Raw genomic sequence first — 288,358 nt, forward strand, 5'->3', positions numbered from 1 at the left:
AATAATATACTTAATAGAGTGAAATAAAGCTTTTATACTATCCTTCATTCTCTTTCTACTGCCGAATCCTGCACAGGATTCATTTTTAACCATATGATCAAAGCTAATGTCACCAATAATGAAACAAAATAACAACACAAAATTCCAGATTTGATGTGCTGAGATGGACACTACATTACTTATGTAGAATTTCTGCAAAAAAAAAAAAAATTTTTGCCTGTATTTAATCATAAGGAAACCATCCTACAAACACAAACTGAGGGACTTTCTATAAAACAACTGACCTGTACTCTTCAAAAATGTTCAATTCAAAGAAAGCCTGAAAACTGATCTAGATATAAGGAGACTGAAAAGAATTATTACTATGCTGAGTCTTGAATCAAAAAATATAACTTGTTATAAAGGCCATTACTGGGACAAGTGATGAAACTTGAACATGGACTATATATTGAAGAATAGTATCATATTTGTGTTGAACTTCTTGATTTGATCATTGCTTTGTAACTCTGTAAGGGAATGTCCTTATTCCTAGGGATGAAGGATTGTGACACTACAACATTCTCTCAAATGATTCAGCACAAATTATACATATAAACTTTTCTGTGGGTTTGAAGGTTTTTTTTAAAAAAAAAATAGCTTTGTAATAAAAACCTAGTTAGGTCTGAGCAATTTTAGATTAAAGATAGGTATTTTCTTCTTCATTTCTTAGACTCTATTTACTTGTACTGTCAAACCTGCCACTTCTTCCATCTTCAAGCACTGACCCTGAATGTGTATGATTGAGATAAACTGGCTTTCACCTGATTTTCATATAATAAGTCAAGGAAGGTGGCAAGATGTTTCAGCTCCAGCAAAGCAAGAACTACCAAGCTCGGAAGTAGAGAGTCATACAGTGGTCTGGACACTAAGTTATACAAGATAGGCAGAACCAAGCAGATGCTCTGAGTCTAAGCCTGAGACCAGATGCCTCCCTGATATGGAGGGGACACTGGTCTCCGCTGATAAACCAGCTCTGTGTTTGCAGCCTGGGCTAAGTGCAGCCCCAGACATTCACAGGTCTGCAGAGAAATTCTCCTTCAACCTAAGGCAAGGGCAAAGAAGTATGAACAAACTTTCACTGGGCAAATGCCTCTTCCTTGATGTTCTCTCTACTCCCCTTTCTTGGACATTTTACTTCTATAGCAGTAAATCCCTTCAAGATGGCTATGAAGTTTTGGAGCTCTTGTGTTTAGAGAAAGAAACATGTTTGGGTACCCTGCCAAGGCCTTCCCTGGCCAGGCTCATGGCCATCTGTGGGGACACAGCATCAATTGATGACAACTTCCAGAGAAGGAAACAGATGAACAGTGTTTCAGTACCAGGCTGAGTTGAATAGGCATATTCAACACACTCTATTGTGAGCCTGCCTTTTTGCTCAGTCTACAACTGCAAACTCTACTTGGGAATCACTGAGCCAGCCTCCATCACTAATCCAACAGCTTACAGTTGAGCTTTTCTGCTCTGTTCCCTAATCATAGGCTGCATCTTATTCATGGTTCACAGGCTTGCCCAGGATCTGCCCTGGTAGCTTACAGGAAAGCACTATAACATTTAATAAAAAATTTTAAAAATCAACTGATGTTTTTAGTTAATTATAGGGATTGGGTGTGTGAAAGAATAGTGGATAGCTCTGTAAGGTGCCCCTGAACAAGCACACAAAAATGATATATAGTCTAGAAAGACAGATGTAAAAACTTTTTACTGACAAAGTATTTTGAAATTATTTTCTCTTGAAAGAAATGAAAGTGACAGCATGCCAAAATAAATATATCTGCTGTATAAATTGCAAGCATTCTGTGAAATTTCTTCAGGAAGAAAGCAAAACAAATAATGATGTGTGTAAGAAATATTAAGTCAAGAAACAAATAAAGGGTAAGAGGAAAGTTTCAGGAAAAGAAATGTCTCTCTCCTCTCCCTTTCCCCCATAAGCATATTTGTGTAGTGCACACCTATAAAGGTGTGTGTGTGTGTAGCACAAAACTGGGTCTTTGTTCCCAATATCACAGTGCTTTCAGCCCTGCCCCATCCCTAACCATATCCCAACTATTGCTGGTATTCTGCAAAAGTATTCCACAAGTGGTACTAAATGATTCTGCTCCTACTGGCATCATTGCCCTTCCTCCAGAATCATTTTAGCTCTAAAAAGGAAAAGAAGTCCCTTATTGAGTATTGTTAAAGGATAGCCTTCCAACAAATATAAAATTCTGACTCTCATATAGGTATAAAACGAACATGTGTCAAAAATATTTTTGACACATTAAGAAGGGAACAGGTTAAGGTGTTAGAACTGGTCCAAATGTGAGGATTTGATTTACAGAGATTATATTCTCTACTGAACAAAATTCATTTACATTGCCATGAACAGGAACCATTTGCAGAGCTTTGCATTACCATCCATTTTCTACTAGTTAAATAACAGCCTAGTGAAAGACAACGGTTCATATCCCTGTAAGAGCAGACTATCCAGGGACTCTGGCATTCTGCTGATAGATATCTAGTAATCCTTTTTCCCTTTCTAAAGTCTTACATTTTTCCTTACAGAGTAATGAACAAAAATAGGTAGATGATAGATAGATAGATAGACAGGGTTGTTTATTTTTTTAAACTCAGGGATTGCTGATAGAATTTTACCTTCAACTGTTGATGAGAATGAACTCACTTCAATCTTAAAGTCAGGTCTCAAACATCTGTGCAAGCAATAAGAACTCTACATAAGTCCTGCCCCTGACCAAGGCTCAGTGCTCTCTCATCTTGAGTATGATTTTTTATTTTTATTTTTCCAAGGAGAATCAAAGACATTGATTTCCATATCCTTTAGGAACCTCACCATATTCTCATTCCTTTCACCATCTCTTAGATGCTTGAGATTTGTGTCCTTGGTAAGCTAAGACAGTGAGCATTTTTGTTTCATTTGGTTTTATCTGACATTATAAAATCTGAAACTGGTCATATGTTTCAGGAATTATAATTAGGAAAAAGAGAGTGAAGCTCAGAAACCTTAGTTAGTCCTGAAAAATAAAAAGATAGTAATAACCAGAGATTCATCTAAAGGCTGAGCAATGGGGAGAAGCACAGAAATTATGAACCAGTCACAGAAAGATCTGGCTTTGCCTGGCACCAGTTCACATCTGACCATGTCTACAGTCAAAATGGATGACAGTGACCAATAGACTTCTCTACCCATTTTTTTTAACATCTTTATTGGAGTATAATTGCTTTACAATGGTGTGTTAGTTTCTGCTTTACAACAAAGTGAAGCAGTTATACATATACATATGTTCCCATATCTCTTCCCTCTTGCGTCTCCCTCTCTCCAGCATCTACACTATATTATTTTCAGGGGAAAAAAAAAAAGTTTTAGTCTGTCTTTTGCATGGGTTCCTTCCAAAATCCAAGTTAAATCATTTTAGATGCTACATTAAAAACAACACAGTGGTAATGATATTTTACTATCATGATTCCTTTTTATGAAATTACCTCTGAATTACAAACTATCTCTATGCTAAGGAACTCTACCTTTGTAGTTTTTTAAATGCATCATACCAGAATCTTCTTTGAAAGCCTGTGGTGGATTTTAGTCCACAGCAATAAAAAACATGAGGATATGATTACAGAATTGGCCCACATTTTGAGCAATGAGAAGTGATTTATAGGAGAGTGACAGAGTTTTTAATATGAGAATAAGAGTTCAGTTCTTCATCCATGTGAAAGTAGAAAGAGGTTTGCAATATTTTAGCATCTTTTTAAAAATGCTTATGAAATATTTCTCCCCTTTATCAGAATCTGGCTTCTTCTATAATGGAAGCAATCAGTATTATTTGATAGTAAATTGCATGTGTGATAATAAGTGTCTTTTCAGATACCTAACATTTCTCAGCTTCTCTCCAGTTACTAATCCATCTCAATTTATTGCTTCATATTTTTTAAAAATTATAGTTAAATGTGATGTTAACGTATCCTAGTTTGACTATTTTGTATTTGATTTATGGAATGTCACTTACTTTTCTGGAACTGATTATAAATTAGGCATAAGTGCCTTTTCTGAAGTCACAGAAACTTTGAAACTCTCATGTTTGATTAGTGGTAAGTGACAGGTTATATTTCACTAGTTGTCCTGATTATTCAAAGAAATCAGTCAATCTCCCTATTTCTCTTCTTTATGGGGGAGAGATTTTGAGAACTGGCCCAAGATGTGATTACAATCCCCAGTCTACATTTCCACGTGGAGCAATAACTTAGGTAGCTATGCATGAGCACACGCCGAGCCTCGGGCCCTGCCCACATACAGAGCACCTCTGTGAAGCCCACATGTGGGGGGGACATAAGAGCACAGAGTGCTTCCTGATGCATGTACACAACTGTGACAGAGAGTAAGTGTGCACACTCACACACAGATAACATCACTCAGCAGGCCTAAGTCAGAGGATGGACAGTGCAGGAGAAGGAAGCTATTTCTGGTGTAACTGGTGGTTATAGTTGGCTGGTTATAGAGTGTGTGTTGCCAGAGGACCAACCTTCCTCTTGTTCTTTCACCAAGGAATGGCATAAGTTGAATTTGGGAGAGCCAGATTCAGCCCTCTGTGGAAAGCATGCACTTTGAGCAACTCCGGAAGGACAGAATTCTCTGGAGAACAAAGACTAATCAAAATGAAGTACCCATTTTGATAAAGACAAGCATGGGAAATGGAATGAGCCGGGACGAGGATCAATGAAGGATGGAGAACGTGGATGACATGGAAAGATGAGGACACAAGTGAGGCAGGGTCCGAGGCATTTCTTCCAATCCTTGAGAAGAGGGATGGAAAGTTAGCACTAAAACCATGTTATGCGTTCCATGTAATTTGCAAGGTTAGTTAAATGGAACGCAGCATGTAACTCATACCATACGGAGGATTTAGTCCCTCTTAGCAAATACTTTTATTGTTCTCAGTGGAAGATTCACAACTGACTGTGGTTCTGGTTCCCGATGAAGGTCAATCACAGTGTTAAAAACAGACTCCTGCCTGGGGGTGGCACACAAGTTCATAGCCCATAATGGCACCTGGAACAGGAGAAAAGAGGTAGAGATGATGAGACCCCCTGGTTACAAGAGAGTCCTGGAGCAGGTATGCTCCCAGGAGCGATTGGTAAAGTGATGGTCAGCACTGAAGAAATGTTAACACAGCTCATTCAAATAAATGTAATTGTTTCCACTATTAATCAGAACAATTATATACCCAGTAGAAATAAAGATGTGAAGAGAAGCTGCAGAAGGAAAAAAAAAGGGGGGGGAGCCTTTTAAAACATGTAGCAAGATGTGAGTACTAACAACTCATTTTTTATTAGGGAACAGTCATAGAATGACTGTTTGACTTATACCAACAAACTGCTGATTCATCCAAATATAGGCTTTCAAAAATGTGAAATTAAGGGAGGGAGGAAACAAAACAATAACAAAAATGGTCTCCTTTTCCCTTCAGTTCCAGGAAAGCTCAAGGGAAAATATTGCATGTCACACAAACTCTGTGAAGCCATAGGTCTTATACAGATGATTTTTTTTTTTTTCCTGTTGGAACTAAAAAAATTGCCCAACTGTGTAACTGTGCAATCTTTGAAGATGCCCTTTGGAATATCTGTCTCTTCCTTATGTTTGTCTTGCTTTGGGTGCTTTTATTCTGTTACACTTTTGGTTCCATAATTTTGGGGAAAAAAAATGTATTCCAAAGTTACACACACACGCAGAACCCAGCAAGAAGCGCAAGTCTTGGAGACTAGAGGAAGCTCCTATGACATTCTTTCACCTTCTCTTTGCATCCAACTTCTGCTTGCCTCTGATTGCTTTGCTGATAAATGCTCCTAACTAAAAGGTTGCTCTGCAGGAAGGGAAGTGGCCCGGCCAGCCACAGATGAACTGATGAGGGAGCACAAAGTCTTAGTTCACTTGCCTCAAAGCAAAATCTCAATCTGAGGCTTCATCTAAAATTGCACCCTTGTCTGTTTCCTTGCCCATCCCTATCCTGCTTCCCTGCTCCTGGGAACACTTTCTTCTTAATCTCTTGTCCTCAAACTTGGCTCAGAGTCTGCTTCTGGGAGGAACTACTTCAAGTAGAGTCAGGAAACCCTGACGTACCAGTTGCAAGGCCTTGATACCTGTCATTTAACCTGGAGGTATGTCAGTTTCCACCTCTAAAAATAATTCCATGAGTCTTATTTTGCTGGGCTCTTGTGAAGATGAAAGGAGGTGATATATGGGAAGGGCTTAGCAGGGGCCTGAATGTACAGCTGGCACTCAATAAATGTTAGTTGAATGTGACTATTTACTGGCAAGTCTTGGCTTCCACTATTTTAAAATCAACAGTATCATTTTTAGTTTCTCACTGCTCCTCACCAGCTGGTGTGCTAGATTCATATTGATTGCACAGAATTTGTATATCTTTTTCCTGATAAGAGTTACTCAGCTCTTGTTCCCTTGTTTATTCATGGTGTTTAGCCGACTTGAGTAGAAGACAGGATTCTATAGTCACAGGCTGGTGGCTTTGACCCCCAACATGCGGCTGGATTATATGAATGGCCTCATCACTCAGCTCATGCTGAACCATAAAGTAAGTTAATAAATGAACTAAAGAAATCCAAAAGGTGCTTCTGTCTTAACAAAATGATGGCTGTATTTCCTCACACAAAATGCAACAAATATTTGGATAATTATCTGGGAAATTCAAGACCAAGAAAAGCGGACATGCTGAATTTCTCTTTAGTTTTCTCTAGCTCCTTACTTGCATGGACTGTGCCTTTTGAAAAAATATTTGTATAATACGGTCTTTGATACCCAGAGACCCTTTGTTTTAGGGAATAGCAAAAAACCCTCCTATATTTTTATACTTGGCTTATGTTTTGAGCTTAAAACCCTGGGAGCTGAAATACACTCTGAACTGAGAACTTTCTTGGGGGGAAAATTAGAGATCCGTTTTCCACTCTTTGAGGAGATGCATCTAACATAAAATATGGGCATCTGAACAACACTTGTGGTTCGTGATCCTTTTAGCAAGTTGCCCAGGCTAGTTTGCACAATTGTCTTTCCCTTTATTCCTGGAATAGGTATGGACAAAAATCAAAAGAAATAATTATTTAATATTCTCAGGTCATATAATTTGGAAGGGCTTAAGACATCCTAACAGCTTTGAAATGTCACTGTCCTTAAAATAATAATGTGTTTTGAATATGGGTTTTTAGACTGTGTAGGGGTTTGACAGCATTGATTTTTCAATTCTATTATAAACATTCTTCCCTTTATGAATTTTATCAGCATACATTATTCAAATGTTATTTTTATTTACCTTCAGCTGTTGACAAAGAACATTAGAAAAGAAAGGTTTATGAACGTAAAATTGTATTTAAATTGTTATACAAGTAGTAAGGAATAACATTCCCTTTTGAAAAGATAAAAACTTTATATTTCAAAAAAATTATCCCAAGACCAAATTACAATGGTTAAGTGGCCTTTCCTTCTGTGATGGGATTCAAAACAAATGATAGAAAACAAGCATTTGAGAATTGGTCATTATTTTTCTGGCTTACCTCAATCTTTCACATCACACATGATTGATGAGGCATGTGATTTGACAATTCTTCTTTACTGTGCAGGCAAATTTCCAGATTTTCTCCTGGGGCTGGAAATAGCTGGGTATGACCTGAGGTCTGCCCATCCAGACATCACCACCTTGGCTTGACCATCTTAGTCTTACTCTCTTCTTATAAAGATACAGTTGAGCTGAGTGATGACACAAGGGGCTAGTGACATCATCCAAAGTCAGGATGGACAGTATGAACAAGGGATGGGGGACTGGTTTGGAGGAAACCAAGGTCTTGAATCCTCAGGGAGCACTCTAGGAGTCTATGTCTACTTAGGAGAGCCATTGCCCTTGCCATTTTGATTGTAGTTGAGGAGAAATGGCTGTGATGTCAGTGGTGAGTGAAATCTAGTGGTTATCTCTCTTTCTGTGCAGGGTGGTGCAGGGTGGATGACATTGCTTTATAGAAAGGGCATGGTCTTCAGAATTCAAACAGGTCAGAGTTCAAATTGCACCTCTGTCCATTCCCAGTTGTATGATGGTGAGCAAATTACTTAAGTTCTCTGAGAGTTTCTATAAAGATTAAATGAGAAAAACATAAAGCTCTTAGCAGAATAATAAGTGTTTTGAACTCAATAAATATATATGTTGATGTAGTTGATTTTCTCTGCTCAACCAACCCAATAAAGATGGACTTTTCAATATTACTGTGGCAAATGAAGAGGATATTCAGAGTGTCTTGAATAGACCTCATTTTAATTTTTTCGGATAGAAAGTAAGCAGACCTTAGCTGGACTAGGTGTGTTCACATAGATAACCTTCTTTTAAACTTGGGAAGAGAATAGGAGGAGGACATGATAATGGCAGTGTTTAATACAGTAATTAATAACTTAAAATTTACTGAGCACTAACTACCACATGCTAGTCACACATCCCATGGTATTTTTTCTTTATTCCCAAGACCACACACACACACACACACATACACACACACACCTTAAGTAGATACTATTATAATATTCAATTTAAGGACAAGAAATTTGAGGATCAGAGAGGTCAAACAACTTTCCCAAAATAACACAGCTAGAGAATGTCAGAGCAGGGATTCAGATAGAACTCAATGAACACGGAGACAAATTTTTGTGCCAGGAGGCTATTCTGCCTGCCTCCTTAAGTGCAGGATCGCCACCAGCCTCATCTGGACGTGCTGATGATGATTTGGAGCTAGCCAGAGTATCAATAGCAAGTTGCCTGCAGTATTAGGATTTCCTATGAGTAGAGTATGCACTGAGCAAAAATGGGTTCATGCTGTATGGATGAGTGGAGTATAAATGTCAACTGGATCACATTTCGCAGAACAGTGTTCATAAATCAAGATGCTGGCAACTCAGATCAACAACTTGGATTGATTTCTAAAAATGTGATGTAAAATTGCCTGGTATCATAATGACTGGAAACTATAGCTGTGGAGAGGGGATGGTAGCAAACCTGTGAAGAGGTGATCAACTGCCCTAAGAATGTCAAGCATGGACCAAGAATAATCTAATTAGTGAAGTACAGTGACTCTCAAAAATCTCTTGTCCACCCATTACCAAAGAGCTTAGTTTCCTCTTGAAAGAAACATGAACATTTTCTTCTGAAGAGAATATATAAATGTGTATAGTATCCTCTCTCATATTCCACTTTCACGGTAGATTTTTAATTGCAGAGGCCTTGCTGTAATTTCCGTTATGAAAGCCTCAAGTTCCACCTAAAATATTTCCACACTTCTTGGTGGTATGGGGTCAAATGAGAATCACTGGGTAATGGAAAGAGCACTTGGGGTAGGGAGATCTGGGTTCTCGTCCTAGTTCTGACCCCAGCTGGCTTTGTGGGGAAAACCACTTTCCCTCTCTTGGTATCAATTTTGTCATTTGTCAAGGGAAGAGACAGGTGAATTATATGACCTCCAATGTCCTTTCAATGTTTAATACTCTGTGGTTCTTGGGTATCTTTTCCAGAATAATACTCATCAAAGTAAAAGCTCCTTGAAAGGCTCAAGTGGGTATTTTGTATGTGTTATTACTTACAACTAGGACCAGTGGAGACAGAACTGACCCTTTCTTCTAGGAACCTGCAGCAGAATTTATTAAGATTGAGGCTTTGATGTAGAACTAGAAGCTTCCAGCATCTGAAACACCATCCAGAGCTGGGAAGGCAGAAATCAAGGTGAGGTTGAAAAAGAACAGGAAAGGAAAGAAGAGGAACCAAAAGGAACAAAGTAGGAAGGGGTAAAAGGAGGAAAAAGGAGGGAGAAGGAGAGAAGGAAGAGGAAGGGGAGGAGAAGGGGAAGATGGAGAGAGAGAAAACAAGAAGAGGAGAAAAGATGGGAAAGGAAATTGAGAGATAAAACAGGTGAGGAGGGAGAAGAAATTGATTTGGGAGGAATCTATGGCCCTACAATCAAGGCCCTAGATGCTTGGGCTCTGAAGTGGATTTGCAAGAGGCCATGGGAACCTGGCAGCTCTTGGCTAGACCTCCAATAGTTAGCCCTGCCTCAAAGGTGAGCCCCTGCTTCTTAGCCAAGTCCTAATAGGCAAAGCATTTGACATACAATAGGCATTAAATGAATGCTTGTTGAATGCTACAAAATATTTGCATAAGAGGAATAAATAGTATCATGCCCACAAATTCACTGTAGGCTAACATTCAACAAATATTCCTGATAATATCCTGTGTGTCAGGTATTGAGCTAGGGGTTGTCATGCATGCCTCATTGAAGCAGAGGTTTCCACTCTCTTCACTCCATGCACTGTGGGAGAAATGGTCAGAAGGTACAACTGCCCACTGTACACCCCCTACCTTCCTACTGGTGGCTGTCTCCCAAGTTGATTTGCCCAGTGACCTATGTTAATCTAGACAGATTTATGATGCTTGGATTCTGAATTCTGTACATACCTCGTATTATTTAAGGCAACTCTAGCCGCTGTAAAAAAATAAATACCAAAACCACAGTGGATGAACACAATATAAGAGGTACTTCTCTCTCATGCAGCAGTCCAGTGTGGATATTGGGTGGATGTGGATACCTTCCAACAGGTGACTGATGAATATTTGCTCATTCCCTTCTATGGCTCTATCATCTTCAGCACAATGTTTCCAAGAACATTGCAGAAGGGGAAAGCGGAGAAGGCAAATGGGCTTCTTCTTTTTTTATTTAGTTTTTATTTTATATTGGACTATAGCTGACTTGCAACATCATGTTAGTTTCAGGTGTACAGCAAAGTGATTCAGTTATACATATAAATATAACCACTCTTTTTCAGATTCTTTTCCCATATAGGTTATTACAGAATATTGAGTAGAGTTCCCTGTGCTAGCCAGTAGGTCCTTGTTGATTATGTACTTTATATATAGTAGTGTATTTACATTAATCCCAAACTCCTAATTTACCCTTCTCCCCACCACCTTTCCCTTTTGTTAACCATAAATTTGTTTTGGAAGTCTGTGAGTCTGTTTCTGTTTTGTAAATAAGTTCATTTGTATCAACTTTTAGATTCCACATATAAGTGATATTATATAATATTTGTCTTTCTCTGATTTACTTCATTATTGTGATAATTTCTAGTTGCATCCGTGTTGCTGCAAATGGCATTATTTCATTTTTTATGGCTGAGTAATACTCCATTGTATATATGTACCACATCTTCTTTATCCATTCCTCTGTCGATGGGCATTTAGGTTGCTTCCATGTCCTGGCTATTGTAAATAGTGCTGCAGTGAAGACTGGGGTGCATGTATCTTTCCGAATTATGGTTTTCTTGGGATATACGGCCAGGAGTGGGATTGCTGGATCATATGATAGTTCTATTTTTTGTTTTTTAAGGAACCTCCATACTGTTCTCCACAGTGGTTGTACCAATGTACATTCCCACCAACAGTGTAGGAGGGTTTCCTTTTCTCCACACCCTCGCCAGCATTTATTGTTTGTAGACTTTTTAATGATGGTCATTCTGACTAGGGTGAGGTGCAAACTGGCTTCTTAATCCCAGTGTTCTGGAACGTGGGGAACAAACATTTCTTCTGCTCACAGTTCATTGGCAAGAACAAGTCACACAAGTTCATACTGAGATGCTGGTGGAGAAGGTGGAGTCAGAGGTGATTGGTGAGAAATGTAGTCCCTGGCTTCAGCTCCTTCCCCAAAATGACTCTACACTGTAAGGGGAGCATGAATCTTGGTGGACAGCTAGCCATTTCTTCCACACACCCTCGTCAGTAAAGAGAATAAGGCTGTGATTTTCAACCAGGGGTTGGAGTTCTACCAAAAGATAAACATGGAAAATTTACTTTATGAGGTCATTTTTTTCTATTAAAACAAAGATATATTCTAGATTAGAATAAAATTTTCTCTTACACTTTTAAACTAAAACATGAGTTTTCAAGCAAATTACGTTTCCATCATCACTTACACACACACAGAGACGAGCATCCATCATCCTTGCTGTAAGCGGAAAGGTTTGAGGGAAATAATTTTTGAAAAACATAGATCATAAATTTTAGCAGTCTCCTTTTCTCCTTTTAAGTATTTCTTCTCTTCCTTTGAAAATGTAGTCTTACAACAGATTTCAGAAATGAGAGATTGTCTCCTCTTTCCCTCTTCTCTCAAAGAGGAAGCTCTGCCCAGAAATTCCTATTGTAGGGAGAGTGGTTCTTCCTTCCTTTTGTCTAAAAGTGGACAGCTGTCTTAAAGAAAGGAATAAGATGACAATCCAAAATCTCAGGGCATTGCATGTAAGTAACTTACAGTCCTAGACTGACTTACAGTCTAGAGGTAGAAGAGGAAATGGGAGGCAATGGGGGAAGATGTGATAAGACAAAAGGATAGACTTGACTTGGAGATGTGAGCAGGCTGAAGCCTGGGAGTGCACCCCATTGGGGAGGGGACGGCAAGCTGCCCTGGGGGAGGTCACACAGAGGCAGATGGGGGACTGAGGACCCCAATGAGCCTCTTTTTCTTTCTCATCAGCTGCAGACAACTGTGGTATCTTGGTATCTCCCACCTCAAGAGAGTACGTTAAATTCCCGCCTCACCAGTGAGGTGTACTCACCTGTAAAACCTGGGGTAGCCAACATTCGTCTGGAAAAGAAAATTTTCTCAAGAGAGAAAAGGGATTTTCAAAGTTCACCTAATTCATCTCTACATATCACAAGAGCAAAGCTTGGCTAGGAGTTGTAGTGCAAACAAGCTGTGATGTGGTGTGAGGGAACCACCACCTCACAGAAAACAGATGAAAAGCTTTCTGGTTCTAGAGCCTGGGGAACCTTATGCAAGTCCTCCTCCTTTCTATATACACTTTTGAGAGAGAGGAAATGATATATAGCAGGCCCAGATATGTTGCAGGAGAGGGAGAAGCTGAGCCAAAAAGAATCCGTGTTCCTCTTCCTGAGAGAAGCCAGTCTCAGAGGATGCAGCCACACAGAGTTAAATGGTGGTGGTGGAGGCGCAGGGGTATTGGGTAGAGAAAGGATTGCAGATAGGGCACCAGAAGCTCCCGTGGCCTCACAGGAGACAGTCAGGTAGCTGATGATTCTGGTCCAATAAGTGCACTGAATGAGGGCTTCGAGGCAGATGGGCCAGGCCTCGGCTGGTCAGCACAGAGATGGCGGAGCTCCCAGGGAATGTTGCCTGGATTGAGAGAATAGGACATGAGTTTCACCAGCCACATACCTCAGATAAGAGCTGGTCACTCAGTGGACAAGGACAAGGACATCTCAACCAGAGGTCAGTAATTCAGCCATTAAAAGGAATGAAATAATGCCATTTGCAGCAATGTGGATGGACCTAGAGATCATCATACTAAGCAAAATAAGTCAGAGAGAGAATGATAAATGCCATATGATATCACTTATATACAGAATCTAAAATACTACACAAATGAACTTATCTATGAAACAGAAACAGACTCACAGATATACAGAACAGACTTAGGGTTGCCAAGGGGAAAAGGGGGTAGGGCAGGGAAGGACTGGGAGTTTGGGATTAACAGATGCAAACAAACTATTATATATAGAATGGATAAATAACAAGGTCCTACTGTATAGCACAGGGAACTATATTCAGTATCCTGTGATAAACCATAATGTAAAAGAATATGAAAAAGAATGTATATATGTATAACTGAGTCACCTTGCTATACAGCAGAAATTAAGCACAACATTGTAAATCAACTATACTTCAATAAAATTTTTTTAAAAAAAAGAACTACAGGATGATACAAGGACCCATACCCCCAACAGCTGCCTCTGTCCTCCAAAGGACGTGAGTGATTTGCCATCCTTACAGATTCCATCTTGGGGAGGCAGGGAGGGAGACAATATGAGATGAACACTTGAAAGGGAAACACAGCCTGGTAGGGAGATGAACCTTGAACCCAAAAGAGACTGAACTAAACAAGAGGAAACTATTTAATCCTAGCAGAGACTGAGATACATTGAGTTGTCAAGATAGTTCTTCCAACAACTCCCAGACCCTTTGGAAGGAAATCTTTCTGATTAATATATATATCAACTCTTTTTTAGACATCTGAGTACATTGTATAAAAAAATGTTTACCCCATGATATCTGCATAACTTACACCTAGCAGAAGACTTATCACATAGCATATGCTCAGAATATATTTGCTGTATAAAGATTTCAGACATAATGCAGACTCCTCTATTTACTTAATCCAAAAAACAAGTTAACATCATGTTCCATCTCTGTATATAGAGGTAACTTTCATAGTCATATGTATATGCATAATATATTTTTTAACTCAAGTTGAAAGCCAAAAATATTTTACCACAACTGATTAAAAGTACTTACAACGACAAAGTCAAAACATTCAGTGTGAAATAGAGAATTAAAGTGCTATCTGAAAAATAAAGACCCACACCTCATACTCACCTCAATTCTACAACTATTTTGAGGAGACTGTAATATTTTGTCCTATATTTTCTGCTCCTTTTTTCATTTCTCTGATTTATTTTGTTACTCAGGCTTGATGAGCCCCAAGGCAGTTTTGAGTCTGCACTGATTCTAAATAATGGGAGAAAAAGATTTTTTTAGGTAAAAGCAAAGGGCAAAAGTGGGTTAAGTATATGGAGGCAGTAATAATTTTTATATTTAATACGTTAACTGCAATCAGCTGGCTTCTCCAATTTCTTTGCAAAAGAAGAATGAATTTCATGCAGGAATGGCTTTAGGATTTTAATATTTACACAAGAAGCATACAGCAATATTTTTACAAAGATAAAACAGAAGTTGATAAAGGTTATCTACACCATAAAATATCCAGTAGAAAATTTAATTTTATAAACAAAAGATTTTGCACACACAGAAAATAAGAGGCTGAAGTTCTCCTGAAACATAAAGCAATTTAAATAAACTATAGAAAATAACAGCTCTAGCAATGGACTTCTGTCTTGACCCATTAACATACAATGACAAGGTTAAATAAAATTAAGCTCACAAATAGCACAATCATCTTGAACTGGTTGTTGGTTTTTGGTTGGTGCATTTGTTTTTGCAAAATGTGATTTTCCCCTGGTAGCACCAGGTAGGAGGTCAGTCCCGTTCTATGCCCATACTGACAGAGCAAAGTGGGAGACTTTCGGGTTATCACATCCATAAAATTGCCCCAATTCTTAATTTTACTCTAGTAGATTATCATTAATCTTCCTGTTGTAAGGCTCTACTACATTATGATTCAAGTGTTATAGTGGACTTTTTCTAAGGAGAAAACTGCTTCTCTTTACATATTTCAACCTTATCAATCCATTGGAAGGGTAATTTAGTTTCTCCCCTGTCTAAAGTGATCCATCAGAACCTGAACTGTTGACACTCTGTGCTGTCAAGTTATTTAAACCAGCTTAGTAATGGGGCCAGCTTGCCAATGTGGATGCGTCCATTGACTGCTTGACAATTTTCCTCAGTAAGCCCCCAAATGATCAATGTGCTATCCTGCTGAGAAAATCTATAAAAATCTCTCATCAGTTGTATAACTCTGATGTGGCCATACGGGCAAGTGGGAAGGATGGAGAGCATAATTTGGCACTTGAAGTTCCTCACATCCTACTGCACAGATTTTCAGCAGCCATCCAGGATCTTCAAAGCAACTGTGAACTAAATTCCTATAAGATCTATAAGCCTACAGAAGATTTGTTTTTCCAAAGCGGCCTCTCGTGATTCTTTTCTGTTGCCACTCTGTCCTCATGTTCTCCCACATTCTTGACTATGAAAATAAGAACTTCTGACTAAAGTGATAAAGACATGCAGGCTCATGACAACACAGAAGAGTCCAAGGGACAGATAAGAGAATTTTTCGGGGCTGCTCAATAAGAATGTTATACAGAAATTCTCTCACCTTTGACTACGAGGACTAGAAGGGACTTCAAGAGTCATATGATCACCTGGAAAAGGAATCCCAAATCCCCTCAATAATCCCTGCTTACTAGAAGTGTCCAGGCTTGAGTCACTCAAGAACTCACTTTCACTAGAGACAATGCAATCTTGAGACTTTTCTCACTATTAGGAAACTATTCATGAAACCCGGATGTTCTGGGCATCGCCAGCCAACTGAGAGTACAAATGAAATGCATTTACATTAATTCCATAAAACTCCTGCTCTGAACACTCCCCATTTGCTCTTTAGTTAGAAATACTCTTAGCCAGAGAGGAGGGTTGACCTTCCCCAAATAGTTCTGAGATTCCTCCAAAACACATAATTCAGACGTTTCCTAGGTCTCAGAAATTGTGGGTTGTAGGTACGATCACTTTCCCTTTTGAAGTCTCCACATCATCAGGTTGAAGAAGGCAGTGATGTCTCAGCATATAAACCAAACTACTGCAACTGCTTCTGTCATGTTCCAGGTCACCTGGAGTCATTGATGACCTCTTCCAGATCATTAAGCTATTTTCTCTGGGTCTGGGAAGGAGAAACATGACTTTGCTTCTTAAAGAGTACCTTTTTCAGAGGGATTTCCTTCAGTAGAGCCATTGAAATCTTACTGATTTTGCTCCTTTATGCCATTACCCCAAGGGTTGGAGGGCTAGATCCTGGTATTGAAGGACATTTGGCAGTGGAAGAAGCCAGCAAGGACTTCTTTCTGGCGTAACTGATTTTGCTCCTTTATGCCATTACCCCAAGGGTTGGAGGGCTAGATCCTGGTATTGAAGGACATTTGGCAGTGGAAGAAGCCAGCAAGGACTTCTTTCTGGCGTAACTACAAGGGACATCCCTGTGGGTTGAGGAAGAGCTGTTTGTTAGTAGATGTTATGGAATGAAAATGCCTGGGTTGCACGTTACATCACCCTGTTATTTATCCAAGATGTGTCAGGTTTATGTTTGCACAAAATTACAAATTGTGAAAGCTGAAGCTGCTGATTCGTGGAGAAGCTCCATCACCAAAGGAGGATATCCCAGGCCAGCCAGGGTGAGCTCAGCTGAGGCTGTTCAATCAGCTGTGAATGACAAAGAAGTTTTGGATCACCTCTGGCTCTGAGGCAGTCTGTCCCTAGTGCCTGGCTGGACAAACTCCAAACTCTTTTCCTTCAAACAACTCACATCACAGATGGACAGTAAGGGCCTGGGGAAGCTGACCGGGAGGCAGTCCTCCTTCCGACAAACAAACTTGGTAGTGAGTCCATCTGGGGGGAACAGGAGGCTTCTCTGCTAACTGTCCCTCTAAGTACACTTGAAAATATTTAGATTTGTAAGACCAGCTACTGCACATTTTTGTTGTTCTAACTGCCTGTGATAAGCACATTTCACCCTGTATCTGTAACCAGAGCACAGAGTACCCGCGGATTCCAGGCCTTGCTCTTTTCTCTGCCCACCTGACGGTAGCCTTTGGCTGCGTGTGTGTGTGTGTGTGTGTGTGTGTGTGTGTGTGTGTGTGTGTGTGTGTGTGTGTCCCATTCAGCTTTCCATCTAGGAAAGGATATCAAGTCCCTTCCTCACTTTGATCTCTATTTCTCTCAGATCTGCTCCTTGCCTTTTCTCTGCTCTGCTGTGTCTCACTTTGTTTTGCAGGCTCTTGTGTCAGCTGGCTTCTGGCTAAGTTTGGCCTGTGGAAGGACAGGCAGGTGATTGTGGAAAGGAAGGAAGGGAGGAAGGAAGGAACAGATTTTCCCTTCTCCTTCCCTGTGTTGGGCATTGTCTCAGCAATAGCAGTGTCTCTTCCATGGCTCCAGCTCCTGCCATAAAGCAGGAATTCTACTTTCTGCCTGGTGACTGTAGTCCCTGGGCTACGGTAACCATAGCTCCTTTCTCTGCCCCCCCCCCCCTAGGGTTGTTAGTGCTAATCTCTGAGTTATCTTAATGCTCTCTATATACCTCTTTAGATTCACCACTGATGACACCTCGTCACTCTGTTAAATCTTAAATACTTAGAGTATTTTGTTTTCTGGTTGGATCATGACTTATGTCAACGGTAATAGCTGGATGGAAAACTTTAGGAGGAAGAGTCCATAGAACTTTCTATTTTATTGCATATAGGAGCTGAAGACAGTGACTAATAAAAATATGACTCCAATATCTTTGTAATCAATCCATTTCAGTGCCAGAAAATGAACTTGAGAGATAGAGCAGTGATTAAGAAATGAAGACTGCTGTAGGTTTTCCACTAAGAAGTTGGTGTGAGAGGTGCATGGACCTAGATTCTGTCATACAGAGTGAAGTAAGTCAGAAAGAGAAAAACAAATATTGTATGCTAACACATATATATGGAATCTAAAAAAAAATTGTTCTGACGAACCTAGGGGCAGGACAGGAATAAAGACGCAGACGTAGTGAATTGACTTGAGGACATGGGGAGGGGGAAGGGTAAACTGGAATGAAGTGAGAGAGTGGCATGGACATATATACACTACCAAATGTAAAATAGATAGCTAGTGGGAAGCAGCTGCATAGCACAGGGAGATCAGTTCAGTGCTTTTTGACCACCTAGAGGGGTGGGATAGGGAGGGTGGGTGGGAGGGAGACTCAAGAGAGGAGGGATATGGGATTATAAGTGTACATATAGCTGATTCACTTTGTTATACATCAGAAACTAACACAACATTGTAAAGCAATTATACTCCAATAAAGATGTTAAAAAAAGAAGAATGAATATATGTATATGTATAACTTTGCTGTACACCTGAAACTAAAACAACATTGTAAATCAACTATACTCTAATAAAAATTATTTTTAAAAAGATATATTAAAAAAAGAAGTTGATGTGAGTCTAGAGCAGGTTTCAGGCCTATCACAGGCCATCAGACCAATCCTTTAAGCAAAATTTTGATGGATGAGGGCCATCATGGTTGACGATGCTGTAAATTAGTTCAATGAATGTAAAAATAACTGGGTTCTCAAAGTTAATATAAATGAAATCAGAAGAGTGAGGGTGAAGAGAAATGGCATAAGACATAAGGGAGGAAAAGAAGAAACTCAGCAGTGCTGGAAACAATAAGCTTTAGACCAGAGGTGGCCAAACCACAGCCCACAGGCCAAATCCACTGGCTGCCTGTTTTTGTCAATAAAGTTTTATGGGGACACAGCCATACCCATTTATTTACACATTATCTATCGCTGCTTTTGAGATTTAACAACAAAATTGAATAGTTGCAACAGGTAACTATATATCTCTCAGAGCTTAAAATGTTTCCCTTTGATCCTCCACAGAAATTTGCCAATCTCTGCTTTAGTCTCACATGTAGCAGTCCACAAGCCCTTCCCGATGAAGTTCCAACCTTCCAAAACAGAATTAAACCCACTTGCATCTGTGCTTTCATGGCTCTTTTATATACAGTGTCATAACACCAATCACACTGTAACTCGAGTCACTGCTGAGATTGTGTTTGCCATCACCCATCTCCCCATGGGTTAGAGCAAAAGCCAACTTCCTGACCCAATTCTCTCTAGCCCCTGCACAAACTGCCAGAACAATCGTTTAAAAACATGAGTCAGGCTATTTCAATTTTCAACAACTCCCCACCACAGCAGCTCCTATGACACTTAGGATAAAATTTCAATGCTTTACCATGGTCTCGAGGTCCCTGCCTACATCTATGACCCCATGTCCTGCTCTAGCCACGCTGGCTTGCTTATGGTGTCTCCAACAAGCCAAACTTGTTCTTCTCTCATGCCAAACTTGTTTCTTTTGAAATTGTTGTCCCCCTGCATGGAAAACTCCTCTTTCAGATGCTCACAGCTGGCCACTTCCTCATATTCAGATCTCAGCATAGATGTCACCTACTCAGAGAAGCTGTTCCTAATGATCCCAGAAAAGTACTGTGCTCCCTAGTGCATCATCTGTATCAATTCACCCACTTTACTTTATTCATAGCGCTCATGGCCATCTGAAATTATCTTGTTTGTTTACTTATTCATTGACTGTTTCCTACAATGCAAGCTTACCAAAGCAGGAACCTTGTACCTTGGGTTCATTGTTGCATTTCCAATGTTTAGAATAATTCCTGACATTTACGTGCTCAATAAACATGTGTTGAATACATGAATGAATGATTTGCAGAAGCATTCATTTATTTGTATTTTGCATCAAGCCAACATCAAGCTCTTAGAGGCCAGGGATCATACAATTGTTATACCTTCAGCACATAATATGCTGCCAGGAATTGAATTAATGCATTTAATAAATGTTTGTTGAACAAATCATTAACTTATTGAGTGAATACTTAAAGACAATGAATGCACGCAGCCATAGAAAATTGGTGTTTCATCCTTGAAATATACAATCTACAATTGAGTTAAATATTAAGGTATTCTTATAAAATGACAGGTATTGATATATTGAACTTTACAAGTTTTGAAAAATTTCAGAGAATGGTAATGGTTCCAATTTACCTAATTGGCCAATTATTTTTGCCTTTAAACTACAACAAATATCTGCAAACAATTTTTTGAAGATTTTTGGTTTGTTTGCGCTATTGTGTGCTCATCAATAGGTAAAGCCGACAAATTCTCTCAATTGGTAATAGAAAAGATTGCAAACCTGGCATCTTCAAAAGTGGTGCATTTCAGACCCAATCAGGGAGTTAGATGTCTGACAGTATTGCAATGAAAAAAAATAAGAAAAGAGTCTATTTCTCTCCAAGTTCTGTCTTTGATGACACTAATCATGCATGCTTTTTGTTAGTTCGGGTTTGGTTCAAAATGAATAGGGAATAGACAGCTGAATGTCATACTCTTTTTCTTTCTAAGGTAATTTACCCCCTGAAGAAAAAGAAAAATCAGTTTTTGCAGGTGCAAATTCATTCAGTCATCTATCCAAACTCCAACTGTTATAACTAAAGATGCTCTGACTGAGGTTCAGATTCCAGCTATTGAAATGAATTGCTAATGAAAAAAGAAACTGGTCCGAATCCCACAAGAAATGGAACCTTAGATGCATCCTACCTTCTATCTGCTCACATGCACATGTGTCCAGATCTGCTGCAGTTACATGCCAGTACACTTGCGGTTGGAGAAGGGGTAAATGTGTCATCTGGAGAGGCAGCTGTTGGGCCTGGCAGGGCGCAGTCACATCTCAGGGTCACAGCATTCCAGCATCTGTTCCTCAGCTTTGCAGATCCAGAAAGTGGAATGTGTCAGTGTGCTTGTAGTTGATTAATCCCTGGGAATTTACAAGAGACTGATGTACAAAGCAGAGCGCCAATTTAGCAATTTATACTAAGAAATGTAATTGCCAAGTGGTTCCAAATGTTTATGTCAGCAGGAGAATGCAGCCTGCTAAAGACATGAGGAGGTAAATCATCATCTGAAGTTTGCTGGGTGAGCATGGACTTGGAGCGGAGGAGGAAGTTGGATGGCCTTAAGAACTGGTGTTATTAAGCCTGACACATCCAATTCCAAATTGAGATTGACCTGCCAGGAAGGCAGGACACTTGGATTCTCTGGCCAGTGCTGGAAACAGATTAACAATTACTTGCTCACTGGCCTTCCTTTTTCTAGATTCCTTGCTGGACACCCACATATTCTGTCTTCACATGCATTAATGCCATTGAATAGCATCTGTCTTTTTTCTACATTCAATGAGTCCTCGTTATTAATAGTCATGAGCTAATATTTATTGAGTGGTAATAAATGGTGGATGTATGTTCACTCCGCAGTCAGTTCTGCTTAAATGCTTGTTTTGAAAACACAAACTTGTTCCAAAACAATTGATAGATTAGGGAACGATTGGAACATAATGAGAATTCGTTTGCTTATACACTATTTTGTCTGCAGGAACCTCTAGGCCAAAACAAAAACTTTACTCTGCTGAATCCAACTGTTATGAACACACAAAGCACATACATATACATACATATAACACCTACCAGCTGCCTCAGTTCCCCACGTTATGAGTCAACTTAGCCATATCCAGTGTCACAATTTTCCTTCCAATTTCAGATAACCCTCCATCCACCGCTCCACGATAACCCACAAGCTGCAACGCTTTGGACACTCAGTTACACAGAAAACTCCAGGTCTTCTTCCCCATAAAGGGACATATTTATTGTAGTAGCTATATATTTCTTAACCACTTATCATGTAAAATTGCACTACCATTTTCATTAAAGTGTCCTCTTCTCTTTTTTTGTTGTGTTTCACCGATGTTTTAGTGAACCTCATCTTTCCTGTAAGCTTGTGGTTTTTATTTTGTAATTTTGCATAGTACAGTGATTTTAGGGAATGCATATGTCGTGTTACAGTAGAACTGACTGTACATTATCTTGTTTAATTCTTACAAAAATTATCATTTTTCATAGGAGGACATTGAAATTTGAGGAGTTTGAGTAAACTACCCAAGAACAAAGAGCTGGCAATAGTTAAGCAAAGATTTCAAACTATCTACTCTAACATATTCTGAAAGCCTTGGGATCCTGATTTGATATAAGAGCCAGCCTGTCTTTTAAGGTGGTTTTCACCAAGAATAATAGCTATAATATACTCAGAGGCAGTGCGGTAAAATATGTTTTTTGGAGCCCTGCTGCCTGGGTTCAGATCCTGGCTCTGTCACTTATATCCTGTATAGGAATGGGAGAGTTACATAATATGGCCAATTGTTGCAAAATGGCCCTAAGAATCTCCTTCTTGTATCCTCATCCTTTGTAACATGATTTTCCTTCAAGAGGCAGATTCTATTTTCCTCACCCCATGGCTCTGGGCTGGCCTTGTTACTGGCTCTAATGAACAAAATATGGCAGAAATGACATGGTACTAGTCCCAAGGTTAGACCTCAGGAGCCCTTCAATGCTCCACTCGTTCTCCTGGAATGCTGCCACCACCATGTGAACAAGCCCAGATGGGCCTGCTAGGTGATGAAAGATGACATGGCCCAGTCACCCCAGTATTCCCAGATAACAACTCATCAATGGCCAGAAGTGTGAGTGAGTGAGGCCACTGCAGACTCCCCACCCCTCAGTGAGCCAACAGCTACTTACAGATGCATGAACGAGGCCAGCTAAGATCATTTCAGCCACATGCAGATCAGCAGAATTATTAGTTTATGCTACTAGATAGGGGGTTATTTGTTACACAGAAAAAAACCCACCTGATGCATTTAACTTCTCTGTACATCAACTATCCAATATGTAAAATAGGAAGAATAATAGAGCTATAGAAGGATTAAATGAGTTAAGCATACAGAGAGATACTTAGAACAATACCTTGGGTGTTAAGCTCTGTTCTGGTGTAACAAAAATAATGCCTTAAACACCAATAATTTATTTATTATTATTACTATTTCTCAAGGTTCTGAGGGTTGACTGGGCTCAGTTAGGTGGTTCATGCTGGGGGCCTCAGACAGATGCAGGTAGACAAGGGTTAGGGCTGGGATCGTCTTGAAAGCTTCTTCACTCACATGGCACCTGGGCTAGAAGACTCGGAAATTGGGCACTGGACCAACTGGAGCTCAGACACCTCTTTCTCTCTCTCTGTCTTTCTGTCTTTTTCTTCCTCCCTCTCTCTTTGGGATCTCTCCAAATAGTGAACTTGCATTAGTTAGACTTCTTACTTGGCAGGTGAAGATTGCCAGAATCCCAGGGGAAGACAGGCAGAAGCTGCATGGTCTTTGCCAACTTAAACTCAGAAGCCATGCTGTGTCCTTTTACTGCATTCTCTTCATCCAGGTCATCACAAAGTTTTGTCCAAGTTTGAGGAGAAAGGACATACACTCCAAGTCTGGATGGGAACTGTGAATTTGCAATTATGTTTTAAAAACACCATGATTTTTTAAAAATCTTTATTGGAGTAGAGTTGCTTTACTATGTTGTGTTAGTTTGTACTGTACAGCAAAGTGAATCAACTACATGTATACATATATCCTCTCTTTTTTGGATTACCTTCCCATTTAGGTCACAGCAGAGCATTGAGTAGAGTCTCCTGTGCTATACAGTAGGTTCTCATTAGTTATGTTTTGGTGTTTTTTTGGGTTGTTGTTGTTGTTGTTTTGCAGTACGTGGGCCTCTCACTGTTGTGGCCTCTCCCATTGTGGAGCACAGGCTCCAGATGTGCAGGCTCAGAGGCCATGGCTCACGGGCCCAGCCACTCCATGGCATGTGGGATCTTCCTGGACCGGGGCATGAACCCGTGTCCCCTGCATCAGCAGGTGGACTCGCAACCACTGCGCCACCAGGGAAGCCCTAGTTATCTATTTTATACACAGTATCAATAGTGTATATATGTCAATCCCAATTTCCCAATTCATCCCTCCCCATCTCCCTTCCCCCTTGGGATCCATACATTTGTTCTTTATGTCTGTGCCTCTATTTCTGCTTTGTAAATAAGGTCGTCTATATCAATTTTTTTTTTCAGATTCCACATATATGCATTAATATACAATATGTTTTTGTCTTTCTGACTTACTTCACTATGTATGATAGTCTCTAGCTCCATCTATGTCTCTACAAATAACCTGATTTCATTCCTTTTTATGGCTGAGTAATATACCATTGTATATTTGTACCACATCTTCTTTATCCATTCCTCTGTTGAAGGACATTTAGGTTGTTTCCATGTCCTGGCTATTGTAAACAGTGCTGCAATGAACATTGGGGTGCATGTGTCTTTTTGAATTATGGTTTTCTCTGGGTATATGCCCAGGAGTGGGATTGCTGGGTCATATGGTAGTTCTATTTTTAGTTTTTTAAGGAACCTCCATACTGTTCTCCATAGTGGCTGTATCAATTTACATTCCCACCAATAGTGCAAGAGGGTTCCCTTTTCTCCACACCCTCTCCAGCATTTAATGTTTGTAGATTTTGTGATGATGGCCATTCTGACCAGTGTGAGGTGATATCTAATGGTAGTTTTTTGTTTTTGTTGTTTTGTTTTGTTTTGTTTTGTTTTGCGGTACGCAGGCCTCTCACTGTTGTGGCCTCTCCCATTGCGGAGCACAGGCTCCAGACACGCAGGCTCAGCGGCCATGGCTCACGGGCCCAGCTGCTCCATGGCACGTGGGATCTTCCCAGACCGGGGCATGAACCCATGTCTCCTGCATCAGCAGGCGGATTCTCAACCACTGTGCCACCAGGGAAGCCCCTAATGGTAGTTTTGATTTGCATTTCTCTAATAATTTTTTTTTTTCATGTGTTTGTTGGTCATCTGTATGTCTTCTTTGGAGAAATGTCTATTTAGGTCTTCCACCCATTTTTTGATTGGGTTGTTTGTGTTTTTGATATTGAGCTGCATGCACTATTTGTATATTTTGGAGATTAATCCTTTGTCAGTTGCTTCATTTACAAATATTTTCTCCCATTCTGAGGGCTGCCTTTTTAACTTTTTTATGGTTTCCTCCGCTGTGCAAAAGCTTTTAATTTAATTAGGTCCCATTTGTTTATTCTCATTACCCTAGGAGGTGGGTCAAAAAAGATCTTGCTGTGATTTATATCAAAGAGTGTCCTGGGCTTCCCTGGTGGAGCAGTGGTTGAGAGTCCACCTGCCGATGCAGGGGACATGGATTAATGCCCTGGTCCAGGAAGATCCCACATGCTGCAGAGTGGCTGGGCCCGTGAGCCATGGCCACTGAGCCTGTGCCTCCGGAGCCTGTGCTCTGCAACGGGAGAGGCCACAACAGTGAGAGGCCAGCATACCGCAAAAAACAAAAACAAAAACAAAACAAAACAAAAAAAGAGTGTCCTGCCTGTTTTCCTCTAAGAGTTTTACAGTATCTGGCCTTACATTAGGTCTTTAATCCATTTGGAGTTTATTTTTGTGTATGGTGTTAAGGAGGGTTCTAATTTCATTCTTTTACATGTATCTGTCCATTTTTCCCAGCACAACTTACTGAAGAGGCTGTCTTTGCTCCATTGTATATTCTTGCCTCCTTTGTCATAGATTAGGTGACCATAGGTGCATGGGTTTATCTCTGGGCTTTCTGTCCTGTTCCATTGATCTATATTTCTGTTTTTGTGCCAGTACCATACTTGATTACTGTAGCCCTTTAGTATAGTCTGAAGTCAAGGAGCCTGATTCCTCCAGCTCCGTTTTTTTTCTCCCCCCTCAAGATTGCTTTTGCTATTTGAGGTCTTTTGTGTTTCCATACAATTTGTGAAATTTTTTGTTCTAGTTCTGTGAAAAATGCCATTGGTAGTTTGACAGGGATTGCATTAAATCTGTAGATTGCTTTCTGTAGTATAGTCATTTTCACAATTGATTCTTCCAATCTGAGAACATGTTATATCTCTCCACTTGTTTGTGTCATCTTTGACTTCTTTCATCAGTATCATAATTTTCTGCATATAGGTCTGTTGCCTCCTTAGGTAGGTTTATTCCTAGGTATTTTATTATTTTTGTTGCAATGATAAATGGGATTGTTTCCTTAATTTCTCTTTCTGATCTTTCATTGTTAGTGTATAGGAATGCAAGAGATTTCTGTGTATTACTTTTGTATACTGTGACTTTACTAATTCATTGATTAGCTCTATTAGTTTTCTGGTGGCATCTTTAGGATTTTCTATGTATAGTATCATACATCCATAATTAGATCCTTCTCACAGCAACACTAATAAGGTTAGTAAAAACAGTATATCTATATCTTTTACTATTTGAAGACTTATTTTTACACAGCTTTAGATTCACAGCAAAACTGAGAGAAAGGTAGAGACTTCCCATAAATCCCCTACCCCCACACATGCACAGATGCCCCCATTATCAACATCTCCTACCACAGTGGTACCTTTGTTACAACTGATGAATGGAGATCAACACATCCGTGTATCCATTTTTAACATGAGGAAATCCTGACTCAGAAAGATTAAATAATTTGCTTAAAGTCACAAAACTGGACATTCTCAGAGCTTTCACTCCACCCAGGATGTCTTTACCCAAAGATACTTTTAACCCACATGTGATAATACTAATCTCACTCATCACATCTAGGTTTCATGACCATCACACTGAATGAGCACAGAAACCTCTGAGTTGAGAAAAAAGCAACTGTCACTCCCACATGGAACACGGTATATACTAGTGGACACATAAATAGCTAATCAAGCCCTTTTTCTGGACCTTCTTCACAAGCCTGTTTATACTCTGCTGTCATAAAAATTGTTAGTTTCCTGGAAAGATGAAGAAGAAATCTGTGAGGCATCAAACTTGAGAATTCTTTCTTTCTTCCTTCTAACAGAGAGGCTCACATATCTCCTACCCACACAGTCTGATTCTTTTTGGACTCTTAACCCAAGCTTATGCCCTATAAGCATGTGGGAAACATCTGCACGGGGGTCAAAATTACAAACCTACTGGTTTACTACAGATAGAGAAGCATCAAACAATAGACAGTTATGAATTTAGAGACAGAGGAAGCAGAAGAGACAGGGCAAAGAGGCAGCCTAGTATAGATAAAATTATAACAATGTAATTCCTTATATTTATACTAATATTTTAGAAGTCAGGTTTACATGGATTATTTCACTTACCAGCAACGAAAAGAAAAAAGGAGATATTATTTTATTCAACATCTGTGAATGGACAATAATAAATCTCATAGGCACACAGATGGTAACGACAGAGCTGGGTCTGTAACTCAGGCATTGAATCCTAGTCCTGACCACTGCCTACTACCCACAGGGTGGGGTTGGGGTAACTCATTCTAGTCTTGTTAGATGTGCCATTTAACTTATTCTGCCTGAGTTTCCTTGTCTTTATACTTTAAGGGGGTTGTTCCAAATGGCTTTTAAGGTCCCTTCTCTGATATTGCATATGTCATGATGAAAGTGTCATGGTGTGCTCTGATTCCAGCAGAAGGTAAGAATGAGCCTGATCAAAATTATCCTTAAAAATCCCTAAGTAGGGTGCCATATTGGAAGCTGATACACATCACTCTTTAAGAGCAGTTTTCTTCCCTGTGTTTTTTCCTGTTGGGGTTTCCTTTGATGAGCCCTAGATGAAGTCAGTGGCTTCAGCTAAGGGTTAAGGGTCTGTCTGAACTATATTCAACATAGAGACGTGCTCAGCCTGGAAACTGAGACTAGCAAAAGGGGCAATTGATTCATTTCTCTATATAACAGTCACAACTTCAATGGAGTGGCTGGCAGATAAAACTATAGTATGAAATTGCTATTTAACATTGGGTTATTGGATTTTCATTTGTTTGTTGTTTTTTCCTTTTGTTTGTTGTTTTTTTTATTTTTTTCTCTTAAAGGGGGGCTGATCACATAGAGATCACTTACGTATCATTCAATACTATTATTATGTAAGTAAATATAAAGAATTATGAGCCACAGTTAGAAGAAGGATAATCTATCTATATACATGGAGCATATGAACTGAGTGATAAACACCTAGATTCAAAATCAGACTTCTTCTAATTCCTTGGTAATCTTGGAATTGGAATCTGTAAAACTGAAAAAACAACACCTACACGTGGGCCTGTAAAGAGAAGTTAATGAAATAATATGCATAAAGTGCTTAACACAGAATCTGGCATACCATAAATGCTCAGAAATGCCACTTAAAATAATTATTTTTATATTATCACCAAAGGGAGAGAATTTGGGCAGGAAGTAGCCCAAGGAAAGAATATTGTAGAAGCCATAAATAAGCCTAGGAATATACAAAAATGTATCCTCCCATCAAGAATTATCGTTTCAGATGGGGTAAGCAAATGTTTCTGTGAGTAGATATTTTGGGAAGATGGTACTTGAGTGTGTGTTGCTGATGTCTTATTCTTTCCAAGTCCCATTCTGCATTATCTCCAAAGCAAAACAACAACTAAAATGGGCACCCTGGAATAGCCTTTATGACACACCTGCTATAAAGTTAAAGGCAAGAACAGAACTTAGTTTACCTCTGCATTAGGAAGGAGCTACAGTCCCAGGAGTGGAGAGGCCTAGGGCAAGCATTTGAAGGTTGAAGTTCTTTGAGAGGGTTGGCCATCAAAGAAATATCCCTGGGAATTTGTGTAGCTGTGTGTGTGTGTGTGTGTGTGTGTGTGTGTGTGTGTGTGTGTGTGTGTGTGTGTGTGAGTGAGAGAGAGAGAGAGAGAGAGAGAGAGAGAGAGAGAGCGCAGATTTTTTGACCACTTGGGAACTCCAAGGGATCAGGGAAGTTATGCATTTGAGCCAAAAACTATACCCCAAACCTGAGGCTAAGGAAAAGCAAATCCTATAGCATTGCAATTGGAGAAACAAGGAAGCAGAGAAACTTTTCTCCAGTGTTTCAAGAAGGGACAAATTCATGCAAATTAATATGACTACCTCAGGGGCAAAGAATAATGTGCCTTATACCACTCCAGGGTTTGCTGTAGCTAGGAGACCCAATAATTCGATTTGACCACTTCTCATAACAGAACTTCCAGTATTATGCCAACAGATCGTCAACCATTTTTCATTTTTACCCAAGACCTCAATCAAGGAAGGAGTGAGATGTGGTAGAAGAAAAAAGATAGTGAGAGGGGAAGAAAGCTCCCACATTTAGATTGAACAGCCCACTAGGAACTAGTCTGTTGAATAATGTATTTACCTGGGTCATGAAGACCATGTCACATCTGGTGCAGTGGTGGAAGAAGATTTATCTTAAGAGAAATGGGTAATGCCAGTGTCAGTAAGTCTGAGGTGAAAATGGGTTGACTTTATCCTGGGAAAAAGGAAAAGAATCATTAAACTCTGGAAGCCAAAGGATGGTACCCTCTGACTGCAAGACAAAAAGGTGTGGAAGTATGTCATCAGAAGGAGAAACTACACTCTAATACAGGGGTCCCCAACCCCCGGTACTGTTCTGTGGTCTGTTAGGAACCAGGCCACACAGCAGGAGGTGAGCGGCAGGTGAGTGAGAGAAGCTTCATCTGTGTTTACAACCGCTCCCTATCACTTGCACTACCTCCTGAGCTCCACCTCCTGCCAGATCAGCAGCGGCATTAGATTCCCATCAGAGTGCAAACCCTAATGTGAACTGTGCATGCAAGGGGTCTAGGTTGCACACTCCTTATGAGAATCTAACGCCTGAAGGTCTGAAGTGGGGCTGAGGTGGTGATGCTAGTGCTGGGGAACAGGTGCAAATACAGATTATCATTAGCAGAGAGTTTTGACTGCACAGAGACCATAATAAATCAATTGCTTGCAGACTCATATGAAAATCCTATCTGTGAGTGGAAAGTGACAAGCTGCATTTTATGGACTAGACTGGACATAAGCAACAGACTTCAGGTGTCCTGTCTCCCATCACTCCCAGTTAGAACCATCTAGTTGCAGGAAAACAAGCTCAGGGCTCCCATTGATTCTGCATTATGGTGAATTGTATAATTATTTCATTATATATTACAATGTAATAATAATAGAAATAAAGTGCACAATAAATGTAATGCGCTTGAATCATCCCAAAATCATCCCCCCCACCCCGCCAGTGCATGGAAAAATTGTCTTCCATGAAACCAGTCCCTGGTGCCAAAAAGGTTGGGAACCGCTGCTCTAATACATGGGATCCTGTCAAGAGCTAAGGCTCTAGAGTTTAGGGTCAGTGACTACTTAAAGTAACCATTTACTATGACAGGATAAGTTATTCTCAGCCCTATACTTGTGCTCTTCACATGCATTCATTTAGGTTGTATTAAATGGCCTTTGCTATGTGTGGTCAGCAATGGAATTGTTTGCATATATTCTATGACCGGGTGTGAGGATTGCCCTTCTCTTCCCGCTTTGAGGTTAGATGTGGTCCCATGACTTGCTTTTCAATTCTGAGCAGAACTAACATGTGTCACTTTCTGGCAGAAACTTTAAGAAAGATGATTTACTGCATCATCTTTCCTTGCTTTGGTGATTATAAAAACATGTATCAAGATAGAGCCTCCATCACCCTGTGTCCCTAAGTGGCTACAATGAGCAGGACATGCCTGCTGACTTGAGATGGATATGTACTGTGAATGACAAGTAGGCGTTTACTATGTTGGGTCATTAAAATGACTGCTCATTATTTCCTCTCCATTTCACAGTTGTGAGATGGCTTTAGAAACCACCACTTGTGCAAGTCGCTAAGACTAGTGTGTATTGCATCTGAAGTTAAAACTTAAATTTTATTTCCTCTGGCTCACTAAATCTCCCTTCCTCCCACAAAGGCCTTCAGATGGGTCAGAGTTGCCAAAATCCTGTGAATTTATGATGTCCATGCCTCAAATCCATTAGCAAGTCTAAATTTTGATGGTAACTTACACTTGCTTCCATTATTAAAAATAAAAGTGAACCTCAAAAAATTATGGAATGAACTCCATATACAGCTGCCTAAACCTTTACCCTTTCACCAAAGAGTCTTCAAAACCATGACCTCCGTACATTATGCCTTTAGTGAAAATTTCATCCACATAGAACCACAGGTGACATCTAAGCAATTATATATTTTTCAGTGCTTGTCTTTTCCATTTTCCCATTTTCAAGTTCTTTTCTTGTGTCAAAGTTGACTTTCTGTTTCCCTGTTCCTCCCACATCCCACTTTAGGAAGCTTTGTATTAAAGGCTGCTTTCCAAGCCATGGAAGAGGAAGCAGGACAGTTTCCATCCCTTTAGACACCTGGAAGAATCCTCTTGCACTTCACGCATCTTCAGAAAGAAGTCTTAAAAGTTCAAAAGAATAGTTTAAAAGCTTTGCCAATTGCTAGTGACCACGACTCTTTCCATCTAATTTATCTCAATCTGCAAGGCCTGCATTAGTCTCTATTCCTATAGCAAAGTAACAGACTGTCTTTAAGGCTTTCATTTCTTATTTTTATTTTATTTTCTCTCTCACAACACTTTTTTCATTTTCCCTAAACCTTTTTTCTGTACACTTCTCCAACTTTACATTCATCTTGACAAGAAACAGGGAAGTAACTTGGAGGAAAGAGGGACAAGGAGAAAAAGGAAAAAGAGAAGAAGTGGTTACCTGCTTTCACCAAGAGAAGTAACAGCACATTCCCACCTGCGTTTGCCTGGGGGTGAAGACACTTATGAATCAATGATCAAAAGTGACAGAAGTATTGCTAATAGCAATGAGAAGAACACAAAGAACAGATAAACTCTAGATTCCTCTCAGTTATATTGAACTATATATAGTGTATATATTGTGTATCTATTGCTATACTGGACCCACAGAATGGTTTGAGGTCGAATATGGTTTTTAAAACAATCACACAATTCAAAAAAACACTTGGGCATTCTATTCCAACAAATTCTTTATATATACACTTCAATCTTGAATAGGTGGGGTTTTTTTCTTGAAATATAGTTGATTTATAGGATTGTTAGTTTCAGGTATAGAGCATAGTGATTCAGTATTTTCACAGATTATATTCCATTATAGGTTACTGAAAGATAATGGGTATAATTCTCTGTACTATAAGTAAATCCTTGTTGCTTATCTATTTTAGATATAGTAGTTTATATACTTTAATCCCATATTCCTAATTTATCCCTCCCCCCACCTCCCATTTGGTAACCACTAATTTATTTTCTATGTCTGTGAGTCTGTTTCTGTTTGACATATATATTCATTTGTATTGTGTTTTTAGATTCAGGTGGATTATTTTTACATCATTTAGTTATTCGCTGAGAAAATTGCCTAACAGTCTTATGACTGTACATATCACAAAAGGTCATCAGACCCTGGAATTTACAAACCTGACTGTGCACAAGAGCCACCCGTGGAATTTTTTTTAAATTTTGACTTCCAGATCCTTCCTCCTTTATTTTTAGCGAGTTCCATGTGTGATTCTGATGTACATCCAGCTTGAGAATCACTAGTTTGGTCTATCTCTCTCCAAATTGTTCATCTTCAGTCTTGAAAAATTAAAATTCCCAAAGTGTGAATGCTTATAGTATGAATCATCTTCTTACTCATCATATTAGTATTTCAGTTTAAGAACCAAAGGCTCTCCTTGATGACTGTAAGCTGTCTAGATCATTTTATGGGTGTAAAGTACGTTACTAGAGCAGTTGTTTATTTTATCATTTTTTTAACATCTTCATTGGAGTATAATTGCTTTACATTGTTGTGTTAGTTTCTGATGTATAACAAAGTGAATCAGCTATATGTACACTTATAATCCTATATCTCCCCTCTCTTGAGTCTCCCTCCCACCCTCTCAGACCCAGCCCTCTAGGTGGTCACAAAGCACAGAGCTGATCTCCCTGTGCTATGCAGCTGCTTCCCACTAGCTATCTATTTTATTTATTTTTTAAACATCTTTATTTGAGTATAACTGTTTTACAATAGTGTGTTAGTTTCTCCTTTACAACAAAGTGAATCAGTTATACATATACATATGTTCCCATAACTCTTCTCTCTTGTGTCACCCTCCCTCCCACCCTCCCTATCCCACCCCTCTAGGTGGTCACACAGCACAGAGGTGAACTCCCTGTGCTATGCTGCAGCTTCCCACTAGCTATCTAATTTACATTTGGTAGTGTGTATATGTCCCTGCCACTCTCTCACATCGTCACAGCTTACCCTTCCCCCTCCCCATATCCTCAAGTCCATGCTCTAGTAGGTCTGTGTTTTATTCCCATCCTACCACTAATCTCTTCATGACATTTTTTTTTTTTTAGATTCCATATATATGTGTTAGCATACGGTATTTGTTTTTCTCCTTCTGACTTACTTCACTCTGTATGACAGATTCCAGGTCTATCCACCTCATTACAAATAACTCAGTTTCATTTCTTTTTATGGCTGAGTAATATTCCATTGTATATATGTGCCACATCTTCTTTATCCATTCATCTGTCGATGGACACTTAGGTTGCTTCCATGTCCTGGCTATCATAAATAGAGCTGCAATAAACATTTTGGTACATGACTCTTTTTGAATTATGGTTTTCTCAGGGTATATGCACAGTAGTGGGATTGCTGGGTCATATGGTAGTTCTATTTTTAGTTTTTTAAGGAACCTCCATACTGTTCTCCATAGTGGCTGTATCATTTTACATTCCCACCAACAGTGCAAGAGTGTTCCCTTTTCTCCACACCCTCTCCAGCATTTATTGTTTCTAGAGTTTTTGATGATGGCCAATCTGACTGGTGTGAGATGATATCTCATTGTAGTTTTGATTTGCATTTCTCTAATGATTAATGATGTTGAGCATTCTTTCATGTGTTTGTTGGCTATCTGTATATCTTCTTTGGAGAAATGTCTATTTAGTTCTTCTGCCCATTTTTGGATTGGGTTGTTTGTTTTTTTGTTATTGAGCTGCATTTAAATTTTGGATATTAATCCTTTGTCAGTTGCTTCATTTGCAATAGCTATCTATTTTACATTTGGTAGTGTATATATGTCCATGCCACCCTCTCACTTCATCCCAGCTTACCCTTCCCCCTCCCTGTGTCCTTAAGTCCATTCTCTACATCTGAGTCTTTATTCCTGTCCTAGGTTCTTCATAAGCTTTTTTTTTTTAGATTCCATATACATATGGTAGCATACTGTGTTTGTTTTTCTCTCTCTGACTTACTTCACTCTGTATGAAAGACTCTAGGTCCATCCACTTCACTACAAATAACACAATTTTGTTTCTTTTTATGGTTGAGTAATATTCCATTGTATATATGTGCCACATCTTCTTTATCCATTCATCTGTTGATGGACACTTAGGTTGCTTCCATGTTCTGGCTATTGTAAATAGTGCTGCAATGAACATTGTGGTACATGACTGTTTGAAATTAGAACGTTCTCTAACACCATATACAAAAATAAACTCAAAATGGGTTAAAGACCTAAATGTAAGGCCATACACTATAAAACTCTTAGAGGAAAACATAGGCAGAACACTCTATGATTTAAATCTCAGCAAGATCCTTTTTGACCCACTTCCTAGAGAAATGGAAATAAAAACAAAAATAAACAAATGGGACCTAATGAAACTGAAAAGCTTTTGCACAGCAAAGGGAACCATAAACAAGATGAAAAGACAACCCTCAGAATGGGAGAAAATATTTGCAAATGAAGCAACTGACAAAGGATTAATCTCCAAAATATACAAGCAGCTCATGCAGCTCAATATAAAAAAAAAAAAAAACCAAACAACCCAATCCAAAAATGGGCAGGAGACCTAAATAGACATTTCTCCAAAGAAGATATACAAATGGCCAACAAACACATGAAAGGATGCTCAACATCACTAATCATTAGAGAAATGCAAATCAAAACTACAATGAGGTATCACCTCACACAGGTCAGAATGGCCATCATCAAAAAATCTAGAAACAATAAATGCTGGAGAGGGTGTGGAGAAAAGGGAACCTTCTTGCACTGTTGGTGAGAATGTAAATTGATACAGCCACTATGGAAAACAGTATGGAGGTTCCTTAAAAAACTAAAAATAGAACTACCATATGACCCAGCAATCCCACTACTGGGCATATACCCTGAGAGCAGTTGTTTATAAGCTGCAGGGCCCCATTTTGTATGATGGTAAAACTTTGAATCAGATACAGCAAGTGTTTTAACTGCTTGTTAAAGGTAAATTGCTGGGTAAATTTCACTTTTAAAGAATTGTATTCATTCTTTCAGATCAGCTGGATACTACCTAATAAAGTTTAGCATCCCTAGTCACGGTCAAAATGTAACATTTTCCCCAAAAACATGTTGAAATCAATATTTTGAGAATAGTGAGTTATTAAATATCTTGGAAGAGAGGAAATGGAGATTCTCCTCCACATAAGGAGAGGAAAAACACAACGGTAAATGCACAGGCAGGAGAACAATCCACTTAGATCTCAGGCAGAACTTGTCAATCCCTTGAATCCTCTTTCTTCTTCCCACAGCTGTATTAAAATCGTTCCCCAATCACACTGCATTCTCTCCCACTCCGATGCCTTGGAACAGCCTGTTCTGTACTCCTTGATGAAGTCCTGGTCTCTTAAGACCAGCTGAAATGTTACCGTTTCTGTGGAGGGTTCTTTAGTTCTCCAGCTCTGTCCTCTGCCCCCTCAAAGTCTCCATTTAGCTTCCATGACAGTGTAACTATCTGGTTTGATGTCAGTGTCCCCTGTTTGGCTATCAATTACATGAGAGCATTTCTGAATTTCCACTTCCTAGCACAGTGCCAGCCACCCAAAATGTGCTCAGTAAATGCTCACTGAATAAATATGAAATAATTTGCTTAATTAAATTTCCATTCTACTGGACTTAATCTGACCTAATTGTCTCTTCAAGTGGCAACTAGAAAGGGCTAGGTGTCCCCTAGGGTTCCATGACACAACAGTAAATCCGCTGGCCTTTTGAAACAATAGAAGTCACTGTCTGGCAGCTGCATTCAGAAACGTGCCAATAGAATTCTGTGACTGGGTTGCTGTGGTCTGGACACAGGAAGAGATAGATAGAGGAAAAACCTGGAGTGAAAAAGCCAGGAGTGTGTAACCAGGTGAGACAAAGGAGCAGTTTGAAAACCCAGGAATATCAGCTGTATTCTGGCAGTAGGTATTGAGAACTGTCTCAAACCAAGAGGAGGACAGAGATCAAAGATCAGGGACATAGCCATGGATCCCAAGAGAGACTGTTACAGGGACTAGGGAATGATGATCCCGGTTTACTAGAACTAAAAGACTATCAATAGCCAGCACCCTAGAGTTACAAGTGATACAAATCAGAAAATGAATGTAACTGCAAAAGAAGATATGTCCCTACACTAGGACCTCAAAGCCCTCTCTGGTTGTCCTTACAATGTATCATATTGTCTTATTGCCCTATCAGACTGTGAGGCCCTCAAGAAAAGCCATTTCAACCTATTCCTCTTTCTGTTCCCAACACCCACTAGGAACCCAGCATATTGTCTGACACTTAATTTACACCTAACATGTTTTGCTGTTGAACTGACCTCTAAGAATGGAGAAGTGTCTAACTTACACCCTCCAAGTCCTACAGCTAAAGACAAGATTTTAACCCAATGTGTTTTACTATATGAATTCCAGGCTACTTCAGGAGTTCCTTGATTCTGTCATTATGAGACATTCTTCCCCTAAATTACATGTGATGACTAGAACTTCATACGTTATAGAAATAAACAGATATGAGCAGAAGAGGAAAAATACACAGAAATAATGTACTTTTTCTTAGTAATGATACACTCAAACATTTCTAGTGCCTGAGAAAATAAAAGCTTCTTTAATTCCACTGCAGTTTTGAAATGAAACCTGCCACTGTACTGACTATTCATTGCTCCAAACAAGCTTGGGTGTGCTGGCTGTTATTTGGTGCAGCAACTCTGATACAGTGTAAGATTTCTGAGTGACACAATGATATCAGCTTTTTGCAGAAGTTAGCTGCAATTTTATTGGAAAAAAGTTATCTGAGGAGATTGAGCAGTAACTGAATATGCATATATATGCCCCAGCAGTCAAAGAGCTATAAACCACTTTTTCAAATTGACTTATGCAATAGAGAGAAAAACTCCTACATTTCCTCAGGCCTTATACGTCATCAAATGGGCTCTATAAAACATTGCTTTCTTCTTGCTTTTTATCACTACGAGTCCAGACATAAGGTTAGTTTAACAGTAAATGGACATTCTATGCTATGCTTTCTTCACAAGGAAAATGTCAAATTTTTACAGTTATTGAAATACAGCACATCCTGACCTCTCCACAGACTGGCCTGTAACTTGCAACACTGTGCCTTCTAGAATTGCAGTTTCCCTGCTATTCCCAAGTAAACTCAAGTTCGGACACCTCATTAAAGGCTCTGGCCTAGAGTTTTCTCTTGTCCTGTCTTTGCCACCTGACCAAAAACTGGAGCTTCCTCTGTGGCCCTGCATGGCATACAGTGACTCCCCTCTGGGATCTCCACGTGGTTGACAGGGTCTTGGTGCTCCAGCTGGGTGTCAGGCCTAAGATTATGAGATGGGAGAGCTAAGGTGAGGACACTGGATGACCAGAGACGTCCCAGCCCCATGTAATACAATCGATGAAAGCTCTCTCACAGAGCTACATCTCAATGATAAGACCCAGCTCCACTCAATGACCAGCAAGCTCCAGTGCTTGACACCACATGCCAAACAACTAGCAATACAGGAACACAACTACACCCATTAGCAGAGAGGATGCCTAAAATATTAATACGGTCACAGACGCACCAAAACACATCACCGGATACAGTCCTGCCCACCAGAAAGGCAAGATCCAGCCTCATCCACCAGAACACAGGCACCAGTCCCCTCCACCAGGAAGCCTACACAAGCCACTGAACCAACCTTACCCACTGCAGGGAGACAACAAAAACAATGGGAACTCCAAACCTGCAGCCTGTGAAAAGGAGACCCCAAACACAGTAAGTTAAGCCAGATGAGAAGACAGAGAAATACACAGCAGATGAAGAAGTAAGATAAAAACCCACCAGACCAAACAAATGAAGAGGAAATAGGCAGTCTACCTGAAAAAAGATTCAGAGTAATAATAATAAAGATCATCCAAAATCTTGGAAATAGAATGGAGAAAATACAAGAAACGTTTAACACGGACCTAGAAGAAATAAAGAGCAAACAAACAATGATGAACAACACAATAAATGAAATTAAAAATTCTCTAGAAGGGATCAATAGCAGAATAACAGAGGCAGAAGAACGGATAAGTGACCTGGAAGATAAAACAGTAAAAATAACTACTGCACAGCAGAATAAAGAAAAAAGAAGGAAAAGAATTGAGGAAACTCTCAGAGACCTCTGGGACAACATTAAACACACCAACATTCAAATTATAGGGGTCCCTGAAGAAGAAGAGGAAAAGGGACTGAGAAAATATTTGAAGAGATTATAGATGAAAACTTCCCTAATATGGGAAAGGAAATAGCCAATCAAGTCCAGGAAGCACAGAAAGTCCCATACAGCATAAATCCAAGGAGAAACATGCCAAAACACATGTTAATCAAATTATCAAAAGTTAAATCCAAAGAAAAACTATTAAAAGCAGCAAGGGAAAAGCAACAAATACCATACAAGGGAATCCCAATAAGGTTAACAGCTGATCATTCATCAGAAACTCTGCAAGCCAGAAGGGAGTGGCAGGACATATTTAAAGTGATGAAAGGGAAAAACCTACAACTAAGATTACCCTATCCAGCAAGGATCTCATTCAGATTTGATGGAGAAATCAAAACCTTTACAGACAAGCAAAAGCTGAGAGAGTTCAGCACCACCAAACCAGCTTTACAACAATTGCTGAAGGAACTTCTCTAAGCAGGAAACACAAGAGAAGGAAAAGACCTACAATAACAAACCCAAAACAGTTAAGAAAATGGGAATAGGAACATACATATCAATAATTACCTTAAATGTAAATGGATTAAATGCTGAAACCTAAAGACACAGACTGGCTAAATGGATACAAAAACAAGACCCGTATATATGCTGTCTACCAGAGACCCACTTCAGACCTAGGGACACATACAGACTGAAAGTGAGGGGTTGGATAATGGAAATCAAAAGAAAGATGGAGTAGCAATTCTCGTATCAGACAAAAGACACTTTAAAATAAAGACTACTACAAGAGACAAAGAAGGACACTGAATAATGATCAAGGGATCAATCCAAGAAGATATAACAATTGTAAATATTTATGCACCCAAAACAGGAGCACCTTGATACATTAGGCAAATGCTAACAGCCATAAAAGGGGAAATTGACAGTAACACAATCATAGTAGGGGACTGTAACACACCACTTTCACAAATGGACAGATCATCCAAAATGAAAATAAATAAGGAAACACAAGCTTTCAATGATACATTAGACCAGATGGACTTAATTGATATTTATAGGACATTCATTCCAAAAACAACAGAATACACTTTCTTCTCAAGTGCTCATGGAACATTCTCCAGGATAGATCATATCTTGGGTCACAAATCAAGCCTTGGTAAAATTAAGAAAATTGAAATCATATCAAGTATCTTTTCTGACCACAACACTATAAGACTAGATGTCAATTTCAGCAAAAAAAAAAACTGTAAAAAATACAAACACGTGGAGGGTAAACAATACACTACAAGATAACCAAGACATCACTGAAAAAATCAAAGAGGAAATAAAAAAATATGTAGAAACAAATGACAATGAAAACATGATGGCCCAAAACCTATGAGATGCAGCAAAAGCAGCTCTAAGAGGGAAGTTTATAGCAATACAATCCTACCTCAAGAAACAAGAAAAATCTCAAATAAACAACCTAAGCTTACACCTAAAGCAATTAGAGAAAGAAGAACAAAAAAAATCCCAATGTTAGCAGAAGTAAAGAAATCCTATAAATCAGATCAGAAATAAATGAAAAAGAAATGAAGGAAACAATAGCAAAGATCAGTAAAACTGAAAGCTAGTTCTTTGAGAAGATAAACAAAATTGATAAACCATTAGCCAGACTCATCAAGAAAAAAAGGGAGAAGACTCAAATCAACAGAATTAGAAATTAAAAATTAGAAGTAACAACTGACACTGCAGAAATACAAAGGATCATGAGAGATTACTACATGCAACTATATTCCAATAAAATGGACAACCTGCAAGAAATGGACAAATTCTTAGAAAAGCACAACCTTCCAGGACTGAACCAGGAAGAAATAGAAAATATAGACAGACCAATCACAAGCACTGAAATTGAAACAGTGATTAAAAATCTTCCAACAAACAAAAGCCCAGGACCAGATGGCTTCACAGGTGAATTCTATCAAACATTTAGAGAAGAGCTAACACCTATTCTTATCAAACTCTTTCAAAATATAGCAGAGGGAGGAACACTCCCAAACTAATTCTATGAGGCCACCATCACCCTGATACCAAAACCAGGAAAAGATGTCACACAAAAAACTGCAGGCCAATATCACTGATGAATACAGATGCAAAAAACGTCAACAAAATACTGGCAAACAGAATCCAACAGCACATTAAAAGGATCATACACCATGGTCAAGTGGAATTTATCCCAGGGATGCAAGGATTCTTCAATATATGCAAATCAATCAATGTAATACACCATATTAACAAATTGAAGAAGAAAAACCATATGATCATCTCAGTAGATGCAGAAAAGGCGTTTGACCAAATTCAACACCCATTTGTGATAAAAACCCTCCAAAAGTAGGCATAGGGGGAACTTACCTCAACATAATAAAGGCCATATATGACAAACCCACAGCCAACTTCGTTCTCAATGGTGAAAAACTGAAACCATTTCCACTAAGATCAGGAAGAAGACAAGGTTGCCCACTCTCACCACTATTTTTCAACATCATTTTGGAAGTTTTAGCCATGGCAATCAGAGAAGAAAAAGAAATAAAAGGAATCCAAATCATAAAAAAAGTAAAACTGTCACTGTTTGCAGGTGACATGATACTATACATAGAGAATCCTAAAGATGCTACCAGAGAACTACTAGAGCTAATCAGTGAATTTGGTAAAGTAGCAGGATACAAAATTAATGCACAGAAATCTCTGGCATTCCTATACACTAATGATGAAAAATCTGAAAGAGAAATTCAGGAAACACTCCCATTTACCACTGCAACAAAAAGAATAAAATGCCTAGGAATAAACCTACCTGGGGAGAGAAAAGACCTGTATGCAGAAAACTATAAGACACTGATGAAAGAAATTAAAGATGATACAAACAGATAGAGAGATATACCATGTTCTTGGATTGGATGAATCAACATTGTGAAAATGACTCTACTACCCAAAGCAATCTACAGATTCAGTGCAATCCCTATCAAGCTACTAATGGCATTTTTCACAGAACTAGAACAAAAAATTTCACAATATGTATGGAAACACAAAAGACTCCAAATAGCCAAAGCAATCTTGAGAAAGAAAAACAGAGCTGGAGGAATCAGGCTTTCTGACTTCAGACTATATTACAAAGCTACGGTAATCAAGACAGTATGGTACTGGCACAAAAACAGAAATATAGATCAATGGAACAGGATAGAAAGCCCAGAGATAAACCCACACTCATATGGTCACCTTATTTTTTATAAAGGAGGCAAGAATATACAATGGAGAAAAGACAGCCTCTTCCATAAGTGGTGCTGGGAAAACTAGACAGCTACATGTAAAAGAATGAAATTAGAACACTCTCTAGGGCTCCCTGGTGATTCAGTGGTTAAGAATCCTCCTGCCAATGCAGGGACACGGGTTCGAGCCCTGTTTCAGGAAGATCCCACATGCTGTGGGTCAACTGAGCCTGTGTGCCACCACTATTGAAGCCCGTGAACCTAGAGCCCATGCTACACAACAAGAGGAGCCACCACAATGCGAAAGCCACTCACCATCACAAAGAATAACCCTCACTCGCTGCAACTAGAGAAAAGTCCCCACGCAGCAACAAAGACCCAATCCATCCAAAACTAAAATAAATAAAATAAATAAACACTCCCTAATACCATACACAAAAATAAAATCAAAATTGATTAAAGACCTAAATGTAAAGCAGACACTGTAAAAAACTCTTAGAGGAAAACATAGGCAGAACACTCTATGATTTAAATCTCAGCAAGATCCTTTTTGACCCACCTCCTAGAGAAATGGAAATAAAAACAAAAATAAACAAATGGGACCTAATGAAACTGAAAAGCGTTTTCACAGCAAAGGAAACCATAATCAAGACAAAAAGACAACCCTCAGAATGGGAGAAATATTTGCAACCAAAGTAACTGACAAAGGATTAATCTCCAAAATATATAAGCAGCTCATGCAGCTCAATATCAAAAAAACAAACAACCCAATCCAAAAATGGTCAGAAGACCTAAATAGACATTTCTCCAAAGAAGATATACAGATTGCCAACAAACACATGAAAGGATGCTCAACATCTCTAATCATTAGAGAAATGCAAATCAAAACTACAATGAGGTATCACCTCACACAGGTCAGAATGGCCATCAGAAAAAAAATCTAGAAACAATAAATGCTGGAGAGGGTGTGGAGAAAAGGGAACCCTCTTGCACTGTTGGTGGGAATGTAAACTGATACAACCACTATGGGAAACAGTATGGAGGTTCCTTAAAAATCTAAAAATAGAACTACCATATGACCCAGCAATCCCACTACTGGGCATATACCCAGAGAAAACCATAATTCAAAAAGATACATGCACCCCAATGTTTATTGCAGCACTATTTACCATAGCCAGGACATGGAAGCAACCTTAGTGTCCATCGACAGATGAATCGATAAAGAAGACGTGGCACATACATACAATGGAATATTACTCAGCCATAAAAAGAAATGAAATTGAGTTATTTGTAGTGAGGTGGATGGACCTAGAGTCTGTCATACAGAGTGAAGTAAGTCGGAAGAGAAAAACACATACCGTATGCTAACACATATATATGGAATCTAAAAAAAAAAAAAAAATGGTTCTGAAGAACTTAGGAGTAGGACAGGCATAAAGACAAAGATGTAGAGAATGGACTCAAGAACACTGGGATGGGGAAGGGTAAGCTGGGACAAAGTGAGAGAGTGGCATTGACATATATACACTACCAAATGTAAAACAGATAGCTAGTGGGAAGCAGCCGCATAGCACAGGGAGATTGGCTTGGTGCTTTGTAACCAACCACGCAGAGCGGTGGGATAGGGAGGGTGGGAGGGAGAAGCAAGAGTGAGGGGATATGTGGTTATATGTATACATATAGCCGATTCACTTTGTTATACAGCAGAAACGAGCACAACATTGTAAAGCAATTATACTCCAATAGAGATGTTAAAGTTTAAATCCCAAAACCTAAAATTCTTAGTTATCTCCTCATTCATTCCACATGTATCTAATGCATTGATTGCCTATTTTATGGCATAAGTAGGATTTGGATATGGAAAGATGAATTAGTCACAGTTCTGGCCTTCAAGGTGCTCAAAGTCTACTAAGAAAAAAAACAAACAAAACAAATATTTACCATATAATAGCCTAAGTGCTATGATAAAGATTTTACAAGGTAATGTATTATTGAGGAGGAAAAAAACCTCTAATACCCATCTGGGAGGATGGGAATTTGGGAGGGTTGGATATGTTTACAAGGAGATGTGATGGGAAATTTACTGCAATACATGGGAATTTTGGAGATACTATTACTTTGGTGTCTGCTAAACTCAGTAATTTTCTATCCAAATAGTAAAATAGTGACAGAGTTAGTTGAATGCACAATCTTCTTAATTCTGGGTGAAATGCAGATCTAGAATTTGCTCATTTAGCATGAACTATACCCACAATCTGAAAAAAGCAAGCCAAATAAACAAATTATTAATTTGATTCACACAAAAGCAAGGTCCCTTAACCCAATTTTCATGGAAATTGTTTCTCCAGCCATAAACCTTGGTTCACTCCCCTCTAAGGACCTAGTCAAAAATGCAATGCAAGCTTACTAACAAGGGTGTACACACTGATGGAGTTAAAGTTGATTAGCATTAGGACATAATGGTAGTAGGAAACCTGGATATATACTTTGGGATATCAGGCATAGCAATGGTTGAGAATAATGCTCTTTAGGAAATTATAAAAATGGTGCACCTGAAGGATGAATGATATGGTTTGTTTTCCATTAGAGCCCCAAAATACATGGCTAATTTTTTCATTGAAATATAGTTGATTTTCAAGATTGTGTTCATTTCAGGTGTACAGCATAGTGATTCAGTATTTGTGCAGACTGTATTCCTTTATAGATTATTATAATGGGTATAATTCCCTGTGCTATACAGTAAATCCTTGTTCCTTATCTGTTTTTTATATATAGTAGTTTGTATCTGTTAATCCCATACTCCTAATTTGCCCCCTCCTTTGGTAACTGCAAGTTTGTTTTCTGTATCTGTGAGTCTGTTTGTTTTGCATATGGATTCATTTGTACTATTTTTGAGTCCATATATAAGTGATATCATATAGTATTTGTCTTTCTCTGTTTGACTTATTTCACTAAGCATAATATTCTCTAGGTCCAGCCATGTTGCTGCCAATAACAGTATTACATTACTTTTTTTTGTTTTTGTTTTGTGGTACGTGGGCCTCTCACTGTTGTGGCCTCTCCCGTTGCGGAGCACAGGCTCCGGACGCGCAGGCTCAGCGGCCATGGCTCACGGGCCCAGCCGCTCTGCGGCATGTGGGATCTTCCCGGACCGGGGCACGAACCCGTGTCCCCTGCATTGACAGGCGGATTCTCAACCACTGCGCCACCAGGGAAGCCCTACATTACTTTTTATGGCTAAGTAATATTCAATTGTATATATCTGCCACATCTTCCTAATCTAATCATCTATTGATGGGCACTTGGGTTGCTTCTTTGTCTTGGCTATTGTAAATAGTGCTGCTATGAACATGGTGGTGCATGTATCTTTTTCAGTTAGTGTTTTCATTTTTTTCAGATATATACCCAGGAGTGGAATTGCTGGATCATATGGTAGTTCTATTTTTAAATTTCTAAGGAAACACTATACTGTTTTCCATAGTGGCATTTTGCATTCCCACCAACAGTGTACAAGTGTATCCTTTTCTCCACATCCTCTCCAACACATGTTATTTGTAGACTTTTTGATGGTGTGAGGTATTACTTCATTGTGGTTTTGACTTGCATTTCTCTAATAATTAGTGATAGCATCTTTTCATGTGCCTGTTGGCCATCTGTGTATTTTCTTTCAAGAGATGTCTATTTAGGTCTTTTGCCCATTTTTTGATTGGGTTGTTTGTTTCGTTGATACTGAGTTGTATGAGTTGTTAGTGTATTTGGGAAATTAACCCCTTTTCAGTCACATTGTTTACAAATATTTTCTCCCATTCTGTAGTTTGTCTTTTCATTCTGTTGATGGTTTCCTTTGCTGTGCGAAGCTTTTAAGTTTGATCAGGTCCCACTTGTTGATTTTTGCTTTTATTTCCTTTGCCTTGGGAGACCGATCCAAGAAAATATTGCTATGATTTATGTTGGAGAGTGTTTAACCTGTGTTCTCTTCTTTGACCCAGATCATGACTATTGAACTCCAGGCATAACGGAGATAAGGAGAGAGTACACTGGTCCCATTCACAGAACTTAAAGACATTTTGTAGTTAACAGAGATAGCTGTATAGGAATGAAGATGGAGAGGCTTTCTCCTTACTTACCCTTCCTTTTTCTTTCTGACCATAATATGGTTCTTAGTTTCACCATCTACTGAAAAGAATTCTAAAGATCACTACCTTAGCATCCTTACTAAAATGATTCAAATCCATGAAATAAAGCCTAAAACAAATTTACTTTCTGAAGGAGTGATTCCAAGCCCTAGATGTTCCCAATTATGCAAACAGTGATCATAAAAGATATTCAAATAAATTTATAAGAATAAATATATTACTTTAAAACATTAACATGTATAATATATTTTTAGGAAGTATATATTTAAGACATATAAAAGATAATGTGAAATGAGAAAGTGTTAAGATGTTACAACAGCAAAATCTTTAGATTCTAAAGAGATTCCAATTCCATGTTCTAGAATAAAGATTCTAGTTTTGCCCAGGATGGTTACTGTGGCTATTTTGAGGTGAACTGGGAGGCTCTGAGCCATGTCAAAGTGGAGGAGTGGGGGCCAGTGGGCAACTTTATTATATTGATACAAGCAACACACATTCATTGTAGAAAAAGTAGAGAATACCAGGAAGCAAAAGGATTAAAAAAAAAACCTTATAACCCCACAACTTATTAGATAACCATATTAGTAAGATTTTAAAGTATACTTTCTAGAATTTTTTCATATGCTTTAGTTGCAAAAAAATAAAAAGGAATTATACCTACATATAATACTTTTGTAACCTGTTTCCATTGACTTCACAATACATTTCAAGCTGAGTGGTATAGCATTGTTGAAATTTATACCATGATTTATTTATCCAGTACTATAAGTATCCTATTGTTGGTTAGTTTGATTGCTTCTGATTTCTCTCTATCATAATAATTTTACAATGAAAATCTTTGTAAATGAATCTTTAGACACATCCTAAATTCCATTAGGATACATTTTTAGAAATGGAATTGAGGAGCCAAGGGATGGGCACATTTTTTATATTTTTTCAAAGTATTCCCAAATTTTCCTACAGAAAGTTAGTATCCACAAAGTAGGAGACTGCTCATACACGTAGGCTGGTTATTTGTATTCATGGGTGCTATTTTCTTGTACTAACTTGTGTCACTTATAGTGCCACAATATTCCAATAATGACTGAAGGGATCTTGGACATTCCAAAGCTCACCACAGCAATCAAGAGGAGGGTTCATTTCCTTAGAAACCTCTTTCTTTTTCCTGAGTAGTTACACATGGCTATCACATGATCTTTTTCAGATTTCCCCAATCAGTTAACAACAGTTTAACACAAATGAGAGTATTTCACTTATGGATGATCATTACAATAGGCTACAATTTATGCTAAATCATGTGTGAGATTTCTCAATGAGAAAAATGTATACTGAGAACAGATCTTGAATGATTTAGCATTTGAACACCAGCACTCACACACTGCACCATGTAGATTATGCAAAATTTTGGTTCAGGAGAGAGATGCTTGAAAATACTTTTGTTTCTCTTTGAGGCCAGTACTTGAACATGTTTTAAACACTTATTTCATTAAAATCAATTAATTGGTTAATTTCCCTAGCCCCAAAAGGAAATGTTGAGAGGAAAAGTCAGTTTCAACCTGTGGGGAAAATGATGGCAAAGCCACTTTTAACAACTAATTATAGGAATTGTCTTCTAGAACACCTGGGCTGCAGTCTGGAACTAGATTCCTTCTGCTGCTTTTTATTCTTTTCTTTTGATTTTTTTTAACAAGAAAGAAGACATTACAAAAGGCAATTCTGTCTAAGAAAAGGAAATGATTAAAACAGAGAAGGCTTCATTTTGAAGCATCCACAGGACACCATGGAAAGCTCCCAAGCACTAGAAAAGAAAATCTCATTCCACAGACATAAATAAGAATAAATCCTTCTGGACAGAGCTTAAGACAGGAGGTGGGGGTGATAAAATTACAGTACATTTTTAAAGCATGGGCTTTGCAAGCTGCATGTCCTCAAGAAAAAAATAACTTTAAGGAATTGAGGTGAATCCAGCATGTGGAGATTGTGTCACTTCTTACTATTGTTCTATGGTCTTTTAATTATGGTAGGATCTGGTGTCTGGCCCTAGAATGCATAGGTTCTACTGTTTGATGAGACATTTGTTCCTCATATGCGTTCTGACCCAACAGCTACAGATGCAGGTACCATGACCCAGGATTGAGCTGGAACGAGGAGGCTGTACAACCATTGGTAGCACAGCCAATTTAACAGGATTGTCAGTCCTCTGATTTTCCAGCGACAGTTCTTGAATCATTCTATAAGCAGCTTGATGAACCACAAACATATTTCAAGCATTTTCTCTTTGCCAAAAGGGTTCTCTATTTTCAAACTTTCACAGACCTCAGTTTCAACTTAAAATCATATTTTTAATTATATTCCACCAAATTAAATTTTAATTTATAAGTCTTCCAGAAAAAAAGCATCTAAGAGCTATCAAATAGATAATACAATTCAGTGTCTTTACAAAAACGCTTTTAAAATTCAGCATAAAAATCAACACCACATAAAATAAGTCCTTTTCATTTCTAAATTGTTCGTAAGAGAAAATCATACAAATAAATCACAAATGCAAGTACATTTTTTCCTTCAATGCATCAACCATTTTTTACCTGCAAAATTGCCTTTACTTGCTTGGGAGCAAAGTCAGGTGATACAACAAAAAGAATAAACTACTTTTGATTTGCTAGTTATTTTGCTGACTCTAAAGATATCAAATATTTCAAAGAGAAAATGGTTTGTGGCAGAGATAATAGTAGTCACCATCCTTTATATGTGTGTTGTGTTAAAATGTATAACTTAAACATGCTTATTAGCTACTTAAGCTGGTAACAGTTCTTTGAAGCATTATGTTTCCATTTTATATGAGTAAACAAGCTCAGAGATGTTACATTATTTGCTAATATGTGACAGTCCTATATGAATTAAGATATGGCTCTGAAATGTGTTACAGCTAATGTGTCACAGAGGCTATGTCACCAAACTTTGTCATGTCTCAGTTTTTCCATGGTTACCTCAGCCTTCCTCTAAAAATGGTGATGCAGTTTAGAAAATATCCCAGTCCTTCCTTCTCACCTATCTGTTTAGTTATAAATTCATTTCTTCAACAGATAATTAATGATTACTGTATTTGGCACTGTAGAAACAAGATGACTAATTTTATGGTCATGACCTCCAAGATCTCAGTTTGGTGAGCAAAATATACAGATAAAAAAAAATTAGTTAAAAGAGCCTAGGGTAAGTGTATGTGATGGTAGAAGGTACTATGAGAACCCAGAGGAGAGGAGGAATAAATTTAAAAGACAGGAAGACCTTAACCAAGGAGACACTGATTTTGCTGAGTTTTAGACCATAAATAAGAGTTTGTTGGTATTTTCAACCTCTATTCCTTGCCTTTTACTTAATTCAGTATGTAACTGGACAAATTCAGAATATCCTACACAAGTGGTGTTTTCTTTATGTAAACTTTAAATCAGTTTCAGTGGGTTTCCTTTGGTCATTCAAAGGAATGGAAGACAACTTGCTCTAGAGAAAATATTAGTTCTTTAGGCAGTATCTGTAGATAGTGAAAGAAAAGGGCATTTCTTTCAGAGAAGGCAGAGGGCCCTCTGTTTGAACTGAAGTGTGGGGGGTTTATTGCTGATGTATGTTTTGTTTTGTCTTTATTTATTTTGGCCTGCATTGGGTCTTCATTGCTGTGCGCGGGCTTTCTCTAGTTGCGGCAAGCAGGGGCTACTCTTCATTGCGGTGCGCGGGCTTCTCATTGCGGTGGCTTCTCTTGTTGCAGATCACAGGGCTCTAGGTGCGTGGGCTTCAGTAGTTGTAGCACGTGGGCTCACTAGTTGTGGCTCGCGGGCTTTAGAGTGCAGGCTCAGTAGTTGTGGTGCATGGGCTTAGTTGCTCCACGGCATGTGGGATCTTCCCGGACCACGGTTTGAACCCGAGTCGCCTGCATTGGCAGGCAGATTCTTAACCACTGCTCCACCAGGGAAGTCGCTGTTTTGTTTTGTTTGTTCGTCTAGCGTTCATTATTAGTAAAGTCTGGTGTCCTTAATGTCAGAGTAGTTGTCTATAGAATTAAGACTAGGGAATGTGTCAAATTGAGAGAGGGTAAGAAATGTGGAGTTTCTTTAACAAAGTTGCATTTTGTTCTTTGTTTCTTTTACTCTAGTTGAAACTATTTGCATAATGTTTCCTGTTAGAAAAGGGGAAAGGTGTTTTGTTTGTTTATGTAATGGATCTGCTAACCAGGAACTCCAAAAGATGTAGAGACCCTGTCTTTTTCAAGGCTTTACTGCTTTGCAGTGGGCTTTGCAGTGTGGGTGCTTGCTAAATGTAGGGTGACCAAACAGGGGACCCCAATCCAAGCTCCCTCCTTTCGGATTTTATTTCCACTCTCAGACAAATTTGCCTCCCCTGCCACCTGTTGACAGGAGGAAACATCATCTGGCTGAGCTCATCCTAAACACACAAACCTCAACTCAGATGAAGATTATTAACCAAGAAACTGGTGTCACCGTACATTATCCCCTCCCCTGGATGTGTTATAGATCAGGAGAAGAAAATATTGATGGCAAAAGTGAGTTTTGGGTTTGGAGAGATAACCTAGCCATTACTTCTCTGTGCATTATATTTACAGTACTATACGAAGCATCCTCACCCTGATTTTTCCTCCAGTAAGTGCTTCAGCTTCTATGAGCCTCAGTTTCCTACTATATCAAAATAATATAAGGATATCTTCACTGGCCAATTCACAATGAGGTTCAGAGACAAATGTGATAAAGTTATGTGACCGCTGAATTATATATCCCCATGGATTTTCCCCTCTTCACCTCCCCTCTCAAAAAAAATTATTGGGGCTTCCCTGGTGGCGCAGTGGTTGAGAGTCCGCCTGCCGATGCAGGGGATACGGGTTCGTGCCCCGGTCCGGGAAGATCCCACATGCTGCGGAGCGGCTGGGCCCGTGAGCCATGGCCGCTGAGCCTGCGCGTCCGGAGCCTGTGCTCCGCAACGGGAGAGGCCACAACAGTGAGAGGCCCGCATACCACAAAAAAAAAAAAAAAAAAAAAAATTCTTGGAAATAGCTGTTAAATGCATTTGCTTCATTTTCCAGGGGGAGACAATAGAGCCCCAGAGAGACGATGCTCCATGGCATTTTAGTGAACTCAAAGAGATAAAGGATAAGTCTGGCCTAATGGTTAGAACTGAGAAGTAGCTTAAAGACCCACAACAGAACAGCTGCAACCCCTAACATTTTGTATCTTTATTTGTGGCTCATATAACATTCTGTGCCATGGTGTGTGTGTGTGTAGCCCTTATAGAAATGTGTCTTCTGCACAGTGCAGAATTGTGCACTTTATAAATATTAAATGGATGAACTGGTGAATGCAATAAGCTGAGATTATGTAGCACAATACTTTTACTATGTAGATGGGTCAACTGAGGCACCCAAAGTCTCAGTAATTTGTTCAGTATGACAGAGTAAATTGGAACTGGGGCCAGAAGTCACTCTGAGGTTCTGATTCTAGGCCCTTTACCTTTACCTCCCCCATTGTTCCTCTCTTCCAGTGGGAACTCCACACTGCCAACGTCTTAAAGTAGATTGGTCTCCTCTGGTCCTCTGAAGTTCTGGAGACTGTGGTCCTTTCTTCCCCCAGAACCTATATGAATCAGTGATGGCTGTGTTGGAATGGGGTGGGGCAGGGGAGGTGCTTCAAGAGTAGAAACTGATGGGATTCACACTAGTATGAGATGGGCAGAAACCAAGCACCGGGGTCAGCCAAACCTGCAACTGGCTGAAGGCAGTGGGACTGGTTTGTACAGGACCAAGCACAGCAAATATGATGACCTGTGTTGGACCTGACAATCTTTGCTGGATAAATCCAGCTCTGGGAAGGTAACACATTTGGATATCATGGCTTGTTAGAGTAGGGATTAGTTGAAATCGTGCAGGTGGTTTCCCACAACATATGTCTACCATCAGAAAGATAATTCAGGGCTTCCCTGGTGGCACAGTGGTTGAGAATCCGCCTGCTGATGCAGGGGACATGGGTTCGTGCCCTGGTCCGGGAAGATCCCACATGCCGTGGAGCTGCTGGGCCCGTGAGCCATGGCCGCTGAGCCTGTGCGTCCGGAGCCTGTGCTCCCCAACGGGAGAGGCCACAGCAGTGAGAGGCCCGTGTAGCACAAAAAAAAAAAAAAAAAAAAAAAAGAAAGATAATTCAGGGAGCATCTTTTCCTAGGCATAGCCATATCATCTGTGTAAGAAACTACTATATGTATAATGCTGGTGACAGCTCAGGGCCTCTTGGCTAGCTTTATTTCTGAAAGATATACACAACGAAAACCAAATTTGATACATTTTATGGGTGATTAGGTAAATGTACTATTAGTAATTTAGGGGTCAGTTTGGTTATTGCTTATATATCTCTGAGCACAAATTATATTTAATATTATTCAGGGCATTGTGCTAAATACTTATGCTTTATTTAATCATCACAACAGTCGTATGTGGTTGACATTGCAGATGAGGAACCTGAGGTTCAGATACGTCAAAGGATTTGCCTGGGGATGTACAGGTAGGAAATGATAGAGACAAGCATAGACTATCTGCTGAGCCCTTGCCCTTAACCAATATCCTGTCAAATCCAACCTTAAGTTTCTGTTACCTGTACACTTGACTTATCCCTCCCACTAGACAGCAAGATCTTAGAAACCAGGTTCCCTCAGAAAGCATCTGTCACAATGCTTTACAGAAATATGTCCTAAAATGGCAGGATGGTCAGACACAGAGATTTTTCAAGTTGATGCATGGATGGATGGATGGATGGATGGATGGATGGATGGATAGACAGATAGATATAGGAAAGGTTCAATTATTTGGGGAAGGGGAAATGGGAGAAGGAAGAGAATCAGTGGACTAGCAAAGGGAAGAAAAACAGACATTTCAAATTTAATACTTGAGTTCTAACTTAAATCAACCAACTCTAGTAATAAAGTATGTCCTTGCAGAGAAATGGCTAACATCTCTCCTGATTTACACATAAAAGGATTTATTGCTGTTATTGCCTCTGTAAAGCAATGTAAGATCAACAGGATTAGTGGCATTATCCGTGCTCTCTGCAGAGTTTAATGCCATTTCAAGCTGTTAAAAATTTATAGAAACAAATAAGAGAGTCCAAAATCAGCTGAAGCGCGAATCCCCTCGAGGTAAAGGATTGTTCCTAGGTTACCATTTCCCTTGCAAATGTAAACTCAAGTGATTGCAGTTTGCAGATAACATTACCTTCCTCTTGAGCCAAGGCTGGGCATTTGAGGAAGAGTGACTGAAGGCAGCATAGTGTATCCGTCTTCATCATTTCTTTATTAAGTCCATACTTATAGTGAGCAAGGAGTACAGGGTGACAGTAAAATGATCCTTCCTATCCCAAGGGTGAAAGGAAATTGGACACCAGAGAAATTATCACCTCTGGTGGGATGACAGGTACAAAATCATCCCACCAGAGTGGATAGGCGAAGTCCCTTGAAGGAGGCACAGTGACTTCTAGGCCATTCATATTTATTCATTCACCCATTCATTTGTACATTCATAAGTTTAGAAGATAAAATGTATCTCTCAGAAAGGAGATTCATAAACAATGGAAGGCTAGAAAACCAAGTGTTTCTAAAATAAGTATGCATGGTGTTCCACGTAGAGAGCAGTAAATCTGTCCCAAAGACTGACCGGTCTGGTCCCAGGGGCAGTTCCACCTTAGCATGGACAGAGATGCATCAGGTCACTCCAACATGTGATTCATTTGATTCTCTCTACTTATCATACATCATAGAATGTAAAACTTAAAGAATCAGTTCAAAGATGTGTTTTATTTTATATACCACTAAAGAAAAAAAGAGCGACAATTACACTAAGCTATACTTTTTGAGTTTTATTTTAGCTGAATACAGTTGATTTACAATATTGTGTTAGTTTCAGTTATACAGCAAAGTGATTCAGTTATTTTTTTCAGATTATTTTCCATTATAGGTTATTATAAGATATTGAATATAGTCCTCTGTACTATACAGTAAATCCTTGTTGCTTATCTGTTTCATGTGTAATAGTCTGTATCTGTTAATCCCATACTCCTAATTTCTCCCTCCCCCACACCCTTTCCCCTTTGGTAACCATAAATTTGTTTTCTATGTCTGTGAGTCTGTTTCTGTTTTGTATATAGATTCATTTGTATTATGTTTTAGATTCCACATGTAAGTGATATATGTTTGTCTTTCTCTGACATTTCACTAAGCATAGAATTTTCTAGGTCCATCCATGTTGCTGCCAGTGGCAGTATTACATTCTTTTTCATGGCTGAGTAATATTCAATTGTATAAATATATACCACATCTTAAACCAATTGTCTGTTGATGAGCAGTTGGGTAGTTTCTATGTCTTAGCAATTATGAAAACTGCTGCTATGAATATTGGGGTGCATGTATCTTTTCAAATTAGAGTTTTCATCTTTTCCAGATATATGCCCAGGAGTAGGATTGCTAGATCATTTTCCATAGTGGCTGCACCAATTTACATTCCCACCAGCAGTGTGGGAGGGTTCCCTTTCCTCCACACTCTCTCCAGGGTTTATTATTTGTAGATGTTTTGGTGATGGCCATGCTGACCGGTGGGAGGTGATACCTCATTGTGGTTTTGATTTGCATTTCTCTAATTATTGATGTTGAGCATCTTTTCATGTGTCTGTTGGCCATCTGTATGTCTTCTTTCAAGAGATGTCTATTTAGGTCTTCTGCGCATTTTTTTATTAAAGTAGAGTTGATTTACAATGTTGTGCCAATCTCTGCTGTACAGCAATGTGACTCAGTTGTACACAGACATTTTTTTAATATTAGTTTTCATTACTGTTTATCCCAGGAGACTGTATATAGTTCCCTGTGCTATACAGTAGGACCTTGTTTATCCATTCTAAATATAATAGTTTGCCTCTACCAACCCCAAACTCCCAGTCCATCCCTTTCTGTCCCCAACCCCTGTTCTGCCCATTTTTTTAATTGGGTTGGGTTTTTTTTTTTTTTTTTTTTGATATTGAGTTGTATGAGCTGTTAGTATATATTGGAAATTAATCCCTTGTTGGTCTCATCCTTTGCAAGTATTTTCTCCCATTTCATAGGTCGTCTTTTTGTTTTATTGATGGGTTCCTTTGATGCAAAAGCTTTTAAGTTTGATTAGTTGCCATTTGTTTATTTTTGCTTTTAATTCTTTTGCCATGGGAGACTGATCTAAGAAAATATTGCTATGATTTATGTCAGAGGTGGATTTGCCTGTGTTCTCTTCTAGGAGTTGTATGGTGCCATGTCTTTTATTTAGGTCTTTACACCATTTTTAGTTTATTTTTGTATATTTTATTATTTTTATTTTATTTCTTATTTTCTTTATTTGGTTCCTTATTTTATTTCTTATTTTCTTTATTTGGTTCCTCTTTCTTCTTGGTGAGTCTGGCTAGAGGTTTGTTGATTTTCTTTATCTTTTCAAAAAACTAGCTCTTGGTTTTATCTATCTTTTCTATTGTTTTTTGATCTCTAGTTTATTTCCTCTCTGATCTTTATTATTTCCTTCCTTCTGCTGACTTGGGGTTTAGTTTGTTCTTTTTCTAATTCTTTCAGGTGGTAGGTTAGGTTGTTTATTTTTCTTCATTCTTGAGGAAGGCCTGTATTGCTATGAACTTCCCTTCTAGAAGTGGTTTTGCTGCATCCCATAGATTTTGTAAAGTTGTGTTTTCATTGTCATTTGTCTTGAGGTATTTTCTGATTTCCTCTTTCAATTTCATCATTGACCCATTAATTTTTTAGTAGCATGTTGTTTAGTCTCCATGTGATTTTTTTGTGTGTGTGGTTGATTTCTAGTTTGATGCCATTGTGGTTAGGAAAAAATGCTTGAAATAATTTCTATCCTCTTAAATTTGTTGAGGTTTACTTTGAGTCCTAGTATGTGGGCAATTCTAGAGAATGTTCCATGCACACTTGAAAAGAATGTGAATTCTGGCTTTTTTGAATGTAGTGTCCTTTAGATATCAACTAAGTCTCACTGTTCTATTGTGTCATTTAGGATCTCTTGCTTTATGTCTGGAAGATCTGTCTGTTGATATCAGTGGGGTGTTAAAATTCCCTACTGTTATTGTATTCTTGTCAATTTCAATTTCTCCCTTTATGTCTGTTAGTATTTGTTTTATATATTTAGGTGCTCCTATATTGGGTGTAATATCATCCTCTTGTATTGATCCCTTTATCATTAGATAGTGTCCTTCTTTTTCTTTCTTTATGGCCTTTATTTTAAAGTCTGTTTTGTCTGATATGAGTATTGCTACCCCTGCTTTTCTGTCATTTTCTTTGGCATGAAATACCTTTTTCCATCCTCTCACTTTCTATATGTGTGTGCTTTTCACCCTAAAGTGAGTTTCTTGTAGGCAGCATATTGTATATTCTTGTTTTTTAATCCAATCTGCCACTCGTGTTTTGATCAGAGCACTTAGTCCATTAACATTGAAGGTAATTATTGATATGCATGTATTTATTGCCAAACTTTGTTGTCCAGTTGATTTCATAGTTCTTTCTTCATTTGTTCTTTTTGTTTTTCCTTTCATGGTTTGATAGTTTTCTTTTGTATTATGCTTGAATTCCTTTCTTCTTGTTCTTTGTGAATCTACTGTACGTTTTTGATTTGTGGTTACCCTGGTTTCATGTATATTAACCCATAACTATATCTGTTTCTTTAAACTGATGGTCATATAAGTTCAAACACATTCTAAAAGATCTACATTTTCTTTACTTCCTCCACATTTTGTGATTTTGATGTCCTATTTTACATCTTCATGTTTACCTTCTGCTGTTAATTATGGTTACAATCACTTTTACACAAAAAAATTTGGCTTTTAATCTTTGTACTGACTTATTTGATACTCAATCTTTTTTATCTATTTGCCTTTCCTATTGTAATTTTTCCTTTCCTATAGATTCTTACTTCTTTTCTATTTAGAGAATAGAATATTTCTTTTAGGTTAGGTTTAGTACAGCTGTAATCTTTTAGTTTTTGCTTGTCTGAGAAATTCTTTCTCTCTCCTTCTATTCTAAATGATAATCTTGCTGGGTAGAGTATACTAGGTTGCAGGATTTTCCTTTTCAGGACTTTGAATATATCATGCAACTCCCTTCTACCCTGCAAAATTTCTGCAGAGAAATCAGCTGATAGCCTTATGGGAATTCCCTTGTAACTTTGTTTTCTTTTACTGCCTGTAGAATATTTAACTTTTGCTTTTTAAATATAATGTGTCACGGGACTTCCCTGGCCATCCAGTGGTTAAGACTTCGCCTTCCAATGCAGGGGGTGCAGGTTCGATCCCTGGTTGGGGAGCTAAGATTCCACATGCCTTGCAGCCAAAAAACCAAAACATCAAACAGAAGCAACATTGTAAGAAATTCAATAAAGAGTTTAAAAATGGCCCACATCAAAAAAAAAAAAAAAATATATATATATATATATATATATATATATATATATATATATGATATGTCTCAGTGTGGGTCTGTTTGGGTTCATCTTGTTTGGGACCCTCTGTGTTTGCCATACCTGGATATGTTTTCTTCTTTGGGTGCAGGAAATTCTCAGACACAATTTTTTATCCCTTTCTCTCATCTCCTTCTGGAACATCTATTATGCATAGGTTGGCATGCTTTATATTATGTCATTAATCTTGTATGTTGCTTTCTTTTTTTCCCATTTGTCTTTCTGTTGTTCTGATTGGGTGCTTTCCATTATCCTATCTTCCAGATCACTTATTCATTCTTCTCTGTTATTTAGTCTGCTATTCATTGCTTCTACTTTGGCTTTTATCTCAGTAATTGAGTTGTCTAATTTTGAAAGATAGTTTCTAGTTCCTTGTTACACTGATCTGAATTTCTATCAATAATTCTTAATTCCTTTAGTATTTTATTACTTCCTTTCTGAACTCAGGGTCTAGTAGACTGGCAAGGTCATTTTCATTATTCTTTTGGGGTATTTCTCTTTCTTTTAATTGGAAGTAGTTTCTCTGCTTTTTAACTTAACTATTCTTCCTAAATTCATAGAAACAGAGAAAGTTATCTACTGTGGTCTTAAAGTGTTATTATGTGGGAGTGTCCCTGTATAGACTGTGTTAGTCCAATATTTTTATGCAAGGGCTGTTTTTGGTATGGATGCTGCCACATCTTTCCTCAGAGTATGATGGCTGTTATCCCCTTGATAGAGGGGATGTGATTGATGTTGTGGTGTCCAGAGCCTGCAAGGGATATTGGGCGGGGCCTCCTCTGTTCCATGGCTGTCACAGCCCTGACAGTGGCAGGGTCTGCTCTCCAGTTGTTGAAGTAGAAGCCCTGAGAGTCAGGTTCAATAAGGGTCCCTTGTGCTTAAGTGTGTGTTCTGTCCCCAAGGAGGTTAGTGCTGAAACAAGTGATGCCCATGTGATCACAATGAACCTGTGCAGCATCTGTGCAGGTATCCACAGTTCTGCCCAGAAGCAGCCCAAGGTCACATTCCTTTCTCTGCTGTGATCACTCCAGACCTAGTTCTGGGCTGGCACCAGAGCCTGGGGCATGGTGCCTGCAGGAATCAAGGCAGTTTTGCTGTTGCCTGGGACCTGGGCTGCCTCTCTATTAGGGCTTTCCTAGGACCTGTCTGCCCCAGATCCATCTCCAAGCTGCAGTGTTAGGTAGGTGGAACCAGAGTGTTCCCACCATGAAAGGAACCCCTGCATACTCCTCCCCAGGGACTTTCCACTGGACTTGTGCAAATCTGTGATGATGTCGACTACCCGGTGTACATGCCAACAAAGTCCACAGGTGCTGGACTCACCCTCACATCTCCCCTCTGCCCCAAGTCTGTGAGTGCTGATTATGGGCTCAGATGTCAGCCCTGCCCCAGCCATGTGCATGCTAACAAAGTCTGCCACCTCAAGAGCCATGCCCTGCTCTAGGCACCTTGACAATGGGCTCTAAGGTTCAGCCCCAACCACAGGGTTTGTCTGCCCAATTTTCAGCACGTAGGTGCTGTGCCTATTAGCAGCCCCACAGGGCTCATGGTTTGGGCTGGGAAGTGCAGCTAGGTGGCAGCCATCAGCACTGGTCTCTCTCTACCCTGATTGCTAGTAAGCTAGTACACAGGCACTCCTCGTGAACAGAGTCCAGGCTCCTACAACACCTCTGTCTGTCCCAGGCTACAGGGAGGCTTCCCAGGGTGAAGGCCTGCCTGTGGGGACCCCCTCTCCTTCACAGATCCCTCCTAGGGATGCCAGTCCCATCCTGAAGCCTTTTTTTTTTTTGCCTACCTGGATACATGGCGGGGGTGTCTTTCTTGCAGCTTTGGTTGTATAAGAGATCTTCTGTGAAAGTTGTTCCACTTGTGGATTGATTTTTGATATGTTTTTTGGGGGGAGGTCCCCATGCTTCTACTCTGCCATCTTGATCCCATCCACTGTTGAGTTGCTGTTGTTACCTGTACACTGGACTTATCCCTTCTCCTAAACTGCAAGCTCTTAGGAACCAAAGATTAAGTAGTCTTATAATTGAGATTTGTTTTTTATTTTATACTAAAGCAGAGTGCTGATTAAGGCTTTATTTTGTATATCTTCCTGTTGCCTACTACCACTCCAAAATCTACTCCTCACCTTTCTCCATGCTGCCTTCTGACCCAGGGGACTGATCTGGATAGGCCACCTAAGCAGTTCTCAAAGTATAGTCCCCCAAACCCCTGGGTTTCCTCAAGACTTTTTCAGGAGGTATACAGGTCAGAAATATTTTTATAAGAATACTAAGACAGTACTTGCCTTTTTCAATTTGAATTGATGGTGCAAAAATCAATGGTGGATAAAACTTCTGGAGCCTTAGCAGGAATCAAGGCAGTGGCATCACCCTGCTGGTAGTCATTGTGTTCTTCACTAACACAATTTTTTAAGAAATGCCAGTTTCATTTAAGAATGCCCACGACAAAACAGCAAAAAAAAAAAAAAAAAAAAAAAAAAAAAAAACAGTATTAATTTCATTCAGTCTCACATCTTTTGCATCCATGTATTTTTAATATTCCATGTAATGAAATGGCAGTATGCATAAAGCATCGACAGGATTGTTTCAACTGCAGGCTGAATATATGCTTTTCTCATGGAACACCATTTGGAAATAAGACTAACAGATAAACTGTAATTATTCAGAATTAACTTTGGGCAGGTATTTTCTTGAAAATAACACAAGTGAGTCTGTCATTTTGAGAAAGATATTTGTTGCCAATGATAAAATTTGAGTTTTTAAGCAAATATTAGAATTTTTGAAACATATCTGCTACAATGAGATTGATGGTGATGTTAACAAATGTTATTTTTTTGTATTGTATATTAAAATGTGTCAATATGTAGTAGATCTGCCTAATTCACTAAACCAATATTTTCCCAAGGACCAAGGCATAAAACTACAAAATCATGCACGGGTAAATGGTACATTCAAAGTGTGATATAGACCAATGGATTTAAATGTAACCAAATACAAAAAGTTCATTGTTATAATTTCAGATTCCACACTGCACTAACCTTTAAGAAACTACTTGCTGAGCTTTGGTGCATTATTAAAGAAGACTATACATGATTTTTGGAAAAGATACTTAAAAGACCCCTTTTCTGACTGCATGTAGGTATGAGGCTATACTTTCTTCATACACTTCAACCAAAATAATATGTCACCATATTTTGAATGCAGAAATCAATATGAAACTCCAGTTGTCCTCCATGAAGCCAAATATTAGCATTTTTCCAAAATGTAAAACAATGCCACATACTCACTAGTTTTTGAAACAAGGAGCTGTTTTTCATTGAAAGTTTTCTTATATTAACATACAATGGGTTTGTTTTTTAATTGAATTAATAATTTTTTTTAGTTTCTTAGCTTTCATTTCTAATATGGTAAGTATCAATGGATATAAGCTACATAAAGAGAAGTTCTCAATAATTTTTAAGAGTGTAATGGAGTTCTGAGACCAAAAAGCTTGAAAATTGGTAGGTTACGTAAATGGATCCTCTTACTTCTGACTTCCAACTGGGTATGACCAATGGGGAGCCCCTACAAGAGATCAGAAAATGAGGGAGAGAGAGGTGGGGTTGTTTATTCCCCCAATTCTCTCCCTGCAGGGTCCCTTGTGCTCCCTTCTCCTAAGCCCTGTCTCACAACTCTCTCACTCTGGCCTCTAGTTTGCACCCCAGCCCTTTACCCAGCGGTGGCAAAGGCTTTGCTGTTACCATTCCCAGGTCACAGTACTATTCCGCTACCCCTGTGTTTCCCTACCGCATGTGTAAATAGCCTCTTGTTGAGTCTTAGCTGATAGAAACTGATTTAGGCATTTTCATCTTCTACCCACATAAATTGAAAAATATAAGTGAAATAAAAGCTCTTTTTGAAGTTTCTTCACAATGCAAACCTGATTCTTCCTAAGCACTTTCTGTGTAAGAGCCACTCATGTTCTTTTCCACCCCCTGTGCCATCAATGTCATGGCGAGTTCACATTTCTTAAAACAGTTATTCACATTTTTTAAATTGGGATATAGTTGCTTTACAATGTTGTTAGTTTCTGCTGTACAACAAAGTGAATCAGCTATATGTATACATATATCTCCTCCCTCTTGGACCTCCCTCACCGCCCCCCCCATCCCACCCATCTAGGTCACCACAAACCACCAAGCTGAGCTCTCTGTGCTATACAGCAGGTTCCCACTAGCTATCTGTTTTACACATGGCAGGGCACATATGTCAATCCCAATCTCCCAATTCATCCCACCCTGCTCTCTCCACCGTGTCCACATGTCCATTCTCTACATCTGTGTCTCTATTCCTGCCCTGTAAACAGGTTCATCTGTACCATTTTTCTAGATTCCACATATGTCCATTAATATACCAGTATGTTGAAAAGAGAACCCTCTTGCACTGTTAGTGGGAATGTAAATTGATACAATCACTATGGAGAACAGTATGGAGGTACCTTAAAAAACTAAAAATAGAACTACCATATGACCCAGCAATCCCACTACTGGGCATATACCCTGAGAAAACCCTAATTCAAAAAGACACATGCACCCATTATGCAAGTTTTGATGCTGGCACTTTTGCCTTTATGTGTATGCAGATTTTATCAAGCCACTTCTCAACTGCTGCCTGGCCAGCATGATAATAAGACACCATTGTCTAATATAATTTTGGAGATATTAAAATGTGATAATATATGTATCTTAGAAATAATGAAATATGATAGTTTAATTCCATGCTCAGCCAGCAACCTCTAATTATTTGGCTTCATATGAAACTTCATGCACTCCCAAATCCTTCCATTATTGCAACCTTAGTTCACTCATTTCACAGGTGCTTTAGAAATGAAGATCAACTTGCAAAATTATAAGGAATTTTGAAATCCTGGCCCTAGGAAAAGAAGATTACTAGTCCATAGCTGTCACCAACTTGTGCTTAGCATGTTTTTACAGGTGAGCAGGACTTTTCAGTTTGAGGCTATTTCACTCCCAGAGAAGATAGGACCCCTCTTCCCCAAGCTTTGAGGATGCCTGGTCCTTTCTGGTGAGATCTGGTGTGAGTCTCCTGTCCCAGGCACAGCTTTAGGCCTCTAGGTGGGTTGCTCAACCCTCAGGTATCCATACATAGGAATTCCTGGTCCCTCTCCACCGCAGCTATGCACCCTAGTCCTAGGAGAGATTCCACAAGGAGATTTTCTCTTTGAATTTTTCTCACTTTTTACCTCATTTTTACTTCCGACTCTATCCTGGTTTTTTTGTTGTTGTTTTTTTTGAAAAAACATTTGTCATTCTGGACAGCCCAAGCAACAACTACTCATCTTGATTAAATTCACTCTGTTTACCTCAGGCCTTCTCTTTGTAATTAGTTTGCAATTTCTGCTTTCCAATTGCAGTCACTTTTTCTCCCTATTCCTCAAAATCTAACATGCCAAACCCTTGTTTTCCAATTTTTGTCAGTACATTTCTGGTCCATCATAAAGCCATCATTCACAAAGCCCCATTTTTCATCAACACGCATAAACTCATTTTCCAGATGAAGAAAGAGACTGGCTACAGTGGGCATAGAATGCAACACAAAGCAACACAGTTCTTTTAACATTTATCCCGGCAACAGGTATTATTATGCTGAGAACTGTGTGCGAGTTTATCATATAATCCTAAAAAAAACACAAACAACTAATAATAAACTCTGAAATTTGAAGAGGTTGCTAATTCATCCAAAGTCACATAGCTAATGGGTCCAGCAGCCCAGACTGAATCTGTGTTTCTGGACACAGAGCCTAGGCTTTTTTACCTAATTTCCTGAACACCTGATTGACAAAACACTGTTCTAGGCACCAAGAGGGAGAAAAGCAGGGAGAAAGTGATCCGTCCTCCCAAGCAGCTTACGTTCCAGCAGGGGAACTATGTATAATAATACCAGCGCCTGGTAGAATGCAGTCTGCACCCAGTGAAATCCAAACCAAACACAGAGCACAGAGAATTCCAACTGCAGAGACAGGAGGGCTTCGAGGAGAAACTGGCAATTGAACTGCACTTGAGTGATGGGTAGAATATAATGAGAAAGCTGTTAAAAGGAGCAGAAAGTAGGCTGAACGCCTAAGGGGCTAGGGGAGGGAAGCAAGGGAAGCTGGGAAAGAGTTATTTATTACGGCCTGTCACTATTTGTGCTTCTGCTTCTTAGATTCACCGTCAGTCCAAAGTCAAGCTCAGCAAGGACAACCCGCCCCTCCCAGCAGCCAGCCAGGTAGGTCTGTGAGGTGCTACCATTCCCCAACCAGCTGCATCTCTGCCCTGGTGCCGGAGGCTGTCAATGAATTCTTAAAAGGTTTCTCCTGTCTCCCCGCCTGCGATCCCCTACTTCAGCTCACGCTCTGGCTGTCATTTCGTTCTTCACACTTGCCTAGCCTGAAAAGAGGTGGACTTTGCTGAACAATGGAATTATCACCACGGAATGACAGAACAGCGGGACCCTGCAGGATCACTGGGACCAGGAGTTATACAAAGAAGAAAAGAAAAAAAAAAAAAACACCTGACAGCCTCTGGGCAAATCTGACACCCACTGCTCAGCTGGCACAGAGTATTGAAAAGGTTGTTGCGCCTCAGGTGGGGCAGGCGCTCTCCATTCCCCAAAGTACCCGCCTCTGCCTTTGTCTTACAGAGTTCCTTGGACACCTGAAAGCACTGAGCTCTGATTTCTGAACTGATCAACACTTGACTTTTAAAAGAACAAATGCCCCAAAGCCCTGATCAAGGTAATACTTAGTTAACACCAAAGCTAACAATTAAAGCCCAGAATTTCCTCACTCCAGTGATTTTCCCAGCTATACCGCACCTATCTACCTTGTAAGAGAAGCAGGGGCTTACAGGATCTGCAGAGAAATCTTGACATAATAGTCAAATGGCCAGAGAGCTTACACAAGGAATCAACAAATACATACCTCTGCCCTTTTGCTTATGTCGACTTGCCAACCTATAGACAGCAGCCACTTGTTTATTGATATCTAGCTATATTCCAAAAAAGATTTACATTATCTATCAAAGACATATATGTCAAGATAAGAAATTAGAAATAGATGATGAGAAAGCACAGGAATACAATAGTAATGAAATGAGGCTAATATAAAATACCTTTCATGAAGCACTATTTGCCTCCAAATTTTCTAACGGTTAACTTTCTTTGTCCATCACATGATTCTGCTTCCCAAAGATAAAATCAAACTATTTGCCAAGAAGAAAAGCAATAGTTTTTCATAAATAAAGTGAAAAATTTCACTGAAGGGGTCTGGCATTCTGTGATATAACAAACCAGGCCTTCAGCACCCTCCAAGAGATGTTTTTGTTTTTCATCTGGTGATCACACAGCATAATTTACTTAGGTTACTCTCTGACTTCTAACGTCTGCACAACAAATTCCTGGGGAAACTTAAAGGTTTTGCAAAGGTAGTGCCCATATATTTATGCCATAAGCAACTGTCTCACTCACTGATATATGAACAATGTTCAAATATATATAGATATTATTATGATTGTAAAGTACACTTAAATTTGGTACAGAATTCATGGAGGCTTGTTTTCTCATTCTCTACTTGACAATCGACACTAGAAGTAAAATTATTATCATGTGGAAATGGTGGGTGAGGGCCTCCACATGACTTCACGATACGCAAACGAACTCCATCTTCAAAGACACAACCAGTACAGTATAGTCCTTTACAGCCACCATCCGTCCCGACTGGTCAATGCAAGTGCTGTACCAGGTGTCAAAGAGCAACGTTGTTTTTAATAAATACTAATTTTATTATCTCCCTTGTTAACAGAAATTGAGAAGCACCCATTTGGAGGACTTAATAGATTGTCTATCCTACAAGCCCTTCTCTACAAATATTTTTCTCTTGACTAAGTGTCTGAATAGAGTCCAAGAGAATTCAGATTTGTAATCCTTGACAATTACCTGGCTTGGGCACTTTTAACTCGAAGCTGAGTTAGAGGATCAGTTGACATTCTTTTGTGAAATTTGAGAAGCCTAACAATGATATAAATCTCACCTCCATTCTGCGAGGGGATTCAGGCAATATGTGGTAAGAAAGTTGAGTCTGTGTTCATCTTTATATCTGCATCCCTCTACCTTAACCTCACAGACTAAAAAGCAATCTACATTCCAGAAGGCTCTAAATAGAATGGCCAAAATTGCTTAAACCAGAATATTCCACAGCCAAATGACTGCTCCACAATTTTAAAATGTCATTCACAGAATGCCTAATATTGAGGAATGTTATTTCCTGCTATTTCTTACATGAGAAACATGGACCAAGAGCACTGAGGTGACTTGCTATGTGAAATTATTAAATATGAATTAAAAAGTAATTCTCTGCAAAATAGTTTTCCTTTTAGGATACACACTCTGTAATTTTCTCTTCTGTAATAATTAGATGGCATGTTAGGTTGTCTACTAAGATCTCTCCTAGATCACAATATTGAAAACACAGCAGCCTTACATAAAAGAATGTTCATCCCAGTGTGTTACCAGATGATAAGAAACTAATTAAAATGAAGGGAAGTCAGGACATAGCCATGCTTTGTCTCACTGAAAAAGCTTGCCTATTTGATTAAGGAGGCACCCCTACTCACTTGGAGTCTTGTGGAATATTATTTTCAGATTCTTTATAAGCATCAGTAGGTGAGCACTGGGGGGGGGGAGAGAGAGAAAGTTATTTTGAATTGATTTAATGAATTTTTTATTCACAACCAAAACCTGACTGAAGGTCAATAAAAATGACAAATAATTCTATATTATTCCTGATAGAATCCTGTAGGAAGTGACTATTATCCCCATAGAACAGCAGTGGCTAAATCCCACAGGCCCTTCATCTAAAATATTAGCTTGAGAAACTCAGTTTCAAAAAGTAAAGTGGCCAGTATTTTGAACAGAATGTGTTTTAAGTAACAGGTTTTAGTTAGGAGCTGTAATGTTTATCTTTTCAAAAAAATGTAGTCTATTATACTTTGGTCGTAACCAAATTGTGCCATATCTATAATCTATCAAAGGCAAATAAATCAGCAAGAAACATGGCCCACCATTCAGCATGTGCTCTGAACTTAGGCTGGTGCAGGCAGTATTTCCTAGGTGATTTATTTACTTTGAGCTTCATGATCACAGGTACGGAGGAAGAAAAGTGGGTCAGCGATTAAGTAACCTTATTTTTCTTAAGAGTTTTTTTTTTTTTTTTTTTTTTTTTTTTTGCGCGCTACGCGATCCTCTCACTGCTGTGGTCTCTCCCGTTGCGGAGCACAAGCTCTGGACGCGCAGGCTCAGCGGAGCACAGGCTCTGGACGCGCAGGCTCAGCCGCTCCACGGCATGTGGGATCTTCCCGGACCGCGGCACGAACTCGTGTCCCCTGCATCGGCAGGCGGACTCTCAACCACTGCACCACCGGGGAAGCCCCAGCAGTTTTTTTTGTTTTTTTGTTTTTTTTAATTGCAGTATAGTTGATTCACAATATAATAGTTTCAGGTATACAACATTAGTGATTCAAAGTTTTTATAGATAATACTCTAAAATATTGGCTATATTCCCTGTGCCGTACAGTATATCCTTGTAGCTTATTTATTTTATACATAGTAGTTTGTACCTCTTAATCCTCTACCACTATCTTGCTTGTCCCCACTTCTTTCTCTCCACTGGTAACCACTAGTTTGTTCTCTGTGAGTCTGTTTCTGTTTTGATATATTCATTCATTTGCTTTATTTTTTAGATTCCACATATTAAATGATAACATCCAGTATTTGTCTTTTTCTGACTTATTTCACCAAGCATAATACCCTCCATGTCCATCCATGTTGTTGCAAATGGCAAAATTTCACTTTTTATGGCCATGTAGTATTCATTGCATATGTATACACATCTTCTTTATCCAGTTATCTGTTGATGGGTACTTAGGTTGCTTCTATATCTTGGCTATTGTAAATAATGCTGCTTTGAACATTGGAATGCATGTATCTTTCTGAATTATTGTTTTTATTTTCTTTGGATATACACCTAGGAGTGGAATTCCTGGATCATAGGGTAATTCTATTTTTAGTTTTTTGAGGCACCTCCATGCTGTTTTCTGTAATGGCTGCACCAAATTTCTTTCCCAGTGTACAAGGATTCCTTTTTCTTCACATCCTCACCAACATTTGTTATTTGTGGTCTTTTTGATGATAGTCATTCTGCAGGTGTGAGGTGCATATCTCATTGTGGTTTTGATTTGCATTTCTCTGATAATTGGCGATGCTGAGCACCTTTTCATGTGCATATTGGCCATCTGTATGTCTTCCTTGGAAAAATGTCTATTCAGGTCTTCAACCCATTTTTAAATCAGATTGTTTCTATTTTTCATATTGAGTTATATGAGCTTTTTATATATTTTGCATATTAACCCCTAATCTGTTATGTCATTTGCAAGTATTTTCTCCCATTCAGTAGGTTGTCTTTTCATTTTGTCCATGGATTCCTTTGCTGTGCAAAAGCTTTTACGTTTAATTAGGTCCCATTTGTTTATTTTTGCTTTTGTTTCCTTGCCTTAGGAGGCAGTTCCAAAAAATTACTGCTATGACTTATGTCAGAGTGTTCTGCCTATATTTTACTCTAGGATTTTTAAGGTTTCCAGTCTAACATGTAAGTATTTACTCCATTTTGAGTTTATTTTTATATATGGTATAAGAAATTGTTCTAATTTCATTCTTTTACATGTAGCTGTCCAGTTTTTCCAAAATCACTGATTGAAGAGACTGTCTTTTCTCCATTGTATATTCCTGCCTCCTTTGTCACAATTGCACTGGCTTATTTCTGGGCCTTCTATTCTATTCCACTGGTCTATGTGTCTACTTTTGTGCCAGTACCATAGGATTTTGATTACTATAGTTTTTTTTTAGTATACTCTGAAGTCTGGGAACATGATACCTCTGGCTCTGTTCTTCTTTCTCAAGACTGTTTTGGCTATTCAGAGTCTTTTGTGTTTCCATACAAATTTTAAAATTATTTGTTCTAGTTCTGTGAAAAATGCCATTGGTATTTTGATAGATACTGCATTGAATCTGTAGACTGCCTTGGTTTGTATGCTCATTTTTAAAATATTAATTCTTCCAATATTAAATCTTCCAGTATATCTCTCCATCTGTTTGTGTTACTTCAATTTCTTTCAACAGTGTCTTATAGTTTTATAGTTTTCCAAGTACAGGTCTTTTATCTCCTTAGTTAGATTTATTCCTAGGCATTTTATTCTTTTTGATGTGATTATAAATGGGATTGTTTCCTTAATTTCTCTTTCTGGTAGTTCATTATTAGTGTAAAGAGATACAATGGACTTCTGTATATTAATTTTATATCCTTCAACTTTACTGAATTCATTGATGAGCTCTAGTAGTTATTGATGAGCTCTAGTAGATTCTGGTAGCATATTTAGGATTTTCTATGTATAGTATGATGTCATTTGCAAACACTGATTGTTGCTTAGACTGAGATGTCCCAGTACTGGTGCCTACAGACTGGTGGGCAGGGGTGGGTCTGGGTCCTGAGGCTAATAAGCTAGAGGGAAGATTCCAAAATGGTGATTGTTAGCACCAGTGTCCTCCTGTTAGAAGAGCACTCAAAAAGGGCTGCCACCAGTGTCTATGTCCCCAGGGTGAGTCCTAGTTGCCTCCTGCCTCTCTAGGAGATGCTCAAGATCGGCAGGTGGGTCTGACCCAGGCTCCTTTCAAATCACTGCTTCTGTCCTGGGTCCCAGAGCATGTGATATTTTGTGAGCCATTTAAGAGTGGAGTCTCTTTCCCACAGCTCTCTGGGCCTTCCGAAAGTAAGCCTCATTGGCCATCAAAGCCAAACGTTCTGGGAGTTCTGCCTGCTGGTGCAGAAACCCCAGGCTGGGGAGCATAGCGTGTGGCTCAGACCCCTCGCTCCTTGGGGACAACTTCTGCAATTGTAGTTATTCTCCCATTTGTGGGTTGCCCACCTAGGGGTATGGATCTTGACTATACTGCGGCTCTGCCACTCCAAGCTGTCTTGTTGTGGTTCCTTGTTAATAGCTTCAGTTGTAGAAGGTCTTTTCTGGTAACTTCCAGTATTTCTCATCAATAGTTTCTCTGTAAATAGTTGTAAGTTTGGAGTGCCTGTGAGAGGAAGTGAGCTCAGGATCTTCCCACTCTGCCATCTTGAGAACTCTCCAAGTAACTTGCTTTAGATGGACCTCATAACTGCAATGTAGAACTTGCCTTTTCTGGGATATAGTCAATGGCTAAATTTCCAAGCAAAAGTACTCTTCCTATTCCTTGCTTCCCTTTGCTCTATCGGATATACAGCACTACCACAATGAGATACCACTTCATACAATTAGCATGGCTAGTATCAAAAACAAAAAAAAACCAGAAAATAACAAGTGTTGGCAAGGATGTGGAAAAACTGGAACCCTCATGCACATCTGATGGTCATATAAAATGGTGCAAACTTCATGGAAAATAGTTTTATAGTCTCTCAAAAAGTTAAACATAGAATGACTATGATCCAGAAATTCCACTTCTGGATGTATACCCAGAAGAACTGAAAACAAGGACTTAAAAGATACTTGTACACCAATATTTACAGCGACATTATTCACAACAGAAAAAGGCAACAACCCAACTTTCCATCAACAGATGAATGGATAAACTGTAGCATATCATATAATGGAATATTATTTAGCCATAAAAAGAAATGAAATTCTGATACATACTATGACATGGCTGAACCTTGAGAATGTACTAAGTGAAATAAGCCTGACACAAAAGGACAAATATTGCATGATTCCACTTATATGTGGTACTTAAAATAGGTAAATTCAGAGAAACAGACAGTAGAATAGAGGGTACTAGGGCCTGGGAGAGGAGGGAATAGAGATATTGTTTAATGGGTACAGAGTGTTTGTATGGGATAATTAGAAAGTTCTGGAAATGGACACTGGTGATAGTTACATAATTTTGTGAAGTATTTAATGCCACCAAGTTGGACATTTAAAAATGGTTCAAATGGTAAAGGTTGTTATGTATACTTTACCACAATTTTTTTTAGAAATACAGCACTAGAAGCCACTATGCCCACTCCTGACTCTCCCCCATGCCAGATATTGTACAAACCATGATTCTATTAGCATTTGCTGCATCCTATCCTAGGACCACTGAAAGCATCCCAAACTGTCTGTACTGGGCAACCCTGATAAATCCCCTGTGAGGACAAGCATGTCCCTGATAGGAAATACTGGGATGCCTCCCAGGTGATGGTTTCAGGAGGCCACTGTACTCCTGGGCCCTGCAGTTTTAAACAAGTTATTATGAAACAATGGCTTGAATTGTGTATTGGCAAGAATTGTATGACTCTTCAAATTCAATGGGTTTAATTGGGTTATAAGAATTAGTATTATGAGTATACACCTGATAGAATAATTTAAATCTTTAAAGCACTTGAATGTTATTGGTTGAAAAAATGGGCATTTGAAATAGAGCCCCCACTGCCAGAAAAATTTGACCCTAAGGAAAAAGTTATCCATTAGTAAATGAAAGCTTCTGTCAAGGAACTACATTGGCCTAAGCAAAACGATGTTTTAAGCATATCTGGAAGGACAGGTAATGAATGCCCGAATCTAAAGAAAAATTCTCTGCTATCATCCAATTTATCATCCAACTAGCAGTTAGAAACCAACCCCATCCCTCAGACAGGTGACTGCTCCACCACATCCCTGCCACAGATAAAACAGTTATATCCTCTCTGCCTTCCCCATTTCTCCTCATCTTGAGGTAAGGGGCAATGTCGAAATCCAGGAATCATAATAGCAAAGCACACAAAAGTGCAATGGAACTACTGTCTACTGTGCTTTCCTTTGCCATGACAAAGGAGGTTTCCTGGTAAGACACTAGGTAAGTAAGAACCTAGTGACTCCCTCTAAGGTACAGAAACATCCTCGTGCAAATTAAAGTATTTACCACCCAAGTGATAACTCTATCTTCTACCTCTGTTGGCCACAGTGGTAGTTGAACCAGGAACAACTCCTCAGCACCTGCTGTGCTCTGAGGTGTCCCTGACTCCACGCATTAGCTTTTCTTAATGGGTAAGAAAATACCTGGAAGCAATAACGTCACCAGTACTGGAGTAAGATGACCAGAAATCAACAATTCTTAGAACCAGGAGGACCTCTAAGCCTATGTGGTCTAACTCTTTCATTTTACAAATGAAGAAACTGAGGCAAGGAAAACTGAAAAGACCTGCCTGGGGTCATAGTTTTCATTAGTGATGGATAAGGCACTGACCTTGAGAGGTCCCCACTCTTCATTTGATGAACTCGTCTTAAGAATAGGTTTCTGTTGCGGACACGATAGAAGCCATCCAGTTCTGGAAGGTAGTCATGATGTGGGTAGGTTCATTTCATTTGAATAATGGCTCCAGGTAGAGAGAAAATATGTTTTTCTCTCTTCAAGCTATTTACTCTGAGTCACTGCTCAGGACGGTGGCCTCCCTTTGAATGATTCATGTCACGACAGCCACTACAGACTTGAAACTCTTAAAATGTCATTGGGCCTATGCTGTATTGGATTTTACTTAAAACGGGGAAAATGCAAGTTGTTCAAAAGTGATATTTTTCTATCCCTCTGTGGCTGGGATTTGGTGAATAGTACATAAGAAATTCCAAATGGCAGCTTTCAGTTTTTGGGTCTTTTTTCCCCCTACTAGCACAATTTGACTAGTGGTAACAGATTTGGCTTTCTAGTTTGTTTTGTAAATTAGTAAAATATGGTCACAATTGAGTTTGTGGCCTAGACTCTACCAGTTTACCAATGCTCTATGATTTGTTTCTTATCCCAGTGGACAGCCTTCTCTACAAAGTCTCATATGTTACCAAGAAGAAAAAGACTAGATTCAAGTCCAAGTTCTATCTCTACCACCCCTGCAACCTTAGAAGAACCATCAGCTTTTCTGTATCTTGGGTTTCTCATCCCTGAATTTTTGATACCAGTTCTGATCTTGGGCTACGTCATTAGGGATACTGTACAGGCTAGCTGAGATTAACACATTCACAATTAAAATCCCAATTTACTTCTGATCTGATTCTTGTAATTAGTCACCAATACCAGAAATGTTGTCAGAACATGACCCTTAAATCTGGCCTTAGGTTACAATTTCTTTACTTATCAGGACACTGAGTTTTAAAAGTCAGAAGCCCATTTAAACATGGAAACTATGGTTGTGGCAGCCTTTTCTGCTGACTTCAGCTGATTTTCTCAGTCCCCAAAATAAATGTACTTTAATCAATACATTAGGCAGATCTCATTCAGTTGCAAGATACAGAAATCAAACTCATATTGACTGAAAGAAAAAGTATTTCATTGGCTTCCTAACGAAACTGTGTGCTGGGGAAGGTCACGGCAGCGAAGAAAGATGTGCAGGAATCAGGATCTTAGGCTCTATCTGAATTTCTACTTGGCTTCCTGATTGGTTTCATCTATAGACTCTCTGTGAGACAGCAGACAAGATGGCTACCAGTGGTCTCAGACCCAAATCCTCTGATGCGATAACCCGTTAGGAAAAAAATATGCTTTCTTCCAATTTCAATCCTGGTGAAAAGTCATAGCTGGTTAGTCCTGGATTCTGTTCCCACTCCTCTGGTGGTTATGGGGCAAGTGCAGGAGAAGAGGGACAGTAGGTCAGCAGAAGAAGGATTAAGGGAAAGTTTGTTGGACAAATTTTTTAGCCACCACCGTCTACTGTATTCACAAAACTCATCAATCAATTAGCCACAACTACCCAGTAGAAAAGATATTGCTGTCTTTCACAATTAGAAACAGACATTGCCACAGAGGTAGGTGAGCTTTTCTGAGCTTCAATAGGAATTTAAATACCAAAGCAAAGCCTGAACCCCCATCACAACTTCCTATCAGTTATTCATTCATTCATTTATTATTTTACTTAACAAATATTTGTTAAGTGGCTACCATCTCCCAATCATTGAGTTAGGTGCTGGCTGTGCATCAGTAAGCTGCATAGCTGTGATCTTCACATTCATACAATTAACAAGCAATCCCATTAAGTGAAATAAGTGGTCTGATAAGTAATGTACCTTATTCTACTGGACTATACTAGGGCGGTGCATAACATATTTTGGGGTTGAGGATGGAGGTGAAGTATTCAGGGAAGACTTCTTGGGAGAAATAACATTTAAATGATATCTATATGATGAGTAACAGTTATCCAAGTCTGAGGGGCAGAGTGAAGTCCTTTTAAACATGCAAATGTCCCGTGTCCATAAGGTCATGACACGTGGAAAAATGAACTAGTTAAAGACAGCCAGCCTTTCTATTTCCATTCAGTAGCATTGTTTTCACTTATTTTCTTCTGAGAAGGATAAAACACCCCAGCACATTTCTACTTTACTGCTTTCCTTTCCCTCCAGGTCCCTTTTTATTATCCCTAAAACTAGAAGTGGCCCAAATGGGGAAATGCTGCAGTTCAGGAATCAGTGAAAGTGACCAAACAGGTTTCTTTTCCATTCACCTTCAACCCATAATTTCAAGTAATGTCCTACTGCCTCTAAGTGTCACTGCTCCTCCTGTCCCATGAAATGGCCTCTGAGGGAAGAACAGACAGGCAATAACAGCTGGCATTTTCCCTAGAAATAGTTGGCCTTGCCTCAAATGTGACTGTTCCTCATGCAGCTTGATGCTCGTAAGAGCAGTTGACCTGCATCAGAATTATGTCCTTGCCTTTGTCTTCTTGTTAGATGTGAGATGAGCTGTTACTAAGCTCTGTCCAAGTAATGGGGGCCATGCATAAAAAATAAATAATTGAGCATGACTAAAATGAATAATCTATTATCAAATATTAAATATTTGCATATTTAAGCTTGCTCCAAAAAATTGGCAGAGCACAAACCAGCAAAATGGCATTGCATAATATCGACCACAAAGCCCTGGAATGTGATTCTAGCAAAACACAATGAAGTCAAAGCTCTGTGTGTACAGATTAGATAAACGCTTCAGCTCAGTGACTGGAGAACAAACAACATGCTTAGAATTTTTTTTAATGTAGCTTTTTTTTTAAGTTCAGAATAATAGGACTTCTGACCAAGAATGGAGTCTTGGGAGAGGCAACTTATACCAACAGCAAGAAGCCAGGTTGGTTGTCATAAGACCTGAGGTCTAGGCTCAGTTGCATCTCTGATGTGTTTCTGATGTCCTCTAGCCAGACACATAGCCATGCTTTGCTTCCACTTCATTTCTAAAATGGTGTAACAGTAGATTCTCCACCTACCTAATGGACTATAAAAAGCACAAAGAAAACACAGAGATTTCTGCCCTGGCTCCCATCCCACTGTAGGAACACAAGCAGCATCTGAAGGCCCACATCTTCACCCTGGAGTTGGTGGTAGGCATGGGTTTGCTGTATGCGCTATAGCAATTCATCTTGAACTGGAAGAGTTGTGCTTCTGACCTTTCCTCTGCCTGCTTCTCATATTGGAGAGAAGCATCAGAACCAGCAGCAAGCAGAGGCCTAGGGCTCTAAATCAGTATTTCTTTTAAAGGAATTTCTAAGAGGGAAATACAGTTGAGAAAGGCTGTGTGGTCTCCTCTAATAGAAAGGCAGAAGTTAGAAAGTCAATGAGTATTTATCAGGGTATCCTAGTATTGAGAGAAAAACTATCAGCTTAAAGAAAGCTCCAGACTTCTGTTTTTTTCTTTTCAACTTCAGCCTTTTAACAACACCATGAAGAGAAAGCAGGCCACAGGCCAACATTTATATTGCCACTGTTCCTGTTTGGCTTTGTGAGAAGAAATTGTACTCAGAAGCATGATCTATCAATGACATCTGTCACACACTGGTTACCAGGCTGATTTAATTTCTCTCTCCTTTCTCATGCTTCCTACTAAAGCTGCCTTCTAGGTCAAAGAAGACAACCTTCTGAAATAATGAGGACCAAATTCTATCCATATCATATGATATTCACATGTCACTAATTTAAATGGCACCATTTTATTTATTATACTCTGCTAGGAGGCCTCAAATCAGTTAAAATGTCTTCATAGAGGTCATTTCAAAGACCTTCTTTCCTTCAATATCAGATGAAATTCAATTATCCAAATCAAGTTGTGGTCTCATGGAGTGGAAATGTATGTCCTTCAGTAGGGTGAGAAACTATTGGGGATACTGCAGTAGACCTAAGTGAAGAACAAGAAATGAGAGAGTGGAGGGCAGTGATGACAGGGAGTGGGGGTCTGTTCAAACCATGCAGAACCCTGGGGTGAGGGGGGCGCAGAGTCAAGGTGGGAAGAGCCTCTTCCATGGGACCAGAGATCAAATGTCTGCACTGTGAGTCCTTCAGAGGGAGACTGTCGCATTGAGAGTGAGAGAGTCTCTCAGCTGCCTCTGTGTCAGCCTCTTAAAAGTGGCCAGCAAGCTACAACTGAAGACTTGGAATGGGAGAAGAGTAGAAAACTAGAGGTGAATGTGAGAAAGATGGGAAAGAAACTAACATCACTGATTTCTCCATCATGCCTTTCCTACCAGCTACAGGAGTGGAGAAGGAAGGCAAAAAAAAAAGGTGGGGGGGAAACCTCTTGCAGAGAAGGACACCATTATATAAAGATTCACTGGGAGGATCTAAATAAAAAGGGATACAAAACACTGCCTGGCACATTGTTACATGGTAGAAATGCCTATTATTGATTTCACTAGGATGGACCCAAGAGACCTGCTTGCAGCAATTCAAATCTCTGGAAATAAGTGATTCAGTGTGAGCCACAAAGCATTAGAAAAATTGGATTTTGAAGAGCATTAAAAGAAAAAGAATGAGCCAGTGAGAGAGCATACTTTGAAAGCTAAGATTAAAAACATGTTTTTTTTCTCTCCAGAGAGGAAACAATTGCTGTAGGAGATGTTGTGATTGTTTTCAAAGGCATTATGACGGACTGGCAGTCTCAATAAAAGGAATGGCAGACTTGAAGTCTGAACTTGGAAAGGAAAAACTGAAAGGCACCAGTGGAAAATATTCGCCACATACCTTCATCTTAGGGGTCCAATGTTAAAGCTTTATTAAGGACAGTAAATATATGCTAGAGATGGGGCTTGAAGAAAATCTGAGAGCTTTGTACGGACAGGAAAAATGTTTCTGGTGTAAAAAATATTCCTTCATGTTTGTACAAAATTCCTTCTTTCCTTGACACTCTTAGATTCCAGCTATTGCACCATTTACCCTTTCTCATCTCTGATCTGTTGACCTCATGCTCTACTCACTATGTTCACTAAAGACCTTGCCTGTGGCTCATGATCTTTCTATCTGCCTCATGACTCCTCTATCATCCGGAACAACTTCAATCCCTCCAGACATCTACAAGGTAGACAAGTCTTTGGCCTTCTCAATTCTGGTGACTTTCAACTCCACCTCTATTCTGCCACACAGAACCATAAACACACCATGGCTTTAACCGTCATTGGAATTTTCTACCTGTGAAATTTCAATCTTTCATTTACTCATTCATTTTACAAATGCCTATTGAATACCTTCCTTGTGCTGACCATTGTGCTAGTCACTGTAAAAGTAGTTACAGTTAAAAAAGACAATATTTCTTCCTTTGTGGAACTTACAAACTAATGAAGGAGACAGAAAAACTAATAGGCAATTACAATAGAATGATATATAAATGCTCTGCTGGCAAACCCACAGGAAGAATATCTGATCTGGATATAGGTTGTCATGCAAGGCTTCCTGTACAAGTGAAGTCTAAGCTGAAACTTTAAGAATAAGTATAAGTGCTAATTATTAGAGAAATGCAAATCAAAACTACAATGAGGTACCACCATTAAAAAGTCTACATATAACTAATGCTGAAGACAGTGTGGAGAAAAGGGAACCCTCCTACACTGTTGGTGGGAATGTAAGTTGGTATAGCCACTATGGAAAGCAGTATGGAGGTTCCTAAAAAAACTAAAAATAGAGTTACCATGTGATCCAGCAACCCCACTCTTGGGCGTATATCCAGACAAAACTCTAATTCGAAAAGTTAAATGCACCCCTATGTTCATAGCAGCACTATTCACAATAGTTAAGACATGGCAACAACCTAAATGTCCATTGACAGAGGAATGGATAAAGAAGAGGTGGTACATATATATACACAGGAATACTACTCAACCATAAAACAGAATGAAATAATGCCACGTGCAGCAACATGGATAGACCTATAGATTATCACACTAAGTGAAGTAAGCCAGACAGAGAAAGAGAAATACCATGTGAGACCACTTATATGTGGAATCAAAAATGTGACACAAATGAATTTATCTATGAAACAGAAATAGACTCACAGATACAGAGAACAGAATTGTGGTTTCCAAGGGGGCGGGGGTGGAGGAGGGATGGATTGGGAGTTTGGGATTGACAGATGCAAGTTGTTACATGTGGAATGGATGAACAACAAGGTCCTACTGTATAGCACAGGAAACTACTTTCAATATCCTGTAATAAACCATAATAGAAAATAATATGGGGGTTTCCCTGGTGGCGCAGTGGTTGAGAATCTGCCTGCTGATGCAGGGTACATGGGTTCGTGCCCCCATCAGAGGAAGATCCCACATGCCATGGAGCGGCTGGGCCCGTGAGCCATGGCCACTGAGCCTGGGCGTCTGGAGCCTGTGCTCTGCAATGGGAGAGGCCACAACAGTGAGAGGACTGCATACCAGAAAAAAAAATATGAAAAAGAATATATATATGTATAATGGAATCACTTCAGAAATTAATACAACATTGTAAATCAATTATACTTCAATAAAATCAAAGAAAAAAAAAAAAGAATGAGTATGAGGAGGCCAGGAGGAGGAACAGGATCCAGATCAAGATAGTGGAATATGGAGATCCTGAGCTCACCTCTCCCCACAAACACATCAAAACTACAACATCTGTCTCTGAAAATGACCTGAAGAACAGCAGAACAGATTTTTAAAGCTAAGGATATAAAGAAAAGGCCACATCAAGACAGGTGGGAGGGACAGAGACATGGTGTATTCAGAACCCATACCCCTGTTGTAGCAATTCACAAGCCGAAGGGATATCACAACCATGGAGGTCCCCCCTGAGGTATGAGGGGTCCAGGCCTCATGTCAGGCTCCCCATCTTGGGGGACCTGCACCAGGAAGATGAGCCCCCATAATGTCTGGCTTTGAAAACCAGTGGGGCTTACATCCAGGAGAGCCAGAGGGCTGTGGGAAACTGAGACTGCACTCTTGAAGGACTCTTGCACAAACTCACTCATTCTAAGTCCCAATGCAGAGGCTGCAGCTGAGCCATACAAGCACCTGGGCCATGCAAGAAAATTTACTGACTAGTTTTAGGGTGTGTGATAGAAGGACAGTGATCTGGTAGAACTTCTTCCAGAGACAGAAGCACTAGCAGGTGACATTTTTTTTTTTAACTCTTCTTTCACCTAGCTGGTCCTGCACTGGCAGGTGCCATTTCTGTCATTCTCCATCAAATTAGCTAACACTGGACACCGTGTGTTCTCCTGAGAAATAACCGACTCAACCCAGCCAGCCCCTCCAAAGCAGCTCCCACCCTCCTCCACCCAGTGGGCATGCCTGGCTGGTACTGGCACCCCTCCAAATTGGCTCCTGCTCTGGAGGGCTAGCCCTTTCCATCTGGGGAGGACTTAGCCAGCATAAGCACCCTTCCAGAGTGGTTCCCACTCCAGGAGATCAGCCCCACACACCAGTACACCCACATATTCATGGTCAGGTCTACTAGACAGCCAGGTGAGGGACCAGCCCCACCCTCTAGAGTGTCCACAGCATTCTCTGCCAAGCCACACAGCCAGCTAGTCTGGGGGACAAACCCTGTCTACCAGGGTGCCTGCATCAATAGCAGCCCAACCACAATAGGAAAGTACACACAGCCCACACTGGGGATACCTCTGGAACACCTGGCTGTGGATATTGTGCCACTGGTCCCCAAAAGGACAACTTCTACATAAGGCCACTCTTTCAAGACCAGGAGATGTAGATGGTACACTTTATACATAAAAAACAAACACAGAGAGGCAAAATGAGGAGACCAAAGAGGGCCTTCCAAACAAGAGAGCAAGACAAAACTGTCAGGAAAAGAACTAAGCAAAACAGAGATAAGTAATTTACCAGATAAAGAGTTCAAAACAATTGTCCTAAAGATGCTTACTGAACTTGGAAGAAGAATGGATGAACTTAGTGAGAACTTCAACAAGAGAAAATATAAAAAATAACCAATTGAAACTAAAGAATACAATAATAAAAATGAAAAATATAGTAGAGAAAATCAACAGCAGATAAGAAGACAGATCATCAATTGAGAAGACATGGTGGTGGAAATCACCTAATCAGAGCAGAAAAAGAAAGTTTTTTTAAAAAATAAGGACAGTTTAAGAGATCTCTGGGACAACATCAAGCAAACTAACATTTACATTATGGGGGTTGAAAGATAAGAGAGAGAGAAAGAGACATAAAACATATTTGAAGAAATAATGGCTGAAAACTTTTGTAACCTGGAGAAAGAACCAGACATCCATGTCCAGGAACACAGATTTCCAAACAAGATGAACCCAAAGAGGTCCACACCAAGATACATTAATTAAAATGTCACAAGTTAAAGATAAAGAGAGAACCTTAAAACTAAGAAGAGAAAAACAACTAGTAGTGTATAAGGGAACCCCATAAGACCATCAGCTAGTTTTTTTAGCAGAAACTGTACAGGAGAGTAGGGACTGGCATGATAGATTCAACTTTCTGAAAGGAAAAAAAGTACAACCAAGAATACTCTACCCAGCAAAGTTATCAATCAGAATTGAAAGAGAAATAATAAAATGTTTCCCAGATAAGCAAGAGCTAAATGAGCTCATCACCCCTGAACCAGCCTTAAAAGAAATGTTAAAGGGACTTCTTCAAATGGTAAAGGAAAGGTCATAACTAGAAACAAGAAAATTATGGAAGAAAAAATCTCAACAATAAAGACAAATATATAGTAAATCTAGTGGATCAGCCACCTATAAAATTCATATAAGGGTTAAAAGACAAAATTAGTAAAAATCATCTATATCTAAAATAATTATTTATGTAATATATAAAATTAAAAGATGTAAAATATGATGTAAAAAACATAAAACTTGGAAGGAGAGGAGTAAAAATGTAGTGCTTTCAGCATGCATTTGAACTTAAGTCAACATCAACTTAAAATAGACTGCTAAATATAATTATTATATATGAACCTCGTGGTAACCACAAACCAAAAACCTATAATACATACACAGAAAATAAAGGAAAGGAATACAAACATAACACTAAAGAAAGTCATAAAATCACAAGGAAAAAGAACAAGAGAAGAAAAGCACAGAAAAAACAATCAGAAAAGAATTAACAGAATGGCAATAAGTACATAACTATCAGTAATTACTTTAAATGTAAGTGGATAAGTCAACTATACATCAATTAAAATTTTTTTAATTAAAAAATGAATGGACTCAGTGCTCTAATCAAAAGACATAGAGTAGATGAATGGTTAAATAAAAAACAAAAACTAAGGCCCATATATATGCTGCCTACAAGAGATTCACTTCAGATCTAACAACACACACAAGACTGAAAGTGAAATAATGGAAAAGATATTCCATGAAAATTAAAATTTAAAAAAAAGGCTGGAGTAGAAATAATTAACATCAGACAAAGTTGACTTTAAAATAAACACTATAACAAAACACATATATAAGTGCATTACATAATGATAAAGGAATCAATCCAACAATAAGATTTAACACCTGTAAATATCTACGCATCAACCTAGGAGCACCTCAATACTTAAGAAAATATTAATAAACATAAAGAGAGATACTGACAAGAATACAATAATAGTAGGGGACTTTAACCCCACTTACATCAATGAACAGATCATCCAGATAAAAATCACTAAGAAAACACTGGCCTTGGGAGTTCCCTGGTGGTCCAGTGGCTAAGACTCTGTGCTCACAATGCAGGGGGTTCAGGTTCAATCCCTGGTCAGGGAACTAGATCCTACATGCTGAAGCTAAGAGATCACATGATCCTGCATGCCGCAACTAAAAGAGGTCCTGGGTGCCACAACTAAGACTCGGTGCAGCCAAATAAATAAGTAAATATTTTTTAAAAAGAAAGAAAGAAAACATTAGCCTTAAATGAAACATTTGACTAGATGTATTTAATAAATATAAATAAAACCTCCACCCAAAACAGCAAAATACACTTATTTTTGACTGCACATGGAACATTATCCAGGATAGGTTACATATTATGCTACAAAACAAGTCTCAATTCATTAAAAATATTGAGATCATATCAACCATATCTTCCACCACAATGGTATGAGACTAGAAATCAAGTGCAAGAAGAAAACTGCAAAAAATACAAACACATGGAGGCTTAATAACATGCTACTAAACAGCCAAAGGGTCAACAAAGAAATAAAAGAGCAAGTCATAAAATACCTTGAGACAAATTAAAATAGAAACAAAATGTTCCAAAATCTATGGTATGCTGCAAAAGCAATTCTAAGAGGGACGTTTATAGTAATACAGGACTACCTCAAGAAACAAACAAAAATCTCAAATACATAATCTAACCTTATACCCAAAAGAACCATAAAAAGATGAACAAGCAAAGCCCAAAATTAGTAGAAAGAAGGAAAAATAAAGATCAGAGCAGAAATCAATGAAACAGAGACTAAAAAAGTAAATAAATAAAAATAAAAACAGAAAAGACCAATGAAAGTAAGAACTGGTTGTTTGAAAAGATAAAATAAAATTGATAAACCTTTAAACAGCCTCATCGAGAAAAAAGAGAGGATCCAAATAAATAAAATCAGAAATGAAAGAGAAGTTATAACCAACACCACAGAAACACAGAGGATCAAAATACATCACAACAATTACATACCAACAAATTCAACAACCTAGAAACAGATAAATTTCTAAAAACATACAATCTTCCAATACTGAAACAGGAAGAAATAGAAAAGCTGGACAGATCATTAGTAATGAAACTGATTCAGTAATCAAAAAACTCCCAACAAACAAAACTTTAAGACAAGATGGTTTTACAAGTCAATTTTACCAAACATTTAAAGAAGATTTAATACTTATCTTTCACAACTATTCCAAAAAATTGAAGAGGAAAGAATGCTTCCAAACTCATTCTACAAGGCCAACGTTACCCTGACACCAATATCAGGTAAAGACACTAAAAAAAAAAAAAAAAAAATTATGGGCCAATATCCCTGATGAACATAGATGCAAAAATCCTCAACAAAATATTAGCAAACTAAATTCAACAATACATTAAAAGGATCATAAACTATGATCAAGTGGAATTTATTCCAGGTAGGCAAACGAGAATGACTCAATATCTACAAATTAATTAACATGATATACCACATTAACAACACAAAGAATAAAAATCATATGATTATCTCAATAGATGCAGAAGAAAACATTTGACAAAATTCAATATCCATTTATGATTAAAACTCTCAACATAATTAGGATACAGGAAACATACCTCGACATTATAAAGGTCATATATGACAAACCCACTGCTAATATCACACTCAATGGTGAAAAGCTGAAAGCATTTCCTCCATGATTAGGAACAAGACAAGGATGTCCACTCCCACTACTTTTATTCAGCATATAGTATTGGAAGTCCTAGCCATGGCAATCAGAGAAGAAAAAGAGATAAAAGCCATCCAAACTGCAAAGAAGTTAAACTGTCACTATTTGCAGATGCCATGGGGCAACTAAGCCTGTGTGCCATAACTACTGAGCTCACATGCCTCAACTAAAGCCCACGTGCCACAAACTACAGAACCCATGCACTCTGGAACACACACACCACAACTACAGAGCCCACGTGCCCTGGAGCCTGCACTCCACAAGTAGAGAAAAGAAAACCCACACACCACAAGTAGAAAGAAGCCTGTGCACCACAATACAGAGCCCATGTGCCACAATCCTGCATGCCTCAACGAAGATCCTGCATGCCGCAGCTAAGGCCCAACACAGCCAAAAATAAATAACAATAAATAAATAATAAATAGATCTTTTAAAATAAGACTTATGCACCCCTATGTTCACTGCAGCATTATTCACAGTAAACAAGTTATGGACACAACTTAAGTGCCCATTAATAGATGAATGGATAAAGAAGATATGGTTGATGCACATGCATGAGCACAAGCACATACATAATACACACACACACACACATACACACACACACACAGGAATATTACTCAGCCATAAAAAAGAATGAAATCTTGCCATTTGCAACAACATGGATGGACATGAAGGGTATTATGCTAAGTGAAATAAGTCAGACAGAGAAAGACAATTACCATATGATTTCACTTTTATGTGGAATCTAAAAAATGAAACAAATGAACAAACAAAAGAGAATGTGACTCACAGATGTGGAGAACAAACTGATGGTTACCAGAGGGGAAGGGGGTGGTGGGAGGTTAGGCAAAATGGGTGAAGGAGTTTAAGAGGTACAAACTTACAGTTATAAAATAAATGTCACCAGGATATAATGTACAGCATAGAGAATATAGTCAGTAATGTTACAATGACTTTTTGGGGTGATAACCAATTACTAGACTTGTCGTAGTTATCAATTCACAATGTATATAAATCTCAAATCACTAGGTTGTACACCTGAAACTAATATAATATTGTATGTTAACTGTAAGTCAATTAAAAAGTAAAAAGAAACCAAAAAATGAGTATGAGTTAGCCAAGCTAGGGTGGGTGATGTGTGAGAGAGGAACCCTGTTCCAGACAGAGGAAATAAACATTCAGAGTTAAAAAGAGTCATGGCATATTTAGGATTTTGAAAGTTGTTCAGAATGGCCAGACTTGGTAACAGATGGACTATATATATTTGTTGAGGGACAGGATGTACTAAGATGTTGCCCAACTTTTGGTTGAAGAGTTAGGTGAGTGTTTGTGTCATCCATTGAGGATGGAATGGTAGAAGAAATGCAGAACTAGAGAAAAAGATAAGACTTTAATTTAGGATATGTTGAGTCCTATCAGTATGACATCCGTGTGGAGATGTTGACTCTTCCTCATCATCATGTCCCACCTCCACTCACCTCTACCTGCCAATACACAAGAACACACAAATACTTCATTACCTGCCTATGTCTTCTCAACAACTAAAACTCAGTTTAGATGGTACCATTTCTAGAAAATATGCTATGATGACCACTGCGCATGCATGCCATCCCATGTTTACCTCTGTTGTATCACATTGTGCTACAATTTTCTCTTTGCTTATCTGTCTCTGCTACGAGTCTGTAAATTCTCTAAGCAATGGAAAGGTTGTTGTTGGTGGTGGTGTTTTTCAAGCACTAGCCTTAACACATGTGATTTCTTTCTTTTATCATTCATATTTTAGTTTTATTTTTTAGCCCTTATGCTAGTGGGAATTCCTAAAGCTATGAGACAATTCATTTCTTTCGTTCTTATTCTAAATCTTCCTTCTTAATCCAATAGATACTAAATCATAACACATAACAGCTAATAGCACCACTTAAAAAACTATTTGACACAATTTTTGCCTTCCTTTTGCTTCACCATGTTTAACGGACACTAAATAGGTACTTGTTAAAGTTTAATGAATGAATGACTACTTGCATAAACAAAGAAGAGTGAATAAACTATCATTTTAATAGCTTTTTAGGAGGGAACTATCTTTGGGTAGGAAAAGTGAATCTGCACATTACACTTTGGAAGTCTGTACTGCAACAATGAGTTAACTAAACTGCTGTCCAAATGAATCAAACAGGAATAGTGGGTTTCAGAACAGAGAGGAGGAGATAGAATAAGAAGAAAAGGATACAGCTGAGGCATCTGGTGGGAGAAAGATGCCCAGTGAGAAAATTCTGAAGGTGGAGTGACTGGATATTTTTTAAAAAGTAGAACTATCTACTATATAATTTTGATTTATGGCACTGATATAGTGTACAATTTCTGTTTCCCATCCCATCTGTAGGTCTAGCTATCTTCAAATGCCTTATGTGAATTTGCACAAAAAAGGTTCATTCTTTCTCTGTATCAGTGTGGAAGAGAAGTTAAAAAAAAAAAAAAAAAGTAAAGAGTTCACTGAGAACAAGACCTCAGATCCATAAAACACCAAGGGATGTTGAGTCCTGAGGGATACACCAGGTCTTGGATGCCTACCAGATATGGATGAACAGTTGAGGTAATATTATTTAACTCTCTGGGATGGCTAGTTTTATGTGTCAGTTTAACTGGACCACAGAGTGACCAGATATCTGGTTAAACATTATTCTGGGTGTGCCTGTGAGGATGTTTCTGGATGAGATTAACATTTTAATAGACAGACTGTGTAAAGCAGATTGCCCTCCCCAATGTGGGTGGGCCCCATCCAATCTGTTGAAGGCCTGAATAGAACAAAAATGCTGAGTGAGACTCTCTCTGGCTGTTTTGTCTTCAAGCTGGAACATCAATCTACTCCTGCCTTCAGACTTGACTAAAACTGAAGTTTACACCATTGGCTCTCCTGGATTTACAGCTTGCTGACTGCAGATCCTGGAACTTCTCAGCCTCCAAAACCACATGAGCCAATTCCTTATTTTTTATTAGAAATACATACATATATTCTGTTTCTTTGGAGAACCCAGACTGATACATTCTTCCCCTTTTTAACCTCTGGAACTACAAAGGACCTACTCAGACAAATTTCCTAAGAACTGGCCATATTCAGACTGCCTGACTAAGCTGGGATCTCAGCCTGAATGAATGCAGAAGAGACACATAGGCCAATAAGAACACAGTAAGATATGACTCCAGGAACAGCTCAATGAATATAAAGAAGAAACTTTATGTTCCAAGAGGAAAATAAATAAAAGGAAAAGGGGAAGAGTCTAGTGATGAAAAAGAGCCACCATGAGAAAAGTGTAGGAATAAAATTGTTCTTGCAGAAGAAAACAGACAAAGGTAACTGCCTCAGTAAGAGCAGCTCTGTCAGAAACCCAGAGAGAATGAAAAGAAGTGAGGAGAAAAGATGCAAGGGAATCCCCTTAATGTAGAGGGATTAATGTAGAGGGAGACCAAAGCCAAACAGAACAACAGGCCCATTGCAGATGGAACTTGAGTCCAAAAGAATGTGGAATATCCCAACCTAAAAGAGGGCAAGAAGCACAGCAAGAGACAGAGAAGAAAGCTTAAAGGAGTACTTGACAGTAAGAAAAATCATGTGAACTTGGGACAGAAGCACAATTCACAATAGGAACACGTAACAGATGTGCCAAAGGAACTCAAGGCACAAAATGTTCCTATAGGTCTCTGAGGGAAGATGATACTAATGTAGACTTTGTGAGAAAAACAAGATGGAACATGAAGAAGGGAATTTGCTGTTTCCAAAATACTATATTGGAGGCTCTTCACTTCTTAATAACATGACTTTGCCACAGTTCTTCTAGTGGTACCAGAAAGTAATTGAAGCTGCCTTAAGAAAGCAAAGAAAAAGTTATGAGGAGGATATTGAGTGACACACCAAGCTCAAGGATAGCCAGAACTCAGGGGCTTTGGAAACAGGAAAGTTACCAAGAAAACCATCCAGGCTTTCTCTCCATCCCTACTTCTGAGAGTTCATTTCCTCTCAGAAGGTGGTGGAAGATGACTTTCTCACAGCTTTATGTCATTTGAAGACACCCACACAGGCTCACTCACAGAGAGAAAATATGACTGGACATCCAGATCAGGTGTTTTGGCAAAGGGACAGAGTCATACAAATTGTCTGCAAAGACCCTTCCCTACTGGTGGGGACAGTTCTCAGAGAAATGAAGTTGTTATGAGCTAAGAATCATCCTGAAGTCACTAGTGCATTAGAAAATGGAAACATATACGTGCATATATACACGTATATACATGTATATATATACACACACATATATACATATATATGCACATATATATATAAAATGATATCACATAGATGAGATTTGAAAAAGGGATACTGGTAATTAAAATACAGGGGGGCAAAATGTAAGCATCTAAAACCACATCATGTGACAAAGATAAAGTCTAACCAATAGTAAAGAAGCATAATTATTTTTCTGCTTATGCTCCCTAGTTAGCTGTGGATCTTTAGCTGTAAAACGATTCTACCTGGTGAAATGGAAGCTATAATTACCAAACAAAAAAAGACTGAATACTTTCTAATGCCAACTGTTAGTCTCATTGTGATCCTAGCAGTGAGACTGGCATGCTGTGAACTGGGGACCCCTGCCATGTCATCCTCATGAGGCCACAGTGGAGTCTTCACCTCAAGACAAACTATTCTAAAGACAAAATCATAAAATAAATAAAAATTGATGCAAGACTGAGTGACAAAGTTCGCATCACTAAAAAAAAGGCTCAGAAGAGAATTATGCAAAGAATTATTTTAAACTATACTTATAAAAATAGAAATTGATGGATTTCTTAATAAATTTTTAAGAGGATGTGTACCAGATGAATTAAGACAAAACAAAAGGCCATGGGGTATTTTACAAAATCAGGTGCTGGATAAAACATTGTACATGAAATTGGAGAAGGAATATACCCTTACCAAAGGAAAGGAATGGGGGAGAAGGAAACAAACAAAAGGCTTGATAGTCATTGGACAAGGTAATGGAAAGAAATGGCAGGGGCGTACCCAGAAGTATCATCTTAAAAGAGGTAACAAAAATATTTTTATCTTCTTATATTTCATTATTTTCCAATAAGAATTTAAATTTATAATATTCATGAGCCAAAGGAAGATAAAATAGATTATAAGTAAGTGGGTAACCAGAAGGCATGGATATAAGCTGAATCCAAGAATTAGGTTAATTACAAACTAGAAATGAGGTTAAATTTTATAATTATGCATTTTCTATAAATGGGAAACTAATTTCTACGATTTTTAGCTAACAACAAAAATGGGGAAATGTGATCAATTACATAACCCATAATGTTCACAAGATACAAACAGAAGAATTTTCCAAGAGAAGTTCAACCATTCCTAGTAGAGTGTAATTGAATTTTACAAGAACTTCAAGTAATGCAATATAAAACTAGTAATAAACTCCCACTTTTGCACAAATTTTGAAATAGTGGTTCCCCCAGTTTTTTAATGCATAACTTCATGATTGTTGTGTAAAGTGAATGATAGACTGTGGTCATGCTATTGCCTCTGTGGTGCCAAGTGAGGTTGCAAACAGAAATATCCACCATCTTCTGTCTCATTCAATCTTAAGATATGAGTACAGTATATTAAAATAGACATTGGATTCACAGAACACATTACTGCCCCTGTCATCTACTGAAATTGCCTTATACCAAGACAAGACAGGAATTTCTAACTAGGGTTCACATATAAAGACACTGAGTAATGAAATAGATACTATCCTAAATAGCATCCTTTCCAGCACAAATGTCAATGTATTATGTGGGCTCTTTCTTAATGGTTCCCAGTGTATCTGCTGATTCCCTCACTCCAAAGTTTAGATTCTACAAGGGGCCAATGCAAAATAATCAAGGATTATAGCAGTCTGCTCCTGTAACTAAATTCAGGTATAGAAATAAGATTTTATAGAAGAGAAGTTTTTCACATCATTTTCTATAACTAGCCAAGATTTTTCCCTGACTTCATGTAGTGCAAAACCATACGTAAAAGTCCTTGGTATTTATATTTTTGCAGATTCTTTTGGTTATAAGGCCTAAAACCCAATTCCAACCAATTTAGGCTCAAAGAAGGGATTTGGATTAACTACCATGTGGCCACTTATAATATTTTTGAGCAATACCTAATGGTACTGAAATTGCCTATGACAATAAGTGCGAAAAAAGCAAATTTCAAACAAAAGTTCATACTGTATATCCCAATATATAGATTTTTAAAATAAATATATATTGGGGGCACCTTCAAGATGGCAGAGGAGTAAGACGTGGAGATCACCTTCCTTCCCAAAAATACATCAAAACTACATCTACATGTAGAACAACTCCTACATAACACCTACTGAATGTTGGCAGAAGACCTCAGACTTCCCAAAAGGCAAGGAACTCCCCACATACCTAGGTAGGGCAAAAGAAAAAAGGAAAAAACAGAGACAAAAGAATAGAGATGGGACCTGCACCTCTGGGAGGGAGCTGTGAAGGAGGAAAAGTTTCCACACACTAGGAAGCCCCTTCACTGGTGGGGATGAGGGGTGGCGGGGGGGAAGCTTCAGAGCCATGGAGGAAAGCCCAGCAACAGTGGTGCAGAGGGCAAAGCAGAGAGATTCCCGCACAGAGGATTGGTGCCAACCAGCACTCACCAGCCTGAGAGCCTAGGCTACTCACCCGCCCAGGTGGGTGGGGGCTGGCAGTTGAGGCTCTGGCTTCGGAGATCATATCCCAGGGAGAAGACTGGGGTCGGCTGCATGAACACAGCCTGAAGGGGGCTAGGGTGACACAGCTAGCCAGGAGGGAGTCCGGGAAAAAGTCTGGACCTGCCTAAGAGGCAAGAGACCATTCTTTCAGGGTGCGTGAGGAGAGGGGATTCAGAGCACCGCCTAAACGAGCTCCAGAGACAGGCGTGAACTGCGGCTATCAGCGCAGACCCCAGAGACAGCCATGAGATGCTAATGCTGCTGCTGCAGCCACCAAGAAGGCTGTGTGCAAGCACAGGTCACTAGTCACACCTCCCCTCCCAGGGGCCTGTGCAGCCCGCCACTGCCAGGGTCCCGTGATCCATGGATGACTTCCCAGGGAGAACACACGGCATGCCTCACGCTGTTGCAAGGTCATGCTGGCCTCTGCTACCGCAGGCTTGCCCTGAATTCTATACCCCTCCCTCCCCACGGCTTGAGTGAACCAGAGCCCCCCAATCAGCTGCTACTTTAACAACATCCTGTCTGGGCGAGAACAGACGCCCTCAAGCAACCTACAGACAGACGTGGGGACAATCCAAAGCTGAATCCCAGGAGCTGTGTAAACAAAGAAGAGAAAGGGAAATTTCTCCCAGCAGCCTCAGGAGCAGAGGATTAAATCTCCACGATCAACTTGATATACCTGTTTCTGTGGAATACCTGAATAGACAATGAATCATCCCACGATTGAGGCAGTGGACTTTGGGAGCACCTGTAGACTTGGGGTTTGATTTCTGTGTCTAATTTGTTTCTGGTTTTATGTGTATCTTATTTAGTATTTAGAGCTTATTATCATTGGTAGATTTGTTTATTGATTTGGTTGCTCTCTTCTTTTTTTAATTTTATATATATATATATATATATATATTCCTTTTTCTCTTTCTGTGAGTGAGTATGTGTGCTTCTTTGTGTGACTTTGTCTGTATAGCTTTGTTTTTGCCATTTGTACTAGGGTTCTGACTGTCCATCTTTTATTGTTTGATTGGTTTTTTAGTATAGCTTTTAGTGCTTGCTATCATTGATGAATTTGTTTCTGGTTTAATTGCTCTCTTCTTTCTTTCTTTTTCTCAATTACTTTTTTTAAAATAATTTTTTTCTATTTTAATAACTTTATTTAATTTATTTTTTCTTTTTCTTTCCTTCTTTCTTTCCATTTCCCCCTTTTCTTCTTAACAATGTGGCTGACAGGGTCTTTGTGCTATGGCTGTGTGTCATGCTTGAGCCTCTGAGGTGGGAGAGCCGAGTTCAAGACATTGGTCCACCAGAGACCTCCCAGCTCCATGTAATATCAAATGGCGAATGCTCTACCAGAGATCTCCATTTCAATGCTAAGACCCAGATTGACTCAATGACCAGCAAGCTACAGTGCTGGACACCCTATGACAAACAACTAGCAAGACAGGAACTCAAAGCCACCCATTAGCAGAGAGGCTGCTTAAAATCATAAGTTCACAGACACACCAAAACACAACACCAGACATGGTCCTGCCCGCCAGAAAGACAAGATCCAGCTTCATCCACCAGAACACAGGCACCAGTCCCCTCCACCAAGAAGCATACACAAACCACTGAACCAACCTTACCCAGTGGGAGCAGACAGCAAAAACAATGGGAACTATGAACCTGCAGCCTACAAAATGGAGACCCCAAACACAGAAAGTTAAGCAAAATGAGAAGACAGAGAAATACACAGCAGATGAAGGAGAGAGGTAAAAACACACCAGGCCAAACAAATGAAGAGGAAATAGGCAGTCTACCTGAAAAATAATTCAAAGTAATGATAGTAAAGATGATCCAAAATCTTGGAAATAGAATGGAGGAAACACAAGAAACATTTAACACGGACCTAGAAGAACTAAAGAGCAAACAAACAACGATGAACACCACAGTAAATGAAATTGAAAATTCTCTAGAAGGAATCAATAGTAGAATAACTCAGGCAGAAGAAAGGATAAGTGACCGGGAAGATAAAATAGTGGAAATAACTACTGCAGAGCAGAATGAAGGGAAATGAATGGAAAGAATTGAGGACAGTCTCTGGGACAACATTAAATGCACCAACATTCGAATTATACAGGTCCCAGAAGAAGAAGAGAAAAAAAAAGGGGGGGGGGGGACTGAGAAAATATTTGAAGAGATTATAGTTGAAAAATTCCCTTATATGGGTAAGGAAATAGGCAACCAAGTCCAGGAAGCACAGAGAGTCCCATAGAGGACAAAGGCAAGGAGAAATACGCCAAGACACGTTACCCAAACTATCAAAAATTAAATACAAAGAAAAAATATTAAAAGCAGCAAGGGAAAAGCAACAATTAACATACAAGGGAATCCCCATAAGGTAAACAGCTGATCATTCAGCAGAAACTCTGCAAGCCAGAAGGGAGTGGCAGGACATATTAAAATGATGAAAGGAAAAAACCTTTAGCCAAGATTACTCTACCCAGCAAGGATCTCATTCAGATTCGATAGAGAAATTAAAACCTTTACAGACAAGCAAAAGCTAAGAGAATTCAGGAGCACCAAACCAGCTTTACAACAAATGTTAAAGGAACTTATCTAGGCAGGAAACACAAGAGAAGGAAAAGACTTACAATAACAAACCCAAAATAATTAAGAAAATGGTAATAGGAACATACATATCGATAACTACCTTAAATGTAAATGCATTAAATGTTCCAACCAAAAGACACAGACTGGATGAATCAATACAAAAACAAGACCCATATATATGCTGTCTACAAGAGACCCACTTCAGACCTAGGGACACATACAGACTGAAAGTGAGGGCATGGAAAAAGATATTCCATGCAAATGGAAATCAACAAGAAGAGGGGGTAGCAATTCTCTTACCAGACAAAATAGACTTTAAAATAAAAACTATTAAAAGAGACAAAGAAGGACGCTACATAATGATCAAGGGATCAATCCAAGAAGAAGATATAACAACACTATGAGACTAGATATCAATTACAGGAAAAAAGTCTGTAATAAATACAAACACATGGAGGCTAAACAATACACTACTAAATAACCAAGAGATCATGAAGAAATCAGAGAGGAAATCAAAAAATACCTAGAAACAAATGACAATGAAAACATGATGACCCAAAACCTATGGGATGCAGCAAAAGTAGTTCTGAGAGGGAAGTTTATAGCAATACAATCCTACCTCAAGAAACAAGAAACATCTCAAATAAACAACCTAAACTTACACCTAAAGCAATTAGAGAAAAAAGAATTAAGAAAACCCCAATGTTAGCAGAAAGTAATCATAAAGATCAGATCAGAAATAAAGGAAACAATAGAAAAGATCAATAAAACTAAAAGCTGGTTCTTGAGAAAATAAACAAAATTGGTAAACCATTAGCTAGACTCATCAAGAAAAAAAAGGGAGGGCTTCCCTGGTGGTGCAGTGGTTGAGAATCCGCCTGCTGATGCAGGGGACGCGGATTCGTGCCCCGGTCTGGGAAGATCCCACACGCCGCCGAGTGGCCGGGCCCGTGAGCCATGGCCGCTGAGCCTGCACGTCCGGAGCCTGTGCTCCGCAACGGGAGAGGCCACAGCAGTGAGAGGCCCACGTACCACAAAAAAAAAAAAAAAAAAAAAAAAAGAAAAAAAGGGAGAGGACTAAAATCAGTAGAATTAGAAATGAAAAAGGAAAAGTAACAACTGATACTGAAGAGATACACAAGATCATGAGAGATTACTATAAGCAACTATATGCCAATAAAATGGACAACCTGGAAGAAATGGACAAATTCTTACAAAAGCACAACCTTCTAAGCTTGGACCAGGAAGAAGTAGAAAATATAAGCAGACCAATCACAAGTACTAAAATTGAAATTGTGATTAAAAATCTTCCAACAAACAAAAGCCCAGGACCTGATGGCTTCACAGGTGAATTCTATCAAACATTTAGAGAAGAGCTAACACCTATTCTTATCAAACTCTTTCAAAATACAGCAGAGGGAGGAACACTCCCATACTCATTCTATGAGGCCACCATCACCCTGATACCAAAACCAGGAAAAGATGTCACTAAACAAGAAAACTACAGGCCAATATCACTGATGAATACAGATGCAAAAACAGTCAACAAAATACTAGCAAACAGAATCCAACAGCACATTAAAATGATCATACACCATGATCCAGTGGGGTTTATCCCAGGAATGCAAGGATACTTCAATATACACAAATCAATCAATGTGATACACCATATTAACAAATTGAAAAATAAAAATCATATGATCATCTCAATAGATGCAGAAAAAGCGTTTGACAAAATTCAACACCCATTTATGATAAAAACCCTCCAGGAGTAGGCATAGAGGGAACTTACCTCAACATAATAAAGGCCATATATGACAAACCCAACATCGTCCTCAATGGTGAAAACTGAAACCATTTCCACTAAGATCAGGGACAAGACAAGGTTGCCCACTCTCACCACTATTTTTCAACATCATTTTGGAAGTTTTAGCCATGGCAATCAGAGAAGAAAAAGAATTAAAAGGAATCCAAATAGGAAAAGAAGAAGTAAAACTGTCACTGTTTGCAGGTGACATGATACTATACATCGAGAATCCTAAAGATGCTACCAGACAACTACTAAAGCTAATCAATGAATTTGGTAAAGTAGCAGGATACAAAATTAATGCACAGAAATCTCTGGCATTCCTATACACTAATGATGAAAAATCTGAAAGAGAAATTAAGGGAACACGCACATTTACCATTGCAGCAAAAAGAATAAAATACCTAGGAATAAACCTAACTAAGGAGCCAAAGAACTGTATGCAGAAAACTATAAGACACTGTTGAAAGAAATTAAAGATGATACAAACAAATGGAGAGATATACCATATTCTTGAATTGGAAAAATCAACATTGTGAAAATGACTATACTACCCAAAGCAATCTACAGATTCAATATAATCCCTATCAAACTACCAATGGCATTTTTCACAGAACTAGAAAAAAAAATTTCCCAATTTGTAAGGAAACACAAAAGACCCTGAATAGCCAAAGTAATCTTGAGAAAGAAAAACGGAACTGGAGGAATCAGGCTCCCTGACTTCAGACTATACTCAAAGCTACAGTAATCAAGACAGTATGGTACTGGCACAAAAACAGAAATGTAGATCAATGGAACAGAATAGAAAGCCCGGAGATAAACCCATGCACATATGGTCACCTTATCTTTGATGAAGCAGGCAAGAATATACAATGGAGGAAAAGACAGCCTCTTCAATAAGTGGTGCTGGGAAAACTGGACAGCTACATGTAAAACAATGAAATTACAACACTCCCTAACAGCATACACACACAAAAAAACCTCAAAATGGATTAAAGACCTAAATGTAAGGCCAGATACCATAAAAGTGTTAGAGGAAAACATACGCAGAACACTCCATGACATAAATCACAGCAAGATCCTTTTTGACCCACCTCCTAGTGAAATGGAAGTAAAACCAAAAATAAACAAATGGGACCTAATTAAATTTAAATGCTTTGGCACAACACAGGAAACCATAAACAAAATGAAAAGACAACCCTCAGAATGAGAGAAAATATTTACAAACAAATCAATGGACAAAGGATTAATCTTCAAAACATATGAACAGCTCATGCAGCTCAATATCAAAAAAGCAAACAACCCAATCCAAAAATGGGCAGAAGACCTAAATAGACATTTCTCCAAAGAAGATATACAGATTACCAACAAACATATGAAAGGATGCTCAACGTCACTAATCATTAGAAAAATGCAAATCACAACTACAATGAGGTATCACCTCACAGAAGTCAGAATGGCCATCATCAAAAAATCTACAAACAATAAATGTTGGAGAGGGTGTGGAAAAAAGGGAACCCTCTTGCACTGTTGGTGGGGATATAAATTGATACAGCCACTATGGAGAACAGTATGGGGGTTCCTCAAAAAACTAAATATAATACTACCATACAACACAGCAATCCCACTACTGGGCATATACCTTGAGAAAACCATAATTCAAAGAGTCATGTACCACAATGTTCATTGCAGCACTATTTATAATAGCCAGGACATGGAAGCAACCTAAGTGTCCACTGATAGATGAATGGATAAAGAAGATGTGGCACATATATACAATGGAATATTACTCAGCCATAAAAAGAAACAAAATTGAGTTAGGTGTAGTGAGTTGAATGGACCTAGAGACTGTCATACAGAATTAAGTTAGTCAGAAGGAGAAAAACAAATACCGTATCCTAACACATATATATTGAATCTAAAAAAAAAAAAAAATGGTTCTGAAGAACCTAGGGGCAGTACAGGAACAAAGATGCAGACGTAGAGAATGGACTTGAGGACACAGGGAGGGGAAGGGTAAGCTGGGACCAAGTGAGAGAGTGTCATGGACATATGTGCACTACTAAAGGTAAAATAGATAGCTAGTGGGAAGCAGCTGCATAGCACAAGGAGATCATCTCAGTGCTTTGTGTCTACCTAGATGGGTGAGATAGGAAGGGTGGGAGTGAGATGCAAGAGGGAGGAGATATGGGGATGTATGTATATGTATAGCTGATTCACTTTGTTATACAGCAGAAACTAACACACCATTGTAAAGCAATTATATTCCAATAAAGATGTTAAAAAAATTCATAGAAAAAGAGATCAGATTTGTGGTTATCAATGGTGGGGGGAGGGGGAGGGAGATTGGATTAGGTAGTCATAAGGTACAGATTAGGTAGTCATAAGGTACAAATTTACAAGATAAAGAAATAGAAGGGATATAATGTACAACATGATAAATATAATTAACAGTGGTGTATGTTACATATGAAAGTTATGAGTAAATCCTGAGTTCTCATCACAAGGAAAAATATATATTCTTCTATTTCCTTCATTTTGTATCAATATGAGATGATGGATGTTCACTAAACTTACTGTGATAATTATTTCATGATGTATGTAAGTCAAATCATGATGTTGCACACCTTCAACTTATACAGTGCTGTATATTGATTACATCTCAGTAAAACTGGAAGAAAAAAATTCATAAACTCTTCTTTTTGAGGTAACTAGTTCTATGCATCTGGATACTGTTCATGCTAGGCATTTGAAACTGGGGCTAATGTTTGTGGTGGGGTTGTTTTTAGTTTATTATATTGTACTATTTTTACAACTTTATTGAGGAATAATTGATACAATAAAGTGCACATATTTAAAGAGTACAATTTGATGAGTTTGACACAAGTCTAAACCCATGAAACCATCATGACAATCAAGATAATAAATATCTTTCAATTGTCAAAAAATAAAAATATATTATATATATTTTAAAAATATATGTAATATATAAAATATATTACACTAAAAGCCAGAGATAATGAAACTTATATTAATGACTTGCTGACTGATGGTCAGTAGTTTTATACTTTCTTTGCCATATTTATGTTTTCCAAATTCTCCACAATATGTACTACAACTTTAAGAAAAAATTCAGATTTTTATAAAATATTTAAATTCACTTTAACAGAGACAGATGAACAATTGAGTTCCCAAACTTCTACTCTACCAAGCACAGATTCAATAAATTTACCATGTAGTTTAAGTCAAGCTAATTCCTAATATACCCATATATCCACAATGAACTAAGTTAAAGATATATATACCAAGCTAAGTAAATGAGATTAAATTGCTGTGAAGACTACTTCAGTTTATTCAGCATGTATTTGTTGAGCATCTACTGTGTTCCAGGCTTCAGCTAAATCATAAAGATGCAATAATGAACAATTAAGACGTATTCCCAGCCTCATGAAACTTATATTCTACTATGACAACAAAAGCAAGAGAATTGAAAAACACAGTGACAAATTCTAACACGCACCTGAGGGAGGGAAAAGTTCATCATACAGTGTAACATATTTGATGGTTCATGAGGGCCTCTCTTAGGAGGTGGCATTTAAACTAAAGGGGGGAGATGAAAATAAAGGAACAAGATATGTGAAAGCTTGGAAGCAGGAACATGTTTGTAGAACCGAAAGAATATTAATACCAAGTGAGTGACAGGAGAAGGGGATGGATAAAACTGCAAAGAGATGACATCTATAACATCTATAACCAGGCAAAATCTGAGTACAGCTACCAAAATCATAACTTTTCAGATTCATAACTCTGAATCAACTTCTAGAACAGTTGATCTGTGACACTTCTCCAAAGCAGGGCCAACTCTCGGTTGAAGCTGCTGCTTGCTTTACAATGAAACCACCTTCTATCTGCAAATACAGTGTTTGTCAATAGCGTTGATATTAAACTTGAGGGAGAATCCCCCCCATGTGTGGGCAGAATGCAGAAGCCTAGCATAGGGTAAGAAGAGTCAGAAGAAGAAACAGCCAGAAAATCAAACCAAAATTAGAGAGGAACAGAAATAAAAGTAAAATGAAACTTTAAATAAATTAAGTATATGAGAAATGACAGATAACATTGCAAGGCTAAATGGTGTGCACACTTCTTTGTAATTTTTCTCATATAATGCTTTCTATCATTTATTTAATGTCCCCATAATACATTTGTTCTATTATTAGGAGAGAGGCATAAATACTAAATATGTGATATATGATGTGTGAATTTCTTATACACCTGGTGGTACAGAAATGTTGAGTATATCATATGTTAAGTGTCTTCTTTTAATCCTCTGAGGATCTACATAAAAAATATAATTATCAAATGAAAAGAAAGATTTTTTTTAAAAAAGGGACTGAGGAGAGGAATTTTTCCACCACAGTCCTCCCACCTCAACCACAAACCCTCTCAGGGATTTGAGAGAACAGAGCCTACCCTCTCTGATATGCAGGTAAGGTGTGCAAAATTCTGAGATAGAAACCCCGTGCCTTGTTACGTGTTATATTAAGATTGCCCCAAGCTGTACAAATGGTTGTTCAGGATCTGATATCCTCTCAGTCTGTTTTTTGTTTCGTTTTGTTTTGTTGTTTTAGGAAAAGGAAGACGAAATAAGCAAGTTAGTCAATTATATAAAAAGAGCTCATCTATTCACTGAAATCAAAAAAAGCTTATTACTGGAACACAATGAAACTGATCTTTCTTTACTGGTGCTGCCAAAAAACTTAGCATGAGCTCTGAAGTCCTGGGCCAAAGAGGATTCTGAATTTGTTGGAAAGGAGATGTGACACAGATCTAAGGCTTAAGCAGAACATTCTATGGCTCCTTTGTGGAATGGGTAACACTCTGTTTACAATGAAATATGCCTGTGAAAGCCCCTCAAAAGTAAACAGAAGAGGGGAGACAGGACGTGGGCTAGTGACTCTGCAGCCACTCCCACTAAACTGAAATCTCTTAAATGGAATAAGAAATTATTATTAAGGAATAATATTAAAATTCCTGCAGATGTTAAAGATAAGAAAGCCGAATAGGCCCTGTAACAGAGAACTTTCAAATCTTCTGTCTTCCCTCCTCTCTGCCAAGGCTCCACAAAGCAGATGACCTGGAATGGTCAGGCATTTACATAATGTTCTTCCTTTTGCCTCAAATAATTGCTTTAAACACTATCTTTAATATCACCTCCTTGATGAAAATCAGTCTAGCCAATAATTGGGAACCTATTGGTGATTTTGTAAATCATAGAAAGATCTCAGGATGTGACAAGATTCCCAATTAAGATAGAATCTGAACCCGTCTCTTTCCTCTTTTATTATATGGATCACCACATGTGGGGAGGGATAGAATTGGTAGAAGAACTGGGGATGGTGAGTCGTTGGGATATTTTAACATGCTGGCTTGAAGCTGAACATTACCCAGCCCCTCTGCACAGGAGAAAATCGGGCCAACGATATCTCTTAAGAATCTTCCATTTCATTCACCATAGGATGCCAAATGGCCACAGCTACTAAAACAGGAGGAACAGGGCTACTAACTAAAAGGATTCATGTTTCTATATCTTCATTTCCCCTTCAGTACTTAAGACAAGGCTCTGCAGAAAGGAACTCATTAAGTGTATGTTGAATGAATTCGTTAAACAAAACTGACAGCCAAATTGCAGAATTCATACCAGACACCGTTGGTTGCCTCAAATGAATGACTTACGGCCCTTGGAATACGGATAATTATTTCTACCCCCTTTTTTCAGCATTAATGTGCCTCAAATGGAGTTGCCACAGGCCTGGACTTGAGCCTGGTAATGCAGGTAACTTTGATGAGGGGAGACACACACAGGAACCCCGGGCCAGGCCTGTGTCCTCAACTTTACGATCAGCTGAGAATGCTTAAGGCCTTGAAGATTGTATCTCCTTGTTGGCCTTTAGGGGAGCATTATTTTATTAATGCCTTATAATGCTGGAATCTCTACTTGGAAAACTAGCATATCTGGTGCTTAGATACCATTGGATTCCTTGAAATAACAGGCTTCTGCCATGCGTTAAAAATAGGATTTCACAATTTCGCAACTTTGAAAAATGATTACATAATATTATAAAATACCTAAATGTTACATAATATAACAAATAGATAATCAGTGTCCCAGTGATCATCCACCTTCAGGTCAGTCTGTTTATTTGTCAAACATCTCATATATACACAAAGAGAAACACCATGGGATTAACCATGTTTGAGCAATTCCCCAAGTTTTGATAACTTTTGGAGGACACCAGTATGCCCATATCACAACTTCTGAAGCTACACAGATTTAGTCTGTATCAAGCCTCTGAGGGATTTGTTTTATTCGTAGGTTCACCCACTGATAGGAGAATCAGGGGATATGTTTGTTTTGTTTATGTTTTTATTATAAAAAGCAGTCCTTCATCGAACAGTAAAATACAAAACTCCTTAAAATGATTACATGGAGACAAGAACAAGGACCCTGAAAACTTACTCTGCTGAAGGAAGAGACCCCTCTCAGTGGAAAGGACACTGGATGGGTCCCAAATGTTGGAAGTTTAGCATGTAGTGTCACGTGATGCAAGCAGCATCATAGAAGGTTCAGGCTTTCCCCTGAGAGAGCCCAGGGTCCAGCCCATCACTACCCAAGGGGTGCTCTCTTTCATGCTAATTCACTGTAAATCATTCAAATTCACTCTAAGGAGAAATTTAATTTTTAAGGTCTATGAAGTGGGCCCCAAGCTTCATAGACGGATCCCTTCGAAAGTATTTTTCCTTTGTTCTAGATTAATTTTCTCTTGTTCTGCTTTGGGTCCCTGAATTTGACCAGAGAAGGTTGGAAGATACTGCCCAGGGCTCTGTGGCATTCCTCTGCTGTTTGGGATCAGGTTAGACTGTGAGGAACTTAAAGGGCTCACCAATCCAGTAGCTCCTACACCAGAGTACTTTTGCTACTTTTTCCTGGTGAACAATCACTTCATTGCAGAGTGTCAGTTGGTTTACGAAGGAAAGCAGTATTGACTTAGGTTCTCAGGGTGAAAAGCAGTTAGAGGAAGGAAAAAGGAGAAATTCCAGAAAGTTTCCTCCTAGCCCATGATCTGTAGAATATAACCAAGCCAATGGTGAGTCATAAATGGTGTTCTGCATGTGTTTAGTTTCTCTGTGCCTCATGTTTAGAGCTCATAGCTGCCTTACCCCATGAGATGTACCCTGCCAACTTATCAGGCAGAGTTTAGCCTGATATTTGCTAAATGGGTTTTCTCTACTAGCCTGCAGCTAAATATAAATAAATGTAATAGGATACATTTATTTATGAAATGGGAAAATGCCAAAGAAACTAGTGCAAAATGAGTTCCAGGGGATTTACATTCATTTGCATCTGCTCATCCTGTGCTGGCTGTATACTTAGAATGTCTGTCTTATCTATAGCAAAAAAAAAAAAAAAAAAAGCCCTAAAAATTATATTGAAGTATTTGATATACTTATTACTTTCTGAATACTCAGAGACTTGTCACTTTTTTAACTGCTACATCTAAATAATTGAATGATCATTAATTTTTTCTAATTATGTTATATAATATGTTATATAAAACATATGTTATATATATGATCTTTTGGCTGAGAAGTTTGTATTTTCAAACTTCAACAACAATACACTATCAATAAATTAAAAAGCACTATGGAAACAAATTGTTCAAGTTAGTTCCCCTTGCCAAAGCATACACTGACATTAATATACCAATGTTAACTTGGTATTTAAATTGGTTTCTGTGCCCTTTTCTTGAGACAATATCTTGCTTTTACCTCTGTACTCAAGTGTCTCTTCCTCAGAGCACATGGCTTAATTATGCATTGGCATTGCTGATGGAAAAGGAAAAGATGGCAAGTAAATTTCTATATAATCACTGCCTAGTAGCTCTTAAAATGGCAGTGAATTGAGGAAAATTAATAGCAATTTCACAAATGCAATAGAGTGCATAGAAAATACCCTGCTAATACTCATATCCAAATGCTTTCCTTTTTGAGGCAGCCTTTGAATTAAAGGGGAACTATTCTTAGACTCCATTGACTATACAATACTGAATCCAATTGAGGATTTAATGAAAATTTCAATAAAGAGTTTAGTAAAGAAGTTATCTACCTAGGGGCATGCTATTCATTCATTCAGGGAAGATCTATGTAGCATTTAATTATACCAGACTGTATTCCATGAAGTTTCAAGAACCAACTTGTAGTAAAATCCAGAACCTAGAATGGAATCTACTTCTGTGGTCAGTCTCTTTCCTCAGAGGACAGCAGGCATATTTTCAAAGTGTCACATAAAATTGGGAGGTGGAATTCCAACAAAGGCAAAATAACTTGGGGATTAATATTGTTGGCATAGATTTGGACTGCCTGGGTTCAAATCATTGCTCTGTCACTCACCAACTGAGTGACCTTGGGCAGCTTACAGAAACTTTCCGAGCTTCAATTTTCTCGTTTGTGTCATAATAAAAGTACCTACCTCTTATTGTTCTTGAGCATGAAAAATGACAGCATACATTCTAAGTTGTGTTAGCTTTAGTTATTCCGAATGCTTAATGTTATCCCATTGGATTCTGGGACAAAGAACCTGAGCCTCTGAAGCTGTCTTATTTTCCTGGTGGGTCTGTGTGTAAAGACAATTCAAGCACACTCAATAACGTATGTCATATGCATCCTTCAGATTCTGACTTTAAACCCCTCTGGCAGATTGGGGAACAAGGCTGAAACCAGCCTATTAACATCATTAATTTTTATATGACAAAAGGAAACGCTTGAACTGATGGGTAAGTGTAGAAAATAATGAGATGCTCTATCATTTCGGCCCCTGAGCAGTCTTCTGCACAAACTATTTTAGTTTTTAATCTCCAAAGCTTTCTGATTTTAAAAGATGTTAAGAGCTAACACACATATAACAAACAATTGAAACCCCATGAGTTCAAAATTGTATATCTTTATATAATTTTCTACCAAGGTTATATTTCATTGTCTTTGGAGAATAGTTTGAAATAAATTTCAAAACCATTTCCATAAAAACTAGGTATTAGAATAGACTGGGCTGTGCCCAGGAGACATTACAGAGAACAGAGAACTTCAAGATCTATCCATCTGATCATTTTATTTTTTAATCATCTGAAATATAGCTCATGGAAGTTTGACCATGGTGGTGGTATCTGTCATGAAGACAAATGACTGACAGACAAAGACTACTTACACACACAAATACAAAGTAAAGATTGGACAATTACCTAGCTCATTTTAGTCAATAAAGTCTTCCTAAACTCCCACTCTGTACTAAGGGCTGGGCTGAATTAAAATAACACACAAAACCATACCTGCCCTCAAGGTGCTTATAAGCCAAGTACATAAATGAAACACATACACAAATATCCACAGTCCTATGTGGTTTGTGCAAATAATCATCACCAATTAAGTAGACCAGAAATGCAAAGAAGAAATCTTCGCTGAGATGTTCCTGTAAAGCTTAAATGAGATGGTAACATTGATTGAGCTGTAAAGGTGGAATAGAGTTTTTCACAGAACATCGTAGGCTTTCAAATAGTATTTGATAAAATAACGATTCCTTCACTACTTTTCATCAACCCAAATGTAGGGTAGCCATTCTAAGTGGAGAGACCTGCATGAGTCAAGGCTTACAGAAATCTTATCCAGCTTTCAAGATCCAACACAAATGACATCTCTTTTGTGATTATTTCTGATTCCCCCGATACTATTTATAACGGATTTCCACTGTTACCGTCTACTTGGCATGGTAGAAATGCCCGTGCTTATTTTATGCCCCATTATTCAGTAAGCCATAAGCTCCTTATGAGCAGCATTCTCATCCTATTCTTCATCCATAAATACCCCCTTGACATGAGCAATAATTTGTTTAAAGAATGGAGGAACCAAGGAACAAACTTCAAAGAGTGGTGAATACTCTAAAGATAACCCAAGGCCTGCACATTTTGTGCTACGATGTAGCCAATTTCAGAAAAGTACAAAATTGAATTGGAGCAGCTTAGAGAATGGATCTGTTTATTCTCAAGCTTTCTCCTCAGATATAAAATCTCTGAATTGAGTCATATCATTTGAACTAGTTGATCCTGATTTATCTTTATGACTCTTGGCTCCATTTATATAAAGAAGAGAGGAATTGGGCAAAGACCCAGTAGGTTGAATCAATGTCAAAAATCAATTTTGAACACCCTTTTCTTCCCCTTCGGTAGCAGATTATTTTTATTCTTCCCTAAGCTGCTCAAATGACAAGGTGAAATTTCTATTTCACTTTTCCTGGTGATATACAACCTATTAGCTGAAGCTAAATCTCTGCTACATGTACACACACCTACCCAGAATCCCAAGGTCCGAAAACATAGAGAGAAATGAAGTGAGAATTATTGGTAACTATAGATCATAAAGACCAAGAATCTGCATTATTCAAGCCAAAAATACTATCTGTTTCCATTATTACAGTGTGAAAAGAGCCACTAGAAGTTGGGCAACCAGGGGTTTTATTTGTGTACTTCCATTTTCCACAATCTGTAGGACCTGGGACAAGTCATCTCGTTATATATTCACTCAGTTTCCCCATTTATAAAACCTATTTCCCTTCCAACGCTGAGATTTTATGACTCTAAAGGTGAAGCCTCTTCCCTGCAGCTGTAAAAATCAGCTGAAACACTGGGCTTACAGTATCATGGTCCAACCCATTAGAGCAGTTCCTACTTTTTAATATCTCCCATATGAGGCTTCATTTTATAAGTACAAATACACTTCACAATTCAGCCTTTTCATCTGGAAAGTTTTAGAAACCAATCAGCAGTTTTTGTCTTTTCTTTATTTTGTAACTTTCTTACAATTTGAATGAGTAGAACAGGAAACAATTTTATGTAGCAGATAACAGAGAGCAGTGTTGGCTTCAGCAAAACTATTAAATAGGCCAAATTAGTTTCACCCCAGTTTACGTTTCTCCTGTCAGTGCACGTTTGTGCAGATTCAGCTCTCAAGATACTATATTTCCTATGCTGAATAATTCTTCACTTAACCCATTAGTAAACCAGGGGTTTCCATCTCAAATGTCTACCAGGGCCAGAAAGTCAACATTATTGGGTTGAGTATAGTACAAGAAAAGGAAGTAGTAGGGTGAAACAGAGTATATACCATACCTAAATACATTTAAATCAATTTAAAATAAAAAACAGAACAAAAATAAAAATATGTCAGCCAAATAAAATAATTCTTCCTGTCCAATTTAGCCAGAGTTTGTAATCCTTGTTATAAACTTTTTAAAATCAGGGACCATATTATTCAGCTTTATAGCTCCAGCATCGTCTAAGAGAGTGTCTTACCTATATTAAGTACTCAATAAATATTTGTTGAATTGAATTAATTTACCTGAGGAACATCCCTGTAAATTTAGATATACTGACCCCTGGTGGTAGGGAATAGAGATCGCTATGACTGTAGGGTTAGAAGCCACAGAACTTTCTTAGAGCCAACACTTGCCAAATGTTTAAGGGTTTCACATGGATCTCATTTGATTCTCACAAAAGCTCCAAGAACTAAATACCATAATTACCACATTGAAAACTGATGAAACCAGGTCTTCAGTTAAGACATTGCCCAAGGTCATTAGCAAAGGGACTGAGATTTGGTTGGAATTGTCTGAATTTGAGCTTTAGGATTAAGGGAAAAAATATTTAGAATTTTCTCCTGTGTCATATGAAAAATAGTGAAAAAATGTTTATCAAACAACTTCACCTTAACACCTTAAGTTATTAGAACTTCCATGGAATATTCAAAACCAAATGTGTTTCTCTTATTCTTTTGTTAGATAAAACTTTGTTTCTATAACTGCCTACTCTAAGTCTTATAATTCTCTCTAGTGCTTAACAGGGTGTCAAAAGTCCCCCCAAAAGTTGGTTCTAAACTCCTCCTCAGACTTATTTCATACCACAGTTGAAAGCGGAGAGAGGAAGAATAGTATTCAGCTATGAGAAAGAAAGAACTCCTGCCATTTGTAACAACGTGGATGGAACTTGAGGGCAATATGCTAGAAACACGCCAGACAGAGAAAAACAAATACTGCATGGTATCACTTATATGTGGAATATGAAAAAAAAATCAAACTCATAGAAAGAAAGGTAGAAAAGTGGCTGTCAGGATCTAGAGGGTGAGGGAAATAGGGAGAGGTTGGTAAAAAGGGTACAAACTTTCAGCTATAAAACGATTGAGGCCTAAGAATCTAATGGAAAACATGGTGACTATAGTTGATAACACTGAACTGCTTAATTGAAATTTGCTAAGAGAGTAGAACTTAAATATTCTCACCAAAAAAAAAAGAGAGATAAACACGTGAGGTGATGGATGCATTAATTAACTGGATGGGATGGGGGGAATCTTTTCATAATGTCTGTATATATCAAATCGCCAGGATGTACACTTTAAATACCTTGTAACTTTATGTGTCAATTATACCTCAATAAAGCTGAATTTAAAAAAAGAACAAAGTGGAGGGAGGAGAAAAGTGGAGCCTTCTATGACTTGTCTGATTTTCCTTTTAGGCTATAATTAAAATGTTGGTCCTCCAGACACCTCCTACCTGCTCAACATCTGTTCACTCCTGGTCAGGATGCCTTTTCTTGGTTCTTTTTCCTACCGAACTCTATTTATACAAGTGTTATTTCTGTTCCAGAGCTCACATCTCATTTGTAGATTCCAACAGTCACACTGACCCTTCTAGTTTATTCATCCCCATCTTCTTCCTCCTGCCTACTAGTTAATCAACAATGACTGTAGGTAATTTAACAGCCTTTCTTAGCTCCAGAGCCCCCTCAAATGAAAACCACAAAGGTTTTTTTCCTAGATATCCCAAAGGAAGGCAGTATAACATCATGGGCATGAAAATAGACTTTCATGTGGAGAAAAGGGAACCCTCCTATACTGCTGATGGGAAGGTAAATTGATACAACCACTATGAAAAACAGTATGGAGGTTCCTTAAAAAACTAAATATAGAACTACCATATGATCCAGAAATCCCATTTCTAGGCATATATCCAGAGAAAACCATAATCTGAAAGGATACATGCACCCCAATGTTCATTGTAGCACTATGTACAATAGCCAAGACATGGAAGCAACCTAAATGTCCATCGACATAGGAATGGATAAAGAAGATGTGGTGCATACATACCACATGTATTCCACAACGGAATATCACTCAGCTATAAAGAAGAATGAAATAATGCCATCTGCAGCAACATGGATGGACCTAGAGATTATCATACTAAGTGAAGTAAGTCAGACAAAGACAAACATCATATCACTCATATGTGGAATCTAATTTTTTAAAAGATACAAATGAACTTATTTACAAAACAGAAGCAGACTTATGGATATCAAAAACAAACTTGTGATTACCAAAGGGGAACATTTTGTGGGAGGGGGGGATAAATCAGGAGCTTAGGATGAACACACACACACTACTATATATAAGGTAGATAACCGAAAAGGACCTACTGTATAGCATAGGGAACTCTACCCAATATTCTGTGATAACCATATGAGAAAATAATCTAAAAAAGAAAGAATATATGTATATGTATGACTGAATCACTTTGCTATACACCTGAAACTCACACATTATAAATCAATACACCCCAATAAAATTAAAATACTAAAAAAAAAGAGTACAATTCTAGTTACAAGAGACATGGATTGGGGTCTTGCCCTGCACCTCAGATGTCTCAGCTGCAAAACCCCATGTGGCTACAGCCAGCATCCATGAATCTGTTGTGAACTGGGAAAAGGCCCTTAAACCTCCCAGTGGACACAGTTTGGGCAGTGGAACAGAAGCTGGATTTCATGCCCCACTTACCCCTTTGCCCAACTGTATGCAGCCACCCTGGAAATAATCCAGTACTTATTTCATAGGTGTTTTGAGATACAAAGTGCTTAGCCTAGTGCTTGGCACATGGTAAGCACCCAACATATAGTAACTTTTTTTTTTTTCTATCCATCAGACACAGCACTGCCAGGGCCCTATTCTCTAATCTTGTTCTTCCATTTCACAACAAACAAATATTGAAACCTTCATATAAGTGGAATGTTTTATCAACTCATGTGAAAAACTCACTGAAAATATTTTGAATGTTATGAAGTGAAACTGGAAATATTTATAAAAAGACTTCATCAGTATTTCCCCAAATTAAATGGCAGTGGAGAATGGATAAAGAATATTCTTTTTATCGCTTTCTGGTGTTGAAACAAGACAACAGCCCCTAAATGGAGTCACTTAGGAGACCCCTGTCACAAACTGAGACTTAACTACAACTTCAGCTCTCCCAGAAATGGAATCTTAAACCAGACAGTCAAGAATCACGAGATCAGTACTAGTTAGGTAATCTGCCTGATACACCCCTGCCATCCCCTAAAGGAAAGTAACTTTGCAATAACCAACCTGCTTTTTTGCCTACTATAACTTCATGGTTCCTGCTCCCTTCTGGCTATAAAAGTCTTTCATTTTGTGTGGTTCTATGGAGCTCCTTTTTCTCTGCTAGATTGGATGCTGCCTGATTCAAATTTATTTTTGCTCAAATAAACTCTTCAAGTTTTTCATATGTCTTAATTTATCTTTTAACATTGGACAGTATCAAATAACTTCACATTTTCCAAAGAAAATCATCTACAGAACATTCAGTGGTTTCTTGAAATAAAGTTTTCTTGAACAAAAGTTTTAAAATATGAGCTTAATATTATATGATGTTAAGAAACTACTGTTGTTTGTTAGGTATGATAGATACTGGTATTGTGGTTCTGTAAGAAAATATTATTTTTGGAGATACATGCTAAAAAATTTAAGAATGAAGTATATCCTTAATTTACTTTAAAATAGTTCAGCAATAATGTCTGTCATGTCAATAGAAAGTTTACATAAAAATAATTCAGCTGAGAAATGAAGTAAATATGGAAAAAATGTTAATATTTATTTACTGGGGGAGATGGATATTGCACATTTATTGTGGTATTCTTTCTACATTCTGTGTCTGAAATTTTTCATTAAACAGGAAAAAATAATAAGGTGAAAAAACCAAGTCCCTGGCAAAAAAAAAAAATTTTTAAGAAATCAGTTCTCAATATCCAACTCTATCTCAGAAAGTGTTTAAATAACATTTGGCCTTTTTGACTATGTGCACAGAGGAATCAAAATTCTCTATCAACCAAATAACAGAATTCTCTCAATAATGAATCCTCATAATTATCTAAAGTAAGCAACAATGACCAGATTGCTTCTATTATTATTTGATTATTATTGGCTCCTTTCTTCTCAAGAGGGACTTATCCTCAAGCATGCATTTTTATACATCAATTTAATATTGAAGGAGAGCAGAATATACCACCTCAAATATGCCTCTTTGGCATAAGGATTATTGTAGGCTGATTATTTTTAGGAAACAGCAGACGTAAGAAGAGTACTGAAAACTGAGTAGAAGTTACCCTTTTATGAGAGACATTTATATCTACAAGGGAAATATCTATCTGTAAGGGGGTCTCCCTCTCTTAACCAGGAGGAGATGGATTACTCTAAATCTCTAGAAACTCTTATCAATGAAGAAGGCAATGACTTAGACCTGCCTAGCAACCTTACCCTTGTTTACTGTTCTTTTCCGGGTAACCTCCCATATTTGATTCCTCTCTCTCCTCAATAGCTTCTTTTGTCTTTAGCTAGAGATATTAAGTGAGGGGTTGGACCATTTTAGGGAGTTTCTCAGTTTCCCTAGGTACCTTCCATATTACAGGAGGTACACGTGTTATTAAATTTCGGTTTCTTTTTCCCCTCTTGGCCTGTCTTTTTATTACAGGGGTGCCTCAGCCAAGAATCTAGATGGGTAGAGGGAAAATTATTTTTTCTCCCTCACAATATATAATTGCCTGTATTTCACTATTTATTTATAGTTTATTTTAAAATGGATTTTATTAATAACTTTGCTTCATTCTACTGAATTTCATGATTATTTTCTATTTATGGCAAGTGATCCTATTTTCCCTTTATAGTAATTTCCTTTTCAAGTAAGTTTATTTAAGTAAAAAATGTTCCATAAAACATTAGTCTCAAAATACGTTCCCAGAAGAAAAAAAAATGCTTCTCAGTAAAATGAGTTTGGGGAAAGCTGTCTACTACATCATCCTCTAAGAAATTCACAATGCGCATTAGCATATTAAAAGCTTGGAGAAGGTCTGCAATAAAGAAGCTCATTTAATTTTGGGAACTGCTCAAGTAAATGTATTTGACCAGAAAATTTTTTTATTCCTAAATAATGCTATTAACATTGAGATACATTTTAGGAACCACTAGTGGTAAGGGATTTCATGTTTAGAGAAGAAGGGCTTGCTTGCCTGGATTAATGAGGGATAGACATCAACTGGGGCCTGCCTTTCTCCTTCTCCTCCGAAGCTTGGTCCTTTCTGAGGACCAGAGACCCGATAAGCTGAGAAAACACCAGGACCTGATATGGAAGAGAGAAGATCCAAATAAGAGACAAGATGTTGACTAGCTCAGCAGCAGGTCAGATCCCATAACAGAAATAACTCAGCAGGAATCTCAGTGGTAGTTGACCGCATAAGCAGACCAGAGGGGAGGAGGATTGAAGGCTGAGTTAAGTGAAAATGAAGTTGCTCTATAAGTTACAAAAGTAGCTCAGTAGAATTCAAGTTTGAGTTTTAGGAGTCTTGCTTGCTTTCAAAATGCATTCTAGACATTAACCCTCAAATACGGGTTACCATTTGATTTTCTGACATCTGCCTACTCTGTGCCATGTACTTGAAAATAATCTAGGTGATGAAAACTCCTGGCTAAGTGGTGAAAAAGTGCTCATAAAATTAAAAAAGAACTTTAAAGAATTATTTTCATTGTCTGTTTAAGGTTCGTTCAAATCTGCCTGCTTAGTAAAAGTGCTTTTAAAAAGTATCAAAAGGTCCAAAATTCAGAGAGAAACATGAGTGGAATGAGGAAGAAGATGATCATCTGAAATATATGGAAATGCGTTCATTTTGTAGGCCCAAGATGCAAAATGCAAATAAGACATGAAAAAGTGTTTCATCTTATAAACCCTGAAATGCTAAACACAATAGCATTGGACCAGGAACACTGAGACTCCCTGGGACAAACAGCACTCAACTATGAAAGGCTTGATACATTTCCAAAGAAAAGAAGAGAAGCCCAAAAGACATCTATGTGCTAACACATAGCAAGCATGTTGTAAACATCAGCCATTAATTTCTTCACAGAAACCATTTTGTCCATTTTTTTCCCCAATGTCTCTTGGTGTGATATGCCTGGGAGGGTCTATATTCTTCCATTATGTTGGAAAGAAAAAGGAAATGATATGACTTGAGAAATTCAAGCTGATTCATTGCAGTAGACAACAGCTGAAGAATTGGGGAAGGAAGCCAACATTTTCCCAAAACACATAAATTAAAGAAATCTGAAAGAGAAGAAAAAATTCCTAAGTTTCCCTTGTTTTTCTAAATATGAATGTGCTGGAAGCAGACTATGAATTACTGACAGTGTGCGAACCAGCAACGTCAATCATTTTCAGATACTGGGAGCTCTACATGATGCCTGCTTATCCCCATAAAATCTTACAGTCTTTCCATAACCAACCAGACTTGTTTTCTCCTGGAGCAGGTATGAAGGCAGAGATGTCATGAGTAAGTTTGGTGCATAGTGACATGGCATGTGACACTGTTACAACATGATGGGATTTCAGGGCCCACCAACATCACATCATCCATGCTCAACTTCACTTAGGAGTGAACTGCAGAAGTAAAGAGAAAAATACAGTTCAAGTGGAGTTGAACAATTTAATAGATTTTCTGGAATGGTCTGAATCTACAAGCCAAGATCTCTTTCTCATCCTTCAAGGCTGTTCACCCTGCCTCTCAGAGCCAAGAACACATTCTCTGTTCATCCATTTTCCCATCTGCAAAATGAAAGTAGTGAATGGATGATACCCCCTCAGGCATTTCCAGGTTTTTAACGCTATAGAAGTTTCTTTATCTAGATTCATTTCGCTTTTCTTTTTTATTAGGCCTCCCAATCTCAGCCAGAAACTCTCCTTGGATGTCACTGTCTTCTGTAATCACCACCAGCAAAATGACTTCACCACACTTGCTTTACGTAATGATCAGTGAGGAAGCAGTTAACACACAGTTGAGAAAACACTGAATCCCAAATGCAATTGCTCTGACATGGCATTTCCTAGATTCCACAATCACTAGAGACCAGAGACAGACTCTGGGAATGGAGCTTCCTCTATGAAAAGAAATAAGCTACTTGTCTCCTCTCTCCTACTCTAGACACTAACACTTACCTCAGCTGGGCTGTACCCTTAGGTGAATATTGGACTGTGTGTTCTTTAAGGCACCTTTGGGCTTCAACAATCTGTGATTCTAAGCTGACTTCATCATTTCTGGACTCTTATTCTAGTTCCATGGGATATAGTAACACACCTAGGGCTTGCTGATTAGCCTAGAGCGTGAGTCCTCAGAGCCAGGTGAAGAAGAGGCTCACCCTTTGGGTAATGTTTGGGGAACTTTGAGACAAACATTTAAAACAAGCTTATCACATACTGACAGTATGGTCAGAAAAATTTGCTTCCCTCCAGTGGATTTGAACTGAGATCATGAAGGCACTTTCAGCAACCCCAACTCTCCAAAACCATCAAATCACATCCTTCTTGTTAGGAAAACAAGGTTTTCTGTTTTGTTTCGTCTTTGTCTTTATTTCCAAAATCAGCTGCCTATATCTGAATGGTGTAGAGACAAATATAAATTACATAAAGTAAGAAGCTCAATTCTCTCTGTTGAAAATAAGAGAATAAATAGACTTCCCCCTAGAATTTCCTTTACCTAGGGCATTTACCTGGGAAAATGGGTAATTCTAAGTTCTTTCTCTGTCTTTCTGAAATTTATATAAGTCTTTTTAGACACTACATAAGGCTGGGCACAGCATGACCCATGACCCTAAGTGTCTGCTATGATTGTGATCATGCCTCAGGAAAACTCTGGTTCACACTCTATGCTTTTGAAACAAGAGTTCAAATGACTCAAAGTGCCTAGAACAGTGCTTGACACTTACTAGCTATTATTTTCATCATCCTTGAAACCAGCAGTTTTCTCTCTGCTATACCCAGTCTTTGGGCTCTGAGAAGCCTGTTAGAAAATCCAAGTTGTGGATCTGCACAGCTGAGGACCAGACCCTAAACTCCAGTGACCTCCACCAAGGCTCAATCACCCTAGTGCATCCAGAGAAAGAGCTCAGTCACATCCACAACTTTTTTGGTCATCTCCTTAACTTTAATATATTGAAATAAAGAAAAACAAAGACTTAAGACCCAATTGATCTAATTAATCAGGCTGTGCTTAGCTATATTTTTTCATATTTAATGAAATCGTGGAAAAATTCCTAAAGACATTAGGACTGAGACACTGAAAAAGTCTTTTCTGTAAGATGACATAGGTCAACTTTTGGGCCAAGACCTATGCAACAAGAATTCGCTGGCTTCTCTCAAAGCCCGTCTTAGTCAGTATCAACTTATTCGCTTTCCAGGGAAATCCTAGTGGAGTTATCATTAGGGTGACCATAAATTGTATTGTCCAACCACAACAAGCGTAAGGGGAGCTATAAGTAATTATGCCAAAACAACAGGCATGAGCCACAATGGTTCTTCCTCAGATATATGATTATTCTACCCTCTGAAAAGTTTGTCTGAACCATCCCCCATTTAGGATGTTCGCTCTCCTCCATGCGTTGGTCAACTCCCTGTCTCCAGTTCAGTAGAAGAGAGGGGTTTTTTGAGATAAGAATACAATAAGCAAATCCACGTCAAAGGGTCATTCTCCATTTCCGTGGCTACCACACAATGAACATATTAATTTATAATTTACTCCTGCCTGTTCCAAAAATATTTAAAGGTGTCTTATGGCCACTTAAAATTGAACAAGATACATAAATTCCAAGTATGTAAGAAAAAAATAATAATATTTATAGAGTGGTTACTCTGGAATGAGCACAGTGCCAGACACTTTATATACATGATCTCAATTAAACTTCCTAGAATCAATACTTTCTGCATGAGGAAAGCAGAGCATAAAGAGGGTGAGCCCTTCATCCAAAGTCACATAGCTTGTAAATGTCAGAACCTGGATGTGTTTTACTGCAGTGATGTGCTCTTTAATAAAAATTTCTAATTTGGTTATCTTTGTGTTCTGTTTCATTTTTATCAGTATTTAAAACTGGATATGCTCTTACTTCTAATTAATACATTTACTCATCTCAAGAAAAAAACTTCTGATTGAATTAAACGATAAATTAGCATTTTACTTCTTTCGCTAACACAAGGGCCCATGGGATTTTTTACTTAAAGGATTATTAACGATCTTTGGTAATTCCTACAATGATTAGTGATAAAATGCCTCAAAATGTTTTGGAACAAAATTAATTTCTTTTTAAAAATATTTAATTGTATAAGCTGTCATTAAGTTTTATAAAATCCTCAAATTTGCTTTCCTAAGATTAAGAGCAAGTTGGAAGTATGTATACTCAATTTAATGAGTTTATATAACATAAATCATATTCTTTATTTCTGTGTTCCTGAAAATCAGTAACTTTGTTGATATCCATAGCCTCAAAAAATGATGAATTTGCAGATTGTGTGTTTTTGCCTGTGAAAATCTAATTCATCTACAATACTGAAGAAGGAAAGTCATTAACCTGAAGTTGGAAGATGAAACGGGAAATGTTAAAAGCATAAATAAACCATCTTTCCGTTTATCACACACCAACAGTCACATCAGAGAGATGTACAGAGTCTTCAAGAGCTGTCCAAAAAAAAGTGACATCACTTTTCCAAATCCTGATCTCCTGGAGTTAAAGTGTCACCTCATCCGTAAACACCCCTCATCTCTAATAACCTCTAACCCCACTCCTGGAGCCTGACAATGTAAAAGTTAAGTGCTTTTTCCTCAATGTCGGAAAGACCTTATCTGCTCCCTGGATGTGCAATAACCTTGTTACAAATGTCACCTGTGTTAGTAAGGAATTGATCCTGGATTACTTTAATCCTTTTTACTTCAACATGGTCTGATCAAAATGAGCATTTTAAAAGAGGAAAGTGGACAGAGATAAAACCACAACACCAATCATCCATCTCTCCCATTCTTTTACCCTAGTCTCAGGAAAGGATATACCAATGACCTAGGCTTTCTGAAGATGAAGATGGATGGTGATGGATACAGTATCCACACCCCACCCCACTCCTAATCTGTGATTAGGCTGGATTGAGCTTTACTATGATTACTGGATTTGTAAGGAGAAAGTTGGAAGAATAGGGTGGGATCTCAGAAGACCAGAGGATGGATCTGGTTGACCTCCAAGGCCCACCATGTGACTGCGGTATAGTCCTTTCATGGTCTGGTTCACATTCTCTGTTCCTCTGGCTCCTTCCATTAGGCCCAGTTTGTTTGTCCACCCCCACTAATGTGTGAGAAATTGAGGTTTACTGCTCACTGACTTACTCAATGACTGTTCAAAGAAGGTCCAGTGATTAGTAGTTCAACTGCTTTATCTTGCTTAGAAAGACCTAGTTTATTAGGCAGTAAAACCTAAAGCAATTGCGGCTGTGACAGGCTGACCAGTTAAAATCTGTATTTACTCTATGTACTTAAAGGGGTATGTTATCAACCAAAACATATTCAACATCTAAACCCAAACCTACGTAGTGAGGGATCTAATTTTACCTTTCCTCAAGGTATGATAATCTTAACTTTTTGATAGAAATATTCTCCTATAAACATTTAGGATCTTCTGCTTTATTCTAAAATTTCAATTAGGCATATGTGTACCCAATAGTGTCCTGAATGAACAAAGATGAGATAGGTATCAATGTTTAATTTTCCCACATTCAACAGCAATGGCTCACATTCCCAGAAGTCACCGTGTGGAAGAAGGAGGTTCTTCGGTTGCAAAGGAGCTTGTGCTTCTTTTCAGGAGCTCTGAAAGCTCCCACCTGTGCCAGCCTTACTCTACCACTGGAGTCTTTTCATGTCATTTCCCTGCACTACCATGGTACTGTGAGGAGGCACTCTAGCAATCCATATGAAAGTCCTTTGATCCTAGGAGTGGAGAAAACATGGAGCCCAGCTCTGCCATTACTTTTCTGAGCCCTACTTACCCCATTAGTGAGCTAGAATGTCCAATAATGGCCAGCATTCACTAAGTGTTATGTGTTATGCCCAGATCTAAATCTTTACTGGCATTGTCTCAGCTAACCCTTCTAAGCAACTCCATGAGGTTGCTCTTATTACAAACCTGTCCTATGATGAGATCAACAAAGCTAAGAGAAATTAAACAGTTCACCCCAGGTCACACAGCCAGTGAGAGGGAGAGCTGGGATTGGAACCCAAGTGATCTGACTCCATGGATGAGCTTTCGAACCCTACATTCTATGTCTACAGTGGTTCCTTCTAACAGAGTCAACACAAAAGCCTAAAAGACGTACTATACTGTGTTTTTAAATCTTGGAATAATTTCCTTTATATCATCGATCATCTCCAGGCAGATATTATTTGCCTGCTAATTCTCACTCTGCCCTGCTGACTTCTCCACCTTGGTCCAGTCCTACGCCCTGACAACATCTGTGGTCAGGAACCCTAGCCTCAGATAATCCATGAGCACACATTCTTCAGAACCCAGCAGTCTGAAGAAACCTGCTCACCACCAAGAAACTCTGTATTCCAAAAGGCCAAAGATCTTCCAGGGACATTCTATTTGAAGAATAAGTATCCTGCCGTGGATCTGAAAAGTCTACAAATCCTGAACATCTTTTTCCTGCAGTTCAAATATTTGAAACAGTTTTTGCAGCTTAAATTGCCTCGTACCCCAAGGCAAGAGCAAGATTAGTCAAAGAGCTAATTATGCAGATATCTCCATTAGATTTCTTCAGCCTAACAGATTCTGAAAGCACTTGCCTATCTACTATGGGGAAAACATTGATTTCTGTGGTTAGGCACCCACTGGGCAGACATTTCAGAACAGGCCCCACTGTATTACACGTGGATTTGAATAATAATGTTGGCTGGAGTGGCCACTACAAAGACCCAATCTGAGGCTGTCTGAAGCTGTTTTATTATAGTCAGGCAGCTACTTACCCCCTTACCCACTGGCCCACCAGCAGTACCAGAGTATGCTAGGAATAGCACAGAATCCTCACTGGATTTTTTGGCTTCCTTTCTACTTGCTGGTGGGAGGATGGGCTGGCAAAGCATTTGAGTGGGTTGGAATGCTTTCATAATTATGTAGCGGCAATCCAAGGGTCTGTTTCTTTCCAACATTAAAAAAAAATTTTTAAACTCTCGGTATGTGTTTGAGAGTTAATGGACACAAGTTTAAAGACCCTTTTATACTCAAAAGCTAAACTGTACAAATAAAAGGGTAATATTCGAAAAGAGAGGAAAAAACTTAAGACCAGCAACACAGTCAAAGTCACTGTGAATGTGCTTTTCATTTATCAGCTGAATCTCCACTTCCCATGACGAGCTTGTTTAAGGATGCCTAAGTTGTAGCACAACCTCTAATACAAATCAGTTATATAATTTTGACCAAGTCACTAAACTGCCTGACTTCTGCTTACTTATTAAAAATGAGAGAGGTAACAACCTCAGAAACATCACTCATCTGAAAATAGGGGCTTTGAGTCAATATAGGTCTGGTGTTTTTTTCTGACATCTTTATTGGAGTATAATTGCTTTACAATGGTGTGTTAGTTTCTGCTATATAGTGAAGTGAATTAGCTATACGTATACATATATCCCCATAGCCCCTCCCTCTTGCGTCTCCCTCCCACCCTCCCTATCCCACCCCTCTAGGTGGTCACCGAGCACCAAACGGATCTCCCTGTGCTATGCAGCCGCTTTCCACTAGCTAGCTATTTTACATTTGGTAGGTGATATGTCAGTGCTACTCTCTCACTTCATTCCAGTTTACCCTTCCCCCTCCCCATGTCCTCAAGTCCATTCTCTACGTCGGCGTCTTTATTCCTATCCTGCCCCTAGGTTCTTCAGAACTTTTCTTTTTTAGATTCCATATATATGTGTTAGCTTATGGTACTTGTTTTTCTCTTTCTGACCTCAATCAAACCCTGGCTTCCACATGTATTACCTATGTGACTCTAGTAAAGTATAACTTCTGTAAGCCTCAGTCTTTTCACCTACGAAATGGGCACTAATACATCTGCCTTGCAGAGTATTGTAAGGAATGAACTAGATAACGCACATCAAGTGTCTGGCACAGTGGTTCTTACCAGAGGCAACTATGCCCCCACCCACACAGGATATATTCAACAATGTCTGAAAACACTTGAGGTTGTCACAATGGGAGATGCTAATGGCATCTGGTGAGTAGAGGCAAAGAATGCTTCTCAACATCCTACGTGCACAGAAAATCATCCCACAGCAAAATGTCAATCTTGTGAAGGCTGAGAACCCCGGAACATAACATCTGTCTGGCTCACCACAAGCACTCAGTAAATGGTGGTGATGATGGTTCTTGTTGGCTCCAGAGACCAACAAATTGGAAAGAGTACAAATATCTTGGAGCATGTAAATACTCTATGAGGGTACATTTTCCTTCTGAAGAAAGACAGTTTTGCATTTAGGGCTCTTCTCAACAGATCAGAAAAGCTCTGGGTCTGGCATGAGGCCTGTGTCTTCACACCTAAGTCCTACAGACACAAACACAGCGTTTATCCCATATCACAAGTCCAAATTCAGCCAATAAAATAAGGCCCTGGAATTTTCCACTATTCTATCAACCTAATCAGAAAGGGCTCCAAATTTAATTAATTTGCATTAAAATTCCTCCCTTTTCAAATTAATAATCTGCTGTAGGTCAACCATAAATCATTTACTCCAAAAAGTCCTATGCAGTAATTACTCCTTTCCAATTCAGTGCACTAAATTAGATTATAATGATCAGTCACACTTGGAGCTTTTATTTAGACTCCAACTCCAGCCAACACAAAACAATGTTTAGAATGTTTATAAGTACTTTCTTTCTATTTAACTTGACAGGCTTTGTTTGTTTGTTTTTAAACATTCAATAGAAATCATTCTATAAAAGTTGGGTTTGCTTGACATCATGCACACTACAAGAATGAACAACTTGGCTGACACCCACGCACACAGTTCCTTAACCCAAAGGATTTATAATGAGGAACTATGGAGAGTACGAATGGCAGTGAGGAGGTAAAGGGTAAATCGATAAGGAAAAATCTGTGGCCTCACTGGAGTGGAGTCCTCCTGTTCTCTGCTGAAGTGAGAATGCTAGCAGGCTGGCAGCCAGAGTGGGATTCTTGAAATGAGCTTTTGGAAGAGGGATGAGTAGAGGTGCAATGCCAGTTCCTCCCATAATACTTTATACACATTAGCATGCCAAAAAATTTGCTGTTGAATAATTATCTTGAGCCATTCCTTTTTCTGGAAGAGCTTTCGAGAAAATTTTCAACCATCAACGAAAATGTTTCCCACACACTCCTTGCTGTCCTACTGATGTGCAGAATCAGTGCTGCTTCTATATTATTCAATCAATAAATACTCATTGAGGGCCTACTAAGTACCAGGCACAGTTCTATATTCTTGGGACATCAGACTGTATTCATCTCCCAAAATGGAATTTCATTTTATATAGTTCAATTGAATTTTTATGAACCACAAATGATCTCTGCCTGTGTGGCACTGACATACTAATGGAGAAAACAGTAAACTTAAGTCATTAATAAGTTATGTAAAATATACAGAAAAGATAAGGTTATGGGAAAGGTAGAGTAGAGCCAACAAAGGAGGATCAGGAGTGTTACTGAGTCTGATTTTAAATAGGATGTTCAGGGTAAGCGTCACTGAGGTGACCATTAAGTAGTATTCAAAGGAAAAATCCAACTCTGTCTTCTCTTGGGGATCAAATTTTTTTATTTTTTCCTTTGCCGCTAATGTGACTGAGCAGCTGACTACTCAAGGCATCCGTCTAGCTCTCACCATCTGGGTGGTCCAGATTATCACTATTTGTTCCCCTATTTCTAAACGTGGTTTTCTCTCTCCAGCAGAATAAAATTCCCATCATGAAGAAGCTATGATAAAACCCATTATGTAATCCCCTAACACTGCTGAAGAAAACACCACCCCTAGTTTGTCAGGATAACGTCAGCTCTTCAGATGGCCAATTCTCCCTCTCAGGCTCTGGGGATGGGACCATGTGCCTATGGCAATATGAAACTGGCACCAGTACTACCAGCAGCATACTGATTATGCACTACCCATCCTAAAATAACTACAAGATAGAATACAATAGGTGTGAAAGTATACCTTTCAAGAATAGACCTGGGTCCATTTCTCACCCAATTATATCAACCATAGAGGAGACTAGAAACAAGTTACCAGTAGCCCAGTGACCTCCCTTGGGCCGCTGCAGGAATAAATGCAGATTATCCCTGGAAGATCAATGAGGATAAGATCCCATTAACTTCACCTGAAAGGGATATTAGCAACTGCTATTGGTTTAGTGAAACATGGAGATCAAGAAACGAACAGAAGACCTGAAGCAAGAAGTGACAAACAGTGGACAAAGAGTGGTGCCAGGAAAATACCCCAATCCATAACCCCATCTGGTACATGAATGCCCAGACCCTGTTTACCAGCTTCTCAATTTGATACCAGAGAAGTAACAGTTAGAAGCTCCAAAAGTAACTCCTAAGAAACGAAGAAACTGAGTTTTAATAAAGAGATATTTCTCCACTCAATTAATAAAGCTTATCTGTAAATGTTTAGAAGAAACATCTGTAAAAATACATATGTCAGGGTGATTGCCACAAAAGAGTAAGAAAGCAAACATCTATCCATCTAATTAATTTAATCAGGACAAAAAACTCAACTAGACAATTTGAGCCCCTAAAGAAGAAATCATTCCTGTCTAGTATGCAATTAAGATAAGAGTTTAAATAGTTTAAGCTGGATCTTATATATTTACATAATTGCTTCATCCCTTGCTTTCCAGCCACACTGTGAATGTTTTTTGAGTTGGGAAGATTGTTCACTCACTCAGCTCAGTATTCTTCTTAATGCTTAAAACAAAATCGGTTAAAAACTCAAGAGTAGAATCACTTTCAAAGCATTTTTAATGCAACCTCAATTTTGATTTGATAATTCAAGATCAATTCTGCACGCATAATTGTTTGAGCTTTGGGCTTCCTGTTACTCTACAAAGCAAACCAAAACTGTTGGGAGTTTTCCAGTATGAAGGAGAAAATGAGTTTTTTAAGCTTTAAAGAAAATAATAAAATATTTCTTGCAATTGAAACAATCATTTAAGCTAGTGCAAGCATATGGTTTAAAAATCAATAAGATAGGGCTTCCCTGGTGGCGCAGTGGTTGAGAGTCCGCCTGCTGATGCAGGAGACACGGGTTAGTGCCCCGGTCCAGGAAGATCCCACATGCCGTGGAGCGGCTGGGCCTGTGAGCCATGGCCGCTGAGCCTGGGCGTCCAGAGCCTGTGCTCCGCAATGGGAGGGGCCACAGCGGTGAGAGGCCCATGTACCGCAAAAAAATAAAATAAAAAATAAAAAAATAAAATCAATAAGATAAAGATTGAATAAATGATTTTCTTATTTGAAATGGTACTGAATCAATATTCACCTGGGCTAGGCTTAGAAATAATCTAGTCTAGTAGTTCTTGTCCTCTTTTGGGTCAGGGACCCCTTTTGAGAAACTAATAGAGGAGATCCTCTTCCTCAAAAATCCACATATGTATAATTTCAAAAGGTTCATGGACCTAGGTGCTCTGTGGAATCTATATCCAAAATTCTATAATCAAGATCAAAACCTTTCTTTTTGGATTAAAATAACCTATGGCTTATAAAAGGTAAGGAATTTAACATCAAACAAGTACTTAAAATGGAAGCATAAGGTTAGCCTAATTCCCAGAACCTATTTCCTACTATGCTACATCATCTCTGAGAAGGAACGACAAAGCCACTGTCTCTCACAGTTCTCTTATTTTCTCCCCAAGTTTTATTCAAATATAGAAACACAATAGAATAGTATTTTCCATGCTGACATACCATGGGACAGCTAGTGAGTGGGGAAAAAGGAATTTAATAATTAATTTCTACTTCCTGGAGATTTACAAAGAACGTCAACACATTAAAAGTTCTGAGGAGTCCTGCTGCAAGGTTTCTTAAGACCTAGACTGAAATCCCTGAATGTCTCACTTCCACTACATTCTGTTAGTCAAGCCAATCACTAAGGCCAGCCTGTAGGGAAGGGGAGGGGAGTTAGACACTACCTCTTGAGGAAGGAACAGTAAAGAGCCTGTAACATTTTATTTCACACCTAGCACATGTTACTTTGTATTAGAATTGCCTTTTTACTTGATCCTCTGTCCTATTATAATCTCTTTGGGGGTGCGTTGGTCATTGCTGTATTCTAATAGGAGTCATATAGCTGTTTGTTAAATATTTACATAAAGAAAGAAAATAGATAATAGAGAGGTTGAAATTATAAGAAGGAAAACAAATGATGGGTAGAACCAAGTTCCTTATGAGATCACAAGGACCTGAACAAGGTGTAGGAATTAATCTTAGGAAAAAGGAGAAACAACTCCACAAAAGAGAAAGGAAAGACCGTAAGGTTGAGATAAGCTTATGATCAGAAACAGGGGCAATGGGGAATTACATAGCTTGAGGGGATCTATGTAAAATAGGGAAGGAAAGTAGAGCTGCATTCTAGCTCATAATGCCCCAATTTATTCAGGGACTTATTCGCTTATTATTTCTACATGCCAACTAGGTATGCATTCGGTAGAACACTGCTACAGGCTAGTGATTTCTGCCAATAGCAGGGTGAGCATATCAATTTCTAATCATTTTGAAGGACTCCTCAATCTTGATTATAGAAATTTTTTATCAAATCACTCTGGTTATTTAAATGTCCATTATTTAGAAGCAAAATGAATTTGGGGAAAAGTCTTAGGGCACCCCACTATTGCCTGCCCTTCAACCTCCCCTGGACTCTGACATATTACCACAAAGCCACAAAGAAATTTGTGGTTGAGAGTAGCTTCAGAAAGAACATAGTGAGTGGGGTGAGATGATTTTAATTAGTAACCAATGACACATTGTAAGCAAAATATATACACTAAATTCCTCTGCCTAGAATCCAGAGTCAGGAAAAATATTACCTCCTTTAATGAACTTTCCTTTTTCTTTAATTTGTTAAGTATTGTTTCTTTTTTAACCACAAGTAATAACAGAGCTTAACTTAGGACATGATTACAATAGTTATCTCATCCTGAATAACTAATATAACTATACCTCTCCTTTTTAAATTTGATTTGTGGTATTTTTTTTTTTTTGCAGTGAAACAAGTTTTATTTGTTTTACAGTATGCCAAATAATTTTCTTAAACTTTTCAACCAACTGTTTTGTTTGATATCACATATAATTAACATCCTCAAGTATACTGATCCTTTACAGAGTCTGCATATACAACTTATCCCTTCTAATACCAACATTAATCTTTTTCTCTTTATTTATTTATTTTTATTTTTTTAAACATCTTTATTGGAGTATAATTGCTTTACAATGGTGTGTTAGTTTCTGCTGTATAACAAAGTGAATCAGCTATACATATATATACATCCCCATATCTCTTCCCTCTTGTGTCTCCCTCCCACCCTCCCTATCCCACCCCTCTAGGTGGTCACAAAGCACCCAGCTGATCTCCCTGTGCCATGCAGCTGCTTCCCACTAGCTACCTATTTTACGTTTGGTAGTGTATATAGGTAAATGCTACTCTCTCACTTTGTCCCAGCTTACCCTTCCACCTCCCCGTTCCTCAAGTCCATTCTCTACATCTGCATCTTTATTCCTGTCCTGCCCCTAGGTTCTTCAGAAGCTTTTTTTTAGATTTCATATATGTGTGTTAGCATATGGTATTTGTTTTGCTCTTTCTAACTTACTTCACTCTGTATGACAGACTCTAGGTTCATCCACCTCACTACAAATAGCTCAATTTTGTTTCTTTTCATGGATGAGTAATATTCCACTGTATATATGTGCCACATCTTCTTTATCCATTCATCTGTCAATGGACACTTAGGTTGCTTCCATGTCCTGGCTATTATAAATAGTGCTGCAGTGAACATTGTGGTACATCTCTCTTTTTGAATTATGGTTTTCTCACAGTATATGCCCAATAGTGGGATTGCTGGGTCATATGGTAGTTCTATTTGTAGTTTTTTAAGGAACCTCCATACTGTTCTCCATAGTGGCTGTATCAATTTACATCCCCCCCAACAATGCAAGAGGGTTCCCTTTATTTATTGTTTGTAGATTGTTTTGATGATGGCAATTCTGACTGGTATGAGGTGATAACTCATTGTAGATTTGATTTGCAATTCTCTGATGATTAGTGATGTTGAGCATCCTTTCATGTGTTTCTTGGCAATCTGTATATCTTCTTTGGAGAAATGCCTATTTAGGTATTCTGCCCATTTTTGGATTGGGTTTTTTTTTTTTTTTTTTTTTTTTTTTTTTTTTTGCTGTTGAGCTTCATGAGCTGCTTGTGTATTTTGAAGACTAACACTTTGTCAGTTGCTTCATTTGCAAATATTTTCTCCCATTCTGAGGGTTGTCTTTTGGTCTTGTTTATGGTTTCCTTTGCTGTGCAAAAGCTTTTAAGTTTCATTTGGTCCCATTTGTTTATTTTTGTTTTTACTTCCATTTCTCTAGGAGGTGGGTTCAAAAAGGATCTTGCTGTGATTTATGTCATAGAGTGTTCTGCCTATGTTTTCCTCTAAGAGTTTGATAGAGTCTGGCCTTAGATTTAGATCTTTAATCCATTTTGACTTTATTTTTGCATATGGTGTTAGGAACTATTCTAATTTCATTCTTTTACATGGTCCAGTTTTCCCAGCATCACTTATTGAAGAGGCTGTCTTTTCTCCATTGTATATTCTTGCCTCCTTTATCAAAGATAAGGTGACCATATGTGCGTGGGTTTATCTCTGGGCTTTCTATTCTGTGCCATTGATCTATATTTCTGTTTTTTGTGCCAGTACCATACTGTCTTGATTACTGTAGCTTTGTAGTATAGTCTAAAGACGGGGCACCTGATTCCTCCAGCTCCGTTTTCTTTCTCAAGATTTCATTGGCTATTTGGGGTCTTTTGTGTTTCCATTAAAAATGTGAAATTTTTTGTTCTAATTCTGTGAAAATTGTCATTGGTAGTTTGATAGGGATTGCACTGAATTTGTAGATTGCTTTGGGTAGTATAGACATTTTCACAATGTTGGTTCTTCCAAACCAAGAACATGGTATATCTCACCATCTGTTTGTATCATCTTTAAAGTCTTTCATCAGTGTCTTATAGTTTTCTGTATTCAGGTCTTTTATCTCCTTAGGTAGGTTTATTCCTAGGTATTTTATTCTTTTTGTTGCAATGGTAAATGAGAGTGTTTCCTTAATTTCTCTTCCAGATTTTTTGTCATTACTGAATAGGAATGCAAGAGATTTCTGTGCATTAATTTTGTATGCTGCTACTTTACCAAATTCATTGATTAGCTCTAGTAGTTTTCTGGTAGCATCTTTAGGATACTCTATGTATACTACCATGTCAGCTGCAAACAGTGATGGTTTTACTTCTTCTTTCACCATTTGGATTCCTTTTCTTTTTCTTCTCAGATGGCTAAGGCTAAAACTTCCAAAAGTATGTTGAATAACCGTGGTGAGAGTGGGAAGCCTTGTTTTGTTCCTGATCTTTGTGGAAATGGTTTCAGAGTTTCACCATTGAGAATTTTGTTGTCTGTAGGTTTGTCATACATGGCCTTTATTATGCTGAGGTACTTTCCCTCTATGCCCACTTTCTGGAGAGATTTTATCATATATAGGTGTTGAATTCTGTGGAAAGCTTTTTCTGCATCTACTAAGATTATCATATGGTTATTATCCTTCAATTTGTTAATATGTTGTATCACATTGGTTGATTTGCATATATTGATAAATTCTTGCCTTCCTGGGATATACCCCATGTGACCATGGTGTATGATCCTTTTAATGTGATGTTGGATTCTGTTTACTGATATTTTGTTGAGGATTTTTGCATCTATATTCATCAGTGATATTGGCCTGTAGTTTTCTTTGTGCCATCTTTGTCTGGTTTTGGTATCAGGGTGATGGTGGCCTCGTAGAATGCGTATGGGAGTATTCCTCCCTCTCCTATATTTTGGAAGAGTTTGAGAAGGATAGGTATGAGCTCTTCTCTAAACATTTGATAGTATTCACCTGTGAAGCCATCTGGTCCTGGGCTTTTGTTTGTTGGAAGATTTTTAATCACTGTTTCAATTTTAAAACTTGTGACTGGTCTGTTGATATTTTCTATTGCTTCTTCATTCAGTCTTGGAATGTTGTGTTTTTCTAAGGATTTGTCCATTTCCTCCAGGTTGTGCATTTTATTGGCATATAGTTGCTTGTAGTAATCTCTCATGATCCTTTGTATTTCTGCAGTATCAGTTGTAACTTCTCCTTTTTTATTTCTAATTCTGTTGATTTGAGTCTTCTCTTTATTTTTCTTGATGAGTCTGGCTAATAGTTTATCAATTTTGTTTATCTTCTCAAAGAACCAGTTTTTCGTTTTACTGATTTTTGCTATTGTTTCCTTCATTTCTTTTTCATTTACTGCTGATCTGATATTTATGATTTCTTTCCTTCTGCTATCTTTGGATTTTTTTTGTTCTTCTTTCTCTAATTACTTTAGGTATAAGCTTAGGTCGTTTATTTGAGATTTTTCTTGTTTCTTAAGGTAGGATTGTAGTGCTATAATATTCCCTCTTAGAACTGCTTTTGCTGCATCCCATAGGTTTTGGGTTGTCATGTTTTCATTGTCATTTGTTTCTAGGCATTTTCTGATTTCCTCTTTGATTTCTTCAGTGATCTCTTGGTTATTTTGTAATGCATCTATGTGTTTGTATTTTTTTAAGTTTTTTTTTTCCTGTAATTGATATCTAGTCTCACAGAGTTGTGGTCAGAAAAGATAGTTAATACGATTCTTAAATTTACCAAGACTTGATTTGTGACCCAAGATATGATCTATCCTGGAGAATGTTCCAGGAGCCCTTGAGAAGAAAGTATATTCTGTTGTTTTTGGATGGAATGTGCTATAAATATCAATGAAGTCTATTTGGTCTCTTGAGTCATTTAAAGCTTGTGTTTCTTTCTTTATTTTCATTTTGGATGATCTGTCCATTGGGGAAAGTGGGGTGTTAAAGTCCCCTACTATGATTGTGTTACTGTCAATTTTTCCTTTTATGGCTGTTAGCATTCGCCTTATGTATTGAGGTGCTCCTATATTGGGCGCATAAATATTTACAATTGTTATATCTTCTTCTCAGATTGATCCCTTGATCATTATGTAGTGTCCTTCTTTGTCTCTTGTAATAGTCTTTATTTTAAAATCTATTTTGTCTGATAGGAGAATTGCTACTCCAGCTTTCTTTTCTTTTCTTTTTTTTTTTTTTTTTTTTTGTGGTATGCGGGCCTCTCACTGTTATGGCCTCTCCCGTTGCGCAGCACAGGCTCCGGACGTGCAGGCTCAGCGGTCATGGTTCAGAGGCCCAGCCGTTCCGCGGCATGTGGGATCCTCCCAGACCGGGGCACAAACCCGCGTCCCCTGCATCGGCAGGCGGACCCTCAACCACTGCGCCACCAGGGAAGCCCCCAGCTTTCTTTTGATTTCCATTTTCTTGGAATATCTTTTTCCACCCTCTCACTTTCAGTCTGCATGTGTCCCTAGGTCTGAAGTGGGTCTCTTGTAGACAGCATATATACAGGTCTTGTTTTTGTATCCATTCAGCCAGTCTATGTCTTTTGGTTGGAACATTTAATCCATTTACATTTAAGGTAATTATCGATATGTATGTTCCTATTCCCATTTTCTTAATTGTTTTGGGTTTGTTATTGTAGGTCTTTTCCTTCCCTTGTGTTTCCTGCCTAGAAAAGTTCCTTTATCATTTGCTGTAATGCTGTTTTGGTGGTGCTGAATTCTCTTAACTTTTGCTTGTCTGTAAAGGTTTTAATTTCTCCATAAAATCTGAATGATCCTTGTTGGGTAATCCTGATTATAGGTTTTTTCCCTTTCATCACTTTAAATATGTCCTGCTACTCCCTTCTGGCTTGCAGAGTTTCTGCTGCTGAAAGATCAGCTGTTTACCTTATGGGGATTCCCTTGTATATTATTTGTTGCTTTTCCCTTGCTTTTAATATTTTTTCTTTTGATTTAATTTTTGAAAGTTTGATTAATATGTGTCTTGGTATGTTTCTCCTTGGATTTGTCCTGCATGGGACTCTCTGTGCTTCCTGGACTTGACTATTTCCTTTCCCATATTAAGGAAGTTTTCAACTATTATCTCTTCAAATATTTTCTCAGTCCCTTTCTTTTTCCCTTCTTCTTCTGGGGCCCCTAAAATTTGAATGTTAGTGTGTTTAGTGTTGTCCCAGAGGTCTCTGAGACTGTCCTCAATCCTTTTCATTCTTTTTTCTTTATTCTGCTGTTGGTAGTTACTTCCACTATTTTATCTTTCAGCTCACTTATCTGTTTTTCTGCCTCAGTTATTCTGCTACCGATTGCTTCTAGAGAAATTTTAATTTCATTTATTGTGTTGTTCATCATTGTTTGCTCTTTAGTTCTTCTAGGTCCTCATTAAACGTTTCTTGTATTTTCTCCATTCTATTTCCAAGATTTTGGATCATTTTTATTATCATTACTCTGAATTCTTTTTCATGTAGACTGACTATTTCCTCTTCATTTGTTTGGTCAGGTGGGGTTTTACCTTGCTCCTTTATGTGCTGCATATTTCTCTGTCTTCTCATTTTGTTTAACTTACTGTGTTTAGGGTCTCATTTCAGCAGGCTGCAGGTTCATAGTTCCTGTTGTTTCTGGTGTGTGTCCCCAGTGGGTGAGGTTTGTTCAGTAGCTTGTGTAGGCTTCCTGGTGGAGGGGACTCGTGCCTCTGTTCTATTGGGTGGGCCTGGTCTCATCTTTCTGGTGGGCAGTGTCACGTCCAGCAGTGTTTTTGGGTGTCTGTGAACTTAGTATGGTTTTAGGCACCCTCCCTGCTAATGGGTGGGGTTTTGTTCCCGTCTTGCTAGTTGTTTGGCATGGTGGGTCCAGCACTGGTGTTTGCTGGCCATTGGGTGGAGCAGGGTCTTAGCATTGAAATGGACATCTCTGGGAGAGCCATTGCCAGTTGATATTATGTGGGGCTGGAAGGTCTCTGGTGGTCCAATGTCCTGAACTCGGCTCTCCCACCTCAGAGGCTCAGGCCTGACACCAGGCCAGAGCACCAAGACCTTGTCAGCCATACGGCTACATCACACAGGAAGCTTGTAATAGGGCTGAACTTGGAACTCAGTCCCCTAGTGCACTTCACTTTCCACTATGCCATACCAGCTTCTATGTTCTAATTTGTGTTGATGCTTTGCGATGCCTCGCTGCTGGAACTGCAAACTGCAGGTCCCCCGGGTTTGTCTTCCTGGTTTCTGGTATTTTAAATGGTATTTTTTTTTCTGCTTGTTGGGATTAAGCATGGAAATTATTTCAAAATTGCATTGAAAGAAGTCACTGTAGACATTAATTTTTAAAGAAATGCTGAACACAATTAGGAGAATGGCTGGCCACTAAGGTAGTCAATCTATCAGCCCTGAAGCAATGCTTGTCTTAATACAACTCCACCAAGCTGAACATGCAAGAAAAATTGATGACAAAAAGTCACGGAAATAGTTGCTATGAGTCATGTAAGCAGTTAATTCATGGAACTCTCAGTCTGGTAAAATGAAGAAATGCTTCCAGTATTCTAGAAAGCACTTAATTCAGTTCAAAAAGAGCTAACTCTTGCATCATACCATATCTTTATACAAGTGTTGGTCTGATCCTTTAGAATTCATTAGACACTTCCCCATTCAATTATAGGTTGAGCAGATTGCTCAAGGCTAAGGCCACAGACTAAATGTAAACCTAGAGATGCAATATACGTAATGCATGGATTTATTTACCTATACCACAATAATTTATTTATTTATCATTAGTTAATATTAGTTAAGTGGATTGGGTACAGTGCTGGAAACTAGGGATTTATCAAGACAGAAAAGGATATGATAGTGACTTCATCAAGTTTAGGAACTAAAACAACCAGATATTTGGTAGGAAGGCTGGTACAAGAAATGAGCTAAATGGTGGGCCCAAACATAGGGCCACATCCTAACCCCTGGAACCTGTGAGTATTACATTTTATAGCAAAGGATGTGATTAAGTTGAACACGTAGAAAGAAGGAACTTATCGTGAATAAGCTGAGTCAACACTAAGTGTAATCTCATGTGTCCTTATAAAAGAAAGGCAGAGGGAGATTAGACAACACACAGAGAAGGAGATGTGAGGATGGAGGCAGAGAATGGAATGATGTAGCCACAAGCTAAGGAACACAAAGGAATGGCTACAATCACCAGGAACTTGATGGGTCAAAGAACAGATTCTCCCACAAAGCCTCCAGAGAGTGCAGCCCTATCAGTATTTAGATTTTCTGACTTGTGGCTTTCAGAACTGTGCGAGAATACATTTCTCTTGTTTTATGCCACCAAATTGTGGCAATTTGTTATGGCATCCCCAGGAATGTAACACAGCACACAACTACTATATAATTACAGTATTTGATGTGTCAAAAATGAAGAGTACAGAATTCTATAAGAGTATAACACAGAGACCTACTTCTTATTGAGTGTAGTGGTATCTACACTCAATAAGTGTAAGCGGTATCTTATTGAGTGTATGGGGAACACAGAAACAATACAGTTATAGACTTGGTGTATGGAATTTTGGGTTACTAACCATATTGCTAAACATAAGCACATACTGGTACGCATGCAGGCCCGGAAAATGCCCTACCAAGCATGTGTCCCAAAATGTAAAATTATATGTAAATGTAGATAAATAGGCAGATTTAAAACTGTTATATGACCATACTCAAAAATAAACTCAAAATGGATTAAAGACCTAAATGTAAGACCGGATACTATAAAACTTTTAGAGGAAAACATAGGCAGAACACTCTCTGACATAAATCCCAGCAATATCTTTTTTGATCCATCTCTTAGAGTAATGAAAATAAAAACAAAAATAAACAAATGGGACCTAATGAAACTTAAAAGCTTTTGCACAGCAAAGGAAATGATAAACAGAAATGAAAACCCAACCCAAAGAATTGGAGAAAACATTTGCAAACGAAGCAATCGACAAGGGATTAATCTCCAAAATATACAGACAGCTCATGCAGCTCAATATAAAATAAAAAATCCAATCCAAAAATGGGCAGATCTAAGTAGACAGTTCTCCAAAGATGACATATAGATGGCCAAAAAGCACATGAAAAGATGCTCAACATCACTAATTATTAGACAATGGAAATCAAAACTACAATGAAGTATCACCTCACATGAGTCAGAATGGCCATCATTAAAAAAATCTACAAACAATACATGTTGCAGAGGGTGTGGAGAAAAGAGAACCCTCTTGCACTGTTGATGGGAATGTAAATTGATACAGCCACTATGGAGAACAGTGCGGAGGTTCCTTAAAAAAACTAAAAATAGAACGACCATACGACCCAGCAATCCCACTACTGGGCATATACCCTGAGAAAACCATAATTCAAAAAGAGTCATGTAACACAATGTTCATTGCAGCACTATTTATAGTAGCCAGCACATGGAAGCAACCTAAGTGTCTATCAACAGATGAATGGATAAAGAAAATGTGGCACATATATACAATGGAATATTACTCAGCCATAAAAAGAAATGAAATTGAGTTATCTGTAGTGAGGTGGATGGACCTAGAGACTATCATGCAGAGTGAAGTCAGTCAGAAAGAGAAAATAAATACCGTATGCTAACATATATATGGAATCAAAAAAAAAAAAAAAGGTTCTGAAGAACCTAGGGGCAAGACAGGAATAAAGATACAGATGTAGAGATGTAGAGAATGGACTTGAGATCATGAGGAGGGGGGAAGAGTAAGCTGGGATGAAGTGAGAGAGTGGCATGGACTTACATATAGTACCAAATGTAAAATAGATAGCTAGTGGGAAGCAGCCACATAGCACAGGGAGATCAGCTCAGTGCTTTGTGACCACCTAGAGGGGTGGGATAGGGAGGGTGGGAGGGAGGGAGACGCAAGAGGGAAGAGATATGGGGATATATGTATATGTATAGCTGATTCACTTTGTTATATGGCAGAAACACACTATTGTAAAGCAATTATACTCCAATAAAGATGTTAAAAAAATCTACAAACAATAAATGTTGGAGAGGGTGTGGAGAATAGGGAACCCTCCTTCACTGTTGGTAGGAATGTAAATTGGTACAGCCATTACAGAGAACAGCATGGAGGCTGCTTAAAACCTAACTATAGAACTACCATATGATCTAGCAATCCCACTCCTGGGCATATATATGGAGAAAATCATAATTCGAAAAGCTCCATGCACCCCAATGTTCATTGCAACACTATTTACAATAGCCAAGACATGGAAGCAACCTAAATGTCCATCGACAGAGGAGTGGATTAAGAAGAAGATGTGGTACATACATACACTGGAATACTACTCAGCCATAAAAAAGAATGAAATAATGCCATCTGCAGCAACATGGATGGACCTGGAGATTGTCATACTGAGTGAAGTAAGACAGAGAAAGACAATTATCATATGATATCACGTGTATGTAGAATCTTAAAAAAATGGTACAAATGAACTTATTTACACAACAGAAAGAGTCATAGATGTAGAAAACAAACTTATGTTTACCAGGGGGGAAAGGTATTGGATAAATTGGATACTGGGATTGACATATACACATTATTATATTTAAAACAGATAACTAATAAGGACCTACTCTATAGCACAGGGAACTCAATACTCTGTAATTACCTATATGGGAAAAGAATCTAAAAAAGAGTGGATATATGTGTATGTTAACTGATTCACTTCACTATATACCTGAAACTAACACAACATTGTAAATCAACTATACTCCAATAAAAATAAAAACTGTTATATGAATATACATTTTTACTATGAACGATAAATCATTTGAAATTAATTGAAATGCAGGACTTGATTTCTTTAGTTACTGGCACAGAAATGACTCTACATGATGCTTTTGAAACCAATGCTGATTATAATATTCTAATTCTAGATTACAATTTCTGTAATGTTGTCATGGATTTAGTTTAAGTTTTGATCTTTCTAAAACTCTTCCTAAATTCTAAACAAGACTAATGGGATAGTTTTTTTTTTAATCTATTAATATCATCAGCACTACCAGGTGATGGGGAATCATGTGAATGCTGCAGCATGACATGGGATTCAATACTCCAAGGGCTATAGGAGCTGCACAAAATCAAGACTGGAGTGGCAGAAGTAACAGAAAGTGAAAAGGGACAAGAAAGGTAACCAACAAGATGCAGAAATGAAAAAAAAAAAAAATCCAAAGTTACTTACTCCCCAAAGTGAAGAACATTCTCTGAGTAGAACCCAGGGTTGAGGATCTAAGACAGCAGCAAAATTAGGAAAAATTCTCAGAGGCTTCAAGTTGCAAATGAGTGCAAAATGGAACAAGGTTTTGCTGGTCTGAGCCCTCAGGGAACTCAGAAATATCCATAAAATATTCCCTTCCAGAAGGACAGGACCTCACTCTTAAGGAAAGATTACTGGAAATAGACCAATTGAGCTGGACAGAAACACTGGAGATCAAGGAGAATGAAGGCTCCATCTCAGAGGTAGAGGCCCAGAGAACACAGATCCTAGAAAGTTCCCAAATGCCATAGCAATGATGCATTAAGATGACAGCCATGCCTTAGATGAGCTGGGCCTTAGATGAACCAGGTATCAGAGGCAAGGGGCACAGGCTGAAGTAGACAAATTTCTGGATCAAACTTAACTCTGAGAGACAGAGAAGAATATTAGGTCTTTCAACATAACAAGGGAGGGAACCATCTAGACATGAAACTGTGAAAACCACCCTGGTCTGTTACCCCTTCTATGGGAACCTCCTGAGAATAGCCCAGGAAAACACATCCCACTTAAATATGAAAAAGAAAAAAGGGATATAATCTAATGCTTTAAGTAGTAATTATGGGGTGGTGGGTCAAACAATGCTTACTGAAATAAAAAATGTATTAGGAAAAAAATGATGTTTCAGAGGTAAAGACTAAATCAGAAGGAATAAAAGAACAAACACAAACATGAGAAAATAAGCACAATTAAAAGCAAAGAAAGGCAATAAAGTGTAAAAAGAGGTAGGCATAAAAAGAATCACATAGAAAAAAAAAGAAATAAAAATCTTCTAGAGGAAATGATAGACCAAGAAGCTAGATGAGAGAAAAGTGAAACACACTTTATCTGAGTCCCCAGAAAAGACAACCAAAGCAATGGAACAAATATTTAAAACTATAATCCAAGGAAATATTGTTGTAATAGAAGACTTGAAATATATATATATATTTCAATATTTGTATTGAAAGGGCATTCCATAACTTGAAAGGTTGACTCAAAATGTTCAATACCAACAAATATTCCAATACAATCACTGGGCTTTCATTATAAGAAAAATATTCTTTGGGCATAATACGAAAAGTCCAAATCACCTATAAACAAAAGCAAAAGAAAATCAGCATTGGCATCAAACTTCTTGTCAGTAACATTTTGATTGAGGAGGCATTCTCAAGGAAGAGTGTGAGCCAAGGTATTTAATCCTAGCTAAACTATTCTTCAGGTATAAATTTAGGCCACAGACAACCAGTTATGAAATTATAAGAAGCTACCATAGGCCAAATTTAAGGAAAATACAAAATTGCTTTAAAGCTTCAGCATAAGTCTGTGGGTTAATATTAAATGTAGTAACTGAAGAACTAAAATTAAAGGATGAGCAAAAAGGAGACAAAGCTATAAGTAAGTGTCAAATGTTCTGAGAATGTAGAAATAATGCAGCTAATGAAAAAGTGAGAGAATAAGAAAAGCAATAAGTATAAAATAGAATAAGGTCTCTGAATGCCACTTGTTATTAGATGAGAATAAAACAATATCATTTGAAACTGAAAAATCAAGTAACAGATGTTTATCTCAGATTACAAAGATAAAACCCTGAGCAACAAATTAGTGGGCAAGGGAGAGGTAGAGGAGAATTCATAATTCATATCAGAATGGTTCATATTAGGAAACCAAGAGACACTATCTAAATATCTAAAGAGATAACTAAAGGTACTTTATTTAAAAAAAGTATTTGTTAGTGATAATCACTAGAACAAAAATAAACACCTTCCTAAAAACCATGAAATAAGAAATAAAAATATTCCAACTAGTGAAAAACTTTATTTGGTATGTATAACATATAGTATGAATTTATGTAATGTATGAAATATAAAGCAATATCATATATGTCATATTTTTACACATAAATGGATTTCAATCATTTATAAAGAAAAATACTTTTTTAAACACAGGTTTAAATTCAGTGCTATATAAAGAAATGTAAATCAAACAAAATAATTCATAAATGTTAAAAATAAAAGAAATTTTATTATTAAAAGTATATAAAAAGAAGCAGACACATACTAGTAAGCGAGATTTTTCACCTCTCTCAGAGTTAAACAGATCATGTAGATCAAAAAATACTAAGGGTATAGAAGGTCCAGATACAAATATTAGAAGATACACTTCCAGGTACACAATAAATATATATAGAAATTGACTACTTATACAACCACAAAGAAAACCTCAGTAAATTAAAAAATAGTGGTAAAAACAGTATCATGCTCTGAACACAATACAATGAAACTATTAGATAATAATAAAATTGTAAACCCCAAAACAAAAAAGTTTTTTCCACCTGGACAACATAAATAAACAATGTGTATTAAACAACTCTTGGGATAAAGGGGAGATACAAAACAGACTTTTCTAGAACGTCTAGAAAATAATGAAAACAAAATGTATCAGAATCTGTGGGATGTAGCTTTAAAAAAATGCTCAGAGGAAAATTCTTAGCATTAAATAAAACTGTAAAATAGAAGAACTAAATGAATGATTCAGAAAACTAGATATAGAACAGCAAACTAATAAAAGACATCAGAAAGAAGTGATTGACCTAAAAGAATAATAATTTAGAAAATAAGTTAATCAATAAATAAGGATTGGGACAAAAAAAATCAAAAAACATATAAAACGCTAACCTAATTTTTTTAAAGGTAGAGTGAAGAATATTCAAAATGAGAAATGGCAAAATGACAAATTACTGATACATATTTTAAAAATCATAAGTGAAACCCAAGTAAATACAGGACTTATGAACAGACCAATTTCCATTAAAGAAATTGAGAATATTTTCAAAACACTTCTCTACGAAAAAAACACTGGGCCTGAATGGTTTCACAAGGAAATTCTGTGAAATTTTAAAATAAGTTCATTTCCCAGGTATTTAAATTGTGCCAGAGTATACAAAGGGAAAAAAAAAAAAAAAAAAAGGAAAGTCTCCAAATCCTTTTTAAGAAGTGAATATAACAATAATATTGGTACCAAAACCAGATTAAGATCAAATCTTATTTATGAATATTGATACCCAAAAAGTTAATAAGACACTATCTATCAAAGAGAATCTAAAATTACAATAAAAACAATACATCACAACCAAGTAGGATTCATTTCAGAATGCATAAAGGTTTTAGCATTAGCAAATCCATTAATATAACTGATGATATTAATAGAATGAAAGAGAACATATCATTATTTCCACAGATGATGAAAATTCTGTCTTGATGGTGAAACTTTGCCAAATTAGTGCCCCATGGGTACAAGTTACAGAATTTAGATGAGGAGAGAAGACTCTACAGGTGTCACTAAGATGAGGAGGTGACACCTCAGAAATTAGAAATCTGCTAACACTTCAGAAATTAACAAGTGAATGTAAAAGTCCCTAAAAATGTTCTAGATACTATGGAAGTCATATAAGTCAACATATACAAGGAAAAATGAGCAAACACATTCTGAAAGGCAGCTGAATCTCAGTATAGTACTGCCTCTCGAGATGGTAACATAACCCAACTTAAGGCAGACATTCACAAGAAGAGAAGTAAAACCTCATAAACTTTAGCAAGAGCCTAACTCTTTTGGCGGTAGTGTTTATGGACAACAGGGATCATGGTAAGAGCCCTGGAATGAGAGTCAGAAACCTGGGTTCCATTCCTGCCTCTGCCACAGTGATGAGCTGTGTGATCTTCAGCTGGTCACTTCCTCTCTCTGGGTTTCAGTCTCTCCATTTGTGAGGAAATCTCTTAGATCTTCTGCTTCTTAAATTCTAAACTTAAAGAGAACTAGGAAGCTCCATAAGAAAAGTAATAAACACGATAAAAGGAAAGGAGAGAAGGAAATCAGTTTGATTTTAAAAATGAAGGACCTCCAAGTTCTTTAGCCTGGAATTTCAAAGCAAAGGATAACACTGGCCCCGATAGCGTTTTTCCATTTCCAGAATCACCTTAGCAAAAGGAAACAAGCTTTTGGAAGCTTCCAGGGCCAAGGAAGAGCCTAATTCTAAGTATGATGTTTTTATCCCACAGAATTCAGAGTTAAGCTCTGGGTACTAGTTCCCCAGTGTTTCTCAACCTTTCCACCTAAGGTACCACTAGAAGTTAACAAGAATGAAAGCCCACCCCTAGAGAACCAAAGACACAGGGCCAGGATACTGACAACAAAATCAAAATGACTTTAAAATCTCTTGATTCATAGTAAACATTGAAATACTACTTAAATTCCACTGCATAATATTTGAATGTTTGTCTTAATTGTAAGTCATGTTTTAATTGTCAAACCTAGAAAATGCTCTTAGTTTATGTTTGGTTCCCACACTCCCAGCACACCCCATGGAACACCTCACAGTACACCCCAGTGTGGGATCTGATACCAGTTGAGAAATAAGACCAGGCCACTCACAGGCTGAACAGAATCCCATAGGGACCTAGAGGATAGAAGGGGTGCTCAGAAGCAAAATTGTAACTTGGTTCTCTCCTCTACAAAATTTGTGAAGTTGTTCTCAGCTTCATGCCCAAGACTACCGTGGTGGCCAATCAAACCTCCCAAGCTTGTGTTCACACAACTTGTGCCTTCACAAGCAAACCCAATGAGGTGTTAGTGTCCCATTACGGCTTGAAGGAAATAACTGTTCTAAGGGATGCATATCGAAGTCTTATGACCTTCCCTGCCCTCTTTGCTCTATCTCCCTCTTTGAATGTAGAGAATCCAACTAAGAAATCTTCCTACTGGAGGGCTGGTGGGTGCTTAATAAAGTATTTTGACTCCTTCTGACTGACTGCATTCCCCCATTGACCAAATGAAGATAAGCCTCTTTCCAGCCAAAAGAGAACACTTCATCAGGAAGGCCATGCCCAGCTAACCTTGAACACCCTTTGGTTGTCTCTGAGTTCCAGTTTCTTGTCTGTAAATTGAAGAGTTTGGAAAAATTCTCTAACGACTCTTCCCTAAACGGTCTCATTTCTGCTATAGAGATTCCACCCTCAACCCCACCCAACCCCACCTCCCAGCATTCACATAACACACCTGCTTCAGGTAACAGAGGTGGACATATGGCACAGGTTAGGCCTGTCATAGTACCCCAATCCCTGATCACAGTAAGCAGTCCAAAGACGGGACATCTGACCAATTCCAGAGTTCTTCCCCAGAATTTTTTAAGCAGAAGGTGAGAGAGATACTGTTTCCTCACTGGTTTCCAAGCTGTTAAAATATGGCCCTGGAAATTGCCAGTAGCCATGATCCATGCTTCAAGGGAAAACGTCATTTGATAATAGAAGAAAATGAGGCCAACAAGCAGACATGAGTGACAGTCAGAGATATAACTGGTGGTTTTCAAGACCCAATTTTATTTATTAATGTAAATAATTTCTACAGTACTTTTAGTTCCACAAGCTGCTCATACTGTTGGGAAACACAGTCACATGAATGCAGTTTTTCTACTCCAACTTCACCACATGAGAATGGGGGCCTTGGCCAATATCTTTGGTAACTATAGTTGCAAAACGCCTCAACAAAATATTAGCGAACCAAATCCAACAATACATTAAAAGGATCATACACCATGATCAGGTTGGGTTCATTCCAGGGTCGCAAGGATGGTTCAACATATGCAAATCATTCAGTGTTATACACCACATTAACAAAAGACGAAAACCACATGATCATCCTAATAGTCGCAAAAAAAAAAGTTTTTGTAAAATTCAACATTCATTCATGATAAAAACTCACCAAAGTAGGTATAGAGGGAGCATAATTCAACATAATAAAAGCCATTTACAGCAAACTCACAGCCAACATAGTACTCAGTGGTGAAAAGCTGAAACCATCCTGCTAAATTCAGGAACACGCCAAAAACACCCACTCTTACCACTTCTATTCATCATAGTATTGGAAGTCCTAGCCACAGCAATCAGATGAGAAAAGCAAAAGGTATCCAATTTGGAAGGGAAGAGATAAAACTGCCTTTACTTGCAGATGACATGATACACTAATATAGAGAACTCTAAAGATTCCAAACAAAAACTTAGACCTGAAATGAATTCAGCAAGGTAGCAGGATACAAGAGTAATATACAGAAATCTGTTGCACTTTTTTATAGTAATAATGAAACATCAGAATGTTAAAAAACAATCCCACTTATAACTGTGTCAAAAAGAATAAAATACCTACTGAGCAATTAAAAAAAGAACAAAATAATGCCATTTGCAGCAACATGGATGGACTAGAGATTGTCATGTTGAGTGAAGTCAGTCACAGAAAGACAAATATCATATGATATCATTTATATGTATAATCTTTAAAAAAGAGGGTACAAATGAACCTATTTACAAAACAGAAGTAGAGTCATGGATGTAGAAAACAAACTTATGGTTATCAGGGGACAAGGGGGAGGAGGAATAAATTGGGAGATTGGGACTGACATATACACACTACTATAAATAAAATAGATAACTAATAATAACCTTCTGTATAGCACAGGGAACTCTACTCAATACTCTGTAATGGCTACATGGGAAAAGAATCTAAAAAAAAAAAAAAAAAAAAGAGTTGGTATATGTATAACTGATTCACTTTGCTATACACCTGAAACTAACACAACATTGTAAATCAACTATGCTCCAATAAAAATTTTAAAATAAAATACCTAAGAATAAACTTAAGCAAGTTGGTGAAAGACCTATATGCTGAAAACTCAAACACTGGGCAGGTGTTATGTAGCACCTGTCCAATCCAGTACTACATCTGTCCCTTGTGGGGAGGGGACAAGGTCTCTCTCCTGCAGCACAAGAGGAATGCATGCAGGCCAATACCAAGATGCAGTGATTAGAAGTGTTTGGACTTCTCCTCCTGATAAAAGGCAACATATGTTCTTTGCCCAACACATTACCCCTTCCAATAAATCCCCTTTTGGTTTTAAGTAGATTAAACTGAGTTTCTGTCACTTACAACCAAGAGAATCCTGATGGATATACCTATTCTTATTTAGTTACTTCACTGCTTCTAGACCTCTGGAGAACTGGGGTTCTCTCTACTCTTCACTGGAAGGAGCATTTCACTATGTACCTCCTAGGTATAAAGGTAGAGGTTAATAAAGATTAATAATCATAACTACTCTTATTTGTTGAGAAATTACCACATCTCAGGCTTTATGCTAAGCACTTTCATGCATTAGCACCTTTAAATCCCCACAGCTCTATCAAGTAGGTAATATGATAATTTACAATTTACAGATACAGAAATTGAGACTTCGAGAGTTTCCATAATTTAATCAAGATCATACAGCTCATAAACAGTAGAATTAGAACACAAATTTTTCTCATTTCAGAGCCTTGGTGTTTAGCTACTTATGCTGTACTCAAGGCGCCTATGTAAAGTAGACAAAATACTTCCATCATTCTATTGGGAATTTTAAAATAAATTCTTTAAATAAAGTTTTAAATTTTCTATAGATATTGTAGTAACCCACAGGAAAGGAAACTCAGTGAGTTGGGATGGCACTTGAGCTGCTTAATCACTTTAACTTCTACCAGAAAAAAACAGCAGTCTCTTACCTTGCCCAGAAATGTTCCCAAGTTTTTACAAGATTGATGTAAATTCAGGTAAAATAGAAAATTCAAAGAGCAATTATTAGTTTCAGGCCAAATTCTGTCCTCATTTAGAGGAACTATTGAAATTAAATATTAAAATTCTGAGATATTATTTTAGTCAAAGTCATTTTTTTGCCATATACTCTAAGAAAGATGAATCTCAGGAGAATGAGGGGACATCTAGTTAAGTGTTTTTTCTACAGAGTAGTCAGAGTGGTCTTAAGCTGAAGAGATAGCTTTGCTCTGAGGTAAGTGTCCTGAAATACTTCCAATGATTTACTGTGCTTTAAGTCCTATGTTCTAAAACCAAGTTAAATTATCAGAACAAGATAAAATGGAAGCATCTTTATTCCTGTCTTACCCCTAGGTTCTTCATGACTTTTTTTTTTCTTAGATTCCATATATATGTGTTAGCATATGGTATTTGTTTTCCTCCTTCTGACTTACTTCACTATGTATGACAGACTCTAGGTCCATCCACCTCACTACAAATAACTCAATTTCGTTTCTTTTTCTGGCTGAGTAATATTCCACTGTATATATGTGCCACATCTTCTTTATCCATTCATCCGATGATGGACACTTAGGTTGCTTCCATGTCCTGGCTATTGTAAATAGAGCTGCAATGAACATTTTGGTACATGACTCTTTTTGAATTATAGTTTTCTTGGGGTATATGCCCAGTAGTGTGATTGCCTACGGGTAAGATGGGAATAAAGACACAGACCTACTAGAGAATGGACTTGAGGATATGGAGAGGGGGAAGGGTAAGCTGTGACAAAGTGAGAGACTGGCATGGACATAATATACACTACCAAACGTAAAATAGATAGCTAGTGGGAAGCAACCGCATAGCACAGGGAGATCAGCTTGGTTTGTGACCACCTAGAGGGGTGGGATAGGGAGGGAGGGAGGGAGGGAGGGAGAACCAAGAGGGAAGAGATATGGGAACATATGTATATGTATAATTGATTCACTTTGTTATAAAGCAGAAACTAACACACCATTGTAAAGCAATTATACGCCAATAAAGATTTTTTTAAACAAATGGAAGCATCTGCCTATATATTCAGGGTGTAGATGCCTGAATTTGTATATAATATACATTATGCTACTGTATAACTTTACCACCGTTGCTACAGCCAATCACTCAACAACTTTATGCCAGCTGAAGGGAAAATAAATAGCAGACCTCAGTGTATTTTATGCTGCATTAGTGCATCGCTTCAGCTAGCTAACAATCCTGACTTCCCAACCTACCTCCTTTATTAGTTAACCTGAATTTATAGACAGCCTCTTTCTCCTAGAGCACAGAGCAGCTCCTGTGGCCCATAATACATTGTAGCTTCAAACCTAAATCAGTCACAGATACAGGATTTTCAGAATTTGGAAACTAATCCATTTAACTTTTTCAGTATTAACAACCGCTTTCTCCTTTCTGAGACATAAGCTATTTAAACAGAGCCTTTCTCTTTCTACTTCTTTCCTTATACTCACTGCAGTTCTAATTAGTTGTCTCAAATCTGTTTTCCTCATTAGTCTATAAACCACAAGGGAGTGGGAATCAAGTAAACCTTGTTCACAGAATCTAGCACAGTGCCTGGTACACAGTAGATGCTTTATAAATATTTGAAGTAGTTTTTACCAATATGTGATAAAAAAAAAAATGCCATGCTGAATCACATTAGTAGTCTATTCAGAAATGCATCTGCAATGACTATCCTGTCAACAACCATTTGTTTAGTGCTTATCACGAACTAGCTACCTCGAAGGGGGAAACAAAGATAAGTAAGACCATCTCTTCCCTCAAGCTGTTACAAGTTTAGAAGGAGTAATGAGACAATCGCATCTATAATCCAAGATGAATAATGTAAATGCTATGAAAGAAGTGCAAAACAAGTGCTATAGGAATTCAAAAGAGGTAGATATTAAATCTTCATGTTGGAATCCAGAAAGGAGAAAGTGGCTTTTGGATGGAATAGGGAAGATGGCTAGAAATTGGAAGAAAATGGGAAGGGAAGAAGAAACAAACCAGAGAGGACAGCAGGAACCAAGCCAAGGAGGCCAGAAAGCACAACAATCTTTGAGGGAAGGTCCAGTTTGCAGAGAATTTGGGTTGTATGTTGGAAGCAGTAGTAATAGGGTTGTCAGAGCTTCCTGTGAAGTCCTTGCATGTCAGGGCAAGGAGTGAGGAACTGGGGTTTAATTCAGATGCACACAGCATCCTGCATGACAGTGGTCTGTAGGAGACTGTAGTCATCCTCAAAGTTTTGTTATCCCTAGATGGCCCTGATTTCCCTTCAATCACTCCCGTCAGTAACAATATTTTTCCCTAAAGTCAAATGCCCCTACTCTCTATGCCGCCCCCAGCAGTGGCTACATTGACTTTCTTTTTTCTGTTTTCAAACTCATCAATTGTTCTCAAATATGGATGCCTCACATAACCTGTAAATGAGTCCCTGTTTTTTCTTAAATTTCTATGCTAGTAGTTCTCTTGGAGACAGGGAAAGAGTTCACTGTGGGCCAGGCACAGAGCTGCAAGTCTTATTAAGTTGGGTTTCATTTAATTCTCATAACAAGCTAATTATTTAGTTGCTATTATCATTCCCATTTTAGAGTTTTAAAAAGTAAGTTCAGACAGCTAGTAAGATACAGAGATGCACTCAAAGTCAGGTATGTCTGATTCAAAAGCTGAACTCAACCATGATACCATATTGATTCTCTTGAAGAGTTCATTCCTAACAGCTTACTGTCAAAATGTGACACTTTGTCCTTGGTTTTCAGCATCTCTACAATTATCTCCACACGTGAATGGGATCTGACTACATAAAGAGAAAAATCTAACTGCAAATAAACTGGTTTATTCTGCCTATACAAAAGGAACCACAATGGCTCTGCTCTCCACACTGTCAAATATTATTTTTTAAGTCTGGGAAATTTTCCAATTCTGAGATGTTGCCTTTGTTTTCCCCAAACCGGATAACAAATGCCTTGTTTCCAACAAAAATTGAATGACAAAATTATGTTTGCTTCTAGTTTTTATTTCTCCATATTATATCAGAAAACACAGAGGGAAACAATATTCTCAGAGTATATTAGGCAGCAGTGCTAGATAATACATTTCTGAAAAGTAGTAAAAACATAGCCCTGGTAAATATAGTATGTTGATTTGGTTGATTTATTCATTCCTTATGTACTAAAAACACAAAAGGCTATCTATAAAATGTAATACCTGACTTGAACTTAGTATCTGGTTTGATATATTCTCTCAGTCATAAAATTATAGAGAAATCCAATCCTAAAATAAAGTTTTACTTTTGGAAACCAAATGTTTTTATTAAGATAATGCTCTCAGCTGTAAAAGCAATTGCTACTCAGTTTGAATCATAATACAAAATCCAAATATTCACTATTTAAAAAGTTAATTTGTTACAAGATAGCTTTGTGAATGAAGAATTATAAATGCCAAAGGGTATTGTTAGACTCTGGTGACAAAACACATGGGGCATCAATTTAGATTTATACCTTGGGTTCAAATTATGGTTGGGCATGGAGGCATAAACATTCATTTGGAGAAAAAAGAATGGTGAATTTTCTGAAAGAATTCTTTAGAGAAGGTAAGAATTTGCTATTACATCAGTCTAGTGTCCAGATACCCATGGGAAATAATAATAAATAACTGACAAAATTTTTCCAGCAATAGCACGCTAGCAGAGGAGTGAGAAGCAAGATTTTCCAAGGATCTGACCTCAGGATGGTGTCCAAGTTTAAAATTCTACCTGAAGATCTCCTGGGGAATAAGCTTCAGTGCCCTGGCCTGGAAGTTGTAATCACAAAGTCAAAATCTAGTCAATCATAGGAAATATTTCCGTAGATACTATTATTGAATAAAAGAGTTGTTTGCTAGAACATGTATCCTCACCCTTCAATTTGGCTAAATGCGGATTGAACCCCAACTGGAGTTAGCCTCAATCCTTCCAACATTTCTATGAACTTCATCTCAGGCTTTTCTACACCTCTTGCTTTCTTTAAGGATTATTTTACTGTTTTTTGCAGTCATGAGTTAAATATTTAGTTCCTTAATTTTCAATCTTTCTTGCTTCTGAATATATGGTTTTGGGCTTTTCGATTTTGTTTTGCTTGTTTAGATAATTTTTACTTATGTATAATCAACATACATTAGTTTCAGGTGTACAATGATTCAATATTTGTATATATTGAGAGATGATCATTACAGGACAGTTAATATCTGTCACAAAATTACAGAACTTTTCTTATTCTTGTGATAAGAATTTTTAAGAATTACTCTTAGAAACTTTTAAATATGCAATATAGTATTATTAACTATAGTCACCACACCATACATTATATCCACATAACATTATTTTATAGCTAAAAGTTTGTTTTTATTGAAATATACTTGATGTACAACATTATGCTAATTTCAGGTATACTACATAGTGATTTGACATCTGCATATATTATGAAATGATCACCATGAAAAGTCTAGTAACCATCCATCCCCAAAGTCAGAATACTATTGACCATATTCCTTATGCTGTATATTACACTCCCATGACTTTTGAAATTTTATAACTGTAGGTTTACACTTCTTAATCCACTTCACCTAATTTGCTCAACCTCCCAGCCCTCCTCCCCTCTGGATACCACCCATGTGTTTTCTGTATTTATGTGTCTGCATTTGTTTTGTTTTTGTTTCATTTTTTAGTTCCACATACAAGTGAGACCATATGGTATTTGTATTTCTCTGACTTATTTCACTTAGCATAATATTCTCAAAAGCTATCCATGTTGTCATAAATGGTAACTTTTTTATGGCTGAGTAATATTCCATTGCACATATATATACGGGTATATATATGCACATATATATGTATGTTTGTATATATATATATATATACATATATATGTGTGTATATATATATATATATATATATATATATATAGAGAGAGAGAGAGAGAGAGAGAGAGAGAGAGAGAGAGAGAAAGAGAGATTGACCACATCTTTTTTTTCTACCATTGATGAATGGTTGCTTCACCTTGGCTTTGGTAGACAATGTTGCAGTGAATTCTGATGTGCATATATCTTTTTGTTTCTTTGGGTAAATACCCAGAGGTGAATTGCTAGATCTATCATAGTTGTATTTTTTGTTTTTTAAAGAAGCTCCATACTGTTTTTCATAGTGGCTGCACCAAGTTACATTCCAACCAAAAGTGCTTGAGGGTTCCCTTTTTTTCCCATCCTTGCCAACACTTGTTATTTGTTCTCTTTTTGATGACAGCCATTATGACAGGTGTGAGGTGGTATCTTACTGTGGTTTTGATTTGCATCTCCCTGATGACTAGTGATGTTGAGCATCTTTTCATGTGCCTGTTGGCCATTTGTATGTCTTCTTTGAAAAAATGTCTATTCAGGTCCTCTGCCATTTTTTTTTTTTTAACATGGATTATTTGTGGCTTTTTTGTTTGTTTTGTTTTGTTTTGTTTTTTGTGGTACGCAGGCCTCTCACTGTTGTGGCCTCTCCCGTTGTGGAGCACAGGCTCCGGACGCGCAGGCTCAGCGGCCATGGCTCACGGGCCCAGCCGCTCCACGGCATGTGGGATCTTCCCGGACTGGGGCACGAACCCGTGTCCCCTGCATTGGCAGGCGGATTCTCAACCACTGCGCCACCAGGGAAGCCCTGTGGCTTTTTTTGATGTTGAATTACATGAGTTTTTTGTATATTTTAGATATTAACACCTTATCAGATATATCCTTTGCAAATGTCTTCTCCCATTCAGCAGGCTGCCTTTTCATTTTTTTGGTAGTTTCCTTTGCTGTGCAAAAACTTTTTAGTTTGATGTAGTCCAATTTGTTTAATTTTGCTTTTGTTGCCTTTGCCTGAGGAGACAGATCCAAAAAATAATGTTAAGACCAATGTCAAATAGCATATTGCCTATGTCTTCTTCTAGGAGTTTATGGTTTCAGGACTTACGTGAAAGTTTTTAATCCATTGTGAGATATTTTTTTTAACATGGTGTAAGAAAGTAGTCCAGTGGGATTCTTTTGCACGTAGTTGTCCAGTTTTCCCAACACCATTTAAGAGGCTATATTTTCCCCATTATATATTCTTGCATCCTTGTAAATTAATTGATCATGTAAATGTGAGTTTATTTCTGGGTTCTCTATTCTGTTCCATTGATCTACATGTTTGTTCTGTAACAGTACCATATTGTTTTGATTATCACAGCTTTGTATTATACTTTGAAATCAGGGAGTGTGATACCTCAAGCTTTGTTTTTCTTTCTCAAGATTGCTTTGGCTATTTAGGGTCTTTTTTATTTCCATACAAATTTTAGAATTATTTGTTCTAGTTCTGTGAAAAATACCATTGGTACTTTGATAGGTATTGCATTGAATCTATAGATTGCTTTGGGTAGTATGGTCTTTTTTTGTGTGTGTGTGGTACGCAGGCCTCTCACTGTTGTGACCTCTCCCATTGTGGAGCACAGGCTCTGGACGCACAGGCTCAGTGGCCATGGCTCATGGGCCCAGCCTCTCCGTGGCATGTGGGATCTTCCCGGACTGGGGCACGAACCCATGTCCCCTGCATCGGCAGGCAGACTCTCAACCACTGCGCCACCAGGGAAGCCCAGTATGGTCAATTTTAACAATATTAATTCTTCCAATCTATGAACATAGTATATCTGTTTGTTTCATCTTAATTTCCTTCATAACACTCGTATCAATTTCAGAGTACAAGTCTTTTATCTCCTTGGGTAGATTTAGTCCTATTTTATTCAGTTGTTTGTAGAATGTGCCTCAATAGAGCTTGTCTGATATTTCCCCATGATTATATTCAGGTTATGCATCTTTGGCAGCAATACCACAGAAGTGGTGTTGTATCCTTTTGAATGCATTATGTCAGAGGGCACATGATGTTCCATCCAATACTGATGATGTTAACTTTGCTATATGGTTAAGGTCAGAGGTGCCAGTATTCTCCACTGTAAAGTTACTATTTTTCCTTTTGCAGTTACTATGTATTTTGTAGAGAATTTTGGGTGAATTGTGTTAATAATCCATTCCTCAATAAATTTTGACCCACTAGGTTTTTTTTTTTTTTTTTTTTTTTGCAGTACGCAGGCCTCTCACTGCTGTGGCCTCTCCCATTGCGGAGCACAGGCTCCGGACGCGCAGTCCCAGCGGCAATGGCTCACGGGCCCAGCCGCTCCGCGGCATGTGAGATCTTCCCGGACCGGGGCACGAACCCGTGTCCCCTGCATCGGCAGGCAGACTCTCAACCACTGAGCCACCAGGGAAGCCCGACCCACTAGTTTTAACATCCTTTGATGATTCTTACCTGAATAATTTTTTGACAGCTGCCAAATGATTAAATTTGGCATCAGGGATAAATAATAAAAGGAAAGAAAATAAAAAGAGACACATGGATGTGTGATAGATTTCCACAAACTCAGAAAAAAGCAAAGAATGCCACACTCCTAGTCAACATTGTAGTGGAAGTTTTAGCCGGAGCAATTAGGTGTGAGTGTGCACACACGCACACGCACGCACGCACACACACAGAGAACAGAAAGAAAAGGCATCCAAATTGGAAAGAAATAAAGTTGTCCCTATATATCCCTATATCCCAGATGATGTAATCTTAATCTCAAATATAGAAAAATCCTAAAAACTCCATCAAAAGGCTGTTGGAAGTAATAAATGAATTCAGTAAAGTTGAATAGAAAATCAACATACAAAAAGCAGCTGCAGAGAAAAGAAGATGGCGAAGAGTAAGAGGTGGAGATCAGCTTCCTCCCCACAGATAGATCAGAAATACATCTACATGTGGAACTACTCCTACAGAACACTCACTGAACGTTGGCAGAAGAACTCAGACCTGCCAAAAGGCAAGAAGCTCCCCACGTACCTGGGTAGAGCAAAAGAAAAAACAAAAAGCAGAGACAAAAGAATAAGGACTGGACCTGCACCAGTGGGAGGGAGCTGTGAAGGAGGAAAGGTTTCCACACACTAGAAGCCCCTTCACGGGCAGAGACTGTGGGTGGCGGAGGCGGGGAGCTTCAGACCCACAGAGGAGAGCACAGCAACAGGGGTGTGGAGGGCAAAACGGAGAGATTCCCACACAGAGGATCAGTGCCGACCAGCACTCACCAGCCCAAGAGGCTTCTCTGCTCACCCACCAGGGTGGGCGGGGGCTGGGAGCTGAGGCTTGGGCTTTGGAGGTCGGATCCCAGGGAGAGGACTGGGGTTGGCTGAGTGAACACAGCCTGAGGGGGTTAGTGCACCACAGTTAGCCAGGAGGGAGTCCAGGAAAAAGCCTGGACCTGCCAAAGAGGCAAAAGACATTTTCTTCCCTCTTTGTTTCCTGGTTTATGTGGAGAGGGGATTAAGAGCACTGCTTAAAGGAGCTCCAGAGACGGGTGCAAACTGTGGCTATCAGTGAAGACCCCAGAGACAGGCATGAAACGCTAAGGCTGCAGCTGCCACCACCAAGAAGCCTATGTGCAAGCACAGGTCACTATCCACAACTACCCTCCCAGGAGCCTGTGCAGCCTGCCACTGCCAGGGTCCTGTGATCCAGGGACAACTTCCCCCAGATAACGCATGGAATGCCTCTGGCTGCTGCAACGTCATGCTGGCCTCTGCTGCCGCAGGCTTGCCCTGCACTCTGTACCCCTCCCTCCCCCTGGCCTGAGTGAGCCAGAGCCCCCTAATCAGCTGCTCCTTTACTCAGTCCTGTCTGAGTGAAAAACAGATGCCCTCAGGCTACCTACATGCAGAGGCAGGGCAAAATCCAAAACTGAACCCCAGGAGCTGTGCAAACAAAGAAGAGAAAGGGAAATCCCTCCCAGCAGCCTCAGGAGCAACGGATTAAATCTCCACAATCAACTTGATGTACCCTGCATCTGTGGAATACCTGAATAGACAACGAATAATTCCAAATTGAGGAAGTGGACTTTGGGAGCAAGATATATTATTTTTTCCCCTTTTCCCCTTTTGTGAGTGTGTATGTGTATGCTTCTGTGTGAGATTTTGTCTGTATAGCTTTGCTTTCACCATGTGTCCTAGGGTTCTGTCCATCCGCTTTGTTGTTTACTTTTTAAAAATTTTTTTCCTTAATAATTATTTTTTATTTTAATAACTTTATTTTATTTTGTCTTACTTGATTGTGTTTTATCCTCTTTCTTTCTTTCTTTCTATTTTTTCTCCCTTTTATTCTGAGCCGTGTGGATGAAAGGCTCTTGGTACTCCAGCCAGGAGTCAGTGCTGTGCCTCTGAGGTGGGAGAGCTAAGTTCAGGACACTGGTCCACAAGAGACCTCCAAGTTCCACGTAATATCAAATGGGGAAAATCTCCCAGAGATCTCCATCTCAATACCAAGACTCAACCTCACTCAACGACCAGCAAGCTACAGTGCTGGACATCCTATGCCAAACAACTAGCAAGACAGGAACACGACCCCACCCATTAGCAGAGAGGCTGCCTAAAATAATAATAAGGCCACATACACCCCAAAACACAGCACCAGATGTGGACCTGCCCACCAGAAAGACAAGATCCAGCATCATCCACCAGAACACAGGCACTACTCCCCTCCAAAAGGAAGCCTACACAACCCACTGAAGCAACCTTAGCCACTGGAGGGAGACAACAAAAACAATGGGAACTACAAACCTGCAGCCTGCAAAAACAAGACCCCAAACACAGTAAGATAAGCAAAACGAGAAGACAGAAAAATACACAGTAGATGAAGGAGCAAAGTCAAAACCCACCAGACCTAACAAATGAAGAGGAAATAGGCAGTCTACCTGAAAAAGAATTCAGAGTAATGATAGTAAAGATGATCCAAAATCTTGGAAATAGAATAGAGAAAATGCAAGAAACATTTAACAAGGACCTAGAGAACTAAAGAGGAAACAAGCAACGATGAACACCACAATAAATGAAATTAAAAATATTCTAGAAGGGATCAATAGCAGAATAACTGAGGCAGAAGAACGGATGAGTGACCTGGAAGATAAAATAGTTGATATAACTTCCACAGAGCAGAATAAATTAAAAAGAATGAAAAGAACTGAGGACAGTCACAGAGACCTCTGGGAAAACATTAAACACACCAATATTCGAATTATAGGGGGCCGAGAAGAAGAAGAGAAAAAGAAAGGGACTGAGAAAATATTTGAAGAGATTATAGTAGAAAACTTCCTTAATATGGGAAAGGAAATAGTTAATCAAGTCCAGGAAGCACAGAGTTCCCATACAGGATAAATCCACGGAGAAACACACCAAGACACACATTAATCAAACTATCAAAAATTAAATACAAAGAAAACATATTAAAAGCAGCAAGGGAAAAACAACAAATAACACACAAGGGAATTCCCATAAGGTTAACCCCTGATCTTTCAGCAGAAACTCTGCAAGCCAGAAGGGAGTGGCAGGACATATTTGAAGTGATGAGGAGAAAAACCTACAATCAATATTACTCTACCCAGCAAGGATCTCATTCAGATTTGATGGAGAAATTAAAACCTTTACAGACAAGCAAAAGCTGAGAGAGTTCAGCACCACAAAACCAGCTTTACAACAAAGGCTAAAGGAAGTTCTCTAGGCAAGAAACACAAGAGAAGGAAAAGACCTACAAGAACAAACTCAAAACAATTAAGAAAATGGGAATAGGAACATACATATTGATAATTACCTTAAATGTAAATGAATTAAATGTTCCCATCAAAAGACCCAGACTGGCCGAATGGATACAAAAACAAGACCCATACATATGCTGCCTACAAGAGGCCCACTTCAGACCTAGGAACACATACAGACTGAAAGTGAGGGGATGGAAAAAGATATTCCATGAAAATGGAAATCAAAAGGAAGCTGGAATAACAATTCTCATATCAAACAAAAGAGACTTTAAAATAAAGACTATTTCAAGAGACAAAGAAGGACACTGAATAATAATCAAGGGATCGACCCAAGAAGAAGATATAACAACTGTAAATATTTATGCACCCAACATAAGAGCACCTCAATACATAAGGCAAATACTAACAGCCATAAAATAGGAAATTGACAGTAACACAATAACAGTAGGGGACCTTAACACCCCACTTTCACCAATAGATCATTCAAAATGAAAATAAATAAGGAAACACAAACTTTAAATGATACATTAAACAAGATGGACTTAATTGATATTTATAAGACATTCCATCCAAAAACAACAGAATACACTTTTCTGAAGTGCTCCTGGAACATTCTCCAGGATAGATCATATCTTGGGTCACAAATCAAGCCTTGGTAAATTTAAGAAAACTGAAATCGCATCAACTATCTTTTCCGACCACAATGCTATGAGACTAGATATCAATTACAGGAAAAGATCTATAAAAAATACAAACACATGGAGGCTAAACAATACACAATAACCAAGTGATCACTGAAGAAATCAAACAGGAAATCAAAAAATACCTAGAAACAAATGACAATGGAGACACAATGACCGAAAACCTATGGGATGCAGCAAAAGCAGTTCTAAAAGGGAAGTTTATAGCAATACAATCCTACCTTAAGAAACAGGAAACATCTCAAATAAACAACCTAAACTTGCAGAAGGAAAGAAATCAAAAAGATCAGATCAGAAATAAATGAAAAAGATATGAAAGAAACGGTAGCAAAGATCAATAAAGCAAAAAGCTGGTTCTTTGAGAAGATAAACAGAATTGATAAACAATTAGTCAAACTCATCAAGAAAAAAGGGGAAGACTCAAATCAATAGAATCAGAAATGAAAAAGGAGAAGTAACAACTGACACTGCAGAAATACAAAGGATTATGAGAGATTGCTACAAGAAACTCTATGCCAATAAAATGGACAACCTGGAAGAAATGGAAAAATTCTTAGAAATGCACAACCTACCGAGACTGAACCAGGAAGAAACAGAAAATATGAACAAACCAATCACAAGCACTGAAATTGAAACTGTGGTTAAAAATCTTCCAACAAACAAAAGCCCAGGACCAGATGGCTTCACAGGTGAATTCTATCACATTTAGAGAAGAGCTAACACCTATCTTTCTCAAACTCTTCCAAAATATAGCAGAGGGAGGAAAACTCCCAAACTCACTCTACGAGGCCACCATCACCCTGATACCAAAGCCAGACAAAGATGTCACAAAGAAAGAAAACTACAGGCCAATATTACTGATGAACATAGTTGCAAAAATCCTCAACAAAATACTAGCAAACAGAATCCAACAGCACATTAAAAGAATCATACACCATGATCAAGTGGGGTTTATCCCAGGAATGCAAGAATTCTTCAATATACGCAAATAAATCAACATGATACACCATATTCACAAACTGAAGGAGAAAAGCCATGATCATCGCAATAGATGCAGAGAAAGCTTTTGACAAAATTCAACACCATTTATGATAAAAACCCTGCAGAAAGTAGGCATAGAGGGAACTTTCCTCAAAATGATAAAGGCCATATATGACAAATCCACAGACAATATTGTCCTCAATGGTGAAAAATTGAAACCATTTCCACTAAGATCAGGAACAAGACAAGGTTACCCACTCTCACCACTATTATTCACATAGTTTTGGAAGTCTTAGTCACAGTAATCAGAGAAGAAAAAGAAATAAAAGGAATCCAAATCAGAAAAGAAGAAGTAAAGCTGTCACTGTGGCAGATGACATGATACTCTACATAGAGAATCCTAAAGATGCTACCAGAAAACTACTAGAGCTAATCAATGAATTTGGTAAACTAGCAGGATACAAAATTAATGCACAGAAATCTCTGGCATTCCTAGACACTATTGATGAAAAAATCTGAAAGTGAAATTAAGAAAACACTCCCATGTACCATTGCAACAAGAAGAATAAAATATCTAGGAATAAACCTACCTAAGGCGACAAAAGACCTGTATGCAGAAAATTATAAGACACTGATGAAAGAAATTAAAGATGATATGAATAGATGGAGAGATATACCATGTTCTTGGATTGGAAGAATCAACATTGTGAAAATGACTCTACTACCCAAAGCAATCTACAGATTCAATGCAATCCCTATCAAACTACAACTGGCATTTTTCACACAACTAGAACAAAAAATTTCCCAATTTGTATGGAAACACAAAAGACCCCGAATAGCCAAATCCATCTTGAGAACGAAAAATGGAGCTGGAGGAATCAGAATCCTTGACTTCAGACTATATATACTACAAAGCTACAGTAATCAAGACAGCATGGTAGCAAAAAACAAACAAACAAACATAAAGACAGTATGGTACTGGCACAAAAACAGAATATAGATCAATGGAACAGGACAGAAAGCCCAGATATAAACCCACGCACATATGGTCACCTTATCTTTGATAAAGGAGGCAAGAATATACAGTGGAGAAAAGACAGCCTCTTCAATAAGTGGTGCTGGGAAAACTGGACAAGTACATGTAAAAGTATGAAATTAGAACACTCCTTAACACCATACACAAAAATAAACTCAAAATGGATTAAAGACCTAAATGTAAGGTCAGAAACTATTAAACTCTTAGAGGAAAACCTAGGCAGAACACTCTATGACATAAATTACAGCAAGATCCTTTTTGACCCACCTCCTAGAGAAATGGAAATAAAAAGAAAAATAAACCAATGGGACCTAATGAAACTTAAAAGCTTTTGCACAGCAAAGGAAACCATAAACAAGATGAAAAGAAAACCCTTAGAATGGGAGAAAATATTTGTAAATGAAGCAACTGACAAAGAATTAATGTCCAAGATTTACAAGCAGCTCATGCAGCTCAATAACAAAAATCAAACAACACAATCCAAAAATGGGTAGAAGAACTAAATAGACATTTCTCCAAAGAAGATATACAGATTGCCAACAAACACATGAAAGAATGCTCAACATCATTAATCATTAGAGAAATGCAAATCAAAATACAATGAGATATCATCTCATACCAGTCAGAATGGCCATCATCAAAAAAATCTAGAAGCAATAAATGCTGGAGAGGGTGTGGAGAAAAGCGAACACTCTTGCACTGTTGGTGGGAATATAAATTGATTCAACCACTATGGAGAACAGTATGGACGTTCCTTATAAAACTAAAAATATAACTACCATATGACCCAGCAATCCCATTACTGGGCATATACCCTGAGAAAACTATAATTCAAAAAGAGTCATGTACCAAAATGTTCACTGCAGCATTATTTACAATAGCCAGGACATGGAAGCAACCTAAGTGTCCATCATTGGATGAATGGATAAAGATGTGGCACATATATACAATGTAATATTCCTCAGCCATAAAAAGAAATGAAATTGAGATATTTGTAGTGAGGTGGATGGACCTAGTGTCTGTCATACAGAGTGAAGTAAGTCAGAAAGAGAAAAACAAATACCGTATGCTAACACATATATATGGAATCTAAGAGAAAAAAAAAGGTCATGAAGATTCTAGGGTTTAAGACGGGAATAAAGATACAGTCCTACTAGAGAATGGATTTGAGGATATGGGGAGGGGGATGGGTAAGCTGTAACAAAGTGAGAGAGTGGCATGAACATATATACACTACCAAACGTAGGGTGGATAGCGAGTGGGAAGCAGCTGCATAGCACAGGGAGATCAGCTCGGTGTTTTGTGACCACCTAGCAGGATGGGATAAGGAGGGTGGGAGGAAGGGAGATGCAAGAGAGAAGAGACATGGGAACATATGTATATGTATAACTGATTCACTTTGTTATAAAGCAGAAACTAACACACCATTGTAAAGCAATTATACTCCAATAAAGATGTTTAAAAAAAGAAAAAAAGGTAAAAATATTAGAAATGGGAAAGTATCAATTGTTACAAGCACAGACCCCATGGTATGCACATTTACGGCAGTAAATTTTATAATCTAGAGGAAAATGGATAATTTCTAGAAAAAGATAGGTTACCAATGATATTCAATAATGGGTAGAAAATAGTTAAGCAGACCAAGAATCAGGGAAGAGCTGTAGCAACCAAAGTTCTGCCATTAGGAGGTGGTTTATTTTCCACATTGTTTCAGAGAAGAAAATGAAACAAATGGCATGCATAAAAGACAGAAGAGACTAATGTAATTCCAATTACTTTGAAATATAATCTTGGGAAAAATTGATGTTTTATTATTCTAAGTCTTCCTATGCAGAAACATGGTATTTCTTGCAAATAATTCCTTTAATCTTCTTTTGATAATATCTAAAATCTGTCATTATAAATGCTGAACTTTTCTTGTTAAAAAAAATAAAAAGCAGTTGTAGTTCTATACACTAACAAAATATTTGAAAAATAAAGAAAGAAAACTATATCATTCAAAATAGCATCAAAAACAATAGTTTGGAATAAATTTAACCAAAATGGTGAAATATCTGTACACTAAAATTATAAGACTTTGATGAAAGAATCTGAAGAAAATACAAATGAATGGAAATATATCCCTTGTTTATGGATCAGAAGAATATTGTTAAAATTAACATTACCACCCAAAGCCATCTAGAGATTCAATGCAAATAATTCTTATAAAAATTGCAATGCCATTTTTCACAGAAATAGTAAAATCAATCCTAAAGTTCACACAGGAACACAAAAGAACCCAAATAGCCAAAGCAATCTTGAGAAAGAAGAACGAAGCTAGAGGAATCACACTTCTGATTTCAAACTATATTACAAAGCTATAGTAATCTAATTGGTATGGTATGGGCATGAAAATACATACATAGACCAGTGGAACAGAATCAACATCCCAGAAATAAACTCACAAATATATGTTCAACCTATATGACAATGGACTGTATATCAATATGCACAAGATAGAAAGTGAACTCCTATCTTATACCACTCAAAAAATTAACTAAAAATGGATGAAGGACTTGAATATAAGACCTGAAACCATAAAACTCCTACAGGAAAACTTAGGGAAAAAGCGCCTTGACATCAGTCTTGTCAATAGTTTTTTGGATATGACACCATAAGCACAGGCAACAAAAGTAAAAATAAATAAATGAAACTACATCAAACTAAAAAACTTCTGCACAGCAAAAGAGACAATCAAGGCAACCTGCAGAATAGTATAAAATATTTGCAAACCATCTAACAAGGCATTAATATCGAAACTACATAAGGAATTCATACAACTCAATAGCAAATAAAAAACTAATTTAAAAAATGGACAGAGGAAATAGGTAGACATTTTTCCAAAGAAGGTATACAAATAGTCAACAGTCAACAGGTGCATGAATAGGTCCTCAACATCACTAATCAATCATCAGGGAAATACAAATTGAAACCACAATGAGATATCACCTCACACCTGTTAAAGTGGCTACTATGAAAAAGACAAGAGGTAACAAATGCTGGTGAGAATGTGAAGAAAAAGGAATCCTTATATATCATGGGTATATACCCAAAGGTATGAAAATCACCATCATGTTTATTGCAGCGTTATTCATAATAGCCAAGACATGGAAACAACCTTAGTGTCTGCCTACAGGTGAATGAATAAAGAAAAGTTATAGATAGAGATAAATATCATTCAGCCACGAGAAAGAAGGAAATTGTGCCATTTGTGACAACATGGGAAAAATTTTGAGGGCATTATGCTACGTGAAATAAGTCAAACAGCGAAAGACAAATACTGTATGACATCACTTATGTGCAGAATCTAAAAAAGCCAAACTCGGTTGCCAGGGGCTGGGAGGTGGGGGAAAGGGCAGATGTTGGTCAAAGGGCACAAACTCTCAGTTACAAGATGAATAAGTTCTGGGGATCTAATGTACAGTGGGATGACTATTGTGAACAATACTGTATTACATACTTGCTAAGACAGCAAATTTTAAATGTTCTCACACAGAAGCAGTAATTGTGTGAGGTCATGGAGACGCTAAAAACCCTACTGTGGTAATCATTTTATAATATATAAGACTATTAAATAATAATGTATAACTTAAACTTACACAATGTTATGTATCAATTATATCTCAATAAAGCTAGAGAAAAAAAAGAATACCTCCTTCTGTCAGTATAATGAATGGCTCCTTTAATGGATTTTTTTTTCTTTTTCTTTTTTTTTTTTTTTTTTTAACGTTGGTAGAGGATTGTATACTCATTTGGGGGGCCAGTTTGAAAGTATTTAGTGAAAAATTTTATGTCTATATTTTATAACTAGGAATATTTTCCAGAAAAAAAACACATACACACAAAGAGACATGTATGAAAATATTTGCCATGCACTCTGTAATGGAGTTTGAAATCACCTGAGTGTTCACCAATAGGAAATGAAAACCAAAATGTGTTATATGCAAATGTTGAGGTAATTAATATTGAATGGAAAAAAGTAGGAAGCAGAATAGGTCAGATATTTAATACAATAATATTTATATATGTTAAAAAGCACAAGAATGGGTGCATTGTGACACTTTTAAGAGTGAAAGGGCCTAACTGCCAGACAGATGGCAGGGAAGCACACTTAAACCAGGACTATCCTGGGAAAACTTGAATGTATGATCATCCTGTACACAGTGAGTGATAAATGCTCATAAAGTTGAATTGGTGAATAAGAGAAACAGCTGAAACTAACCTGAACTCTTACTTGGGAGTGCTTTTTTCTCTATGGCTTGAAGTAAGTAATTGTATATACCCTATAGAATTTTTCCTTCCTGCCAAATGAGAGTTTGGAAGGTCTGCCCAATGCTATTTCTGTTTTAAAAAATTGCTCCCTAGTTAGAGTGATCTGATATAAAAAATTAACTTTGAAAAGGATTAGATATTCTTAAAAGGGTTAGAGATTCCCCCAAATTAAAGAAAAAAGGGAAGGAAAAATGCAGGGATCATTCAGCCTTTTATGTCTTCCTGCTTTAGAAGCTGTATCATTTCCTCTTTAATCAAACTGCACCATTCTTCAATCAGATATTTAAAACTTTCCATAAAGTACAAAAAAATATGGTTGTAGAACAAACATACCACTTGACAAATCTGCAAATACTAAATATTTTTGCATTGTGTTAAACATAATTTATATAATTCTAAATCTAATAAGATTGAATTGACTAACTAAAAAGAAAAAAAAACAGGTGGCTGTGATGAGGAGAGATGAAATTTGGGACCAGGGATCATTAGTAAAAGGAAAAAAAATAAATGGAAAGAGATAAGTGGATGTATGATACTCAGACTCAGGATTATAAGTAATCCAATTTTGTTCATCTAAAGTTCATTTTTTTAGAAAAATAAGTATAACCACTAAAAGAATACAAATACAAAATCATTTGCTTAGAAGCCGCAGATGCCAGTCCCAAAGGAGCATAAGTGATCAAGAAACATAGCCAGCATTTCCTAGCCCCATTCCCCATGCCAATTCACCTCATTACATATAGCATTTACCATTTTTACTCATTTAGAACATGATGAGAGAGATGGTCTCGATTTCTGAGCCATATACTTGACCTAAAACAGTGACCTGGCTATCATAATGGCCTAATACCACAGCCAAGCATTCAGCAAAATGAGCCCAAGATAAACACCATTGAATAGGTGAATCAAATTTGTGTGGCCATCCCAATGTTATTGACGCCTCTAAACTTCGAGAAAATATTCGAAATGTCAACCTCACAATCATCAATCCAAACATTTAATTTCCTACCAAAATTTTATAGTTTTCAAGTAGATGGAACTCCAGCCAATTTTATGATTACAATGAAAAAAAAAAAAAATTGGACAAATAAAGTGTCAGCTCCAGTAGCTAAAAAGAGGCTTAATTTACTAGCAGCCTTCATTTCTGGTTTTGGAGCACAAAGCCTCAACACTTAGCTGCTTTTACACTCAGCAACGACACGGACAACCAGAACAGGCAGTAGGAAAACTGACTCAGTGGTTCTACCTTCTTTTTTGGCTTACCTGTCCCTACTCACCTTGACTGATTGCAAGGAAATTTTCTGACTCCCGCTTGTCCCAAATCTGCTTTCCGGTAATTCTTTTCATTTGGCTTAAATGAAGTCCATTGCTGGCCTGTTCTTTCCCCCATTTAGATAAAAAGCTTAGACTCTGAACTGGCCCACACCACTTGGTCCTGCATTTCCCTAATATAGACCACTCATGATGACTCTGCAAAAGCTGCTACAGCCCAGCCTCACCTAATCCCTCAATCTGATTTTATTCTTCACTGCCCACCATCTGGCCTTAAAAATCTGGCCAAAAATTTTACCTTTGCATGTCACAGTGCATCCGTTATCCAAGTTTTTGTTGTTGTTGTTTTCTTTTATCAAATGTGGAGAATTCGCATTTAAAGATGTGCCTACATGTGCCAGGTTTCCTTTACAATGATTCCCTACTCTTGCTAGACAGGAAGAAAAGAAGGAAAGGGAAGAGTCAAGGATATAAGTCTGTTCAAAGTTTATAAAGGGGCTCAAACACATCATGAATGAGAAGTAATCAGACACTCTGTCTGGGTCTTAAGAGGGGATAAGCTAGTGCCAAAGTTCCTGCACGCACACATAAACATCCCCGCATCTCTCCCCTGATGCGGCAACCTTGTAGGAGTGCGGCAGTGAGAAGCTGTAGCTACAGAAGGGGAGGTAGGTTCCACAGTTGCTTTTGCTGGCTCCCTATCAAAGTTATGCCCTAGGGCCAACCTCCTCTCCCATGATTGGAAACATGAACACACTCACCCTTCTGACTGCTGTAGCCCATATGATCTGCAAGAGGAATTGTGCTCAGACCTGTGAGACCCTTCTGCCTCAGGCCCAGAAGTAGCAGGATGAAGAGGTTTAAGACAATGTTGCCAATTCTATCTTTCCTTTTCCATCTATGTCCCCAATAAATGAAGTTCTTCTTTTTTAAGTGCACTGGGTTAAAGGACACTTGGAGAAATTGAACCATGCAGGCAGCTAGAAAGAGATAAACTAGGCTGCAATTTATTGACTTTAACCGACAGAAATCTATCACACAGTATGGGTGCAAAGACAGCCTCAATCAGCTTGATTTTTATCTTCATGCTCATTCCAGTCCTAGGGTCTTCCCTGCCCTTGGGTAGTTCTAGCAGCAACCAGACAGACGACCTGCCAGTCCTGCTCTGCGGAACACAAAGTGATCTTCAGGTTCTCGGCAGTGTCTGCTTGACCTTGAGACTTGTCTTCATTTTAGACTGTGTGAAAGCCTGAATCCTAACATCTTTGGGCGTGCGTCCCTTTGTCTTCTCTTGGACAGTGAGCAGATCAGATTGGAATGTGGTGCTCTTTCATGAGAATTGGTTACACGTGTGTTCTAGGGATGGCGTGAACCCCAGCAATAGATCTCTCCTCTCATTCCCTCTGCAAAGCTGAGATCAAGAAAGGAGAGTTCATGCATGCACTCAACACCATTTAGCAACCTAATATGTGGCTGGTTCTTTGCTCCATTGTTGAGTGTATAAAGCGGAAAAGAACCACACAGAATACTGTGGTTATGTGATTATCTCTGTTTATAGTCCATCTTTTGGCAGGGGAGGGCAACAATTTGCTTCTAACTATAGTTTAATATCTTACTAGATCGCAGGGCTCAACATGTAGCTCAATTCTAAGAACTCTGCATGTGCCCTGGTTGTGAGGAAATGCGTGCATGCATTAAGAGGATTCCCATGGCTTTTTGAAGGAGCAAAGCAGGGGGAAAGAAAAAAAAAAAACGATCTGGAGTGATCCTGATGGAGATGAGGGCCCTGGACACCAGTCAGCCTCCTCTGTTTGGCAGACTGAGCTCAGAGGCTGGGGTCTCCCTTCAGGGGCGATGTGTGTTTATTTTTCTGTCCCAGGACTGTGAACATGCTTTGTTTTCAGGTCGTTCTGAGGCTTCAAAGCGATTTGGGAAGCTTTGAGGAAACTTTTTGAAAGAGGTATACATGAAAGCGAGGCAAACCTTTGGAAATGTGAAAATATACTTCTCACCTCACAAGCTAACTACCTCCCACTCCTGGGAGCCCCCCGAAGAGGACTCCTCCCTGTAAATGTTTACTGGAGTGGCTGCTCCCTCACCCCAGGAAGCTCATGGGGCCTCACCCAAGTGTGCACACTGCCAAATTAGAAACTGAAAGACATGTGTTCACAAGGCATTTGATTTTCTGATTTTTATGTAAAATCTAATAAAACTTAAGCCACAAACACGGGAGCACCCTGAAGCTGGCACTCACTTCTAAGATTCAGCCCTCATGCTGGCCCCGCATCGATCCCCTCCCCCAATTATCAGAAACTCTCACGGAGCACCCCTCAACATCAGGGATTGTGCCAGAGCCGAGCTGTCCCATAGGATAGCCACCAGCCACTTATGGCCACTGAGCATTTGGATGGTGGCTGGTCCGAATTGCGATATGCTATATGTGTAAAAATACAGATTGGACTTCGAAGATTTAGTCCAAATAAATGAATGTAAAATATCTCAATAATTTTATATTGATTACCTGTTGAAATGATAATATCTTGGATATACTGGGTTAGATAAAATATAGTCTTCAAATGTATTGTGTATATATATATTTTTTAATGTGGCCACTAGAAAACTTAAGATAAATATCATTTGATCCATGTAAGTTATGTTGAACAGCAGCGTGCTGGACTCCGGGAACTGAGTGGCAAAGGAGACACATACTTGCCTTTAAGGAACACCCCATCTATCCACGTGACAGACAACTCAAGAGGGAATCAGGGCAGCATCCATGGGCACTCACAAGAGGGGTACCCAGTACCATCTTGGGGCAGGAAATTCTTCTCAGGTGTGGTAGCAGAATAACATACACCCTAACCACTGCCATTCCCCTTCCCCAGGGATATCCATGTCTTATCTTTGGAACCCTGTTAATCTATTACCATATATGGCAAAAAAGAACCTGGCAGGTGTGATTAAGGTAGGAATCTTGAAATAGGGAGAGTACTGTAGATTATCCAGGTGGACCCAATATAAGCTCAAGGGTCCTTAAAAGCCTAAGAGGCAGGCAACGGGGGATTTGCCTGCAGAAGAGAAAGTTGGGGTGATGTGGTGTCAAGAAAACCAAACCCCCTGTTGCTGGCTTTGGAGATGGAGGGAAAGGATCATGAACCAAGGATATGGGTGGCCTCTAGGAGCTGGAAAGGAAAAGAATGCAGCCCTGCTGACACCTGGATTTTTAACCTAGTGAGAACTGTGCTGCACTTTTTTTTTTTTTTTCTTTCAGTACGCGGGCCTCTCACTGCTGTGGCCTCTCCCGTTGAGGAGCGCAGGCTCCGGACGCGCAGGCGCGGCGGCCATGGCTCACGGGCCCAGCCACTCCGTGGCATGTGAGATCTTCCCGGACCGGGGCACGAACCCGTGTCCCCTGCATCGGCAGGGGGGCTCTCAACCACTGCGCCACCAGGGAAGCCCTGTGCCGCACTTTTAAACTACAGAACTGGAAGATAAAAATTCATCTTGTTTTAAGCCAATCAGTTTGAGATCATTTGTTATGGCAGCAGTAAGAAACTAGTACATCAGGCAAAGTGATATCTAAGCTTAAAGCTAAACAATTAATAGGAGTGATACAGGTAGAGTATGAAGGGATGGAGAGAAACTTCTAGGAAGGAAATATGTGTAGTCATGTGAACCTTTATATCCATCTGCTGCTAGGTTGGAAAAAACTCCTCCCAGTTTCAGTAGCTGTTTTCAAATTAGCCTACAGTGTTTTGCAGTGAATACCTGTTATCTATTTGGGGGTTCTCTTGTTTTTATATCCATCAAACACTCCAGTGCTTCTCTCCTCTTCATCCCACACAAACACTGATGCCACACAGGTTTCGTGGTGGCTGATGGTTGTTCCTGCCATTTGCCTTTGGGGTTTGTGAGGACACTTTGTCAAAATTTCATTGTAAATGCTCCTCATGGGTTTCGTGGTTTGCTTATTTTGCTATTTAGCTGTTCTCTGTTTATGGGTGGAGTGGGGGTGATTAGGGAAGATTATAAGACTATAAAGTGCTACCCCTGACATCTTTGCAGAATCAGACAAGGAAATTGAGGCTTAAAAGTAATTTTGGTAACATTTTACGTAAATGGCAAAATTGTGATAGAACTTAAGTCTGCCTGACTCCGAAGGCCACATTCTTTATACTTAGATCAAAAAAGATCACCCAGTTCTGACTTTCACATTTTGACAGAGCAAAGAATGACCATAAGTGAACTGTCAGATCCATTCATTTATTTTGCAAAGACCTACTGAGCACCCTCCACGTTTCTGGCTCTTTTCTAGGGGCTGGAAACTCAACAATGACAAGACAGAATGGCCCCTGCCTTCATAAAGCTCACATCTTACTAGCATATGAGAAACAAATACAATTAATTGCATCTGACTCATGCCCCAGCCCAGGGAGCTAGTGAGCTCTCCTAAAATCATAGCTATTATTACTATGACTTATTTTATTCTACAGGTCCTAGTAAGTATCCTGCTAAATACATTTACCCAAGAGTCCACCAAATTACCCAAGTTCTTTGCCTCTGGCCCACTCAAGACTCCAGAGAGAATTAAAATGGTTTGTTTAAAAAAAAAAAAAAAAAAAAAAAGCAAGAATGCCCATTCCCTAAATACAAGGAAACAACATACCAAACAGATTATAGCAGTTCAGCCTCCAGGCATTTCTTCCTCCTGGGTCTATTCAAGCCTCTTCTTTGAGACTGTGTTAGGACTCAGAACAGGCTGCCCCAAAATATGCTTTGATGGCATATTGATTTTTTTGAATTAAATTTACTTAAGAAATAACCAACACAAGAGGGACATTCTGACCCTTTCTGTCTCCCTGAAAGCAGGAAATAAATCTCTCATGTGAAAGGGACAACTCCTTGCATCTGGAGGTAAAAGAACACCCTTATGTCCAGAGATGGGAAATTCAGGCAGAGAAGCTTATATAAACAAACTGTGTTACTTCTTCAATTTATTACCCCAAGCCCAAAGTCTGCTTAGATTCCTCACTAATTAAGCACCCAAAGCCTAAGTTTCTTTGTCCTATAAATTCCTCCCAAATTTCTTGTTTCTCTGTCTAAAAAGTAAAAAAGCTGACTGCCTTGACCACTTCTTAGGTCCTACTTCTATGAGACTTCCATGCATCAAATTAAAATTTGTATCTTTTTCTCCTGTTGAACTGTCTTTTGTCAATTTTATTATTAGTCCAGCCACAAAAGCTCAAGAAGGGTAGAGTGGGAAATCTCCCCTGCCCAACAACGCAAGCTCTTTCAAGGCAGGGAGTCTATATTATTATTCTTTCTATCCTCTCTACACCTACATGGGCACTGGATCCACAAATAGTACTAAATGTTGATTATTTGATCTTTCAAAGGTTTGATTCTTCTAAAGGTGACAATTTCAGACACTATGACGAATAATGAGAGATTTTCAGGCAAATGTGCTTTGGGACCCCAAATCATCCTTATGCATAGCAAACAGCCTTCTTTGAATCCTGGATCCACACTTTACTAGCTGTATTACCATAGACAATTTACTAACCTCTCTGAGACTGTTTCCACACATGTAAAAGAAGGCGTAAAAGAATAAATAGTACATTCCTCCTAGCGCTGAGATAAATGAAGTAACACACAGAAAGCACTCAGAACCAGTGCCAACACACAAAAAGCAGTCAGTAAATGGTAACTATTATCATCATTATTATTGATGATGACGACAATGATTACAAAGGCCAGTCTAAGGGGACTGCTGGTATTCCGAGGTGGTATCTTTGAAAACTAAATCTCAGAGACTGAATGTTTGCAATTAGAATTTTATTTTCTATGAATCCATGAACTATATAGCTCACTCTTAAGATGTTACAGCACCAATCTTCCATGAGCCCATTCGGTGGGCTCTGCTAAATATTAGGTTATGAAATTATATTAGTGCCTGGTAAATTCCACCTCCTGGAGAAATGAGTTTTTAAAAGTAGACTCATCAGGGACTTCCCTGGCGGTCCAGTGGTTGAGACTTTGCGGTTCCAATGCAGGGGGCAAGAGTTCGATCCCTGGTTGGGGAATAAGATCCCACATGCTGTGCAGCATAGCCAAAAGATTATTTTTTTTTTAAAACTAGACTCACCTAAGTCTCTGTGATAGTTAATTTTATGTCAACTTGGAGGGGTTTCTTTTTTACTTTAATGATATTAACATTTAAATCAGTGAACTGTGAGCAGCAGGTTGCCCTCCACAATGTAGGTGGGACTCATCCCATCAGGTAAAAGCCTGAATACAACAAAAAGACCAGCATCCTTGAGCAGGAGGGAATCCTCCAGCAGATTGCCTTCAGACTGGAACTGCACCCACTAGGTATCCTGAGTGTCCGGCCTGCCAGCCCACCCTGCAAGACTTTGGACTTGCCAGCCTCTGTAACTGCATGAGCCAATTCCTTATAATAAATCTCCCTCTATACAGATATGCATCCTATTGGTTCTGTTTCTCTGGAAAACCCTGACTAATACAGTCTCCTAAGAAATTCTGTTACGTAAGTTTCTTGTAGAAAAATTCAGAAATATAACACCTATGCTACCCAGAGTTTTGCCCGGAGGTAGGGTAATATAGTGGGGAGACAGGCTTGAAAGAAACATGGCTGTTGCCAGTTATCAAAGGACTAGCCTTGGGTGAGTCATTTCAACTCTCCAGCCTCAGCCTCCTCATCTGGAAAATGGGGATGAGTCTCTCACCCAGAGAGCGTTGGTAAAGATTGGTCAGTGCTTAGAAAGCACTGAGCACACGATGAGCACTCAATAAACTGTACTTAACAGCATTAACTAGTAAAAACACTATTTCTACCCTTAAGTGGTTAAGATTGTCACTACCTTATGTATGCTTCACTAGAGCTGGAAGAAAAGTATACTTCTTGGATCTCAGAGAAAATCCTGGCTTTCATTCACTAATTAATATCAGCCAAGGACTCTGGCCTATTTTTGTCATTTCTCTGAATGCTGTAAACCTCAGGTAATCAATCTCATTGTTTAGCTGCATTTCTCTCTACAAAGTTATTCATAACAAGATCACAGTTAGGTGCAATTATCTCTACAGACTAAATTGTAATCACCACAGAGTAGAATTAAATTTGCATATTATAAAAAAATTTAGGAAGTACGGCATCTTGCCCCTTCTGGTAAACTATTCATTCGTTTGTCTTTTTGCACAAAATTATAATTTAGAAAACTATTTTTCCACCAAAATCCAGTGGGGCAGCTCACAAGTTTTCCCCTCAATACTAGAATTTCCCTGGATAGGACTCCTCACAAAGGAAGATTTCAGACTTATTGAGCACAGGGTAAATTCTAGGCACTGCATCTCCATATGTCACACCTTTTATTTGGTTTCACCCTGACAGTACCTCCATAAAACTGGCATTAAAAATTCTAGGGGGCTTCCCTGGTGGCGCAGTGGTTGAGAATCCGCCTGCCGATGCAGGAGACACGGGTTCGTGCCCTGGTCCGGGAAGATCCCACATGCCGCGGATCGGCTGGGCCCGTGAGCCATGGCCGCTGAGCCTGCGCGTCCGGAGCCTGTGCTCCGCAACGGGAGAGGCCACAACAGTGAGAGGCCCGCATACCACAAAAAAAAAAAAAAAAAAAAAAAAAAAAAAAAAATTCTAGGGACTTGAAAATTCAGGCTGAAAGAAGTTAAATTACGTAATGGAATCAGCATTCAAATTCAGTTTTGTCTTACACCAAAGCCTCTATTGTCAACACCACACCCATCTCCCTCAGGCCAGTAGCAACATATTCTTTCTTCTAGAAGCTGCTCAGTCCCTGAGCCTAATTAGAATTCCACAACTTAACAAAATAGTTGATTCTTTCTCATTGTTGAGTAAAGTTTTATAACATTTGGCTATTTCCCTCCTGTTCAGATAATATAGCATATATTATAACATATATTAATATATAACATATATTATAACATATATATAGCATATATACTAACATATATTATGTTAGTATAACTAACATAATGAAATATAAAAAACTTGAGTCAGCGTCTTCCTCCCCACATCAAATCCTTCCATAATTTGATTGACTCTAATGTCCACTTGGACATCCCATCCAACCCTCTCATTCCTTGATCTCATCTCAATGACTTTTCTCCAACCTCAGCCACTCAGTCTCATGACTCTGAGACTTCGTTATGTAAAAACTGTTCTAATATTCAATCATTAACTATGCATCCCACCACTGGTTCACTCTGCTTTTGCTTTAAAAACTATTACCACTTTGACCATTCTTTGTCCTCCATGTGACCTTCAACCACTGATCCCCTTAATTTCCGCCAATTCATTATCCCTTTCTTTTGTGCCTTCTTATCCAACTTGGAGTCAACAGTATATCATTTTAATAACACTCTTACCAATACTATAAAACCCTTTGTCTCTTTATGCTTTGCTGCTCCTCTCTGACAAAGCGCCCCTCAACAGGGAAAGGATATGTAAGTTATAGTACACTCATACTATGAAACCTTTAAAATAAATCTGTATAAACTGATTAGACGACAACAACATACTGTTAAGTGAAAAAGCAGGTTTAAAACTATAAAAAAATAGTATTTCATTTTTATAAATATTATGTAGGAAATAATACATAAAATAAATATTATGTAGGAAAATACTCAGAAGAATATTCACCAGAATATTAAACAATATTTTGGGGGGTTTATAAACTATTCTGATTTTCTTTCTTTATAAACATGTATTAATTTTATCATTGGGAAGAATGCTATTTTTTAGATTAATAAAGAACTGTGGAGGGACAGTTTGACACCTCTCTTTTCTCTTCTGGAGAATCAGAAAGTGCTCTTATTTGTTAGAAGGATGTCTGAACAGATAGGCATCATTCCAAGAGGGTTCTCACCCCGAGTCAGGCAGGCAGATGGGCTGTCATTGTTCTTACAAGAGACAGTGCTGTCACGTGAGGGTAGGGACCTAGACTCCCACCATCTGTTGCCTGATGAACCATTCAGGACTGCCTTACCGATACTGATGAAGACGGCTTTAGTTCCCCAAATTCAACCCACCAGCAAACACTTCTGCTAACAGATCATCATTTGACAGAAAAATGTAGACATTTCTAGATCCTTTGAAACAAGCTTTTTCACATCAGGATTACGCCCATACACAACAAAAAGGCAGAAAGTACCAAGAATAAAGTCTGTCCTTTTGACTTTGAAAAAATATAAAAACACAGATTCTCAAATAATATGTCACAGGCTCAAAGAATAATTTATCCCTTAACTAACTTAAGAGAGATCCATAAACTCTAACATTTCAGCCATTTCTTTTATGAGCTCCAAATAATGAAAAGACAATAAAATTTCAGTTGCACACAATTAGAGATTCCTGTGAAGTTTTCATAAGGAGAATACCTGTCAAAAGCAGCATGTTAGGGCTTCCCTGGTGGCGCAGTGGTTGGGAGTCCGCCTGCCGATGTAGGAGACACGGGTTCGTGCCCTGGTCCGGGAGGATCCCACGTGCCGCGGAGCGGCTGGGCCCGTGAGCCATGGCCGCTGGGCCTGCGCGTCCGGAGCCTGTGCTCCGCAACGGGAGAGGCCACAGCACTGAGAGGCCCGCATACCGCAAAAAAAAAAAAAAAAAAAAAAAAAAAAAAAAACAGCATGTTAATGGGCAATATAAACTGGTGTACTCTGAATTTCAATTATGTTTTTGTGGGGGTTTTTTTGCGGTACGCGGGCCTCTCACTGTTGTGGCCTCTCCCGTTGCGGAGCACAGGCTCCGGACGCGCAGGCTCAGCGGCCATGGCTCATGGGCCCAGCCGCTCCGCGGCATGTGGGATCTTCCCGGACGGGGGCACGAGCCCGTTTCCCCTGTATCGGCAGGCGGAGTCTCAACCACTGCGCCACCAGGGAAGCCCTCAATTATGTTTTTAAGAACAAGGTAGGTTTTTCTATTTATTGACATTGCTCATTAATACACACTTTTCAATAGTTAGTTTATACACAACATTTCCAAGTCAAGTCAAAATGCTAAATGTTTATTATGTCTATTAGTGTCTGCTCATTAACACATGGCTGTTACCTTTGCAGAATACATATTGTTTCCTCTTATTTGAGAGTCTTAAATAAAACTACACGTGTCGGTACAGAATTTTTGTAAAAAATTTACTAACCACATATTAAATATTATTACTAAACTAGGAGCTCCTTAATTGTAGGGAACATTCCACATATATACTAAAAGCTTGAGTTCTGCCGTCAGACCTGAATTTGATTGTGAGCTTGGCCAATCACTTGCTTTGTGACTTTGAGCAGGTTATTTAACTTCTCTAAGCTTCAGGTATTTCAGAAGGCTTTTGTGAAAATTAAAGGAGGCATTAGGATAAAACTCCTAACTCACTGTCTGGTATATTGTAGGTGCTCATTGTAACTATTAGTCTGGGATCATTTTGTCTTCAGTAACTTTTCTTGAGAAAGCCTCTGTGTCAACATGCAAAATGTGTCTTGCTGGCCTGGAGATGGAGTACTCATCCCACAAATATTAAAGTACCTACCCTAGACCATACACTAGAGAGTCAACGGTGAACAAGAAAAACACAATGCCAGGTGGAGTTTACCTTCCCTGCTAACTGCGATAAGCTGAATGGACGCTCCCCAAATATACTCACATCCTAATCCCAAAACCTGTAAATGTTACCTGAAACGGCAATAGGGACTTTGCATATGTGATTAAATTAAGGATTTCAAGATTGAGGGATTATCACGGATAATCTGGGTGCCTCCAATGTAATCACAAGGATGCATCTAGAGCCTCCAAAAGGAACCAGCCCAGCCAACACCCTAACTTTAGACCAGTGAAATTAATTTTGACTTCTGGCCTTCAGAATCACAAGAGAATAGATCTGTGCTGTTTTCAGCCACCAAGTTTGTAGTAGTTGGTTACAGCAGCCATAGGAGATTAATACACTGGGAAGCATTAAACTCCTAATTACACAATAATCTAATACAATTGTGATAAGTGCTAAAAAGATTAAGTAAATGAAAGTTTATAGAAGAGAGACAATCTGGGAAGCAAGAACTGACTTCTGATCTTAGATTTTCAAACTGTAAAGATATTTACTAGGCAAGGGGAAGAAGACAAAGAGAGAAAGAATTCCAGGCACAGGAGGAGCAAGTACAAAGGTCCTAGGCAGGGAAGCACAAGCTCAGGGTGGCTGAAGCACAGCGAGCAACGTGGAAAAAGGAACACAAAGTCAGTACAGTAGGTTGCGGCAAACACTAAGATTTTAGAATGAAACATCCAACTACCTGTTTCAGATCAACCCTCCCACTGAAAACAATTAGAAAAGCTGACAAAATTGTTTTTTAACCTATTAAAAGCATCTGAGAACTCCCAAAGCCATGAGAGCTTGGAGAATTAAGATGTCAGACAGAAGGGAATTCAGAGAGATGGGCCCGACATCTGGCAACGCTGCTTCTACCAAGGCATTTACTGACTCAAACGGAGCAGCTAAGAGCCTACACAACTGAGCACAGAGGGGCAGTTGAGAGATGGGGCAGACCTTTGGAAAACCTCAGGCTGTGGTTGGAGCTGAGGGTCTGTCAAGAGGTGGAGCCCTATTAAACATTCCACACTTTCGTTTGGAACCCCTCAAAAGCTATACTCTTGGAGTAAGGGAGAAAAAAGTAAGTAATCCTCAAAAAGTCTGAAGCCCAACTTCGAACAGCTCAATCCCTAACTGAATTAAGGTGATCTTCCCTGTCCCAACCGCCTGTCAAAAGCAAAATTAAATCCTCTCTGCAGGGAGATATAATCTTAGGATAACCTCATATTATCTCTACAAATGTTATACATGTTATGTCCAGCAAGAATTTTTTTTAAAGGCCTAAAAATAAAATACTTGAATGAAAACAAACAAAAAGCAATTGTCACACAAGGCATCCAGATTTTCTATCATGGGTTTTCTATCGTGAAATTTTAAATTATTATGCTTCATATGTACAAGAGACAAAAAGAGGAAAAGAAGAAACTATAAAAATTCTATTTCAAATGGAAATTTTTTTTTTTTTTTTTTTTTGGGGGGGAGGTATGCAGGCCTCTCACTGTTGTGGCCTCTCCCATTGCAGAGCACAGGCTCCGGACGTGCAGGCTCAGCGGCCATGGCTCACGGGCCCAGCCGCTCCGCGGTATGTGGGATCTTCCCGGACCGGGACACAAACCCGTGTCCCCTGCATCGGCAGGCGGACTCCCAAGCACTGAGCCACCAGGGAAGCCCCCTCTTTTCTTATTGAGAGCTTTCGACTTTTCACTTAAAGAAAGCACTTCACAGCTCCTGCTTGGCATATCCGAATTGCCAGTGTCACCATTCTTGTGCTTCGGGGCCATTATTAAGTAAAATCAGGGTTACTTGAATACAAGCACTGTGATACCAGGACAGTCGATTTGATAACCAAGATGGCTACTAACTAATGGCAGGATATGCTGGGCCAAGGGAATAATCACATCCCAGAAAGGATGGAGCGAGATGGCATAAGAATTCATCATGTTACTCAGAACAGCAGGCAATTTAAAAGTTATGTTTCTGGAATTTTCCATTTAATATTTTTGGACTACAGTTGACTGTAATTGAAACAGTGTAAAGCGAACCCTCAGATAAGTGGGGACTACTGCATTAGCATCCTGGGCATGACCTTATCTCCTTGACCTGAGGTGTCCTATGTGGTAGCCACTAGCCACATGTGGCTATTGAGCACTTCACATATTATGACTAGTAACTGAGAAAATGCATTTAAATTTTTAATTTAATTTTATTTAAAAACTGATATTTGACACAGTTATTAGGAAAAAAAATGCGTTTGGAATAACTTGGGAACATGAATTTACTTTTCAACTGTAAATTTTTAGAATCCAAACAAAGTATTTCTAATAAAAAAATTAGCATCTGGGGCTTCCCTGGTGGCACAGTGGTTAAGAATCCGCCTGCCATTATAGGGGACACGGGTTCGAGCCCTGGTCTGGGAAGATCCCGCATGCCGTGGAGCAACTAAGTCCGTGTGCCACAACTACTGGGCCTGCACTCTAGAACCTGCAAGCCACAGCTACTGAGCCCACACGCCTAGAGCCCATGCTCCACAACAAGAGAAGCCACGGCAAGGAGAAGCCCGCGCACCGCAACGAAGAGCAGCCCCCGCTCGCGACAACTAGAGAAAGCGCACGCACAGCAACGAAGACCCAACACAGCCAAATAAATTAATTAATTTTAAAAAATTAGCGTCTGAATTGAAAGCTACTGTAAGTTTAAGTATACATCCAACTTTGAAGAGTTCAGTATGGAATAAGGAATGTTAAAATCTCATTACTAATCAATGAATTTGGTAAAGTAGCTGGATACAAAATTAATGCACAGAAATCTCTGGCATTCTTATACACTAATGATGAAAAATCTGAGAGGGAAATTAAGAAAACACTCCCATTTACCATTGCAAGAAAAAGAATAAAATATCTAGGAATAAACCTACCTAAGGAGACAAAAGACTTGTATGCAGAAAACTATAAGACACTGATGAAAGAAATGAAAGATGATACAAATAGGTGGAGAAATATACCATGTTCTTGGATTGGAAGAATCAACATTGTGAAAATGACTCTATTACCCAAAGCAATCTACAGATTCAATGCAATCCCTATCAAATTACCAATGGCATTTTTTTACAGAACTAGAACAAAAAATTTCACAATTTGTATGGAAACACAAAAGACCCCGAATAGCCAAAGCCATCTTGAGAACGAAAAATGGAGCTGGAGGAATCAGGCTCCCTGACTTCAGACTATACTACAAGGCCACAGTAATCAAGACAGTATGGTACTGGCACAAAAACAGAAATATAGATCAATGGAACAGGATAGAAAGCCCAGAGATAAACCCACACACATATGGTCACCTTATCTTTGATAAAGGAGGGAAGGATACACAGTGGAGAAAAGACCGCCTCTTCAATATGTGGTGTTGGGAAAACTGGACAGGTACCTGTAGAAGTATGAAATTAGAACACTCCCTAACACCACACACAAAAATAAACTCAAAATGGGTTAAAGACCTAAATGTAAGGCCAGACACTATCAAACTCTTAGAGGAAAACATAGGCAGACACTCTATGACATAAATCACAGCAAGATCCTTTTTGACCCATCTCCTAGAGAAATGGAAATAAAAACAAAAATAAACAAATGGGATCTAATGAAACTTAAAAGCTTTTGCACAGCAAAGGATACCATAAAGAAGACCAAAAGACAACCCTCAAAATGGGAGAAAATAGTTGCAAATGAAGCAACTGACAAAGGATTAATATCCAAAATTTATAAGCAACTCATGCAGCTCAATAACAAAAAAACAAACAACCCAATCCAAAAATGGGCAGAAGAACTAAATAGACATTTCTCCAAAGAAGATATACAGATTGCCAACAAACACATGAAAGAATGCTCAATATCATTAATCATTAAAGAAATGCAAATCAAAACTACAATGAGATACCATCTCACACCAGCCAGATTGGCCATCATCAAAAACTCTAGAAACAATAAATGCTGGAGAGGGTGTGGAGAAAAGGGAACACTCTTGCACTGCTGGTGGGAATGTAAATTGATACAGCCACTATGGAGAACAGTATGGAGGTTCCTTAAAAAACTACAAATAGAACTACCATATGACCCAGCAATCCCACTACTGGGCATATACCCTGAGAAAACCATAATTCAAAAAGAGTCATGTACCAAAATGTTTATTGCAGCTCTATTTACGATAGCCAGGACATGGAAGCAACCTAAGTGTCCATCGACAGATGAATGGATAAAGAAGATGTGGCACATATATACAATGGAATATTACTCAGCCATAAAAAGAAATGAAACTGAGTTATTTGTAATGAGGTGGATAGACCTGGAGTCTGTCATACAGAGTGAAGTAAGTCAGAAGGATAAAAACAAATACCATATGCTAACACATATATATGGAATCTAAAAAAAAAACCAAAAAGTCATGAAGAGATTAGTGGTAGGATGGGAATAAATCACAGACCTACTAGAGCATGGACTTGAGGATATGGGGAGGGGGAAGGGTAAGCTGTGATGATGTGAGAGAGTGGCAGGGACATATACACACTACCAAATGTAAATTAGATAGCTAGTGGGAAGCTGCCGCATAGCACAGGGAGTTCACCTCTGTGCTTTGTGACCACCTAGAGGGGTGGGATAGGGAGGGTGGGAGGGAGGGTGACACAAGAGGGAAGAGTTATGGGAACATATGTATATGTATAACGGAGTCACTTTGTTGTAAAGGAGAAACTAACACACTATTGTAAAACAGTTATACTCAAATAAAGATGTTAAAAAAAATCTCATTAATAATTTTACATGATTACAAGTTGAAATAATATTTTAGATATAATGGGTTCAATAATACATTATTAAACTTAATTGCACCTGTTTTAATGTGTCTAATGTAAGATTTTTTAAATTATACAATGGCTTGCATTGTCTTGGTGAGGAACAGAACTGACCTAGATGAAACAGACATGGGACAAACATGAGAGGGAGGACCTCTTGCTAGTCTTTGCTCATAAAATGCATCAGCCTAATTAAAGATTAAAACTCCATTTTTTTTTTTTTTTTAATTATTTTTTGTGGTACGCGGGCCTCTCACTGTTGTGGCCTCTCCCGTTGCGGCACACAGGCTCAGAGGCCATGGCTCACGGGCCCAACCGCTCCGCGGCATGTGGGATCTTCCCGGACCGGGGCACGAACCCGTGTCCCCTGCATTGGCAGGCGGACTCTCAACCACTGCGCCACCAGGGAAGCCCTATAAGTCCATTTTAAAAAGCCAGTAAATATTGCTCAATTTGCATTTAATAGAGGTCAAATTTTTCTCAATGAGTCACTACTAACATTTTTTAATGTAAAAAAAAAAAACAAACCACTTTTATGCATTTTCCAACCATGTAGTGTTTGCTCTCATTCCAAATATATCAGTGTCTCCTTAGCTAGACAGCAAGCTCCTTGAGATGTAAGACCAAGTCTTTTATCTCTATGCACCATTAATGCTTCTTGTCTGAACAAGTAGTAGGCACTCAATAAATCCTTGTTGCTTAATTTCCAGAAGCCCTCTGTGTAAAAACTGAAGAGCAGCCATTCAGTGAAAAGTGTTTTGAAAAGCTGGGCTTTCTCATTCTTTGGTACTGCTACACTGACTAAAATGGAAATATCAGTGTTTGCTGTTCTTGTCCAGAAATTTATCAATTGGTGCTTTGGATTCTAGTGAACTACAAAGCTTACATTGAAATCAAAGCCAAAGTATAAAAATAGGTAATTGGAAATAAAGGTGACCAGGACATTTTTGTTTCATGAAGAACTTTCTCAGGGCTGACTTCCAAGACTGGGATTTTTCAATATGTTTACGTATGCTGAAAAAGCAGCAGAATTCTATAATATTCAAGAAGGTTAAACGTGGTCCATTGAATTTCAGCTCAAAATAAAAACAAACATTTTTAACAGTACACACTAGCCTACAAATGGCAGACTTCCTCGAGAGATGGTTAGCTCCCAAGTGACAAAAGTATTCACATAGATACTGAGTGGTACTGCATTAGAAATATCAAGGGAGGGCTTCCCTGGTGGCGCAGCGATTGAGAGCCCGCCTGCTAATGCAGGGGACACGGGTTCGCGCCCCGGTCCGGGAAGATCCCACATGCCGCGGTGCGGCTGGGCCCATGAGCCATGGCCGCTGAGCCTGCGTGTCCGGAGCCCATGCTCTGCAGCGGGAGAGGCCACAGCGGTGAATGGCCCACATACCGTAAAAAAAAAAAAAAAAAAAAAAAAAGAAGGAGCAAGAGAGCAAACAAGATGAGGTCTAAGGCTCCTTTGAACACTTGATTGTATCATTCATGCTGAACTTATTTGCCAAGTGAAACTTTCTAGAGACAGATCTTCTATGTCCCAATGTGTTATAGTGACATGTAACATCACTGAACCTAGATATTCTGAGAATAAGTCCCTGAATCAGTTAGAAGTAGGATGGGCAAAGCTTTTAACAAAGCAGCCAGAATCACATCACACACCATTGGGCTAGGACGGAGCACAGGCCCCTGAAACTGTGTTCCACGGCCAGCATGTGGTAGGCATTTAAGAAACACTAATCACCTTCCAAATGGGCATGATGCTGGCACTTATCCCTTCTCTTTGGACCCAGAGGGTATTTCCTTTTTATCTTCCAGGTCTTACATTGGAAAATAAAGCTCTGTTCACCCTTCTAACCGCTGCAAGAAAGGAGTTGGGGAGTTTGCAAAGTTACTATGAGGATTCCTTTGTTATTATGCCTCCATGATGAAGTTTTGTCTGTTTTTTTCTTAGGTTGGAGTTATCTTTCTCTTCTCCTAGATTATAAATTCTGTTCTGGATTGTAAATTCCTCAGAATAAGAAAATGTCTTTTTCACTTCTGTATTCCTCACATGATCTTTAATACCGAGCAAAGATGCCATCAACCAAAGCAAGATGCCATCAATGTTCACTTAATACAAACACCTACATCATATGCCATCCTTTTTACTCTGACAGCCAAAATTACGTGCAATCTTTTTAGAAACTTAGCCAATGTTTTTGACTTAATGTAGTATTGGATTATGATTGCCTAAAACTGAATGACAACAGTAACTCAGAAAAGCATCTCTTGGGCTTCCCTGGTGGCGCAGTTGTTGAGAGTCTGCTTGCTGATGCAGGGGCCACAGGTTCGTGCCCCGGTCCGGGAAGATCCCACATGCTGCGGAGCGGCTGGGCCCGAGAGCCATGGCCGCTGAGTCTGCGCGTCCGGAGCCTGTGCGCCGCAACGGGAGAGGCCACAACAGTGAGAGGCCCGCGTACAGAAAAAAAAAAAAAAGAAAAGAAAAGAAAGAAAAGCATCTCAGCTTCCCAAAGGTATCACTGCAGATTGGGCTTGTATTTCTCTCCCACTTAGGTATAGTTGTCTAATTGCAGACAGTGTTTTTCATATGGAGTTGCTTTTTGGTAACAAGTCGGTATCTGATCTTCTCAGAAGTTTCTGCAAGTGGCCATCCAAGGCAGTAAGGCAGTCAGTAAAGTTTCTGACCACAGTCCAAGAGCACGTGTTCACGTGTACAAGTGCACATGCCATCTACACACTCTGCAAGGGGCAGGGACAGACTCCAAGCTGTCAAAACTACTATGACTCAACAACTTGAAGCAGACAGCTGGAGTAAGCCCAGCCCAGGACTTTACTAACCAAACTGTTAATGGATATTCTCCACTAGACTGATCCAAATATCAACAAACCTATGAAAAGCAGTGGGTCTCAACTTTCGTTTTAGTATCACCTGGAACACTTTTAAAAATCCCAATGTTCAGAGTTGGAAGGAGTGTGATACGATGAGGGTCGACACAGTGAAAGAACGGTGTGTGCTGGTGGGAAAGAGAAGTGAGCAGCTGCTTTGAGTGGGAAATTGTGGGCTGAATGAGCAACGTTTGCAGAGTGTTTTGAAGAAACTTTACTGTGACATATGGACTATGAAAGCACTAGAAAAGGTCTACACTTTGGGCTTCCTGTTTAAAATATTTACAGGTTAATTCTTCATATTTACCTCTCCTTGTTCCTAAAATACAACTCTGTTCCAGAAATGGGATAAATGCAGACACCCATGAGGATAAAGAGAACAGGAAACAGCAGACAAAGATAGCAGTTTCAGAACTTGGAAACACATGGAGATGGGGCATCTGCCTTGGTGAATCATAAAGAGCAGAAAGCAAACTGTATGTGGGGAATCAAGCCAAGAAGCAAGAGGGTTTATGATACAGAGCCCCAAAAGTCTCAGAAACTGGAGGTTCTAGAAACCTCTGAAGTATGGTAGATGCCAGGAAGATGAGAAGGGTTAAAAATCACCAAGGGGAGATGACTTCAATTTCTTTGCCTTACTATCTCCTTTTCAGAGGAGAATGTGTTTAGCTCCAATTTTCACTGAGGGCAGAGCCCTCTGGGAGTTCTAACTACATACAAGGGTCTCCGATCTGAACTACAAAATGTTCCCAAGCATGGGGCTTTGTCAGCTGTCCTCGAGTCTCCATGAAATCAAAGGCCTAAAATCATCAGGGATTAGCAATTGCTCTAGCACTTGCTTCTCTCTCTAGATTCACAATATTGCTTCAGTTTAGTCTCTGATAATTTTCTCTATGTTCCTGGCAGCTTAGCCATTCATTGTAAAAAGTGTGTGGGGTATGTGTGTATATGCATCCAATATTTTACATTTTATTTTGGTGTACTTAACAGGACTTTTTTTTCTAGATAAGTATTTGGAAATATGGTCAGGTTAACCCTATCATTCTTTATAGCTTTTGAATGTCCTAAATATTTCCTAATCATTTAAGACAGACCTCTAGAACACCTCTCCCAGATTGTCAGACAACCAACCATCCCTCCACCACCACACAGAAGACTGGGAATTTACTCTCCTGGAGAGGTTAAACATGGGACAAAAGGCACAGGTGAGGAAAGAGGTGATCTTCCAAAAGGTAACAGGGATTAGGTGACTGCATGGTGAAGTCCTAAGTGCCTTCACCATATGTGCTTACAGAATACTGGCAACCAGCCAGTTCCTCCAAGCCTGCATTGGAGGAACCATCTGTAAAGTGACCAGCCCAAAAGAAAAGACCAATGATGCTGACATTTGAGGATCCCCAGCAAAATAGCAAGTCTCTGCTTGATAAACCTATACAAAAGCCAACCTCTCAAATAACCCCATCCAGTACATATGCACCACTGCTTGTAGAGCAGACAATCTTAAATGTGAAACCACCACTAAGAAGACGTTTAAGAAAACCCTCCACATGACAGACATATTAAAATAAACAAATAAGTCTAAGAGACAAAGCATGAAACAAAAGAAAATTTGCCCTAACATACTTAGAATTAAATATGCAAAAAAGAAAATTCTGTCTCCATAAAGCAAGAAGAGGAGGTTATAAAAAGGAATATCATTGTGGTACATATATACAGTGGAATATTAGCCATAAAAAGGAATGAAGTAATGTCATTTGCAGCAACATGGATGGATCTGGAGATTATCATCCTAAGTGAATAAGTCAGACAGAGAAAGACAAGTATCATATGGCATCACTTATATGTGGAATCTAAAAAAAAAAAAAAAATACAAATGAACTTATTTACAAAACAGAAACAAACTTAGAGAATGAATTTATGGTTACTGGGGGGAAGGGTTGGGGGAGGGATAGATTGGGAGTTTGGGATTGACATGTACACACGGCTATATTTGAAATAGGTAACCAACAAGGACCTACTGTATAGCACAGGGAACTCTGCTCAATCTTCTATAATAACCTTAACGGGAAGAGATTTGAAAAAGAATAGATACATGTATATGTATAACTGAAACACTTTGCTGTACACCGGAAACTAAGAAACTTGTGAATCAACTATACTCCAATATAAAATAAAAATTTAAAAATAAATAAATAAGGCAGTTAAGGAGAGAGGGAAGACAGAAGAAAGTGAAAATTAGCTACTCTTCTCAGCCTTCAGAACATACAAATAGATACTGTATAATGCTGCTAAAAATCAGCAAAAATGTACATATTATATATATATCTACATCAATATCTACATACATAGATAAAAATAACTACTAAAATAACTAAGAGTCAAAATGCACGTATATAGCTAGTTATCCATCTGTACCTATATCTTTTTGTCATATGGGCAAATAAATATTTATTTGGAGGAACAAAAAGAAAAGGAACATAGGATCAAAAAGTATTTCATAACTTCTGAGGTAAAGAGTAGATTCTAAGATCTTTTAGAGAGGGAAGAACAGTCATACAAAAATCAGTAATCAAAATTATCAGATTTCTCAATCACAATGTAAGAAGCTAGAATGTATAATGACCATGTAGAAGGCAACGGTGCAATGCTTTCAAGGTCTTTGGAAACAAGATGCACAATAGATCTCTATATGCAGCTAAACCATTCATTGACAGTAGAGGAAGGACAAGAAACGTTTCCAGATATGCTAGATCTCAAGTAATCTACTTCCCAAGAACTCTTTCTCTGGAAATTAATGCAAGATATGATACCAAAATGAAGGCATAGTCCAAGAAGGAAGAAAGACAGAGGATCCAGAAGACAGACGTTCTACCCACAGAGTAGTGAACAGAATTTCCAGGCCCACAGAGAAGAAAAAAATTCCAGGATGCTTACCATGCAGCAGCCCATATTTAAACAAAGCAACAGAGAGCACCAGAAGGAAAAGATGACACTGCGTGTGTTTTAACATATGGAAATTAGACCTATACTTCTGGTGCCAAGTTTGGCATAAATTATTGACAGCTACATTAAAAACTCAGCAACAAATTTTAAAATGAAGCAACTGTTAATTTCAATTGAAACAAAGTTTAATCATTGCAGGAACTATATGACTCAGCTCTGAATAATAAGGTAAACACTGAATACTGATTTAACCAAAATGATGATATAACTATATAAGGGGCAGGGAAGTGTGTGTGCGGTAGTGGGTAGAGCCCAGTTCACCAAACTCTCACTTTTTCATAGTAGTTTATCAGCGGATACTAAGATTGAAATATCAGTAGATACCAGTAGATAGCTGGTGCTGATATCAACAGAAATATGCTATTTAGAATCCAGGAGATAAATTCCAGGAGATATACTCCTCCAAAATTTCACAGTGATTGTTTCTGAAGAATCACATTCTGGAAATTGAGGGACGTGTGGAGGGTAAGGGACTATTGATTTCATGAGGTCTTATAGGACTATTTGTTCGCCAACTATATATATGTAATGATGTTTTTAAACCTAAAATTTAACTTTTTAAGTGAAAAACATAACACTATTCAACACTTTTGAAATTACACATGCATCTCATTTGAATGTGACTCACCATTGGGCTCTTTGCAGTCTCAGCTTCACTGAGTTTACCCTGAACATACCTTAGGTCCCTGGTGCTGGATGAGATCTTTTCCTGACTCACTTATTGGACCCTCACAACAACCATATAAGAAAGTTCATTGAATTTCCCTTTTTAGATAAGGAAATAGAAAGTCTGAAACAGAATAAAAACTAATCTTCTAGCACTGCCTGGAGCTAAGAGTGATTTGGTGACACAGTCCTGGCCAAGGAGATATAAGCAAAAGTCTGCAGGTGCTTCATCTTCCCTCTACGAAGAATGTGGGTTTACTACAGCCTTCTTGTGGCAAGGAGCCACACACAGAGAACAAAGGCTAGAAAGAGCCTGGACCACTGATCTTCTTAGTAAGCCACCAAGCCATTCAGGACTATCTACCCCCAGACTTAATAAAAAAGTGTTTAAAACTACTTAAGTCACCCTGGTAAGATTTACTACTGCACATACCTGTACACAACTCAGCTGATACAGGCTCCAAAGCCTCTTGTCTTTCCCAGATCCTGCCTCTCAGACTCCCAATTAAAGCTGTAAAACAGAAGCAAGAGCATAGCTCCAAGCACACATTTCCCCCCTTTGACGCTCTCACACATCTCTCTCTGAAGGATCATGAAGGTGGAAATCTCTAGAGAAAGTGTGGATAGACTGCAGTGTCACAGAAGCAGCCAACTTCCTGAGACATGAGTAATAATTTCTCTGGCTTAGTGGACTAATCAATAAAAACCTTTTTGAAACCCATGGATGGGATCACCCAAGACGGCAGAATGGCCTATAGGACAACTGGAGCCCAGAACAAAGCAGGAATTGCACTGGACTTATTTGGCTTTTTCTTCTTTTTTTTTTTTTTTTTTTTTTTCCATTTTGAACTTTAACTTAGTTTGGTATAGTAACAATATTAAAGAGCAAGGGGGGATCACATACACACCCCCAGCCCTACCTCAAATCTTTTCATTTGAGTTTTGAGTTCATTTAGAGTCTGTGTATTCACGTATTCTTACTTTTCATAGCTGTAATCATATATATATAAATTTGCTTTGTCTCTTACTTAACATTAACACAACAAACCATGTAAGTTTTTCCATGAACAGTCTCCATAATTTTCATTTTAATAACAGTCTTTTAACAAGTAACTACTACATGATAGACTCTAATGTGAAAGCTACAGATGGAATAATATTCCATCAAGTAGATGTATCATGGTTTACTAGCCCATTCTACTAAGGATGGACATTTACTTCATTTCCATTTTTTCCTTTTATAGATAAAAGATGCAGCAGTGATCATCTTCATAAGTCTAAGTTTTGGCTTCTGATAATTATTTCCAATTCTGAGCAGTGAGATTACTCAATCAAAGGGTAGGCATATCTTAAGGCTCTTAAGATATAGTACCATAAGTATTTTCAATGTGGACCTTTACCAGAGTTGCACTGTGCATCCTTCAGGTCAATGTCTTCTGAATCAAAATCTCAAATGGGTTTTCTTAGGTTAGAAGAGCCCAAGTTACATGTCCTTGCTCTAGTAGCAAGGAAGGTCAGGGAAGAAGACAATGTCTATTTTCTGCCTTGGGACATCAAGATCTAAGGGGAAAATCTCCCAATAGAGATATGTGTTTAAGGTGTACTAGCAGCCAAAACTCCTGCTATCTTTTCATACGAGTGAATTGACTGGTCCAGTTATCCCAGCTGACTGTACAATATGGCTTAGTCTTTTATCACTCAACTGAAACTATTCTTGCTAAGGTCCTACTTGACCTTATATCCACCAAATCTACTGGTCGATCATTTGCCATTTCTTGTCAAGTGCCGTTACTTTGCTAATTCCTCCTCCTCTTTGAAACTTAATGCTTTGGTTTTCATGATATTATACCCCACTGGTTCTCTTCCTTCGCATCAGACAGTTCCTTTTTGGTCTTATTTCTGGTCTTCCTCCACTGATCTCCAAGTATTGGTATTGCCCAAGGTTTCACACGTAAGCAAGTATCTCTCTTCCCAGCTGGAGACGATGCTCTCAATATCAATCTCCCTCACACATTTAACTGCCACCTTGTATCAGTCAGCTTTTGGATAGGAAAAAAGACACCCTTTATATATGTCAATATAAAGGGCTTAAAATACAGAGGATAACGAATCTTGAAAGAGCGAAGGGTGGGGAAGGTGAAAGAAAGCACCAAATATGTTCTCTGTGGTCATTTTGACTCTCTTGACCTGAGTGAGTAGTTCTTGAGAGCTCTCCTGGTGGGTAATTTGAGCCTCACATGTGCCCCTGCATCTACCTGCCATTGGCTCTGGAAAATAATGTGATCTCCGGGGAGTCTCATATCCGTGCATTACCTGTTCCAGAGCAAGAAAGAGTATCTGGTCACAGAATCCCCAGAAAAGTTGAGATTCACTGTGATTAGACTCTTTTAGGCAATAAATTCACCTCCAAACTAATCCCCAGCTCTATAGGTGATACAAGGAACTTAGTCATTGCTCATCGGTACACTCCATCCTCTTCAACCCAATGTGATCGGTTTAGCCCAAATCACATGCTCTACCCCAATGGCACCACAAGTTGAATCAGCTTCCTCACAACCACACAGATCCCAGCTGAAACCAAAGCCTCTTGGAAAAGTGGGAAGAAGGAAAGTGAGGAATCCTCAGATGTGCACTACCCAACCCTACTTCCACTGCCTTCATTTTTTCCTGCAAAACCATAATAGTCTCGTCATGACCAATAACTCTTTCTCTAATCCATTTTCCTCTTTACAGCTCAAGCCATTTACATAAAACATGTAAAACTGCCCACAGCACTCCTTGCTGAAAACGTTTAATGGCTGCCCTTCACCTAATTCTGTACAAAGTCTCTGTGATTTGGTCTCATGGACCTCAAGCTCATCTCTCTCTAATCCTGGCCTTATATTTTATGCTCCAGTAGCCTCCAATCACAACATCCCTGGCACAGGGCCTGACATGCAGTGCATGGTCCACCAATGGTTATCAAGTAAATGAACGAATCAATGAGATGAAGAGGAGATAATTTATTTACATCTCAAAGTAAAACTAAAGCTAAGGTAGACTTCTGGTTCTTCTGTATTTTACATCCCTCTCATTCTGTGTGGGGCTCAACGCACAGCGGGTGTTGAAAGCTGCTTGTTAGCTCACGAGAAATTAGCTCATTCATTTTCATATCCAGGAAAGAACTCCACTGAATTTTGATTCCTAGCAATTTAAAAAGATTTTCTGGGTGTTATAATTATTGGCCCATTGTAGGATAAAAAGTGGGTGAAAGAATTCATTAGCTCATTAAAATACAATGAAAGGAACATAATTAAAACATTTAGGCAACTTTTGAATCACAGAAAATGAATAATCAGAGATGCGAAACAAACCCTCAGCCAGTTAGTTGGCTACAGCGGGCCCACACTTCCTGCTTTCTCAAAACACCATCAACTGGCTGGTTCAAAACCCTCCCTTCTACCCCCTCCTCCAAAGAGGATTTGCTTTAATGAGTTTTATTCTTAGCCCAGAGACTGGAAGCAGGGGCAGCATAAACCTCGGCAGGGAAGCCCTCTGAAAACCTGAGGAGGGGAAATTGGCATTTCCCACTGCTGCCCCTGCTTTTTTTTTTTTTGCGTTATGCGGGCCTCTCACTGTTGTGCCCTCTCCTGCTGCGGAGCACAGGCTCCGGACGCGCAGGCTCAGCGGCCATGGCTCACGGGCCCAGCCGCTCCGCGGCATGTGGGATCCTCCCGGACCGGGGCACGAACCCGCGTCCCCTGCATCGGCAGGCGGACTCCCAACCACTGCGCCACCAGGGAAGCCCTGCCCCTGCTTTTAGTAGTTTGTTTTTAACCCCAATGTACCTGCCACTGTGCTCAGTGTTTACACACATCCCATTTAATGCTCACAAATGAGGCAAATATAATTACCCTTCCTTAATCAATGACACTAAGGTTGAGTAATATGCCCCTGCTTTCCATCCCTATGCAAACCTGAATAGTTAGAGGACTCTCGCCAGGACTCGGCCTGCTCCACCCAGCCCCGCGCCATCAGATAGGGCAGCAAGCTCTCCACATATTTGTTGGGTGGCTGATGTCTATTCCTGGCCCCTTCCCCTCCCAGCTTCTCCAAACTTTTACCATCACCCCTCTTGCTGTTCCTTCATTCCTTTACTCCCTCGCATGTCTCCCTAACGCCCACCAGTTCCCACCCATCACCAAATGTCCTTGTTCTTCCCAGTAACATATGAAATCTCAGGATAGCAATACCTGGCGATCTGATGGCACAGAAGGAACAGCAGTTTCTCTCGTGAAGATGCTAAGAAAATATATAATATAAATCACAGGATTATAAGCCTCTGGTAGAAATACCCAAGGGGTGAAATACCATTGGGCATTTGGTCTGGGACCAGGAAATGGAAACAAGTCCAATTTCTACTTCAAAAAACCTTTTTTGAGGGCATCTCATATGAGACACTATGCCAGATGCTTTCATATACACTGTGTAATAATTCCACTAGGAAGCCATGTATCTCATCTGGCTTACTATCACATCCTCTACAGAGCCATAAACTGGAATTTTTGACACCCAGGACAAATTTCACAAGATAGCCAATCAAATCAATCTTGTGAACCAGGCCTTGCTTATAAGTGAATGTTAATAAAATGCTTTATCTTCTCATTTACGTTAATTATTCTTGCTCCGGAGAAACTAAGTTCTTGTTCATGAAGGTACCTAATAAGCTCTTTAAATGCAAAATCATTTAAAAATATTATGGAAAAGTTATATGCCCTCTGCTATTGATGCCCAAATATAGTTCTGAATCTCAAGACACATAACAGCGCCTGGCACATGATAAAGATGGCCTTTATCTCCTCTGCCTGACTAAACTTTAAACAGGTTTTTTCCTGACTATAGGCCCTTGACCTCCCTTCCCTTAGAGCATTTACTTTAGAAAACATGCAATTATCCATTCTCTTTCTGCCTCGTTGAGATGAAAAATCTTCTCCCAGCCTTTGCCAGTTTTTACTGCTCAAGGATGTCTTTCTCAAGAACCTGGGAGCCATCCCTTTAAAATGTAATCATTGAAGGATATAGCACCCCTGTCGCTCAGTCTCTGTAGGGTGGCAGGAGCCTATGTTAGTCTAGGTTCTGTAGAGAAGCAGGAGGACACAATCCAGCCCATAGAAGATGTAGACACATCTTTCACACTCTCCTCCTTGATGCAGTCCCAAAGCCTTCAACACTGAAGAGAGCAGGTGGATACCAAGAGTGGAATCTGAAGACAAGTTCTATCTATCAAAAAGGCCCAAGACAGAATGGAAGCTGTCTGAATTTCTTCCTGAAATCTTGAAAAAAAAATATGTCTGAAGAAATAACAGGGCTAATATCATAGACGTTCAGTGAAGACAGACAGGCAGAGATGGCAGAAAGAAAAATCTATCAAGGTGAAATGTGAGCAACTCTATTCTTCCAGAAGAACTGAATAAATGCAGACTGGCCAAGAGAACTGCCCATCCAGGGAAGGGTCCCTCTGCACCCTATGACTCCTGCTTCTCTACTTTGTGGCCCCTCCCATACTACACAGTGCCCGTTATACTGCTAACTCCTCCATCGGAAAAAGGGCAAGGAAAGGAGAGAGGAGATGAGAGGGATGATAAAATTCAAGCCCATCATGACAGTTCTGGGCATGGACCTAAATTGGCTTTCACCACTTTCTGTTACCAGGACAAAGATAAAAGATAGGAGAAAGGGGTTTTCTTCCTGGTACCCCTCAGATCTCCTGCTTGGTGAAGTCCCAGAACAGACCCATATTACCCATTGCTTGTAGGTTTCTTGGCAACACATGCCTCTTGCCCAGTTAAGTCTTCTTGGGGCTCCAGTAGCCATGGTGAGGGAGGGAGGCTGTCAGTTTCTCTAGGAATCATCTAATCGTTTGGCATCCCAGCTCCTGGGCCTTCCCCTCCCTATTCTGGTGGCTTACCATCATGGAAAGCTTGGCTCCATCCACAGATTTTTGGATTTTGGTGTTTTTTTTTTTTTTTTTTTTTTTTAAACTAAGGGTATATGCATGTAATTTAAAAAATTCAAACCCTCCTAGATCTCCTCCCCAGAAATAACCACTGTTACTTGTGCATCTGTGCAGAGAAGCTTTATACTTTAAAGCACTTAATAATCGATACAAATGACTGCATATTATATACTGTGAAAATAAACAAAAACCTCAATTAAAAGAGTTGGGAGGGCAGAAAGGAAGTTTTCACAGGAAAGCCCGACAGGAAGACAGCCCAACAGGGGGCCAGGCAAGCCCCCTCTTCTTGCCTGGCAAGAGTTCAGCCTATGAGGCAATGTCACAACTCAGCCAATGAAAACCCACTCTACTTGGAACTCTCAGTTCCTCCACTGAACCCTTCATTTACTTGGGCCTTCCCAACTTCCTCTTCCCTTCTTGAAAAGAGTTCTCTCCTTGTTGTGTGGGGACTGATACATGACTGGCCATGGTTGCAGACTCCAAACTGCAATTCTTTGCTGATCTTGAATAAACCCATTTTTGCTTAAGTAATTGGCAGTCTCTTTTAGGTCAACAATACAGTAATACAGCAATCTGTGCTCATGGCCAGTGGATATATGTAGACACTTATGACCATCTGTTTGAGTTGTTATAATCTGTTTTACTATTATGAGTAGATCTCACCAGGGTGAATTACATTCAAGTTACAAGCTGTGAATCAACCTGACATTTTCACAGTGCTAGACAAATGTTATCATTTGTTTGCTTTTATTAATAGAATTAAAATTTTATTTCAGTTTCCATAGAGTTCTACACAAAAATGAATGGGCTTACACTGCCAGCTCTCATATGATGGCACTTAAGTTAGTTTCCACTGTCATAATTCTTCTAGCTGTTTATCACAGTCCCACCAATCCAAGCCACATGGATGAATCAGGCAGTTTATAAAAGGTAGTATTTATTACTGTGTGTAGTAAATGAAGAAGAAAGTGGTACCAACTTCCCATGTTCACCAAAACCCCATCCCTGCCCCAGGAAAGAGTTTCTGTATAGCCAGGACATTCTCTTCCTTAGAATATATATGGCTGGTGACAAATGCATCTCTCGTGACTCTTCCTGAAACTTGACTCAGTTTTCCCCTCCCCCAACAAGACCCCTGTTTGAGAAGGGGAATCAGAAAAGGATCAAGACTCAGAGCAAGGGAAAAGGATACCTGAGTTCAACAGGGTCTCCTTTCCTATGGAGGTTAGTTGCAAAGCCCATGCACAGGGTAAAAATTGCATAAAGACAAATTATCCTTGAAAAATCCCTTGGAAAGGCACTACCTTGTTGATACATAACCTCTTAATAAATCCAAGAGAACAAAATCACCGATTTTTCAGTTGAGCTCCAGTTGAAGCCATTGGTTTGTGTGTGGAGGCCATTTTCATGAGGAATGCAAATCGCTAACCACTACAATCATCCTTGATGCAGTAGCATGCTCATGCTAGAGGAGGCACTTGGGAACGAGGGAAAAGAAGATTCACATTCTTTCATAGTGGGCTTATACTCACTCCCATTCATTCTTTCTCCCAGGCTTGGACTCACTGAACGCAACAGGTCACAATCACCAGCACTATGAAATTATATTTCTCCTGAATTCTACTTTTACCATCTTACATATTGCTTACCGAGTTTGGCTGAATGCCTAAGGGTTACCAGCATGAAAGATGCAACTGAATTCCATAAAAACTAACAGCCCCAGACTTGTGAATATGGCTCAGAAATTTTATAGTGCCCTCTCTGTACGCTGCATTATTTCCCAAAGACCTCAAGTCTCCCTCCCCTGAGATTACAATAAGAGACAAGCACTTGCTTCTCATTGGCTTTCAATGTCCCACTGATTAAAGTGGAGTCCTAATTATTGATATTACTAGCTGAAGAGCTATATCTTCTTTCACGAGAAATTCACTAATTCTAAGAACCAACATTTTATGACCAGGTCATGTTAACCAGTACAAAGTTATTTCTACTTTATTGTTAATTTCTAATTAAAATAAATTCAGTTCACTTTTTACTTCTTTCCCAAGACAAAATCGTATTTGAATAATATTCTGAAGGGCAACTGCTTTCGTTTCTTCTCCTCCTAATGTGAGGTAATCACAAAAAGAACCTTAAGAAATCTCCTCTACAGTTACAAAAGGGATCTTGTGGTCATGGGAATGCTCTATCAAGAGAAAATGTTTGCAAAGTACATTCTATTCTCTGCTAGACTTGATAACTATCAGTAAATCTCACTTAGTCTAACAACTTAAGCAGAAACCCCAGCACAAACTGTGCTCTGTGACAGTATGTCCCCAAATTTGTTATTTGGAACACTATGTCTATGGAATTTCTTTTAAGTAGCAGAACAAGCAACTTGGGGAAACATTTGTTTTTAAAGAGTTTCATTTACTGAAGGACTTCTCAGAGCCTTTAGTGTGCTAATATTCATGGTGTGTCTCCAAGAGGTGGATTTAACATCCTCTGCTTCCCATTTATGGTCACAGAGCTCTTTTCACAGAATATCTCAGAGGACTAGCATGCTATGTAGCATATTTTGGGAAATATTGCTCTACAGAATATATTGAGGATAAGCCAAGATAGGAATGGTCCAGAGACAGTGGAATTGTTCGGAAGTACAAGTATCAACAACTACTATCTTTCCAAGTCCATTTACAGAATTGGGCCCTGCGCCTCTTGGATCTACATGAGAAAGCAGTAAATGTTTGTGGGAAGTCAAGATCCACATCAAATAGGGCTAGTTAATGACGAGGACTTGCCAGGGAAAGATGACTTGCCAGGGGAAAGATATCAGAAGCCAAAGTTAAAAAGTCAAAAAGTTCTGGAAAAAGAAAGATACAGAAGCAAGATTAGAGGTAGAATGGAACTGAAAACAGGAAAATAAAAGGCAAGATATGATACGAATAGGAGAAGAGGAGCAGCTGTGGCATTCCACATTCTCTTAGCATCCACCAGCCACTCATTACCGAGTAGACTGGCATATTTTGCTGGGCTAGGGACCCTCTATCTAGGTCTGTGTTACCCTTCATAGAGTCCAGACAAGCCTCCTCCCAATTTCTTTACGGTCTTAACTGGCTGACCACAGCTTCGCCCAAGGATAGATCTTCCTAAAACTCTTAGCTTGTCCAAGTTACTGACTAATCCAATCCCAAAGCTGATTGGTATATGCAGATTATAATAGGTGTCACTCTAAGATTCAGCATGCCAATGATAAGAAGTATGATTCCAGGCTGCTTCCCAAAGTCCTGTTTTGCCAGTTAGAACAAGGATTAAAGTCCCAGGTATGACCTCCCATATTGATGGGCCTCAAATCATCCTCAACTACCCAGCCCCTGCCTTTGGCTCAGTCGAGGCCCCTGCCTTATCCTTATACCCAAGTTTCAACTCCTTCCTCTCCCCGCCCACCACAAGTACTCCTATTTCCTTTGGCCCAGAGCCTTGACTTTGATCCCTCAAACTCTGAGTAAGTACCATTTACCTGAAAAAGGTTCAGCTAATAGTCCATCATGGATTCATTATTGCTATGGTCTTCTCACCTAGTAGAATTTGACCATTTCATCCTGGAGGGTCATTTCACTGCATCTCTGCCTCTCGCTAAACCAGCCCCTTACACCTGTGACTTGCTCACTTGAGTGAGATCCCCAGGGCCTAAAAGCTGTCTGCTTTCTTCCTTCTGCTGTTTTCTTCTGCAATGTTGTTTTCCAAGAGGCATTGGCTAGCTTTCTATATCTGTGCTAAGTTCATTGGCATCACTTTCATGTTGGGACTCTCAATATTTATTCCAGAATAACTGTGGTATCACCGCTCTCTGTTCAAGGTCCACACAGGGGGGTTTCATAACCTGCATGACACATCTGGTATCTCCATGTCTGAGATCAAGGATTACAGTTTTAGCATTTACAGTTACCTAACAAGGCTCTTCTGGAAGAATTGGAACCTCAGTGTTCCATTACTGTCTGGTCACTACACCTAACTGACACAGAAAAAGAGGGGGGAAAAAAAGACATTCACATGTTTTGGTCTCTTCCAGATCCTTAATTCAATGGAAAAATACACAGAATCGGTGACTCTCTCTGAGCCTGCCTGTATGTCTATCCACACGTACTCTTTTTCTTCCTAATAAACAGGTTTGTTTCACTACTTTCCATCTCTATGTGGAAATTCATTTCTACACAGCTGACAGGCCAGGGCCTTTTCACTGGCCACTGGTCCCTGGCAGTCTAGTGGCTAGGATTCAGTGCTCTCACTGCTACGGCCTGACCTCAGTCTCTGGCCAGGAACCGAAATCCTGCTTCAAGCCACTGCAGGCCGAAGCCACCCGAGATCAAAACAAAAACTCCTATGTATCCTGGCTCCTCCTTTACCTCTTCGGTACAGTTCCTTAGAGCCCTCTGAGAGACTGTCTCCCAGGCTGTCAACCTCAGTAAGATCTCCAAATAAAACATAACTCACAAAAAAAAACACCCAGAATCAATAATATTCCACAGCTGATTAAAAGTCTTTCATAATAGGACACAAATCGATTATCAAGATGCTACTTTTTTAGTGTGGTATTAGCACAAAAACAGACATATAGATCAATGGAACAGAATAGAGAACCCAGAAATAAATCTGCCATCTACAGTCAATTAATCTTCAACAAAGAAGGCAAGAATATACAATGGAGAAAAGACAGTCTCTTCAGCAAGTGGCGTTGGGAAAGTTGGACAGCAACATGCTAATCAATGCAATTAGAAAACATCCTCACACCATATACAAAAATAAACTCAAAAGGGCTTAAAGACCTAATTATAAGACAAGACACCATAAAACTAGAAGAGAACATAGGCAAAACATAAATCATAGCAGTATTTTCTTAGATCAGTCTCCCAAGGCAAAAGAAATAAAATCAAAAATAAACAATGGGACCTAATCAAACTTAAAAGCAAAGGAAACCATCAACAAAATGAAAAAACAATCTATGGAGTGGGAGAAAACATTTGCAAACAGTGTGACCAAAAAGGGGTTAATATTCAAAATACTTAAACAGCTCATACAAGTCAATCTCAAAAATATAAAGAGAAACAATCGAATCAAAAAATGAGCAAAAGACCTAAATAGACATTTCTCCAAAGATGACATACAAATGGCCAACAGCCTCATGAAAATATGCTCAACATCGCTAATTATTAGAGAAATGCAAATCAAAACCACAATGAGGTATCACTACACATCCTTCAGAATGGCCATCATCAAAAAGTCTACAAACAATAAATGCTGGAGAGGATGAGGAGAAAAGGGAACCCTCCTACACTGTTGGTGGGAATATAAATTGGTGCAACCACTATGGAGAACATTACAGAGGTGTGCTGGGCTGCACTCCACAGGCCTACAAGGCCTGTGCTTGCCCAGCTTCAAGACTGAACCAACAGCCCTGAGTCAGCAACAGAGACATCAATGGTTTAATGAATGGGGGAGCTTACATGTCTGAAGCAAGGTCCTGGAGTGACACTCCACCACCTTGTGCAGCGGACAGCAGGCAGGACGTGGCAGCAGTCTTCCCTCATGGGGGTAAGTGGGGGATTACCAGTTATAGGTAACTGATGTCAGGTGGGCTTATTAGTTTTCAGGCAAAACCAGCAGAGGGGCACGCCCCTCACGGCCCCTTTGATAAGAACAGTCACCAGCTGGGACCTGGGGCAAGTACGTAGGAAGGTAAGTCAGGTGTGTAAGATATAAGAGAAGCAGGCACTGGTTGGGCAGGGGATGGACAGAGAGCAAGAGAACAGCCATCTTGAGCAGCCTGACCATACGCTCCACCCCTACATACCCTGCACAACCCTTACAATCTTGGTCCACCTCTCTTCCGCGATATCCCTGGGGTCAGTTATGTAGGGGGCACTGCAACCAGCTGCCGCAGATACAATACAGACAGCAGCAGCCAAGGAGCATCAAGAATAACATACCTAGGATGCTCATGACAGCCATTTGCCAGTATGTGGGCACATTCTGGAGCCAAGTGCTTACCGAGTCAATGGAAAGGGAGTCAGCAGCACTGCCCTGTGCAGTTATTGATATAAGAAAGGTAAGGCCAACCCTGGTTTTCACAAGCCCAGAGCCATCCCCATGGGGAAGGGGATGCTTGACCTTAAAAGAAACAGTCTGGTGGCCTAGCCAAGAATCAGCAGTCACGGTACAGATCTGTCACCCCATGTTATGTTGAGTGCCATTAGGGGTAGACCCATCAGGTCTTCCCAAAACAAAAAGCAGTTAATCCCACTATTTGGACTGTGTGTCCAGAAGCCAGCCTATTCCATTCTACACAGCACAGCCCAGGGGTGATCACGGGCAGTCAGTTGTTCAGTAACGTTAACCAACAGGGGTCCTTCTGACATATTGACATATGGCACAAGATGGCGAGTCTTTTCCCCCATTGTCAGTAGTTCCCACCTAGTCACATTAGCTGGGTCGATTTTTCATGGAAGTCCAGAGGAGGACAATGGCATCTCACTGTAGACCCAGCAATTAGACTCATTTCACAGTGAGGCCAGTGTTGCTGCTCAGCCCTCAGATTTCCTCCCTCAGACTAGGGACAAAATGTAAAACATCTAATAGTCATAGCACAGAGGAGATCATGACCATTAAGCAAAATACAAGCAGTAACCATATTCTGAGATAATACCACACACACCTGTGGTTTTTGTCCTAGGCTGCAATAGAGTTCAGAAGACTCAACTTTTCAATAATACAAGAACATGTCTAAAATCACATATACGGGGACTTACCTGGTGGCACAGTGGTTAAGAATCCACCTGCCAATGCAGGGGACACGGGTTCGATCCCTGGTCCAGGAAGATCCCACATACCGCAGAGCAACTAAGCCGCGAGCCACAACTACTGAGCCCGTCGACCTCAACTACTGAAGCCCACGTGCCTAGAGCCCGTGCTCCCCAACAAGAGAAGCTGCCACAATGAGAAGCCCACACAGCACAACGAAGAGTAGCCCCAATTCGCCACAACTAGAGAAAGCCCACATGCGGCAACAAAAACCCAATGCAGTCAAAAATAAATTTAAAAAATAAAAAAATAAAATCACGTTTATAATGGCCACCTAGTTTTACCTTGGATGTCTGAATGACAGCTACTCCATTTTGACTTTCAAATGCATTCCCTTCCTCAATGGCCAAAGCAGAGTTACAATGCTTGTCTGTAAGACCACAAAATGGGCTGCTCTGGTCAGTAAAATTTAAGTTAAACCATGTATATAAGCCAGAATGACTTCCCTATACCTCAGTAGGTATAGATTTTCCCATCATTTCCCCCTTTGATTGCGAATCTTTCAGTGGAAAGCGTTGATTATCAAAATATCCATCCCTAGATCCTGGGGTGCTGGCTCCTATCCCAGATTCAGATCATGTCCCTCGGTGCTAGGCCTCCTTTATACTGGCCTAGTCATTCACGCTGGGGGAAAACTAATCAGACCTCATGAACAAGCTCTGAGGTATGTTAATGGGGAAATACTTTATAGGCTATACATTTTATCACTTATACCCAATTGTCACACGAGCATTGTACATATGCTTTCAGCAGCAGACTTTAAGCAAGCAGCGTCACACTTCACGAGTAGCTATTATACTCTGACAATTTCACTAGAATTTCACTAATTTTCTTTCTATCCGGAACACTGGGGCAAAAGTATAGCTAACTCAACAACTTTCATAAATACAGACCTCAGTGAACAGAACTAGAATTTAACATCCATTGAAACATAATATTGTTCCCTCTAAAATTACCCTCACCTCCACCAAACACAGCCAATCAAAACTAATTTGTTTGCAAAATAAGTCTGGTCAATTGACCACACAGGCTTCTCCAAACTGGCTGAAGGGGAACTCCTCAGGAGTTTCAGACTGAATTCCCAAAAGGCCTCTCAAGGCCAGGAAAGCCATGCCAAAGGCCTGCTATCAGGCTCCGCCTTGGTGGATTTTTCTCTTCTAGAAGTCCCCAAAATATTGAGATTCCTGCACATGACAGGAGACAGTCTTTTCCATTCCCCTGATAAGGCTGCTCAGAACCCAAGAGTCTTCAATTTCTGGGGGGACCAGGTAGAGACAAAAAAGAAAATGCTTCAATTCTACCCACAGACGTAGTTTACCAAATTGCTATAAAAGAAATCAACCAACTTGAGGGAAAGGGCTTCCCTATATCTGGAAAACACAGATCAAAACCAGTAACATTCCAGACAAAACCCATAAAAAGTATAACCATATTTACCAGTTCACTCAGTAACCAATCCTTTTGTTAACTTTTTCTTAAGCCATTGGGCCTTCCATTAAGATTCTTTAAGTTCTTACCCAGTATGGCAGTATAATCTGAAATTTTTCAGAGACCTGTTGTCAAAAGGTCCTTCTGAGGCAGGAGATAGATGGGCCCCAGGCTGAGCAGCTGGAGTTTGTCCCCTGTAGACAGACTCCAAGATGAAATTAACAGGAGAATAATAGAAGACACTGAGCCCTGCCCAGATAAAAGACAGAGACCACATATTTCTCATTCTCGAGGTCAAGGAGACCTTCCCACCTATACATGTACAGAAAAGCTCCCTGGAGGTCAAAAGGGGAGTGATGTCAACCTACCCATAGGCCTCTTCGCTGGAATCCATCTTGGTTAAGAGATGTGCACACACACGGGAGGATCCTGAGATATACCAAATATGGACTCAGAACCAGGCAAAGCAAGATGATTGGCCAAAGGAAACCTGAAAGAAATGCCCCACATAAGTGATATAAACTACCACGAGGGCACAACTCTCTCTGAGTCCACCCATGTGTCGATCCACACGTACTCTTTTTCCTCCTAATAAACGCTTTACTTGTTTCACTACTTTCCGTCTTTGTAGGAATTTATTTCTGCCTAACTTCAGTCTCTGGCCAGGAACCAAAATGCTGCTTCAAGCCAGTGCAGGCTGAGGCCACCAGAGGTCACTTCCTATGAATCTACTTTAAGATGAAGCATGTTTGCAAAAGCATCAGAATAAAACAATAACTGTCTATAAAAGACAAAAGACTTAAAAAGACCTGGTTAAGCACCTGATTATGATGTTATTGATAAAGAAACTTGGTTACAATAGCTAGAATTATGACTGATCATAATTTTAACCCTTAAAAACCTTAATCTCTGACAAAAACCAAAAAGCAAGTAATTGTGCATTTCCTGATTGGAAAACTTATGCTTTAGTCTTCATCTCCTATGAAGGCAAGGGTAGGTAAACTTAGACCCTCTCAGTAATTAACGTTCCAATATTTTAACCTATTTGAAATGACCCAGATAGTCAATGAATTCTCTTCATTTCACCTAGTTTAGTTACCAAAATCTGGAAAGACTTTTAGATAGACATTCCCAAAACATAATCATTTCTCTATAGAGTTTACCTAAAAGCTCTTTTTTCTCCTTTGCTCTTAGAGATCACATGTTCCACAGAGCTCTGATTATTTACATCTCAAAGGCACAACAGAAATAACAATTCCTTCTAGAGAGCTAGCTTAACCAATTACAAAAGGCTCACTTTGATACAATAGCAGAGCCATGAGAGGCCACTGTTCTCCAGATCTCTCGGCAGGCCCCATTCAGCAAGGACTGCCACCACAGGGCGCTACATACTAGTCAACAGCCACCTTGGGATTTCCCCGTAATTTTCAGGATCACCCCTGGAACTTTTGGGTCCCAAGTGTTAGTGGACGACCCCCTCAGGATCACACCCACAACTTTTGGGCCCGACATGCTAGTGGACGGCCCCTGCAGCTTTTCTTTCCCTGTCCTGTATTTGCCAACATCTCAGTGCTCATGGGATATTTCTCGGTCTCCTGGCTGCTCCGCCAATTGTTGGGCTGCACCCCACGGGCCTACCAGGCCTGTGTTTGCCCAGCTTCAAGACCAAAGAAAGAGCCCAGAGTCAGCAACAGATACATCAGTGGTTTAATGGAGCGGGGAGCTTACACATCTGAAGCAAGGTCCTGGAGCGACACCCCACCACCTTGTGTGGTGGATAGCAGGCAGGACGGGGTAGCAATCTTCACTCCCGGGGAGAAGGGGAGGTTACCAGTTATAGGGAATTGATGTCAGGTGGGCTCATTAGTTACCAAAGAAACCAGCAGAGGGGCATGGTCCTCACGGCCCCTTTGATACGAACAATCACCAGCTGGGGCCTGGGGCAAGTACATAGGAAGGTGAGTCAGGTGAGTAAGATATGGGAGAAGCAGGCACTGGTCGGGCAGGGGGTGTACTGAGAGCAAGAGAACAGCCACCTTGCGTGGCCTGACCATACAAAGTTCCTTAAAAAAACTAAAAATAGAACTATCATATGATCCAGCGATTCTGCTCTTGGGTAGATATCCAGAAAAAAATGAAAACGCTAATTCAAAAAGATACATGCACCCCAATGTTCCTAGCAGCATTATTTACAATAGCCAAGACATAGAAACAACCCAAGTGCCTATCAACAGACAATTGGTTTAAGAAGATGTGGTGTATATATACACAAGGGAATATTACTCAGCCATAAAAAAAGAATGAAATCATGCCATTTTCAGCAACATGGATAGACCTAGAGATTATCACACTAAATGAAGTCAGACAGAGAAAGACAAATATCATGATATTACTTACATGTGGAATCTAAAATATGATGTAAATGAACTTAATTACAAACAGAAACAGGCTCACAGACATAGAAAACAAACTTATGGTTACCAAAGGGGAAGTGGGGGGTGGGATAACAGATGTTATCTGAGTATGGAATTAACAGATACAAACTACTGTATATAAAATAGATAAGCAACAAGGATTTACTGTAGAGCACAGGGAACTATATTCAACATCTTGTAATAACCTATAATAGAAAACCTGAACAAATTATGTATACACATACACATATACACATACATAACTGAATCACTTGCTGTACACTTGAAATTAACACAATATTGCAAATCAACTATACTTCAACTGTTTTGAAAAAAGGTTTTAAAAAAATGCTAGTTTTGCCACTTACTTTAGATAATGTACCTGTTGGACTACACCCTGTAGGCCTGCAAGCCTTGTAGCTGCCCAGCTGAGAGACCAAAGAGCTCGCCGCAGAGACACCAACAGTTTCTTGGACAGGGGATTTTACACGTCCAAAACAAAGGTCCTGGAGAGATACCCCACCGTGGACGGCAAACAGCAGGCAGGAAGCGGCAGCACTAATCTAGGGAGAGGTTGGCTACCATTTATAGGGGGAACTGACGTCAGGTTGGCTCATCAGTTACCGGGGAAACCAGCGGCTGGGACAGGGGCAAGCACGTAGGCAATTACTGATTAAGCCGTATAATTAAGAGGACTGGCTAGTCATGTGAGTGAAGCCCGGACTGGTCGAGCAGGGCAAGTCCAGAGAGCAGGAAAATGGCCATCTTGAATGGCCTGACCACACAGTACCTAACCTTTCAGAGCCTGTTTATTTTCTTATTAAATGGAAACAACAGCTGTCTCGTAAAGTTTTCAAAGGATTCAAACAGATAAAGCACACAAAGTATTTGTCACATTGCCTTACACATGAGGAACATTTATTAAGCTCTACTGATTTTATTATTATGGAGAACACTAACTTTACATTTGTGGATTTGTGGAGTTCATGCTTTGAAATAATCACTTAAATTTCAAAGAAAATAAGAAGAAAAATTCACAGTAATGGAAGGCCCAAATGTCTCTGCTCAACAAAGCCACGTTTAAAAGTGATTATCTACATCACCGGACCCACTAACCCTCTACTCCAAACATCTTCCTGAAACACAACAATAATAATAGCAAAAATGCAAATCAGAAAGTGAGATATGTTTAGCAATGTACCGTAAATTGAAAAGGAAGGAAAAAAGAATTAAAGTACAGGGGAAACATTACACAGAGGCTTGCTATGAAGCAGCAACTAAGCTGGCTTGAAGAAGTCTCTGGCCAGACTAAAGGCAAATTCCGTTAAAAATTGCAAAACACGAGTCACAAGTATAAGGATGCTCTCTAAATACTGTGGCCATGGTGAAACAAGAAAAAAATAGAGCATTTAAGAGAAATTTACAGAGTTGCAATGCTGTGTTGGAGTCAAAACTTACTACCAATAAAGTCCCGTTGTTTTTTCTCGTATAACATGTTCCCAGAGGCAGTTAAGGGACTGCTGTCAGAGCAATCAAAACTTAGTATCCATCTTCCCTTGCGAACACCCCATTTGCCCTAATGGGTTTTCCCCAGCTTTTTCCATACCACACCTAAGAATAAATCCTGAAAACAAAGAGGAGATGATAGGCACCCTGGCCTCACAGATTCTCAGTCATCCACTCCGGGGTGGAGACAGCTGCCACTACAGAGAGAAAAGACAGAAGGCACCAGGGCATCGGCATCACTCTCGCCACAGCTGGTACCCAGCAAGCTGGGGCAAAAAGCACCTGCAGCTAGGGCTCCCGACAGTATGTCACAGACCTTCTCTCTCCCCTTTCCTCCCACTGTTTCAACTTATGTGTTGTGTTAGGCAAAAATTTTAAAAATGAAGACAGAGGCTGAGGGATAAAGAACAAATCTAGTACCTTGCGCCTGGGGTCCAGGTGCGCCGCCCTCCACCACCACTGGAGAGGGGAAGAGGGTCTGCTTAAATAGCAATCTTTTCAACAGTTTCTATCAGCCTTGCATACTTTAGGTTTTGTTGCTCTGAAGCAAAGACCCTATTCACTATCCGGTGGTAAAATGTCTGTGTTTGGGTCTGTGCAATTCCCCAAAGCTGGACTGGAGCACCTCTTAAAATGCAGTGAACAGTTCCTTGAAATTCCCTAGAGATGTTGTTGCTGGTTTCCTGTTCTGATGGCTGTCCTTTAATGCCAGTCCTAATGAGCCCAGGCCTGAATGTTGACAGCTGCCCCTGATAAACACACAGCCTCTGGGCTGCCGTGCAAAACCCCACAAGAATAAGCTTTGCAACCTGTACCTTCGGGGGACCCTCTTCACACACACTCCCAGGCTCCTCGTCTGACTCTTCTCACCTCCTACTTTCCAACTCCCACTATTGTCTTCAGTTATGGAGATCACCTTTCTGGCCACACCTCCTTGCCCTTCCAACCTCTGTCATGAAACCTGCCATGCCCCAGCCTGTGGCTAGCTCCTACCTCGCTGCCTCTACTTCTCCATCAAACCACAATCCTACTGCCTGCAGAGCTTTGCCTGGGTCTCATCTTTAATCACAAATGAACTTCCTCTTTTCTGTAGCTTGGACTGCAGTCTAAGAGCCTCAGAGCTCTAAGAGGGCTCGGGGAGACCATGCATTTTCTCCAATAGTTTTCAAAGTGCACTTATAAACACCTGTAACAGAATCATCTGGGAACTGGTTAAATGCAGATTCCTGCACCTCACCCCAGACCTACTACATCAAAATCTTTAGGAAATAAGCCCCCAAATATACTTTTTAAACAATTTCCCCAGGTCATATGCCCATTGAATATGAGACCTATAGACTTCTCCAACCTCCTCATTCAATAAATAATGACTTCCATTCACTGAGCATGGACTGACTGTCAGGCACTTCACATGCTTTAACTTATTTAATCCTCACAATGTCCTTATGAGATGAGTGCTATTCTTTACTATTATCTTCTCTAGTTCACAGATAAGGAAGCAGAGGCTCCTTCTCAAAGTTAATTAATTCACCTAAGATCATACTGGAAGTGGCAGAGACAGGACTCTTACCCAGGTATGACTCAGAGGCTGCAGAATGAAAGCCTGGCCAGGTCACATTTAGAAGTTTACATTCCATTCTAATCCTGTACTATGAGAGTGGCATTGACATGCCTGCATTCAGCCAGGGGAGCAAGAAAGTGAGGGTACTTGATGGGTTCATGTAGATACTGGGCCTGGATGACTCAGAAAAACACATATCGTCAATATTTCTTCAACAACAGAAACTTTTGGTCTTGTTCATTTCAGATCCTTGCCTCTACTTCCCACTTTCCTGGTTCAGTAGGAACAGTCTCAAGGAGACCAAGAAAAAGACAAAACACCCCACCCAGCCCAGCAAGTGTTTTCATCATGCCCGGTGGAAAGTGTTTCTGTGTTGATGAACAGCTTCATTACCTCTTCAATAAGGCCCTTTGTTAGTAACTGCTTTTGAGAAAATTGCAGTCTGGGGTTCATCTCAAACACCACTCAGACATATGAGAAAGGTCTCCCAAGTGTAATTCAGATGGTTCTAAGGAAAGCAATCTTTCAGCTGATACAAAGCCCCTCTGAAAATTAATTAAGCTCACAAGTGTTCTCTGGCAGCAGTTTTCATCTCAATCTATCCCTTCCTTGCATCTTATAAATACTGTCTGATTGAAAAACAGGCAAAACAAAGGTAATTTGGTAGTTGTTTCATTAATTTAGTGGGTAGATATAGAGATCCCGAATAACTGAATTAAGTGTTCACTTACTGGTTCGAGCCCAAATGCTAAAAACTGTTGCCTACAGTGGATTAAAACCCCAAAACAAGCCTAGACTCATTTGGTAGGGCTTCAGGGCTCAATGAGACTTATTTTTATTTGAAGGAAAGCAAAAATGAATACACTACCTCCCTACAGAGCTCTCCTTTGCCCGCAAAGCCTAGGATCATGAAACACACACTCCCTGACCCAAGCTTTTTTGTTGTTGTTTTTTTTTTGTGCCGTACGTGGGCCTCTCACTGTCGTGGCCTCTCCCGCTGCGGAGCACGGGCTCTGGATGCGCAGGCTCAGCGGCCATGGCTCACGGGCCCAGCCGCTCCGCGGTGTGTGGGATCCTCCCGGCCCGGGGCACGAACCCGTGTCCCCTACATCGGCAGGCGGACTCTCAACCACTGCGCCACCAGGGAAGCCCTTGACCCAAGCTTTGCCAACACAAGGCGGGCAGGATGGGGTGGGGCAACGGCCTGGAGAAGAACTTTGGATTTGAGGAGGAAAGGAGCCCAAATTATAATAATTTATTTCATCTTAGCATTTCTGAGGTTCAACTTGTGCTAAGACTTTATTTTCCCACATACTATGATCTCTTTTGTGGATTTCACTTCCTCTGCTACCTCTTAAAAGCCAGTGGGTTTTGGCTTCATATTTCTATACATATTTCATCTACTCCTAGAACATTAATTACTCCAAGTTGAGGATGCCTAAATCTTTGTTTCCGGCAAAATCTTTATCTCCTGAGCTTCAGATCCAAAAGTCTAAATGCTTCATGGGCATCCCTGAATATTCCACAGACCCTCATATTTACCACATCCAGCCCTGAACTATCTTTCCCCACGATCATTGTAAGCACCCAAGCCAGGCATCTGGTCATGATAATAACACCTTCCCTTTTCCTATCAACCAATCAACCTGCCAGCCAACCAGACACACACTATCTCCAAAATCTTTCTCAGACTTACTTCCCCTTCCTTTCCATCCTCTTAGCGCATCTCAGCTCAGGACTCGTCCTACCCTAACTAAATAATTTCACCAACCTTCTCCCTGATCGCTCTGTCTCTAGTCTCTCACTCTTCAGACCATCCTCCTCCACAGGGTCCTGGCCCTGGAGAAGTTTTTCTTTTATGACATATATAATTAAGCAATATATGCAAATAGCAAACAATTCAGATCATACCAAAATAAATGGATTGAGAAGTAAGGCAGATTGAATTATTGGCCCCAATACTGTACCCTTGTGTTATACGGCTTCACAATCCTTCACTAAAAGCAGTGGATAATCCTCACCTTTTGACTTGGGCTCAGCCACGGGACCTGTGCCACTGAGTGAATGAGGGTGGAAGTAACAATGTTGCCATGTAGAACCTAACCTAATGAGGCCCCTCATCTTTCCTCTTACCTTTTTGCACCTTCTTCATCCCATGAGAAAAACTATCCAACTATCCAAGGAGGATGAGACACATCTAGACTACACCTGGACCTAAACCACAGAGTTGCTCACAGACATGTGAGTGAAATAAATGCTTATTATTAAAGGTCATTGAGATTTTATGGTTGATTATTAGCTGCACTCGTCAACTTTATCAAAAATTGGACATCTCCCTCTTTATCTGCCTGTCCATATATTTTTACACAGATACATATTTTTCTAATGAAATCTTTTTGTTTCTTTTTCATTTATTTTACTTTGGTTATCTTTCTATAACAGCAAAAAGTAAAAATAAAAGGAAGGAGGCTTCATGGCTGTCACATGTGATCGTGAAAACCAGGCCTTGCTATGGGTACACATGAAACAAATTTTTCTCTATCAGTCAAGATGCTTTTATTTATAAACAAACAAAAAACCTGAATCAAACTGACTTAAACAATAAGTAAATGTATTATATCACATAAAGAAGGAGCAAAGATAGGTCAGACTCCAAGGAACACTGACCCTAAAGCTTAAAAATATCATCAAGAACCTAGGTTCCTCCCATCTCCTGACTGCCATCCTTAGGGCTGGCAAAATGGAGCAAAATAGCCAAGCAGTTCCAAGCATGACATCCAGAAATACCCAGGGGAAGAGATGTCCCATCACTGTCTGCTGTGCCTTTTGTAAATTGAAAAAATGTTTTCTACAATTCCCGCGAAGACTTCCTTTCACATGTCCTCCCCATTTCTAAATCACTGTGCTAGCACACTGCTCAGTTCTGAGGCTGTAAATAATAAATTAAAACACAGGCCTGACCTCTAGGAGCTTCTCTTCGAGTCAGATGACTCGAATGACTTGAATATTTAAAATCTTTCATTTTATTATTAGAAAATTTTATTATTATAAATTAGTATCCAGGGGGAAATAAAAAGAAGAGACTCTAATTAATACCAAAGAAATCATTATTAGTCGTGGAAATTCAAGCATCAAGAAGTATTTTCCCCCCAGTATTCCCATAGCTACAACTATTTGCAAATTGATCCTACTTGACACAAAATCTATGGAATCCAGGAATCCTGATCTCTTTCTATGCCTTAGACAGTGGAGAAAAGAGAAACATAGGTAAGGAGTGGTGAGAGGTTGTGGGATACAGAACATAGGAGAAGAAAACTAAGAAGTTCACAGAAGAACAGAGTCCAAAGGACAATAAGAAAGATTGATTCTTTACACCCCCCAGAGAGAGCTGGCACAGAAGAGCCTTTAGGATTTCAGAGAAAGACTTAGCCTTGATTCCCAGGAGAAACTAACTGCACCTCTTTACTCCAAAAAAAAAGTAATATTCAAAATTATCTGAATTATATGCCAGCATTTAGGGGTATCCCCTCATTCGATATTAATGTGCTCAGATATATGGATGATACGAATACAACCTAAGGAAGGAAGGAAAAGCAGCTGAGGTGTTGGGTGAATCAAAAGGTCTGGACTTGAAACTGGATTCTGCTTCTCACAAGCAGTGTGACCTTAGGAAAGTCAACTACCACCTCTGAACCTCAGCTTCTCTATAGGTAAAGGTAGGAAAATCCCAACATAACAGTTTTTGTTTTGTTTTGTGAGAATCAATAAGCTGGTATATGTGAAAGCTCCTTGTGAACATAGCAGAGTGGTACAGCAGGCCAGGATTAGGTTACACAGACTTGCTTCTATTCTGGGTACAGAATGTGATACTAATTGACGTCCAGGGCTCTTCCCCACCTTGGAGACACCATCCATTCTGCAGAACTATAACCTCCCAGACCTCTGTGGTCCCAGTACAACCCTGGTCCACGGGTATTGTGCACAGTTCACACCAGGGGAAATCTCTTTGTATCACCATATGGGAAGTCTCCTAGGTGATTTGTTTTGGGAGGTGCTGGGCACAGTGACAGTCCTGGAAGAAAGGAAAGAGATTTTATGGTGTTTACAAAAGAATAGAATGACCCTGACTCTTATCATAACTCAACACAGATTGAAATCTTTATTGTAGGTTGCCACCATCTCCAAACTTGTCTCAAGTAATTTCTAGAAGTTTATCTTAAAAGACTAGTTTCTCCACATTCTTCCTCTCAATGATATAGAAACTATATAACCCACCATATTTTTGCAAAAGGTAAGTGTTAAGTTTATGCATATCCATATCATATTGGCCAATTTATATTGGCCAGTTTCCCCTTGCCTTTGATAGCAAGGTTGGACTGACTTATATGAGGATTAGATTAGCTACTCAAAGCACCATGTCTCACATTGGTTAGAATGATCAAAACAATGTCAGAGCATCTTCATAATACAGAGAAGTTTCTATAAAATGGTATTGGCTTTCCATATTTCTATAACTCTCTACATGTGACAGGTCCAGAAAGGAAGAGCTCTTTTTAGAGGTTCTGACATTTGTTATATCAGTTTGGGGTTGTAGACCTGGTACTTCCTGATTTCCTTACTCTAGAGGGCTAGTTCTTCAGCTCAGGTGCTGGTGGTCATGAACCATAGTCCATGGCTGGCCACAGTCATGGCTGACTGACTAATCATAGAGAACAGAGAAAATGTTTCCATTCAATCATGCTTTTAAAAAAATCTTAATTAATGTATAATTGGTTTACAGAGGAGTTTCACCTCACTGAAGTAGACACAAAATAAGACTGATATTTTTTCCCAAATAATTTTCCCAGTTATTTTATACAAAATTCCTATTTCTTACCCAGTCATGTCATTTTAGGAAGGCCCCCTAAGTTTCTAGTCCAGTTTAATATTATATCCCATTCAAAACTCTCTCCTCATCCCACTGCAGGTTAGACTTACAACCTGAGCAGCTCAAGATGCCTCAATATTTACATGCTCCCCCTCCTCCCTCTTCTAGATTCTAACTCCTCCACTGTTAGGGCAGGAAAGAGGGATGGGAAGTGAATTGTTATGACTGCATAACAATTTACCACGAAAACACAGTGATTTAAAACAACAATAATTATATATATTATCTTTTATAGTTTCTGTGGGACAAGAATTCAGGAGTGTTCAGCTGCGTATTTCTGGCTCAGTGTCAGTCAAAGAAATTGATTAGGGCTGCAGTCACTTCAAAGCTAGACTAGAGCCAGAGGACCTACTTTCAAGGTGGCTCATTCACAGGACTGGAATATTAGTCCTGGTTGTTGGCCTGAGGCCTCAGTTCCTCTCTTCATGGGCTTCTGCACAGTGCTACTTGAGCGTCCTTACAGCATGGCAGCTGGCTCCCCCAGAGTAAAGCTGTCCAAAAAACCAGGTAGAAGCTGTAATGTATTTTGTAAGGTAGCCTAGCAAGTCTCACATCATTTCTTCCACAGTATTCTACTGGTTACAAAGATCAGCCCTGCTCCCACGTGGGAAAGGACCACAAAAGACCATGATTACTAGGAGGTGAGTATTATTGTAGGCTATCCTGAAGGTTGGCCACCACACTGGAAAACACAAATGTCTTCTCACATATCTGAGGGAGGTCTCATTTCTATTCTTGTTGATTTTCTTTTCTTATACTAACACTCTCTGACAACCAGTGTCTTCTGTGCAGTAGGCTTCCTAATGATGGATATCTTGTGGCGTCCTTGCCAGGCTTCTCTGGAGGGCCCTGTGGGGGCTCCCACTGCAGAGTCCCAGACATGGGAACTTTAACTCTGGCGCAACCTCTTTCGTCATTGCTTCAGTATCTCCCACCAGCAGCCAATGTCACAGCCTTTCGCTACTGAGGCTCCTACACCCAAAAAGCACCCCTCCTTGGTGGGGACAGACAAACTGGGCCAAGCTACCTTCTGTTGTGTCTTCCCAACTCTTGGAAAGCTCATGTTTCCTTGACATGCCAAGTGTCAGCATGCGGGCACTCTACTGCTGTCCCATCTCTCCAATCCACCCCGTCGTTCCAGTTTTCATTTCCCCTGCTCAGACAAGCACAGAAACATGAGAGCAAGTTGTTCAAATGAGGAACAGAAGTAATCCAGTCTTCCCTTCTTGAAAACACCAACTATCTTCACAGATGTTTTTCTTGGAGCCTTAACTCCCTGTGTGTGGGGAGGGAAAATTCCCCCAAATCCCAGAGGACAATGACGACTCTTTCCCACTTCTCAGGCTTCTTTCACAGACCAGGAAGGAAGACAGTGGTGATTAGTGGTAGTGGGGCTTATTTGATTACTTTTTCATAAACAAACCCTATAAGGAGGTTACGGACTCCAACTCAAGGCTGTTCGTTTGCAGCTCTCTCTAGAATGTGGGAGTATTTAGCAACTTTGGTTTTCAGTTTGGGTCCTCGTTTAAAGACTACAGGAGCAGTTTCATTCAAGTTAAGCATCAATAATATTCAATCAGCCATGTAAAAGAATCACATCTGATTTTGAGTAAGACTTTCTTTGTACCTTATCTTCTCTTTTGTCTCCTATGACATTTTACTTTTTTTAATGTCTTTATTGGAGTATAGCTGCTTTACAATGGTGTGTTAGTTCCTACTGTATAACAAAGTGAATCAGCTATACATATACATATATCCCCATAGCTCCTCCCTCTCATGTCTCCCTCCCACCCTCCCTATCCCACCACTAGGTGGACACAAAGCACTGAGCTGATCTCCCTGTGCTATGTGGCTTCTTCCCACTAGCTATCTATTTTACATTTGGTAGTGTATAAATGTCCATGCCACTCTTTCACTTCGTCACAGCTTACCCTTTCCCCTCCCCATGTCCTCAAGTCCATTCTCTACATCTGTGTCTTTATTCCTGTCCTTCCTCTAGGTTCTCCAGAACCATTTTTTTTAAGATTCCATATATATGTGTTAGCATACAGTATTTGTTTTTGTCTTTCTGACTTACTTCACTCTGTATGACAGACTCTATGTCCATCCACCTCACTACAAGTAACTCAATTTTGTTTCTTTTTATGGCTGAGTAATATTCCATTGTATAAATGTGCCACATCTTCTTTATCCACTCATCTGACCTCCTATGACATTTTAGAATGCTTCTCTGATACTTGAACAAAGAAGTCTTTCAAGTCTACCTGAGAGCCTTCTTTGGTGACTTAAGCTAAATCAAGGAGAGTAAGTTGTACCTCAGATATCAATTATGTGATTCTCCCTGGCTACTTGGAAAACTGTACTAACCACTGCAAGACCAACTGTAGGCCCTGTGGTAAAGTGAGTCTTGATTGATTAGCAATGTCTGCCAGGGGTATAGGTTGGAGGAAAGAGGCAATAGTCATGTTGAATATTTGCTGGCCAAATTCAAGAGGTAGGATAGGGAGGATGGGAGGAAGATGGAAGAGGGAGGAAATACGGGGATATATGTATATGTGTAGCTGATTCACTTTGTTATAAAGTAGAAACTAACACACCATTGTAAAGCAATTATACTCCAATAAAGATGTTAAACAAAAAAATGTGTTAATTGTCCTCAAACTGGCTAAGCATTCGAGTCACTTAGGAAGCTATTTTTAAAAAATTTAAATTGCATAGAAAACAAACTTATAGTTACCAAAGGGGAAACAGGGGGGATAAATTAGGAGGTTGGGATTAACATATACACACTACTATATATAAAATAGATAATCAACAAGGGACTACTGTATAGCACAGGGAACTATATTCAATATTTTGTAATAACCTATAAGGGAAAAGAATGTGGAAAAGAATATATATATAACTGAATTACTATGCTGTACACCTGAAACTAACATAATGTTGTAAATCAACTATACTTCAATTTAAAAAAAAAAATTAAGATTGCTAGGTCCCGACCCAAAAGAATAGAATGTTAATTTGTTTTAAATTATGTCTTTGGAAAAAACTGGTTTGTCCAAGGACACACAATAAGCCTTCACCTGGAAAAACCAAGTATCAAATATTTATCTTCTGTCTTCAAATACAACCAGACCATTTTATACCCCTAACAGCCTTTTCCACATAAAACTTTCAGGTATATCTCATGTGATCCATATTGTTCCACATAGTGACATAATGAAGGCTAATCAAAGATTGCTGTGTGAGGGTTTGAGTGTGTATGTGTGAGTTTTGTCAAACACAGAGTTAGAAGGTGAAGGTCCAGATCTGCAAGGCCCTGAAATGAACAAGGTTTGTTCCAGTTTGTCAATATCTTATTGCAAAGAAATGAAGGAGAAAGAATGTCACAACCTGACAATAAAAAGAAGCTTTAAAAAACAAAGTCTTTGGGGACTTCCCTTGTGGCACAGTGGTTAAGAACCCGCCTGCCAATGCAGGGGACATGGGTTTGAGCAACGGTCTGGGAAGATCCCACATGCCACAGCGCCACAACTACTGAAGCCTGCGCGCCTAGAGCCCACGAGCCACAACAAAGAGAAGCCACCACAATGAGAAGCCCATGCACCGCAATGAAGAGTAGCCCCTGCTCGCCGCAACTAGAGAAAGCCCGCATGTAGCATAAAAGACCCAACACAGCCAAAAATAAATAAATTAAAAAACAAAAGTCTCTGGAAAACAAGGTTGCTGATGAAGTAGAATTTCACTTATTTTAGGCTTCTCAACCCCCCCTATCTAATCATATTAATTTGGGTTATGCATGGACTTGGGGATGACCACACCAATCAAGGCCACCATATACCTCATGCTCTGTCCAAAGGCACAAAAATATGAGAGAAGGTAACCCCATATCCTCTAATGTTATGGCCTTTCCTAATTCTTCCACCAAAAGGAGACACTTTCCTAGCTAACATTAAGCTGTAGATATGTTAATAAACGAAGTGGTGGGAATCCTTTCACAATGTCTGCATATATCAAATCACCATGATGTATGCTTTAAATGTCTTAGAGTTTTGTCAATTATACCTCAATAAAGCTGAAAACATTAAAAACTAAAGAACTAATATTAAGATGCAATATAAGTTAGAGCAGTAGTTCAAAACTTTATTATTGAGAATTATTGTCTGGGGATTTTATTAAAATGCAGATTCTGATTCAGGAGGTCTGGGGCCCTGAGAGTCTGCATTTCTAACTGGCTCCCAGGTGATGCTAATGCAGCAGGAGGCCTGCCCACAGTCTGCATCGTAAGTTGCTAAAGAAGACCCTGATACCACCACTTAAGATGAGAAATGGCCGCTTCTCCGTCACTAAGGTAACACATTGACAGGAATCAGAGGCCACGAGACCCGAATAATTAGAACAAAATATAAACAGTTCTTGTGAAAAAAAGAAAAAAAATCCTTTACATGTTGCTTCATTTTAAATGTAGCATCACCCGAAGGTGTTTTTGGATCCCAGACTGACAAGGAGGGCTCTGGGAGCTATAAAATTTAAGGTAGTTTTCCTGAAACCATACAGCTAGGACAAATAAGCATCTCAAGTATCAACTGACATCCATGCCTCAACAGTTCCCTTTGCTTGGATGGACACCATGAACTGCCATTGCAGGATCCATGTGCGGGCAATCATGAATAACCTCTTAGAACTGGTAAATGAGAGGACCAGGGACCAGTGTGGAATTGGGAAATAAAATGTCCCCTGAGAGTTAAACTCAAAGTGAACTGAAACAGAGATGTGCAAAGTCACCTTAAAAAGACAGAAAGCCTCCTAAACCGATAACATTTGACTCTAATCTAGTTGGAGAATGATCACATCTAAAGAAAGTCTTAATCATGAGGGGGAGAGGACCATAGAGGCTTGCAAAAAGCCAAGTCACAGACACTAATATCATCTCTGCTTAACTAAGGGAGAGAAAGCCCTGATTCAAGAATGTGGCACCTCATGTAAACAGACAGTATCTCTATCAACATGATGGAGATGGAGAGGGATACATCAGACATGCAGGACCTGGTGCCGCATAACAGGGGTTGGTAAACTATAGCTCACAGGCCAAATCCTGCTTTTTGTAAATAAAGTCTTATTGGACCACAGCCATGTCCATTCATTTACCCATTTATCTATGGCTCCTTTTGCATTATAACAGCAACAGTGTGTAGTCTTGACAAAGTCTAAAATATTTATTCTCTGACCCTTTACAGAAAAGTTCGCCAACCTCTACCATAAAACTTTTCAATCATTTCAATCCTATTAATAATTCCCCTTACTCTGATCTCATGCTCACTAAGCAAACTTTTGATTATAATTTGACTTCCTGGGTAGTATACCAACAAAGGAGAGAGTGGAGTGCCTTGGCCATCTATTATTTCTATCTGTAACTGCATTTTAGGTTTTCTGGGGATTATTTTTTTTTATGTCAATGTCTGGGGCCTTGGCTTACATGAATCACTCCCATGAGTGATGATTCCTTTCTAAATTTGCTAAAAAACAAACAAACAAACAAACAAACAAATACCAACAGGGACTTCCCTGCAGCCCAGTGGTTAAGACCCTGTACTTCCACTGCAGGGGGTGTGGGTTCAATCCCCGGTCACAGAACTAAGATCCCACATGCCATGCAGTACAGCCCAAAATAAATTTTAAAAATTAAAAATTAAAGAAAAAAAAACCAACATTTTTTAAGTCTATAAGACTAAGGGCTAGATGTCTAGATTGTAGTGGGTTCACTTTTCTTCTGGTTAAAGTACATTCTTAATAATTCTGGTCAAGACTTTTGGGAGTTAAATGCAAGCAGTGAGCCTGGGCCCAATTCCGCATCCCACAAGGAGAACATTTTCTTTGTTTTCCCCAGGAGCAAAGCTCACAAATCTACTGCTTGCTCCTACACAGGGAGCCCAGTATTCTGTATCTTCAGCCTTATTCACTGCATTGTCATGTGTTCCATTTCTGTTTCAGGTAGGTCTTTACCTTATTTTTCAACTCGACTTTGCCTTTTGATCCCTTTCGTATTTTTGGTTCATATTTTATATTCTCTTATATATTTGGATTGAAAGGGGAGTGTCTTCTTACAAACATGCTATAACAACTTGACCAAAAACCCCCCTTGCTGACCTCCAATAGGATTCTTTTATTTAGTCTAATTGACTGGATATTTTATTACTCATTATTCAACCAACATTTATTGAATGTATACTATGCTCTCTGTAGGAACTATGTTCTGCTTTGAAGATTCAAAGGTGACATATACACACCTTTGCTGCCCCTATGGAGTTCACAGGTGAGCTGCACCATTGGGCAATCCACCTCTAACACTGAACAAAATTGCCAAATTTATGGTTCCCCAACTCAGGTTCACTGGCCATTATGACAAAACTAATCTTTCCCCTCAGTTAACCTTTGTGTACCTCTTTGCTCATAGTCACCCACACCATCAAAGTTTGCTTGTCATCTAAGTGACAAGCAAATGTCCTAAATACATAGTTCTTCTACAACACCTGAGATAACATTCACAAATTAATGCTTGGGTAACCAACAAAAAATTTAGCAATCCTGAATTTTTAAGCCCACCAGAGTGTCTCTGAGGAGGGCAGTTATGTTTGCATTTTTGCTGCTCAAATACTGCGTTCTGCAAAGCTGAGGAAGCAACAGGACCTGCCTCATAGTACAGCATCCTTGAGCAGGGTAGGGAGTGAGTGGGCTTCGCCCAGGGTGCACCCAGGCATTTCCCTTATACACTCATCTGCTTCACACATAATCACTATCTTATTGTCTTCAACTCCCCGCTCAAAACACACAGAACCGGGCTTCCCTGGTGGCGCAGTGGTTGAGAGTCCACCTGCCGATGCAGGGGACGCGAGTTCGTGCCCCGGTCTGGGAAGATCCCACATGCCGCGGAGCGGCTGGGCCCGTGAGCCGTGGCTGCTGAGCCTGCGCGTCCGGAGCCTGTGCCCCGCAATGGGAGGGGCCACAGCAGTGAGAGGCCTGCGTACCACCAAAAAAAAAAAAAAAAACACACAGAACCTTCCGTCCTGCTCACCATTGAGTTTGGCACATTACTGACCATCGGTACATGCCACCATGGCTACAAAACAGTAATTTTGTTTTCAGTGCACCGAAATGGCCATTTACTTTACAGCATCATTCAGAACACACAATAATAAATGTCTTAATTCAAGAAAAAACAAAGAAGCCTGGTGAGCCCTTAATGGAAACACAGCTGAATCAAATATGATCCCTTCAAGGATTTTCCTACATAAAATACTAAAAACCCTTAGTTATTAAATCAGATCTTATAAATCAAAATGTATGAAATTGCTTTTCATTGCATGTTTCTAGATATGAAGGACCACACTGTGTATATTTTAAATTAACCTTAATGCCATCTAGTGGTCATTGAGAATTTGTCTCAGAAAATTGGTAACGACTTTATACATTAAAAAATTATTTTTTTAAAGATTTATTATTTATTTATGGTTGCGTCGGGTCTTAGTTGTGGCATGTGGGCTCTTTCGCTGCGGTGCACGGGTTTCTCTCCACTTGTGGCGTGCGGGGTTTTCTCTTCTCTAATCGTGGTGCGCAGGTTCCAGAGCGCATGGGCTCTGTAGTTTGCCGCACACCAGCTCTAGTTGAGGCGCGAGAGCTCAGTAGTTGTGGCGAGCGGGCTTAGTTGCCCCGCGGCATGTGGGATCTTAGTTCCCTGACCAGGGATCGAACCTGCGTCCCCTGCATTGTAAGGCGGATTCTTTACCCCTGGGCCACCAGGGAAGTCTATAAAAAATTATTAATGATAACAATACTGCTGCTGTTAAAGAGACTTAGTGAACACCTACAGTATTCCAGGACTGTGTTCAGCTCTGTATGTGCTTTATCTCATTTTTTCTTTACAATAACCTTAATTGGTACTATAGCTCATTATACAGATGAAGAAACTGAGGCATAGGGGTATTAAATAACATGCCATATTCACGGATATAGTAAATGCCTAGCTGGAATGCAAACCCAAGTAGTCTGCTTTCGTACACAGGCAGAATGCTCTACTATTACTAAACCTCAGCTTTGACTAAAAGAGTATGGTTGATAGACTAACACACACTCTTACTGCTAATGTGTCTGAAAGAAGGCACAACCCTCACTTTTCCACTGCATGCCCAACTCCCATCATGATCCAATTTCCAGGCTTCTCCTTCAAGTACGATTTCAATGGCATGGGGATTTTTACACATTTGAAACTTACACCTGGCATCTAAAAATGTGATGGATCCAGTTGTTCATGCAACAAATAGGTACTGAGTTCTTATGTACTGGACTCTGTGCTAGGTGCTCAGAGGGCAGCAGGGAGCCAAACAGACACAGCACCTCCTTTCATGGAGCGTCAAGTGCAGGAGGAGGACAGGTGGATATAAATTACACAGAGATACAATCACATCATGGAAAGGGCTCCCTGAAGAAATGTAAGGTGCTGGCAAGGTGCTTTTAGCAGGTCACTTCCTCTGGAACCTGAGTGGTAAGTGAGAAGAGAAGCATGGGAAGACTTCCCTGAAAGAACGACCTCTCAGCAGGACCTGAACCAGTGGGAGTGGGAGTGAGCCAGGTGCAGGGAGACAGAACGTGAGCAGCAAGCAGAGGGCATCTTCTATCGCTGTGCTCCCAGCATCACACTCACCCAGGGCAAGCTCAACAGGAAGTCTACATGCAATCCAGGCACTCTGGATTCTTTTGCCATACATGGAATTTGGATAAAAAGCCATAATTAAACCATATCTTCATACTTTGGACAAATCACTTTTACTGAAAGTACTAAAGTTGCATGATACAGAAACTGTTTTAAATACCCAAACATAATGGTAACTCTGGTAATTAAAGTTTCCATTGGTACTTATGAATAATTCAAATGTCTCTCTTTTTTAAAATTAATTAATTTATTATTTTTGGCTGCGTTGGGTCTGTTGCTGCGCGCGGGCTTTCTCTAGTTGCGGCAAGTGGGGGCTACTCTTTGTTGCAGTGCGCAGGCTTCTCATTGTGGTGGCCTCTCTAGTTGCAGAGCACTGGCTCTAGGCATGCAGGCTTCAGTAGTTGTGGCACATGGGCTCAGTAGTTGTGGCTCGTGGGCTCTAGAGCACAGCTCAGTAGTTGTGGCACACGGGCTTAGCTGCTCCCCAGCATGTGGGATCTTCTCGGACCAGGGCTTGAACCCGTGTCCCCTGCATTGGCAGGTGGATTCTTAACCACTGTGCCACCAGGGCAGTCCCTCAAATGTCTCTTAAATGAGATTTTTCAGTTTTGTTTGAGATTATGAAAATAACACTTATGACAGAGAATATGAATAACACAGAAAGAATAGCAAAAAAAAAAGAAGGGAATAAAGCTCACATCCATATCTTGTAACCCAGAGGCAAACAGTCTTAACGTTCTGGAATGTTCCTTCCAGTCTTCTTTCTATGGGTATTTCACAAACATTAGATTATATAAACAAGTTTTAATTTAATTTATTCATTTAACATAATATTTTTACTTGTTTGTAAAAAAAAACTCTTTTCTAGCATCAACAGCTAGATGATATTTCATTAAGTGGCTGTATCCCAGTTTACCTAACTCATTTCCCAATTTCTGAGCATGTGGAGTGTTTCCAATGTTTAATATGTAACAAATAATATATGAATAATAAATAGCATATAACAATAATATACAATAAATTATTGCATTGCATAAAACTTATTTCTTTAAAACATGGTTTATTCATCAGAACATAACTCAGTAAATAGTAGGCATTATTGTCAAGTGATTAATAAGAATAAGACAGCTTATTTGTATGTCTGAGGAGAATTTAGGAAAGTAACAAAGCAGATTACAAAGGCAAAATCACTGCTCAAGAACATTGACTTACAACCTGTGTTCCTTCCCCCGACAACTTCTTTCTTGAATTATCTATTAGCTGGTTCTACTTCAATCTTAAGACAAGCTGCCGTAAAAGTTAATAGGTAATTTTGTCATGTTGGAGAATCCCAGAAAGCCATCCGAAAGTTTTGAAATGATGTGTCACGTTAGCACATTTTATGGACTTAATCTTCTGCTGCCTAACTGAATAATTTAATATTTGTAACACTAGCTTGACTCACAAAATAACACACTGATGCACACACACACACACACACACACACATGCATACAGAAGAGTTATAAGTGATGACATCTCAGCCTTCTATACTCTGAACACGCGCTGGTGCTTTTCAAGCTGATATTTAGTACCACTAATATGAGCCAACTGATGAGCCATTTACGAGCTGCCATTTATGAGCCAACTTCCAACTCTTTGACATAGCATATTTAATTGACGTGAAAGCAAATTGGGATAGATCAATGGAACAGGATAGAAAGCTCAGAGATAAACTCACGCACATGTGGTCACCTTATTTTTGATAAAGGAGGCAAGAATATACAATAGAGAAAAGTGGTGCTGGGAAAAATGGACAGCTACAGGTAAAAGAATGAAAACACTCCCTAACACCATACACAAAAATAAACTCAAAATGGATTAAAGACCTAAATGTAAGGCCAGACACTATCAAACTCTTAGAGGAAAACATAGGCAGAATGCTCTATGACATAAATCACAGCAAGATCCTTTTTGACTCACCTCCTAGAGAAGTGGAAATAAAAACACAAATAAACAAATGGGACCTAATGAAACTGAAAAGCTTTTGCACAGCAAAGGAAACCATAAACAAGATGAAAAGACAACCTTCAAAATGGGAGAAAATATTTGCAAATGAAGCAACAGAGAAAGGATTAATCTCCAAAGTATATAAACAGCTCATGCAGCTCAATATCAAAAAAACAGGGCTTCCCTGGTGGCGCAGTGGTTGAGAATCCGCCTGCTGATGCAGGAGACGCGGGTTCGTGCCCTGGTCCGGGAAGATCCCACATGCCGTGGAGCAACTAAGCCCGTGAGCCATGGCCGCTGGGCCTGTGCGTCCGGAGCCTGTGCTCCGCAACGGGAGAGGCCACAACAGTGAGAGGCCCGCATACCGCAAAAAAAAAAAAAAAAAAAAAAAAAAAAAAAAAAAAAAAACAACCCAATGCAAAAATGGGCAGAAGACCTAAATAGACATTTCTCCAAAAAAGATATACAGATCATCAACAAACACATGAAAGGATGTTCAACATCACTAATCATTAGAGAAATGCAAACCAAAACCACAATGAGGTATCACCTCTCACCAGTCAGAATGGCCATCATCAAAAAATCTACAAACAATAAATGCTGGAGAGGGTGTGGAGAAAAGCAAACCCTCTTGCACTGTTGGTGGGAATGTAAATTGATACAGTCACTATGGAGAACAGTATGGAGCTTCCTTAAAAAACTGAAAATAGAACTACCATATAACCCAGAAATCGCACGACTGGGCATATACCCTGAGAAAACCATAATTCAAAAAGAGATGTGTACCACAATGTTCATTGCAGCTCTATTTACAATAGCCAGAATATGGAAACAACCTAAGTGTCCATTGACAGATGAATGGTAAAGAAGGTGTGGCACATATATACAATAGAATATTACTCAGCCATAAAAGGAAATGAAACTGAGTTATTTGTAGTGAGGTGGATGGACCTAGCAAGTGAAGTAAGTCGGAAAGACAGAAACAAATACTGTATGCTAACACATATATATGGAACCAAAAAAAAAAAAAAAAAGGTTCTGAAGAACCTAGGGGCAGGACAGGAATAAAGACACAGATGTAGAGAATGGAATTGAGGACCCAGGGAGTGGGAAGGGTAAGCTGGGACAAAGTGAGAGAGTGGCATGGACATATGTACAGTATCAAATATAAAATAGCTAGCTAGTGGGAAGCAGCCACATAGCACAGGGAGATCAGCTGGGTGCTTTGTGACCACCTAGAGGGATGGGATAGGAAGCGTGGGAGGGAGACACAAGAGGGAAGAGATATGGGAATATATGTATATGTATGGTTGATTTACTTTGTTATAAAGCAGAAACTAACACAACATTGTAAAGCAGCTATACTCCAATAAAGATGTTAAAAAAGAAATTGGGATTGAAACTTTTCTAACTCAGTTCTGTTGAGTAGGTATATGCCCATTTTTCAGATGCTAGGACTCTTGGACAGACATTCCTCAGAGAGGCATTGACAAGACAGAGACAATGCATCCATTGTGTCATGAATCAGGACAGTACTAGATGAAAGGTGATGCTGCAAACAGTGGTTGACTAGACCTTTCAGACCCTTCAGTAACACCTTCACTCCGTGCCAGCATCTGAAAAGAGTGACTAGGCAGACCGATCCACAGTGACCACACAAATGGATGCCACTTAGCCTGAATCTGATGGAAACAGGGGATGTTTGCAGTTAAGACTGACATCTCAGAGTCAGACTCTCTAGGATTGGTTCTTGGTTCATCCATACACTATAAATGCCCCCAGAGCAAGTAAGTTACCTAACCATTTTGTAAATCACCTTTTCTTCTTTTAAAAAGATAGAGATAACAAGAGTGCCTACCACATGGGATTGTTGAAAAGACTGAATGAAATAATCCATGGAAAACTCCTAACACAGCATCTGGCACATGGAAAACACCCAATGAACTATTATTATCATTATAACTATTATTTATTTATATCAATGAGTTAAATAGTTTTCTTCCATTAAATCAGTCTGATGAGGAATGTACTTCTCAAACATCCCTTACTTCTCAAAAATCTGTTCATCTTGGCACCAATCTATACTTGAAATGTGCAACCTGTTGGAAGGGAAGAAGGACAAGTAATGAATGCCTTAGAATTACCTCCACCCAAAGAAATATTTCCTTGTATTCATCTCAAAACTTCATGAAGGCAGGAACTTTGTCTGCCTTGTTAACCAGCAGCAAGTACAATGCCTGGCACATAAGAAGAACATGCACAGTATATGTTTAAATAGGTAGATAAGTAGTCCTAAAACAACCCCCCAGTTTTTTTTAACATCTTTATTTGAGTATAACTGTTTTACAATAGTGTGTTAGTTTCTCCTTTACAACAAAGTGAATCAGTTATACATATACATATGTTCCCATATCTCTTCCCTCTGGCGTCACCCTCTCTCCCACCCTCCTTATCCCACCCCTCTAGGTGGTCACAAAGCACAGAGGTGAACTCCCTGTGCTATGCTGCAGCTTCCCACTAGCTATCTAATTTACATTTGGTAGTGTGTATATGTCCCTGCCACTCTCTCACATCATCACAGCTTACCCTTCCCCCTCCCCATATCCTCAAGTCCATGCTCTAGTAGGTCTGTGTTTTATTCCCATCCTACCACTAATATCTTCATGACATTTTTTTTTTTAGATTCCATATATATGTGTTAGCATACGGTATTTGTTTTTCTCCTTCTGACTTACTTCACTCTGTATGACAGACTCCAGGTCTATCCAACTCCCCAGTTTTGAAACATCTGTTTCAGAGTTCAAGTGAACATATTTTTCTCTCTTTTTCTAGAAGTCACCGTAATGAAACCTTTTTGTCAAGCTTTTCCTTGACCTCAGATATGCTGCTGCCCTTGGTGAACAAAGAGGCAGTGTTGGCTTTCTCAAGAAAAAGCATCATGTGTCAATTCACAGAACCCAGCTGGTGCTCACACAAGATCCACGAGGTTTTTCTAACTCTTCAGAAAAAGTATTAGCCTTTTTAGAAGCTGGCAACTTAGTAAATAGGTCTCACTCCATGCAAACTAGAGATGCCATTTCATTAAATTTGCTGTCTTCTGAGCCCTCACCCAACTGGGACATCCGTTTATAGCACTAAGAGGGTATGAAATATCCAAATTGTGGTTGAAGTTTTGTTCAAACCATTACAGGATGAATCCATGGCATTTACCTGTAGCAACAGCCCAACCTGCATGACTTTCTAAGTGCCTCTCCTCTAGCCAAGCAACCCTCCTCTTCCCTTACAAATTTCTCATCTCTGTTTTGTGTTTTTTCAGAATGCTCAGGCCAGAGCTATTTACAGAGACATCCAATACACATTTCAGGATATAACCCTCCTTCCATAAATTCTGCAACAGATCTCTTTGCAATAATATTAAAGATGCCCTATATTTAAAGTGGCCATACATCCTAGTTTGATTAGAACAGTCTCACTGCACTTTGATCTAGTTTGCCATTTTTCCAGATAATTTTCATTTGTAATAAAGTACTACTAGTAGTAATAGTTACTTTAAAATCAGCCTGTATGGGATTGGTTGACCTTTACTTTGACTTTGCAACATCTGTCATGCTCTCACTTGGTAGCATGTGAGATGCATTTACAGGAAACAGACCTCTCATCTTAACATGTGGCTAAATCTAGACAATAACAGATGATCACCCTCTCTCTTTTCCTGACCCTTCCCCAGACCCTTTCAAGGACAGTATGCAGGATGCTAAAATGAAGTGTGCTTACTCCTGGTTTTAGGAGGTGGAATTTCATGTATAAAGTGCCCAAATTTTCAGCTTTTGAAGCTTTTAGCAAATTGCAATTATTAAAAACAAATCCTTATAAAAGAAAGAAAAAAAATTTAAGCAAGGGGTCAAATGATGTAGAAGATTTAATTCTGAAATTCTATAATTGCACTTTGGAATATCTTGATTTAAAGAAAGAAAATTTGATAGCGCCCAGGGGAGAAGAAACAGCTCACATACCAGAGACAGCTAACCAAATAGCAATGGACTTCTCAAAGGCAATAGACTTCTAAGCAGAAATTATTTTCAACCTAGAAATATAACCCTTAAAATACTATCAGTTGGGCTTCCCTGGTGGTGCAGTGGTTGAGAGTCCGCCTGCCGATGCAGGGGATGCGGGTTCGTGCCCCGGTCCGGGAGGATCCCACATGCCGCGGAGCAGCTGGGCCCGTGAGCCATGGCCGCGGAGCCTGTGCTCTGCAACGGGAGAGGCCCCAGCAGTGGGAGGCCTGTGTACCGCAAAAAAAATTAAAAATAAAAAATACTATCAATTAAGTTGGACATAGAATAAAGACACTTTAAGACAAGCAAGCTCTTAAGAAATGTATCTCCTAAAAGGGAACCCTCCTACACTGTTGGTGGGAATGTAAGTTGGTGAAGCTACTGTGGAAAACAGTATGGAGTTTTGTCAGAAAACTAAAAACAGATTACCATATGATCCAGAAATCTCACTCCTGGGCATATACCCAGACAAAGCTATAATTCAAAAAGATACATGCACCCCTATGTTCATAGCAGCACTATTCACAATAGCCAAGACATGGAAACAACCTAAATGTCCATCGACAGAAGAATGGATAAAGAAGATATGGTACATATATACAATAGAATAATACTCAGCCACATAAAAGAATGAAACAATGCCATTTGCAGCAATATGGAAGCAACTAGAGATGATCATACTAAGTGAAGTAAGTCAGAAAGAGAAAGGCAAATAACATATGATATCACTTATATGTGGAATCTAAAATATGATACAAATGGACCTATCTGTGAAACAGAAACAGAATCACAGACATAGAGACAGACTGGTGGTTGCCAAAGTGGAGTGGGTTGGGGGATGGATGGAGTGGGAGGTTGCAGTTAGCAGATGTAAGCTTCTATATATAGAATGGATAAACAACAACGTCCTACTGTAGAGCACAGGGAACTATATTCAATATCCTGTGATAAACCATAATGGAAAAGAATATATTTTTAAAAGAATGTATATATATGTATAACTGAATCACTTTGCTGTACAGCAGTAACACATTATAAATCAACTAGATTTCAATAAAAAATAATTTTTAAAATAGGTATCTTCTATTCACCTTCCTCTGGAAGCTATTGGAAGGTGTGCCTCACCAAAATGAGGGCAAAAAAAAAGAAAGAGAAATACATGGAACTCAGAAATAGAGCACCCAACATAGGAGAGGGACAAAGGAAATTCCTAGGACACGAGTGAGGGTGGACCGGAACAATGCTGTGTAGTTGGTCTCAAGAGCAATTAGACCAGATTGACGCAGGAGACTTCAGAAGGGAGACCCAAGAAAGAGAAAAAAAGTAACTGATAGATGACTTGATTTTTTAAAATAAATTTATTTATTTATTTATTTATGGCTGCATTGGGTCTTCATTGCTGCGCGCAGGCTTTCCCTAGTTGCGGTGAGCAGGGGCTACTCTTCATTTTGGTGTGCGGGCTTCTCATTGCGGTGGCTTCTCTTGCTGCGGAGCACAGGCTCTAGGCACACGGGCTTCAGTAGTTGTGGCACGTGGGCTCAGCATTTGTGGTGCAAGGGCTTAGCTGCTCCATGGCACGTGGGATCTTCCTAGACCAGGGCTCAAACCCATGTCCCCTGCATTGGCAGGCGGATTCTTAACCACTGAGCCACCAGGCAAGTCCGATGACTTGATTTCTTGCCTACACTGTGAGATATTCTTTTGAGAAGTTTGGATCTGATTTAGTTAGTTAAAATTAAAATAAGCATTAAAAAACAAGGCATTTATTAACTTAGATAGAACCCAAAAAGTTAAATATGAAAGAAAACATAACCATAATACAGTGACGGAGCTCATAAAAACACTATTTTGCATCCAGTTGTGATATAGCCATTTTGAGGGTTTAGCAGAAGTGTGTGTGTGTTGGGAAGGTGGAGGTTGGGTTCTAAACTTATTAAATTACATTCATAGAAAACCGACTGATAATGTTCCATATCCAAAGACAAAACTAAATAGGCTCATAAGCAGATTATTTAGACATGGAGGTAAATGCCAGGATAAACTGCTAAAATAGTTGAAAGTGGTTGCATCTGGGTGGTACAGGAAGGAGATGGGGAAGGAAGAAAAGAGGCAAGTGACTGTGCTTTTTTAGTTATTAACCTTGGAATACTCTTTGACTTTAAAAAAACTACGTATTGATACATGTATTATTTTTATTTAAAAATTAGCCCCTTTCCAATTTCTCCTCCCTGTATCCGCAACCCTTTTTCAACCACTGATGGGTAAAGGCATCTTGCAGAGGAATAGAGAGAGAGTCAGGGGACGGGCTGGGTAAGAAGGAACTTTGGGCAGCCCTGAGGACAGGTGAAGGCAATTGAATCCATAGTTAGCTTGAGGCCGGCCCTGCAGAGAACAGTATCAGAGAATCCCGTCTCTGAATTCTAGGCTTGGCGCACTCATCAGTAATGCCTTTTGTAAGGACAGCTAAGACACGAGCTCCAGCCTGTCATCAGAGCTCCTCCTGCAAGCAATCTGGAAGAATGAACAAATACCTTGGCAGGCTCCAGCAGGAGATACTTGTTCTAACTAAGGCTGGCAGTCTGGTCAGGTATTCTTTTTTGTGATAAGTTCATGGTTGTGTAACTCTTCAGTTTCTACATGTCCAGTAATTCGGGAGACAACAGTTAAAGGACTAGTCAATGGGATGTGAATGTGTGCCTGGGTCTTTAGCTAGGCTGTCATTCCTCTTACATTATTAGCTATGCTTTATGCATTCTTCCAAAGATTCTTCATTAACTTTTAAAAATTATTTACTTATTTATCCGGCTGCACCGGGTCTTAGTTGTGGCATGCAGGATCTTCATTGCTGTGTGTGGGATCTATTGTTGCAGCATGTGGGATCTAGTTCCCTGACCAGGGATCGAACCCGGGCCCCCTGCGTTGGAAGCATGGAGTCCTAACTGCTGGACCATCACGGAAGTCCCTTCATTACTGTTTAATTGCAGGTAATAAGGGGGAAGAAGGCTTCAAAATGCTTAAGCAAGAATCAGCCTCATTATTCTGTAGCCCCCGCCTAGGAGACTCCATCCTATTCCATTAAAACAATATTTTAAAAAGGACCTAATGTATAGCACAGGGAACTATACACAATATCTTATAATAACTTATAATGGAAAAGAATCTGGTAAAGAATATATATATATATGTATGTATAACTGAGTCACTTTGCTGTACACCTGAAACTAACACAATGTTGTGAATTAACTATATTTCAATTAAAAATATTTAATAAACATTACCTGGATGCTGTTTGGGATTAAAAGACATAAGAATCAGACCTGGATTCAGCTCTCTAGGGACTCACCACAGAGCTGCAGAGAGAGCCAGGTATGGAAATATCTCTATTCCCAAAGACTTCAGGGCTGAAGAAATACAGGTGAGCATCAGGTAAAAGTAATTCTGGCCAGAGGCTCTGGATGAGATTTGAGCTGGGCCTTGAGGACTGAGTAGGATTACTCAGTAAAGATGAGATGAGTTGCATAGAAATCAAGTCAAGGGAATAGTGTAGGGAAACAGCACATTTGGAGGATGAGAAATGGAAGGATGCTGTTGGACAACCACATATGCAGGGACACAGGACTATACAGGGAAGACACAAAGAAGCTGAAAGCAGAAATTATTTTGGAGAAAAGATAATGACTTCAGTTTCCTATTAATTAAATTTTTCTTTTGGGTTGAGGTCTCTGTTGCCTGGAAAATTGAAATAACTCCCAAGACATAAAGGAGATGACTGGGAAAGGGAAGTGCTCGGGAATTCAATTTTGCTACATTGATTTGGAGAGCAAATGGTGGTACTTTATTTTTAATTTGTTACTTTTTATTTTTATTGAAGTATAGTTGCTTTACAATGATATATATGTATTCTTTTTCAGATTCTTTTCCATTATCGGTTATTACAAGATATTGAATATAGTTCTCTGTGCTATACAGTAGGTCTTGTTGGTTATCTTTTTTTTTTTTTAACATCTTCATTGGACTATAATTGCTTTACTATGGTGTGTTAGTTTCTGATATATAACAAAGTAAATCAGCTATACATATGCATATATCCCCATATTTCTTCCCTCTTACATCTCCCTCCCTCCAACCCTCCCTATCCCATCCTACTAAGTGGTCACAAAGCACCAAACTAATCTTCCTGTGCTATACGGCTGCTTCCCACTAGCTATTTTACTTTTGGTAGTGTACATATGTCCATGCCACTCTCTCACTTCACCCAGCTTACCCTTCCCCCTCCCTGTGTCCTCAAGTCCATTCTCTAGTAGGTCTGCATCTTTATTCCCGTCTTGTCCCTTGTTCTTCATGACCTTTTTTTTTAATTCCATATATATGTGTTAGCATACAGTATTTGTTTTTCTCTTTCTGACTTACTTCACTCTGTATGACAGACTCAAGGTCCATCCACCTCACTACAAATAACTCAGTTTCATTTCCTTTTATGGATGAGTAATATTCCATTGTATATATGTGCCACACCTTCTTTATCCATTCATCTGTCGATGGGCACTTAGGTTGCTTCCATGTCCTGGCTATTGTAAATAGAGCTGCAGTGGTACATGACTCTCTTTGAATTATGGTTTTCTCAGGGTATATGCCCAGTAGTGGGATTGCTGTGTTGTATGGTAGTTCTATTTGTAGTTTTTTAAGGAACCTCCATACTATTCTCCATAGTGGCTGTATCAATTTACATTCCCACCAACAGTGCAAGAGGGTTTGCTTTTCTCCACACCCTCTCCAGCATTTATTGTTTGTAGATTTTTTGATGATGGCCATTCTGACTGGTATGAGGTGATATTTCATTGTAGTTTTGATTTGCATTTCTCGAATGATTAATGATGTTCAGCATTCTTTCATGTGTTTGTTGGAAATCTGTATATCTACTTTGGAGAAATGTCTATTTAGGTCTTCTGCCCATTTTTGCATTGAGTTGTTTGTTTTTTTGATATTGAGCTGCATGAGCTGCTTATAAGTTTTGGAGAGTAACCCTTTGTCAGTTGCTTCATTTGCAAATATTTTCTCCCATTCTGAGGGTTGGCTTTTTGTCTTGTTTATGATTTCCTTTGCTGTGCAAAAGCTTTTAAGTTTCATTAAGTCCCATTTGTTTATTTTTGTTTTTATTTCCATTTCTCTAGGAAGTGGGTCAAAAAGTATCTTGCTGTAATTTATGTCAGAGTGTTCTGCCTATGTTTTCCTCTAAGAGTTTTATAGTGTTTGGCCTTACATTTAGGTCTTTAACCCATTTTGAGTTTATTTTTGTGTATGGTGTTAGGGAGTGTTCTAATTTCATTCTTTTACCTGTAGCTGTCTAGTTTTCCCAGCACCACTTATTGAAGAGGCTGTCTTTTCTCCATTGTGTATTCTTGCCTACTTTATCAAAGATAAGGTGACCATATGTGCGTGGGTTTATCTCTGGGATTTCTATCCTGTTCCATTGATCTATATTTCTGGTTTTGTGCCAGTACCATACTGTCTTGATTACCATAGCTTTGTAGTATAGTCAGAAGTCAGGGAACCTGATTCCTCCAGCTCTGTTTTTCTTTCTCAAGATTGCTTTGGGTATTCGGGGTCTTTTGTGTTTCCATACAAATTGGGAAATTTTTTGTTCTACTTCTGTGAAAAATGCCATTGGTAGTTTGATAGGGATTGCATTGAATCTGTAGCTTGCTTTGGGTAATATAGTTATTTTCACAATGTTGATTCTTCCAATCCAAAAACATGGTATATTGCTCCATCTGTTTGTATCATCTTTAATTTCTTTCATCAGTGTCTTATAGTTTTCTGCATACAGGTCTTTTGTCTCCCTAGGTAGGTTTACTCCTAGGTATTTTATTCTTTTGTTGCAATGGTAAATGGGAGTGTTTTCTTAATTTCACTTTCAGATTTTTCATCATTAGTGTATAGGAATGCAAGAGATTTCTGTGTATTAATTTTGTATCCTGCTACTTTACCAAATTCATTGATTAGCTCTAGTAGTTTTCTGGTAGCATCTTTAGGATACTCTATGTAGAGTATCATGTCATCTGCAAACAGTGACAGCTTTACTTCTTCTTTTCCAATTTGGATTCCTTTTATTTCTTTTTCTTCTCTGACTGCTGTGGCTGAAACTTCCAAAACAATGTTGAATAATAGTGGTGAGAGTGGATAACCTTGTCTTGTTCCTGATCTTAGTGGAAATGGTTTCAGTTTTTCAGCATTGAGGATGATGTTGGCTGTGGGTTTGTCATATATGGCCTTTATTATGTTGAGGAAAGTTCCCTTTATGCCTACTTTCTGGAGGGTTTTTATCATAAATGGATGTTCAATTTTGTTGAAAGATTTTTCTGCATCTATTGAGATGATCATATGATTTTTATTTTTCAATTTGTTAATATGGTGTATCACATTGATTGATTTATGTATATTGAAGTATCCTTGCATTCCTGGGATAAACCCCACTGGATCATGGTGTATGATCATTTTCATGTGCTGTTGGATTCTGTTTGCTAGTATTTTGTTGAGGATTTTTGCATCTATGTTCATCAGTGATATTGGCCTGTAGTTTTCTTTCTTTGTGACATTTTTGTCTGTTTTTGCTGTCAGGGTGACGGTGGCCTCATAGAATGAGTTTGGGAGTGTTCCTCCCTCTGCTATATTTTGGAAGAGTTGGAGAAGAATAGGTGTTAGCTCTTCTCTAAATGTTTGATAGAATTTGCCTGTGAAGCCATGTGGTCCTGGGCTTTTGTTTGTTGGAATCTTTTTAATCACAGTTTCAATTTCAGTGCTTGTGATTGGTCTGTTCATATTTTCTATTTCTTCCTGTTTCAGTCTTGGACAGTTGTGCTTTTCTAAGAATTTGTCTATTTCTTCTAGGTTGTCCATTTTATTGGCATATAGCTGCTTGTAGTAATCTCTCACGATCCTTTGTATTTCTGCAGTGTTCATTGTTACTTCTCCTTTTTCATTTCTAATTCTATTGATTTGAGTATTCTCCCTTTTTTCCTTGATGAGTCTGGCTAATGGTTTATCAATTTTGTTTATCTTCTCGATCAATTTACTTTTATTGATCTTTCCTATTGTTTCCTTCATTTCTTTTTCATTTATTTCTGATCTGATCTTTATGATTTCTTTCCTTCTGCTAACTTTTGGGGTTTTTTTATTCTTCTTTCACTACTTGCTTTAGGTGTAAGATTAGGTTGTTTATTTGAGATGTTTCTTGCTTCTTAAGGTAGGATTGTATTGGTATAAACTTCCCTCTTAGAACTGCTTTTGCTGTTCTAAGAGGGAAACCCAGAGGTTTTGGGTTGTCGTGTTTTCCTTGTCATTTGTTTCTAGGTATTTTTTTAATAATTTTTTTTATTTTAAATATTTTTTGATTTCCCCTTTGATTTCCTCAGTGATCTCTTGGTTATTAAGTAGTGTATTGTTTAGCTTCCATGTGTTTGTATTTTTTACAGATTTTTTTCTGTAATTGATATCTAGTCTCATAGCATTATGGTTCGGAAAAGATACTTGATATGATTTCATTTATCTTAAATTTACCAAGGCTTGATTTGTGACCCAAGATCTGATCTATCCTGGAGAATGTTCCATGAGCACTTGAGAAGAAAGTGTATTTTGTTGTTTTTGGATGGAGTGACCTATAATTATCAATTAAATCCATGTTGTTTAATGTGTCATTTAAAGCTTGTGTTTCCTTATTTATTTGCAGTTTTGTTGATCTGTCCATTGGTGAATGTTGGGTGTTAAAGTCCCCTCCTATGACTGTGTTACTGTCGATTTCCCCTTCTATGGCTGTTAGTATTTGTCTTATGTATTGAGGTGCTCCTATGTTGGGTGCATAAATGTTTACAAATGTTATATCTTCTTCTTGGATTGATCCCTTGATCATTATGTAGTGTCCTTCCTTTTCTCTTGTAACATTCTTTATTTATTATTATTTTAAATTTTATTTATTTATTTATTTTTGGCTGTGTTTGGTCTTCATTTCTGTTCATGGGCTTTCTCTATTTGTGGTGAGCAGGGGCCACTCTTCATAACTGTGCACGGGCCTCTCACTATCGTGGCCTCTCTTGTTATGGAGTGCAAGGTCCAGATGCGCAGGCTCAGTCGTTGTGGCTCAACAGCTTAGTTGCTCTGCGGCATGTGGGATCTTCCCAGACCAGGGCTTGAACCCATGTCCCCTGCATTGGCAGGCAGATTCTCAACCACTGTGTCACCAGGTAAGCCCCAACAATCTTTATTTTAAAGTCTATTTTATCTGATATGAGTATTGCTACTCCAGCTTTCTTGTGATTTCCATTTGCATGGAATATCTTTTTCCATCCCCTCACTTTCAGTCTGTATGTGTCCCTAGGTCTGACGTGGGTCTCTTGTAGACAGCACATATACAGATCTTGTTTTTGTATCCATTCAGCCAGTCTATGTCTTTTCATTGGAGCATTTAATCTATTTACATTTAAGGTAATTATTGATATGTATGTTCCTATTACCACTTTCTTAATTGTTTTGGGTTTGTTATTGTATGTCTTTTCCTTCTCTTGTGGTTCCTGCCTAGAGAAGTTCCTTTAGCATTTGTTGTAAAGCTGGTTTGGTGGTGCTGAAATCTCTTAGCTTTTGCTTTTCTGTAAAGGTTTTAATTTTTCTGTCAAATTTGAATGAGATCCTTGCTGCGTAGAATAATCTTGGTTGTAGGATTTTCCCTTTCATCACTTTAAATATGTCCTGCCACTTCCTTCTGGCTTGCAGAGTTTCTGCTGAAAGATCAGCTGTTTACCTTATGGGAATTCCCTTGTGTATTATTTGTTGTTTTTCCCTTGCTGCATTTAGTATGTTTTCTTTGTATTTAATTTTTGATAGTTTGATTAATATGCATCTTGGCATGTTTCTCCTTGGATTTATCCTGTATGGGACTCTGTGCTTCTTGCACTTGATTAACTATTTCCTTTCCCATATTAGGGAAGTTTTCAACTATAATCTCTTCAAATATTTTCTCAGTCCCTTTCTTTTTCTCTTCTTCTTTGGGACCCCTATAATCTGAATGTTGGTGCATTTAATATTGTCCCAGAGGTCTCTGAGACTGTCCTCAATTCTTTTCATTCTTTTTTCTTTATTCTTCTCTGCAGTAGTTATTTCCACTATTTTATCTTCCAGGTCACTTATCCGTTCTTCTGCCTCAGTTATTCTGCTATTGATTTCTTCTAGAGAATTTTAAATTCTATTGTGTTGTTCATTATTGTTTGTTTGCTCTTTAGTTCTTATAGGTACTTGTTTAACGTTTCTTGTATTTTCCCCCTTCTGGTTCCAAGATTTTGGATCATCTTTACTATCATTATTCTGAATTCTTTTTCGGGTAGACTGCCTATTTCCTTTTCATTTGTTTGGCCTGGTGGGTTTTTACCTTGCTCCTTCATCTGCTGTGTTTTTCTCTGTCTTCTCATTTTGCTTAACTTACTGTGTTTGGGGTCTCCTTTTCACAGCCTGCAGGTTCGTAGTTCCCATTGCTTTTGGTGTCTGCTCCCATTGGCTATAGCTGGTTCAGTGGGCTGTTTAGGCTTCCTGGTGGAGGGAACCAATGCCTGTGTTCTGGTGGATGAGGCTGTATCTTGTCTTTCTGGTGGGCAGGTCTGCATCTGGTGGTGTGTTTTGGAATGTCTGTGAACTTATTATGATTTTAGGCAGCCTCTCTGCTAATGGGTGGGGTTGTGTTCCTGTCTTGCTAGTTTTTTGGCCTAGGGTTTCCAGTACTGTACCTTGCTGGTCATTGAGTGGAGTTGGGTCTTGGTGTTGAGATGTAGATCTCTGGGAGCTTTTCACTGTTTGATATTATGTGGAGCTGGGAGGTCTCTGGTGGACCAATGTCCTGAACTTGGCTCTCCCACTTCAGAGGCACAGCCCTGACACGCAGCGGGAGCACCAAGTCCCTGTCATCACATGGTTCAGAATGAAAGGGAGAAAAAAAGAAAGAATGAAAAAATAAAATAAAATAAAATAGTTATTAAAATAAAAAATAGAAAATAATTATTTTAAAATATTTTAAAATTTTAAAAAAGAAGAAAGAAAGAAGAGAGCAACCAAACCAAAAAACAAATTCACCAATGACAAGTGCTAAAAACTATACTAAAAAAAACACAAATGTTAAAAGCAAAGCTATACAGACAAAATCACACACAGAAGCATACACATACACACTCACAAAAAGAGGAAACGGGAAAAAAATATATATATATCATTGTTCCCTAAGTCCACCTCCTCAATTTGGGATGATTCAGTGTATATTCAGGTATTCCACAGATGCAGGGTACATCAAGTTGACTGTGGAGATTTAATCCGCTGCTCCTGAGGCTGCTGGGTGAGATTCCTCTTTCTCTTCTTTGTTCGCACAGCTCCCGGGGTTCAGCTTTGGATTTGGCCCCGCCTCTGCATGTAGGTCGCCTGAGGGCGTCTGTTTTTCACTCAGACAGGACTGGGTAAAGGAGCAGCTGATTCAGGGGCTCTGGCTCACTCAGGCCAGGGGGAGGGAGGGGTACGGATGTGGAGTGAGCCTGCGGCAGCAGAGGCCAGTATAACATTGCAACAGCCTGAGGCATGTCGTGCGTTCTCCTGGGGTAGTTGTCCCTGGATCACGCGACCCTGGCAGTGGCAGCCTCACAGGCTCCCAGGAGGGGAGGTGTGGAGAGTGACCTGTGCTCACACACAGGTTTCTTGGCGGTGGCAGGAGCAGCCTTGGCATCTCACGCTCGTCTCTGGGGTCCGCGCTGATAGCCACAGCTCGTGCCCCTCTCTGGAGCTCCTTTAAGCAATGCTCTTAATCCCCTCTCCTCGCACACCAGGAAACAAAGAGGCAAGAAAAAGTCTCTTGCCTCTCTGGCAGCTCCAGACTTTTTCCTGGACTCCCTCCCAGCTAGCTGTGGAGCACTAGCCCCTTCAGGCTGTGTTCACGCAGCCAACCCCAGTCCTTTCCCCTGGGGTCTGACCTCCAAAGCGCGAGCCTCAGCTCCCAGCCCCCACCTGCCCCAGCAGGTGAGCAGACAAGACTCTTGGGCTGGTGAGTGCTGCTCAGCACCGATCCTCTGTGCGGGAATCTCTCTGCTTTGCCCTCCGCACCCCTGTTGTTGCACTCTCTTTTGTGGCTCTGAAGCTTCCCCTCTTCGCCACCCGCAATCTCTGCCCGTGAAGGGGCCTCCTAGTGTGTGGAAACTTTTCCTCCTTCACAGCTCCCTCCCAGAGGTGCAGGTCCCGTCCCTATTCTTTTGTCTCTCTGTTTCCTTTTTTCTTTTGTCCTCCCCAGGTACATGGGGAGTTTCTTGCCTTTGTGGAGGTCTGAGGTCTTCTGCCAGCATTCGGTAGGTGTTCTGTAGGAGTTTTTCCACATGTAGATGTATTTCTGATGTATTTGTGGAGAAGAAGGTGCTCTCCATGTCTTACTCTTCCACCATCTTGAAGCTCCTCCTGGTTATCTATTTTATATATAATAGTGTGTATATGTTAATCCCGAAGTCCTAATTTATCCCTGCCCCCATTTCCCCTTTGGTAACTGTAAGATTGTTTTCTATGTCTGTGAGCCTGTTTCTGTTTTGTAAATAAGCTCATTTGTATCATTTTTTTAGATTCCACAAACAAGTGATATCAGATGATTTTTGTCTTTGTCTGACTTACTTCACTTAGTATGATAATCTCTAGTTCCATCCATGTTGCAGCAAATGGCATTATTTCATTCTTTTTCATGGCTGAGTAATATTTCATTGTATATATGTAGCACATCTTCTTTATCCATTCATCTGTTGATAGCAAGGTGGTACTTTAAATGCAGGTAGCTCCAGTAAGTGTTTGTAAATGTGTCTTAGAGGAGAGAGCCAGAGTGTAGGGTTGAGTTTAGAGAGTAGGTAGTCAATGCTACAGAGGTCACAAACCATTAAGGTAAATGAGCTCACGGAGGAGAGAACAAAAATAAGGGCTGTTAGTGGACAGGGGGAACAGAGAGATTAGAGATTCGATGTCTCTCTACAAAGAGGTAGAGATTAGAAGGGTCACAGCACTGTAAAAGAGAAAGAATACGTCATGGAAACCCAAAATGGACTGTTTGAACTGGTGAGTGGTCACCTATTAAAAGCCCTTCAGGCACAACGGGTTGAAGACTGGGAAAATGCTGGTTAGCCTGGCAAGTAAGCAATGCTAGTAAATTTCAAAAGTAAAAGTGTTTGGGGGCAAGAGTAAGCCATCAGAGAAAAAATGGAAAGAGATGAGAGGAGGAAGAAGTGGAAACTTCTTTGTCAAGGAAAGATAAAGTTGATGAAAACTAGGCTAGATAATTAGCCCCAAGGTAACTGGGGTTAATTACATTAAAGCCTGTGGATTTAACCACACCTGTCAGTAAACAAAAGAACAGATGCATCTTCCTGTGGTGATATATAAATATTTCTATTCAGTGTCTGTATCTTCTTACTAATATATTGCATTCTCTTTCATTTTGCTTGGCACTTGCTGATTTATTCTAGAACAACTTGAAACTAGACAACTGGGGGAATTAACTTAACCTCTTCCTCTTTTCTATAATGCCACTATTTGGCGATTTCATGTGGTTCAAACCAACTAAAAGGGAGTAGGAAATGATTTTTGTAATAAATAATTACAAAAGGCACATTCAGAGCATCAGAGACTTGAGACATGTTTTTGGGTTTTCTGGTCTACCAACCTTCTTGACCATGGCCAGCAGAGCATGCCTGGAGAGTATGAATGGGAGCTAGAATACAAAGAGAGGAGTGTGGTTGGAGCACAGTCAGCCAGGAGAGCGGGTTAGGAGAAGAGGTCTTGGAGAAAAAGAGGCCTGAGCACTTTAGGAGAGCCTCACAGGCCATCCTAAGGACCTTGGCTTTTATTCTGAGTGAACTAATACATAGCTCCCTTCACTATCCAGTTTCTCAACCACATCTTCCTTTCATATCATGTCAGGGATGTTTTTCCAAAGATTTTTTCAATATAGATTTATGATTTTTAAGTTCTTCAAAAATTGCCTGCAATCCTCTGGAAAGTTACGCTTTATGATTAATAAATTAGACATTGTTGACATCTTCAATTGACTCTTTTCGTAGTAAGATCTATAATAAGTTTTAACTGAGAAAATTGGTGCCGGAGTATTTGGTGAATGTAAATGTAAGTTCTGCTTGCTGATGATGTTCTCAACTCTAATTTTCTTCATAGTGAAATTTTAAATATTTTGGGCCAGATATCTTCATAGATTTATCTTTTTGCCTTCATTCATAGCACTTCTTCTTTGGCAAATTTTTTTTTTTTTTTTTGTGGTAGGCGGGCCTCTCACTGTTGTGGCCTCTCCCGTTACGGAGCACAGGCTCCGGACGCGCAGGCTCAGCAGCCATGGATCACGGACCCAGCCGCTCCACGGCATGTGGGATCCTCCCAGACTGGGGCACGAACCCATGTCCCCTGCACTGGCAGGCGGACTCTCAACCACTGCGCCACCAGGGAAGCCCACAAATATTTTTATAAGACAAAACTTCGGGCATAAATTGTCTCTACTTATGATTAGTTTGAATGTGTTTCCATAGTTAGATGCTACAAAATTGTAGATTTTATCCATTTCATTTCATTCCAGTAAAGAATATGACTTTGTCCCGTTTAACTGAAAACCCTTTAACATTTTTGAGCAACAATTCTGTGCCAGGCATTGTATTATTTCAATGTTTCCCCACTGATTTTTAGTATTGCAATTGACCCCTGATGCTAATTACCTGAATTAGGTCAAACTTCATAGGTTAAGGGCACAGTTCCCCACTAGACTGCCCTCACTTCAGCCACAAAATCAGGGGTTCCTGGGCCACCCACTTTTCTGACCAACTGGTTTGAGAACATATATGTCTGGTTAAGAAGATGGCAGCTCCAAACTCCTGTATATTATTTGTTATGGCTAACAAGTGTGCTCTTTTTATGATTCAAGCCCTTTGGTCTCCTTAAAAGAATATAAAAGTAGGAAACATAAAAATGTGCACACTTATACAAATTTAAATCAGAGATCCCTTCCTCCAACACACATTTTTGCTGTCTTCTCCCAATTCCACCCCCCTCTTTGCCCACTGTAGCCATCCACATCTTATGGTCAAGTATGAAAGGATCATTATCCAGAAAGACAAGTGGACTCACTGCTGCAAATCTCACCCTTTATCCCACCAATCTGTTAGCTCTTGGCATCCTCAACATCTACTTAAGAGCACAGGCTTTTATGGGTATCTTTGTACTTGGGGCGCTCCCATATGCTTCAGTATCATTAGGTTGGGTGAGGGGATGTCCAGAATTCATGGATTGTAGAGACAGGAGAGTTTCTACAGATGCAACAGATTACTGCAGCTTTGTGATCTATAGATTGTCTATTGCAGCATGGCAGTGAGCAGAAGTACTGCCTATTACTAGGGCAGCAACACCTTCAAATCCCCTGTGCTTAACTGGGAAACCTGAACGGTCTCCCAATTCTATTGACATGATTAGAACATTAACTAGCAATTACATTTGCCGTCAGTAAAGTGCTCCACTGATTACGGACTTTGCCATAATTGTATGCTATTATGAAGTCACTATTAAGAGATTCAAGAAATTGATGCTAGAGGGAAAAAATGACTGATGCATCTATCATTATTCCTGTCCCCCAGGTTAATGTTTTAGGGTTACAGAATTCAGAAGGTAAGAAGCTACTCCAGATGCAAAGTCTCAACTCCCACCCCCCACCCCATCCCTCTCCTGCCCATGTGGAAAGACTAAAGGGAAAGGAAGATCCCTCTGGAGACTGATTCAGGGTGGACACGGAGGCATATTTCAGGAAAAAAAAATTCTTTGATTTAGGAAGGGGAAAGTAGTATAGAACATGCAAAATCAAGGTGACAGTGACTAAGGAAATACCTAAAGAAATTTGACTTTCATTTCGACATTATCTTTTTAAATGGTGAATACGTATACTCTTCTGAATGCTGATATCTCTGAGAATCATTCGGCAATTTTTCTCCTGAGGAATCAATCTTCCACAATCCATCACATTCTGAGTCATGCTGACAACTTTTACCTGACACCAATCACAAAGGACTCTGACACAAACTTTACTTTTTAGTGGATCCAAAAAAAATACCAAATTCTGCAAAAGAACTATTTGAAGAATAAAACATGAATTCAATTATATGTCACATTCTGATCATTTTTTCCTGATTAATTTGAAGTGCTTCTATTGGATAGATATCTACTCAAAATTAGAAATATAGAGAATATGTCTTTTCATATCTTCCCTAGAAGTGCTCAGTCATTAGACTGAGTCCATTAGCCAGGTAAACAGTAGAAAGGAAGTGAAGCCATGCTTTTTTGTTCGTTTCTTCCCAATGACCCAAGAGTTAAGGAGGAAACCACAACAAAAATACTTCTGAGGAAAAAAAATATGTATGGGGCTTGAATTTTTCTGTGAACAAATTCTTTAGACTATATCCTATTCCAGCTTGCCTGCACAAACACAGTCAAAAGACTGTAATGAAAAAAAAAAGTTCAATGCTTTCCTTTGAGTTTAAAATTTATCATTTTCTAATAAGCAACCAAAGAATTTGAGGCTCCATCAGTGAAGCTGCCCAGACAGGCAGCTCTGAGGCTCCCTAACACACACAAATACCAAGCCCAGAGAGCTCAAAGGTCTAAAAGTGGTTCAGCAAATCCTCATACAAAAATGAATCCCAAAGAAATACTCATAATGGAAAAAGATGTATATTCCAGGAGTTTCTGTGAACATTTTCTTAAATGGCAACAAAGTCAGAAACTTCCTAAATGTCAAATGTCTTAACAAATAGGATTGTTAAGAATGGAGCAACCATACAATGGAATACAGTACAGCCTTTACAAATAATGATGCCAAGATACACTTATTGATGTAAAAAGCATTTTTTATTACAAAGCCAAAAAAGCAAGTTACTCTTCAGCATGCTTAGTATGCCCCTATTTTTGTTATATGTGAGGGTTTATACACTCATTCCCATAGAACACATCTGAGGAATGCACACAATATGAATATGATTTTATGTACAAGGTAGAAAGATGGGTACTTTTTCTTTCCTTTTGCTATTCTGTACTTTTCAATTTTTCTGCAATGAATATATATTTCTTATATAATGAAAAAAATAATATTTAGGAAAGATTGCAAATATCAATTAAAAGAATAGCTGGTTTCCTCTGAGAAGTTGTAAGAAAAAATTCCTTTTTTCACTCAATGAAAAGTAAATGCATTCTCATCAGGAAAAATCTTTTCTTTTGCTACTTTCACTGAAAATCAGAAAGCTAATGTATTTTTTCACATTAGCAAGTGAAGGCTCGCTGGCCACTTTATGTCTTGTTCAGCCATTTATTAAATCGCTCATGTGTTGATTTAGTCAACCACTGATCTGCCAGCAGTTGAGAGATGACAGCTGAAGGCTGTGTGGTGGTGGTGTCGTGTAGGGGTGCCCCTGGTAGGGAGGGCAGAATTGTCTCCGGTAATGCCTGCATCAGCTCAGCATATTCCCAGCTTGGCAAATCCCAACGTTTGCTTTTTTATGATACTCAGAAGTGATCCAACCCTGGGAAAACTTCTATTTGCTAAAATTTACCCCAAACTGCAAGAGCGGCAGAGAGCTAATTGATTGATTTATAACAAGAAACTAAGCCAAGCAGAGCAGAACAGTCCAGTCATTAGAACAGTACATGCATTCCCCTTAGACACACTATATGGGAGATCAAGTGACAGGGTCAGACAAGTGTTTTAGAAAGAACATTCTAACAGCTGTACAGGCTAAATTAGAGGATTATCCATATGTCCTAATTTGCCTGGGACAGTCCTTGTTGATGTCTGAGTGTAATGTTTAATAACACCCCGCTTCACTCTCAAAAGTGTCCTGATTTGGTTGACAAATTATATGTCAGTCTAGTTGGAGAAGACAGTAGTGGGACCTGGGAAATGAGCTGTTAGAAGACCATTGAAATATCCACTAAAGAAACAATGAGAGCCTAAACCTACACTGAGAAATGGGATTCGAAAGAATGAGATGAATTGAGGTGAAGCAACATCTAGGTGGTAGAATCTGCAGGAATTTGATGAACAACTGCATAGGAGGAATGAAAGAAGAGTAAGAATCTGATATGACGTCAACATTTCTGCCTTGGAAAATTGGTGTATGGTTATTCTAGAAGAAAATGTGGGAAGAAAGACTCTGAGTTTGATTTTGAAATTGTTGGAATTGAGGAATCTCTGTGATATTCAGGAAGAGGCTCCAAACAAGCAGCCAAACATAGGCTTCCTGAACCCAAAAGAAGAGTCTAACCAGAGAGAGGTTTTGGAGTCATCCAACACATGACATCTGTGTATGCCAGGACCAGGACAGGAGTGTGCCCTCATATATGGGAATGGGAACTGGGTGGGCAGAGAGGAAAAAAGCAATTGAAAAAGAGATGCATGGAAAAATTAAAAAAATTAAATATACAGAAAAAGGATATTAATCATTAATGTGTATCAGTCATTAAAACTGTGCTAGAGAACAGTTTCACATGTGTAGCATCTCATTTTACCACACAACAATCCTATAATGAAGGTATTATTTTATGAGGAAAGAGACACACAAATAAGACAAGAAACTTGCTCAAGGATTCACTCCAGGCATTCTGATACTGAGCCCAAGCTCTTCACTTGCACTCTACCATCCCTCTCAAGGGACATCTGGAAGCATAATTAACACTCCCTGGGCCTGCCTCATAGAAAAGTACTGCATCTCTAATGTTTCCCTGCAAAAGACAAAGCAAAGAATTAGCCTATCACTTCTGCAAAGAGGGCATACAAATACCTAACAGGTATATACAGGTATACTCACCAATACTAATCATCAGGAAGATGTGTTTCAAAACCACAAGATATCACTTCACACCTGTCAGGATAGCTATTATCAAAAAAGGAACCAAATCTTCTGGCAGCTTGGTCTTGGACTTCCCAGCCTCCAGAACTGTGAGACATAAGTCTGTCGTTTAAACCACCCAGTCTATGATATTTTGTTATTGCAGCCAGAGCTAAGACAGTGTGCAGTCCCAAGATTCTGATACCACCAAGAGGTCTAGGAAAGGAAATATGCTACCCAATAATAACTCCACATAATTACTTAGGGGAATCCATAAAAAATGACATGGCGGGGGCTTCCCTGGTGGCACTGTGGTTAAGAATCCACCTGCCACTGCAAGGGAGCCCTGGTCCAGGAAGATTCCACATGCCGCGGAGCAACTACGCCCGTGCGCCACAGCTACTGAGCCTGCGCGCCACAACTACTGAAGCCTGCGTGCCTAGAGCCCGCGCTCTGCAACAAAAGAAGCCACCACAACAAGAAGCCCGCACACTGTGACTAAGAGTTGCCCCCGATCACCTCAACTAGAGAAAACCCGTGCACAGCAATGAAGACCCAACGCAGCCAAAAATAAATAATTTTTTTTTTTTTATATTGGAAAGGCATGGTCTTAACCACTGGACTGCCAGGGAAGTCCCTTTTTTTTTTTTTTTTTTTTTTTTTTTTTTTTTTTTTTTAAATGAGGGCTTCCCTGGTGGCGCAGTGATTGAGAGTCCGCCTGCCAGTGCAGGGGACACGGGTTCGTGCCCCGGTCCGGGAGGATCCCACATGCCGCGGAGCGACTGGGCCCGTGAGCCATGGCCGCTGAGCCTGCGCGTCCGGAGCCTGTGCTCCGCAACAGGAGAGGCCACAACAGTGAGAGGCCCGCGTACTGAAAAAAAAAAAAAAAAAAGACATGGTGAATGGTGGTCCTATGTATAAGAAGTTAAAGGCATGAGTGTTGATGAGATCACCTAGAAAATAAATGTAGTTTGTGATGAAAAGAGGGCTGAGGCTGGGAGCCTAGGCAATAACATTTAAGCAGGAAAGAGCCAAAGGAGCCCTTAAAAAGATCTACAAGGAGTGCTCAGAAACATGGGCGTCTAGAAATTGCAGGTATTAAAATAGGAAAATTAGACTAGCCTGTTATAATAAACACAACGTAAGCCAAAGTTGGCTTAGTGGATGCTCAGATCCCACTACCATTTCAGGACTGAAACGTTATTTCCCAATCTTCTCAAAGTGTTGACAACTGACAGCTCACAACTCAGCCCTCTGCCGAGGAACACCACTCTGCCCAAAGTCAGAGACCCTTCTGTGGAGTCAGCTTGCATCCAAAGACTAGTCAACACAGGGGTTCAAAAACTCAAAGCTTCTTATGGGATCAGCTGAGTTCTTTGTTGTAACACCACTCAACTTCTCCCTCTGATTCATCCTGCTTCCTTCATTTCCCCGAGGTGTTGATCCTAAGACAGAACCTTAATTAACCACGTATACACACATCTCCATCTCACAGTCTGCTTCCTGGGAAACCTGACCTGTAACAGCTGCCATCACGCTTATTACAGAACAAAAATATGGCTTAACTTGATGGCTTTTCATTATGAAAGTAAATCCCTACAGGTACGGGATTAGAAGAGGGCCTGGTGATAGGAAATGTTTAATAAACCTTAGGAACAGTAATCATCATGGGTATAACACTTCCAGTACTAGATTTAGTACCTAACTGCCAACTAGGTAAATTTCAGAACAAGCTAAACATACGAAAGGAGGGGTGGCCACATTTACTTTCTCCCCTGATTCTGAAAAATTTCAAGATCAGATAGTCTCATTATAATGATTCAAAGAGAGTTACACCTTGCTCTGTAACTCCCAGCAAGCACATGTCTACTTGAGTGCCAAGACCCACCCCCTCTGTGCCCTACCCCCTCATCTTTGCAGTCTCAGGACCCCTTTCAAATGCTACCGGAAGAAATGCAAGGGGAAGAGAATGAGTTCTATGCAAATAATTCAAAAGTAATGCACTGCTCTAAATAACTCATGTATAAGCTACTCCACAAACAAGGTAGTCACATTACTTTTATTTCCCAGTTAATCACTGGAGCCCCATCCTCACCACCACCACCCCCACTTTACCCCACCCCCTTTACTAAGAGCAGAAAAACTTAGGGATGCTGTCCTCCTCTTGAATTTTTCAAGAGCTTGGAAACCTAAGTGGAATAACAGAGGCACTCAGTCCACCTCTCCCACCTACCCCACCAGGGTGAGATGCTTTTTACTTCTCTTTACCACATGGGGTCACTAATAGAGACAGATCCCAAATCAGCCTGACAGAGGCATGTCAAAGTATGACACAAACTTGACTCTTAAGCAAATAAAGAATGAGCACATGCCAAAGCATTATTCAACTCATTCATGGGAAAGCTGGGTCCAAGACCATTTGAGGAATTTGGGATGTTTGGTATTTGATTTTCTTTTAATGTTAGAATAAGATACCAGGTTGGATATAAAACTGATAATGTCCTACAAGGCATTAAAAACATAAACTTTAGGGTTTTCTTTTCTACAAGACAGACCCATTTTAATCTGCAGCAAACAAAATGGACCTGCTAAAACCTGAAAGTTCACAGAATCTGAGCCTTAATCAATAGAAAATAGCAAGTCAAAATGAAAGTAATTAAGAACTTTTGGATGACCCCGTTAAGTGATGCTCCATCACGACACTGAAAGAACATGCTTCCCTCTCTTTGTCATATATCTAACTTTTAGAAAATTGTCAACACGTGGCTGGCCCAGATCCCTGCATGGACCACACTGATTCACAGGGATGAAGAAGCCAATCTCTCAATGCTAAGCTCACGCCAGAGTAACCCATGATTGGGATCCCAAACTTTCATAGCCCAGCCTTTCCACTTCATGTACCCATCCCCGCTCAGAGCATCAGCCCACCCAAGGAATACTGCATCAGGATTGGTTCTTGCCACCACTTCATAATCATAAACCAGGAATCAAAGCCTTGTGCTCTGCCAATGGATTAACTCAAGGAAGCAGGTAGCTTTTTCCACACAAAGTATCTGACTGTACTCCATTTCCCTGGATAATGGAGCTCTACACCCTGCAATGACCCACGGGCAAGCTTCCCGGAGATCCAAAGTAGTCACATCTTCCCCTCTGGTGCATGGGATGGAGTGTGGCTGTCTCTAGTAATTCCAAAATGATTTCTCTGGCACCTCTTTCACTAGAAAAGAGAGGGGAATAAAACTAATCTCCAGAGGTACATGCTGCTAATGAAGGGAAATGAGGTCTCCCTCTAATTGTTCAATAGCACATAATGGACCGAGAAAGAGAAATGCAGAGCCAGAGAGGAAATGACTCCTGGGGCAACAAGATCTAACTTGTAAACAAAGTGAACAATTAACATACAGTAGAAACTCCCTGGACTAACCCAGCTTCCCTAATGCTGTCTATGATGTAACTGACTGTACCCTAGCATGCTGAATGCTCACATCTGGGTGACTAGATATTCTCTAATATACCAGGTTGAGTTCAAGCACATAAGAGTCAATTATGTTTTTTCTAAGACTATTTACTTAAATTATTTAATTAAATAATAAGTAAACTGATGAAATCTGAGTGTGAAAATAATAATTGTTTTTTTCTATTAAATTTCAAACTTTGGAAAGATTAAAAAACATTGAGAAGGAAAAAAGTAAACTGCTATCAAACGAGGCACATTTAAGAAAACTATAAAAAGAGGGGAATCATAAAAATCTAGAAAGATTCCACCCTCAGATTGCTTCATAAGTGTCCTTACATGGTTATAACACGTACATCCCTTAGAAATCATAGAAGCTACATAATGGGTATCATTTATGCAATCCAAACTAAGAATCAAAGAAAATGTGACACAGTGGTACTACATCAAAACATTAGGGAGTGAATTTACATTGATACCTGTTAATTTTTTTTTAATATAAGTATATGTGCATCATTTTTAATAATTCTTTAGTCAATTTTGTTGTTTAACTCACCATCTTTCACTTCTACTCTCTCCAGAGAAGAGGAGGTTCTACTAAGAAAAAAAGTGTGTCAATCCAAAGGGAAGTGGAGGATTTCAGTCATCCATGGAAATATACAAGAAAGAGTCTCAGAGGCCACCAGAAGCAGTGCTGGTAAGAATGTTCAGGGGAAAACGGTCCATCATGGCTCAAGGATGCATCCTGATGGGTTCTATTATCAAAGGTGCCCTCATTTAGGAAATGGATGCACCAACAGTGAATTAGGCGTGAGGCCATCATATTCTGAAATCAGATAACTAAACATCCTGATTGTGATTTTGTGGCTCCAAGCGAACTTCTGCTTATGTAAAACTATGGGAAAAAAATACTCTGGTCAGGCTAACAAAAATGTCCTGTCCAGTGAGGGTTATAATTCCCATTGTGGATTAATAAATGGGTTTTCTGGATTTATACATTAAACTTTTATAAGCTTTGTTAAACCAAGTCAGCATCACTGAATGCAATCAACTCTGGGACACTGAGAAGTCGGTTTTTCACACTGAAATACTGTGAGCCAGTTCTTAGGACACTAGTGAGTTCACCAAGGAAAATACCACATTGTGAGAACCACCTAGTATCCAGCCAGCCCTCTTGCTCTGATTTGCCAAATGTAATGGTGTTCTTTCCATTAGAATCATCTATAGCCACACATACATGCACAACCTCAAACACACTGTGAATAAAAAGTACTGCCTGCTGTATTAGTAAAAGATATTGCAGCCCGCAGGTCATGACATTACAGCTACCCCGACAGTGAGCCCTGAGGTAACTCAGGACAGAAACAGGATGCCCGCCATCTAGCAGTTAACTGCTCAAGCAACCCACAGTGATGCACCTTGAGGGGACTCAGGATGTGAAAGCACAGGATACTGGCCCCAGAGAGCTGAGGTGCATATCAAAGGAATGTTTCTAGTGAGCCCAGTCTCCTGCATCTTCCCGCACATGGAAAAGCACTGAATTCCTTAACCTGAGGTATCTTGTTTTCTTTAATTAACAGTAATCTTTTGATGTTCTGACTACCTGGTCTTTGTTGCAAAAACTGCCATATAGCCTGGTTCCTTCCTTCCCTCTTGGGAGCCATCCCTCAGAGTCATCCTGAGATGCTGTGTCTGGGCTTAAGTAAGTCCTCAGTTTTGTCCACTGAATAAGACATAATTCTCAACTTACAGGTTGTGCATTTTTTTTCAGTCGACAACTCCTATACACACAAACACACATATACGCACACACTTCCATCTAACTACTCCTCTCTTCTTTAACCCACATCACCCTTGAGTTGTACTACTCCTGGAGCTTGTTTCACACTGAGATTTGTGTGGCATTCAGATACATACATACTTATTACCCCTCTGGCCCACTCCATGATCATAAGCTATTTAGGGGCACAGCTAGGTTGTATACATCTATCTCATCCCTCATTCCATCTTGCACCATGTGCTGAACAAGAACATTTGAATGCAAGTGAACTGGGTCCTATGAATGATTTTTTTTTTCCTATAAGCTTACACCTTCAGTCAATAATGGAAATTAGGGGGGAAAGAATATATATGAAATGTATCTCCACATATCTATTTCATAAATCTGAGGATCCCAGTATTCTGCCACAGTCTAGAGAGGGCTGTGTTCTTAAAAACTGTGATTTTCAGTTCATTTTCATCCCAGTAATACCACATAATTTCTTGCTTGGAAAAACAAAAGGTTTGATTTTTTCCAACTATCTCCTATATCATTTCTGCCTAAATTGTGTCAGCATAATTTTCTCTGGATAATAACACTCCTCATCTTAGCAAAGACATAAAATTACTCATACCCAACACAGGGCCCTTAAGGTAGACTTTTCCTTATTTATACCTGGAAGAAATGGTCCAAAGGAATACCAGCCCCTTAAAATCTATTGCTATTAAAGAGTCCCCTGTTGCAAGAGCACAGTGGGTCATAGGTCAGTTTTATGGGCTGAGTACCTCAGCTATTTACTGTAATGCAATTACCATACCCACTCAACCATTACATGACACAGGGTCTGCTTCTCATTAGAATGAGAACATTTAAAAATAGCAGAGAACTTTGCAAAGCCTGAAATCTTTTCAGAAAAGCAAAAATTCACAGGAAGCAATTATGTCTTATCTCTCCCTCCTCTCTCCCTACTGCAGTTCCCAGGTTACAAGTTAATTATTTTGGCAAGGAGGCTCAGCGGGGGGGGGCGGGGGGGGGCGGGGGACTGGGACGGACATGGAACAATGGGAACTTCTAAGAACACCACCAGAATAACATGTTATCAGCAGATTCCTTCCCAGGACACCATCTTTGGTTTCATTAGGAATGGCACTATAAGCTACCCACAATTAAGCTGGTCTTTTCCAGATTCTTCTTTAGCTACCAGCAAAGTGGATTGAACTCTTCACTTTGCTTCCTCTAGTTGATCTCAGTGGAGATATACTGAGAGGTCAACAGCCAGAACTGTTCTCCTCAATCTAGGCCATCAAACACGCCCCAGGAAAAGAAGGAAACCCAGTAACTACATGCAAGTTAACACTAAAAGGATTTAGGGTGCAAATAAAATGCTAGGAGGTGTGCACATTTGTAAGCTGATGGTATAACTCAAGGAGAAAGAAACAATGGACATAAAAACTTTTCTCTGGCCTATGCTCTCATTTCCTTTAAAGTATACATTTGGTTTGAGTTTTTATCATTTGTTAATGTGCTTATGCTAAAATTTAGAAACATATGAATTCTTATTATGTAATTCTTATTTATAAATGCTATTTGGTGGGAGTTTGGGGGACTATATAAGTGTGTCCCTGGAGGAATGTCTCATTTCTGGGCTGAGACACAGAAAGTACAAGATGAGCCTGGAGCATCCTTTTTTGTGCCAGAAAGTAAGAAAATAGTCAATGAATAATGGAAACATCATTAAGAGGCTCCCACTGTTCAAACTGTGGAAAATTTGAGCATCAAATAAATAATGAAAGTAACAAATTACAAACCACTAAATAAAACAGGAATCCATGTGTAATGGTTAATTTTACGCATCAACTTGACTGGGCTATGGGGTACCCAGATATATAATTAAATGTTACTTCTGGGTGTGTCTATAAGAGTGCTTTGGGAAGCGATTAGCATTTGAATTGGCGGGCTGAGTAAAGCATATTGCCTTTCCCAATGCAGGTGGGCACCATCTAATTCACTGAGGGCCTGAATAGAAGAAAAAGGTAGAGGAAGGTTGGATTTGCTCTCTCTCTGCCTAATTGCTGGAGATGGGACATCTTGTCCTGCCCTCCTTGGTGGTCCTGGTTCTCAGGTCTTCAGACTTGGGCAAGAATCTATATCATCAACTCCCTTGGGTCTCAGGCCTCCAAACTGTACCACTGGCTTTCTGTGTCTCCAGCTTGCAAATGGCAGATTGTGGGATTCTTTCAGCCTCCATTATCACGAGCCAATACCATATAATAAATCTCCTAGATAGATAGATAGATAGATATTTGTTCTGCTTCTCTGGAGAACCCTGACTAATACACAATGAGTCCATGTATAAGCTCAGATTTTCAGTAGAATGGCAGCTAATAAATGTAGAAAGAGTGATGGAAATGGAGCATCACCATTTGGCAACCACCATAGAAGTGGAAGGATATTAGTGTAACCTTGGACTGCCTCCCAGAAAATTCTAATTAAGTGCAGAGGGAAAACTGGTGGAGAAACTTGACAGACACCAACATGACCAGGTGATCAAGGTTCACATCATCAGTAGTGGGACCAGTCAAGAGAGTGCCCCCGATATGATGCCCTGAAAAGGGGTTACTTCTGTGGGGGACACCTGTCAAAAATGCACAACCTGAGCCTGGCTGTGAGGAAATATCAGACAGTTGAGAGTCATCTTACAAAATGAAAGGGCTGTATTCTTTAAAACCATCAAGGAAACAGAAGACAGGGGAAAACCAAGGAACTCTTCCACACTCAAAGAGACTCAAAAAACCTGAACACTACATATACTACATGTGCTTTATGGGATCCTGGACCAAGAACACAGGGTGATGGAGCAGGTGCAATAAAATATTATCAATTGGAAAGTCTGGATGATGGGGAAACAGGAGTGTTTTGTACTGTTCTGGCAACTTTTCTGTGAGTTTGAAATTATTTCAAAATAAATTATTCTTAGGAAAAAGAAAAAAGAAGCATTGTTTGCCTCTGTGATATGCTATCACTAAATATTATTTGCAGCATATATAAGAATGACAAGGAAAGAGGGGTTACTGCAGTGAGCATCTCCCCAGCTCCGACTCCAACAGTCCCTCTATTGCACTCTATATTTTCCCAGTATACGTCAGTGGTTCATCAGGAGTTAACCCTCAACAGGTTGAGTAACTCAAAGTTTCTGCACAAGGAAGGAATTCAGCTGAAACCAGTTATTAAGAGCACAGCCTGTGACTCTTTAGCCCTAGAAATATCACTGAGCCAACATCCATTATTGAAAAAAATAGCCTAATCTATAAATAAGTAAAAGGCTACCACACTCTTGTCACTCCAGCAAGCTTTGGAGAGACACTTGTGTAGCAGCTAGTCTGATGCATTACATACAAATTTTCAACTGTAGTCCCAACAGGGGCAAAGCTGGGGGAAGATGAGTGAGGTGTCCAGGGTGCAAAATTTAAGGAAGCACTCGCTCTTAGGGTCTGCACTTGCACAACCCTGAAAGTGACTGCATCTTCCATTTGCAGCACTGGGGATGGAGATTATCACACTATGTGAAGTAAGTCAAAAAGAGAAAGAAAAATATCATCTGATATTGCTTATACGTGGAATCTAAAATATGACACAAATGAACTTATCTACCAAACAGAAACAGACTCAGACATAGAGGACAGACATGTGGTTGCCAAGAGGGAGGAGGGTGGGGGAACGGAAGGAGTGGGAGTTTAGGGTTAGCAGATGCAAACTATTATATATAGAATGGATAAACAATAAGATCCTACTGTATGGCACAGGGAACTATATTCAATATCCTGTAATAAACCATAATGGAAAAGAAAAAAGAAAATTTTAAGTGAGTGCATCCTTATTTTTGTACCCTGGGTGCCTTACCTCACCCTGGTCCTGGCCCAGACTCCCAGAGATTCTGAGGCAGGCAGGGATGGGCTTCAGGCGTCCTCATTGGTCAGAAGTTCCCCAGATGATTCTGATAAGCAGTCAGCGTTAGGGTCTATTTGTCTAGCCCAAGGGTTGCAGGAGTGCCATCCCAAACTAGCAGCGGCAGCAACCTCACCTGAAGATTGATTAGACTTGCAAGTTCTCAGCCTCATCCCAGACCACCTGAATCAGAAACCCAAGGGTTGGGGCCAGCAATCCATGTTTAAATAAGCCCTTTAGGTGACTCTGATGTACACTGATGTGTAAGAACCACTGAACTGACCTAAATTTAACACAAAAATATGCTGAAGCCCAGAGAGGGTAAAAGATTTGCTCAAGGTCAGTTTGTCTGTAGCACACAGAGGTAGAAGGAGAATAGAGGTCTTTTAAAAGGAAAAGAGGATAATCTCAACAAATAGTCAAACAGAGCTTTTCCGAAAATTACGGTTATTTTGATGGAAAATTTTTGAAAAAGCAGAGTGAATATTAAAGTGAAAGTCAATGCCAAATAGCTTCTCAAAGTTGATGATAAAATGCTCCAAAAGTAATTGGGCCAGAGAGTCAACACATGATTTTCCTTTGAGAGAAGCAAATTAATTCACATCTCCCTTTCTACCCTTAGATAGAATTATCTGTCAAAAGACTTACCAGCTACTCAGCAGCAGCCAACTCTTAGGTTATAGATGGACGAGTCATCCACCAGGTGTTACTGACTTTTTTAATGACTCCTGGAAACTGGAATCTTCTTCAATAGAGCTAACTTTGGAGTGGGATGATACATAGCTGTAGGGAACCGTCCTTATTGACTTTGCTGTGATGGTTGTGTAGGAGATGCGTTTATCAGCCCTGCTGCATCATGTCAATTGGCTTGACCTCACCTCTTATTTCAGCCATTGACCAGTCCCTGCGGGGGGACGGGGTGGGGGGCGTGGTCAATCAGCCTGCACAGGTGCAACCTGAGAGTGTCTTGAGTCAGCACCTGGAAACATGGGGGCATTTACTGCCATGTGACCATTCTTGACCAATGAAAGATGGAGCACAATATTCAGTTCACTTGTGGCCCCAAACGCTACCCTGGGCTCTTCATTTCAAATTCATGTGAAAATCTATTAATTCCTCAAAACATATATCTAGAGAACTAATGAGCCCCAATCAGGAGGGAGGGCAGATCCAGGTTTTAAGAGTCTAAAGTTTATACAATTTGGAGAGTAGGAGCTTCTTAAGAAAACAAATGCAAAATTACAAGTACAGAACTAGGTACAGAGGTAAATATTTGCTTAGAATGAGAAAATAAATCACAAGTTACTGGCACCCTAGAGATCCAGGTGCCTTTCCTATGAGATCTCCTTATGAAACTGATCAGAAATGCTTATACAGACAGGAGCTTCCTGATGGCCATCCCCACTTGATAGCTCTCAGTACCCACAGGGGTCTGGGCAAAAAAAGAGCTCTGAAGCCCAAGCTTCATTAGCTCTATGGTCACTCTGTCTCGCTCTGATCAAGAGACATTTCCAGTAATAACCACACCTCCTATGGTCCAGAAGGGAGGAGCTGCCTGCACATGGAAGGTGTCCAGGCAAAGAGGGGCTGCAGGCATGTCTCTGCAGAAGCAAAACAGGTCTCACGTAGCACAGCACACCTATGTCTTCTGCTTCCAGGTGGTCTGGGAAAGGGCTTCTGCCATCACAAGTGAGCAGTGATGGAAACTGTCCCTTTTGCCTCCCTTTGCCCTTGACCTTCAGCCGGGATGTGATGTCCTACGAGACAGGACACTCCTCACTGGGCAGAACTACGTCATGCATGTCAGGACATTTGCATCTCTGAACCGACCCCAGTCATTTTGGTAACCAACCCCCCCAACACATTCCCAAATGCCCAAGCGGGCCGGGGGTCAGTACCATCCACATTTGGGCATCACTGCTAAGAGGCTAAGGGCTCAAACAACAAAAACAGAATGACCTTTGAGGCTGACCTTACATGTGAACCCAGTGTGATTTCAGGGGACTAGACAGCCCTGGAGCTCATAAAAGCTTTCTACTCCTGCATCAATGCCTGAGACACAATCCCAAAATCTCTCACTCTCACTCCCCTGTCAGAGGTCAGGTCAAAACATAAATACCACTGAGAAAGGTAGACTGCACCTCTGGCATCTTCAAGTATAATCTCAGTGACTCTCAGAATTCAATGTGCACAAGAATCATCTGGTGGGCTTGTCACACAGATTCCTCTGTCCCTTCCCTAAAGTCTCCCTGAGTGAGACCCAGGAGTCTACATTTTTCATAAGAACAATTCTGATGAAAGTTATCCTCAGGCCACAGTTCTAGATCATCACTTTGGTGTTTTCATAGAAGAAATAGGAGAAATTTCAATAATTAGCAACAATTCTCATTTATTCACACGTATTATGTACTTACAAGGGGAAGTAAGTCACACTGAGCTGGGGTTGAAATTCGGATATATCTGACTCTCAAGCCACTCTCAACAACTATATTATTTCAAATCTCTCATTAAACTGAGGGGAGCAGGAACCAGGGAGTTAGGGGGTGTGGTGGAGAGGTCTCAGAGCAGAAAAAGAAAACAAACGCAGAAATAAATCTGACTGACTTTAACTCTTCTTACAATCAGCAGCAATCTTTACCTCAAACCGTACGAAAATAAGCAAGAGCTATGAACAAGGAAGATTTTACGACCTTTCTGGTTGAGCATAAATGCAACTTCAGGGCAACCTTGGGTTGTTATCATCAGTTTCTTTGCATATTTTGGGTAATTAAACCCCCTGGAGAGGATCTGTGGGATTCCTGGATGAAGTGCGGCATAGTATAGCAAGGTCACTGAATGGTTTCGGAAGGTTTCTGCTATGGTTTTCCCAAAGGGAGATGAGAAAGCAAGACCGTCGGATTACATCACAAGCAGCAATGCAATCACAATTTGCCCTTATCTTGTTCAGGTCTCTTCCGAGACATTAAAGCACTGTCTAAGCATTTTTTATACCAGGATTAGAGTAACTCTATGTGTCTGAAAAGTTGACTTCATCCATTGCCTTATACCAGTTGAGTGGGCAAGCACATTTCTTTCCTATTTGTAGACTTGGCTTGTATCAGAATAATTGCTAATATTTATTAAGTGGTTAATATATGCCAAGTGCTCTGTCCAATACTCTGTGTGAAAATTTCTTTCATCCTGACACCACCAAGTGAGGCTTCCATTTTATGGATGAGAAAACCAAGGCTAAGAGGAGTGAGTCATTAGAATAAGGCTACTCATCTGCTGCCCCTAAACAGCAGAGCTGGACTCCCGAGCACGGCCCGTCTGACTCCAGAACTTGAGTGGGTACCTACTGCATAGCACTGCCTCCTAGTAAGAGCCCCTAGACACAGCCACAGGAGGTGATGGCTGAGAACATGCAGCCTGGTACTGAGGTTCAGATGCAGGTACAGAATAGAACCTCAGCAGCTGAGCCAAGCGTGTGGTCTCTTAAGACTCTTCAAGCCGCCCAAGATTTCCTAACGGCAAAAGCTCACAAAGCAGGAGGTCCGAGAGCCTTGTGTTCTGTCCCATGACCATCTGTCACCACGCGGTGACTTAGCAGGTTTCTAACCACCTACGCTGCAGACCTGTCTTCAGCAGGACACTTAGTGGCAGGGAACGAAATCCCACCTTGACGTAGCTTAGGCAGACCAAGGAATTTATTAAAAGAATACTGACCTATCTCGTATAACCAAACTGCAAGACAGACGCAGAAATAACTGGACCTTGGGAACTATGGGAGTCAAGCACTTACTGCCATTAAAATGCTCACCCTCCCCTTCTCTCCTCTCTCTCCTCCCACCCCCTCCCCTCTCCTTTTCTTTCTCTCTCTCTCTCTGTCATTTTTGCCTGGGTCTCTCTTCACATCCTTTTCATGCAGGCCAGGGAAGGTCAAGTGGTCATCAGCAGTGACTAAGACTTGTATCCTGCAGCAGCTACCACTGAGAGAGACTGATTCATATTCTTTCTTGTCCCAACTCAAAACTCCCAAAAATGGAATGGGATTGGCCCAGTTTGGACAGGTGTCAGCCTTGGATCCACCAGCTACAGCCAGTGTAGACACACAGCCAATGGAGGCCATTCTCTGTGTGGGCACCGTCCCAAAGAAGGGAAACCACTCTGAGCTGGGCACTCATCGCTTTGTATATTTGCTCCGAACTGAATGCAATTAATTATTTAACTTTGGGGGCAGCTCAAATTTAATTCCAAAAAGTTCTTTCATTACATTGGGGCCTCGGTCAGATTTTTTTTTAAATAAATTTATTTATTTATTTTTATTTTTGTCTGTGTGGGGTCTTCGTTGCTGTGCGTGGGCTTTCTCTAGTGGCAAGCGGGGGCTACTCTTCGTTGTGGTGCGCGGGCTTCTCACTGCGGTGGCTTCTCTTGCTGTGAAGCACGGGCTCTAGGCGCGTGGGCTTCAGTAGTTGTGGCATGTGGGCTCAGCAGTTGTGGCTCGCGGGCTCCAGAGCACAGGCTCAGTAGTTGTGGCGCACGGGCCTAGTTGCTCTGCAGCATGTGGGATCTTCCCGGACAAGGGATAAAACCCATGTCCCCTACACTGGCAGGTGGATTCTTAACCACTGCGCCACCAGGGAAGTCCAACAGTCAGATTGTTATTAAACAAAAAATAATTAAAAACTAATGGTGCCCCAATGCAAAAGTCAGTACTCTGGGCTCACTGAACGGACTGCGGGGTCTCTCGGGTTCAAATGAGTGTATGTTCTTTCCTATATGAATCTCATGATCAGACGTTCATTAACATATGGGCTGCCTAGATGTTTTACTAATAAAGTGCTTCAGGAGAGAGCATTAAGTCTTGGCATATAATTATTGACATTAATTTAACCTGGGTTAACTATACCTGGAGACTTTCTTCATCCCTAAACCATGTAGGTGATGGATCATTAAGGTAATATTTAAAAAGAAAACAAAAAGTAATAAATGGTGGGGGGGGGAGTGTGACTGAATGGTTTAGGTAATGACATCCATTTCCAAAATAAGAGATATATGGCCTGATACTGCGACCCAAGAAGAAACTAGTGATAATTAATAATGCTTATTTATCTTCATGACTCAGGCATCATATCCTCCAGAAAGCCTGCCCTGACCACTTAACTCTGGGTTAGGTTGGTCCCTCATACGGTCTCATAGCACAGATCTCACAATATTGCAATTGCCTCTTGATTTGTCTGTATCCCTGCTGGCCTGTGTTTAGGCCCTGTGTTGGCAAGGGTCACATATATACAACTCGCCACTGTATGTATCCCCAGTGCATAACACAACACCTGGCATATAGAATGCACTCAGTAAACATCTGCTATGTTATTGAGCTGTGTAAAGTTAACATAAATTAACTTCATGGCTTAGACAAGGAATATCATGGTCTTAGTGGTAGTGCTAATATCCATTTCTGAGCTCCTGCTGTCCTAGGAAATCTTCCTCCGTCCATAAATATTACAAGATAATTGAACAAGAATAAAATGAGGATGATGCTCATGCACATGTTATGGAATGTAGCAAGATTTGTAAGGGTTAGTCCTGAAAAGTCTAGGGAGGTCAGCAAAGAAGGGAGGTGTAGTGTCTATAAATGTCTTTGGGGCCTCTGGTTAATTGGGTTCATAGACTTCTCCCTTGGAAGTTCCAAGTCAGGGGATGAATATAATCTAACCTTTTACTTAGTACCAATGTCTCCTCTCTACGTTGCCCAGTGACCTCACAGTACCTAAGACTCACAACGCTCTTGAGAGAATGTCCCAAAGCAATAATTTTCAGAGAGCAAGTGGCCAATACAATCCCATGGGCAGAGAGGGTGAGAGAGGCTGCTTGTTAATGTCAAACAGAAAAGTCATCAATACGCCTTCTCTGCTGTCCTCAGTGGAACAGCCCACGGTAACCACTTTTTTTTTAAAAAAAGAAAAAGTTTTGCAAGATATTCCTTTGTCTCTTGAAGATTTATTATTCCCTCCACCAGCTGCTGTCACTGAAATAATCCCAAGTCTCTTAACCTTTCTTCAGAAGGTCTGTTTAATCAATTTTTACTGCTCTCCTCTGGGCACCCTCTGAGTTCGTTAGATTTTCTTCAATCCTGAATTGGACAGAGTACTTTAATAAGGGTTGCCTCCCACCTCTGCAGGAGTGGGCAGTGGCAAGGTCCTGGTGGGGAACTGCCAGGAGATTGTGTAAGTGAAAGCACTTTGTGAACCCTTGAGCAGCACCCAGAGGGAAGAGATGATCACTGGCCTACACATCTCAGAGTGAGCTCCCCACTCTGATAGAAATGATTCTATCACCTTATTCACCTGTGCCTGCAACAGACCTGTACTGTGCCAGACACTGTACTGGGCACGAAGGATATATAATGATAAATAAGATGTGTCCTCTATTCCCCCAGAAAATAATGGTATTGGCAATAGAAGTACTTGAAAAAAAACTGTAGCGTTGCCAAGAAATACTCCACATGTTTTTGCATACATTATGTCACTGGAAACTTAAAACAAGCCCATCTGGTGGGTCTTTTTATTCCTGGTATATAGGAGAAACTGAGTCTCAGAGAGATCCTACTTGGAGCTGTGCTGAAGAAAAAACATGTGAATTTGGCCAAGTTGGAATTTTCTGCAGCTAGTTTATGTCTTCCTACCTGCTTTTAGAATGATAGTTTTATTGGAAGCATCCAGTGCCCTCATGTTACTTCTCAATGCAGAAGTGTGTGCCAGACCCTCATTCCCCCTGCCTGGGATGGCATGTCAGAGCCCCTCCCACACCATCCACTAAAAACACTTGGTCGAGTTCAGACCCTCCCTTCGGGGCCCTGCTGACCCTGATTAGAGGTCAAGCATCTTAGCCCTGGAGAAATACAGACTTGGGTTAAAGAGCTTGCAAATGCTTGTGAGACTCTGAGAACGTTACCTAGGCTCTCTGTGTCTCATTTTTCCATCTGTAAAATTGAGATAATTCTCCCTACCTCATTCAGTTGTTGTGATGATTAATAATTTCATAAGATGCATGGGTGTTCGATAATGTTAATTGTTGGTAGTGGTATTACTGTTATAGCTTATGATGATGGTGACAGCTCTAATAAATGAGACAAACCAAAGCCTCTTAATATTTTCCTGAGTAACTTCAGAGATCTTTGGCATCACTCTATAACAGGGGCTAATATAAATACTAATATTTCAAAAACTCTACTTATTTCCTCTAAGAATTTTGTCTAAATTTGGATAAACAGCCACCAGCTCCCTGTGATCCAAAAATTCCCAAATATAAATTCACTGAACACGGCAGAGAGTGGCTAGTTGTTTATCCAAGTTGTCCTTTCCTTCCAGGCCCACGGCTAGACGACCTTCCTTGAGCCTCTTGCAGTTGGGTTGTTAGGTGTGATCATATGAGACACTCTAGCCAACTGAATGGGGTAGGAAGTAGTTTATGGTACTTGCGGGCCCAGAATATAAAACCCTCCCGTGTACAATCCTTCACTCTCTGTATTAGTTACTTATTACTGTGTAACTAAACCTTAGCAGCTTAAAGCCACAAACATCTATTATCTCACATAATTTCTGAAGGCCAGGAATCTGGGAGTGGTTTTCCTGGGTATTTCTGGCTCAGGGTTTCTCACGAGGTCATTGCGGTCAAGCCATCACCTGTGACTGTGTCATCTGTAGACTTGCTGTACCTGCAGGATCCACTTTCCAGGTGGCTCCCTGGGAGATCTATTGGCAGGAGGCCTCATTTCCTTGCTGGCAATTGGCAGAAGTCCTCAGCTCCTCACCATGTGGGCCTCTCTCTCCACACGGCTGCCTGAGTGTCCTTGTGACACAGCAGCTGGCTTCCCCCAGAGTGAACAGTCAGAGAGAGAGAGAGAGAGAGAGAGAGAGAGAGAAAGCAGGAAGCGGCAGTGCCTTTATGATCTAATCTCCGAAGCTACACACCATCACTTCCATTTTTCTATTCATTAGAAGAAAGTCCCCACTCAAGGGGAAGGGAATAAAGTGCCACCTCATCAAGCACATATGAGCTGTGTGCACATAAAAAGACCACAAAGGATATGTGGCCGTTTTCAAACCACTTCACACTTTTCCACCATTGTCCAACTGAACAGAGAAAACTACAAGGAGCCATAAGAGGGTGGAGCTTCAAGAGAGAAGGAGCTCAGATTCCGGGACGACCGCCCCCAGCAGTGACTCCCTTCTATCCACTGACACTGTGATGTGATGTGAGAAATGAACTTCTTTTATGTTAAACCACTGAGTTCAAAGGAGATCTGCCTCCCCTGATGAGTTCACGAAATTACAAAGAATGGAACATCTGTTTTCCAAGGATGTTTTGGCAAAAACATTTCATAGTATGCAGATATTAGCTAATTATTATATTTATAAAAGTAATACAAAGAGCGATATTTTTAAAATTCAGTATAAAGGTTGTATTTATAACCCTTTTTCCCATTATGAACTCTAACCTTTCTTCTTTTTTTGCAGAGCACTGAAGGGTGGAGGCCTTAAATTGCATTCTTTCACTCACTCTACCACAGAGCCCCCAGGTCTTAAGGTTATACAAGTCTGAAGCTTTTCCCACCAGGTCTGATTTCTGCATTCTCAGTCTCTGCCTTACTGAGTAATTTCCCCAAAGGTTTTGGTTCAACTGACTTCAAAGCTCTATACGTTCCTTCCATAAGCCTTCACAGAAAGAAAACACATTGGTTCCTTGAGTGACTTTGCTAATAAAGAGAAGATTTTCCTCCATCGAGCTGCCCCTGCTTGGTTCTCTACCCTTTGAAGTAAGAGCTTGTCTAAATCTTAGTTGCTTCAAACTTGGATTTACAACTTTTAAACCACAGTTCTCTTCATATACTGATTTTTGCAGACTTAAAAAACCTGCTTTTGATTATTTTTTTGGAAAGAAAGCAGTGTGCTTTTATCAACACTTTTTTTTTAATGTATGAAGAGAAAATACCACCATTATCCAACAGACAAATAAAAATGTTTTCTCTATAATTCCAAGGTAAAAAGCCTTAATCTTTGGGGTAGATTATTTTAATGACAACCCAACACCCCTCCCTGTAGCCATTCCCTTTGCCATGTGGATCAGAGCCATTTATAATTAAAACTTAATAACTGATTGTTATTTTAATCCAATGAGTTTGGGAATGGCTTGTTACATAACGATAGCTAAGTGATACAGAAACTGGTGCCTAGAAGTGGGTCCTGCTGTAACAAAAAAAACCTAAATTATGAGGCATTAACTTTGGAACTAGATGATGTGATGATGTGTGCAGGCTGGGAAAGTGGCAAAGAAAGTGTTAAAGAAAGCTGGAGAAGTGGTTAGAAAAATGTATGAGGCTAAAGAAATTGTGGTCTGCATTACGTAGACACGAAACATTTGGTTAAACTGTCACCTGTGGTCACTTGGAAGATAGAAAAGGTATATAATAAGCTTTTGAACTTGTCCAAGGTGGTATCTAGACACAACGCTGAAAGCCATCAGCTGGTTGCTTTTAATGTTTATGATCCGGTAACTACAAGAGGGAGATCAGTGCAAGCAAGAACTAGCAAACTTGCAAACAAAACTGAGAGGGAGCATAGCCTAGAAATGCAGGGAGCTGCTCACCAGAAAAATAAATTGGTTTCTCCTATCCAGCCTCTCCAATCAGTAAAAGATTCTCAAATTAAGAGAAATCCTGGGGGCAAAGATCTAGGGCACTAGTTAGACACACCCTCAGGGTAAAGATCAAATCAATAATTTGGTTGCACAGTCCTTCTAAAAACCTCGGGAAGAAATAAAGTATCTTCTCAACTGCACACACACACACACACACACACACACACACACACACACACACACACACAAAATGCTTCTATAAAGCTTAGGGCATAGCCCCACAGCAACCAATTATGACCAAGATAGGAATAATTAAATCCAGAGAGAAAAATCTACCTAAAAAAGGAGTGCTGGTGTGATCTTTGGCACACAGAGTAAACTCAAATCATATATGTAGAAAACCCACAAACATACAAAGAGGTGTGTTGATATAGACACTGCCAGCCTGAGCTCAAGGAGATGGATGACACTTAAGTTGGGAAAGAGTCTGTGGGTCCCCAACATTCTCTGGGCAGGAAGAAAGCGAAAAATGTACTCAGAGGATATATTCCAATTCCATTTTCAGAAGTGGCCCACAGGTTTATGGAAAAAGAAAGATCTCTGGGGGAGAAGCCAAGAACTATAGTGAACAATGAACTGGGAGCCACACCAAGGAAACAGGACGCAAGCCTAATCTAGGACTCCTCACCACCCTGAGAGTAGGAGGACCTGGCCGCACCTGCCCAGTGAAATTTCAGAAATGCAGTAAACCAGTGATTGATGAGTACCTACCAGTCTTCTCCTTTTGTAATGGCTGGATTTCTTGCACTAATAGTATATATTATTATTTCACTATTTTATATTATGTGTTAGAAAGCAGAACATTTGTCTTCTTAGTTCATAGATCTCTGAATCAAGAGGAACCTCATCCAAACCCGAAACCATTCATTTATTCACTCGTTGCTTCATTCAGTACACGTATATTGAGTGCCTACCATCTACCAGGTCCTGTGCTGGGAGCTGGAAATAAAGTCATAGAGAAAAGGGGCACCGTCTCCGCCCTCACAGAGCAGCAGAGGAGACACCTTAGAAGTCAAGCCAGCACTTCTCCAGTCAGAATACTGGGGGCTGCAGAGTGCTTAGGAGCGCTACCCATCAGAGAAGACTTCTTGGAGGACAGGATTTCTAACCTGAGACATAAAATAACCGAGAAGTTGATAACAACAAGGAGCCTGGAGAGAGGGTGCTGTGTGGAAGGATGTAACCAAGAAGATAAGGAGAGGAAACATGCAAGAAAGCTTTATAACAGCCTGAAGCTGTATCTCCAGGAGAATTGGCACCTCCTAGAGGAGAAGCAGTGATTTATGCTTTTTAGAACAAAAAGCCTGGTACTAGAAGGCTTTAATTTCTTGGTCTGCTGTAAGAAGCACTCAGACCTCAATGATGGCTTCTTAGAATGACAGAGATTTGGTTCTCATAAACCTGGCATGTTCCCCTAGTGGCTGTCCCTCTAATGGAGAATACGAAGGCCATGACATTTACACTCTCCCTGCTTCTACTGATTCATGGCAAGATTGCCAATTCTGCCATAAGAGGCTTAGAAAGCATCTCTCAGGACGATGAAGTCCGTGGAGGGAAGCTGGAGGACTTGTAAATTTAAGTGGAATTTTATATATTTCAACTTAGAGTTGAGATTTGGAGATCTGCATGAGATAAAAATGTGGGAAATGAACAACTAGCTACATAGAGGGGTTGCAAATTAATTTCCATCTTCTGGACCTGGTAATAGAATGATGGGCTAAGGCCATGATGCAAGTCACAAAAAGAGAGGGAAGATATATTTTCCCAGAGAGTCGTCAATGTGATTACCAGTAATTGAAACTGAAAGTGAGGTAGGAGAGAGAAAATGCCCAGATCTTTGTAAAACCAAATGTAATGGGAAATTCTGTACATTACATAGGAAAAATAATATTAATAATTGTGGGACAGAACTCAGTGACCAACAGAAGAAAATAAGCTAGATTGGAGTCAGGGATAAGTTTAGGCTATAATATGTTGGAAAATGTTTAACAACAGCTCTTTGAGGAAAACAATGTATATATAATACATATTCATAAAAGTTTATTATAAATTCTATGTATATAAAAATGTATAGCTCACCATTTACAAATAATGATAAAAATATATGATACTCTTTACTGTACATTCTGTATAGCTAATTGATTCTGACAAAATGCTTCTGTTGATTTTTGTGGGACTCCTGTATCTGTATCCAACCTCTGGTTGGAAGTGACAGATGAGCATTGCTCTGAAATGAATTTTGGTAGATGTTTTCATTTACATTAACAAGTAAGGACAAAAGCAAAACAACAAAGACATATGTTGGAACTTTGCTCATTTGTCCATGATGTGAGTGCTTCCCTTGCTGAATTGGAAAAGAGTTTTCAGATACTGGAAGAATATTTTCCAATTTATTTTTTACTCTACTCCCAATGGAATGGCTACAGACACAAACACACTTTTATGTTTAATCTGCATTATTTACATTTGCTCCCTCACTTTCTTAAGTCTAGACAGTCAACAAAACAATAAATCAATCCCTGATTCACAGTGTTTGCTCATGTCCGTTGTGTAAATATTCCTACCATGGCCAATTTCAAGCTACCAACTTGATGTAATAAACAGAGCTGGGAATTGATACGCAGAGCAACACACCATTATATAGTGTTTCTACCACACAGGAGCAAAAGACATACTCTTAAGAGTGCAGATACTATACAGTGCAGTGAAATGTAGTAAAATAATTGGAAAGTGGTGAGTTTTTAGTATTTATTATCTTTGTATTTAACTTAATTTCATGTAGGTTTTAATAATGGCTATGTTCAACAATCAACCTGCAATATTCCTAAAAAATTCAACAGTCAATAGGAATCAGCTCCAGCTTTATGTATCTGTGGAAAACAGACAAAAAAAGAACTTAAGTTTTTAAAGCAAAGAAGGAAATATAACAATAGAGTTATTACTGAGAATTGCTGGGGTGGAACTGAGGACAAGAACGCTGCCAAGTTCTTTGGTTGAGTTTAAAGACTCTATGACATCTGATCTCAGACTCAACTCTTGACATTCCCTGTCTTGAACTCCACATTCCAACAACACCAATGGCTTCTATTTCCCAGCTCACATCATGATGTTTCTACCTCCATACCTTTGCTCATGGCTTGCCCTCTGCCCAGAAGAACTTTTCCCCACCGCCACGCCTCACCCTCCACTTTTACATAGCTAATTCCTGTTAAAGGCTAATATCTACCCATGTCTGTAGGCTGAGCTTGACTATCACAACTCCTGGGGACCTTCTCTTATCCTACCTCACTGCACAAGCAGGGTCTGTCCCCGAGAGCTCCCATGAAGTCTGTGCCTCTCTTTGGCACTGGTTCAGAACACTAAATTGAAATGTTCCTTTTGAGCATCTATTGTTCTGAGAGGTCAAAGTGCTCCTAGGAAGCAGAAAAGGTATCTTATTCATTTTTGTATCTTTGTGCCTAGTAAAAACTAAGGACTCAATAAATGTTTGCTGGATGCATGAGTGAATGAATGGTATTCTCAATTTTGATTGAGAGAAACAGGCTTTTGTAAGGAGGAGCAAAGAACAGCCTGGATATAAAGAAGATATATCTAAATCAGAGGATGCACCTTTGTTAAATACCATCAAGATAAAGTAACAGCACAGTACAGCAAACTGCAGGCTTCTCAGCCATAGAGAAAATGGGAGACGTGTGTCCCTGGTGTGAATCTGCTACAGATTCTAGCACAGAGACAAGATATAGGAGACAGAAGTTACATTCTGCTGAAGATAGTGATTCTGACCAAGGTTGGACCTGCTTGCTGTCACAGTACATCCCTTTGAAGATAAGAGAGAATGAAAGAGCAAGAGTAACTCAACAGCTAACTTTATCCAATTAGGAGAAGCTGAAAGAAAATGAAGATGTGATAGAACTCTAGGAGAAAGCAACCATGACATAAGTTCACAATTGTCCTGGAGGAGAGCCACGAGCTGAGTTGGATAGGTTTTGTCTTCAATAAACAGAGAGAGAACAGATTTGTAAACACTAAAATGTAACACAGAATTAAAGAAGGGAAAAGAGATACACATCTCTATTCTATGAGAAGTTGCACTTAACCCTGACTGGGGGAGTTGAGAAGGCTTCACTAAAACATTGAGTTGTATCTCAATACATGAATAAACTTTCAAGAGACAAGAGTGGATAAAAAGGGTATTCTAAGCTCCAAAAATGGCAGAAGAAAAGGTAGAGTGGCATATAATTGTTCAGAAAACAAAGTCTGACGAGGAACCCTGTTTAATAAAGCAGGTAGAAAAGAAATTATTTTTAAGAACATATTGTTCATGAACCCTTGAGAATTTGAGTGATTTCTGCTTCCTGTTCTAAATGTTCAGTAACTACCTTTCAATAATTTATTCTAGAATCCTTCCCAACATTGGTCTCAAGGGCACTAGTCTTTGGTTTGCAGATTCCATTCTCTTCTCTCTTTTGTGAAAGAATCAAATTCGTCCAGAAATTTGTTCCAGTATTTTGGCATCATTTCCATTTTCTGTAATCCCTCAAATATTAGAAACAGTGGGTGAACAAACTCACCTATGAGTTTTAGCAAAACCCTAGACTATAAATCCAAAATTAAGAGGTGAACAATCCAACCACACACTGTGGTCAAAAATAAACATAAAACACATCTTACTGCCTCTCATTCTATGGAGAAGTTGGATGGATGGATGGATGGATAGATAGATAGATAGAAGATATAGATAAATAGAGATGGATATATAGATGATGGTATAGCTATAAATATAGGGATAGAGATATACAGAGATGACTTTAGCTTTAAGCTCCAACACCCAAAATTCAAAAAATGTATAAGAAGGTCCCTTGTAATTCACACTTGAATTAATGTATGAAAATAAACATGCAACTCTGGACTTTTAAAGAAAAATCCTACAGAAGATCATATCCTTTTTTAGTTCAAGACTGAAACAGAAATAAATATCTCATCTTTTTAAATGACAGAATCCATGGTAATTAATATTAATATGTTTTGCTAGCACTACAATCAAAAAGCAATTAGGTCCAGTCAACAGTTTTTGAAATTAAGAGGAAGTTTTACATAAATAACTAGGTCATTTGAACAGCCACATGAGCAATAATACACTTTAGAGATTATCCTCCATACAATATTCACTTTATTCTCTTGGAAGAAAATCCTTTTCACTCTCCTCAAAGCAGCTGCTGAAAGCTTAAAATAAAACTAGTAAATGGAAATGGAAATAACCAAGATTCCTTATCAGAATAAGTAAATACAATATTAATAAACATTCACAAATGAACGCACTCAAAAATAAAGTGTAGGGCTTCCCTGGTGGCGCAGTGGTTGAGAGTCCGCCTGCCGATGCAGGGAACACAGGTTCGTGCCCTGGTACGGGAGGATCCCACATGCCGCGGAGCGGCTGGGCCCGTGAGCCATGGCCGCTGAGCCTGCGCGTCCGGAGCCTGTGCTTCGCAACGGGAGAGGCCACAGCAGTGAGAGGCCCGCATATCACAAAAAAATAAAAAATAAAAAATAAAGTGTACATTAACCCCGTATTTCTCAGTGAACGAGTCACTGAACATGGAGGAAACTCCCACACACTGACTTCTGCTCAGCCTATGCTAAGAGTTCCACATCACGGGCGATGGACATTTTCTTGCATTTAATAGTTACGTTTAGTCACTATAAATGAGAAAAGAAATGAGGAGGCAATCAGGAGGCTGGCCACAGGACCAGGAGGCCTGATGTCATTGCCCCCATCAGTCCAGAGCACCTCTCTTCATCCCCACACAGCTGCCAGGCACCATGCCAGGCAGCAAAGATTAAAAGAGGAATGAGATACGATCCCTGTTCATGAATATTTTGAATAATCTGAGTTGTAAAAGCTGGCTAGAATACAGGACTGGAAATGGTAAGTACCACAGAAACACATGGGAACGAGGGAGACCAAGAACAGCTTCAGAGGGGAGGGCCTGCAGGGCTCATCAGTCGTTGTGTGATGAGATGAACAGGAGGAGTCACTGCCATCAGGGAACAGGGAAACCAGAGACACAAGGTTGGGGAAAACCAGGGAACATCTGGGGAAGAGAGTGCTGATCGTAGGCACGATAAGGAAAGTGTCCGTCTGATTCACTCTCTGCCTGGTGCCCAAAACAGTACTGGTCCATGGTGTGGCCAGCACATAGTTGTTGAATGAATGAGTCCAAATGGGCTGAAGCCTAAGAGGCATGAGAGAATAACACTTCATTATTAGGAGATAACACAGGGGCTTTCTTTGCACATTGAGCCAAGGAGTTTTAGCATTGTTCTGTGAGCAGTGGGGAGACACAAAAGGTTTTCAAACAGGAGTTTGTCTTTATCTATAAAACATGAATGATGCTGTTGGTGATTACTTATTTCAAGATCACTGTTAGTTATATGCTCACGACTATATATAAAATAGATAAGCAACAAGGACCTACTGTATAGTACAAGGAACTCTACTCAATATTCTGTAATAACCTATATGGGAAAAGAATCTGAAAAAGAATGGATATATGTATATGTATAATTGAATCACTTTGCTGTACACCTGAAACTAACACAACATTGTGAATCAACTATACTCCAATATGAAATAAAAATTAAATTTGAAAAGAAAGAAATGAAATCAAAACACATCTACAATATGAGCATCCACTCAAGGTCAGTCATGTCTCATTCTTTGGCTGCAAAGACCCAGCATTAGAGATGAGCAAATAAAACTGTATCTCTCAAAGGACATTAATCAAACTTACGCTCTTTGAGACTAAAGCACTAAAAATATTAGGACATTTTAATTGGTTGTCTTAAGATGAAATATAAGGTAGCGGAGGAAACAGAAATAAGGAAGAAAGGAGGGACACTCAAAAAAAAAAAAAAGATCACTGTTAACAACTGACAGTGAGAAGCTGTCTGCAGACACGTGCTCAAGCCACTGAAAAGTACTGGAGAAAGGTTGGGTCCCAGACAATTGTGTGACTTGTTGGAGAGGCAATTGTGGTCACATCTCTGAATCCGGTTCTCTACGCTGCCAAAATCATGAAGTTGTCCCAGGGCACTGAGCTTGGCTGAGTGTAAACAATCTGGGCAGGCTTTGTGCAAATGTGCTTTCATTCCATTCTTGCTTACAGTGGTACTGTGTGACTCCTCTTTAAGGGGAGGTGCCCTTCTGATAACGTCTCCTTTCAAGGTCTCTCCAAGCAGCCTACCTTGCTCAGGAGGAGGATGTGATGACCAAATAAGGCAGCACCCACACTAAATAGACAATCTGTGAGCAGTCATTTAAAATTGCCATTGTGCTAACTCCGGTTTGTTCACCCAGCTACACAGACTGGGCCAAATAAAATACTTTCTTTGAGCAGAAAACACACGCATGAGTAATCTGTACATACCTGCTGCATGATTCAAGTTCAGGCCATTTTCGCTGCCCTCATTGGGAAACTGGGCAGGGAAAGGTTCCTCTCATAACTTTTAACAAATAAAGTTCAGCTTTAACAACCTTCGTATTTGCAAATTCTAGCAATCTGCTGAGTTTGATTTTTTTGTGTGCTATAAAATTGGACAATTGGTTTACAGCAGCATTCAGCCGCTAGCAAGACAATAAGGGATCCCATTTGTTTATTTTTGTTTTTATTTCCATTTCTCTAGGAGATGGGTCAAAAAGGATCTTGCTGTGATTTATGTCATAGAGTGTTCTGCCTATGTTTTCCTCTAAGAGTTTGATAGTGTCTGGCCTTACATTTAGGTCTTTAACCCATTTTGAGTTTATTTTTGTGTGTGGTGTTAGGGAGTGTTCTAATTTCATACTTCTACAGGTAGCTGTCCAGTTTTCCCAGCACCACTTATTGAAGAGGCTGTCTTTTCTCCACTGTGTATCCTTCCCTCCTTTATCAAAGATAAGGTGACCATATGTGTGTGGGAATGGAAACAAAAACAAAAATAAACAAATGAAACTTAAAAGCTTTTGCACAGCAAAGGATACCATAAACAAGACAAAAAGACAACCCTCAGAATGGGAGAAAATAGTTGCAAATGAAGCAACTGACAAAGGATTAATATCCAAAATTTATAAGCAACTCATGCAGCTCAATAACAAAAAAACAAACAACCCAATCCAAAAATGAGCAGAAGAACTAAATAGACGTTTCTCCAAAGAAGATATACAGATTGCCAACAAACACATGAAAGAATGCTCAACATCATTAATCATTAGAGAAATGCAAATCAAAACTACAATGAGATATCATCTCACACCGGTCAGATTGGCCATCATCAAAAACTCTAGAAACAATAAATGCTGGAGAGGGTGTGGAGAAAAGGGAACAACACTCTTGAACTGCTGGTGGGAATGTAAATTGATACAGCCGCTATGGAGAACAGTATGGAGGTTCCTTAAAAAACTACAAATAGAACTACCATATGACCCAGCAATCCCACTACTGGGCATATACCCTGAGAAAACCATAATTCAAAAAGAGTCATGTACCAAAATGTTCACTGCAGCTCTATTTACGATAGCCAGGACATGGAAGCAACCTAAATGTCCATCAACAGGTGAATGGATAAAGAAGATGTGGCACATATATACAATGGAATATTACTCAGCCACAAAAAGAAATGAAACTGAGTTATTTGTAATGAGGTGGATAAACCTGGAGTCTGTCATACAGAGTGAAGTAAGTCAGAAGGAGAAAAACAAATACCATATGCTAACACATATATATGGAATCTAAAAAAAAAAAAAAATGTCATGAAGAGATTAGTGGCAGGATGGGAATAAAACACAGACCTACTAGAGCATGGACTTGAGGATATGGGGAGGGGGAAGGGTAAGCTGTGACGATGTGAGAGAGTGGCAGGGACATATACACACTACCAAATGTAAATTAGATAGCTAGTGGGAAGCTGCCGAATAGCACAGGGAGTTCACCTCTGTGCTTTGTGACCACCTAGAGGGGTGGGATAGGGAGGGTGGGAGGGAGGGTGACACAAGAGGGAAGAGATATGGGAACATATGTATATGTATAACTGATTCACTTTGTTGTAAAGGAGAAACTAACACACTATTGTAAAACAGTTATACTCAAATAAAGATGTTAAAAAAAAAAAAAAGACAATAAGGGATCTGGATTCCCGTCCTGACTTTGTCACCAAACTAGCTGCATGCCTTTATTAGCAAGTCTCTTCGTTTCTCTGAGCCTGTTTCCAAAAAGGGAGCAAGATGAAGCTCCTTTTTAGGCTTACAGTCTGAGGTTCGCTACTTCTGCCCTTTGAACAAATCTGGGTGAAGGAGAAAAATTAGGTGATCCTTTCTTGTAACCTCAAAGCTAGTCATTTTCAACACCGAATGTGTTGAAATACAAAAGATCTTTCTTAAGGAAATGTGCTAAGAATAATCGTTAGGCTAAATGTGCTTGTGTTTCATCCTGAGGGGGCTAGGGAAAACTTTCAATCAAGTCCAGAGCACAGCTCACCTCCGTGAGGCTGGGAGAAGTGATAGAAGGAGCCGTGGTATACCTGGGGGCCAGCTGTTGGCCCTGCCCATTGCCTGGAACAAATATTGGCTGCCCCAAAGCTCTCCCTTTGCTGAGCAAGAAGTGTTGGCACCATCACTCAGCAGTTTTGCAAAGATGGAGAACTAGGAAGTTCTCCCAGTCTCTCTGGAAAGGCAATACCGTCTTGCAACCCAGGAAGATCTCCCTGAAGAATTTTCCATTTGGGTCACTGTAATATAGTTTTTTGCATGTGTTTTCTTGATCCACTTTTGAGGTCTTGGCTAGAGGTTGGTCAGTTCCCCTTCTTGAGCAGCAGATTCAGTTCACACCCCAAGCACCTCTCATATCGGGTTCTTACACTCCAGGCCACTATACAATTACCCTAATCACCTCAGGACCAGGCACCAGACCACCAGCGGCAGCCCCTGTGCCACCAGAGCCCTCCGGAAGTGTTCAAAGTAGCCAATCCTAAGCCTGCTTCCCCTGCCTTGCCCATTCCTTCCCACAGAAACCACAACAAAGGCATTTACCCACAGTTGCCCTCTCCCTCTGCTTCATGACCAACCTGGGACTTCCCTGTGCGGCCCTGCATGGTGTGTTGTGCTCTCTCCAAGGAACTGTGAGTATAACACAACTGTAAAGCTCCCTTCCAGTTTCTTCTCACCATACCTCACCCCAGGTAATAAGGTTAAACCAATCACATCTGCTTAAACGTGGCTGAAACAAGGATGAGTATTCCAAAGCTTAGATTCGTTGTCCAATGACTCACACATAGAGGTATAGTTGGTTGACCCCTTGCCTCAAGATGGAACAAATTCTGGCCTGTAATTTGTGCTCCAGAATTTTCCTGAGGGATTAGATTGGAGAAAGTCTCACATCTAGGCTGGAGGGAGAGAAGGAGGCAGAGATGGCGGGAGAGGGTGTGCAAAATGGGACAAGATGACTAGGGGCACCCAGTGAAAGCTGGAACCCTAGTGGGCCTGTCTTGCAAAAGCTGGGGTCCTTGCAGAGATATTTCTACCCCGGGAAGCCTTCACTGTCCAAGGAGAGAGGCAGGGTCAGAAATACCCCGGTGTCTCCCTTTCACCCCAGCCCCCGTCTCCAGTGCGTCCCATTGACCAGGCAGAGCCAGCTGACGTGGGAGACCAGGAACCCCAGCCTGGGGGGATCAGCCCCGACATTTCAGAGCAGAGAAGGTCGGGGATGGAGGAATAAGTCTGAGGGCAAAAAGGACTGACTGCTGGGCTGCCACTCTAAAAAAAAAATCAGAGGGCTTCCCTGGTGGCGCAGTGGTTGAGAGTCCGCCTGCCGATGCAGGGGACACGGGTTCGTGCCCCGGTCCCGGAGGATCCCACATGCCGCGGAGCGGCTGGGCCCATGAGCCATGGCCGCTGAGCCTGTGCTTCCAGAGCCTGTGCTCCGCAATGGGAGAGGCCACAGCAGTGAGAGGCCCGCGTACCGCCAAAAAAAAAAAAAAAAAAATCAGAGTTTGCAACACTGGTCCTGTGCAGCTGCGGTGGACTTCAGCTGAGCAGCAGCTGTGCTCCCTAACCCAAGCACATGCCTCTCAGTCTCCCTCACTCAGCACCTGCCCCTCTTCTCTTATGACATTACCTGCCAGGACTACACAGTTGTGAGTCACAGAGACTGGGCATCACAGGACACTGGGGCTGGGGGAGACTGCGTGGACTATCGCATCCAACCCTAGCATATTAGGAGAAAAGTAAAGCCTGGAGGTGGGGGGGATAATTTACCTAATTTGCTCTGTGGTAGAGCCAAGCTGCCTTTTCAGTTGGGTGTTTCTTCTACACACCTCTCTGTGGCAGAGGGGATTTAAAATTCTCCCTCTAGGACTTTCCTGGTGTCACAGTGGTTAAGAATCCGCCTGCCAATGCACGGGTCACAAGTTCGAGCCCTGGTCCGGGAAGATCCCACATGCCGCGGCGCAACTAAGTCTATGCGCCACTATGACTGAGCCTGCGGCTCTAGAGCCCATGAGCCACAAGTACTGAGCCCACATGCCACAACTACTGAAGCCCACGAGCCTAGAGCCCATGCTCCGCAACAAGAGAAGCCACCGCGATGAGAAGCCCGTGCACTACAACGAAGAGTAGCCCTGCTCAGCGCAACTACAGAAAGCCTGTGTGCAGTAACGAAGACCCAGTGCAGCCAAAAATAAATAAATGAATGAATCAATGAATAAGTAAATTTATTTTAAAAATTAAATTAAATTAAATTCTTTTTCTAAATCAGACACAGTGCCCTGGGGAATGACTATATTTTGAAATGCAAAACAACAATCCAGACTTTTGAAGAACAAAATGGTTGGTTTAAACCATGTGGAAAACCCTTTTACAAAATGGGTTTAATAATAAAAAATCTCCAAACCTAATCTAAAGGGGTTTGGCCTTCCTGTTTTTTTACTACATCTGAACAACATGTTCTTTTTCCTCTTAAACGGCTTTACAGTGAGTGCCTAATAACGAAAGCTACTACAATGAAGTTTTTTATGAATTAAAGGAGCCGTTTCATTGTTTAGGATGGCGACACTGGTTCTCTCCGTATGTTAGTCTATTAGGGGCTTTGGCTTTCATCTAACATGTAAGAAAATGGGCGGGGTGGGAGGAGTCTTTCCTGGTTACTATATTCATTTGCCTCTTTTCCTATCTTTCCCATATTCTACAACACCTAATTTGGAGGAGAAAATGTTTTGGGGTAGTTCGGTAGGTTGAATTTTAACAGCAAGAGTTCTGAAACTTCAGATTTACCAAAGATATATGAAGCGGCTTTAATTGAATTTGAGTAAATTTAATTGAAATTAAGTGAACTGAAGAGCTAACAGTTATCACAATTCTTCGCCAGCTCCCGGCAGGGTAACTAAAGCCTCTTCTCTCAGTTGGCTCGCTCCTGCCTCTAAGCACAGAAATTTGCCAGGGGAGGTTGCTGGAAATTCAGCTCCAGGTGGCAATACTGCTAAGGTCCATCCTTGTCAAAGCCACTACCCTCACAGCCTCCTCTCTTCTCATTTTAACTGCAGACTATTTACGTAGGAAAATTTATGCTAGTAAAAATGGTAATCACCACAAGTTTTTATTAGTTTTGGTTTGTCTTGCTATTTCAACCATAAAATATTAACAATCATTTGGGTTCATTAACTGTAGACTTCCTAAGAGGGGTGCCTAGAATTTTAACAGAGTATTAACATGGGCAACAGAAATATTTCATGGTAGAATAAAGAAGGAAGAGATTCTGTTTGAAGGGAAAAGACTAGTTTTCCTAGCCTTCCCAATACATCGCTTTTTCATATGCTGAAAAACCTGTGTCATTTATAGAAACGAGGTTACAAATGAGCTCATTGCTTCTCATCAGTAGCTTATTAGCCTCAATCTTTTTAATAATCTCACTGATCTTTCTCAGACACCAATAGCAAACTGCAGATCACTTTGAAAGATAACTGACTTTCACATAGAAACACAGTCATGTTTTGAGGAATCTCGGAAAGAAAAATCCACATGCCACCAAATAACCCCAGAGTCCTCTGATCCCTGTGGCCAGATTAGGAATGCTTCCAAGTCTCTCTCTCTTGCTCAGCGAGCTTCCTATTCCCCTCCACACCAAAACCAGAAAGCTCAGACCACAATATGAGACCTTATTTCTCACTCTACCCAATCTCACTGATGCTCTTTCAAATAAGGATAGCATTGTACATTACTACATATAAAATAGATAACCAACAAGGACCTACTGTAGAGCACAGGGAACGATACTCAGTATTTTGTAATAACCTATAAGGGAAAAGAATCTGAAAAAGAATGTATATATGTATATATAACTGAATCACCATGCTGTATACCTGAAACTAACACCCTGTAAATAAACTATACTTAATAAATAAATAAATAATAAAGATAAGGTGAAAACAACCAAACAAAAAGGACAGTGTTGTAGAATGTACCAGGATGTGTTTTAATCAGGTATGGGAAGACATGCAGACCGAGAAGTGACCCCCGTGAAGGAAGAAGTTTATTCTCACGGATGCTTAGAAACAGGAGGCACTGCACGGCACTGCACCGTTGGGGAGACAGACAGGGAAGCACCGGGGCCAGTCAGGAAGCAGAAGGAGTGAGGAGAAAACATGGGGAGGAGACTTTACTGTGGTTTCCATGGAAGGAACGAGTGAGGCAGGGTGAGAAGACATATGATTGGGTACTTTACATACTTCCAGCTGGCTTTGGGGTGTAGGTGTGTCATCTCCTACCTGGCCCTGGTGTGATTAGGGCAGGTGGATAGCAGCAGCCCAGAGTGTAAGAGCTCAGTAAAGGAGGTAGTGGGAGGGTATGGCCTCTGGATTGGCTGGTGTGCATGTACTTGCAGGCAAGTCATTTACTCTCATTTACTATCTCTAGGAATTAGCTAGCCCTGGGAGGAACTGTCTCTCCAGGTCAGCAAGGTCCCAGATGCCAAGCATCAGAATACAAAGGGACACTTAACATGGTCTCAACTCTTCTCAGAAGGTGATTTCCTTCTCTGTCATTAGACAATGCTTAGCCAACCTCCCTGCCTTTACTGATGCAATCAATCCCTCTGCTTGGGATGCTGTTTCCTTTCCCTACCATGTACCTTAATCCTACTCACCCTCTAATTCTAGTATTTCATGAGATATTCCATGACCATTCTTGTCCTCACTGATCTTTTCCACATCTGAATCCCTACAATCCACACTTAAGCATACACACCCATTGAGAATAGTTATCAGTAAGGTGGCATCCTTGTCCAGACTGTTTTGAGAAAATTGGGAAAGAAGAGAAACAACATAAAGAAACTTCTGAAGTGGAACCAACAGCCAGAGCCTTCTTTTTTCTGAAGAGCACCCCAATTTTGTTTGGAGGCAGCAATTGCCTAGCCCCTGAGGATTAGTCACGGTTGGCCATACCAATGACTCCAAGTCTGTTCCTCACTTCCCCAGCCTCCCTGCAATTAGACATGGACATAGGACATAATTCTGGTCTAGGAGATATATGTGAAAGTGGACTGATAAAGGATCATGAATATCCTGATCCTTCCCCCTTTTTCCTCATGGCCGGACCTATTGCAGCCATCTTGCATCCATGAGGCAACAAACAGGAGAATGAAAACTAATTTGCTAAGAATGACAGCACAGGAAGCTAGAAAGTCCCTAGATCACTGATGGCATAGCTGATAGGGTGAGCTTACACCAGTAGCCACCTACTCCTGGAATGCCAATTATGAAAAAAAAACTTAACAAATGATAATTGTTTTAAGCAACTAATGGCATTTCTAACTGCTATTACCTGATTTTCCCAGAAAAACACTAGACACTTTACTTGTGAAATTATTATTATGTTCACTCTAATGTGGATAAAAGAAAGAAGATATCTTGTTGTCCATATTTCTATATCATTAAAACAAAACACATAGGATTGGGATTTTCATCAGTTTGACAAATTTGCTGAAGCGTAATTTTATTATTGCACCGGAAAAATCTTGTAGCCCCATCCAAACTGATTATTTGTAACATGAACTGTTATTTGGATAACAGTGTATTTTATTTTTCAATTGCATTTTGTTTAACAAGTAAGATATCCATTTACAGAACTACTGCTGCTATGAAGTGGTGTTATTATTAAAGATCTAGATCCTTTCATTTATTCACACATAATCCATTATAGTATATAATTTGAATGGACTGTGGTTATAATAATGTCTCTTTTAATGTCAGAACAAAACAAAAACAAAAAATCAAGAGTATATGAACAAATTTAATCTGTCAACCTGAAACCCCAGATAAACTCTGCTTTACCCACCTTGAACAACTAAAGCAATAGTGATTAGAAGTTAATGAAGTCATTGTATAGTATGAAGTAGGTGCTACACAAAGTTAATGGCTCAAAATATAATAATATGATTCTGACTACTAAGGGTGTTAGTTTAGCGTATTTGAAGTTTCAGCAAACAAGTTGAGTCCAAGCTGGCTCTCAACCTAACTAGCTATACATTATATTCTGTAATATATAAATGCAGTTATCAAAACAGACAAATGAAGCCCAAAAGAATAATAAATACCACATGGTTATTTCACAATCTTCCCAGGTTTTCATAAAATCTTTAACTGAATCAATCACAAAGTTGTTGATAAAATTAACTAATCAATTCAGGTATCTAGCTTTTTTTCATATTAGTGACCAGTCACTAGATTAAGATATCTCCTATATAAAATTTCTCCCATGTAGACTGACCTAGTAGGAACCATAACGAAAGGCTATGTAATGTGCTGGGCAGTACACAGACTTGAGAGAGAGATAGACCAGGGTCTATTCCATCTTTGGCCACTATTTACTGTGCATCCTTGGGCAAGTCATTTAACATTACTGAGCAGAGCAACAGAGACTCCGGACCTCAGTATGAAGCAATTGATCTGCTATATATGTTCTTCTCAATCCCTATTGGTAAAGAGATCAAAAGCAGTTTGATTTTTTTGTAGAAAGGACAGCACTGTAAATCCATGTCTTGCCCCAGAGCAAGTCACCTCCTGCTCTCTGACACGATGGAGTCCAAAAGCACCTTGGTCATCTTTACTTTCTACAGAACATCATGCTGGTCCACTATATTGATGACATCTTGTTAACTGGCCCTGGTGACTGCTAACTAGTAGTCAAAAGAACTCTAACAGTGAAGTCAGAATTGCTGTTAAATCCTCTTCTACTAGAGAAAGAGCTTTGTGACCTTAGACAGTTTTTTTAACCTCACAGATTTTCAACTCTTTTTTCTCTAAAATGGGGGGAATAGTTCTTAAAGAATTATTAAGAGAATGAAACAAGATGAATATGTATTAATTAGTTTAATGCCCAGCACATAGTAGATACACAAAAAACTAATTAAAGAAATGGAAGCTATTTATACTGATTTTTGCTCCGCACGCGCAGGCTCAGCGGCCATGGCTCACGGGCCCAGCCGCTCCACGGCATGTGGGATCTTCCCGGACCGGGGCACGAACCCATGTCCCCTGCATCGGCAGGAGGACTCTCTACCACTACTCTACCAGGGAAGCCCTATACTGATATTTTTTTAAAAGCTTTAGTGAGTCTTAATTTATCTATTCTGCGTGTGTGTGTGTGTGTGTGTGTGTGTGTGTGTGTCCCTTCAAAAGTCTTTGTGTGTTTTTAATTCATATTTTCCTCATAGGTTTTACTAAGTTAAAGCCAGAATTTTCTTTAAGAAAAAAGCTCAGAAAGATGACAAATGTGGGTCCCCATTGTAACCTTCAGGCTTTGTTGAATGTTAGTCTCTAATCTTCTTTATTTAAATTGAAACTTCTTTGAAGATCCAGTCAAGTTACAGCCATAGAAGACAAACCAATTTTTTTAAATAGCTTTTGAATGTCAAAGAGATTTCTCTGCCTAGGGCACCAGCTACATAAAATTAACAGCCCCTCCTCTGACATGTTGAAGCAGAATAAGTTTAAACCCTAAATAATTCCTTCATGCACATGCAATGTTTTCAGAATATCACAAAACATTAATCTCCTAGTTCAAAAATAAACTTTCACATTTAAAGACAAAAGATATTATTCTATTTTCCAGAACCAACAGTCTAACAGCACACTATTTCTGCAAAGATAGACCTCTAATCACCATTTCAAAGATTAGTGAAAGCAGGTAATTTACTCCCCAGTCCCAGCCTAGGTGGGCAGCAAGGCACAACAAGAAATATAAATAATTTAAATCAAATGAACACATCTATATAAAACCCTACTCTAGGATTTGTTTAATCATTTTTATTGCCAGAAAACAGAAAAAAAATCCAAATGAAGTCAATATTTGAATGAATTTTTACATGCTTAAAGGAAACCTGTACTGGGATGTTTCTGGAGGCAAGAAATGGTAAATATTAAATTCAAATCAATTATTCACTTGCAACAGCTGAGAAGGTAAAAGAAAAAAATATTTCCATTTCAAAAATGGCTTCAGGGTATGGGGATATTTGAAAAGAAGAACCTAAACCAGAAAAAATAATATTAAATATGTTCAAGTGGAACAAAATGACACTGTCAATTCTCCGGATTAGGGCGCAAAATGCTCTTACAGTTTAAATATTTTTAAGTTATAACTTGTGGCACATGTATCTAAACAGTGGTATTTGAATATTTTTCATCCCCAAAACTTAAGGACATGCTCCCAAAAGTAAGAGTGAGGCTCGAAGTTGTTGAGACCTGTTAGAACATTTAGAATGAGAATTCCTCTGGTTCTGTTGTGTTCCGCCTTTAAGGTGATCTATTCTCCCATCCTAAGCACCACTGATAATCACTGATCAAAATCCTGCCAAAGTCTATATTGTATGCATTAAAATATTCTGTAGCAAGAATTGCAGATTTTTTTAAATATTGGAAAATACATCTTTCGATATACAGAATGCCAGATGGAAAACTTCACAGAGCAGGCCCCTGTGTTGTTAAAAGCCCTAGTTGTTAAAAGTTTTTCTGTTCAATGAGCCAGAATCTGCCTAGTTCCATCCTTCTGGGAGAGTACCCCAGTTTACTAATCATTCTACACAAAGGAGCTTCAAATCCTTGAACATGACTTTACTAGAAGAAATGTGGACTCTATAGTTAGAGAGCTTGAGAGTCACAGTCCATTTATTTGCACTATGACCTTGGACACATGATTTAACGTCAAACTCAATTGTCTAATCTGTCAAATTGGGATGATAAATACCTACTCTGCAAGATTGTGTAGGGGAGGAAAAATAATCCCCTCCACCATTCTGAGTTCTTAGCTGAGATCCCTGTCATGAAAGAGATTAACAAGAGAAAAACAAATGGAAGTTTATTAACTTATATACCTCATGGATCCATGGGAGATAGCCAGGGAAAAAATGAGTAACTCAGAGAGGTGGATTTGAACTCCAACTTCAGTACCATCTTCAGCTAAAGGTAAAAGAACAAGAAGTGTGGGTGGGAGGGAGGCCAGTGTTAGAGAGGTTACCAGGAAAATCATGTTATGCAGATTTAAGCCACTGCCTTCTCTACTGAGAGGAATTTCTAAAGATTTAGAGTGATCTTTCTCTTCCTGGTACAGAGAGTGAAATACTCTTACAAATGGAAGTTTCCTTTATAAATATAAACGTCCCTTACAAAAGGGTAACTTCTACTCAGTTTTCAAAGCCTCTCCTGTATCTACTGTTTCTCAGAATAACCGTCTCAAAATAATGAAGAATTAAATGAGATAATATCAAGAAAGTATCCAGCACAAGTACCTTTGACCATTCTTCATCTGATACAATTTCCAAATTGCTCATTTCCTTCCCCCATTTCAACACTCTGATTGGATCATTCTTATGGTATATCTGAGTTATAATAGGAATCACTTAACAGTTCAACAGGTATAAAAAGGAGTGTCTATGGCTGATGGAGAGTTTGGGGCCAGGATCCTTTCATCCCAGACACAGGAGTCAGCAAGGTTGTCTGTAAAACCAGATTAAATATTATTTACATTGAGGGCAACAGTCCCTGTTACATGCATATTTGGGGGTTTGGTCTTGGTTTTTAATAACCTTATGGCAAAGACAAAATGCACCAGACAATTAAGGCGCTGGTTTTCTTCCAGCTATTGGAATAGGGTCAACATGCATTAATAAGGAATGTCTCAGTGAAAGGGGAGGGGACCTGAGCTACACAGGGGAACTATCCATGAGTTTTAGAGAAGTCTTAAAGGAGATTGGAGACAACTTTTATCTCAGAATATGCCAGGGTGGGATGGTCCTCTACAATTAGCCTCAGAAAACAAAAGATGAAGAGATTGTTTAACAGTTCCTGTCCTCCAGGAGCACAGGGCTCAGGTGAAGCTCATTCAACATTGTCACCTTTAAAACTGTGATTCATGTGGACTAGACAAAAACAGGCTGCCAGCCAGATTTGGCTCTCAGGCATATAGTTTGCCATACCCTGATTTGGAGGATTGTTAAATTAACAGTGGGCCATCCTATCGTGCACCCCCCTCTCCCAATCTGCCTCATCCAGGCACTAAATACAAATAGTTACTTGACACACGATGGATTTTTACCATGCCCCACCACCAGGCCAAGTGCTTTATGTGCACCACCTTGCTTAAACTTCACAAAACCTTCTGAGGTAGGTACAATTGCAATCCCATTTTACAGAAAAGAAGGCCTGGAGTATAAAAAGGTAACCAAATGGACTCAAGACCACCTGAATGGAAAAAGGCAAGGTTCGGCTCCAACCCAGGTGTGGGGTCTTTAACTCCAATACCAGATCCCTTAACCACTAAATAGTAGGTCCCCTTCTAAGTTCTCATTATTTGATCAGCCAATTGCCTCAACTCCCTGACTTTCTTTTGCTGTGCAGACTCAGCCCGGATATGGCCAGGGTGTTGGGGTTTTGTTTTCAGTTTAACAGCTACAAAACCTTAAAATGACTTCAATTTGAAAACATAGCTTTTTATTTCTGTAAACAAGTAAGAATTTGGTACATAACGTATTCACTCAGTTACTAAATTCAGAGAGCAGCATGTGATAAAAGTCCCAAAACGCTCTGTAATTCTTGCCAAAACATTTTGGGTGCAGGGCTAGATTTACAGAAAATTTAAGATATTTATGAGCATTATTTGTAGAAAAACATTACCCTCGGCAGGTTATAAAATGTTACCAGTGTTCCTGATTCTAATCATACGTTTCTTAGAAGGATTGGATCCATCAGAGCCGAGCTGCTGTGCTTGGCACAATGCCAAATCAAAGCAGCTTTGGTTCAGAAAAGAGCAGAGTACAATTATTTCTAAGCTTTTTTCTGCTATCTACCAAGGAAGGGAACTGCCCTGTGAGTCATTGCCAAAATATAGCTGTCCAGAGCCACCACTGAGCTAATTGGACATCACCTCTGGGAAGCTTCTATGTAAAATGGCATGCCCAAGCCAAGCATTAAAAAGAACTATATTCAAGGGTAGTACAGGCAAGAAGCCTCTGGTAAGACTTATGTTTTGCCAGGTATCTAGTGTGTTATGTGTTTTACTTAGACACTTTTGTTGCAAGTAGCAGAAACCAACTCAAGCTAGCCAGGAAAAAAAAAGGAGAGGTGAGAATATCTAAGAGGAATACAAGAGAATCTCATGGAACCCCCCATAGCAGAAATGTACATGGGTCTGAAAAAGAAACTGCAGGAAGGGACGGGAAGGACATTAGGACTCTCCACAGATTTGTGGTTACCAAGGGGGAGGGAGTTGGGAGAGGGAAGGAGTGGAAGCCTGTGGTTAGCAGATGTAAGCTATCATATATAGAATGGATAAACAACAAGGTCCTACTGTGTAGCACGGGGAACTATATGCAGTATTCTATAATAAACCATAATGGAAAAGAATATTTTAAAAAGAATGTATGTATATATGTATAACTGAATCACTTCACTATACAGCAGAAATTAACACAACATTGTAAATCAACTGTACTTCAATAAATAAATAAATAAATAAATAAATCTCTCTTTCCATCTCTCACTTATGCTCTTCTTTACACAATCTTCACGCTTCTTTCTGCTCCTCTTTCTTTGCTTCCCAATCTACATGGTAGATGTCTACCCTGCAGTTCCCAAGTTTACATGTTAAAGGTCCAGCTACATGAACACTCTCAATTTTAAATTCCCAGGAGAAACAGCCAAATTTTCCTGTTAAACTTTAAATTTCTACCCTTCATCCAGTCAACCAAGACCAGGAGACCTAGGGTCACACAGGATAAAAACTTCAGCTTGGAAACCAATCTTTACAAATCATGGGACAAAACAGAGAGAAGACCAATTCTCATAAAAATAGATGGTTATTTACCTCTGTATCTAGATAAATAATTCTAAAAGTTCTATACACTAGTCACCATAGTTCAGAACCTACAATGTACCAGGGTCTCAAAATGGTAGAGCAACACTGTGAAAATTATTATATCACCTCTTATGGACTAAATGTGTGTGTCTCCCCATCATCTGATTCATTGAGTCCTACCTAGTCCACCTCTTAAGCATTTCTTTTTTTTTTGCGGTACACGGGCCTCTCACTGTTGTGGCCTCTCCCGTTGTGGAGCACAGGCTGCGGACGCGCAGGCTCAGCGGCCACGGCTCACGGGCCCAGCCGCTCCGCAGCATGTGGGATCCCCCCGGACCGGGGCACCAACCCATGTCCCCTGCATCGGCAGGCGGACTCTCAACCACTGCGCCACCAGGGAAGCCCTTCAGGATTTCTTGAACCCATCACTTCTCTCCAAACCCACTGGCCCCATCATTATACAAAGTACCATTCTCTCTCAGCCTGGATTTCAAAAGCCTTCTAGCCCTCTCTCTTATCTTTCCCCATCTCTACTCTTGCCCCCTCCAATCCTCTCTCCACTCTGCAGCCAGGAGGAATGTTCTAAAACACAAATCTGATCCCATCACTGCTTTGTTTATAAAGTTGTTCAGACACTTCCACTGCATTTAAATTAGAAACCAAATTCATTCCTGTAGTTTAAGGAGGTCCTCCAGAATCTGATTTCTGCGGTCTCTCCACCCTTCACTCTCTGCCTCCGTCTCTTACTCTCCAGACATACTGAACAGCTTTCAGATGCTTGAACGCACCCTGCTATCTCTCACCTCCAGGCCTTTGGACATGCTGGTCCTTCCACCTTAAACACTTCCTTCTGGGGCTTCCCTGGTGGCGCAGTGGTTGAGAATCCGCCTGCCGATGCAGGGGACACGGGTTCGTGCCCCGGTCTGGGAAGATCCCACATGCTGCGGAGCGGCTGGGCCCGTGAGCCATGGCCGCTGAGCCTGTGCATCCGGAGCCTGCGCTCCGCAAAGGGAGAGGCCACAACAGTGAGAGGCCCGTGTACCACAAAAAAAAAAAAAAAAAAAAAAAAAAAAAAAAAAAAAAACCACTTCCTTCTGCTTTCCCAATCCATGTATTTTTCAATTATCTGCTTAAACATCTCTTCGGAAAACCTCCCAAGCTTCCAACACCTGAGTTAGATGTCCCACCCACGGGCATCTACAGGACCCTATACTTTCCCTAGCATGATTTGTAATAGGATTGCTGTTTACGTATTATTTTCCTCCACTGGGCAATAAGCTCCACAAAGGCAGGAACCCTATCTGTGCTGTTCAGCATTAAATCCAGAGTGTCTACCACAGACTAGGCACTGAATAGGTATTTATGGCAGAAACAGCCTAAAATCTACCTGTGCTTTTCTATTTCCATCAGGCAGAAATCTTTATAGTCTTTTACCACCCTCCCCTCACCAGAAAGCTCCCTACTTCTTACTGTCTTCTGGGTATGTGGCCCACACACACAGTGGTCTTATGGGTCTTGCTTGGTACAAACATCAACATAGTCAGCTCTTACTGAGCCACCACAGTCAGAGGACAGCTGATGGGAGAGGTGTTTAATCTACTCTATGCTTCTTCCCTGAGCCTCCCTGGCTGCCCCCATCCCCACGCTAGATGTTCTGGGCAGCACTTTAGGTGGCCCTGAGTTGCAAACAGTTGTGCTCCTGAAAATACCAAATATCTCTGACTTTGTAAACATCCCCCAGTATGTTTTAAAACCCCCTCAATACCTCAGAAATGGATTTGGGGGAGTCATTTGTATACTTACAACAACAGCTAAACAACAACAACGAAAATATCTTTGAAGGCACCCAGTTCAACTCAGACTTTCTAGTTAAGGAAACCAAGACACAGGGAAAAGATTTATCTTGCCCCAGGTCATAAAACTTCAAAATAAAGAAACTAGGAGGCACAAGACCAGGATTCGTGACTTCTTACACTGTAACCTCCAACAGGACTTCCCCAAAAAGGAAACATGTCAATTTGAAATTATGGCCCAAGGCACTCCCTCAACATCTCAGCGCCCATCCCCACATGGAATGTTCTCTCTTCCATGATAGAGGACACAGGTACCTGCTGTCGTCCTGGCTGAAGAACCCAGTTCTCCTAGGCCTCAGCTTTGCAAGCAGGTTAGTTCTTAAAACAGTTTCTGATTGACAGAAACATTTTTCTGAAAAGTGATACAATTAAGGTACCCCCTGGAAACAAGCTGGTTCTGCCAAATTAAACTTTCGGAACAAAATGACAAGTAACTTCAGGAAAATCACCAGTTAATCTGATTTTTAACTGAATTTTCAATGATGGTATGGGCTGCCTTTTTCACCGAATTTCTTTTGTTTTAATATCATATTGGCTCACTGTCAATAAAAGTAAAGCATTTTATTTTTCAAATCCTCACCTTAAATTTGTTCATCTTATGCTCCACTAGGTAACATTTCCACTTTCAAAGATTTTTGAGGAGTTTAAGTTCATTGTATCATTTTGATTGGGACTTTTGTTTTCTCTAGAATTGAGGGAGAATCAATTGGATTGACCAGTAACAGATTAAGTATCTCTAGAATTTGCCCAAGCTTGTACACAGTACTTGGCATCTAATCTTGATGACCCAAATAATTTAGCTGTGAACATAAATATGTAAGTATATCTGCCTACACATATAGGCAACTAAGTTTCCCCAGGAATTAAATATGGAATATGGATATTCATTTACACATTCATTCAAAGAAAATTTTACTGAGCATCAAATAAGTACCCAGTGGCCCTGTGCTAGTGATAAAAATAAAAAGATGAATACAACAGAAGCCCTGTCCTCAAGTAGCTGACTGTCTAGAGCAGAAAAGATGGTCAAATAAACAGATACAGGAGGAAGGAAATGGAAGAGTGATCAGCCCATGTCTCCCTATGGTGAAGCCTGTGGTGTATATTCATCCAAGTGGGTGACAGGGGATCTTTCATTCTAGGCAGAAATACTGGCTCACAGAGCAAGACACCATGTCCAGACACACTACTCAGAGGTCCAGGATGCAAAAAAAAAATGATCACTTAGATGATGCTTACATTTAGTCCTATCTCAGCTCTCCCCTCTTCCCACTCCTAGCTCCAGCTACAAAACTATCCCTCTGTTCCAACATGGCCTTAACTAGAAATAATAACAGCTAACATTTATGACTGTCTGGCAGGCATGGCCCTGTGTTCCTGACATATGGTTGTGCATTCCATCCTAATGGCAACCACTAGGTAGTGTCATTATGCTCATGTCCTGTATAAGAAAGGACAGAAAGAAACAGAAAGGCTAAATAATTGGCACAAAGAATTAGGACCCGGGTTGTCTCCTCAGAGCCCAATGTCTCTACCTCATCATTTCTCAGAATCTGATGCACTGAAATGGCTAATAGCTAGTTTATGGTGTCCTACTCGCCAACAACCCCCCCCAAAAAAGCTATTTTCTTTCTAAAGAAGCACTTGGATCCATTGTGTTGGAACATCAGGCACTGTGGAATGATGGAAAAATTAGTAGTTGGGGAGAGGGAAACAGATCCTGACACTGCTCCTCAGGAAACAGCAAAAATTCATCCGACTTGTACTTTCTTTTCCAGTTTGATTCAGGTATAATTCACATACATCACTATATGAGTTTAAGGTGTACAGCACAATGATTTGACTGGCATAAACTATTATGAAATTATTACTGTAAAAAGTTTAGTTAGCATCCATCATTTCATATAGGTACTAAAAGGAAAAAGCAAAAAAAGGAACCAATTTTTTCCTTGTGAAGAGAAGTCTTTTTTTTTTTTTTTTTTGAAGAGAAGTCTTAGAATCACTCTCTTAACAGCTTGCATGTGTATCACACACAGTTGTGAAAACTATAGTCATCAGGTTCTGTATTATACCCCTAGTACTTACTTTTTATAACTGGAAGCTAATACTTTTTGACCACCTTCCTCCAATTTCCCTTCCTCCCACCCCGATGACTTGTACTTTTAAGAAGCAAGGAGCTGAACAAATTTAGCCTTAGATCAATATGCAAATGACTCACATAACAATCAACAAGAAGATGCCAAAGTCTGTTCCTGACTCATTCTGTTCTCTCTTGAGAGCTGAGTGGTAGGCTCCAAACACTCTGGCATAAACCCAATAATCTCAGCAATTACTGTGCACACATGAGTGGCATGAGTCATCCTGGCTCAGGCAAGATGAAAGGTCTGAGAAAACAACCACATTTTTCAGGCACTTTAAGCTCTTTTAAGCAAGGTTTTGGGGGTGTTTTGTTTTACCTGCATTGCATTTCTTCCCAGATTAGAAGGGTAGGTATTATAAGACCCATCCTAAAGATGAAGAAACTCAGGGCCAGCAAAGCCTTACCCCCAAAGCATGTGATTCTCAAATGGCAGAATCCAACTCAGTAGGAACATCTCTCCCCTGCAACTTGCTTTACTACATGTGAACTGTTTCTTATCCTTCCAAACTCAGACGCATTTCCTCTGAGAAGACTCCCCCAGGAAAAATTAGTCCCTCTCTTTTTCTGTGTGCTCCCAAGTCTCTCTGGTCACCCTTGCATAGTGGTTCTGGTTGGAAGGAATTCTTTATACACCCAAGGTGCTTAGTAGAGGACAGGGGTCAGCAAACTACATAATGCAGGCCAAATTCAACCCACTGCTTTTTGCACAACCCTTGAGCTAAGAATAGTTTATATTTTTAAATAGTTTTAAAAGAAGAAGAAAGAGGAGAAGAAGATGGAACAGAGTCTGTGTATGGCCTGCAAAGTCTAAAAAATGTCCTATCTTGTCCTTTACAGAAAATGTTTGTTGAGGCCAGAACAGCAGAGGCAGATCATGGGTGACTGTATGAAGTCATTCATCATTGGGCTTCAATCTGCCTCTCTGGCCATTGTCTCACTAAACTTCATGCTCCAAACATATGGAACCAAGGGTTCGTGGCATCGGTTCCATATAATAGACTTTTTTCCACACCTTCATATTCTTTGCTGATGGTGGGCCCTCTCTTTTGGCTTGTCTGATTGTGTGTGTGTGTGTGTGTGTGTGTGTGTGTGTGTATATGTGTGTGTGTGTGTGTGTATTTTGTCCTTTCATTAACGAATTTACTGTTGGTATGGCAAATTTCATTTTGCTTTTATTATTCAGATACAGTTTAAATGCAAAGAAATATACTGATCTTAAGTCTACATAGTTCAATAAAATCTGATAAACCATACATCCTATCAAGATATAGAACTTCTCCATCACCTCAGAAAGGTTTCTCCTATTCTTTCCCAGTCAATTTTATTCCCCACCCCAAGCCAAGAGACAAACAATATTCTGCATTTCTATCTCCATAGATTAGTTTTGTCTGATATAGAGCTTCATATAAATTGAAGGCTTTTCAGACTTTTTTTGAGATCATCCACTGGTGTGCTGGAACTGGATGATATTGGTCCACAAGAGCTGAGTGCCAAATTTTTAGGAATTTTGAGAGTTAGAAACAACTATTATTTAAAATTAAATTGACATTCACAGCAAGATAGACAAGATGAAAAGGCAGAGGGCTATGTACCAGATGAAGGAACAAGATAAAACCCCAGAAAAACAACAAAATGAAATGGAGATAGGCAACCTTCCAGAAAAAGAATTCAGAATAATGATAGTGAAAATGATCCAGGAACTCGGAAAATGAATGGAGGCAAAGATCGAGAAGATGCAAGAAATGTTTAACAAAGATCTAGAAGAATTAAAGAACAAACAAACAGAGATGAACAGTACAATAACTGAAATGAAAACTACCTGAAACTACATGAAAACTACTATGAATCAATAGCAGAATAACTGAGGCAGAAGAACAGATAAGTGACCTGGAAAACAGAATGGTGGAATTCACTGCTGTGGAACAGAATAAAGAAAAAAGAATGAAAAAAGAAGACAGCCTAAGAGACCTCTGGGACAACATTAAATGCAACACCATTCGCATTATAGGGGTCCCATAAGGAGAAGAGAGAGAAAGGACCCGAGAAAATATTTGAAGAGATTATAGTCGAGAACTTCCCTAACATGGGAAAGGAAATAGCCACCCAAGTCCAGGAAGCGCAGAAAGCCCCATACAGGATAAACCCAAGGAGAAACACGCCGAGACACATAGTAATCAAATTGGCAAAAATGAAAGACAAAAAAAAATTATTGAAAGCAGCAAGGGAAAAACAACAAATAACATACAAGGGAACTCCCATGAGGTTAACAGCTGATTTCTCAGAAGAAACTCTAAAAGCCAGAAGGGAGTGGCATGATATACTTAAAGGGATGAAAGGGAAGAATCTACAACCAAGATTACTCTACCTGGCAAGGATCTCATTCAGATGTGATGGAGAAATCAAAAGCTTTACAGACAAGCAAAGGCTAAGAGAATTCAGCACCATCAAACCAGCTCTACAACAAATGTTAAAGGAACTTCTCTAAGTGGGAAGCAAAACAGAAGAAAAGGACCTACAAAAACAAACCCAAAACAATTAAGAAAATGGTCATAGGAACATACATATTGATAATTACTTTAAACGTGAATGGATTAAATGCTCCAACCAAAAGACACACACTTGCTGAATGGATACAAAAAAAAAGACGCATATATATGCTGTCTACAAGAGACCAACTTCAGATCTAGAGACACATACAGACTGAAAGTGAGGAGATGGAAAAAGATATTCCATTCAAATGGAAATCAAAAGAAAGCTGGAGTAGCAATACTCATATCAGATAAAATAGACTTTAAAATAAAGAATGTTACAAGAGAAGGACAGGAAGGACACTACATAATGATCAAGGGATCAATCCAAGAAGAAGATATAACAATTATAAATATATACGCACATAACATAGGAGCACCTCAATACATAAGGCAACTACTAACAGCTCTAAAAGAGGAAATTGACAGTAACACAATAATAGTGGATGACTTTAACACCTCACTTACACCAAATGGACAGATCATCCAAACAGAAAATTAATAAGGAAACACCAGCTTTAAGTGGCACAACAGACCAGATAGATTTAATAGATATTTATAGGACATTCCATCCAAAAACAGAAGATTACATGTTCTTCTCAACTGTGCACAGAATGTTCTCCAGGATAGATCACATCCTGGGTCACAAATCAAGCCTCAGAAAAAATTAAGAAAATTTAAATCATATCAAGAATCTTTTCTGACCACAACACTATGAGATTAGTAATCAATTACAGGGGGAAAAAAAAGTAAAAAACACAAACACATGGAGGCTAAACCATATGTTACTAAATAACCAAGAGACCATTGAAGAAATCAAAGAGAAAATTAAAAAATACCTAGAGACAAATGACAATGAAAACACGACTATCCAAAACCTACAGGATGCAGCAAAAGCAGTTCTAAGAGGGAAGTTTATAGCAATACAAGCCTACTTCAGGAAACAAGAAAAATCTCAAATAAACAATCAAACCTTACACCTAAAGGAACTAGAGAAAGAAGAACAAACAAAACCCAAAGTTAGTAGAAGGAAAGAAATCATAAAGATCAGAGCAGAAATAAATGAAATGGAAACAAAGAAAACAATAGCAAAGATCAATAAAAATAAAAGCTGGTTCTTTGAGAAGATAAACAAAATTGATAATCCATTATCCAGACTCATCAAGAAAAAGAAGGAGAGGCCTCAAATCAAAAAAATTAGAAATTAAGAAAGAAAAGTTACAACAGACACCACAGAAATACAAAGCATCCTAAGAGACTACTACAAGCAACTCTATGCCAATAAAATGGACAACCTGGAAGAAATGGAAAAATTCTTAGAAAGGTATAACCTTTCAAGACTGAACCAGAAAGAAATAGAAAAGATGAATAGACCAATCACAAATAATGAAAT

At 39.4% G+C, this 288,358-nt stretch overlaps 1 long non-coding RNA gene and 1 other non-coding gene across 3 annotated transcripts; one reads left to right on the forward strand and one right to left on the reverse strand.

The window, feature by feature from the left end:
- Positions 1-10,796: 10,796 nt before the first annotated feature.
- Positions 10,797-200,123, reverse strand: LOC131750259 (uncharacterized). Of its 2 annotated transcripts, none has more exons than XR_010838890.1 (6): positions 199,954-200,123; positions 197,540-197,661; positions 21,009-21,225; positions 14,512-14,643; positions 12,035-13,251; positions 10,797-11,883 (listed from the first exon to the last, which is right to left on the reverse strand). It is a non-coding gene; the product is annotated as an uncharacterized lncRNA (long non-coding RNA). The 2 variants fall into 2 exon arrangements; XR_010838891.1 differs by lacking the exons at positions 197,540-197,661; positions 199,954-200,123 and adding an exon at positions 23,611-23,784 and having other exon boundaries at positions 12,035-12,304; positions 12,674-13,251.
- TRNAV-CAC (transfer RNA valine (anticodon CAC)) lies at positions 81,679-81,751 on the forward strand. The gene has a single exon. It is a non-coding gene; the product is annotated as a tRNA-Val (tRNA).
- Positions 200,124-288,358: the final 88,235 nt, after the last annotated feature.

The sequence above is a fragment of the Kogia breviceps genome, chromosome 2 (assembly GCF_026419965.1).
Source record: "Kogia breviceps isolate mKogBre1 chromosome 2, mKogBre1 haplotype 1, whole genome shotgun sequence".
Lineage (NCBI taxonomy): Eukaryota > Metazoa > Chordata > Mammalia > Artiodactyla > Physeteridae > Kogia > Kogia breviceps.